At 51.0% G+C, this 284,417-nt stretch overlaps 3 protein-coding genes and 1 long non-coding RNA gene across 5 annotated transcripts; 2 read left to right on the top strand and 2 right to left on the bottom strand.

Annotated features, from left to right (window-relative positions):
* The first annotated feature begins 4,578 nt into the window (after nt 1-4,578).
* Nucleotides 4,579-28,600, top strand: RXRG (retinoid X receptor gamma). Its single transcript, XM_063165141.1, has 10 exons — nt 4,579-4,755; nt 16,079-16,320; nt 19,956-20,100; nt 21,380-21,559; nt 24,165-24,325; nt 25,443-25,572; nt 26,185-26,317; nt 27,030-27,121; nt 27,383-27,488; nt 28,176-28,600. Exons 1-10 carry the CDS (start codon nt 4,707-4,709, stop codon nt 28,321-28,323), a joined length of 1,386 nt encoding a protein of 461 aa, XP_063021211.1. The 5' UTR covers nt 4,579-4,706; the 3' UTR covers nt 28,324-28,600.
* A 44,738-nt stretch (nt 28,601-73,338) lies between these two features.
* LMX1A (LIM homeobox transcription factor 1 alpha) lies at nt 73,339-81,705 on the top strand. Its single transcript, XM_063165140.1, has 6 exons — nt 73,339-73,555; nt 78,215-78,384; nt 78,907-78,984; nt 79,079-79,148; nt 79,253-79,426; nt 80,066-81,705. Exons 1-6 carry the CDS (start codon nt 73,381-73,383, stop codon nt 80,224-80,226), a joined length of 828 nt encoding a protein of 275 aa, XP_063021210.1. The 5' UTR covers nt 73,339-73,380; the 3' UTR covers nt 80,227-81,705.
* A 50,429-nt stretch (nt 81,706-132,134) lies between these two features.
* PBX1 (PBX homeobox 1) lies at nt 132,135-265,073 on the bottom strand. Of its 2 annotated transcripts, XM_063165224.1 has the most exons (9): nt 264,628-265,073; nt 262,052-262,125; nt 162,037-162,281; nt 158,004-158,194; nt 155,515-155,650; nt 152,346-152,505; nt 144,995-145,107; nt 143,355-143,444; nt 132,135-136,276 (listed from the first exon to the last, which is right to left on the bottom strand). In XM_063165224.1, exons 1-9 carry the CDS (start codon nt 264,816-264,818, stop codon nt 136,184-136,186), a joined length of 1,293 nt encoding a protein of 430 aa, XP_063021294.1. In that variant the 5' UTR covers nt 264,819-265,073; the 3' UTR covers nt 132,135-136,183. The 2 variants fall into 2 exon arrangements, with proteins under 2 accessions (XP_063021294.1, XP_063021295.1); XM_063165225.1 differs by lacking the exon at nt 144,995-145,107.
* Nucleotides 265,074-266,913: 1,840 nt separating this feature from the next.
* Nucleotides 266,914-283,807, bottom strand: LOC134422748 (uncharacterized). The gene is made up of 4 exons (XR_010028920.1): nt 283,625-283,807; nt 269,422-269,505; nt 269,038-269,083; nt 266,914-267,019 (listed from the first exon to the last, which is right to left on the bottom strand). It is a non-coding gene; the product is annotated as an uncharacterized LOC134422748 (long non-coding RNA).
* Nucleotides 283,808-284,417: the final 610 nt, after the last annotated feature.

Below are 284,417 nucleotides of genomic sequence, written 5' to 3'. Positions count from 1 at the left end.
TGTCACCCTCAGAGGCCAGCAGGGAGGAGAATGGGCATTTTGGCTCTTGGGGCACTCAGCCTGGTAGCCCTTATTGCACCTCATTAGCCACGGGAAGGGAGCCCTAGCCCCAACACCAGCACCCCACAGGAAGTGGTTTTCCCTGGAATTCTGTCACTCTGGAGCAGTGTGGCAGCAGGAAGATGAATGCTGTGGGATTATAAGAGCTGCAACCTTTTTATTTGGTCATATCTATGGCATCAGTATATACACAGACTGCCTTTGCCTTTGAACAAAGATGGGGTGGGGCTTGATAGAATTCTTGAACATATTTGGGTTTTTCCGAGTTTGAGGAAAAGGGACCATATTTACTTCCCAGCTTTCCTGGTTATGGCACAAAGTGGGATAAAATTATTCCCCTGTAGGCCCTTATGCAGTCAGGCTCCAGAGACCAGCATCCTAAAGGCTTGGTGGAGCAGTACTGGTGGAGGAGCTCTTTGAGATGCCATTCCAGCACACTCAGAAATCTATCTACAGTACAGTGGCCTTGGAAAGTTACCTGGGAGGTGAGTGAGTGAGCTGGGTATCCCAACACAACATTAGCATCTTGGTTGGCTTGAATATTTCTGCTTTGTCAGGAGTCCTGCTCTGACTGATGTCCCCCTGTGTGGCTGCTGGCTGCCCCCTGGCAGCACTGAATCCCATCTGGGTGCAGCATGGCCATGGTTTTCCTTCCTAAATTAACAGTGGCAGTCATAATGCCTTCTCCTTTTACACAACAACGAGGACAGGCAGGGGAATAAAAAGCATTTAATACTCTGAAGATGTGAATTGTGCTATTCTACAAGAAACTGAGGGGCTGCCTCTGTAGGGTCCTGCAGTGCTGCTTAAGAGAGGCTGGCTCCTTAGAGCCCGTCACAAACTGACTTGGGTGCAGGGACTGGAACTTCTCCATGCTCCAAAATCCACGGTGGCCTCCTAAATTAATTGCCTGCCACTTGATTTGCCTGAGGAAAGGGCCTGGAGGGGTTTCCTTGAAGTTGCTCTGTGTGTGCATGTGTTCTGCAGTGCTAAGCACTCACTAACCCAGATCTGCTAAAAATCAATAAAGTAATCCACTTACTGCTTGGGTCTGCCAACCTTTTTAAGGAGCTCAGAGCTGTTTTGTCTTCTTTCCTCTCCCAAAGAAAGAAAAGAGCTGTGGGGAAGGGGGTGCTGACAGAGCTGGTCTAAAATCAGGCTCTTTGCTCTGGGCAGATCAATAAAAATAATTCCCTACTAAAACTTCATTAGCATGGAATTAAAGCCGCTGAGATCCCGCGTGCTGGGTGAGAATAAATGGTACAGCTAAACCTCGGCACGGCTGGTGCTTAGAACACAAAGCTGCTCACACCTCCCCGTTCCCAGGGCATGCAGCTGCCTCTGCCCCTGCCTGGCAAGGGCACAAACCCTCCTGGCCAGCCTGAGGGCAAGGGACAAGCCAGGCCGGCATGGCAGGGAGGTGGGACTCCCGCAGGTGGAAGCGAAACTGGCGTGCAAGAGTGGATTTGTGTCAAAGCAGCACCCGAGTCCTGGGTGCTGGTGGGCACCTGGGGGACAAGGCCACACTGCAGCTCTGCGTGGGTGCTGGACAGGCAGGCTTTCCGTCACGCCAGAGCTTTCCCATGACACCAGATCAGAGAAACATCCCTCTGGCAGGCTGCACAAAGTCCCTCTCTCGTGTGGAAGTTTTGGATCTTGAGTGTGCGTGTTTGTATGTGTGTGTGTGCGTGTGAAAAATCACTTTTGAAAGCAGGTTGCTTGCTAGGTTTTTTTAATTGAAAAATGTTTCTTTCAGTCTTGTGACTGAGGGGAAAAAAACTTGCCCTGCTGAGAAATCCAATTTTCTATCAGGAGATTGAAACAAGGCACCTTGCAGCGTGATCCTCAGCAGTGCCCTGGGTTTCTGCCTGCAGGGCATTGAGGTATCCCTGCCTGGTGCCAGGCTTTTGCTTCCTGCTCCTAACAAGGATCCCAGCGTGGCTGTTAAAGGCCAGCAGTGCAGGCAAAGCCAGTGTTGTCCTGAAACAGCAAACTTTGCCAACAGGTTAGGAATCCTTGTGGATTGACACTCATGGATTAGACAGGGTGGAGTGTGGGGCAGCCTCCACTGAAACAGGAGCTGTGCCTACATCCCCTGCACCTGGATGCAGCTGTGAACACTGGAAGGACTGGCCTGAGCTGAGGACATTCCCTGGGGATGGCCTTGTTGGATGTTGGGGTGGTGGCAGGGCAGGACACCAGCTCAGCTGAACAGGAGAGGGACAGGACGCAGCACCACACAGTCAGATCCTGCCGTGTTGTGCTCTGGTGCTGGTCATCAAACCCTTTTGGTCTCCCTTCCCCAGGGCTAAAAACTTGGGGCCAGTGAGAGGGATGTGTGCTCAGCTGCCTCTCCTCCTCTAAAAACAGTTCTGCAGTGCCAATAATGTTTGTGCAGTAAAACAAATGAGATGTGAAAGGTGGACAGATAGAAAATACAAGAGTGATCTCTGCTGTTTGTATTCCCCCCGCAAGACTGCAGTTGCTTGGTGGCTTTTTTTGCCTCAGTAGATACCTAAGTAGAACCCACTCTGAATACTGATCTCTTGGTTGTTTTTTTTTTTGTTTTTTTAACTGTGAGGAAAAAAAGAAGGTGTGTGTAAACCTAGGCCACAGCTAATGGTGATACTACTGCCTGCAAACCTCCTTGCTCCTGACAGCAGGCAGGTTATCCATTTGTTCTGCTCTATGGAGATGCACTCCCAAGTGTTAGGTTCCCACTCCCAGGTAAACTCTAAGCCCTGGAGCTGATCTGATGAACCTGCTGCCCATAAAGAGCTGTGCATCCACGCCATGGTGTCCTCCCAGTACTGCACATCACCAAGCCCTCACACGCAGATGCAGAGCAGCAATTGGAGGAAATAAAATCACCTTTGAAAAATAAAGGCTGTTAACATAAGGGAGAGGAAAAACCTTTTCCCTTGCCTAAGTTCTAGCTAGAGATAAATGGATGTGGCAATGTCTGAGAGCAAAGGAAGAAACAGAGCTAACAAGGGCAACCTTTCCTTCTCCTTCAGACTGATACGTCAGGGCTGACTGCACCTCAGTCAGCATCTGCCTGAGCTGCTGCTGGGTGCTCTGAGCACCTCTGAGCTGGCAGACTCCATCCCCTCCCCTTCCAGCACGCTTTGTGCCAAGGGGCAAAATGGGTCCTGGGGTGACCTGGAGGGAGCCAAGTGCCAGAAGGCTCCTGCAGGATGCCAAACATCCTAATCTGATCTTCCCTCTTTTTGTCTTGCTGCTTGCATGCCATGCTCCCCATGGGAAGGCAAAGCCCCTTGCTAGCCCCTTTCTCTGCCGTGTGGCTGGTGGCAATGCCAGGTCTGCAAGCCACCTTCTCCTCCAGCACACATATTAATGCAGGCCTCCAGCAAAATTGCTCCCTCCTCCATTCCTTTGGAGGAGGCTTCATTTGGGGCTTCCCAGATCAGAGCCCAGAACCAGTGGGCTGTGCTGTGTCCTTGTCTCTCCCCAGAGCTGCAGGAGCTGGGCTGGGGTTTGCCAGTCAGGGAATGGGGCTGCTCCTGACCCGGAGCACAGGGCACTGGAGGGGACAGTGCTGGGGACCACATGTGGCTCTGCCCTGGCTGGCAGCTGGCTGCTTGTTCCTGCTTATTCCTGCACATTTCCTGCACAACTTCATTGCTGGGAGGGCTGGGCATTAGATGAAGTTGTGGATGTGGGTCTGGGGGCTGTCTGAAGCTCTGCTGTGAACTTTCCTGAGTGCATGCAGTCAGTATTGAGGTATCCCTGCCTGATGCCAGGCTTTTGCTCCCTGCTCCTGACAAGGATCCCCAGCGCGGCTGTTAAAGGCCAGCAGTGCAGGCAAAGCCAGTGTTGTCCTGAAACAGCAAACTTTGCCACCGGTTAGGAATCCTTGTGGTTGCTGGGATTGACACTCATGGATTGAGCCCCCCGAGCTCTGTCCTGTGTCCCACCTCCTCTCACCCCTCACAGCTTAGCGACCGGTTAATGAGGCTTTTGGTGCGGTTTGCGTGTCTTTTGTGCTCCTTTTTGGGTGGGGCTGGGGATGGGAGCTGAGCCGCCAGCTCCGCTAGCCCCAGCAAGGTCCCGCTGTTCCTCAGCCTTGCATTTCCCAGGGGTGGCTGCAGCCCCGGGGCCGTGCCGTGAGTGATTCCGGCAGCACAGCTGAGGCAGGATCTGCTGTGGGATGCGGGGTGGATGTGCAGCTCCACATGGCCGGAGCTGCTGGAACCAACACTGGTGGAGCAGCACATCACCCCCTCCTTCCCCACGACGCTCCTCCCCTGAACAACTTAACCTCTCCCCCTGCTCCCGATTCCCGATCCATAGCGGAGCCGCCGTGCATTGATTGGCGTCTCCGCCGGGCGATTATGCTGCGTGCCCGGAGCGCCGGGAATTCGCGGGGAGCCGAGGCAGCCGAGCAGGGCAGCGGGCGCTGAGGAGGAGCGGGGCAGCGCGGGGGAGCGCGGGGCTGGCGCGGCCCGGGCCTGGCCGCGGCCGGCGTGAGGCGAGCATGGGCCCGCGGCGGGGAGAAGCTGCCCCGGCACCCTCCGAGAGCCCCCTCAGAGCCATGCCCCGGCCCCGGCTGCGCTCCGGACGGCTCTGAAGTTTAGAGGAGGCACTCGTGTCGGGAAAGGCGAGCGATGAACTGAAGATTAAACATGTATGGGAATTATCCTCACTTCATTAAGTTTCCTGCGGGCTTTGGCAGTAAGTGTTTTACTTGCGTTGACGGGGTTAGGGGGAGGAACTGGTCCCACGGTGGCGGCGGGGGGGGGGGGTGTAAAGGGAATTAAAAAACGTAAAGGGAATTTAAAAATTTAAATTCCCAGCTAGGAATTTAACCTAGCTGGGATGTGGCTGTAACCTGCAGTGCCCGTGTGCTTGTGATCGAAGCTGTCCTGTGGTTTTATGTGCTGTGAACTTCTGCACGGCCACGCCAGGCTGCCTGAAATTCTGCAGGCTGCGCTTTGAAGTTCAGCGGATCGCTCGGGAGATGCGTGTTTGTGTCTGTGTGTGCTGGCTTGAATCTCTCCATTGTAAGAACAGCGTCAAACCGAGTAAGCATCTTTCCCATTTCATTTTCATTAACTTGTTGAGGGGAGGAAAAAATTACTTTGCAAACATAAAACACCTCCCGAGAAAAATTCCTTGCCTTGCGGGGCTGTCTCCTGCCCTTGTGACACAGATCCCACCATCGTCGTGTGGAGCTGTGTCAGATGAGCCAAGGGAGGCTGTGACACCCCTGTGCCCACCGAGAGCGAGCCCTGGCCGCAGGAACCGCGGCTCCTCTCGGGAAATGCTCTTTGGGAATACTCTTTATGTTTTATCTGAGGTTATACCCCTTGCCCTGACACAGGGGGAATGGGTTTTGAGGAGCTGTGGGTTGGAGTGCTCGGCTGCGAGGGGCTGGGAGCACCCACCTATGGACTGCTGGAAGTACTGATGGAACAAAGTGCATGTGTGTGTGCAAAGTCTTTCCTTAAGTCGTTCCCAGCCCTTTAAGGTGGGGAAGTACCTCCAGGATTCTCTCTGGAGGCCCCCATGCTGTGTAAATCAGCCTGGTATTTCTCTGCTGGAGAAGCAGTTCCTGCAGACATCACGTTGCACATGGGATGTTCCCACTATGTGTGGGGTTTTTCCCCCCTCCCCTTTTCACCAGATGCTCACCTCTGGTAATTCGCCAACTCCAGGAAAGTATTGCATCAAGTTATCCTCGAGTTTCACAAGAGCTTGACTTTTCAAAATACCTTTTTAGGCTGTTTCTGCAGATTCTCGTTGGGAGAATCTGTTGCTCACTGGTGGTTTTAAGGACCCAGCAAAGACAAGCTGAACTCTCTCCTACTGCTGCAATAAGAAGGAAACAATGAAAGTGTTATTTGTGTTTGATTTATTTCTATTACAAATAAGAACAAAACAATGAAAGTGTTATTTGTGTTGAATTTATTTCTGTTACAAACTTGCAACGAACCAAAGGAAAAGTGACAGTCAAGCTGATCTTCATAGGAACCAGGCAGAGATCCCTGTAGGGACAAGGGTCACAACACTCAGCAGAGCCTTTGGGAGATTTCTAGGAGAGGAAATCGGTAATAGGAGCAGAGGGATTTCTTTTCCACCAATAAAGGCGAAGGGACTTCTCTATCTCAGTATATTGGGAGTTTAACTTCCTTTTAATATGTTAAACTGTGGTTTTAACCTGCTTCCAGCTTGGTATGAGAAACAGAGGTATTTTCTGTGTGTGAATGCCTGGCAGAGATGTAAAAGCATTGGCCAAGTTTTGTTTGGGATGCTTTAAAACAGTCTCTCTGTCCTGTCCTGTGCCCCCTGGATGGAGTTTGCCACTCCTGGCCGTTCTCCCCAAAAAGCCAGAGGGGCTTCCATGTCCCTGTGGCAGCTCCCTCTCCTTTGAGGGGAATTCTGGCTGGCTGAGGAAGCAGAGCCTGTTTTGGGCAAACAGCTTTAGGGCTGTGTGAGAGGGCAGCCAGGCTTTGGAGGAGGAGGAGGAGAGGTGGTGGTGACCACGGGTGGAAGGGATCTTCCACTGCCTTGCGTCCTCACCACCAGGCAGCCTGCATCTCCATCAGGCCCACCATGTGTTCCTGGTGTTTACTGCTCCCCCACCCTTGGAAAAGCCATGAAACTCTTCCTGGAACATCAGGGTCCACACTAAGCTGTCAGCTTGTAGCATTCATTGCACGGCGTTGCTGGAGGGCAAAGTTAAGGTGATGCAGGTTCTGCTGTTCTTCTTGCATTCAGATTTCCTTTAGCTCTGAAATTCTGGGCTTCAATTTCAGCATAATGGCAAAAAAAATGCATCAACTTGCTGTCTTTTTCTTTGCTTTCAGGTGGCTGTTGCATCTGCTTTACCTTAATTTTATCTGCATTCAGGGTAGAAATAAGGTGCATGTTTTTGATGGGGTGTGCAACACTCAGTTTGATCTTAAACATCTGGATAGCACCACCAAATTTGTCTGAGAAATACATCCACAAGCTGGTGATAAGCACATGATTTGTGATGAGAAAAGGACAGTCAGACTCCAAGGTGTCACAGATGAGTTTGTAGAGTAGCAGGGAAAATGTTCAGATGAGTCACCCTTAGATATCTAAAGCAGGAGATGTGCTGGGCTACAGGAGCAAAGAAAGGGCTTAAAAATGTGGTTTTATTTTCCAGAAGGATGCATCTCACCCCAAGCCCAGCTCCCAGGGCAAGGAAAGATGCTGTGCTGGCTGTCCTCTCTCTCTGGGCACTCTCTGGCACCGTTGGTTGGGGACAAGAACTAACTTGGCTCCTCCACAAAGTCTCTTTTATTGCTACTCATGTAACTTGGCCTGTGGCCACACCACCTCCGGCTGCAATCTTGTCAGCTCTCCCAAGCAAAGCAGGGTTAGGCCAGGTCGTTTAGGGGATAGGGAGAGGAAAACCCACATTGTGCTGGGCTGGCTCTGCTGCCTGCCTGCCTGGCACCTTTTTCACATGTGATTGTCCCAGGTTTTGTGGCCTGCAGGATGATTTTTCCCCTGGATGTCATGGCTTGCTGTGTCCGTTCCTGTAATTGTGGATGTGAGGATGGAAAAGAGCCCTTAGTGACCGGGCAACTCTGGTATCTAAGAAAATGAAATTTTAAGAAAATGAGATTTTAAATTTTGTGAAAATTTTTCTTTTCAAGCAGGAGACGCCTGCCTTCAGTTGCCTGGGGCAACCACAATTCCTGCAGTCAGTGGGATCCATTCTCCTGGGGACTTGTAGCTTCTCCACAAATTCAAACAAAACTATAGGAATTTGTACGTGTTTTTTCCTAGTGGCTGCTGGCCAAGTGGGAATTCTGATCAAACGATAATTGTAAAAACCCTTCAGGCCTCAAATTCCACGACTTTTTCCTTTTGTTTTTTTTTGGAGACAAGGAGCTTTATCCAACTCTTGTGTGTTACTGTGGCCACCAGGGAGATGTGACACCTTGTTAGGGTGAGTAAATTTGGCTTGCAGCTCTGTTTTAATTACTTGATGTGTAGTTGCTAAAGGAGTCTTTGCCTGGTGCAGGCTCAGCAGCAGATGCTATTTTGAGGTCTTGGCCTGATTGGGCTGAAATTGGACAGTGGGTCAATAGCTTAGTAAGTCCAAGGACGTTTGGACAGGACAAACAGCTTTTTGTGGCCAGGTTTTGGATGGCCCCTGTTGCAAGGGAGGCATTAGCAGAGAAGAGAGGAAGCAGCTCTTCCCACCACCTGGAGGGCTGAGGGAAACTTTCTGCTGCCCAATGTAGGTCCCAATGTTGGAGAAACCCCTGCTCCCATATGTGCCACTACAGCTCCTGAGAGTTTTCCTCCTCGTTTTTAGTGCTCAGGGAAGGCTGCATTATTTATTGGCATGGAGTTGAGCAGGAAAGATGGAAACACAGAGGTCACTGGACCTTAAAAGCAAGGCAAACCCACTAACCTTTCTGTGGGATATTTGTACTGTCTGTGGGAATCTGCTTGGATGGTTAAAAATATCCCCAGAAAGGGAAGAGTTTTTTGGTTCATCCTCTGTGTGTTAAACAAAAAACAACTTCTGCAGTCACAGCAGCAGAACTTTGCTGGATTCCAGTTATGGTGGGTATCCTGCTGCCATCACTGCAGCCACTTTCAGGAGTGTTTCTCTCAGGTATTTCCCTTTCAAGGTCGTCCCCAAGGACGAGCTGTTTGCCAGGCTGCACCTCCCACGCACACTCGTGCTCCTCTCCTGAAATCAGCCCTTCTCTGCCCACTTCTCAGTGCTTTCTGATCTGCAGAGGATGAAATATCTGCAAAGTCATGTGTCAGGCAGGGCAGCTCACATCTTTAAATGTTTGTCAGCCTTTTCTCTGAAGCCTTGGGAGCATAAGTGTTTTTCATTGTGTGATGAGTTTCAGCTTTTGATTCTCTCTGATATTAAAAAGGAAACTGTGAATGTTGAGAGTACCATCATCTCTAGACTTGCCAGGCATCTTCAAGGACTGTTTTAGGCCTTAGATGAGGTCAGACCTCAGTGCTGAACATGGATATTTCTCTCAAGGCTTTGCTGGGTGTTAGACTTGAAGGGACATTGTCCAAAACAAGCCTGCAGCCTGTGGTGGTTAAACAGACAGTGTGTGCAGTGCTTGGATGTTTTTGGCCTCTGCATTTTGATTCTTCTTTCTGCTCAGGTGTAACCGCTGAAGCTGATGTTTGCTGCCATTATTTGTGTGAAAATCAAGGCAGTTTTATTGGTTGCAGCCTGGTTCCTTCTCTTCCTACTGCCTTCACTGAGATATTTGGGGTCACTTGTCTTTGTTTCCACACCTTCCTCAGCTTCCCCTGGGAAATGCTTGGAGCACAGAGGTGCATCCAAAGTGCCTTTAGCAAGCTCACCTTGTTTCACTTTCACTGTGCTAGCCCAGACCTGGCTGTTTAGGGTTGGTGTGGTGGACCTGGAGCTTTCGTGCTCTGCAGGTGCATGTGTTGGACACCTCCACATCTGCTGTGGTGTAGATGGTGTTCTACTCCTGATTTATGAGGCCATTCATGCAAGTTTCCTATCCCTGGAGTAGGATTTTGCTGAAGTGAAGATGAAGCACAGTTGGAGTGGAGTATCAGAGCTTTGTGTGCTTGCTCAGCTTCAGTAGCTGGTGGGTGAGGGTAATGCTGTTGCTTATGTCCTCAAGGGCAGTAATTTCAAAATGCAGAGAACTGAGTGTTTCTTGGGGTCTTTCTTCATTATTTTTCCTAATGTCAGCAGGGATACTTAAGCTGGCATTGGATATTATCCTTATTCTAAAGCAACAGTATGGACACTGTATTTCTGCGTGTGTACTTCAGCTGCTCCCTGCCACAAACAATGCTGTAATTTGCAGAGCCACTTTGAAGCACCCAGAACCAAATTCTTCTTTCTTAAGCTTTGCCCCCTTCAAAGAGAAGGCTGGAGTGTGTGCTTCTGTTTAAGGCAGCTTGTGGAGAGCTGATGGAAGCGCTGGCTTCTCTGGGCAGTGCATGTTTGCAGCAGAGATACTGGAAAACCCACACAATCCGCCTGTCCTCCCTTCCCCTGCTCCTCCAGGAGAGAAATAAATACAAAATCGAGCTGCCCTGAACTTGGACAGGAAACTCCCTGTATTGTATTAGCAGGGTGCGCTGTGGCAGGAAGGAATGATGAATCTGACTCCATGTTCTCAGAAGGCTAATTTATTATTTTATGATACTATATTATAGAAAAAAACACTAAACTATAGTTTAGTACCACACTAACTTTATATTATAGAAAAAAATACTTTACTAAACTATACTAAAGAATACAGAAAGGATACTTACAGAAGGCTAAATAGATAATAATGAAAGCTCGTGGCTTGACACAGCTTGACCGTAATTCACCAACAAGTCAAAACAATTCACATGAAACCAATGAAACAATCTCCAAACACATTCCACATCTGAGCACAACACAGGAGAAGCAAATGAGATAAGAATTTGTTTTCCTTTTTCTCTGAGGCTTCTCAGCTTCCCAGGAGAAAGTCCTGGGCCAAGGGATTTTTCAGAAAATGTGACGGTGACGTACCTGTCCAGGCACGGCAGAAGGACAAACAGCCCCACTGGTGGATCAGAAATAAGCCAATGGTGAGTGCAGGGTGGGTGTTGGACAGCAGCAGCCAGCCCTGGTGCTCAGTGCAGGTCCCAGCTGGCCTTCCCCAGCTGTGTGGGGACATGGCCGGCGTGGTTGGTGCCCTGTGCTCGGGGCGTCCCCGTCCCTGCTGTCACCTTGCATTACCTGATGGACACTGCAGGCCTGGGTAAATGTCACCTGTGCCCTGTGCAGCGGGGGTGGCTGGCTGGGGCTGGCTGCAGCACTGGCTCCTGTCTCCCCAGCCCACCCTGCTCCATCCCACAGCTGCTTCCCTGCTGCACTGCAGCTCCTCCCCAGCTCTAGGAGTGACAGGGGCAGGATGGTCGGGATGGATGGAGAGCAGAGATCTCTGCAGCCAGGGCTTGGAACTTGTGGTTTATTGCAAAGGGCCTGGGTGCAGGGCCCTGCTGGGAGCTGCCAAACACAGCTCAGAGCTGATCTGAGAGAAGTAAAGACAGAGGTAAAGAGAGAGAAGGCAAGAGCATGGTAAAGAGGATGAGACAGAGCAAAAGAGTAAGAGAGTGAAGTTCCTGTTACAATACAATAAATCTTCTTCTGTGCTGAATATTCTGATTCTCACTAACCCATCTAGTACAATATACAGCATTTCCATACAGCCTATAAGAATCATTACATTACCATCCTGTGTTACATTTTAAACCCTAAAAACTCCTCTTTGGGCCCCTTCTGCCAAGCTGGCAGGGTCTGCTCTGACCCTTGGAGCTGTCTGCAAGCAGAGAGTGTTGTTCCATCAAAAGGGGATTACCTTCACCCAGCCACACCATTGTTTTCCAGTTGTTCAGTAACTGAGGTATCAAAGCTTGCTTTCATTTCAATCTCACTTCTAGTTTCTATATTCTCAAAATCTTTTGCCAGGCAGTCATATTTATAAAGCTTCCCTGTTTCATCTTCCCCAACACCTAGCCCTGTTCCACTGCCATTTGTCCATCTCCCAGATGATGAGAGAAAATACCTGCAGTAAAGCCATTCCATCCCAGTGAACCCAAGACCTTTCTGGGTTCTGCTGGGAGATGTGGGACACAGAACATCAGTATTTTCTTGCAAGTCATTTAATTTAATTATTTTCTTTCAAAACTTGGCTCTTTGCACAGTCCAAACCTCCCTGGCTTCTTTGAACTGAAACAAGTTTGAGTGTGTTCAGCTGAGCGAATAATTAACCCCAGGGTCAAGGATGCTTTGGCTTGCCTCTTCCTGCACACCTTTCAGCCATGAAAATTGCTCCTCTCACAAGCTGATAGTCTGCTAACACTCATTTCTTATATCCCTCTCTGAGCACTCTAGCCTGAAAATGAGAAGCTGAGAGGAGGATTTTCCCCAGCTGCAGGAGAATGCATTTCTGCTCCTGTGGGGGATTACTTAGCAGACTTATTCCAGAAAGGGACTGGAAGTCAAAATTTTTTGTTGTTTGTGGGCTTTTTGTCATCATTGTTGTGCTTTTCTAGATGGGGGGTTTATTTGAATTTGTAACAGATGGATAAAGTTGTTGTTTGGTAAATGGAAATTTCACACTGTGGATTTGACCAAGGGGTTTGTCAGAGCCTTGGCAGGACAGCGTAGCCAGGCACTGTAGGAACAAGCACGTCAACTCTGGTTTGTGTCATCAGGCCCTGGCAAAGCCTGGCTTTACACCTCTGTGCTCTCCAGTGGGTATTTTCATTTATCCATCCATCTCCACCTGCAAACACTCCTTTGTGCATTCACAGTTCCTCTTTGGTATCTCTTTGCTGGGATAACAGAGGTGTAACAGGGTAAAACCCTCCAGGTTTCCTGGCTTTGAGCTTTGATCCCATCCTGGGGTCTAGGGGATCCCCCTGGGCACAGCTCTGAAAAATTTGCCTCTTGTCACCATGGGGCTTGCACTGACCAGCAGCCTCCTGGTGGGAAAGCCTTGCTCTGGGTCCTTGTGCAACCTGGAGCCTCTCTAATGGAGAATCTCAGCAATGACAGCACTCCTGAAAGGTCTGGCATAAAAGCAAACAGTTAACTCTCCTGGGTGTCTTTCCTTATTGGTTTAAATCTTCTGCATGATACTTTCAAAATATGCCCTTTTCTGTGTTAATGGAAGAGGATGAAGAATCATTCTGCTGCTCAGCTCTCCTGGTGTGATAGATCTCTGCCCAGTATCCCCTGCAATGACTTATTTTCCAAGCTGAGGAATCCTCAGAGGCAATGTTGTTTACCTAGTTATTTAAAGAGGCGTAAAAGCAAATTCTTTCTAGGTCTGTGCTGCAGATGCTGGGGAGGACTGCGTGTTGTGGTACCACAGGTGATGAAAAATGCATTTGCTTTTCTCTGAAGCTGATAATGGCCAGGATGGTCCTTTGAAGCCCCAAGAAACATCTGAGGTGCCTGTGTGAGCTGAGGTAAGGGAGGCTCCAGACAAAGAGCACAGCTTCTGCCCAGTGCTGAAGGCGCTCTGTCCCTGGGATGAAGGACTGGAGCACTTGGGATCCATTCCAAGGCAGGGATGTTGCTGTCTGCTAGCAGAAAGCAGGCTGTGTGTCTCCCTGGTGGTGGCAGGGGGATGTGGGGTGGCTCTGTGGCAGCAGGCAGAGCCCTGCTCCTGCCTCCAGAGCGCCTCGCTGCCTCTGAGCCCTCTGCTGTTGTCATTGAGCCGGCTGCCTCCTGCTGCACATCGCTTTCCCACCGGGAGAATTGATCCAGAAAGCCAAAGCAAGAATTGACAAAGACCTTTTCTCCCCCTCCCTCAGTAGAATTAAGTCTGAAGCGGGTTGATAACGGCGGATGGAGTCCTCCTTGACTCTGACAAATGTCTTTAATGTTATTCAGCAAGCTGACCTTTTCCCGTCTTTATTGTGCGTCTTCCCTTTGAATCAGATTTGATTGTTACTTCAGGTAGAATAACAAACACTGTCACGTAAATAACTTTGCAGTAATGTTAAAAGGAGGGAAAAAAAAAACCACAAACAAACAAAACACCCAAGCGCTGCCTTACTTGCAAATGCAACGGGAGAATGTATCCTCTGTGCCAGCCGTGAAAAAGCAGCTGTGTGACCTTCCCACACGACATCTTTGCCTTGCTACTCCAGGGAATCATCTCCTGTGTTGAAAAACCAACGGAGGAATAATGGTTCACAGAAATGTTAATGACAGCTAATGCTAACTAGGGCTGGTAAATTCTAAGGGAGGGAGAAAAGGTCATGGAAATCCTTAATATGAACCTAAATGCATGACCCATTGGGACTCGTGGGCATTTGATGCCTGAATATTTGAGACTGGTCCTACAGAAGACAGTATTTAGGCCTTGGCTGAGCTGTTCAGCCTCAGAGTCTGCCCTGAAGTGGCAGTGATCAGGGTTATATTGTTTTTTACACCACCTCTTCCTCAGCAGGGTTCAGGGGCAGACTGATCTCATGTGGCTCAGCTTGGTGATGTGCACTGCAGCTCTTTTTAGTGTGGAGGGAGGAAAACCCCTGTCCTTGTAGCTGTGAGAGTGCCCTGGCACATCTGCGTGGCCAGAGTCTCTGCTCTGATTTGTACAAATGAGGAAAAATAAAGGACAAATTGTTTTGGGGCTGCCTTGTCCTGAAACTTGCGCTGCAAGCGTGTCATGAGGCATTCCTGGGTTGCTCCAGCTGCTGTGGAAGGTGCTGGCACCCAGCTTTGGGAGTGAACGTGGGAAAAGGCACAGTGGAGACACAGTGAGTGGGGAGGGGGAAAACTGAGCCATGGGAGCACAAGGCCAGAGCCACCTCAGGGAGCAGAGGTGCTTCATCATAAGGCTTGTGGAGCATTCAGAGTTTCCAGGCTGGCTGGTGAGGATGTCAGGGTTTCAGAAGTGTGCTGTCCCTAGAGTTGGCTTGGACAGAAGAAATGGGACCTCAAGGAAGAGTTCAGAGCAAACTGAAAATCAGCCTGAGGCAGGCAGGCAGTGCTGCCTTCCTCCAAGTCTGCTGAGGCACCAAAGTGGAAAAGGAATATTTTGTTATTAAGCATTATCTCCAAATAACGTTTGTTGCTGTGTAGTGTGGATTCTTTAGTTTCTTTCTTCTGCCAAGGTTGGGATTAAATGTGTGAGATGGTATTTCTTGTTTAGACTTACATTTTTATTAGTTCTTATTTATATTACAATCTCACAAACTGTGAGTTTTACAGCACTTCACTCTAACAAGCTAAAAATGGAGTTGTATTTCTTTCTTTACAAGGCCTTTTAAGAATAAACTGTCTAATTAAGAAAAGACACTTAAATTATTTTTACTTTTAACTCAATAACTTAATTACCTGTGACTTGCAATGTGGACTTTTAATTTAATATATATACTATATATAAAAATAATATTATATATTATATATTATATATTATATATTATATACTATATATTATATATTATATATTATATATATTATATATATTATATTATATTATATTACATATTATCTATTATATGTTATGTTATATATTATATATAATATATAATATATTATATATTATATATTATATATTATATATTATATATTATATATTATATATTATATATTATATATTATATATTATATATTATATATTATATTAATATTATATATTAATATTATACAATACTGCTCAAATTCATGAAGGAGAAGGACTAGTTTTTGCTCTAAAACTTCTGTCTTGTTTTATATATTCTATATAAAATATATATGTATAAATTTTATATATATATTTCTATATTCTAAAACTTTAAACTCTAAGTCTTCTACTATGTGATATTACACACTTCTATTCAAACTACACACTCATAAATCTTAGTTTTACCATTTAATTTTGGAAGTCTTCTCTATGGTCTCAGGTTAAATGCAGTGTTTTCTTGGGAGGTCTGCACAGAAAGTCTCAAATTCTCAGTAACCAGCATTCCAACAGTATATAACTCATTTTCCTGTATTATAACCAACATTTTGTTCTTCTCTCTTTACAGCGTGGTTTGCTGCTTGGTTTTGAGGCTGGGCTGGCCTTTTAAGCTGACACAACCTGTGGTATTTTCGGGGTCCCCCGTGGCAGGAAGGAAGTGATTAATCTGACTCCATGTTAAGGATAATTTATTATTTTATGATCTCTATTATAGTAAAGAATGCTATACTAAAGGATAGAGAAAGAATACTTACAGAAGGCTAGAAGATAATAAAGAAAAACTCGTGACCTCTTCCAGAGTCCTGACACAGCTGGCCTGTGATTGGTCATTAAGTCAAAACAATTCACATGAAACCAATGTTGTTGGACACGCAATCTCCAAGCACATTCCAGAGCAGCAAAACGCAGGAGAAGCAAACCAGATAATTATTGCTTTCCTTTTTTCTCCGAGGCTCCTCAGCTTCCCAGGAGAAGGGATTTCCCCAGAAAACACGACGGTGACAACCCCCAGGGTTCTCCATCCCACTCCGTCTCTCCGTTTCTCCCTGCAGATTCCCCGGTGCACGCCAGCTCCCCGTCGGCGAGCCTGTCCTCGGGGCTGTCCTCGGGGAGCCCGGTGGTGGAGGGGCCCCCCGGCTTCCTGGAGCCCGCCGGGAGCGCGGCGCGGGCGCTGCCGGCGCCCATGAGCGCCCTGGGCTCGCCCTACAGGGTCATCGCCTCCTCGCTGGGCTCGCACCCCGTCGCTCTGTCCTCCGCCCCCGGCGTCAACTTCGTGGCACACGCCAGCCCACAGGTGGGGATGGGATGGTCTCTTTGTGTTCAGCATGGGTGAAGTCCCAGAAGTTGAGGGAGAGGGTTGGCTGGTGGGGAGTGCGGCCACTCAGAGCTCAGCTGAAAAGGGTATTTTCTGGCATGTGAATCTGCATTAATCAGCCTTGCACAAACACGCAGAGCACACCAGTTTTAAAATACCCTACAGGATTCTCAGATTTCTGTGGTTGAGATGATCTCCAAGGTATTAGAAAGTCCTTTTTTCCCAGCCCCACCACTGAAGAAGTCGAGATTCCTTGGTTCTGCTTCTCAAGGTTGTTTATTTTTCTCTTATCTGTTCCATTCTGTCTCTGACCTGCTGAGCTCTGTCCAGCAGGTCGGGTTGTGGCACAGTCCCTGCCCTTGGGGTGGTGTTAACTTTTTATACTGAGAACTATGTGTCCTTTTTTATAAATTTCCAATACCTATCACCTATGTTAGACAGTCTGTCTCTACTCTAAACCAATCCAGAAGTGTCACCATCACAGCAGAAGATGGAGGACAAGAAGGACAGGACATGCCCAGATTCCTCCATCTTGCCTCTTGAACCCCCATTCTAAACCCCCAAAATTCTACTTTTTCACCCTGTGACAAATTCGCTATCATTCTACTCAAACCCTTGTGGCTTGTAACTCCTCACACAAGGTTGGTAATTGTTTCCATGGGCTAAAATCAAAGGCACAGGTGTTTGTGACTCTGTGCCAAGGTCTCTGAGCCCCCTGCCAGGGTCTGGAATCGCCCAGTGCAGCCAGAGCAATGTCCTGGGTTCCCACATAGGATGAAGAAATAGAGCTAATTTCCAGCTTTGTTCTCGCTGTGGGGGCAGTCCAGTTCCCCTCTGCTGCAGTGTGTAATTACTGTACATGGGAACAGGATAGCCAAGGGCTGCAGTGTGTGAAACATTGCCCTTCCTCCTGCAGAAGCATATCTGCTTCATTTGTTTATCTGGAAAGGAGACAGACTTTCTAGGGAGAGACAAATGTTAATGCTAAATGCCAGCCACCTACTGTGCTGCACCTCAAGCTGGCCTGAAGCAAAATTGAGCACTCCCATCCTTGCTGCCTGTGCTCACGTGGGTGCTGAGGTTTCCCTTGCAGACAGGTGTTTGGGCTGGAGCCTCCCCAGAGCCATCCCAGGGTGGCTCTGTGGGATGGAGACATGCTGCTCCAAAAGCCTGGAACTGCCTCCTGCATTTCTGGTGGCACTGTGGCATCTCGACAGAGAGCTGAAATGTTCTGGGTGTCCTGATCTAAGTGAAAATTCTGCCTCTTAGGAGCAAGATTTTGAGTTTTGTTAGTGGGACCTCAAGGTGGGAAGTGCTCAGAAGCCTTGGTGGCTCCTGCTGAGGAAAAAGCAAGGAGATGGTCCCCAAGCCCTCTCTTACCGTACCATGCTGCTACTCCTTGGAATGCCTGAAGCTCTTCTTAGTGCCTGAAAGGCTGGGAAAAAAATAGCATGGGGAGGCCCCTGAAGAGCTCTGAAAGAGGATGATGTTTGGCTTACCTTTCCCCAGCATCCTCAACTCCTGTGTGGGCCCCAGCTGTCAGCAGTGGGAATGCTGGAGGATCCCTCATCCCCTTGCAGCACCCCGCTGTTCCCCGTGGATCTGATGGTATTTGTGCCCCTGACATCAAGGACAGAAGGGCTGGACGGGAAATTGTGGCAGCACTGGCTGGTTGGAAGCCTTTCCTCTGGGACTGGGGATGCTCTGGGAAGTGGTTTCCCCAGCCTGGGCCCTGTGCCAAGCTCCCAGATCCGAGGAGAAGGTTCCATTTGTGTTGCCTCTAATGCAAGGAGACGGCTGGGCCCTGGGGATTCAGCAGGGAGGCAGCTAATGGATTTGGGTTCAAGCAGTTGTCCCAGATATCATCCATGATTGCACTTCACCTGCAAGAGTCAAGCTCTAAGGACACTGATGGATAAAACTGCCCTGTGTGTCCCCCTCCCCTGTACCCTCTCTCCCTTTTATTCTTTCAAAGTGCAGGCAGGGAGGAAGAAAAGGTGGTGCCTGAGTTCTGAGTAACATTTTAAACCATAAAAAGTTTCTCCTGGCTCAGCGTTTTGCCAAGATGATGGACACTTGTGGGGAGGAAGGGGTTCATTTCTCCTTTCCTTGGCCTGGATTTTGAAGCATAAGGATTTACAGTTGCCAGTGCTTGGTTTGAGTCTCTGCTGGGGAGATCAAACCTCTGTTCCTCTGGGCAATTTTTCCCAATACACTTATATGTCCTACTGGAGCAAAACCACTTGGCTCCTGATTTTTGCTGGATAATTTTTATTTTCTGTGTTATTAAAACATTTGAAGCTTGAAAATGAAGGGATAGCGGTGAGGGAAGATGAGAACAGGCTTAATCTTTTTTATTTTTCTAATGACCCATCAAAAAATTCCAATGGGATGAACCTTTGTTCTTTACCAAAATTTTCTGTGGAAATTACCACTTTTTTTTTTTTTTTTTTGGAAATGTGCAGTTTCTTGGAGCAAATGGAGAAATTTCAGCAACATGCATGGAATCCACTGTTTTAAATGTTACAGAGATTGCAATGAAGGCTCGAGCTGGGTCTTCATCCAAATTCTTGTTTTCTGTCCTTGCTTCTGCCTTCTTTGAGCTGATAAATTGGCACAACTGTTCCAAACAAACCCAGGGATGGAACAACCATCCCCAGCCCTCAGCCCACAGCAGTGGGGAAGGTGATTTGGTGGTGGATGGTGGGCTTGGAGAGAGATTGTTCTGCCCAGACAGCTTTTGACAGGACGTGCTCGATGGCCCTTAACCCTCCCTGCCCTGCCTGACGTGGCTCCAAAGCAAACAGCAATAAAAGGAAGCCCTGGGCAACGTCAGGCTTTGGTCTCTAATCAATGTGGGTTTGTAACCTTTAACTTCAGCAGCCAGGAGCAGCTCCTGGGGATCTCAGCTGGGGGCTCTGCATCCTTTGCCTGCATCTCACAGCTGCTGATTTTTCGATGCTCAGCCTGATCCCCCCCCTTTTTTTTTTTTTTTTGTTTCTTTTTTTAAAATAATCTGGTAATACCAAATCTACCACCTGTGATGGTGTTTGGGAACCTAAGTGCCAGAGAGGCACCAAATGGCCATGTGCTCATGTGCATATGCAGATATTGTGAGTCAGGGAAGCTAACCCACTAATTTTTATTTGTTTTTTTCTGTTCTTAAACACCATTACAGCTTCCCTAGCCATGCAGCAGTGCAGGTTTGATTGTAACAAATCACCTGTCTGCAGAGCTCTGCTTTACTAATCTGTTAGTGTTTGTGGCTGCCAGCAGCCAACAATCAGCATCCTCTAATGAAGCAGCCAGGATCCCACCAGCCTCATGGCTTGGAGGCTGTAACTGAGCAGCTGAGGGTAGTGCCTGCCCTTTTCCAGCTCTGCTTAGTCCTGGCTTTGATTACAGCATCAGGCAGTGTCTGCTTTAGTGCCTGCTTAAGCCTCTCCTGCTGGATTCAGCAGAGGATGTCTGTCTGTCTGCCCAGGGCAGCCCCATGGGGGTAAGCCTGGGGGACAAGCCTGGCAGGAGCAGCAAGGGAAGGGTCAGCTCCGTTTGGGGATGGTTTCACTGAGATGTGAGTCTCTCCCCTCTAACCTGTCTTGTGGCTTCTGCAGCTCAATGTCCTCAACAATGTCAGCAGCTCGGAGGATGTCAAACCCTTGCCGGGTCTCCCGGGGATGGGGAACATGAATTATCCATCCACGAGTCCAGGATCCCTAGCCAAACACATCTGTGCCATCTGTGGGGACAGGTCCTCAGGTAGGAGGCTTTCTCTCTTGGGGAAGGCTTTGTGCAGTGAGAACTCTCTTGGTGCTCTGAGACTGTGCAGCACTGAGCAGTGTGGAGGCTGTTGGGGCCACACTGGCATGGCAAGCTCATGGCTGGGTCTGGCTGGCTGTGTTGCAGATTTGTGCCCAAAAGTGACCAAACCTAAACACTGTGCTCTTCTCCCTCGTGTGTGTAACCTCATTTTACCTTCTGTCCCTGTTTGTCAAAGGTAAATCTACCAAAATCTCTGTGTTCCCATCTCCCTGTGCTTTGTGTCAGCTGGGCTCTGGCTGTGCCTGGGTTTTCTGTTGTACCCCAGTGAGCCCTGCAAGCTCTCCCCATCTCTGTGTTCCCATCTCCCTGTGCTTTGTGTCAGCTGGGCTCTGCCTGTGCCTGGGTTTTCTGTTGTACCCCAGTGAGCCCTGCAAGCCCTCCCCATCTCTTGATTCCCATCTCCCTGTGCTTTGTGTCAGCTGGGCTCTGCCTGTGCCTGGGTTTTCTCTGGTACCCCAGTGAGCCCTGCAAGCCCTCTACATCTCTTGGTTCCCATCTCCCTGTGCTTTGTGTCAGCTGGGCTCTGCCTGTGCCTGGGTTTTCTATCATATCCCAGTGAGCCTTACAAGCCTTCCCCATCTCTGTGTTCCCATCTCCCTGTGCTTTGTGTCAGCTGGGCTCTGCCTGTGCCTGGGTTTTCTATCATATCCCAGTGAGCCTTACAAGCCTTCCCCATCTCTGTGTTCCCATCTCCCTGTGCTTTGTGTCAGCTGGGCTCTGCCTGTGCCTGGGTTTTCTGTCATATCCCAGTGAGCCCTGCAAGCTCTCCCCATCTCTGTGTTCCCATCTCCCTGTGCTTTGTGTCAGCTGGGCTCTGCCTGTGCCTGGGTTTTCTGTCATATCCCAGTGAGCCCTGCAAGCTCTCCCCATCTCTGTGTTCCCATCTCCCTGTGCTTTGTGTCAGCTGGGCTCTGCCTGTGCCTGGGTTTTCTATCATACCCCAGTGAGCCTTGCAAGCCCTCTCCATATCAGTGCACCCCATTTGCTGCCTGTGGCTGTTGTGCACCTCAGATGCTCCACATCACTCCACTGGCATGCAGCCCCTCCTTATCCCAGGAAAAACAGTGGTCCTGTGGTTTGACTGCTGCTGCTAAGACTTGAAGCCAGTTCAAGGTGATACCCTGCAGTTTTCCCACCTTTGGATTTGCTTTGAGCTCCTCCATGCTGGAAGGAAAGGCAAAAACCTGCCTGGCCAGCCATTCCCTTGCCTCCCCAGGGAAGCACTATGGGGTGTACAGCTGTGAGGGCTGCAAAGGCTTCTTCAAGAGGACCATCAGGAAGGATCTGATCTACACCTGCCGGGATAACAAGGACTGCCTGATCGACAAGCGCCAGCGCAACCGCTGCCAGTACTGCCGCTACCAGAAGTGCCTCGCCATGGGGATGAAGAGGGAAGGTAGGGCTGCTGGGAGCAATGGGATTGGAGATATTTTCCTCCATTCATTAGGATAAATCAGCCTCTTGGTGGCCCCCCAAGGCTGGTGCATTCATCAGGGGGTTTGGGACCTCATTACGTAAAGGAAATGGGAATCGTGGTTTTGGTTGGAAAAGAGTTCTAAGATCAAGTGGAACCATTGGCCCAGCAATGCAGATTCCACCAGTGAACCCTGTCCCTAAGTGCCACATATGCCTGTCCTTTAGATACCTCTGGGATGGTGACTCTGCCACCTCCGTGAGCAGCCTGTTCCCATGTTGGACAGGGTGCAAAAAATTCTTCCTTCTGTGAAGGCTTTTTTCCTAATAAGGGCTAATAAGGGAAGAGACTGATGGGGAAGCTGTTACAGTGTATTTTTCTTCTCACCTAATCACACACATGGGTGAGTATCGAAGCTTTTAACTGATCCTGACCCAACCTTGCCTCTAGTGAGTGATTCTTAGTGGCTTGGACCCCTTGGAAACCTGTAAACTTCTGCTGGGACCTAGCAGTGAGGGGTCCTGCAGCCTTCTTGTCTCTTTTGTGAAGAGCAGCTCCCATTTTTTTGTTTTTGATTTGCTGACTTCATTTGTCACCACCTAATTCTTGTACTGGACGATAAGGGTGAATGATTTATTTCTATCTCTCATTCTATAGTTCTCTGTCATTTCCCCTCTGTCATTTCCATTCACCTGCTGAGCTGGATTGTCTCCCAAATTATCCTAACAGATGCAACGTCAGGAAGTGACAACCAACACAGCATTTAAGCTCGTTTTTTGTAAGATAAAGTAACAGAGCTGCCCAGGGAAGCAGCTGTAACACTGGGCATGAGCTGATTCTCGTCCTGCAGCATCACCAAAGCTGTGCTGCCTCAAACTCACAGGGCAGCAGGGGACTGCACAATGCCAGGCTGGAATCAAAAACTTAATCCCAGGCATAGCTCCCTCTTCCAGCCAGGTGCAAAGTGGTTCAGAGGACCAGGGTGTTAGCACAACTTCCTTTTGCAGAGAGTGAAAATTTAAACCCCAGGAACCTGGTGGATCCTGTGAGAGTTTGGCTGCAGCAATCACTGGGAGCTGCAGAAACTGGGGACAGAGTGCAGCTTGAGTTCAGGGGCTGAGTGATGGGACTGGTGTTTCCTTGCCATGTTCTTTCTTACAGTAAGATTTTGGTGACTTCAGAAACACTTGCATGGCTTTTTCTGCACAAATATTCCCCCCCCTCCAGCAGGCTGGCATATACTTGTGTCCTCTGTTGCCCTCCCTCACAAGCAACAGGCTGGATGCCCACCTTGATCCATCTCCTTGGGTGCTACCATTTCACCCCAGCAGTGAACTGAACAAATATAATGCCTGCTGGTCACTTCTTAAGCAGGATTGTTGTATTTCCCTTTGGGATTTCTTAAAAAAAAAAAAAAAAAAAAAACAAACAAAAAAACAACCAAAAAGTGTACCAGGACTTTTGTTGCACACAAGATACACAGGTCCTATACTGACCTGTCTTACACACGTCCTGGGAATTAGAAACTGAGCTTTGGAGAGAATCTCATGTTCTGTGCCTTCTTTAGAAAATATACAGAGGGGAGAAGGGAGTGAAGGTGTTGGGGTGCTGATGTAGAGGGAACTTTCTAGTGGGGAGGATCAGGAAGAGAGGTGGTGGAGGGAGAGGTGATGCCAGGGCTGGGCCAGGCTGGGTAGGATTTTGCTCAGGAATGAGACAAGCAGCAAGTGTGAATCCAGCTGGGGTTTTGGGACTGTCTAGCCCTGCTGCTGGATGCTCTGGCTGCTGTGGGATTGTTTAAAGCATTCTGGGATTGTTGGAAGCATGCTGAGAGCACAAAAACCTGTCTGTGAGTGCAGGAGTGCTGTGAGTGCTGCCTCCTCCAGCGCTCAGTGACAGCCAAGTCCAGACTGCCACCTGGAGGCATCAGCTCCTCTTCCCTCTGTTCTGGAGCTTCACACTTCGGAAATCACAACTTTGGTCAAATTTGGAAGCTACTGGTCTGCAGCAACCTCAGAGTTCTTGGTGTGGGAGCAGCCATTTTAATGGGTGTACATCTGAAATACCCATTTATTGTAAAATGCAGGTCTACTGAGGAGAGGAGAAAATGATGAATCTGACTCCATGTTCTCAGAAGGCTAATTTATTACTTTATTATACTATATTATATTAAAGAATACAGAAATGATACTTACAGAATGCTAAAAAGATTATAATGAAAACTTGTGACTCTTTCCAGAGTCCTGACACAGCTTGGCCCCAGTTGGCCAAAGAGTGAAAACAACTCACAGCAGAATCCAATGGAACAATCACCTGTGGGTAAACAGTCTCCAAACACATTCCACATGAGCAAAACACAGGAGAAGCAAATGAAATAGGAATTGTTTTCTTTTTCTCTGAGGCTTCTCTCGCTGCCTTTAAGCTTCCCAGGAGAGAAACCCTGGGTGGAGGAATTTTTTAAGAGAATGTGAATGGTATTATTTTCTGTTGCCTCCTGCTTGAGGGGGTTTCCATCCCACCTGTGGGGACCCCCTGTGAGCAGATGAGCGTTGCTGTGGCTGCAGAGAGCCGTGCTTGTGTCCCACAGCTGTGCAGGAGGAGAGGCAGAGGAGCAGGGAGCGCAGCGAGACCGAGGCCGAGTCCACGAGCAGTGGCAGTGAGGACATGCCCGTGGAGAGGATCCTGGAAGCTGAGCTGGCAGTGGAGCCCAAAACAGAGGCCTACAGTGACATGGGCACAGAGAGCTCGGTAAGAGCCCCTGGCAGCACCTGCAGCCAGAGATTGGAGCTGGGATTTGAACAGACAAGCACCATGTGAACAAGCATTGTGCAAGGGGGTTTTGCTCCACAGCACCTAAAAATCACCAACAGTTTCTCTTTAGAGATACTCTGAATGACAACTATATGTTATTTTCCAAGCATTTTTTTTCCCAGTCTCTTTTAGTTTCAATGAGGAATCTCCTCACTGAAATAGATGCTGGAGAGCCTGAGCCCTGTGCTGGCTTTCACACGTGCATAGCCCTGAACAACTTCTTGTCTGCCCCTGGCTGGGGTGGAGCTGAACACAGCAGGTTTACTGCTGTGGTTTTGCTGGTTTGGATGGAACTGGTGCTCATGCCTGTTCAGGGGCTGCTCCCTGGCTTTTGGATATGCCCTGGGGAGCAGGACTGGAGCCAGCCATGAGGGACTTGCTTTGCAAATGGTAACAAGCAAACAGAAAAGTCTAGCAACCAGCTTGATGCCCTAAGGCATTTCGTTGTTATATTTTTCAAATCTTGTACTGCTTTAGTGTATAACTCTAAACTCCATATAGAGTGTCAGCTGCTGTCTTCACATTTTGGTCAGACAAAACAATCCCTCTGGGCCTGAAGCTCAAGGACACCCTACAGCCTCAGGCCCCAAAAAGTATAAACAAAAGTGAATTGGGGGGAGCAAACTGGGGGAATATGACTTCATTACCTGAAGCTGTAATTGGAGGATTAACCCTTGAAATGGAAATGGACCAAACTTATAATTATCTGAAAAACTTAGCGTTGTCCATCTTGGGTGTAGCCCCTCTTTTGACTGCCCAAGAAGTGCCTATTGAAGACCTTCAATAAATACCTTTTTTTACCCTCTTAATCTGGTCTAGCCTCTGTTCTAGGTGGCCACTCCAAGGCATCAAGCTGACTTGGCTGGCTGCAGAGAGGACAGTGGTAACAAATTCCTGCTCTCCCCAGCAGCACCCACCTGAGATTATTGGCAGTTTGGATGTTGTACTTGTGGCATTGAGTATCGTTAACTCAATTGCGATTATCAAAGACTTTCCACTGATGAATTCTCCTCTTTTCCTCTGCTCTTTTCCTTTTGGTACCCCTCTCTGGTAGACAAATGACCCTGTCACCAACATCTGCCACGCTGCTGACAAGCAGCTCTTCACTCTGGTCGAGTGGGCCAAGCGCATCCCCCACTTCTCCGACCTGACGCTGGAAGACCAAGTCATTCTCCTCCGGGCAGGTAATGTCCCCCACCTGTGCTGTCCCTGCTGTCCCTGCTGCCCCTGTCCCTTCTCTGGGCTCTGTGAGAGCCAGCCAGGCTGGGTGGTGAATGTGCAATCCTGAGCCAATCCATTCCTCCGTGTCCCATTCTGAGACACGATGAGAGGTTGGCAGAGGGTGTGGATGGGGTGTAGAATCTGTTGTTTGTAAAGAGATTGGAGTTGCTAGGAATGTGTTTTTTTAGGAAGAAAACACAGAATATGTTTCCCCTTTTCTTTTTTGTAATTTTAATTGTTTTCCCTTTGAGCCAGTTTCGGCTCCTTGCTTGCTGCTAGTCAGGGTCACTGAATCATAGAATATCCTGAGCTGGTAAGAACCTGCAAGAATCATCAAAGTCCAACTCCTGTCCCTGCCCAGAACAACCCCAAGTGTCACACCATGTGCCTGAGAGCATTTCCCAGATATTTCCAAGGGATTTCCCACCTCTTGCAAGGGATGCACTGGTACCTGGGGTGCCAACTCTCCCCTGAGTTCAGTCCAAAGCCAGCAGGGAGAAACCAGCTCTGCTGCTCTGTCTGGAACTGCTTTTTGGCCAGACTGCCTGACGTGTCCTGCCCTCCTGTGCTTGCAGGCTGGAATGAGCTGCTCATTGCCTCCTTCTCCCACCGCTCTGTGTCGGTGCAGGATGGGATCCTGCTGGCCACGGGCCTGCACGTGCACCGCAGCAGCGCCCACAGCGCCGGCGTGGGCTCCATCTTTGACAGGTACGTGGCTGCCACCCCCCAGCAGGGCTGGCCAGGCTGGCTCTGCCTTCCCCTCTGAGTGGGAAACGTGTCCTTAAGGGGAACTGGAGCAAAGCCTGTGTGGTTTGGGGCAGAAGTGGCTTGGAATGAGCAGGGGATGTTTGACTGACTTAAAAAAACAAGAACGGGGTGAAAGCACAGTGGGAAGGGATTTGCAGCTATAGGAGCAGATGTTGGGTTGGGTGTGCAGGGGGAGGAATGCTTCTGTCTAGAGAGTTTGCTGTGGCTGTATCTAGGCCTAATATTGCTCACCAAGAGCTTTAGATGGCAAAGCCTCAAACCCTAACTTGCTTGTGTAACAAGTGCATGCATATTGTCCCTGCCGTGCCTGCTCCCTGCCTGGCAGGACACTGCCTCACCACTCCTTCACACCTGGCACACGTAAGGACAGTGCCCATGTTTTGCACCACACAGTAAAAAGTGGAGAAAACCCATGTGGTTTTCCTTGAGTGAGTGCAAACTGGGAGTGCTGTGTGCTGAACAAAGTGAGAACAGGAGCAAATTTGATGCTCAGGATGTTGCTGATGCACTTGTGGAACAGCAGTGTGGGGCATGGCTGTGCCTCAAAGATGCCTCTCTTCCTGCAGAGAAGAATTGAGGGTATTCCCAGTGCCTATTTTCAGTGGAGAAGCTGGTCTCTGACTGTCTGCTCACCCATGTCCCCCACATGCAGGGTTTTGACAGAGCTGGTGTCCAAAATGAAAGACATGCAGATGGATAAGTCGGAGCTGGGGTGCCTGCGAGCCATTGTCCTGTTTAACCCAGGTAAGCCCGAGGCTGGGGACAGTCCCAGGTGAGAAGCACTCCAAGCAGGTCACTGTGATGATGAGCATCAGGGCTGCAGACAGATTTCATGCTTTGGGTTGGAAGGTTCCTCAAGGACCACATCATTCCACCCCTGCTGCAATGGGCAGGGACGGCTCCCAGCAGCCAAGATTTGTCCCATTCCTCTCCTGCCAGTGCACACAGTGCAAAGACCCCCTCTGCAGAGACCTTTTCCCCAGCTGTATTTCCTCCCCTGACCAGATGCCAAGGGTTTGTCCAGCCCCTCAGAAGTGGAATCTCTGCGGGAGAAGGTCTATGCCACGCTGGAAGCCTACACGAAGCAGAAGTACCCCGAGCAGCCAGGGCGGTGAGTGCCCCCGGCAGGGCAGCGTGATTCCCACCCTGCAGAGAGGATCCTGGCTGTGCTGGCTCTGCCTGAACCACAGTGCCCGAATCCCCAGCCTTGAGGGTGCTGTGGAGCTGGAATTTTGTTGCTTTCTAATCCAATCCTACCCTCTGCTGGCCGAGCTCTTGAAGCGCCGGCAGCTGGGTCGGTGCCTGCGGAATCTTCTGCTGGTTTTTGCTCTGGCTGTCACCACAGACACTGCCAGTGGGCTCTGGCTGTCACCACAGACACTGCCAGTGGGCTCTGGGCGGGGGGAACAGGCTGCCAGCTGCACCCCCTTCCCAGATGTGCCTCCAAACCAGAGGCAGTGGCTGGCAGCTGAGGGGCTGCACACACTCTGATAGCCTGGGGAGTTTTTGAACATGGATTTAAATGGTACCATGGAGATATGGGTCATGTTAAGATGTTCAAATCTGGATGTATCTTCTTTTTTGTTTAAGTTTTAAAAATGCCACATTCTGGTTTGGAAAGGTACATATTCCCACCACACGAGGCGACAAATGCTTATATTGAAAGCTTAAGGGAATCTAAGTCTGAGAATGCCCCAAAGCATTTTTTTGGGGAGAATCTGGGCTGGTGCGGGCTTGGAAATGGGTGGGAGAGGGCAGGCAGTGCCTCCCTTGTGCCTCTGACTCTGCTCTTTCCCAGGTTTGCCAAGCTGCTCCTGCGCCTGCCGGCACTGCGCTCCATCGGGCTGAAGTGCCTGGAGCACCTCTTCTTCTTCAAGCTGATTGGAGACACCCCCATCGACACCTTCCTCATGGAGATGCTGGAGACACCCCTGCAGGTCACTTGAGGGTCTGTCTGGCCAGAGCCTGGCCCCCTGTGCCCCTGCAGAGCCTCCTGCCCCTGTGCTCTGAGCCTGTGAGAGCTCCAGAGATGTCCTTGGCCCTCCGCTCCTCCTCGGCGGCATTGTCGTGGTTTTGGGCAGCTGTAAATCACCCCCTTGAGCCCTCCCTGGCCTGTCTGGGGGGGGTCACAGATCCTCTACCCAGCTAACCACCCCCCTGCCCCCCTGTACAGATAATTGCTTTAAATTATTTTTTCATTCTCAATAAAAGTCAACAAAACAAATAAAATATTACGAGTGAGGCACTGATTGGAGTGGAAGAGCAGTGTCTTCTTTTGCTGTGGTCACAGGTCCAGCTTGGGGTGGGGCTGAGGGTTCCTCCTGACACTTTTGAGCTGCTCAAATCAGGGCAGGAATGTCACTTGGGATATCTCTGCTTGTGCTGATGGACACGGTCCTCTGGCTGAGAGAAGACATGTATTGCTCCTTCTTGTTTCTGCTAAGGAATGACCAAGAGAAGCTTGCTGCTGTGAATCGAAACATTTCATTCCACCATCTTAAACTCTTGGGCTCTTGGAATTCTTTGAGGTTCTAAAGTAATATTTAAAGTAAGTTTTTAATGTGTGAGAGGGTGGTTGTCTGGTGTTGGTTGGTTGGTTGGTTAGTTTGGTGTTTTCTTTTCTGAGCTAGTCTAGCCACTGACAGAAGAACCAAAGTTTTTCATTTTGGTCCAGGTGGAGCATTTTGAAGTGAAGCAGACCTTGTGTGCTCATGGATAACTTTCCATTTTCCTCATTTTCCTGAAGCTTCACGCGTCCCATTCTTTTTTTTTCCCCCTCCATATTTCTCCTCTGGAAACAACCTCACAAACCCCAAAATTTATAATCTCCCACTTCCACGAGTGAAACTTGCAGGGAAGGAAAGAACAAGACCCTCTAACAAACCACCCTCAAAGGCTTGCCTGCTCTTTCCTGCTCTTTCTCCTGCTGGAGCTCCCCATTGCAGCCGAGCTAACCAGAGTCAAACGAGTTAAAGACGTTAATTTGTTCAATATGCAGCGCTTATCCTGGTGGGAAAACGTCCTCCCAGGAACCCAGGGAAACTGTCTGTATTATTATTCATAAAACAGGTGTAGTGTTAAGTGATCTGCCCCTCCTGACCCTCTCAGCAGACAGTGGGGTGAGATGCAGCTTGGGCTGTCCGCGTGACAGATTGCGACGCTGCCGGCTCGGGGAGGTTGCAGGGAGAGGAGGGCTGACAGCAGAAAAGGAAGGAGGATAAAAATGAAACGTTTTGTTAAAGCTCCCACACGGGGACATGATTCATTTTCCAGTTTTTCGCTGAGAGGAGGAAAGGGAGAATTTAAAAGAGCGGAGGAAAAGAGGGAAAACCCCAACATTACAAAAACGCTTCAATTTTTTTCTTTTCCTCCTGAGAAAAACCCAGGGAGATTTTCAAAACCTGTGAAAAGCACGGACCAAGAAGATACTTTTTAAGTGAAAAGGCATTTTTTTTTGTTAAAAGAAGTGTTCAAATACAGAGAATACACAGCCTGCTCATTGTAAAAGTGTTGCTGGAATTTGAGATGCTGTGCTGGGCTGGTGCCACACCACACTACTGGTTAGATGAAGCAGGAGGCCACCTCCAGCCTGGGCTGCTCAGGCTTCCCCTCTGAGAGATGTAAACTTCTAAGAGCTGGCCCCCAGCTGGCTGCATTGGATTTCTCTTCTGACTGATGCTGATCTCAATCCACTGTTTGTAAACAATCCCAGGCTGCTGCCTGTGATATTTTGGAAGTGATGGATATGGTGACCCAAAGGGGGCAGGAAGCCTCGAGGTGGCTGCTGGACACACTCACTCTTAGCAGTCTGGAAGGTTACTCTGGGTTCTGGGCCGCAAGGTCTGCAGGCTGCAGTTTGAGCAGGGCTTTGTCCTGTTTCTCCAGATGACTGCTGGGTTTTTGGAAAAAAGAATCAACACACAGCACACCACAGACTCCTCCACCCTGTGCCTGGCAGGGCTGAGAGACCGGGACTCTCCACGTGGCCTCTGTGGGTGAGACACCACTTGCTCATCTGAAAGTGCCCCTAGCAAACCGATGTCCTCTGCAGAGGAAACAGTCATGGAGCAACCCAGCTCTGCCTGCAGTCCCTGGGGACCTGAGGGTTGATGCAACCTCCTGGATTTGGTCCCAGCCCTTGGAATCCTCATTCATACTGTAGCCCTCTCTACAGGGGTGTTGTCCAAGAGCTGTGCCTCCCCAAGCCTTGCAAAGCATGGGAGTGAGGCTTTGGACACCCCGAGGAACAAATCCCACAGCAGCTGGCAGTAACTTACTTATCCTTGTGTGAGTTATCCTTGTGTGAGCTGCTGCAGAAGGACAGCAGCTTGGCATGGCTGGAGCTTTCCCAGCCCTGGGAAAACCTAATTTTCATAAAACAGCAGAAATCCCCATCATTGATACACCAAAGAAAGCTTCATCCAGTCACTGGTTTCCCCATGAAGCCCCTCATAGCCTCAGATCAAGCTCAGACAATTTTCCCTTTGCTCTGGGATTAATAAGCAAGCCAGGCTCTGGGAATGACTGGTGCAGGGCCATTTTCTCTCTGCCACCATGCATCACATCTCATGAGCTTCCTGAGTAAGCAGCAGGTCCTCCCCCACCATGGGCAAGCTTAGTTCTGGTGCCCAGGCCAAATGTGTCAAAGCATTTATTAATTCTGAGCTGCTCCCTCTGAAAATGCTCTGTGGAGGGGTCTTCAAAAAATAATGGAGTTTTGGGTTCTGTAGCAGCTGCTCCCGTTTATACTGAGTCCAACAACAGCACTTCTGGATTGAGAATAAAAAAAAATACATCTCAAACTATAAAACTTTGAGCTGGTTTATGTTCAGATTGACTCTGGGCTCCCTGATGGGCTGGGTGATTCAGGGGCACATCCTGTAGACCTGACATGACTCTCAGACACTGTCGCAGACATCTCTTTATGAAAATCCTTTCCTTAGGCTTTTTTCCTCCTGAGAAGCTGAGAGACCTCAGGGACAAAATGTAAACATTGATTATCTGCTGCTGTGGAATGGAACAGGTAGATTTTTGATTAGCCCATCTTGGATGTTTCTAATTAATGGCCAATCACAGCCCAGCTGGCTTAGACTCTCTGTCTGAGACACCAACCTTTGTTATCATTCTTTGCTATTCTATCCTTAGCTGGCCTTCTGAAGAAAACCTTTTCTTCTATTCTTTTAGTATAGTTTCAATGTAATATATATCATAAAATAATAAATCAAGCCTTCTGAAACATGGAGTCAGATCCTTGTCTCTTCCCTCATCTGAAAACCCCTGTGAACACCATCACGAGACACCAACAGTGTGAATCCAACTGAGTGCCACCAACACTGACCTTTCCCCAAGGACCTCCTGTCTGGGCCGAGCCCTCTGATGGGACTGCCTTTCCCATCTCACCTGAGCTTCCTGAGATGCTCTCTTTGCTGCCTGGCTCCTCTGCTCCTCCCCTCTGCGTCCCTCTCCCAGCTCTCTGCTGTCCCATGGGAGGCCCTTGGTGCCTCTTGGGGCACAGGCAGCAGGGGGAAGAAGAGGAGGGGGCTCCCCAGAGCTGCTGCTGATGGCAGTGGGATGCAGCGTGTGCATCCTCTCTCAGGGATGATGGCAAGAGACATTGTGGTGGAAAACGTGGTAGAGAAGCCCTGATAAATCCCCAGAGTTTATCAGCGTGAGTGACAAAGACCAACCTCTATCTAAGCAAGGCTGCCACTCCATTTCTCTCTCCTCTCTTCCTGTGCCCTCTGTGCAATCAACTCTACCCGAGACAGGCTTGGTCTGGTGGATTTCAGGGGTGAAAGGAGAGGATTTGATCACGCCAGGGCAATCTGACAGCCTGTGGGCTGCTGGTGCCCCCGAGGGGCTCTGGGGGTGGCAGCAGGACAGGGAGGTGTGCTCCTTGCATGGGGAGTGGCATCCAGGGACATCTCTGCTGCTGCACAAGACTTCTTCTTCTGTGTCAAGCTGGCTTTGGGCATTTGAGGCACCTGGATTGTGATGGTGTTCACAGGGGTTTTCAGGTGAGGGAAGAGACGAGAATGTTGACTCCATGTTTCAGAAGGCTTGATTTATTTTTTTATAACGTACATTACATTAAAACTATACAAAAAAGAATAGAAGGAAAGGTATTCTTTCTAGCCTCAGAACGTTAGCTAAGCTAAGAGAAGAAAGGCATGAATAATAAAGGTTTGTGGATCAGACAGAGAGTCCAAGCTAACTGGGCTGTGATTGGCCATTAATTGGAAACATCCAACATGAGACCAATCCCAGATGCACCTGTTGCATTCCACAGCAGCAGATAACCATTGTCTACATTTTGTTCCTGAGGCCTCTTAGCTCCTTGGGAGGAAAAATCCTAAAGAAGGGATTTTAAATGAAAAGATGTCTGCGACACCTGGATGGTGCTGGCCCAGCGACTCCTGTCCCAAGGCATTGTAGCCATCTTCTTCCTGGGTCTCCTGTGTGCCTGCTCCTGAGGCCAGCCCTGCCTGCTCCTGGGGCTTTCTGCATCTGCCTGGCTGGGCAGGGTTCAGGTGGTGCTGGAGCAGGGATCTGGCTGCTGCTGGCTGTGGCTGTGGCTACCTGGGAGCTGAGTGCTGCTGGTCCCCTTCCAGCAGTGAGCAGCGGGGGCCTGCACAGAGCTGACAGCTGGGCAGCCCCAGCAGGGCTGGGGAAGATGTGCAGCCCCTCTGCCAACGTTGTGGCCTTGCTCACTCGGTTGGCAGCTTCTGTTTAGTGCGCTTCTCCAGCACCACCCACTTTTTGCAACACCTGGCTGCCTGCAGACCCTACAGCTAGAAGGGAAAAGGCTGGACCTGCTTTTCCTCTGGTTTAATTCTCTTTGGCTGCTGATGTCGCCCCTAGTTCAGCTCTGGGTGAGCTAATAATGGAAACTGGTCCTCAGAGGCTGTAGTGAGCAGCCTGAAATACTCCCCCCATGTTTTGTAGGGCCACTGCCCATGTTGAAATTGCACTTTTGGGGGGTTTGGAGTGTATTTCTTGCATTTACTCACCTGGTGATCACTTTTTGCACAAGGCCAGTTGTGCTCCTGTACCTCTGACCTGTGTGGGAGCTGGTGGGTGTGTAAATCATGAGCAGCAACACCCTGGTGTCACACACTCAGCCCCCAAACCTGATCTCCATAGACCAAGCTGGGAATGGTACACGAGAGCTGAAAGGTGAGACAGTCTCCAAACCCTCCCTGTATGGAGAAAAGGAGGAGGAGGAGGAGGAGGAAAACCATGGGGTGGCAACATCCAGGAAAGAATGCCTTCCCTCCCAGCTGCTCCTGCATCTCTGAGCAGGGAAAATCGGGTGGGCGGGCTGAGCCTGCCAGCAAAGTGCCCTACGCAGGGACACAGGGGCACAGTTTTTAGCAGTGCTAGCGGTGGTGTTCCCACCCCACGGGGCTGCCACTCCCTGGCTGGGTGAGGAAAATCTGCCCTGTGGGATGGAGCAGCAGGCAGTGCCTGGAGCCCCTGGTCGTGCTGCAGCCAGTCCTCGCTGGGCTGGCGCCTTGGCAAGGTGGCTCCAGTGGCTCTGGCCGCTCTGACACTCGGCTGTGGCTGCTCGGAGACCTTGGGGAGAGCCAAAGACAAAGGTGTCAGAGCCTAAGGGCCTCCCTGCTGCAGCCCAGCCCTGCTGGATGTGAGTGGTCAGAGCCGTGTGACACTGACCCGTGTGACAGCACCAAGGTTTCCCTGCCCGAACTCCCGGTGGAGTCACACCGGGATGCCCTTAGGGCTGTCCCAGCGCCGCGTTTCCCTCTCCCGGGGGATTTTGGCAGGGCGCTGAGCCGCCTGCGCTAACCTGCGGCCTCTCTCCTTCCTACGAATTCCCAGAGGACACGACCTCGCTCCCTGCATCGCCCACGTCATCTGGGTGTGGGGAGCACTCGGTGACGAGGATGCCCCGCAGAGAGGCTGGGAGCGCATCTGCCCCTGGTGCCAAGGTCAGCGGTGAGCGCAGGAGGTGAGGTCCCCCAAAGCCTCCCATCCTCCGCGATCCTGCAGCGGCTCCCTCGCAGCTCCGCGGCCGGAGAAGGGGGATCCAGCCCCGCTCCGTGCCGGGGAAGCCGCGGATCCCCGTCCGGGCTGCTCCGGCAGCCGCAGGTACGCGGCCCCAGCCCCGCTCCGACCGCGGGGCCGCGAAACTCCCCGAGAAACAGCGAAACTCCGCAGGCAGGAGGGAAGGGAGAGCCGGGAGGGACGGGAAAGCGCCGGGGCTGCGGGAAGGCTCCAAGTTTCATCTTCCCCGGCCGGGCGGGACCGTTCCTCCGCGGGTTTCCCCTCCCCGAAAGCGATGCGGTTTGGAGGAGACGGAGCTCGGCTTCTCCGGGGCTGCTTCCCCCTGCGGCCCCGCGGAACCGGAGCGCACCGAGCCCCGCTCGGCGCCAGGGATCACTGGAGACGAGCCCTCCGGGGCGCCTCTCCGGCTTTGGTGTTGGGATTTTTTTTTTTTTTTTTTTTTTTTTTTGTTTTGTTATTTCTTTTTTGTTTTCCTCCTCGTCCCAGCACTGATTTTCTCTAAACGCTCCGGAGGGAGCAGCGGGAGCGCGGCGCCCGGGGCGATGCGCGGCGCCGGGGAGCGCATCCCCGCCGGGGAGCGCCGCGGGCAGGGGACCGGCTTTCCCCAAACACTGCCGGACTGCGCTGCTCCTGGAAGGGGGACTTGATTTCCAGCCGGTTTCATTACTGGGAGAGACGCTGTGGTGGGGCACCACCCTCTACCTTTTTTTTTTTTTTTTTTTTTGGCTTTCGTTCTTTTTGGCTTTCTAAGAAAAGAAGGAAAAAGAAGGCAGGGAGCGGAGCGGAGGAGCCGGGGCGGCCAGGCCGAGCCGTGCACCCCGGAGCCGGGAAAGGCCGCCGGCCCCTCGAAGCGTGGCGCGGCCGGTGCCTGCAGCCAGGCAGGAGAGCGGGGAGGAAACTTATTTCGAGTGGGGTGGAGAGGGGAGGGCAGGGGGTGGGGGTCGGGCAGGGAGCTATCAGCTCCAGGAAATGTGCCTTGGCAGCAGTCGGACGGGCGCTTCCCCGCAGGTCCGTGCGCTGCTCTGCCGAGCCGTCCAGGGAGGCGCGGCTCGCTGCGCACCCCGGGCGGGGACGCGGGGGGCAGCGCTGCAGCCGGGGAGGCCGGAGCCGCCGCAGGACCCCCCAGGAGCCGCGGCTGCCGACGCCTCTCCCGCCGGCTCCTGGCAGCGAGGCCCCGCCCGGGCCGCCCCAGGTAAGCGGCCGAGCCCCGCCGACGGCAGCGCCGCATCCTCCCGACCCGCGGCCTCCCCGCGTCGGGGCTGGGGGGCTGCAGCCAGCCCGGCCGGGGCAGCGGCTGCGCAGCCGGAACGGGGGGCCCGAGGGGTTCTCCCGTTGGGAGGGAGGGAGGGAAGGAGGGAAGGAGGGAAGGAGGAGGGAGGAGAGAGCGCGGCGCCGGGAGCGGGCGGGGAAGCCCCGGCCGGGCTGAGCGCGGTGTGTCCGGGCTGTGTTGGCAGGCGGGCGGCGCGACCCCTCGCCCGGCCCGGCTCCCCACCATGCTGGACGGGCTGAAGATGGAGGAGAGTTTGCAGAGCGCCCTGGACCCCGCGACCCCCTTCTCCTCCTTGCTGGGTAAGTCGGGGCGCCCCGCTTGCCCTCCTGGGGACCCCGCAGGGCGGGGCGCGGCCGGGCGGGCCCGAGCGATGGATGGGCACGGGGGGTTCGGGAGGCCCGGGCACGGCTCTGCCCGGCTCGGTGCTGCCCGGCGCCGCTGCCTTCGCCCGGGGTGTGCCCCCGGCGCCCGCCTTCGCTGCCCCCGCTTCGTTCCGCGATCGCGTTAAATCGCGTGTCCCCCTAAACCCCCCTTGTAACGAAGGGCTATCCTTCGTATCGAGCAATAAATAATTCATTTTTTTCATTTTATCTTCGTTTTAATATCGCTTTCAAACCGTCGCCCTCTCTCTGAGCTGCGGCTCCGCTGCCGCCTTTGCAAGGGGAACGAAATTGGGGGCGAGGTGTCCCCCTCGGAGCTGCCCTAAGGCACAGGTCCCTCCTGGATGCCGCAGCAGCTCCCCGCACACCCCCGTCCCCCCGCGACCCCCGGGGGAAGCGAGACCCGCGGGACCCTCCGTCTGTCCGTCCGTCCGCCCCTCGCCTCCCCGGCCGCCTTTCCCTCCGCCCACCCCAGCCCCCGGCTCCTTCCCCGCAGGCAGAGCCGCGACCCCCAAGTCGGTGTGCGAAGGGTGCCAGCGAGTGATTTTGGACCGGTTCTTGCTGCGCCTGAACGACAGCCTGTGGCACGAGCAGTGCGTCCAGTGCGCGTCCTGCAAGGAGCCCCTGCAGACCACCTGCTTCTACCGCGACAAGAAGCTCTACTGCAAGCTGGACTACGAGAAGTGAGTGCGGCTTGCCCCTCGGGGAGCCCCCCTCGCCCTGCTCTCAGCGCCCACAAAGCCCCAGTGCCCGGCGAAAGCTTGTGCTGGGGGGGACTGGTGTCCCGGTGCTGCTTTCCCGGTGGCTTTCCCTGCCCCGTGTTTGCCCGGAGGTGTCAGCCCTCGCCGCGGTCTCGTTGCCCCCCGGTTCTCCCCTTTTCAGAGGTGTTTCGTTGTGCTCGGGTTGTGCGTGCTCTGGGAATTGAGGATGTTTTGTTGGGAGCCTGGGCGACCCACGGTAGCCCCGGGTCTGCGCGGGGACGTGGTCAAGCATTTTCTCCTGGCTTTATTTTCCCGTGGAGCATCGGCAGGAGGAAAGTTGTATCCTCCCTGACCTGGTCCTGGACGAGGTTATTATCCCAATATCCTCACAGGCAGGGAAATGCTATTGCTCTCCCCCCTGGTTGGTAGGGAAACTGAGGCACTCGGCAGGAACCAGGGAAGGCCCTGCTGGATTTGGAGTGTTGACTGTCACGCAGGGGCTTTTCTGGGTCTGTGATGGTGAAGAAATTTGGGTTTTAAAGCCTCCCAACCCTGACGCTTTCCCCTTTGGAAGTGTGGGGTTAGGGGGAAAGACAATGAGAAATGCATTTTTCTTTTTGAAAAGACAAACCATTCCAGTGGGAATGGGGAGAAGGCTGCTGAGTCTTTCCTCCCCTGCAGCTGCTTTCGTTTTTCCCTGCTCATCCCGCTCTTGCTCTCCTTTCCGGACCCCGCTGCCCGGCCGAGTTTTTGGAGCTGTTACATTTTTGTTGCCTCTGGGCTGGTTGTTTCTTGAGGAGGGTGTAGGTGGGGGGCCACATCCCTCGCTATGGCGATAGCACCGTTGTCCAAGCCCTGCAGTTTAATTCCCTTTTTTGTGGCAGAAAACAGTGATTGCTGATGCTCCCATCCCTGGCCTTCGCCGAGCTGGTGAGCGTGCCGGGGTCTAGTCCAGCTCCAGGCCTTCTTAAAGTTGGGGTTTTGGGAATTTTTGGGTGTTTTGGGGCGTTTTTTTTTTGGTCCTTTAAATCCCGTATTGTGGGTCTGAGTTTAATCACTATGGATACAAGGCAAATTGAAAGCAGAATTTGTGCGCGTGACCTTGTTTTCAAATGTTTACGAAAGAGCGGAAGAATTAGCTGCTGTGAGAGTGGAAAGGAGAGAGCTGTGCCACGGGGTGGGTTTTTGTAGGCAAAAAAAAAATTGTTGATATTGGGTGTGCTGCTTGTTTGTCTGTAGAAATTTAGCTACTGGCTCCCATACATTTCCACCACGGTTCAATCCTCATTTTCTGCTTTATCCATATTTTTGTTTGGACCATCAAGGGGAAATTGGGGTGACTGTCACCCAGAAATGCCTTTCCAGCTTGCAGCACATGTGGATTTTACTCTTGACTGCAGCTTGCGAGCTCTTGAAGTGGCTCCAACCTGAAACCCTCCTCTGATGTCTGTTGGCCGCGAAAGAAATCGGTGCCGCAGTTGGCTTCTTGCTGTGCCCATCTCTCTCACTGCTGGGATGGATGAGGATGATTGCGGGAAAAAAATGTCACAAATTTTTCCTGAGGCCCAGGGATAGCACCATTTTTTCTGGTTATTTCCCAGCTGTGTTTGGGTTGGTGACTTTTGCCCGAGCCGGGAGGCTGAGGCTCTGCGACGGGCGGTTTCCCGAGGTGTGATGGTTTTAACCCTAGCTCGCTGCTGGCCTCTTCCCATCCTGCCCCTGCCTGCTTCTTGCCATCATTTAATTGTCCCCTTGCATTTAATATTAATTATTTTAGCACGGGAGTGCAGGTTTGTGTCCCTTCTCCATTTCATCCTCCCTGCAGGACTCTGCTGTGCCGCTGGTGTGACTCCTTACCTGGTGATGGTAAGGATGCAGAGTCCCAAAGAACTGCTTCCTTTGGGCTCTTCAGAGCTTTATATATAACACTCCTAATTTACCAAAAATCCTTCTTTCTTTTCCCAAACACCCATCCTGCCTTTGGAGTGAGCATTTTGCTGGGTGCAGGAGCACCGTGCCTGCCTCGGCCACGGTGCCGGCGCCGATAGCAGGGATTTGCGAGCGAAACGCGCGGAGCAAGAGCCGCTGCTCTCAGACTGAGCTCATTATCTCGAGCTGGTTAATTATCACAAGTGACTGACACTCCTTGCAGTGGAGAGCCGCGGATCCTCCCCGTGGCAGCGGCGTAGCCGGGCTCCGGAGGCCTCTCCGGGTGGGAGAGCTGCGTGTGGAATGCTGGCGGTGTCAGGGAAGCGGCCGGGATCCAACCGGCCGCGGTCACGGCGTCGGTGTTCTGTGGTTGTGTTTGGTTGTGGGTTTGTTTTGTTTTTTTTTTTTTTTTTTTTTTTTTGAAATTGAAAGAAGGGATTTCTCTTCCAGGGTGTTTTCCCAGGGAGGAGTAGGTGCAGAATTTTCCGGCACGTCTCTGTGCTCTCTGTTTGAGCTCTGTTTGTGGCGAGGCCGCAGAGGGTTAATGAGGGAGCACGAGACGGCAGCTATGCCTTCGGTTATAAATACACCCATGGAAAGTGTTACGGACGGGTTTGAGCGAGCATCTGACTCGCTGGACTCTAGAAATCGAGGAGAATTTGTTAAAACACATGTTTTACATTTCTTTGTCTTTCACAAAGAGGAAGAACTTGGGACAGGACTTGGAAAGGGATGGATTAAAGGCCGAGGGTGCCAGGTCAGGTCTTGGCATCTCTTTGGGGTGCCACGACTCAGGGCCCAGGGGTGATTTGGATGGTGATGCCGTGTGGGAACTTGGGGGTCACTCTTGGAGCAGTTTCCCCAGCACTGACGGGGAGGGCTCCTGGAGAGGGACGGCTCAAGCCTGTGCCCCTGGGACGGCGTCTATTTGGGGCAGAGGACGCTCGTTACAGAACATCCCGAATCCTGCGGCAGCCCCCGGCGCTTGTCCAAACCTGATAAGTCTCAACTATGACAAGGTTCAGTCTTCGCCCTGGCCGGCTCCCCGGCTGCTGGGGACATGACCCGGCTGTGGGGCCCCTGTAGTGGTGGTCAGGGGCTGGGTTTTTGCAGTGGCAGATTTGGGGGGGCAGCACCAAACCCACCCATATAAACAGGGAGGAGCGCTGGGAGCAATGGGAAGAGTAGGGCTGCTCTGGAGCTTTCAAATCTTCATGGGAACAAGGAATCGTTGAGCCCCCTCTTGCCTAGTGGTGTTCCACAGTAGGTTTGCACTGTCCAGGCAGGGAGGGCCCGGAGGCACGGGCAGATCCCCGTGGCAGGTTCTGGGGGCCGCTGACAGCGGTGCGGTCATGACGGGGGGCGCAGCTGGGCAGCGTGGCGACGGCGGGACGGCTTGGCACGTCCCCAGCCGCGGCGCAGAGCCCCGGCCCCAGCCCCGGCTGGCAGGAGCAGATGGCCAGCACATCTCGGAGCAGGCCTGGCATGTGGGCGCCGGCAGCGCAGGGCCGGCTGCAGCCCCCGAGCCGCCGTGCCGGGCTCTCCCCGGCCGAGGCAGGCAGTTGTGTGATGCTCGCCCTGTCTTCGCACGGCTTGATGGCTCTGTGCCGGTGCCAGCTTCCACGCGGGGCTCTCCTCGCCTGCCTCCTAAATCCCGGAGTCACGGGGCTTGTGTGGGTGCTGCCGCCTCCTCCTCTGCGAGTTAAAATCTGAAGTTGTGTCCGGCTGCAAAGGGAAATAAAATTAAAATCCTTCCACCTTCCACGCGTGCGAAGGAACTTGCTGGTGTTGGGTTTTCAGATCACACCCGGCGTCTTTGCGTGGGGTGAGTCCTCAGCAGCGTGGTCCTGCCAGGCTGTGGATGGATCTACGGGCTTGGGGTAGCCTGCTCTGGCCTGCTGGAGGCTCCTCTGGCAGCTGCTGGGGCAGAGGAGGCAGGGGAAGAGGTTTGGAGCATGGTAGTTGTTTATCCTGCTCAACGTGGGTCATGGAATTGTGCAATTACCTGGCGCTGCTTCCCCAGCCCGGAAGGGCTGTGAGGGGAATAATCCCAGATGGATCGAATGGAGGCAGTGCTGGAGGCTTCAGCACAGCCTGCTCCCACCCGATGGAGAGTTCCTGTGGTGTGGTAGGTTTGTCCTGGTGGTTTGCAGTCTCTCACCTTGCCTTGTCTCGCTTGGAGAATTGGGAATTTCAGTGCTTTGTGTGGGTGATGGGAGAGAACTGTCCCTCCAGAGAGCCACAGGTCAGCCCAGCTGCAGTCCAGCAGGTTCTCTGGAGGCCCATTTCCCTTCTTGTAGGGCATCCTGTGGGGAGGATGATGCTGACTTGGGTTTCTCCAGCTGGCCAGGCTCTGGGAGCAGTCAGGCTGGCCTGGACAGAGTAGCAGAGCACCACAACATCCCTCTTGGTGGTCTCTCTTTCCCCATCTCTCAGTATTTCCCTCTAGTGCTTCCCAGGCTTCTTCCCTGCTCTCCATCCCCACCTAGCACCTCACCTCCTGCAGCAAACACCTCTCAGTCCTCACCCAGAGCTCGTGGAGGAACAGTGCTCACTCCTTGTGGGCTGGGAGGAGCAGCTGAATCCCCACCAAGGACACCATGGTTGGTACTGCTGGGCTGGGACCAAGCACCACCGCTTTTGGTTTTTGTTATTAAGTCAACTTTTTGTGCAGGGAAGCAGGGAAGCAGTGGGAGGGATGTTACAGGGGCCACTGTAGGATCCGTGCTGGAAATGCCAGGCAAGCTAAATAGGCCTTGCCTCCATCTCCAGCAAGCCCTGTCCTCTCACTCATGGGGCTCCCCCTTTCCAGAGGGAGCAAAGGAGAGATTTGGCATCTTGCCCCTTCTCTCAACCCTTAATTGGCCTTGTCTTACAATTAATGTTTCATAGAAAGGCCTGGAAGTGAGTGAGGTTTGGCACATTTGGAGCTAGGCAGATAGACTTGTCAGCTCTCCCTCTGTGGTGGGGACAGGGGTGGCTTTGGGGCCACCCCATTGGCAGTGGGATCCTGGAGACTGCAGGTCGGTACCATCAGAGTCACAACCTGAGCATCCTTGGGACTCCTAATGGTTTCTGCCATCTCATTTTGGACATACCATGATTTTTTTTTTTTAACATTTTTTCCCCCTCACTCTGCGAGCTGGTGCTCCCTGCTCAGCCCCCGACGTGGCTCTTAGAGCTGTGGGAATCGCTTCAGGTTTTTTGCAGTCCTGACAAAGGCACCAGAAAGAAATCGGCTGGGGAAGAAAGAGGGGTTTGTTTGGTTTTGATGAGAATTTTGTCCCCCACCAGCTGGAGAGACAGCTGGGGTCCTCTCCTGCCCCGGCTCGCCAGCCCTCGCCGCGCCGGCTCCTCACCTGCTGCAGCCGCCGGGCGCAGGGAGGGCTCTGCTGGGATGGGAGTTTCACTCGGGGGGAATTTCAGAGAGCCCCCAGTGGGGTTTGTGCTCCTGGGGGAGCCCTCCAGCAGGCTCTGAACCTGCTGCTGTGGCAGGGCCAGCAGACTGGGGAGCGGGTGGCGGTGTGAGCTGTGCGGGCGGGATTCGCCGTGTTCGCTGCGGGGGCACTGATCTCTGCTGGCTGTCCCCAGCCCTGCTGGAGCAGTGGGGTGGCCTCAGCGTGCCCAAACCCACTGCAGTTTCTGGTTCTGATGCTGCACGCTCACCCCAGGGTGTGGCAAGGGGGACCCCAAAGGCCCCTCTGCCTTGGAGCGGGAGGAAAGGGAATTTGGGGTCTAGGGGTGATCTCCTAGATTCTGCTCCTGGCTGGGGAGGGGGGGAGAGGGAAATCCAAACCCAGCAGTTTGGATGTGGATTCACATCTCCCCACTTCTGGTGAACCTCGTGGTGGGTACTCAGCACTCGGCGCTGGAGCGTGTCTGAGGGAGGTGGGAATGAGAATTACTCCTGGTATTTTTCTTCTCAAGATGTTCTTTGTCTCTTTGTGCTCTCTTGTCTCTGGCTCGTGCCCTCTGGAGATGCAAACACGAAGCAGGGATGGTGCCTGAGCTGGAGGATTGTGCCTTTACCTGCAATTCAATCAAGCACCTCCTCTGTAGCAGGAGTGAGGAAGATATTTAAAGCAGGGAGAAAATACTTGGGTTTTACAAGGCAAAAACACCGGGGTGAAGCCAGCTGAATTTTTTTTTTTTTTTTTTAACATAAATGTGTTTTCATGAGAAATGTGAATTTCTGTGTATTTGAGATTTCAGAAGGGGGCCTAGCAGCACTCTCTGTCGTGGCAAACCCTAGTTTTGTTCCTCAATACTTTTATCCAGGTTGGAATCCTGCTTCCTGGCAGAAAGAATCCAGCTGGTCCGTGGTTATCTTCTCCTGGGGTTGTTGGCCCTCAGGGGCAAAGGATGCACCAGTGTTGTCTTACATGTCTCTGTGAAACCAGCAGGCATCTCATTGCAGCTCTGTTTGAGGTTTGCTGTTTGTTTTTGTAGGTTTTTTTTTCTTTTTTTTTTCTTTTTTTTTTTTTTTTTTTTTTTTAAGATGGTCAAACCTTGGTTGCCCAGGAGAGGGGTTCTGTAATTCCTGGCTTCCCACCTCAAATATTTACGGACAGCCAGATGCCAAAGCTTTTGCAAAAGGCGTGGGGCAGGCTGAGCTGTGCTGTGCTGGGGCTGTGCAGGGCACAGGGTTGGGCTGATGGCACCCCAGTCCCCTTTATTTGGGGGGTTTTCTGTCTAGCGGCTCTGTCTTCTTGCTTATCTGGGATTTTTCTGGGGTATTATTAACAGAAGCTTGTTAGGGATCCTTCAGGTGTTCCACATTTTGTAGGCTGGCTGGCTGAAAATGGGAGTTTCTCCCACAAACGTTGGAGCTTTCAGGAGGGTGATGTGTGAGTTTCTGAGTGCAGGGGTGGACTCATGTTGTGTTCAGTGCAAATAATTTATTTTGTCCTGCTGTTTTCAGTAGCGTGTTTCAAGTGCCCATGAACATGATCCTGTTTTTTGGGGTCTTCTGCACTAGTGCCTGGTTTGGGTATGATGGCACACAAGAGAAAGAACTGAGTTGGCTCTGCCACCCATGGAATGTAGCTGGAAATACAAATCTAGCTTTAAAATGCTTCTTTCATCATCACAAGTGCTTTCAGCATCTTGCTGGGTGAGTTTGAGCGCTGGCTATGAGTCCTCTGTGCCTCTCCAGCTCTGCCTGATTTTTACGCCACGCTCGCCTTTGTGTTTTCCACCTTGGACCACAGGTGAGCCTGAGCTTGTGTTGCAGCTCCTCCCAGGCATAGATTGGCATGATTAAGGTACAGACGGGCAGGAGAAGGCACAGAGCATTAGGAGAGCCCCTCTCCTGTGTACGCCAGCAGGCAGCAATGCCAGGGGGTCCCCGTGGCTCCGTGGCTGTGGATGACATCCCGCTCTTCCTCGGGGCCAACGAGGATGCTGGAGGAGGCTTCCTCTGCCAGCCCTTGTGCTTTGCGAGCACTGCTCCTCCCGAGCTGTCTCCGTGTCACTGCTGTCCCCACATTGTCTCTCTCTGCTCCCCACCCCTCTCCTTCCCTCGTGGGTTTCTTTCCCTTGACAGCGGAACAAATCCCTTTTCACGGGACCGTCGCCCCCCGCCCCTGCCGTGCAAAACCCCCCTCCCCTGCTCCTCTGGAATGGCAGCCACCGTCCCAGTGGGGTGGGGAGCCCCTGAAATCCCTCTGGGCAAGGTTCCCTGCCCTGTAAGGGAGCAAAGTGGGGTCTTAAAAGCATAAGAGGCGAGGGCGATTCCTGGAGAATCCATTGTTTGCATGCAATTGATCTCTTTGGGAGGTGCATCCTCTCCTCTGATGTTGTGCTTCAGAGATCCTTGCATGGACCTGGAGCCTGTGTGTCCAAGGACTCCTTCCTTCCTGCCTGGGGCCAGTGGGGCCTTGCTATAAGTTGATTTTTCGCTGCATAGCATTGCCCAAAGTGGCTGAGCAGGAAGAGGATGGTGGGAATTTTCTCTTTGCTACTGAATGCTCAGGGAAGCTTTTGGCTGGAAAAACTCGGAAAGGGGAGAGAAACAGGTTAAGGGACCTGAAGGCAGTTTTCAGCTGCGGCAGCTTTTTTTTTTTTTTTATTTGAAAGAGGCAGTGTTGTCATTTCTTGCCTCCAACCCCTGCCATTGTAAAATCACAGGGATGCTTTTGTTGGCAAAATTTCTGCTTGGAATTCGCTGGCCCTGCTAAGCCTTTAATTCTGGAAAACTGCATCTTAGCTATGAAAAGGGTTATTAACCCCTGCAGTGATTTATCTGAATGGGAGGAGGGCAATGCCACTTGTTTGCAGTGGTGATTGAGATGAATAAATTCATGGGCGCTGCTAGTGGAGGTGGGAGTTTGTTGAGGAACAACCACAAAACTCCTGCCTGATGATTTCTGTGTTGAGTCTGGGTTGGAACTGCCCTCCAGCCTGCTTCTGGGGCACTTTTTCTGGGCACTTCTTCCATTTCTGCTCTTGGAGATTCAGCAGGAGAGGAGGGAATGCCAGCTGTGCTCTGCTGTCAGGTGTGTAGGACCCCAATTCTGTGCTGGGTGCTGAGGAGGGGGTGGCAGCCTCCCTCCCCCTTAAACACCATATTCTGTAGGTTCCTGCAAGGATGGCAGCCTCCTTTCCCCTTACACACCATGTTCTGTAGGTTCCTGCAAGGATGGCAGCCTCCTTTCCCCTTACACACCATCTTCTGTAGGTTCCTGCAAGGATGGCAGCCTCCTTTCCCCTTACACATCATCTTCTCTAGGTTCCTGCAAGGATGGCAGCCTCCTTTCCCCTCCCAGACCATGTTCTCTAGGTTCCTGCAAGGATGGCAGCCTCCTTTCCCCTCCCAGACCATGTTCTCTAGGTTCCTGCAAGGATGGCAGCCTCCTTTCCCTTTACACACCATGTTCTGTAGGTTCCTGCAAGGACGGCAGCCTCCTTTCCCCTTACACACCATGTTCTCTAGGTTCCTGCAAGGGCTGAAGGTGAGGGAGAGGCTCACACAGGATTCAGCCAAGCCAAGGTTTGAATTGCCCCATGGAAATGCTGAACTCCAGGTTTTGGCTGCAGGGAGAACAAGGTGTTGCTCGCCTGAATGGTGTCCTTGAACCCAGCCATCCTCTTGGCTTGGGTGTGTGTGGACTCTGGAGTGGTGGGGTGGCTCAGGCTTTTTCTGGAGTCCCACCTGTGCCAGAGGGGTGACCAGCAGGGTTGGTGATGGGGAGGGAGCTGAAATCCTGGATGATTTAAACCCTGGCATCCCCTGTGTCCGACAGCTTGCAGGAGTGCTGTTGAGCAGATAATTTTAAATGGTGCTGTGGGTGTGGGAGCTTGGTTAGGAAATCACTGTCTGAAACTTCTTGCTGCCTGCTCAGGTGGGTGCTGCTCCTTCCCTCTGCGCCCCCATCATCATGAGAGGCTGAGAGAGCAACCTCAGTGGACTGGTGTAAAAGTTTAATGGAGCTTAAAGCCTTGGAGGTCAGGCTCTTGAGTCTGAGCTTGTTTCAGCTCTGGATCTGGGAAGGAGGAGAGGCTTCCTGCATGCATTACCTCAAGGACATTCAACCCCACGCCGATGGGAGAAGCTGTTGTGGAGATGGATTAGGAGAAAGGAGTGAAAGAAGACACCAGAGATGGGCAAGGGTGGGTGCAGGGCCCTGTGTGGTGAGTGTGGCTCCGTGTGAGATGTTTATCCTTGGCAGTGGGAAAGCTGCCCATGACATGGACAAAGTTTGTCTGGCTCCTGCTGTGCCAAGATGCCCTGCGCAGCCCCAAACCCAGGAGGTGCAGGTGCTGGCATGCAGCAGGACCTGGGTGGCTCAGCCAGCTCCTGTGGGAGATGCTCCAGGCTGGGGAGGGTGGTTGGGATGTGGGACACAGCGAGTTCTGTGGCATTGTTTTGTTTCTCCGTGGCCAGCCAGGTTCACAGGCACTGATACAGGAGGACGTGAAGTGATGGATCTGGCTGCCAGAGCAGAGCCCCAAATCCCAGCAATTTCTGTGGCATTGTTTTGTTTCTCCATGGCCAGCCAGGTCCCTGCACTGATGCAGGAGGACGTGAAGTGATGGATCTGGCTGCTAAAGCAGAGCCCCAAATCCCAGCTCTGCTGGGATGGCCCATCCCCATCCTCCAGAGGAAGTGCACTTTCCCTGCCAATAATGTCTTTATGCTATTTCCAACCACAAAACAAAACATCCCAGGAACTCCCTGAATCCTTGGCTTTTAAAGTAAGTATACCCCCACCTTGAACTGATTTATTTTTGCCTGTTTTGGCACTTCTGTCTCCAAGCATCAGCCGTGATCCTTCCCTCCCCAGCCTGATGCTTGCAGAGCACCATTCTCAGGCTCATTTTGGGGTGATGCTTTGCAGGTCTCCTTCGTCAGCCAAGGACGTGTATCAGGCACATTGTGGGTGAGAGGTGCTGATGAAACAACACCCAAATCTCTGCCTTTCCCTTCAGTTCCCTTGTGCCAGAAAAGTGCAGCAAAAGTCAACCAACAACGCATCTTGCCGAAGCTGCATTTTTTTTTTTTCCATGAGGATTAGTGGTTCAAGAGCGGGGATTTTCAAACTGACAAGCCCTTGGCAGAGAAATAATTACAGGCTTTTTTATCCTTTTGTATTTCCTAAGTAGTTCTAAATAACTTTTTCCCTTGAGGCATTTTTTTAAGTCTAAAATACAGGGGGGGGGGAAATGTGAAATTTCCTTAGTGTCCTTGAAAATATTCAAGATGTTTGTGGAGGCTGTTTAAGTTTCAGCTATAAGGTTTTCTGTGTGAGTTTTTTGCTTCAACCACGTCCAACCGACCAAAGTTTCTTGGCTGGTGATGCTCCAGAAATGGATCTTAGGAATTGGAGATGGAGGGGAGATGGATGTGATCACTCCTTGGCCATCTCAGGAATGCGCGTTTTGCCTCTCCAGTGTATTCCCCAGGGTTCCTTACCCCGCTCCTTGCTGCAGGAGCACATTTCTGGGGCTGGTGGAGAGGGTTTTCCTTGTCAGTGTCTATTATTTGATTCCTCCAAGGTGCTGTGTGTCCCTCTGGGGAGCCATCGTCCTTTCCTCAGCATCCTGCAGCGTTTCCAGGGGCTCACCCAGCCCTGTCCTCTGCTGGCTCCTCTCCTTGCCTGTACCTCCATCCTGAGTGCTTTGCCCGCTCTTTTTAATTTAAAAAACAGAGAGAGTGATGTGAAAAAAAAACTCCTGGGGGCAGCTCCAAGACACAGATGAGTTTGTGCCTTTTATCCCTGGGAAAATCCTCCTCCTGTGAGTTTCCATGGAAGCCCACCCTAATTTTCTGAGCACCCCAGTGCTGCACCGTGTTTGGCCATGCCTGGAGCTCTTTTTACCCCTGCTCTTTTGCCCCTCTTGGAGGAGCCCTCTGGAGGGTGCTGTCCCAAATCCCAGCTGTTCCATGTATCCAGGTTTCCATTCTTCCCTAATCACTAAGCCCCGCTTGTGATGCAAGGGGGGATCTGGGGGGACTCCCTGGTGTTTGCAATATCACAGGGCAGTGCTGGGGCTGCCTTATTGCCTCTGCTGTCAGGGCAGTGCCTGGCTGCTCCCCTGGGATTGCTGCTGCAATATTCCTGCCGTGGGCAGGCTGCTGTTAATAACAGCATTGCTCTACCTTGGCTTTATTAAGTGAGGGAAGGCTCCTTCCCCTCCGCCCCAGGCACGGCAGGGTTTGGCCTTTGGGGTGAGAGGGAAGGAGGAGAGGGGGGAGTGTTTGGAGTGATTGGAGATGCTTGCTGCAGAGTGGGGAATTGCCCAGAAGGGTGATATCCTGGTGAGGACCCTCTGCAAAACCCCCACTGTGGGCTCTGCCTGACCCGCCCCACTGCTCCCAGCCCTTCATCTCCCATGTGATTGGGGTGTTCAGGGAGTGGGGTGGTGAATGCCTTGCTTTCCCTGTTCCCCCTTCTGCTGAAGACCCTTTTAGGGCACTGAAATTCTGGTTGGGCTGGTGAGGAGGCCACAAGGTAGCTCACAAAACCCCTTGTGCCCTGCAGATATGGCAGGGGAATACGTGGTGCCAGGAGGGGACCTGCCTGTCCTGTCTCTGTGCTGCCACAGCCACCATTTCTCAGGGGAAGGGTTTTTTTGGTTTTTTTTTTCTCAGCTTCCCCCGTCCAGACGCTGTGAATCCCACTAAAACTTTTGACTGGAGCAGGGATTACGTGCTCGGGTTTCAGCCCTTGTCTGCAAGTGGTGTAAACTTTCTGCTGGAGCTCAAGTGACATTTTGTGGGAGATAGGAGAGTATTAAGTGTTGGTCCTTGCAGATAAAAATAGCCACTGGCCCAATGACATTTTCTGTCATCTCATCTTTGCTGCGTTGCCTCCACGCTGGTGCTTCCAACCTGGGCTGGGCTTTTCTCCTCATCAGCTGCTGGGACACCCTGAGCATCCTCACCTGGCCAGCACAGGGCTGGGCACTGCCTGTAGGGCTGAGGCCACGCTCAGATAGGAGCAGCAGCTCCTGGTTTTGTGTTCCTGAGGGCTGGAAGGAAACACCAAACCCAGGATCCCTTTTTCCTTGGAATCACGAGTCCACACTGCTCATTGCTGCAAACCTCAGTGCTCGGGTGGGAGCTCCCCTGCTTCAGGAGTCCCCATTGATATTTGCTGCCCTGAGATGTGCAGGGTGTCTCTGCTTCAGCCCATGCAGCTGAAGAACGAGTCTGGGCTCTTCACTGTTGGGTGTTGAGGTTGTTTATTAATTCTCATCTATAAAATTTTCTTTCTGCCCAGTGGAGATCTGCTCAGCAGGGCAGCCACAGGCACTCTGTGTTGTCCTTTTATACTACAAACTACGTATAACATATTTACACTAAATTCCCAATACCTATCACCTATGTTAGACAGTGCACTTCTGGTCTAAACCAATCCCAAAGTGCCAACATCACTGCAGAAAATGGAGAACGAGAAGAAGGAGAAAGGGTGGACACACCCAGATTCCTCCATCTTGTCCCCATAACCCCCATACCAAAAATCCTAAATTCTACATTTTCACCCTGTGATCATTTTGTTATTACACTGTTCAAACCTGTGTGACTTTCAGGTCCTCATACAAAGCTGGTAACTTGCTCCAAGGGTGAATATCAAATCCCCAGGTGCTCTGGGCAGCGTGCCAGGGTCTCTGAGCCCCCCAGCGGGGTCCTTGGCAATTCTGGACACCCGGAGGGATGCGCTGAGTTCTGACACCCATGTGCTCGCTCACACGTGGCTGCCTGAGTGTTTTTCCCGTTGCTGTGTTGCCGAGCTGATGTTTTTATGCCGAGGTTCCAGCCGGGGCTGGCCGGGGGCCCTGCAGCAGCATCGGCAGCGCTGCCTCTGGCTGCTCCAGCGCTGCGGGGCCAGGGCGGGCCATGGGAGAGCAGGACGAGGAGGAGGAGGAGGAGGAGGGAGTGGCAGGGTCTGGCTTGCTGCTGAGCTGTGACCAGATCTGCTCTCACCCTGCTGGCCTGCACCTTCTTTGGAGCAGCATCCATGTGCTCCATCTCCAAAACCAGCTCTGGGAGAGCCCGTGTGTGGCTGGGAGGGCATCCATGTGCTCCATCTCCAAAACCAGCTCTGTGTGGCTGGGAGGGTGGCAGCAGGGACAGGTTCTCCTGTGGAGCCTCTCCTCCTCATGGCTGGGCCAGGAAATCCCCTGGTATTGGACTGGGCATCCTTTCAGGGTGCTTTCATTCCATCTGCTTATTCTTCTGAGTGAGGATCCTCTGATCATTCACCCCAAGGATCACTTCATGGGGAGAGCTGCACAGTCAGGCTGGCTTCAATGCAAACTTTTAATTGCAGCCCTTAAATACCTTTCTGGAACAAGTGAAAGGATTTAGGAGCAACATCCTCTCCACATTCCCATTGCTCCCTGGTTCAAGGCCCACCTGCTCCTGGGGTTTTCATCATCCTGCCTGGTGTCCCCCATCAGCTGCAGCATCTTCCCCTGCAGGAGTGAGGAGCAGTGTCCCCTCATGTGTCTGGAGCCCAACCAACGCGGTGGCACTCGGCCACTTACAGCAGTGGGCGATAGCTGAGCCCCTGCCAGGAATTCCTCAGTGGCATTGGGAAGGCTGTGGGCTGTTAAATTTGTCCTGCAGCGTGTAACCCCCGAGCAGAGCCCGCTGTGTTTTGTAACGGGTCATGCGATGCCGGCGGCGGCGGCGCCTCAAGGTCAGGGCTGAGCTTGGGGCCACAGGGGCAGCTCCTGCCTTCTGTGCCTCTGCTGCGCTCAGCTCCCTCCTGGGCAAAGCCTCTGTGCCCTCAGGAGCTCAGGCTTGGACATGGAGGCTGTTTTATCCCTATCTGCAGGTGAGGCTGCAGCCCTTGCTGGGGTCTGTGCCTCTGCTCTCTTCTGAGGCCAAGCCTGCAGCACCTTGGCAGCTCAGGATGCTCTCTCCCGCATGGAGAGGCTGCAGCCCACATCTCAGGATGTGATCCTGGGATACAAACCCTGCTTATAACTCGTGTGCCCCCAACGTGCTGTCCCACACCTGCAAATCCTCAGCCAGAGCTTGGGCAGGTGCAGCTCTGTTCCCTGAGAGTTCTGCAGCACCATGCCAAGGACAGAACCTTCCAGGGCACTTACAGACAATATTCCCTCCTTCTCCTTGCCTTAAAACACGTCCCGGTAAGGAATTTATCTTATATTCCTGCAGCTGAGGGAACTGCTGAGCAGAGAAGGGTCTGGCAGAGGTGAGGAGTGCAGGGTCTATGCTGTGATGAATAATCAGTGATGCTCCTGCCTGCCCTGTCCCATGGCTTTCAAAGCCTCACAGGAAAAGCACATCCATCCCAATGGGAAGAGCCTCCCATGGTCTATTCAAATATAATATAATATAATATAATATAATATAATATAATATAATATAATATAATATAATATAATATAATATAATATAATATAATATAATATAATATAATATAATATAATATAATATAATATAATATAATATAATATAATATAATATAATATAATATAATATAATATAATATAATATAATATAATATAATATAATATAATATAATATAATATAATATATAACACAATATAATTATATAAATATAAAATTATAAATACAAATACATATATAAATATAAATGTTTGAGGCCCATCATTCCCACATCAAAGAATTAGGAGGGACTGTTAGGACAGGCTGTTAAATAAGAATTAAATGTTTCAAATATTAATGGGCAATTGGTCCTCACCAGTTCTCTTGCTACACAAACGTTTCATTTATGCTTTGGACCCAGGCTGGGATGTGCTGAGAGATGCTCAGGCTGCAGCCTGCACACGGGGGTTAACGTGGTGCTCTCTCCTGCCAGAAAATAATAAAAGCCAGGGACTGTCTAGGGATTGAGCATGAAGGATTAGGAAGAGGATATGCACGGGCCTGTCTGCAGCTGGTTGAAGTCTAGTGCAGAGGGGTGAGCCTGGAAATCATTGTTTTCTGATGGCTCTGAGGGGGCCAGCATGGAAAGGGATGGCTTCTAAAACCTGGGGGTCTCCAGGCAGGGAGTGGATCTCCTGTCCCTGAGGGACATCTGTGTGCTCAGGAGGGAGGAAGCACTGTGGTGTGCATGTCTCTGCCTCTGCTTTCCAGGCGTTGCAGTTGTTCAGTGTGAGTGGAGGATGCTGAGCTCAAGGGATGTTATTTTGGTGTCAGTGGAATGTGCTGGGCTCTGGGGAGCAGGGTTTGGGGGTTTTCTGTGTGTGAGTGGAGCTTGCTGGGATCTGGGGAGCAGAGTTTTGGTGTGAGTGGATGATGCTGGGCTCCAGGGATGCTGGGTTTTCAGTGTGATCAGAGAATGCCATGCTCTGGGGAGCAGGTTGTTTTGGTGTGAATAGACTTTGTTGGACTCCAGGAACTGGGATTTTGGTGTGAGCCGAGGATGCTGAGCTCCAGGGACCAAAGTTTTCCCCCTTGCTGTCAGATCCATGGATTCTGCTGGAATCCTGGCTTCATCCACAGCATTTCCTGTGACCTTTTGGCTTTTGGAGCTGCAAGTCCCAAAGTGAGGGAGTTGAATGAAGTCCTTGCCTAGAGAGGAAGAAGCCAGAAGATGCTGGGGTCTCGTGTTTGTTTGACTTTGATGCTGTTCCCTGAAATGATCCCCTGAGCTGGCTCAGCCCCTCACCTTAGAGGGAGCATGAAGATTTCCCACCAGGTTTCTTTCTTTCTTCTTCATTTCTTCATGGAGATGATTTCCCAGCATCAGGTGTCCACCGCCATTAAGGGTTTACCTCTGCAACCACCACGCTCCTGGAAGGTGCCTGCTGAGATGGAGGCATCAGAACCCCCCAGGGCAAGTCAGGCCTTTATGGCCCTCACCCAAGACAAGCACTGGCTGCTTTTGTGGCAGCTATTAATTGCTTCCTGAATTAAAAAAGCATAAGCAAAGTGTCTTGCTGGGGAAGGAGTTACCTGGCACGAAAATGCTTTGCCATTAATGCCTGGCTGACCCTGACCATGATGTGAGGACCAGAAGAGCTTTCAAAGAATTTACCAGAAACCATTTTCAGGGGAGGCTGTGTGTTGTAAATGCTGAAGTAATGGGATGGAGGGAATTGGGTTAGATCATAGTTTGAAGAAACCAGGCACGGTTCCCCACCGAGGGCCTTGAGCTCATCAGAGCAGAGAGGGGAGGCCCCCACGTGTCCTCAGCCACTGAGGAGGGAGTTTACAACCTGGAAAATGGGATTATCCGAGGGTTTGTTTCACATGTGACACCGGGGAGAAAAATGGGGTGTGTTGTAAAGCCACAGGGGTTCCTGCAGGAGCAGCCCTGGATGGTGCTGGGTCGAGGATGCCTGAGGCTGCCAGCACCATTGCAGCAGCACTGGGGTGCCTTGCAGCTTTTTGTGAGAGTGTCTTGGGGGGATCCTGCGCCTCTGCTGAGCTCAGCCCAGCTCGGGGGGATGCTCCACAAAGATATTTAACTGCTAGAGCAAGGGAGTCTATTTGGTGTATACTGCATCTCTCCTCTCCTGCCGTGAGCTGTCCTGGGGATGTTTGCAGGTATCTGGGGGGCCCCAGCCCCTCCTTGCTGGCTCCCCAGCTCAGGGATGGGGCTGCTGAGCCCATCACAGGGAGCTGCTGGCACATGGGGCTGTTTGCTGCCTCCCCCCTCCAGCAATGCCTTTCATTTCCTTGCTCCCTCCTCTGCTTTGCTCTTCCCCACCGGAGGGATGGGGCCGGGCCAGCTTTAGGGATGCCGATGGTTTGGGGCGTTTTTTTAGCTCTGCAAACAGTGTTAAACGGCTCTCATTTGAAAGGGCAGGTGTGGGGAAGGAGCTGTTTGGCCTGCAGCAACAAAAAGAAAAAAAATAACAAAAAAACCCAAGTATTTCTCAAATCCAATATCTATGCAATGAGGGCAACTGTGGTGGGAATTGCACATCCTTCCGTGGGGCAGAGCTTGCAGGGAAGGCAGACAGAGGCCAGGCTCCCTCCAGCCCTAATAATAGCCTTGCTGGCTGCCTGGGGCAAGGCACTGGGGCTTGAAAGAGCAAATCCAGTGGCTGATGTTTGGTCCATCAGCTGTGGAATTGCCTGGCACACAGAGAGGTCGGCGGAGTTTCCAGGATGCCAGCGCTCAGCGCTGGGGAAGGTGTGAGTCTAAACCAGCACTAAACCACACTGGGGTGTGTGGTGCTGCACTCCACTCTCTCCAGCAGAAGGACAGAGTTCAAAGGGCTTCTGGCCTTCCTGGAACAGGGAATGGTGGGATCCACCCAGGGGCTTTTTCTGCTCTTGCCCAGAAGGGTCCCACCCCAGCCGGGAAGCACCATGTTCAGCTGGGCGTGGAGGTGGGAATGGAAAACTCTGTGTGAGAGGACTGTGCTCCACTTCTCCTGCTGCTCTTCCTTGTGAGGTTGTGTTTGATCTGGGTCTGAGCTTGGGCTTTGTCTTTACTCTCCATTTAAAAGGGAGGGGGAAAGGAAATTCAGGAGGCCCCGGCAAGATGGGCTTGGAGCAGGGTGGCCCTGCCTGCACTCAGCAGGCTTTGGTGTCCAATTTTCTGTCTTGCTGTGTTAAATGGACCTGGGAACTCATTGCAAAGCCAAGATTGCAGAGGCAAACGCCCCGTGGCCAGATTGCAGGGTCTTGCTTAACCCAGCTCTCCCCCACAGCTCTCCTGTGGGGTCCCAGCTTCACCTTTTCACCACTGAGGAGCTCCCCAGGATGGCAGGGATGGCCGTGGGGACTGGGTTTTCTTTTCTGGGCAGGTTTAAATCAGCCTCCAAAGCATAGATACCGAGTTAGAGGTGGGAACTCCCTTGTGATGCTTGTTTTGAAAGCAGTCCCTCCCTTTCTCCCTCTCAGGAGGTGGTTTGGTGGTGGTTTGGAGGTGGTTTGGAGGTGGTTTGGAGGTGGTTTGGAGGTCGTTTGGAGGTGGTTTGGTGGTGGTTTGGTGGTGGTTTGGAGGTGGTTTGGTGGTGGTTTGGTGGTGGTTTGGAGGTGGTTTGGTTTCCATGCTGGCACTCTTGACATTGCCACCCCAGGAGCAGCCCACCAAAGTGTCCTTTAGGCTTCAGAGGTCACACTCTGTGGAAATCATTGTTAGTTATCAGTGTTATCAGTGGAAATCAGCAGGGAGGGTCTGTCAGCAGTTGGTTCCCTAGCCCAGGGCTCAGTGTGGCTTTGATTTTGGTGGTTTTCCTCCTTCCCTGCAGGCTTTCACAGGGACTGAGGCTCCCTTTGCCTTTGTGGCCTCAGGTGGTGATGCCACCCCTGTGGCTCAGCTTGGTGTGGGTCCTTCCCCACCTCTGCATCCCACAGGGCACAGGGGAGTCACCTGGGATGGGGAGGTGCTGTAGAATCAAGGCAGGGTGGCCTGGTGTGCCACGTCCATCACTGTGTCCCACCACCCAGTGAGTCACAGAATCACAGAATTTCTAGGTTGGAAGAGACCTTTAAGATCATCCCACCCCTGCCTGGCTTGGGGATCACCATTCCCGGAGGCAGAGAGTGCCAGGTGTGGATTTTATTCTGGGAACAGGGACAGAGAAATACAGCATCCATGTTTGCAAGCCACTGGAGACATGTGTGGAGGAGGAGGAGGAGGTGTGGAGGTGCTTGGCATGCAGCTTTGGAGGGGTGGGGTGAATTTTGGGGGCTCGGGGTTCCCTTTGCACTGATGCTGCTGGGAGGGGCTGGCTCTCTGTGGTGTTTTCCGTGGCTTGGCTCAGCAGTGGAAGGTGAAGGGTTCCCCTGGCTGTCAGCAGGGCTGTGCAGGCAGCACAAGGGAAGGGAAGGAGAGCAGGATAACGCCCCAGCCTCAGGCCCTGGCCATTTCTGGATGAGTAGGTCATCTGGGTGTGGGAGGGGAGCTGGTGTCCAAGCCAGCCCAGAGAGGCTGGGATTGGGTGTATGTGTGATTTGGGGGAAAGTGAGAAGGGATTTCTTAGGCGAGAGGAATGCAAGTTTCCTCCTTCACATATGCCTCCCGTTCTTCCAGTTTGCAACAAAAGTCATCAAATTGCCCAAGACCTGGCAGCAGGGACAGCCTGAGAGCAGCCCACAAATCATGGAAAAGCTTCTCCCCTCCTCCCTGCCTGCCTCCAAGCATCAGGAACCACTTCAGTTCCCCTCTGAAGGAGCAGTGAAACTCCTGCCCCTTCCCTGCACAGCGCAGAGTCCCTGCATGCTGAAGCACTGCTCCTGCTGGGTTAGAATTTGGCTTTTCTTTGAGCTGGTTGTGCTTTTACACCCTCCAAATGCTGCAGGGGAGGGCTGGAGGGCTCAGACACCCAGGGTGACAGCAGCTGCTTGGAGGGGACACAGTGACACGACTGGTGTCACCTTCCTTGTCACCAGTGACAGTGACCCAGGTCCATGGTTGGTCTGCCTGCATTATCAGGCACTCCCAGGGATGCCCAGCTGGGCATTTTGGTGCCGTAGGCTCCAGCTGAGAGGCAGAGGAGCAGTTGTGTCCCAGGATGAAGGGTTTTAGTGGGCCCAGCCCTTTCCTGCATCTCTGCATCTCAGGGATGGGCAAAAGTCCCTCCTGCCATGGGAATGGAGAGACGGAGATTTGCTGGAGGAGTGCTTCATGAAATGTTCTTTGTGTGTCCCGGGACAGCCAGAGCAGTGTGAGAGAGGCTGCCACCCTCCATCCCCTCCACCCTCCCAACTGTGAGTGCCTGCGTTGTCCCTGGTTTTGCCCTCACGGGGTTTGTGCCAGGAGGAGCAGGTCCGTGAGGATCCCTGGAAGAAAAGCACTCTGCTTACCTCATTCTGGTCATCTGAGTAATTACAGGATTTTCTAACGAGAAAACAGTTCCATGCATTTCACTGTTAACGTAGCCAGGGCTGGAATCGCCGAGGTGTGCCACCCTCAGGGTGCACCAGGTGTCCCATCAGTCATGGGCAGATGTCACTGGCAGATTTGGGGGGTTTGGGGACAGAGGGGACAAGAGGACCTTCAGCCTCACAGGGAGCACAGGGGTGTGTGGCACATCATGCTGGCCAGGAGGGGCTGAGCACAGGGAGCTGGAGCTCTGCAGAGGAGGAGGAGGAGAGGAATTGCTCCCACGTCCAGCTGGGGTGTGGGGGCCCTCCTTTTGCAGCACTGACTGCTGTCCCCCTGCCTTGCCCACCTGGAGGAAGGTGACAGCTCTGCCACCTCTCCCCTTGCCATGTGTGCCCAGTCCACCTGGGGGCCAGGAGGGGAGGTGTCTGAGCAGTGTGTGAGAGGGGAAACAGCTCCAGGTTTGAAGCCAGGTTTCATTCAGTGGTTCTACTCAGGACATTATTTTATTATTTTTTTCCTACAAGAAAAGCCCAGCAGGGTGCTGTACCACCATGGGGTGCTGCTCCTTCTCCCACTGCCTAGTGAAGCCATGCAGCCAAGGGCTGCCTTCCCTTGTGCTCCCACACCGAGCCTCTTTCTGCTTCCCTGCTCCCACCTTCCTCCTCCTCCTCCTCCTCCTCCTGCAGCATCTGCTCCGGATGTTTTTTCCCTCAACTGCAGAAGCTGCATTTTTCCAAGCCGAATTTCCTTTGTTATTTTTTTTTTTTTTTTAATCTCTCCAGGGTCCCCTTCAGATTGCTTTGCTCCCTTCCATCCTCTCCAGTTTATTATCTTCTACGAATGTTATTAACATGGTAATTAGTCCCTAATTGCAGTTGCCAATGAAGATGTCAGATAGGGCTGATGCTACCCCTGATCCTTCACAGTATAACCCTGATGCTTCGTTGTTTTTTCCTGAATCCCAGATTCCTCTGTGCCCTCCCTGAATTCCCTGATTCCTCTGTGCCTCTCCCATCACCTTTTTGGGTTGGTTTCACGTGTGTGAGTGACATTGCTCCCCTAGCAAAGACCCAGCCCAGGGTGCTTTATAAACCCCCCAGGGCCATGCTGGTGATGGGTGCAGCTCTGAGAGACACTTCCTAGCTGCTCCCAAGGCTTTGTCCCAAAGGCAGGGCCGTGACTGGCTCTCCATGGCAGCTCCCTTGGGAGGCAGAAGGGGGAAAGGATTTTGGAAAGTCGAAGGCTGGCATTTGCCGTCCCGCCCATTCACTCACCCCTCTGGCTGCTGGGGCACTGTGCGAAGGTCTCCCGTGGCTATAAATAGGCAGAGAGGTAGGCCAGGAGATGGGCAGATGGGATGGGGACAGGCAGGGAGCCAGCCCAGCCGGCATCCGGAGCTCCGACCGCCTTCGTGCGCACGGGAGCCGCGGTTTGTCCCGGCCCCTGGTTTGCCCCCTCAGAGCCCATTTTGGAACCCAAAACCCCCTGATTGCCTGCTGGAGGTGCTGCAGGGAGCTGGGGCTGCCCTGTGGCGAGGTGTCCCCCTGGCCCTGCTGCGGGACACGGAGCCACGTGCTCGGAATAGCTCCGTGCAGACGTGGCCTGCGGAGATGAAATGCGGCTCTTGACCGATTGCGAATAAATCAGGGTCAGGAGCTTGAGTGCTGGCCAAGAAACCCAAAGGGATAAAATACAGCCTCTCTACAGACTGTTAGCAAACAGCACGTGGGCTGGGATCTGCTGGATAAATTTATGCGCTGTGAATTGTTCACCCAGCTGTAGCGGAGGGAGGGATGGATGGACCCACGGAGAACTGATAACCATATGTGGTGGACATGCCTTTGGTGCTGACCTTTAGAGGGTTCAGCAGGGCTGGGAGGTGCCATGGTGACGTCCTCTGAGGGATGCCACCAGCAGGGAATGGGGCACACGTGTTGCTTGGTGCGAGGGAGGGGGATTCAGGCTGCCTCTGCTCCGGGAGACAGGCTGGCAAAACAAATTACTGCTCCTGACCTTGGTTTGCCCATCGTGTCCTTTGACATGGATTGAGGGTAAATACCAAGATTTTTGCCTCTGTGTTGTCGTTTCCAAGCTGGAGGGGCTTGGCCAGCCTGAGAGCTCCCATTCCTGGTGCAAGCCATGGAGATCAGCTTAAAATGGGAGGTGGTATCAGGGGAAAAGTGGAAAGATGGGGGCACAGAGCCTCCAGCACCCTCTGTCACCCATTTCAGGTGAAATGCTGGGAGCTGGCAGCACTGGGGGCTGCTTCCTCTCTCTGGCCCTGAGTTCCTTGTAGCCACAAAGGGGAACATTGGCTTCATGTTGGGATGAAACAGCCTGGTGGCAGAACCAGCTCTGGGCAGGCTAACTTGATGAGACTTTGGGCTCAAACCAGAGAGATGGGCCTGGCCCCAAAACACAGAGCCAAGCAGCCTCATGCTTGTCCAAGCTGCAGAGGAGCATGAGTGGTTTGTGGCTGGTCCCTCCTTTCTCTAAGCAGGCATCTGCTTCCCACCCTCCACCCCAGGATGCTGGATGTGTGCATGCTGTCATAGATGGGACTGGCTCATATTTGTGTGTCAGCGTCTTATACATCCCCAGCCCAGCCTGCTGGGGTGACTTGACCCCCTGTGGGTACCCTGGCCTGGTATGGGGGGCCCTGCTCTGTCTTCTTGTCTCATTTTACCCCAGGGCTTCAGTGGGAACCCACCCAGCTGTGATTCAAAGAAATGTGGAGAAAAAAGCATCCCTGTTTTGGGGCAAAAAGCGTTTCTCCCTGGTGCTGGGTTAGTCCTGCACTCCAGGGCTGGCTGGGCAATCTGCCCGCCCTGGGCTGCAGGGGATGTGGAGGGGAATGTGAGCTTTCCCTGCTTTCTGGGATTTGCAGCATTGTTTTGAGGGTGGCACATGGGAAAAGAGGCTTTATCAAAGCTGGGCATCCCTGTCAGCCTGGGAATCCTCGCTGGGATGGACCAGTGGCTGGGTGTGCCCAAAGAGTGTCTCCTGCACCATGTCCCACCTCCATGGCTCATCCATCAGCTCATCCATCAGCTCATCCATCACCCCCCTGCGCCTTTGCCTCGGGCTGTGACTTTTGACACAGGCAGGACACATTTAACAGTGTGCTCTGAGCGCTTTGCAAGTGGCCACCGGTGGGCTGGGAGCTTGGGGCTGTGTCACAGCTCCTGCTGGGGTGGCACCGGGGCTGGCATTGCCATCCCTGTCCCCGTGGCAGCCGGCAGAAGGTGGGAGTCACCAAAAGCAAAATGCGAGGGTGAAGGATCCTCGCCGTGGCTGTGCAATCTGGCCATCTCCTTTGCTCTCTTCACATTTGTTTAGGCTTCGTCAGGGCAAAACCCAGCAAGTTTTCAAGGCTGTTTTTCCTTTCTCCCCGTGGCAGTTGTAGATTTTCACAAAACCTTTGAGGGAAGTCTCAGATAAAACCCAGAGCAGTGAAATCGGGGTGGTGAAATGTGATGAGGTGCTTGGGTTGGATGTGCCTGTTGCTTTTGGTGGGGCAGCTTAGAAAAGCCCAGCACTGCAGAGGCCAACCATAAAGACGTTGTGGAGGTTCCAGTCATTGGTTTTTCTGGGTCTGGATTGAAGACACTTGAGACAGTAATTCATTTTTGACTCAGGTGTTTATTATTTCTTGTCAGTAAAACAGTCTCACTACTGTGAGTTAGGCAGCTTTTCATTAGAAGGCACAAAATGGCCAACAATCTCTTGGTACGAGGTCTTTTAAGACTAAACTATCCAATTAAGAACTGACACCTGGATTATTTTCCCTTTTAACCCAATAACTGATCCCACAGAGCCCACAATGCAGATATTCCTGCCCAATTACAAAATGCCACCCAAACCCATGGAGAAGAAGGAAGAAGAAGCATGAAGAAGAAGCCCAGGATGACACCCTGTGCCCTCCATCTTGCTTCCATCCACAGCGCACTAAAAACCCCAAACCCTGAATTTCTCACCAAGTGATGCACCTACACTGCTCTCTATAATCTATTTCACACTTTTGTGGATTCTAGGAAAACTAGAATTCTAGTCTAGGAAACTTTCTCCATGAATGAGGGTCAGAGTCAGTGCTCTCGTGGGGGTCAGGGCACCCCAGAGCATGCAGAGAAATATTCCCAGTGGTGCCCTGGGTTTCCACAAGACATTTTGAGGGAAAACCCTTATTTTTATTTTTTTTTTCATGTAAAGGATGTGATTTGGCAACAACCCATCAGTTGGCCAGGTCTGACCTCCTACCTGGACCCATTTCTGGCTGCTGGGGGTGGAATTTGTGGCATTGCCACCCTGGCAGTGGGTTCCCATGCCCGTGGCTGTGGGAGAGCCTTCTCCTGAATGAAGGCTTTGGGATATCTTCTGCGAGGGGTTCGCAGCTAATTGGTACAACCAATATTTGTTTTGCAAATGCAATTGGAGGGAGAGAGGGATTGAGAGCGCCAGAAATTCAATTGACCTGTAAGAACAGATACGGTGTAAAGGGAATCCTTCCCCTGCCAAGCAAATATTTAGAAAGGAGAAGCAATAAAATGAATAAGCAACAAAGTAATATCCTGCCTCCACGGCCGAGGGAGGCTGCTGGGAAGGGCTGCTGCCCCTGATGCTGCGATAACCCTGAGCAGACGAGTGGCAGGAACCTGTTTCCTAGAGAAAGCATGTTTGCTTTTGCCATCTAATTCATCAAAAGCTCATCCTGCTGCCTTGGCAGCGCTGGGACCTGTCTCAGGTAGCCTGGCAAGCTGGGCACTGTGGCCCTGCAGCTCTGGCTGTGGCATTACCCAGTGGTGGCACAGGGCACAGGGGTGTCCCTGCACCCTTGGCGCCTCTTGTAGGGGTCTCTGCTCTTTGCTCAGCCTTCTCTGGTGATCAGAACACACTGGGAGGGTCGTGGGTGCTGTGGGATGTGAGGGGTGTGGGGGAAAGAGCATCAATAGTTCTTGCCTGGAATGACATTCCGGTGCCTCAGCACTCCTTGGTGTGAAAATCCAAGGGGGGAAAAAAGAAAATATATGGTTTTTAAGATCAAAAAGCTCCAAAAAAACGTTTTGGGTCAGGAGTGGTGAGATGGCATCCAGCCAGGGATTTGGCTGGATGGAGCAAAGCACCCGAGTCCCTCTTTGCCAGATGGCTCAGCATCCCTGGGCACAGCCCTGCAGTGTGACTTGAACTTAGGCTTGTGGCTGGATTTAAAAATCTCTGTGTAAAGCTAAGATTTTTCAGAAAAAAATACCTCATGTGCACATATATGTATATGCACACACATATATGGGTATAAAATAGAGCAAGTAGAACAAAGGAAAATAATTTTATGGGGAAGCTCTTAACCAGAACCAATGCTGAGCATCTTCAGGCCACTTTGGAGCCTTTTGAGCACCTTCCCCCAGTGATGGATATTGACCTTCCTGACTGGTGTCAGGATCTGAGAAGCCTTGTCATTTACTGGCATCAGTCAGAGCCTTTTCTGGGGGCTACTGCAATCCCCTTGAAATGCATTCACTCGACAGAAATCAAAGAGAGGTTTGGATTTGCATTGGTGGATTGCTGAATTTTCAAGAGAACATTGGCTAAAAAATGTGAACTTGCTCAGAATGAAGAGGAAAAAGCTCTAGGGAAGCTCAAGCAAATTTTGAACTCTTAATAGTCAAATTTTCCTGAGGTTTTATCACTCTTATTGTAAGACTGAGCCGCTCTAGGATGCTCTGTACCTCCCAGAAGCTGATGCTCAGGCCCATGAAGGGCAGAGCTCTGATTTTCCACACGTGAGATGTCATTTGGGAGGCGATCTCTTGCAGGGATCACAGAGGATGAGCTGCTGGACTGGCTCTGCCTCTGCATCCACAGACCACCGATGGCATGAAATGCCCCCGTGTACCCTCATCTCTTATCTCATCCCTGTCTCCAGTGCCACGAGGCTGCAAAACACACCCCAAACATTTGTTTCTCCCAAAAGCACACACTAGGAGAGAGCAGCAACACGAGCTCGGCGGCGCGACGAGGGGGGAGAGAAAAAAGAATGGCTTAAATTTAATGTCTTTTCAGACGAGTATTTCCATTCATTCCAGAGCATATTCCTCTGGCATTTCCAGCACGCTTGTTTAGCTGAGCAGTTAAACTTCATGGAAACACATGTTATAGTGCTCTCTAGTGCACGGAGCTATGTATGAAGGATGATTCTTCTGAGATATCTCCACGCGAGCGCAGATTTTGCTCCGGAGCAGCCCCTTAGCCGCAGCAGCAGCTGCTTCCCATTGTGGAGATGCTGCTGAGGGAGGGGGAAGAAAAAACCCCAACAAACCCATCCCAACAACTTGACAACACACGCAGATGATATTTATGCAAAAGCCTGCGCGAGGGTGAGGGAAATCAAAGATAAGGCAAGAAATAAGCGGGGCGGGCGAGCGCTATCTCCCTGCCCGGCGCGCTCCCGCCGATCTCTGTTTGCCGAGCTGCTCCGAAGCAGCTGCTCCCTGTGTCCAAGTGGGTTTGCTCTGTTTAGCTTTTATACAGCCCAGCGATTTTTATGGCCACCGGAGCGCCGGGAAGCTCCACAGGATATTGGCCGCCTCCTAATGAGAATTTGCCGCGTCGGCACGTCGGGCGCAAACAGCCCCGGTTGAATGCGGAACGCCTGGGAAACGGCTGCTCCTGCAGCCCCATCCCTGGATGCTCCCAGAGCCCTTGGGGGGAACGTGTGGCTGCTGTTTAATAAAGGGAAAGGCAAGCCTTGATTGTAGCCTAGGAGACTGGAGAGCAGCCGAGGCTCCCGGCTGGGCCCTGCGCACCCGCACTGGCCTCGGTGGGGATGCTCCAGGAGAGCCTCGCAAGGCCACGGCAGCCCTGGGGGATTATTTGGGATTTGGGGGGTCCTAAAGGTGAGATTGGACTTGAGGGTCCAGGCAGGCGTTGAACTCAGTCCCCTGGATTTGCCTGATCCCTTTTGAACCTGTTGGTAGAAAGGTGGAGGTGAATTTGTGGTCCCACAAGGGAGCTGGGGCTGGAAAGGACTGGAATTCTTCTCGGTCCTTCTTCTGCTTGGAGCAGGGCTCACTTGCATGTGAATCAGGTTGTTCAGGCCTGGAACCAGTAAAGAATTGGCTGTGCCCAAGGAATGAGATTTCTGTTTAATCAGAATGCTCTATCTTTCCTTTGCTGTTTTGTTTTATTTTGTTTTGTTTTGTTTTTGTAGCTCTCTGTTTGAAAATCTGAATGGAAAATAGAAAGGTTTAATTTGGGTTTGTGTCTGTATTAATTTTCCATCACAGGAGGTTTATAAAACAAAATCAGAAACAAATATAATGACTTGCAAGAGGAGTACATTAATCTGGAGCAGAATGAAAATAACTCCTTCTCCCCACGGTGGTACAGCACGTCAAAAAACCAGCGTGTGTGTAAAATCCCCAAGGGGGTAGGAAAGCCAGCCTGCAGGAGGTTTCAGCCAGGATATCTTTTTCTTGGAAAACAAACAGACAAACAAAAAAGAATAGTTTTCAAGATCTTCACATTTTTACCCACAAAATTGATGACACGAGCAGCGTTTCCTTCTCTCCTGGCTATTCCTGCCCCGCTCACAAAGCCAGCCAAATCGGGGTGGTGGCGGCAGCAATGGCACATCCTCTTGCTCCTGGTGACTTTGCTTTTCCATCATTTGCCTCTCCATTAATCTCAGTACAAACAAAGGCTCTGAAGAGACAAGCTGAAAAGCTCCTGGGGGTACGTTTAAATCAGTCCTTTCTAATAATGTCTGTCGACCTCTCTGTGGAAGCACTGCTCCCCAAGGAAAGGACACGGAGCTGCGGCAGCGTGCTGAAATATGGTGGGGTGTAATTAATTCTGACCTCTGGCTCCCGCTCACTCACTCTCAATATTAAATTTGACTAGTGATATTGTGGTTTTTCAATTATCCTTGTTTTCTTGGGGGCATGGGGGGGTGGGGGGGGGTGGGGGGGTCGCTGCTCAAAATTCAGCTTGGTGGGAGATGCATTGCTTGGATGCAGGGCTGCTGGGCTGTGGGCTGGATGGGAGTGATCCTTGGGTTGGCTTCACTGGGATGGCGTTTGGGCCTGGACGTGGTGTTGTGTGTGCCTCTCCCCCTCCTACCTGTGCCTCTGGTTCTTCGTCAGTGCTGGAATGCTGTCTGATGCTGCATGTTGTTATTGAGGGTGGGGGGACACCAAAAGAACAGGTCTTCAGGGAGATGGGGAGGAAAATCAGCATTTTGGTGTTGGCCTTCTGGCCTTGCTCAGGAGATCACTTTCTGGCCACTCCTGCCATCAGGCACAGGATTTTTATCAGGCTCCTGGAGGGGGGACAGAGCCATCAGCTGCTGTGGGACCTTGTTGGTGAAAGTCTTATTAGTGTGTCCTTGATGAGAAACGGAGCAACACAGAGCAGCCTTGGGAGACGTGCACTTGCTCCACCTTTTACTTGGACGCAGGGAGGGCTGCTGGTGTGTCTTGGCAGCGGCTGCTCACTGGGCAGGCTTCGTTTGCCTGTTTACTTAACCCCATCATTGTAGCAGTGCCCCTGCCGTGGTCTCTGGAGCGTCCAGGAGGTGTTAAGTGACCGCTTCTGGACCCCATCCAGGAGTCAGGGGCGAAGGTGCCCTTTCCTGGGAAAGCTCAGATGGTTCCCATGTAGCAGAAGGAGGGTTGAACAGCCCAGCATCAGCCCCCTCTCCTCTGCTGCTGCCCCTTTCCTCTCTGCCAGCAGCCCCCCAATGTGTCCCTCATCACTGGACCGGGCCCTGGGGGGGACATGGGACCTGCTCAGGTGCCTATTACAGAGCAGGAGCCATAGACTCCATAATTTAACCTCTTCAAAGCCTCTGGGTCCCTGGATGGGGCTGCCCCCTCCTCCACACCCGATACTGGCTCTGCCTTTGGGAGCAAGCTGTGCTTTTTGGCATCCTCTGCCATGATGGGCTCTCCGAGAATGCATGGCACAGTGGGATGAACCCCTGGGTGAGGACCCTGAGAGAGCTGGGTTAGGTGAAGAAAGGCCAAAAACAGGACTCTCAGGCTTCTCCTCCCTTCCTTGCTCTCTGGCCTCTCAAAGCATACAGCCCCACCAGCCAAGTGAATCAGTGATTCACCCCTGGTGAATCTGCCAGAGGCCAGATCTTGGCGTTTTGGGCTCCCTGTTCCCTCTTGGCAGCAGCAGCTCAGCTGAACCCCAGGGAGAACTTGCACCCCAGGGCCATGGAGGCGAGCTCACATCAGCCCCTGGGGTGGAATAAGCCCATTTCAGCTCGGTTGCCATGTCCCCTCAAAGTGTTGGAAGATGCATTCAGGCAGCAGGAATGAGAAGGGCTTGAGCTGGGGGGGTTGGGGAGGGAGGAGGAGGGAAATTAAAGGAGAGGGAAAAAAAAAAAAAAAAAAAAAAAGGAAAACGCCACTTGCTGCAGAGCGAGCGAATTCTCCAATAAACCTGAATCTGCTGAGAATACATTTTACAAACATGCAGCGAAGTTGGCTGCTTTTGTTTGGGCGTTTGTTAAGCATTAACTAAAGAATGCCATGGTCCAGCCTGCTCGGTGTGAAACCTAATTCTCCCCCTTTCTGGAGCCATGGCATGGAGTGCTCAATTTTTTTCTCTCTGTAGGACTGCAGCCTTCTGGTACTCCAGCCAAAAAACACTCATATTTTAGCAAGCTTAGCCCCGGCCCCGTTGCCAGGCAGTAAAGCGAACACTTGTCCGCCTTGGGGGGGGGAGGGAGCTGGGAGACAGGGAAGGGTCAGGAGAAGAGCCCCGGGGAAAACATCCCTCCCCTGTGCCACCAGAGAGCTCCCTGAGGGCTTGGCGTGCACAGGGAGGGAGATGAGGGAGGCTGTGGGTGCTTTACCTCCATCAGCCTGGGAGCCTGGAGGCGCAGTGTGGGTTTGGAGGTGATCCTTGGTGTGGAGTTGCCCTCTGGGTTGTGCTCCCCAGTGGTGCCCAGGATGTGCCCAGCCTGCTCTCCATAGTGCTGAGATGGACTCAGCTCTTTCTGGGTCACTCCTGTGGTGTCAGCATCCCTCCTGCCAGGGCCAAGGATCCATGGCTGCAGCTGGGGGACGCCCTCACTGCCACCATGCCCTTCCTGCTTGGCCATGGGCCGTGCCCTCTGCCCCTCCTTTGGCTCCGTGAGCAGGGACAGGGTGATGTGAGCCCACCATCAGCAGGGCAGTGGCTCATTCCCTAGCCAGGGGTGCAGGGTTGGCAGCAAAGTGGCATTTCTCCATTCTCCTTTCAAGGACCCGGTGATGATGTTCCCCCTTCCAGTGAGCGGCAGTGGGTGAGGAGGTGACCAAGTGCCAGCACAACTCAATCCAGAGTCCTCACTCCCTGTAGCTCATTGCTGGCACTCACTGCCAGCCTCCTCCTGCACCCTTGGCTCATCCCCACGCCAGGATCGTGGCCTTGGTGGCATTCATGGCTCTGAATGCCAGGCTGTTGGAAACAAGGGCAAGGGCCATTGAAGGTGAGGGTGTTGGAGGCTGATGGCACTTGGAGGATAAGAGAATTTGCAGAGTAAAAACATTTCGGGGAGAAGGCATTTGGGCCAAGGGTCCAGGCCAGGCTGGAGCTCCCAGCACCTCCTGATGGATTGGTCAATGCCAGTTTAGTATTTCCTTGTGACTCTGTGTCCTACAGCACAGAAAACTTAAAATTCTCAGCATCCAGGATTCCATCAGGTCAGGACCTGCTCAGATGTGATCACAACATGGGGCGAGTGGGGCAGGTGTGCTGGAAAACCCAAAACTCACAACGTGGGGTGAGTGGGGCAGGTGTGTTGGAAAACCCAAAACTCACAACGTGGGGTGAGTGAGTGGGGCAGGTGTGTTGGAGAACCCAAAACTCACAATGTGGGGTGAGCAAGTGGGGCAGGTGTGTTGGAGAACCCAAAACTCACAACGTGGGGTGAGCAAGTGGGGCAGGTGTGTTGGAGAACCCAACATCCCTGTGGATGGTGCCAATGCAGGGTCACCCAGGGGCTGCCCCTGCCCCCCTCACCCCATCCCTGGAGCAGGCAGGGAGGGAAGCAGAGCTCCCCTTCCCTGCAGCCCCAACCCAAGGCTTGGCCTTTGAGATTTGTCCGTCGCGATTCGATATCGGCGTCCCCGCCCCGGGAGGCTCCGCGGGGCCGCCTTTGTATGCGGGGCACGCAGACAGACAGACAGCAGCCGGGAAGCGCCCGTCAATCACGGCCCCTTTCAGCCTGTCACCCCCTCAGGAACGGGGAAAGAGGCGCTGGTGGCTCTGCTGGCACCGGGGCCGCACCCCGAACATAGGGAGGGAATGCAGGATGAGCATCCCAGAGGTGGCTTTGGCCCTGTGTCGGTATTTTTTAGGGTCTTGGTGATGCTGCGTGGATGGGAAACCCCAAAGGAGAGGTCTGGTGGGTGGGAAACCCCAAAGGAGAGGTCTGGGATGCTTGGTTGGCAAGGAGGAATGGGCATGGAGAAGTGGGGCTGCATCCTGGGGGAAATACCAGAAATGTTGCGCTTTTGGAAATGCCCAAATATTTTGCTTCAAGATTTTCTTGAAAGCCACCGCCAGCCCCTTTTGGCTTCAAAACTGCAGGTTGTCATTTCAAAAGAGACCTAAACTTAAAAAAAAAAAAAAAACAACCCAAAAACCACAATAGGAATATTTTTGAGATCAGACACAAAAGGCTGTGGGTGGTGATAAAAATTGCTCACATCACAGTCTTTCTGTTCCAGTTCCCTCTAAGTTGAGCGTGTTGGTTTTATTTACAAATACTTACTGTCAGTGCTTCAGTGAGGTGTTTACTGAGCTGCTGGTGATGCTACATGGATGGGAAACCCCAAAGGAGAGGTCTGGGATGCTTGGTTGGGAAGGAGGAATGGGCAAGGAGAAGTGGTGCTGCATCCTGGGGGATATGCCTAATGCCACCAGAAATGTGGCGCTTTTGGAAATGCCCAAATATTTTGCTTCAAGGTTTTCCTGAAAGCCACCGCCAGTCCCTTTCGGCTTCAAAACTGCAGGTTGTCATTTCAAAAGAGACCTAAACTTAAAAAAAAAAAAACAAAAACAAAAACAAAAGGCTGTGTGTGGTGATAAAAATTGCTCACATCACTGTCTTTTTGTTCCAGTTCCTCCTAAGTTGAGCATGTTGGTTTTATTTACAAGTACTCACTGACAGTGCTTCAGTGAGGTGTTTACTGAGCTCCTGGTTCTCCACCAAGCATCCCAATCTCCCTGTCTGGTGCCCTGGCCAGCTTCCCACCTGACTAAACAAACCCAGTGTTGCCAGTCAGGCCTGACTTAACTCTGGAACCACAGGGAAAAAAACCTACTGAGAACTAAAGCATCCCAAAAATGCCATAAGTGAAGCAGGAGAGAGCTGGGCATGGAGCTGAAGGTCCCAGAGATGGAGGAAAACCTCTGTGGATCCAGGCTGGTGTGTCTCTCTGAGGCTAAAATGTTAAATTAATTGCTGGAGTCTGGGTCTCAAGGGAGTTGAGACACCAACAAGACCCTTTGCTCTCTCTCCCTTGCTACCTGTGCCAGATCGTGTTTTTTCTGCCTGTGACCTTTTAGTGCCTGAGGTCTCAGTTGATGGTGTGTTTGTAAGGGGCTCTTTTTGGTTTTATGGGGGTTTCTCTGCAGCTCACATTGCCCAGGGATGGGGGAGTCCTGCACTGGGCAGTGAAGGAGACCTGGACGGATCAGCATCCCTCAGTGGGAGCTGCTTTGGAAATAAAGTCATTTATTCAGCGACCCAGGAATGGCTTTAAGTGTCTGATATCAGGCAGCTTTTACCTAAATCTCACACCTCCCTGCTGTGCAGCACCCTTTGGGCTTGGAAACATCCGCTGCTGGGGTGGTGCTGCTGTGCCTGGTTGGCAAAGGTTATTGGCTCTCTAATAAGTGCCTGGGAAACAAATTTTGGGCACATTTATTCCTGGAGATTAGCTGGCAGTAAAGTAATATCTTATCAATATTTTATTGCTGAGAGCAGTTGGTAATCCCAACAGGTAGGGCTTAAACATCATTTAAACAGGATGAGAATGTGTTGCCAGACGAATACAAATAGCCTCCCCTTTGACATAAAAGAGACATAATTAAAGATGAAGTGACTACAGAAATATTAATGCAAGCCAGTGTATGTTTGAGGTGGAACAAGAAATAAATGACCCTTCAGAAGGGATGCTTTCAAGGGAATGCACATCCCTCTGTTCACAGGGATGTTGGAAATACATCTTAGGGGCAGGCAGTTGTAGGTAAATTTGGGGAATTAAAGCTGAATGTAGAAATCTAAAAGCTACTGATGGCAATTATGAACTCCCTAACCTTTTTATTTTATGATTTCCCCGTTTCTGTGGTGTTTTATAAAAGCTTTATAACACCCCTTTCCTATTTCTTTGGGAATGTCATGTTTTGCTGAGGGTGCCCAGGATTTGGCTGGCATGGGGAGAGTGTTACACCAGACCCTTGTGCTTGCCAACACTACTTGGGGAAAACCTGGGAGGAAACAAACACTTTTTCAAACAATCCCCATTTTCTGGTGGTTTTCCTGTGAAGGTTTTGCATTTATCTGGTCCTCTGCTTCTCAGAATGGGGCTCATTCAGCACATTTCCTATCTGGGTTTCTGTAACAGCCAAGAAAAAAAAGAAGATGGGGTTGAAAGCTCGGAGGTAACCTCTGCAGGATGTGTGCTGACTTTTGACTTCTCTTTCTGGGCCAAAGTCACCAAGACAGGGGAATAATAATGTCCAGTTCCCACAGATATTTCGGACAAGGCTGGGTAAACAGTGGGTTTGTTTTTTTTCCTATGTGATGTCCAAGCCAAGAACTCAAATATCTGGGTGTGGCAAAGAGGTTCTGGTTTGATACCTTCAAACATCTCCGTGGCTCATCCCATTTACTGAAAACATCTGTGCCTAAGGGTGATTCCGGGTGCCTGCAAGTCCTCTGAAGCCAACACTGATGCTGCCACCTCTGCTTTTCCCACCTCCATTTCTCCCAGCTGTAAATCACTGATCATTCTCAGTAGAGACATTTAAACTGGGAGAAAGAAAAGCTGTGTTCCAACCTAAAGTGTTATTGCTGCTGTTATTATTATTGGCTTTTAAGTCTGGAGCCAGAGTCTTGAAACCTGGGAACAGTTTAATTAGGGATGCCTCAAACCCTGTCACATCAATGTCAAGGAACAAGCTGAGCTTTTCCTTTTGACACGTCAAGTCTTCAGTCTGGCACTGGCCTTAACCCCAGATTTGCTGTCTCGGAGGTTTTTATGATATATTAGACATTCATGATGTGTTTCTGATTTCTATTGTATTTTTATGCTATGATCTTTATTATGAAATTCCTGATTTTTATGACATATTAGACATTCCTGATGTGTTTCTGATTTCTATTGTATTTTTATGCTATGATCTTTATTATGAAATTCCTGATTTTTATGACATATTAGACATTCCTGATGTGTTTCTGATTTTTATGATAGTTTTATACTATGATATTTATTATGAAATTCCTGATTTTTATGATATATTAGACACTCCTGATGTGCTTCTGATTTTTATGCTATTATCTTTATTATGAAATTCCTGATTTTTATGATACATTAGACACTCCTGTGTGTCCATTCCTGTGCAAGTGAGGATGGGGCCAGAGGGATGGGGTGGTTTGTGGGTGAGGGAGGGTGGGGATACTTTCTGCAGGTGCTTGTGGAGCGGCACAGATGAGCTCCCTGATCCCACTGCTGTCTCCAGCATCTCCTTGGGTCTTGGCATGAGTTGGAGGGAGGTGACAGTGGGGAGTTGGTTTGATAGAACTTGTGTGGAGCTGGTGCTGTCTTGTGCTGGTGGTACCTGGGCTGTTTGGTTTAATAACTTTGTTTTTTGGGCATCGGGTTCTCCATCGCTTGCCTGCATTTATGGTAACCACCTGGTGATCCCCAAAACTGCTAAAGTTGACCCAAAAGCAGCACCTCTCATTGGCACTGGATGACTGTGCAGCACTGAGAGCATGTCCCTGTCACTGCAGAGTGCCAGCAGCGCTGTCCCCAGCCCCTCAATGCACCAAGGAGGTGACACAGATCCATCTCTCCCTGTTGTGGTGTTGTGAGGGTCCCCAGGATGAAGTGAGAGATGAGAATTGACTCCAAATTCTCAGAAGGCTGATTTATTATTTTATCATATTCTATTAAAAGAAATTACATACTAAAACTTTACTAAAGAAAGAGAGAGGATACATCAGAAAGCTAGAAAGGAATGAATAATAAAAACCCGCGACTGACCAGAGAGTCCGACGCAGCTGGACTGGGATTGGTCATTAATTAAAACCAATTCACATGGAACCAATCAAAGATGCACCTGTTGGTAAACAATCTCTGTAAGACCATGTCTGGATGGGCTGTTTGGGTCCACTCTGGACCATTGACAATGGGGTCAATAGTCTGTGGGCTATTGACCCCAGCCCACACGGTCTTACATAAATGAAGGCAAAATATCGGAAGCGCTCTTCTCCACATGGTAACGTTCTCTCTTTATTCCAAGAGACACATCAGATGGACAGAAACGTGGAAAAAGAGGGGAGTTCCCCAATACAGCCAACCTCCAGAGCACATTCCAAGCAATCAGATAATTATTGTTCACATTTCTTTTCTGAGGCTTCTCAGGAGAAAAATCCTGGCGAAGGGATTTGTCATAAAACACCACGGTGACAATCTGCCCACTGTGGCTGCCCTGTCCCTTGTCCCATCACCCACGGGGTGTGACAGCGGGCTGGCTGTGGCAAATAGGTTGTGCTTTGACACCTTCAGATGTGTCTGTTGGTCTGGGTGTGCAAAGAGGTTGTGTGTGACCGTGTTCAGAGGGGTCTCAGGTTGAAGGAAGAAACGAGGATTTGACTCATGTTTCAGAAGGCTTGATTTATTATTTTATGATATATATTACATTAAAACTATACTAAAAGAATAGAAGAAAAGGTTTCATCTCAGAAGGCTAGCTAAGCTAAGAATAGAAAAGAATGAATCAACAAAGGTCTGTGTCTCGGACAGAGAGAGAGCCAGCTGTGCCGTGATTGGCCATTAATTCCAAACATCCACATGGGACCAATCACGGATCCACCTGTTGCATTCCACAGCAGCAGATAACCACTGTTTACATTTTGTCCCTGAGGCCTCTCACCTTCTCAGAAGGAAAAAATCCTCAGAAAGGATTTTTAGTGAAAAGATGTCTGCAACAGTTGTGTTTTGAGCCCTTCAGGCCGTGTCTGTTGGTCTGGCTGTGGCAAAGAGGCTGTGCTTTGGCCCCTTCAGCCATGTCTGGGTGTGCAGAGAGGTTGTGCTTTGGCCCCTTCAGCCGTGTCTGTTGGGCTGGCTGTGGCAAAGAGGTTGTGTTCTGCCCACTTCAGGCGTGTCTGTTGGTCTGTCCGTCCCGCAGGCTGTTCGCAGTGAAGTGCGCGGGCTGCCTGGAGGCCGTGGCTCCCAGCGAGCTGGTGATGCGCGCCCAGAAGAGCGTCTACCACCTGCACTGCTTCTGCTGCTGCGTCTGCGAGCGGCGCCTGCAGAAGGGCGACGAGTTCGTGCTCAAGGAGGGGCAGCTCCTCTGTAAGGGCGACTACGAGAAGGAGCGGGAGCTGCTGAGCTTGGTGAGCCCGGCTCTGTCGGATTCTGGTAAGGGACTCCCTGGCTGGTCCCGCTGCCAGGCCCCTCACAGGGGTCTGGAGGTGAGGTTTGGGCTCGCTGCCCTGAACTTCTGCCCTTTGGGCTGAGGGGATGAGCTCTGTAAGGTCCTCCAGGCACCTCGGTGGTGAGGGCTTGAGCAGGGAGGGCTGGAGGATGCTGTGTGTTCCATCCCACCTCATGAGGCTCATTTCTGGAGGGGTTTGTGCTCCTGGCCCGTGCAGCTTCCCCGGATGTGGGAGGGAGAGCTGGCCACTGACTAAACCTAGGGCTAAACCCTTGTCCCTGCCCTGTGCCTCAGTGTCCCTGCCTGTCCCTTTTCCTGCCCCTGTGAAGGCTGAGAACAAGAAGGGAGCTGCTTCTGCTCTAGTCACTCCTTTTAATAACAAGGGGAAACTGAGGCACGGAGCTGAAACATGAGTTGGCAGCAGGGAGTCTGCAAACCTTGTGTCCCCAGCAGCTGCTGACCCATTATGGGGACACTGGGGACACTGCAGAGCCAAGGGGGGCTGCAGGAGAGGTGGAGGGCAGGGGGCCAGCATCCTGCTCCAGCCAGAGTGTCACAGCCAGGTTAGGTTGCCCAGAGCATCAGACCAGCATTAAAATATATTATCTGCACTCAATGCAAATTAAACCTGAATGTTTCCCAGGAAGGCAAGTTTAGTGAGAAAGGCCAGTGCTGGGGAGTGGGAGGGTGGAAATGATCTGATGGTCTGCTAGCCAAAATCCTCAGGATAACGCCATCCCCACAGAGCCCTGCTCCTCACCACTCTCTCAGTTCCCCCTAAAATCCCTCACTGGGGAAAAGGCTGCTTTGTGGAGGGAAAGGATTTACCTTGGAAATTCTCTGCTCTGGAAAAGACTGTCAGCAGCTGTGGTGGGGGGCTGTCTTTTCCCTGCTGGAGCAAAGCACTGGATTTAAAAAAAGTAGAAATCAAGATTAGGGGTGTGCTGTTAAGATGTGAAGCACAGACACAACAAAGCCTGGAGTGCTGTAACTGGGAGCAGATTTGTGAAGGGATGGTTTGCATAGATAGGGAGCAAAAATTGCCCAAAAATTGTATTTCTCTTTAATATTGAGCTCCTCTGCAGTGAAAGCTCTTCTGTCTTACAGCACTGCCTGTGTGGGTTCTGTGTGAGCCCTCAACCCTGCTTGCTCAAGACAAAAAAGTTCTTCCTCCTTGCAATTAACAGTGGTGATGTTTAAAAATCAGAGTGAGTCCATGGGAGGAGGTGGCTGAGGGGAGCTGGTGAGTGATGGTCCAGCCCTGGAGGAGCTGGAGAGGCAGGAGTGCAGCAGGACCCAGCCCACTGGCACTGGCTCTTCCCTTAGCCCTGGGAAAGTCCTTAACTGATTGAAAAATTACTGCTTTTTCCTCTGGGATATACAAACCCTTTCCAGTTAAAATAGGAACCAATGAGGAAGAGAAAGCAGATCAGCCACAATGGTTTGGGTTTGTTCCTAGTGGGGGAAAAGGGCATTTGGGGAAAGGTTGGGGAGCTTTTCCTCCCCAGCCACTCATCAGCCTACGGTCCAGCCCCGCTGCCAAACCAAGAGCCTCAGCTTTGCAAAAACCCCCAGGGGAAAGATTTATTTTGGTGGAAACTCCAGCTGAGACCTGAGGGATGTGAAGGGCCAGCGTGGGAGTCAAAAGGGCAAGGCAACCCCTTGGCTGATCAGAAACCCAACCCAAAGCCCCTGACATGGCCTGGCAGCCTCTGGCTGGGGGGTCCCAGCCCTTGCCATCTCCCCACTGACCCCATAGCTTGTCCCTGGCTGCTTCTGGTGGCTCCCAGCTTTGTCTTGGGACGCTGGGGACAATGACACAGCAGGGACCAGCCCAGGTGCGCATCCCCCATGGATGCTCAGTGTTGGTGGCTTCTCCTCCCCACAGACCCAGGAGATGCAGAGGGGTGTTCAGAGAATGCAGAGTGGTGTCCAGGAGATACAGAGTGGTGTCCAGGAGATGCCCAGTGGTGCCCAGGGGATGCAGAGTGGTGCCCAGGAGATGTAGAGTGATTTCCAGGGGATGCACAGTGGTGTTCAGGGATGCAGAGAGGTGTCCAGGAGATGCAGAGAGGTGTCCAAGAGATGCAGAGTGATGTCCAGGAGATGCACAGTGGTGTCCAGGGGATGCAGAGTGGTGACCAGGGGATGCACAGTGATGTCCAGGAGATGCACAGTGGTGCCCAGGGGATGCACAGTGGTGACCAGGGGATGCACAGTGATGTCCAGGGGATGCACAGTGGTGCCCAGGGGATGCACAGTGGTGTCCCCTCTCTGGATGCCTTTCACCAGCAGCATGTGATGAGCTCCTCCAGCCTCTTCCCTGTCCCCCCCTGGCTGCTTTGAAGCCCCCCAGGCCCTCTCCCTCCCTCCCTGCCCCCAGCCCCCACACACCAAGGGCCACTTTATGAGAAAGCAGAGATAAAAAGCGAGCCATATGTTGTCTGTAATCTCCCAAACCCTCGCTTCAATTACTGCCTCCCCCGAGCCTCCGCCGCCCAGCCTGAGTAAACAAGCCCCTCTGAAAGAGGACCCTGCTTTCCAATTAAAAACGTCCTAACGTTCCTGCTCTCCCTAAATCCTCCCTGGGCGAGGAATGTCCCGGCCCCGGCGGCGGGATGTGGGCTCGGCAGGTCGGAGCGGGGGCACCAAGCCCCACAATATCCACAATATCCACAATATCCACAAGATCCATGGCCCAGGCCCCTTCCCAGGTGACGTCAGGGCAGCCCCAGACACTCATTAATTTCTCCCCCCTCCTCAGTGGGGAAGGGCTTGAAAGGGAGAGTTAATTAAAAGTAATACCCCGCCAAATCCGGCTTCGCTTTTCCTTCTTTCCCTTTGACACTGGGAGGGATTTGGGGAGCAGGTGTTGGCGGGGGGAGGGCTCAGAGAGGCTGCTCTGAGCGGGTTTTCCCCCTTGGAGAGGGTTTTGAGCATCATGGGCCTGATGGAGCCCATGAGCCTGTGGCTGGAGAGGAGTGGGGCGCTGACCTCGTGCTCGGGTGGTTCATTGACCACTTGACATTCCTTCTCCCACGATTTGTAAAAATCTCTACCTTTCCATCAAAATTAATCTCCTTCAGCGCTCAGGAGAGCCAGCAGCTTGGCAGAGCCCTGGGAAGGAGGCAGCAGCAGCAGGAGCCACTGCTCAGCCCCATCAGAACCTCCTCAGTGGGGTTCTCACACCTGCTCCAGTGTGGCATCCCTCGGGCTGGGACGTGCCAGGAAACATCAGTTTGTCCTTCCTGTTGGTGTGGGAATGCCGTGGCTGTGCTGTGAGCAGGAAGGGAGCTGGAGCAGCAGCAAGGCTCTGGTTCCTGGGGGCCAGCACCCAGCTCCCGGCTCGCTAGGGATTGCCAGCACCAAGAGCTCTCCCTGCCCACTGACAGGGAAAGGCTCCTGGCTGGAATACGGAGTGTGGAGACGAGAGGTGACTGGTGCCTGAGAGCATTCTTGCTGCTCCTCTGGGATCTTTGCCTCCCCTCACCCTGGAGATCTGCTCCTGCCTTTCCTCATTCCCACCTGGGATTGAGACTTTTCCTGCTGTGTGTGATCCATGATTAGCCCTTGCCGTGGGGTTTGACCTGGCCTGTTTTCCCCAGGAATTACCCACACTCCGTGGTACATCCCCCTCTGCCAGAGCCCTGGGATGGATTTGGGCCAAGCACAGGCTTGCAGAGCCCCATCCATGTCCAACCTGCACCTCAGCTCCATCAGCCATTCCCGCATGAACACTGAAGGAGCTTTCTGGGAAAGGCTGTGAGTGATTTACAACTAGCCACAGGGAAGGTGCTGTCAAACCTGAGCAAGCAAGATCATCAGCAGGGGAGGTGCAGTAAATGAGGAGAGCTGGGAAGAGGCACTGTCCCTTTTCCTGGAGTAGTTCCTGTCCTGAGTGGTGGAGAGCAGCAGGGAGATCCACCCCAGTGCCTGGGAATGCTGTGGGGCAGCACATCACAGTGAGTAGCTGAGGGGTGAAGGCTGAAAGACCCTGGGTTTCTGTGCAGGGAGATTGAAAACTCCACAGAAAGAAGGAAATACCAGGCAGAAAGGTGCCCCTTATATGTATGTAAAATATATGTGCTCTGAAGGGAGTTGTCCTCCATGGTAGAGCAGGTCAGGAGGTTTTTGCGAGGGGTTTTTGGCTAACACTTTGCCCTCTCTGAGCATCCCTGACCTCCCCAGCCTGGTCTGCCTGGGCAGAGGGACCCAATCTCTGTCTCCACCTGGGTTTGGGGACAGCTCCAGGGGCACAGTGGTCCTTGACAGCTGCTGGCCCCTCACCTGGATGATGTGACCTGCGTGTCTCTGTCCAGATGAGTCTCCAGCTGGAAATTCCTGTGAAGCAGGCAGAGATCTGGCTCTGGTGGAGGGAAAATCAGCTGTCCCAGGCTTTCACATTGCAGCTGCTCAGACACTTGGGGAAAAGAAGAACCCCAAAACACATCTGCTGGCTGAGCAGTCACAGGCATCAAGTGCCAGTAGCTCTCCCCCACTCCCAAATTCAGCTTCTCACATACTCGGAACAAGATCCCCACCAGCACCCGCTTGTTTTAAATGCCTCAGATTATTTTGACCATGCTGGAGATGGTGTGTGCTGCCTGTTTTCTGTAAAGGACCTGCTTCTATTTCATCCTTAGGCAAAAGTGATGATGAGGACAGCATTTGCAAGCTGGGCCAGGCCTCGGGGAAGGGCGCTGAGGACGGGAAGGATCACAAACGGCCCAAGAGGCCTCGAACCATCCTGACCACGCAGCAGCGGAGGGCGTTCAAGGCATCGTTTGAGGTCTCCTCCAAGCCCTGCAGGAAGGTATGGGGAGAAGGGCCCATGCCCAGCTCTTGGGGATGTCCTGGGTGCTCAGCATGGCCTTGTCTTGGCTGATCTGACCCTTCCTGAAAAGCTGAGTGCACTGAGATGCAGCCCCACATTTTTCTTCACAGAGAAAAAGAAGGCACAGTTCTTTCCAAGAATATTTCTGGGTTTCGCATTCTCTGAACCTCAGAGAAAGAAAACACAGTTCTTATCACTTGCTGTGCCTGTGTTTGTGCCAGAGTAGAATGCAATAGGCAGATTTTTTACCCAGAGTGATGGTGTTTTGTTTCCCTGGCCTGTCAGGGCCAGGTGTGTGTGTTGGGACTGTTGGGGACGAGATGAGAGCAGCGTGAGGAGAGTGAGTGCTTGGCAGATTCAGTTTAGACGTAATGTATATAGTATAATAAAGTAATTAATCAGCCTTCTGATGTCCATGGAGTCAGATGCATCACTCTTTCCCCTGGTTGGGGCCATCCCAGCATTGCCATACTGAGGGAACACTGTCCCTGTCCTCTCCAGGTGCGGGAGACGCTGGCGGCAGAGACGGGGCTCAGTGTCCGTGTGGTGCAGGTCTGGTTCCAGAACCAGCGAGCAAAGGTGGGTACCAGCACCCATTGCTGGCGCTCCCTCCCTCCTGGCCTTGGCCAGGGGATGGTTTCATTCTGCTTTTTTCCCCTTTCCTCTCTCCCAGATGAAGAAGCTCGCCAGGAGGCAGCAGCAGCAGCAGCAGGACCAGCAGAACACGCAGCGCCTGAGCTCGGGTACCCCCCTCACAATCCAGCTTTCCCCATCTCCAGGCTTCTCAGCCGAGCTCCGCCACCCAAAAACCCGCAGCCAACGATCTTATCTCGTTGTTATCTTGCAGCCCAGACGAACGGCGGCGGCGGGCCGGGGCTGGAGGGGATGCTGAACCCCTACACGGCGCTGCCCCCGCCGCAGCAGCAGCTGCTGGGCATGGAGCAGGGTGTCTACGGCTCCGACCCTTTCCGGCAGGGGCTCACCCCGCCCCAGATGCCCGGAGACCACATGCACCCCTACGGTAGGGCGCTGGGGATGCTCTCTTTTGCACTGTCTCCTTCAGAGAGATGCCGGGTTGGGGTGGGGTCACGTCACTCCTAAATGGCGTGTGCTACTGGTGCCTTTTTAGGGCTCACCTAAAAACAGAGGCCAGGCAAAGTTAAAAGAATAAAAGAAATAAATATTTCTTTCAGTAAATAAAAGTATTTACTGAAGGGCTTTCAGGTACATTAAGGGCAGATGAAAGCTCCCCAAGGGGCTACAGCCAAGATGGACTATGGTCCAGACATTTTTCAGACAATTATAAGTTTAGTCCATTTCCATATCAGGGCGTTAATCCTCCAATTACAGCTTCAGGTAGTGAAGTCATATTCCCCCCGTTTGCTCCTCCCCATTTCACTTTTTGTTCATACTTTTCAGGGCCTGAGGCTGTAGGGTGTCCTTGAGCTTCAGGCCCAGAAGGATCGTTTTTCTGACCAAAATGTGAGGACAGCAGCTGACACTCTGTATGGAGTTTAGAGCTATACACTAAAGCAGTACAGGATTTGAAAAATACAAAGCCGAAACCCTAAGGCATCACTAGAGAAGCTGGGGGTAGCAGGCACTGTGGAGGTGCTGGAGCAGGCTCTGAACCCCTCCTGTCCCTTCCTTTCTTCCCAAGGTGCCGAGCCCCTCTTCCATGACCTGGACAGCGACGATACCTCACTGAGCAACCTGGGGGACTGCTTCCTGGGCACAGCAGATGCAGGGCCACTGCAGGCACGAGTGGGAAACCCCATCGACCACCTGTACTCCATGCAGAACTCCTACTTCACCTCCTGAGCCCAGCGTGGTCCCCCCAGGAGGGGCCGCAGAGCTCCCGGGGTTGGGAGGGAGGGAAGGAAGGGAGCAGCTCTGCTGGGATGCTGTCAAATCGTGTTGTAGCTTGGGATTCCCAAGGAGAGAGTTAAGTTATGGGTTGCATAGTTTCATGTTTCTCTTAGGAGCCTAGGATTAGGGACAGGAGTGGTTTTTGCAGCTGGCTGGTGGATTTTCAGATTTCAGACGGGGGACACGAATTTCTCGTTTCGGCAGGGGGAGGGGGATTCTCCTGTAGGAGCATCCCAGCGCTGTACCCCACCTTTAGGAAGAGCAAACTGCTGATCTTCATGGGGAAAGCCTGCAGCATCAGCTGGGCTTTGAAATCTGACAAGCTGACAACGACCTGGGCAAACAGGAGAGGAGCTCTGTGTCACTGCAGGGTTTGGTTATTTCCCCCCTGTTCCCTCAACCCGCTGCTTAAACGTAGGGACTTTTTAAGCTAGATGTTCCCATGTGAATATAGAGAGCTAGAGACCCCTAGCATTGTCCCCGAGGATGGGGCTGTGTGTGTGGATGTGTGTGTGTGTGTGTGTGTGCGTGCAGAGCCGTGTGGCTGGGAGTGCAGCACTGCACGGCCACACCTGCCAGATTGTATCAACAAAAACAAAGTTTATTTCTAAGTCTATCAGAAATTTACTGTACAGCAAAAGTAACTTTATTTTCAGTGTGAACCATATTTAAGGAGATACTCAGTGCACTTAAGTTATAAGAGGAAATAATTTTACTTTTTATAAACGTTATGTTTTAGGTTGCAGAAGCCCAGTGGCAGGGAAGGAGCATCAGTTCATTTCAGGCAACGGGTTTGGGGTTGGTTATTTTCGCTGTTCTCAGGTTGCCCCACTGGTTTCGAGGCGCAGTTGAGACACAGAGCAGAGCTGGCTCCAGAAGCTGCTTTGGGCCAGCAGATTGGTGCGGACAGCGTGGTGGCCAGGCCATGTCCCTGCTGCTGGACCTGTCCAGGAGCTCTGTGTGGAGCTGGTGGACATTGCAGCCCATTGGAGCTCAGCCATGCTTTTCCACATCACCTTTTCCTTCCCCAGCAGGTGCCAGCAGCCACCTCATCCCAAATCCTCCAGCCTGGGTGCTAGGCTGGGGTCAGCTGCTGTCCTGGCCCTGGGAAATGCTGCAGCCCAATCTCCCACCCTCAGGGGAAGCAGAAAGGAGGGACAGCCCTGCCTTTCATCCCTGGGGGGGGTTTTCCTTGGGGTGGAGCCTTCAGCTCATCCCCACTCTGGTTTTCATGCGTTGTGTCCTTTTGTGCTGCTGTTCACAAGCAATGTAAGCGACGACCCCGTAAAGAGAGAGACGTGCAAGTGACTGTGAGGCTCAGAACAGAACACTGGCTGGTCACTGCCATCCTGTCTGACACTGAATGTAGCAGGGCCTGGAGATGGCTGACCCGGCGGGAGGTGCCGACAGCGCCGTCAGAAATCACGCACCCAGATGAAATTCAAAAAAAAGACAAAAAAAAAAAAAAATCACTGTTTAAGAAAAAAACTAAAAAAAAAAAAAAAAAAAAAGAAAAGTCCGGTGTTTTCTGGTGTTTTCTTGTGTGGTTGTGTCCTCTTGATTGGTCTTGATTGGGAGAGGGAAGGGTTTGAGGTGTCTCCAGAGGAAGAAAGGTCTTGGGTAGGTTGAGAAGGTTTTGCTTGATTGGTTTTTGATATCAAATATTCACAGAATCATAGACCCCATCACGGTGTGGGTTGGAAGGGACTTAAAAGACCATCCAGTCCCAGCCCCCTTCCATGAGCAGGGATACCTTCCACCATCCCCGGTTGCTCCAAGCCCCATCCAGCCTGGCCTTGGACACTTCCAGGGGTGGGGCATCCACAGCTTCTCTGGGTAACCTGTGGTGGGGCCTGATCATATTCTGTGACTTGGAAATAAACTGGCTCCTGGAGTGTCCTGGAAGGTGGGACAGCCCACCCAAGGCTCCCACCCAACGGGGCAGAGAGGGATTTGCTGGGAGTCTTCACCAAGCTCTCGCCTGGACTAACACTTCATGAACCCCAGCCTTCCATATTGGGACCACGAGAAACTCTGTGTTAGGACTGCCCTAAAGGTGTGGGTGGGTGTTTCCCAAAGGGAATTGCTCTTACCACAGCTCCCAGACAGAGAGGTTCCGCAAATATGCCAGCAAATGGGGATCCACGTTGTTGTTCATAACAAAGTGTGCTCCTTCCTGCCCATCATCAGTCCCTGTGCTAGGAAATGTTTTCTAAGTCCAAAAAAAAAAGCAAAAAAGTTCTAAAATGGTGTGACTGTAAGAAGAAAACTTGTCATTTTTATTTCCCAAGTTGTGAAATAAAGAGCAGCCCAAGAACAGCCTGGATGCCTGGGTTGGTTTGGGGTTTTGCTCTGTCTCAAGACAGCAGCAGGGAAAGGGGTTGGTGGACAGGTTGGGGGAATTACAGCTTGGGGTTTCTCTAACACCAGGCTTGGTGGTCTTGGAGAAATACTTTGCTGGTGAAAAGAGGGCAGATCTGGATTACAGGGGGTGTGGAGGAGCTGCTGTGGCCCATGAAACCAGCATGATTTGTAGGATCAGCTCTGGGTTAACACCACCCAGGCTTGCAATGCTAAAATAGGTTTCCCTTAATGGTTGTTGAAACTGCCTCAACAATTCCTCTCACTTGGATACTTCTTAAAACATCATGTTTAAATTTGTGGGGTTTTGTTATTAATGTCTTAAAGATAAAAGGTTTGTCTTCCCCACCTACAGCTGTTTCCTGTTTGAAAAATGCTCAATCAGTCTGGTTTTTCATCAGCCCAAGTGCCCATTTACACTTGCTAAATTGCTTCCCCCAAATAAAACTCCCCCATGTCATACAGACTGGTTGCCTACTTTAAAAATCTTGCAAAAATGTAGTGACACCCTATAATAACAGTCTTTTGATGCAAATGTTGGTATATGTACAAAATTGTTACATACAGCATGTAATTTTGGGAAAGGATCAGAATTATGGATGAGGGCATATTTTTGTCGAGCAAAATCAGGAGAATTCATGGTTTTAAACCTGTTCTTCTGCCAGCTGGCCCAGTGCTTGACACAGGCAGAACATGAGCCCAGTTTGCAATCTTGCCATGGAGCAGCAGATGTGGGTCCTCCTGTCATCTGGATTTCATATCCTCCTGCTCCTTATTTCAGGGTGTGGATGGATCCTGCCAGGGCAGATCTGGCTGGCCCTTATCTCCTGCAGGGCAGGTGACAGGCTGGGTGGGCTGTCAGGTGTCCCTTGCTTTGTCCCCTTTTTGTGGGGCTGCTTTGCCGTGCTGTGCTCCGTGTCTGAGCCCACTCTCAGCTGGGGAGAGGCTCCCTGGGACAGTGGCACCCCCTTTGTCAAAGGCGGGAGGAAAAGAGCAAGGTCTGACGTGCACACAGGTTCCACCTTGCTCTGCAAGGCAAGGGCAATGCCAGGAACGGGCTGGGAGCTGACCTTTGTGTCTCTGGTGCCTCCAAACAAAGCTGCCTCTGTTCAGGCACTGCTGCTGGCCAAGGAGAGATCGAGTCAGAGATTACTTGTCAGTTGAGGACACTGATTAGATGATACTGATAGGCAGCCAGCTCTGAGTGATTTTATGTTAATTAACTTGCTCTTTGTGAATGGGCACCTCAGGAGCTCGTGGCAGATGCAGCCTGGAAGGAAAATCAAGACGGCATTGGCCAGTGCTGGCTGGGTTTGCAGCTGGATATTCGAGCCTTGGTGGTGTTTTCAGGTGTTTGCTGGAGACTTGTGGTGCACAGACAAAGGAGCTGGAGCAAGCAACCTTCCTGGAAGGATGTGACCTTGCTGTCTAGGAAAACCACCTCCAGTGAAGGGCTGGAGCCTTGCCTTGCTCTGAGTGCCCTGGCTCAGCCTGTAACTGCAGTCAGCAGAGCTGTGCTGGCTCCCTCCAGCTGCCTGTGGACAGGAGGGACCCCCAAACCCAGCAAGGGTTCTGGTGCAGTGGGCATACACCAGATGGAAGCCCAGGTCAGGGCCAGCTCTGCAGCCTCTTGCTGTCCTGGGAGTTTGGGGGCTGAATTCTGGTGTGGCGTGGGCATGGCATAGGAGAGGAGAACCTGCAGGAGAATTTCTTGTGTGCCCACACCCGTGGGTCATCTCTGTGCATGCAGGAGGTGGAGAGGGCCCAAATCCCAAGGAACCCATAGATAGGGTCCTTTCCTGGAACTGGACGTGGGAGGCGACAAATTCTGGGTCTTCTCTTCTCTTCTCTTCTCTTCTCTTCTCTTCTCTTCTCTTCTCTTCTCTTCTCTTCTCTTCTCTTCTCTTCTCTTCTCTTCTCTTCTCTTCTCTTCTCTTCTCTTCTCTTCTCTTCTCTTCTCTTCTCTTCTCTTCTCTTCTCTTCTCTTCTCTTCTCTTCTCTTCTCTTCTCTTCTCTTCTCTTCTCTTCTCTTCTCTCCTCTCCTCTCCTCTCCTCTCCTCTCCTCTCCTCTCCTCTCCTCTCCTCTCCTCTCCTCTCCTCTCCTCTCCTCTCCTCTCCTCTCCTCTCCTCTCCTCTCCTCTCCTCTCCTCTCCTCTCCTCTCCTCTCCTCTCCTCTCCTCTCCTCTCCTCTCCTCTCCTCTCCTCTCCTCTCCTCTCCTCTCCTCTTCCTTTCCCTTTTCCCTTTCACTTTCCCTTTGCTTTTCTTTTGCTTTCTGTTCCTGTCACCTTTTCAGTGTGAAATAACTTGCCAGATGTTTTGGTACCTACACTGACACTCTTCTGGGCGCTAAGTGTCACCCATCATTAGAAAACGCTTGTCTTGTGACACATGATAGGGCTCAAACCACTGAGGACCAGAGCCTTGGCTTTATGGTAGGTCTGTGAGCAAGATCCCAGGTAACACCAGCTGTCCAAAGCTGTTACTTGCATTTTCTATGTCTTTTCTTCCACTGCTGGTCATCTGCATGTAAAATTTATTTGAAAAAGGAACAAAAAACCTCTTTATTAAATGGTGAAGACTTGTGAGGGAAAGGCAAGAAAAGGGTTAGAAGCTCCTCAGGTGTAAAAAGGTGAATAACAGCTGCTTATCTTGTTGGAGATCAGACCAAATTCTTGTCTCCATTCCTCTGAGTGGCAACTGTGTTGGCCATGAAAAGGTTATCTTGTCAGCTGCAGACCTCCTAGGCACCACCACAGAGGCTGCCATGTGCCTGCCTGATTGGCAGCTCTGAGTTCACAGGCTGGGGACGAGCGTATCCAACTGCAAACCATGTCAAAACACTGGGAGTGATCAAATAGCCACGGCACTTTGGGTGAGGAGCAGCAGATTCCCTCTGCCCCGGGCCCTGGGAGCTGCTGCTGCTTCACAGGAGGGATCAGATTTCCCCCGTGATGACCCCGGGAACAGGGGGCTCATTCAGAGCCGTGCCTGCTGGGCTGGATCACGGGCTGGGGCAGGGGGAAGCCGTGGCAGGAGGTGATCCCTGAGGTAAGGGGATGATGGGGAGCCGGTGGTGAACCCCAAAAGGCTCTGCCCTACAGCCCTGTCTGTTGCCACGTTTCTCTTCCCAGAGAAAAGCAAGGCACAATTCTTCCCAAGGGTTTGAGGTTCACATTCTCTGAACCTCAGAGAAAGGGAAAACACAACTCTTATCACTTGCTGTGCCTGTGTTTGTGCCAGAGTAGAATGCAATGATGGAGATTGTTTATCCAGAGTAAGGATGTTTTGTTTCCGTGGCCTGTCAGGGAATATAGAATGGAATGGAATGGAATGGAATATAGAATGGAACAGAATAGAATAGAATAGAATAGAATAGAATAGAATAGAATAGAATAGAATAGAATAGTTATTATATGTGTGTTTTGGTTCCTTGGCCTGTCAGGGCCAGGTGTGTGTGTGTGGGGCGGGGGGAAGACTGTTGGGTGACAGTCATGACATTCTGTGTGCAGAGTGAGTGCTTGGCAGATTTAGTTTTAGATGTATAGAAGAATAGAATAGAATAGAATAGAATAGAATAGAATAGAATAGAATAGAATAGAATAGAATAGAATAGAATAGAATAGAATAGAATAGAATAGAATAGTTAATTAGCCTTCTGTTATCCATGGAGTCAGCCGCATCATTCTCTCCCCTTTGATTTACAACACCTGTCGATTTGGGCTTTGGGTAGGGCAAAGAGCCCCAGCCAATTGCTCCTGACCAACCTTATTTAGGATTCTCAGAGCCCCCAGACAAGAGCAGTGCTCTGGAGAGGTCAGCTTTGGCATCTCAGCTCAGGGCTCTGAATCAGCTCTGGCTCTCTCACCTCTGCTCCTCGCAGTACAGATGCAATAGTATCTGCCTGGGAGAGGAGGGGCTGTGCAGGGAGGCATCCACCGAGCCTTAGGCTTTTTCTGCACATTCCCAAGAGCATCTGTGAGGAAACAAGTCTGTGCTCAACACCAGCTCGAAATAACGTGCAAGCACGGAGAGCCCCGGGGCTGTGCATGAGACAGGGAGGAGGAGGAGGAGGAGAGGGGAAACAGTGAGCAACTCTGCTCAGAGAGGCTGGGACTGCCTGGAAAATGCAGCATGAGGTCATGGAACTGGAGATGCGGCCGAGCACCTGTGCCTTGGGTGGCTGCTTGTGTTGTCCTGACAACCTCACACTGGTGTCCCAGCCTTGGAGGGTTTGGCTCTGCTGCCGAGTGCGTGGAGGTATTTGGGAAGTAACCAGAGAGCCCCTGAGGAGCCTGGGGAGAGGAGGCTGGTGAAACCCTTCCAAAAGGATTAGCTGGAGCCTGCCAGCAGCTATAACTGACTGCTGGCTGCTCTGTCTCCTCCTGGAGAGGGCGGAGGGGTGAGGATGGAGCGCTGATGTCCCAGCAGAAGACCTGGGGGCTGGGGCACACGGAGCCTGACCCCACGGGGCCAAAACTGCTTTTTCAACAAAGGCTGGGGTGTCAGAGCTGGAGACACCATGTCCTGTAACCACCATGATCCCACAGGCCCAAAACTGCTTTTTCAACAAAGGTGGGGTGTCAGAGCTGGAGACAGGATGGGAAGCTCAAGCAGGACATGGAGCTTGATCCCACAGGCCCAAAACTGCTTTTTCAACAAAGACAGGAGTGTCAGAGCTGGAGACAGGATGGGAAGCTCAAGCAGGACATCGAGCCTGATCCCACAGGCCCAAAACTGCTTTTTTCAACAAAGGTGGGGTGTCAGAGCTGGAGACAGGATGGGAAGCTCAAGCAGGACATGGAGCTTGATCCCACAGGCCCAAAACTGCTTTTTCAACAAAGACAGGAGTGTCAGAGCTGGAGACAGGATGGGAAGTTCAGGCAGGACATGGAGCCTGATCCCACAGGCCCCAAACTGCCTTTTCAACAAAGGCTGAGGTGTCAGAGCTGGAGACAGGATGGGAAGCTCAAGCAGGACATGGAGCCTGATCCCACAGGCCCAAAACTGCTTTTTCAACAAAGGTGGGGTGTCAGAGCTGGAGACAGGATGGGAAGCTCAAGCAGGACATGGAGCCTGATCCCACAGGCCCAAAACTGCTTTTTCAACAAAGACAGCAGTGTCAGAGCTGGAGACAGGATGGGAAGATCAGGCAGGACATGGTGATTACAGGACAGTGGCTGAGATGAAAAAGGGGATGTTAGCTGGGAGCAGGGAGGTTGGGGAAGAGGGGGTGGTCACTTCCCTGTAAGACAAAAGGAGCAGTCGCACCATGGCTGATGAGGAGGCCTAAGCAGAGGCACTATGAACCACCTGAAAGCCCCTTTGCATCCCCAGATCTAGGCTGTGAGACGTGGGGCCAATTCTCAGCACCAGCTGGCCGAGCCATCTGCACACAGGGGCAGGGAAGGGGGGCAGCGTGGCTGGGGTTGGACCAGTGGCTTTGCCATGTCAGACTGGGCTGCCTGGGAGTGTGGGATGGGGAAAGGGTAATGAACCCAGAAAAAAAACATCAGAGAGCCTTTGGCAAGGAGCTGGAGCCATGAAGAAGCCTGAGGGCAGGTGGCATCCTCAAAAACACATTGCAGTGTGCTGGGCAGCAGTGGTGAGTGAGACCTGTGCCCCAGAAATGGTTGTACAAACCATTGCTCTGCCTCTTTCCTGGGCTTCCCAGTTCCCATCAATTAGAGCATAATCACTTCCTTCAGGAGGCTTTTAATTATGAGCAAGCTTATTCAAAATGATGAAATTGCCTCCTAATTGATTATTCCTGCCGTTTAACAGCTGTTTCCTTGACTTGCTTACTTTTTCCTTGCCTCGAAACCAAAAATCTGCTGTTGACACGACCAGCTCACCCCCAGCCAGGAGCTCGTGAGTAGCTCACAAAATGTTTGCAGGGGCTGACAGAAGCACCAGGCGGAGAGTTGTGTCAGCCAGGGCTGGAGCTTTCCCCCGAAATACCAACACGCAAAGGAGATGCTGCATTCCCAGCCCTCCCCGCGATGGCCTCAAAGCTGCGGCGTGCTGGGGGAGGAGGAGGAGGAGTCTTGTTTCATCCCAAAAGCCGGGGCCACCCGAGCTTAGGTGCTGCCTGACCGCCAGCCCCGCCCGATAGCATCGCGGCCGGCACAGAAGGCGCTTTGTGCCTGCCCGGGGGGATCTGGTTCCCTTGGAGCAGAGGAAGACGGTGACAACGAGCTGAGGGGAAGCAGGGCTGGGGGAAAAAAAAAAAAAAAAAAAAAAAAAAAAAAAAAAAAAAAAAAAGAAAGAAAAAAAAAAGAAAGAAAAAAAAAAGAAAAAAAAAAAAAAAGAAAAAAAAGGGGAAAAAAATAAAGAAAAAAATAAAAGGCACAAACTTGTGTATTCCTCTGTGGTTGTTTGGAGGTGCTTCATTAGTAAGAAGCACCTTAGAAAGAAAATAGAAATAGAACAGAACAGAATAGAATAGAATAGAATAGAATAGAATAGAATAGAATAGAATAGAATAGAATAAGAAATTAGAAGAAGAAAATAGAAGAATAGAATAGAATAGAATAGAATAGAATAAGAAAATAGAAGAAAATAATAGAATAGAATAGAATAGAATAGAATAGAATAGAATAGAATAGAATAACAAAATAAAATAAGAAAATAGAAGGAAATAATGAATAGACTAGAATAGAATAGAATAGAAGAAAATAGAAGAAAATAGAAGAAGCAAATAGAAGAAAATAGAAGAAAATAATAGAAGAAAATAGAAGAAAATAATAGAAGAAAAGCGAAACTTCCACAAGAAGCTCCTGAGCATTCAGGGATATATAGTGGATTACCTGGTCTGCATCTCGCTGCTGACATCTGTCATGAGCTTACTCAAACTTTCACCCAAGTGCTCATATTCCCTTTTTAGCTATTATTTGCAGGTCCCACTTTTCCCAAGTGGGGCTTGGGAAAAAAAAAAAAAGAAAAAAGTCAAAGGCACAAACTTGTGCATTCCTCTGTGGTTGTTTCAAGGTGTTTCCTTAGTAAGAAGCACCTTAGAAAGAAAGAGAAATAGAATAGAATAGAATAGAATAGAATAGAATAGAATAGAATAGAAGAAAATAGAAGAAGAAAATAATAGATTAGAAAAAATAGAAGAAAAAATAGAAGAATAGAATAGAATAGGATAGAATAGAATAGAATAGAATAGAATAGAATAGAATAGAATAGAATAGAAGAAAATAGAAGAAAATAATAGAAGAAAATATAAGAAAATAATATAAGAAAATAGAAACTTCCACAAGAAGCTCCTGAGCTTTCAGGGGTTTTTAGCAGATTACCTGGTTTGCATCTTGCTGCTGACATCTGTCATGAGCTTACTCAAACTTTCACCCATACACATATTCCCTTTTTAGCTGCTCTTTACAAGTCCCACCTTGCATTCCCAGCAAGGCAAGTGGTGTTTCTCTTTTATTTCCCAGCAAATGTTCCCACCTTGCTTTTCTGTTCGTGCAAGGTTTAAGCAGCCGTCAGCTCCTTGCCAAAATAATTTGGGGGTTAAGCTTCTCTGGGTCTTGCATAAAGGGATGCTGAAGAGATTTATAAATCTGTTCTGCTCCATGGGGAATTTTCAGTGGGAGCACAGCCCTTGCTGGACTGCTGGAATTATGTTGGCAAGCCCTGCCGGGATGTCACACCTGCAGGTGAGGTGTGAGGAAAGGCTTGTGGCTGCCCACCAGAGGAATTCACAAAGCCACGGCAGAGCAGGCTTCCCGGTAGCTGGGCTGCCACTGAGTCCTTCTGGCCAACAGGTTTCTCTGCTGGAGGAACCCCAGGAGCTTTGCTCAGCTGATTTGAGACCCACAAGTGCATGTGGTGCGCTGGAGTGTGGAGGAGTGTTACTGCACCGCTCACCCTTCTCTACTGGGTGTGTGTCACAGACATCTTTTATGGAAAACCCTTTCCTTAGGATTTTTCCTCCTGAGAAGCTGGGAGGCCTCAGGAACAAAATGTAAACATTGATTATCTGCTGCTGTGGAACGCACCAGGTGCATCTGTGATTGGCCCTTGTTGGATGTTTGTAATTAATGGCCAATCACGGTCAGCTGGCTTGGACAGAGCCCGAGCCACAAACCTTTGTTATCATTCCTTCCTATTCTATTCTATTCTATTCTATTCTATTCTATTCTATTCTATTCTATTCTATTCTTAGCTAGCCTTCTGATGAAATCCTTTCTTCTATTCCTTTAGTATAGTTTTAATGCAATATATATAATAAAATAATAAATCAAGCCTTCTGAAACACAGAGTCAAATCCTCGTCTCTTCCCTCATCCTCAGACCCCTGTGAACATGGTCACAGGTATGCTGTTATTTATTGGACTTATCTTCCTCTGATCCAGGTGTCTGTGTCTTGGCAGGGTGCTAAAAGTCCTTTAGTTTTCTTTCTAGCTAAAAGTCTTGCTCTCCATCCCTCTTTCAGCAGCCAGCTGTGGTGAATGTGAGGCTGAAAGAAAATACTTTGGAGGCTTTCACTGAGAGTTTAACAGTGTGCAAAACTCTTCCTGTGAGCAAGTCTTGAGTCTCCCTAATAATAACTGCTCCTGCTGGAGTGTGGGATGCCTCAGAGAGGGAACAGGACTCTCAGCTACAAGGCAAAACTCTTAGGGGGTGCATGGGAAATAGAGCAGAGATGGTGATGAAACTTTGCCATCTGCTCCAGAGCAAACCGACTGCAGGGAACGCTGAGAGCAGTGCCAACACACACAGACCTGCCCCAGCAATGTCCTGCTGGTGCAGGAACCCACTGGGGGTGGCATCTCAGCTGCTGGTCCCTAATGAAACCTACAGTGCACCTGGCACCTCAGATTCTGCTGGGGAACCATGGGGAGCTGCCCTTCAGTGCACTCCTGTTATTCTGAGCTGTGCTTTCAGCGTGGTTTGCACTGCTGGGTAACTGGTGTGACACCCCTGCAGCTGGCTGGATGTCCTAGGAGACACCCCTGAAGAAAGGAATAGAGGAAGGTATTTATTGAAGGAATAAAGTAGGGATTTGTTAAAGGAATAAAGTAGGGATTTATTAAAGGAATAAAGCAGGGATTTATTAAAGGCCTTTACAGGATACACCTTGGGCAGTGCAAGAGCCCAGTCATGGCTACACCCAAGATGGACCCTGGGTCACGAGTTCTCACACTTTTATATATTTTGGTCCATTTCCATCTTGGGGTTAATTGTCCAATTCCAGCTCCTGGTTATGCAGTCCCATTTGCTCTCCTCCATTCCCTGTTGTTGGCACTTTCTGGGCCTGAAGCTGCAGTGGTGCCCTTGGTTGTGGGGCTGGAAAAGGATTGTTCTGTGTGACTGAGCTGTGAGGAGAGCCTGCCAACTCTTTATATGGAGCTCAGAGTTATAAACAAACGCAGAACAGAATCTGGAAAATATGAAGGCTCAAACTTAAGGCATCAGCTGCACCTGGTTGTCCTGTCTGTTCCCATCTGTGGGCTGGAGGACACAAACCACAGCTCTGCACAGGCCACCTGTATGGGCTGTGTCACACCCAGGTGACACAAGCGTCCCCAAACCGCGGCCATGCGCGGGCAGCCTTCCCTCGTGGGCCCAGCGGATCCAGTTTCACTCTAATGGCTTTCCCAGGATTTGCAGATGGGAATTATTTGCATTCTTGACTCGGAGGTGAGCGCAGGTGCATCAGAGGGTGGCCCTGAGCACCCCTCCGTGTGCACAGAGCCGCTATTGTGCCCGTGCCCCAGCTGCCCGTGGGACAGCACCTCACCTGCTCAGGGTGCTGCTCTCTGGGCTTTTCTAAACATGTCTCTCCTTTTTCTCCTCCAGAGAAGACATTTAAGGAGTCAAATCCTGAGCTGGTCCGTGGGTTTTTGGTCAGAGGTCCATGGAAACACCCTTTGCTTTAAACCACCCTCCTTGTGCTCGCTCTGCCTAAACTCCAGGACTATTTAACACGCTTCAGCTTCTTATAAAGTTTCTGTCAAGACGGATTAGCAGCAGGCTGACAGATTGCTATTACAGCCCCAGTGAACTTTTAATACCTGCCAGTAAGTTCTGTGAGTCCTTTAAATCCTCCTGTGGATGCTCGGGATGGGGAGCAAAGGCTGCTGCTCACACTGCCGGCATTCAGCCCTCTCCCAGCTGTCAGCATTAGGGAATGGCCTCGAGGGATTTCTGCCATGAGGTTCCCCAAAGGCCTCAGAATGGCTTCCTGGATGCAAACTGCATCCCCTCTCCTTGTGGGGGTGTAAGAGCATGGGCGTAGGATGGTTGGGGTGGATGGAGAGCAGAGACCTCTGAAGCCAGGTCGTGGTTTATTGCAAAGGGCCTGGGTGCAGGGCCCTGCTGGGAGCTGCCAAACACAGCTCAGAGAAGAGAGGGGTAGAGAGGATGAGAGGGTAAGGGCGTAAAATCGTAAGAGAGTAGAAGGGGTAAGACCTAAGAGAGTGAATTTCCCCTTAAAATACAATGAATCATCCTCTGTGTTGAATATTCTGATTCTCACTAACCAATCTAGTACAATATACAAATCCTATAGCATTTACATACAGCCTATAAGAATCATTACATTACCATCCTGTGTTACATTTTAAACCCTAAAAACTCCTCTTTGGATCCTTTTCTGCCAAGCTGGCAGGGTCTGCTCTGACCCTTGGGCCTGCCTGCAAGCAGAGGGTGTTGTTCCATCAAAAGGGGATCACCTTCAGCTGGCCACACCATTGTTTCCCAGTTGTTCAGTAACTGAGGCATCTCAAAGCTTGCTTTCATTTCAATCTCACTTATAGATTTCTATATTCTCAAGATCTTTTGCCAGGCAATCATATTTATAAGGCTTTCCTGTTTCATCTTCCCCAACATGAGGGTTTCCTTGATGCAAACTGCATGCCCTCTCCTTGTGGGATGAGGAGATGCTCAGGGTGGGGCTGTGGGTGCCCCAGCAGGCTCCAGGCAGAGGAAGGGCAGCAGCACATCTCAGCTCCTGCCTGTCCAGGGCAGGGTGTTGGGGTGGGAGCAGAAGCCAGGGAGATTTGGGGGACCCTCAGGGGCTGCAGCCTGGCAGCTGAGGGTCAGAGCACCTCTGAGACAGGTAGGCTTGGCTCCTTCTAGAGCCAAGGTTATTTTCTGAGGCCCAGGCACACTTGTACAGGTCAGCAATCTATGTGATTGTTTTCCTTCCCACTATTGAATTTCTCATCTTTTTATTTGAATAGTGATGCACCTTTTCCCACTGCTGTCACCAAAACTGAGATGGCCTCAGCGAGGAGGTGAGCCAAGGAGCAGCTGCCAGATGTCCATGTGGTGAAGGGGTGTGCTGATGTGGTGCAGCTCAAACAGCTTCTGTCCAGCATCTCTGGGACTCTGCTGGGTACCACTCTTCTCCTCCCACTCATTTCTTCCCACAGTTTTTTCCCCCCCAGCTAATAAATCCCCAGCTTCTGGAAGCATAAGGTGTGCAGGAAGAGATTGGCTATACTGGACAGCTTCCAGTTGTGGGGGAAAAAAGCTTGAAATTGGCCTTGCCAAACTCTCTAAACTCAAAAACCAGAAGTCACCTAGTACTTATTTTGGCTGCGTCTGGATGTGTTCTGCTCTTCAGGCTTCACTTACTGGGATGCACATTTTCCCAGTAGGCAGCTTGCATCCAGAGCCTTATTAGCCCTTTGAAATGCCATCTTTCTCTTGTGCAGCGTTGGACAAGTTTGTGTAGCTTGGCAGAGAGACAGTTGTTCAACAAGAGGCTGCAGCTGAGCAAGATGTCTCGTCTTGGCATGGCCAGCACGTGGTGGCTGCTATTCTGGCTGGAATTTTGGCCTCCCGCCTGCAGGACGTGCCTCAAGGCACCCAGCAAGGGCTCTGGAGCTGGATGCTGCCTGTCCTGATGCCACAGCTCTGCTTGATGTGGCTCAAGCAGGGGGTGTTAGAAACTCTGGCCAAAACTGGACCTCTGATAGGGGCAGTAGCAGGATGCAAAGGGACCTGCACCAAAGGATGGAGATATAAAGAGGAGCCTCTTGTCAGTGGAGGAGGGTTTGGGGTGCTGGAGAGCCAGGATAAGTTTAGATTTGCTGCTAGGAAGGAGAATGAGAGACCTTGGTGACTGTCCCAGCCATGCCCTGCTTGAACCGGGTTAACTTGAGCAGCTGCTCTTTAAGAATCTTTGATTTCTTTTTAATTTTTTTTTTTTTTTAATTGTACAGCAATACACGTTTTTGGAAAGCTGGGGCTATTATCCCTCCAATAACAAAATCCAAGCCAGAAGGGAGAAAGGGAGGGAGGCAGGGAGCAGGAGAAGGGGGCCTTTGAAGTGAGCTGCCCGAACGAAACGTGTGACATCAGAGAGATGGCAGATAGCTGGCAGAACAAGGCCGCCTTTGAGCCCACCTCGGGCCCAGCCAGCACGCACTTTACACCCCACCTCCCCAAGCTGGAGATGAAAGATGCCCCAGGCAGCCTGCCTGACCCCATTGCCTCTGCTATCTCCACTTGATTGCACAGTGTTTTGCTCCAAACAATCCCGCACTGTCTGGGCGGCGCAGGTGAATCCGCGGGGATGCCGCGCATAGCACGGCTGCCTCGGGCCGCGCTCACCTGCTCGCCCAGGGCTGCCTCTCTTAGCACAGGCTTTGTTCCACGGCCGGGCACGCTGCAGGGGTGCAGAGCAGAGCATGGGGCAGCCTGGGGACGGGGGAAGGATCAGGGAGCAGCTTTGGTGAGCGCAGGGTTGTCGCCGCGTTTCTCCTCGCAGAGAAAAGCGAGGCGGTCTTCCCAAGAACGTTTCTGGGCTTCACATCCTCTGAGCCTCAGGGAGTGATCAAAACAATTCTTACACGGTTTGCTGTGCTTGTACAAAAGTGAAATGAAATATAAAAAATGTTTACCCAAGTTTTTCGTTTCCTTGGCCTACCAAAACCAAGTGTGTGTGTGTCAGGACTGTTGGGGGACAGTCACGGGATGAGTGCTTGGCAGATTCAGTTTAGATGTAGTGTAATATAGTGTAATATAATACAGAATAATATAGTATAATAAAGTAATTTATTAACCTTCTAATAAAATAGATTCCTCCTCATCATTCCTCTCCTTTGTCAGAGGCAAAAATATCAACTATACAGGATCTTGTGTTGGATGCTCCGAGGAAGGATCCAGGCTGGGTTTGAAAGTAATCTCCTTCTCCCTTTGTTACAACCTGCTAAAGAACTCTGGTTTCCCCCAAAATGGGCCATGAAACCAGGCTCCATGGGCTGCTTTAACACCTTCCCACTCACTGGAGTTCTCTACCAGGAGTAAAATCAGGCCAGATCCCACCCTGGAGTCCCCAAACCATGGACTAGGACACAACCAGGGCAGCCACAAGCAGGGCTAGAACAGACTCCTGACTGGCTCATTCCTGAGTGTCCCCCAGCAGTGTAAAGTCCCCATGGAACCTCTCTCCCCCTCTTCTCTCATGCACATGGACTGGTTGTCCATGACTGCTCTCCTGGCACCTGTGTCCTTCCAGCTGGGTTGGGATGGGAAGGACAGGTGGACATTCTGCTGGGGAGAGCTGCAAGAGCCATCACAGCAGGAACAAATCAACATCAGCTCCTGGTTAGGAAAGATGGAAAAGGATTGGGCACTGGAGCTGGTCCTTAGAAGATCAACAGCCAGTGGAACTCAACATTTACTTCTGCTCTGTGGATGGACAGGCTGAGGGAAGCCTTGAGTGTCCAAGGAATACCACGGATGTGTCCAGAGGCAATTCCTGGCTTCACAGGGGGCAGACATCAGAGCCCTGAAGGGCATTTGAGCAGCTGAGCTCCCATAGGAAGATCTGAGCACCCTTTTGACCTTTGTTGAACAGATCAGAGCCAAGTTTTCCCCTGCATTCAGTGACTTGTAAAAGACTGAGTGCCCTAAAATCAATGTTACTAGTGAGAACATGGAAATTAATTGTGTCAATCGATCACTCATCTTGCCCTATTACATTCAGTGATTAGAACTTGGCCTCAAACACATGAACAAAGTGTCTTCTGTGACAGGTGCCTGCTGCATGGGGGATGGCAGTGAGTGGCTCAGAGTGGCCTAAAGCAGAGAACAAAGGAAAAGTTTGGGTCCAGCAGTGTTTGTGTTGGTTTTGGGCTTTTTTTCAGTGCAACGCAATGCCCTCCTTGCTTGGGTCCAATTTGGTCAGCATCACGTCTTGGAAACAAAGGATTAAGTAGAAAAAAAGAGAAGTTTTCAGAGGCAAGGGAAGCAAAGTCTTCAGGACCTGTCTTGTCCCTCCTGATGGGCAATGAGGAGCTTGCAGCCCCTCCACCCATCACCTTCCCACTGAATGAGCCTGTTCAGCAGCACTGGGGGCTCACCTGCCTGCTCCGTGGCAATCAGAGGGTTACACCAGCAGGGCAGCTTGGAAACTTGCTGATATCCCTCACACAAGGCTCATTTTCAATGGGTTTCAGCTAATTTCTCAAACTACTGCCTGGGGGAGAAGAAAAGCCTTGCTGCTCCACATCAGCATCCCCATGTGCTCTTATTCTGGTGCCCAGAATCCACACAGTAAAGCTGAATTTGGGGTGGGGAAGTGTGTCCGTGCTCACAGGGGTTCTTGGATGAGAGGAGAGATGAGGATCTGACTCGTGTTTCAGAAGGCTTCATTTATTATTTTATTATATATATAACATTAAAACTGTACTAAAAGAATAGAAGAAAGGATTTCATCAGAAGGCTAGCTAAGAATAGAATAGCAAAGAATGATAACAAAGGTTTGTGGCTGGGCTCTCTGTCCGAGCCAGCTCACTGTGATTGGCCAATAATTACAAACATCCAACATGGGCCAATCACAGATGCACCTGGTGCGTTCCACAGCAGCAGATAATCAATGTTCACATTTTGTTCCTGAGGCCTCACAGCTTCTCAGGAGGAAAAATCCTAAGGAAAGGGTTTTCCATAAAAGATGTCTGTGACAGGGAAGAACCAGTTATTCCAGGCAGTTATTCCAACCAGTTACTCCAACCAGTTATTCCAGAACCAGTTATTCCAGGCAGTTACCCCAACCAGTTATTCACAGGCAGAACCAGGCCTGTGGGATCTGTGTTGGTTAGGCCAAACGGGCTGATCAGTTCGAAAAGCTCAGGAAAACACCTGGATGGGGATGTCCAGGCTGGTCCTTGGGATGGGTGGCACAGCCAGGCTGTATCTCAGCATTTTACACCCATCACTTTGCCCAGGGGCACCTTGTCAAACCAACCAGGACAAGGTTCAAGGGGCACAAATCATGCAGGCTCTGGGTGTGCTGGACACCTGTAGAGCTTTGCGACCCCACATGTGAATTTCCTTCTGTAAAATGGGGAGAGGAGCATTTTTCCCTGATTCCTCCTCCTCCTTCAGGGTATGGCTGTCCATCAGAGGGCAGAAACATTGTCCAGTGCCACCAATCCTTGGGAAGATTGCAGGGCTGACATCAAACTGCTCTGTGCTTTTCTGTAAATTTTCTGCTTATCTGTGTTCACCAAAGGCTTTTCTACAGGCTGTGCCCAGGCATGGAGTTCAGCACATCTCTGTCCCAGCTGGTGGGGACAGAAGACCCAGATCTCTTTCCACATCAAAAAGGAGTTAATTTGGGTGTAGAAATTTGGAAGGCCACCTCAGTGGGAAAGAAGGGGAGAAATCACAGCTGGAATAGGCAGTAGGGGCTTCCCATCCTATGCCCTGGGTGGGCTCTGTGCTTGCCCAGCCTGCACTGAACATCCTCCAGTAGCCAAGGCTCTGATGCTCTGCTGGAGCTGCCATTTGGGAGCTTCCCCCAGCATTTTTCTGTGCTCCCTGTAGCAAGAAAGAGGAGGCAAGGGACACAAACCAGAGAGAATCTGAACCTGAGAAGGAGGATGAAGTGCAGAGCTGGGGAGTGCAGCCCTACGATCAACCCCTGAGCTGGGAGGGCCCAGGAGGATATTTCCATCTCTTCCTAGGCACCCAGCTCTGGGGCTTGTTGGAATTCAGGACATCCCTCTGGCTGCCCTGGATTGCCAGGGCTCTGCCAGGGGGCTCAGAGACCCTGTGATTTTGATTATGACCCATGGAAAATATTACCAACTTTATATGAGGATCTGCAAGCCACAAAAGTAGAATAATAACTAGGTTGTCACAGGGTGAAAAATAGACTTTTTTGAGTTTTGTAGAATGGGCGTTCAGGAGGCAAGATGGAGGAATCTGGGCATGTCCAGCCTTTCTCCTTCTTCTTCTTCTTGGCCTCCATGTCCTGCTGTGATGTTGGCCCTTTTAGATTGGTTTAGAGTAGAAGGTCACTGTCTAACATAGGTGATAGGTATTGGGAAGTAATTGTAAATATTGTACACATAGTTTTTAGTATAAAAAGATACCACTGCCCCAGGGGCAGGCAGAGTGCCTCTGACTGACCTGCTGAACGGACCTTGGCAGGCCAGGAGAAAGAATTTTATAGATAAGAAACTATAAGCAACCTTGAGAACAAGAATAGAAGAGTTCTGGCTCTTTCTTTGACTGCTGGGCTGGGACAAGAGACTTTCTAACACATCTCGGGGTCACTGTGAGCAGCAGAACTCCTGAGGGCTGATGCTGGGTTTGGGGGTACAGAACCCAGTGTGGTGCCATTCCATGCCCTGGCTCTGGGGCTGGTTGTGTGTTTGGGGGTGCAGAACCCAGTGTGGTGCCATTCCATGCCCTGGCTCTGGGGCTGGTTGTGGGTTTGGGGGTGCAGAACCCAGTGTGGTGCCATTCCCTCCCTGGCTCTGGGGCTGATGGTGGGTTTGTGGTGCAGAACCCAGTGTGGTGCCATTCCATGCCCTGGCTCTGGGGCTGATGGTGGGTTTGGGGGTGCAGAACCCAGTGTGGTGCCATTCCATCCCCTGGCTCTGGGGCTGATGGTGGGTTTGGGGGTGCAGAACCCAGTGTGGTGCCATTCCCTCCCTGGCTCTGGGGCTGACTGTGGGTTTGGGGATGCAGAACCCAGTGTGGTGCCATTCCCTCCCCTGGCTCTGGGGCTGATGGTGGGTTTGGGGGTGCAGAACCCAGTGTGGTGCCATCCCCTGGCTCTGGGGCTGACTGTGGGTTTGGGGGTGCAGAACCCAGTGTGGTGCCATTCCATCCCCGGCTCTGGGGCTGGTTGTGTGTTTGGGGGTGCAGAACCCAGTGTGGTGCCATTCCATGCCCTGGCTCTGGGGCTGATGGTGGCTTTGGGGGTGCAGAACCCAGTGTGGTGCCATCCCCTGGCTCTGGGGCTGGTTGTGGGTTTGGTGGTGCAGAACCCAGTGTGGTGCCATTCCATGCCCTGGCTCTGGGGCTGGTTGTGGGTTTGGGGGTGCAGAACCCAGTGTGGTGCCATTCCATGCCCTGGCTCTGGGGCTGGTTGTGGGTTTGGGGGTACAGAACCCAGTGTGGTGCCATTCCCTCCCTGGCTCTGGGGCTGGTTGTGGCTTTGGAGGTGCAGAACCCAGTGTGGTGCCATTCCATCCCCTGGCTCTGGGGCTGGTTGTGGGTTTGGGGGTGCAGAACCCAGTGTGGTGCCATTCCCTGGCTCTGGGGCTGGTTGTGGGTTTGGGGGTGCAGAACCCAGTGTGGTGCCATTCCATGCCCTGGCTCTGGGGCTGGCTGTGGGTTTGGGGGTGCAGAACCCAGTGTGGTGCCATCCCCTGGCTCTGGGGCTGGCTGTGGGTTTGGGGGTGCAGAACCCAGTGTGGTGCCATTCCCTGGCTCTGGGGCTGATGGTGGGTTTGTGGTGCAGAACCCAGTGTGGTGCCATTCCATGCCCTGGCTCTGGGGCTGATGGTGGGTTTGGGGGTGCAGAACCCAGTGTGGTGCCATTCCCTGGCTCTGGGGCTGGTTGTGTGTTTGTGGGTGCAGAACCCAGTGTGGTGCCATTCCATCCCCTGGCTCTGGGGCTGACTGTGGGTTTGGGGGTGCAGAACCCAGTGTGGTGCCATTCCATGCCCTGGCTCTGGGGCTGACTGTGGGTTTGGGGGTGCAGAACCCAGTGTGGTGCCATTCCATCCCCTGGCTCTGGGGCTGATGGTGGGTTTGGGGGTGCAGAACCCAGTGTGGTGCCATTCCATCCCCTGGCTCTGGGGCTGATGGTGGGTTTGGGGGTGCAGAACCCAGTGTGGTGCCATTCCCTCCCTGGCTCTGGGGCTGACTGTGGGTTTGGGGATGCAGAACCCAGTGTGGTGCCATTCCCTCCCCTGGCTCTGGGGCTGATGGTGGGTTTGGGGGTGCAGAACCCAGTGTGGTGCCATTCCATCCCCTGGCTCTGGGGCTGATGGTGGGTTTGGGGGTGCAGAACCCAGTGTGGTGCCATTCCCTCCCTGGCTCTGGGGCTGACTGTGGGTTTGGGGATGCAGAACCCAGTGTGGTGCCATTCCCTCCCCTGGCTCTGGGGCTGATGGTGGGTTTGGGGGTGCAGAACCCAGTGTGGTGCCATCCCCTGGCTCTGGGGCTGACTGTGGGTTTGGGGGTGCAGAACCCAGTGTGGTGCCATTCCATCCCCGGCTCTGGGGCTGGTTGTGTGTTTGGGGGTGCAGAACCCAGTGTGGTGCCATTCCATGCCCTGGCTCTGGGGCTGATGGTGGCTTTGGGGGTGCAGAACCCAGTGTGGTGCCATCCCCTGGCTCTGGGGCTGGTTGTGGGTTTGGTGGTGCAGAACCCAGTGTGGTGCCATTCCATGCCCTGGCTCTGGGGCTGGTTGTGGGTTTGGGGGTGCAGAACCCAGTGTGGTGCCATTCCATGCCCTGGCTCTGGGGCTGGTTGTGGGTTTGGGGGTACAGAACCCAGTGTGGTGCCATTCCCTCCCTGGCTCTGGGGCTGGTTGTGGCTTTGGAGGTGCAGAACCCAGTGTGGTGCCATTCCATCCCCTGGCTCTGGGGCTGGTTGTGGGTTTGGGGGTGCAGAACCCAGTGTGGTGCCATTCCCTGGCTCTGGGGCTGGTTGTGGGTTTGGGGGTGCAGAACCCAGTGTGGTGCCATTCCATGCCCTGGCTCTGGGGCTGGCTGTGGGTTTGGGGGTGCAGAACCCAGTGTGGTGCCATCCCCTGGCTCTGGGGCTGGCTGTGGGTTTGGGGGTGCAGAACCCAGTGTGATGCCATTCCCTGGCTCTGGGGCTGATGGTGGGTTTGTGGTGCAGAACCCAGTGTGGTGCCATTCCATGCCCTGGCTCTGGGGCTGATGGTGGGTTTGGGGGTGCAGAACCCAGTGTGGTGCCATTCCCTGGCTCTGGGGCTGGTTGTGTGTTTGTGGGTGCAGAACCCAGTGTGGTGCCATTCCATCCCCTGGCTCTGGGGCTGACTGTGGGTTTGGGGGTGCAGAACCCAGTGTGGTGCCATTCCATGCCCTGGCTCTGGGGCTGACTGTGGGTTTGGGGGTGCAGAACCCAGTGTGGTGCCATTCCATCCCCTGGCTCTGGGGCTGATGGTGGGTTTGTGGTGCAGAACCCAGTGTGGTGCCATTCCATGCCCTGGCTCTGGGGCTGGTTGTGGGTTTGGGGGTGCAGAACCCAGTGTGGTGCCATTCCATGCCCTGGCTCTGGGGCTGACTGTGGGTTTGGGGGTGCAGAACCCAGTGTGGTGCCATTCCCTGGCTCTGGGGCTGATGGTGCCTTTGGGGGTGCAGAACCCAGTGTGGTGCCATTCCCTCCCTGGCTCTGGGGCTGATGGTGGGTTTGTGGTGCAGAACCCAGTGTGGTGCCATTCCCTGGCTCTGGGGCTGGTTGTGGCTTTGGGGGTGCAGAACCCAGTGTGGTGCCATTCCATGCCCTGGCTCTGGGGCTGACTGTGGGTTTGGGGGTGCAGAACCCAGTGTGGTGCCATTCCATGCCCTGGCTCTGGGGCTGGTTGTGGGTTTGGGGGTGCAGAACCCAGTGTGGTGCCATTCCATGCCCTGGCTCTGGGCTTTCCCAGCCTCCCTGTGCCACCAGGACAGAGCAGCAGCTCTGCCTCCCCGGTGCCCTCTGCTGCAGAGGCGGCTGCAGCTCCTCTGTGCCCACACATCCCCTTCCTCCCTCTCCTTCATTAAAGGCACTGATCTCTTCCCAATAACAAGGGGGCTTCTGTTGGACAAAACCTGCCAATTAGTCATTCTGGCTGGGTATAAGTGTGGCACTTGAACAGCTGAGGGGACGGCGGGCAGTCCTGCCCCTTCTCGCGGCGTTGCCAAGCTTGCCATTAACACAAAGTGACAACTAATCTCTCTATAGCATCTGACTGAGCAGTTTTAATTAATAGCTCCGTACGCTCCCCCACCCCCCTGCTCTGCACAGGTACAGCGTGCCTTTAAAGCTCCTTCCCTGCCACTGCAGCCTGCCTGCACAAAAGGAGCAAAAAAGGGCTCGTTCTGCCCCACTTGGTGCTGCTTGTGTGAGGCTGTGACCCCTAAATTGAAACAGGCGCCCCCCCACTCCCTGTCTGCTCTGTGGGGTTGAGCACCTCAATAAATGTGCGAGCTCTGGGGCAGAAGGGCTTCCCATTTTGTTAATTTCTATAATTTATAAATAAATAGAAAATAACTGCATTTTAATTGAACACTGATAAGAAAAAAAAAAAAGTTAGGGGAATTTAAGCTAAATTTTGATGTTTTGTTTTTTTTCTTTCAACAATGCTGTTGCAAAGGTGTTTGGAATACCTCCATCTGGGTCTTTCAGCAGTGACACTTATATGCAGGCTGAGCTGAGCAGTGATCTGAGCCAGTCAGCTTCATAAACCTGTTATTTTGGACCAAATCTCTGTGTCTGCTTAAGGCTGGCTGGGGGAGAGGGGTTTTCTCAGCTCTGCTGGGGCTGGCAGGGCTGAGCCAGCTTCTTGGCCTGGATCTGGGGGAATTGGAGGGCACTGAGGGGGCATTTGTGCTGTTCCTCCAAAACAGGCTTTATTCAAGTGCAGAATAGCATTAAAAAACCAAAAATCCTATTTCCACAGCCAGGTTCTCCCCTGATGTGAACAGCCACAGGCTTGGCAGATGGCTGCTGTTGGGACCTGTGCAGTTTCAGTGCAGAGGTGTCCTGGCTTGCTTCAGGACAGCTGAGAGGGCTCATCCATGGTGATGCTGAATGCTGCTTTAGGCAAATATTAGCCTGAGGAGGCCGGTTTGGGGCCGTGGTGTGCCCATCTCCATGGCTGCAGCAGGAGCAAGGCCACCCCCAGCACGGCCCAGAGGAGCTGCTCTGGGCTCTGAGGATCCCTGCAGCGCACAAGCTGCCCCAGGGAGAGGGGAAACCATCGTGGATGGACAGACAGCCGGACGTTTCTGGTGAGGACTGGCAGCAAAAGCAGAATGTGCAAAGGCTGGCAGGGTGCAGAGTGTGGAGAGTCCCTTCCTTAATTCAGTGCTCTGCTGCTTCTGATCCAGGTGTTGCTGGGCAGCCAAGATCAAAGAAGGCTGGGTATCCCGACCATGACAAAATTGCTTGGATGTGAGGAATACACGGGGTCGTCTCCTCCCACAGTGACATGGCCCCACCACTGCCCTGCTGCAGCTCCCTCCTGCCAGGGCTGCACAGTCCCCTCCCTTCACATCACCAGGGACACCCCTCAAAGGTGGAGAAAGCACCATGGGATGCTCCAGCCTGGGAGGGCATCCATGCATTCTCCAGGTCCCCATTCCCATGGCATTTCTGGGAGTTTTGCACGGTCCCCTTGGCAGGACAGCTGCAATGTGGGTCCCCCATGGCCTCCAACATCCCCACACCTGGTGATGCTCCTGCTGGATCTGGCTGCTTAAGGAATCTGGTCCTTAGGCAATAAATGGCAGGGAGTCCTTGCTCTCCATAGTGGGCTCAGCTCTTGCTCTGGCTGGGAATATCTGTCCATCCTGGAAGTGTTGCTTGTTCTGGACAAATGCAGGGGCTTGTGCTCTGCTTTGTTCTTGTGAAAAGGACAGGGCTGTGTTTCCAGATCCATCTCTTGCTCTGGAAACTGAGCAGATGTGTGGGATATGGGAGAAGTGTGTAGGAGCCCCTTTCCTGCAGATGGGATCTAGAAGGAGTTGACCAACCAGTCCCATCCCTTTCCCTCTGCTTGTGCTTGTCCCTTCTGGCTTGGTCCTTGCCGGTGGTTTATGGTCCCTCTCCGGCTTTGGAGGCTGCCAGGCAGCATCCCAGAGCTCTGGCAGCCCTTGCTGGAGGATGTGTGCCTTGCTTTGGCAGGGAATGCATCCTGGGGCTGCCCAGGACCACCCTTGGTCTCTGGGGTGAGCACAGCACCAGGCTGTCCCCCTGTCCTGGACATGGCCCTGCCAGGGCCACCGAGGCTGTGACACTGCCCAGAGCCACCAGGGCTCTCCTGCTTCCAGCTCACCCTCCTGACAGACACAGCACCCTCGGGGATACTCAGGGATACCCTCGGGCAGGCAGCTGCGAGCACAGAGCACAGCCAGCCATCCTCATCCTCATCCCATGAGCACAGCCAGCCATCCTCATCCTCCTCCTGTGAGCACAGCCCGCCATCCTCATCCTCATCCCGTGAGCACAGCCAGCCATCCTCATCCTCCTCCTGTGAGCACAGCCAGCCATCCTCATCCTCCTCCTGCGAGCACAGCCAGCCATCCTCATCCTCATCCCGTGAGCACAGCCAGCCATCCTCATCCTCATCCTGCGAGCACAGCCAGCCATCCTCATCCCATGAGCACAGCCAGCCATCCTCATCCTCATCCTGCGAGCACAGCCAGCCATCCTCATCCCATGAGCACAGCCAGCCATCCTCATCCTCCTCCTGTGAACACAGCCAGCCATCCTCATCCTCATCCCGTGAGCACAGCCAGCCATCCTCATCCTCATCCTGCGAGCACAGCCAGCCATCCTCATCCCATGAGCACAGCCAGCCATCCTCATCCTCATCCTGAGAGCACACACCCCGCCCTGGGGCGAGCATCCCTTCCTTCCCTGTGGGGCACACAGAGGGGATGGGCTTGGGATGTGTTTGGGATCTGTGTGGGCACGGCTTTGGGATCTGTGCAGGGATCTGTGCACCCAGTCCCGGGGCGAGCGTCCCTTTCCTGCAGGGCACACGGGGGGATGTGTTTGGGATCTGTGCATGGATGCGTTTGGGATCTATGCAGGGATCTGTTCACCCCGCCCTGGGATGAGCATCTCTTCCCTGTGGGGCACATGGGGAGATGTGTTTGGGAAGTGTTTGGGATTTGTTTGAGATCTGAGCAGGGATCTGTGCAGGGATCTGTGCACCCAGCCCAGGGATGACCATCCCTTCCCTGTGGGGCACACGAAGGGGATGTGTTTGGGATCTGTTTGGGAAGTATTTGGGATGTGTTTGGGATGTGTTTGGGACGTGGTTGGGATCTGTTTGGGATGTATTTGGGATGTGTTTGGGATGTGTTTGGGATCTGTGCAGGGATGTGTTTGGGATGCATTTGGGATGTATTTGGGATGTGTTTGAGATGTGTTTGGGAAGTGTTTGGGATGTGTTTGGGACGTGTTTGGGATGTGTTTGGGATCTGTGCAGGGATGTGTTTGGGATGTGTTTGGGATGTATTTGGGATGTGTTCGGGATGTATTTGGGATGTGTTTGGGATGTATTTGGGATGTGTTTGCGATGTGTTTGGGATGCATTTGGGATGCATTTGGGATGTGTTTGGGATGTGTTTGCGATGTGTTTGGGATGTGTTTGGGATGTATTTGGGATGCGTTTGGGATGTATTTGGGATGTATTTGGGATATATTTGCGATGTGTTTGGGATCTGTGCGGACCCCGGTGCCCGCAGCACGCCCTGGGGCCCGGCGGTGGGGCCCTGCCCCATCATCCGCCCCATCTGCCCGGCCGGCAGCCCTGCGGGGAGCTAATGAGCAGCAAGGTGAGCGGCAGAGCCACCTGACATCCCCGCAAGCTGCCGGCCGAGCAGGGCAGCAGCAGGACCGCACCTGCCCCCCCTGCCGCCCTCCCAGCCTCATCATGAGCTTATTACCGGCCCGCTGCTTGACGGACGGCAGGAACATCCCTCTCCTCCTCCTCATCATCATCATCATCATCCTCCCAATTCCCACTTGTGGCTGCGGGAGAGGCAGGGATGGCGCTGCCCCCACGCCTGGGTTTGGGAGAGAGGGAGGGATGGTTTTGACCTTGCTCGCAGAGGATGCTGGCAGCCTGTCCGTCCCTGTTATCATCTCTTGAAGGCTGCTGGCCCGCTGCAGCCTGCTTTGACAGGGGGAGAAGTCTCAGAGATAATTAAGTTCCTGCAAGTTTCGTGGAAGCAGGCGGGCGAAGGGAAGGGCAGTGATGAGGGCTGTGCGGGAGGAAGGCTGGGCCAGGCTGCCTCCTTTGGGGGAAGCACTTCCTCAGGACTGCGCTGGGAAATCTGGAATGATGCTGAGCAGGGCTTTCCCTGCACTGGCTCTGCCTGGGCCTTTGGGCAGTGCACCCAGGAACAGCCAGAGTGTCCCCGTGATATTTTCTGAAAAATCCCTTTTGCCAGGAATTTTCTCCTGAGAAGCCTCAGAAATGTAAACAATAATTATCTGATTGCCTGGAATGTGCTCTGGAGGTCGCTCACCAACAGGTGCACCTTTGATTGGTTCCATGTGAATTGTTTTTAATTAATGACCAATCCCAGTCCAGCTGTGTCAGACTCTCCGGTCAGTCACGAGTTTTTATTATTCATTCTTGTCCAGCCTTCTGTCTGTGGTTTTAGTATATTATTTATTTTATTATAATATTATAATATAATATCAGCCTTCTGAGAACTTGGAGTCAAATTCTCATCTCCCACCTCATCCTGGGGACCCTCAAACACCACACCAGGGCATCCCAAAGAGGAACTCACACAACCAAGGCACACGAGCTCTTTAAGAACTCCTTAAAGGATAAAAAGCCCATCTGTGTTTGTGCCAGCCAGCAGGGCAGCCTGGTGTGTGCCAGTTGTGTGTGTGCCTCTCTCTGCCTGCAGAGCACAGGTTCAGAGGCTCCGAGCACTTGTCACCATCCCGGCTCAACCAAGAGCAGCTGCAAGCGGCTTTGCTGAGCCTATCACCCCCAGCACGCTATTAATGATTGTATTAATTACTAATGCAGCACGAGAAACCCACCAAAGGTTCGTGGATATGGAAGGGCTGCTGCTCACCTCCTGCCTCAGCATTGGGGACTGGCTGGGAGGTGTTGGAACCCAGGAAATTCCTCTGGCTGCCCTGGAGGGCTCCAGCCCCTGCCCAGGGGGCTCAGAGACCCTGGCACAGAGACCCAGACCCCCTTTGTGCCTTTGATTTAGCCCTTGGAAAAAACAATTACCAACCTTTACATGAAGAATTGCAAGCCACAAAAGTTAAATAGAATGATAGTGAATTTATCACGGGGTGAAAAAATAGATTTTTGGGGTTTTTAGAATGGTGGTTCAGGGGCAAGATGGAGGAATTTGGGTGTGTCTTGTCCTTTTTCCTTCTTCATCTTGGCCTCCATCTCCTGCTGTGATGTTGGCACTTTTAGATTGGTTTAGAGTAGAAGCTCACTGTCTAACATAGGTGATAGGTATTGGGAAGGTAATTGTAAATATTGTACACGTAGTTTTTAGTATAAAAGATACCACTGACTGGGGGGCAGGCAGAGTGCCGTGTTGAACGGACCTCGGCAGGCCAGGAGAAAGAATTTCATCGATAAGAATTTTTATAGATAAGAATTTTGTAGGTAAGAATTTTATAGACAAGAAACAATAAACAATCTAAAGACCGAGAACTGAAGAGCTCTGACTCCTTCAGCTGCTGTGCTGGGAAAAGAGACTTTCTAACCTATCTCAGGGTCACTGTGAGCAGCAGAGACCCCGAGAGGGAGGGACACGCAGGTGACAATGGGGACGCAGCCCTGGAGCGCCCTGGCAGGAGCTCTCGGTGCCCGGGCTGGCGGTGCCCGCTCGGAGCAGCTGGCGCGGATGTCGCAGCCCATCCCATCGGGGAGGGAGGTGAGCGGCAGAGCGGTGACACCGCGGTGACACCTGGCTGGCGAGGGGCAGGTGTGCACATGCTCACCGCTGCCGTGCCGCTAATTAATCACCCTGCCCCGCCAGGGTGGCACTGCCCGGGTGTTTGTGCCCGTGCTGTCCCTCTGAGCCACGCCGGGGACGAGCACCCTCTGCCATCTGGGTTCACCCCGCCGTCAGGTTTTGGCTGCTGCAAGAAGGAGGCTGGAAAAGCTTCGTTCTCACCCCTCGCACTGACACAGCCGCCCCAAAAGTCATTCCTTGGCATCCCCGTGGCTTGGGCACCCGGTGGAAATTGGGGAGCCCAGGGGACAGGCACACCCACACAGGGTCTGTGCTTGCAGCTCTGAGGGGGTCAGACGGGCAGGAAAAGGGAATTCCCTTCCCCCTGGAAAGATCTGCACCTTCTAAAGCACACAGAGTGCAGGGCTTGTTTTCCTTTGGGATGTTGTCCTGTTTGTGTTGGCACAGCCACGTGCTGCTGCTGCTCCAGTTCAGCCACCAACCAGAACCTCCAGCACCCACCCAGACTGAACAACAGAATCCCAGAATCCAGAATCCCAGAATCCCAGAATCCAGAATCCCAGAGTCACAGAATCACAGAATCCCAGAGTCACAGTATCACAGAATCACAGAATCACAGAATCCCAGAGTCCCAGAATCCCAGAATCACAGAGTCACAGAATCACAGGATCCCAGAATCCCAGAGTCACAGAATCACAGAATCCCAGAGTCACAGAATCCCAGAATCCCAGAGTCACAGAATCACAGAATCACAGAGTCACAGAATCACAGAATGATGAGGTTGGAAGAGACCTCCAAGATCAGCGAGCCCAACCCGTGCCCCAACACCTCAGCCAGACCATAGCACCAAGTGCCATGTCCAGTCTTCTTTTAAACACATCCAGAGATGGTGATTCCACCACCTCCCTGGGAAGAGCATTCCAGTACTTTATTATTCTTTCAGAGAAAAACTTTTTCCTAATATCCAACCTATACGTAGCTTGAGACTGTGTCCTCTGGTTCTGTCTGACTGCTTTTCCCCAATTTCCCTGCTAGCCAGATAAAAAAAAAAAAATCCCAAGAGGAGAGTGTCACAATTTTGCTGAAGCACTATGTTTTTAGCTGGGAATGTCAGACTGAAATTCCTGGAGTATCTTGTGAGGTCACTCCAGCCCCATTTTGCCCTCACTGCGTGTTCCTGGGCTCCTCAAGATATATTGGTCTCTTTGAGCCAGGTCTAATAAGCTCTTGGAGATTTATATCACACCCAAGATAGCTCAGCTACCTTTAGGAGGCAGAAAACCAGCAGGATGGCTTCTGTGGTAGTGTTGGAAACAGAAAAGTTTTAATAAAAAGCAAAATAACAAAAATCTTTACAGGGAAAAACTGAGCTAGGTGAGGGGGCAGTGGTGTTGGGAAGGGGGTGAGGAATCCCCTCCTGTTTCCTCCAGCTTTCCACAGAACTGAACCAGGAGGTTTGGAGCAGCTCCCAGTGGTGACCTGGCTCTGGGAAGGGAGGATCAGGATGCATCATCACCTGTGGGAATGCTCACCTTGGGAACCATCCATCCATCCATCCATCCATCCATCCATCCATCCATCCATCCATCCATCCATCCATCCATCCATCCATCCATCCATCCATCTCCTTTGGGAATACTCACCTTGGGAACCATCCATCCATCCATCCATCACCTTTGGGAATGCTCACCTTGGGAACCTTCCATCACCTTTGGGAATGCTCACCTTGGGAACCATCCATCATTGCCTTTGGGAATGCTCACCTTGGGAACCATCCATCACCTTTGGGAATGCTCACCTTGGGAACCTTCCATCCATCACCTGTGGGAATGCTCACCTTGGGAACCTTCCATAACCTGTGGGAATGCTCACCTTGGGAACCATCCATCCATCCATCCATCCATCCATCCATCCATCCATCCATCCATCCATCCATCCATCCATCCATCCATCCATCCATCACCTTTGGGAATTCTTACCTTGGGAACCATCCATCACCTTGGGAACCATCCATCCCTCACCTGTGGGAATGCTCACCTTGGGAACCTTCCATCCATCCATCACCTGTGGGAATGCTCACCTTGGGAACCATCCATCACCTTGGGAACCATCCATCCCTCACCTGTGGGAATGCTCACCTTGGGAACCATCCATCCATCCATCACCTGTGGGAATGCTCACCTTGGGAACCATCCATCACCTTGGGAACCATCCATCCCTCACCTGTGGGAATGCTCACCTTGAGAAACCTTCCATTCATTCCCACAATGCCTGGGCAGCCCCGGTGCGTCCCCAGGGCTCAGGGACAGCACAGCTGGAACAGCACAGCTGGGGACAGCACAGGTGGGGCAGCACAGCTGGGGGCAGCACAACTGGGGCAGCACAGCTGGGGGCAGCACAGCTGGGGCAGCACAGCTGGGGACAGCACAGCTGGGGACAGCACAGCTGGAACAGCACAGGTGGGGACAGCACAGCAGGGACAGCACAGCTGGGGACAGCACAGCTGGAACAGCACAGGTGGGGACAGCACAGCAGGGACAGCACAGCTGGGGCAGCACAGCTGGGGCAGCACAGCTGGGGCAGCACAGGTGGGGCAGCACAGCTGGGGCAGCACAGGTGGGGGCAGCACAGCTGGACAGCACAGCTGGGACAGCACAGCTGGGACAGCACAGGTGGGGACAGCACAGCTGGGGCAGCACAGGTGGGGGCAGCACAGCTGGACAGCACAGCTGGGGCAGCACAGGTGGGGGCAGCACAGGTGGGGCAGCACAGCTGGGGCAGCACAGGTGGAGCAGCACAGCTGGGAGAGCACAGCTGGGGCAGCACAGCTGGGGCAGCACAGGTGGGGGCAGCACAGCTGGGGCAGCACAGCTGGGGCAGCACAGGTGGGGCAGCACAGGTGGGGCAGCACAGCTGGGGCAGCACAGGTGGGGCAGCACAGCTGGGGGCAGCACAGCTGGGGCAGCACAGCTGGGGCAGCACAGCTGCCGGAGCTCTCCGGGGCCCTGCAGCGCTGCCCTGCTCCTCTCCGCGGGCCGAAGCCTCCATCTCGTGGCCGAGTCCCGAATGACACACTGAGGACAGGGAGGGTGGGACCGGGGATGAGGGAAAGCCCCCCCAAACACATCCTTGGAATTCATCACTCACCATTCATCACCTCACCCCCCACTGCAAATCCATGGATTCCCCCCGAACTGAGCTGCGTATTTTCATTTATCACACTCGGTCTCTTCTCTGTGTGTGTTATTTCAGCCGTCAAAAGTTTTCCAGAAGGTTACGAGGCTTTATTTATTTATTATATATATATTTTTAATATTAATTTTTTTTTCCCTCTTCAAATTTTTATTTCTGAAGCTGGGCTCGAGGCTACCGAGGAGGCAGCAGGGTAAAATTAGGCAGTGGGGCATCCTTGGGGTGCTGGTCCATGGCTGAGGGATGAGAGAGGGGATCTCCCCAAACTCTGGTTTCTTATCCCCTTGGGCTCTGCTGGGGGCATCAGGAGCAGGGCAGCACCATTTATCAATTTATCTATTTATCTGTTTATCAATTTATCCATTATACTCACCAGCCTGGTGTCCTGTAACATTCCTGCTCTCTCATCCCCTAATCGTGTAGTGAGTGGGATGCTCATCCAAGCCTCTGTGCCTCAGTTTCCCCGTTCCAAATGGGCTTCCTCTGCTTTTGCTTCTCTCCCAGCCTGACTCAACCCCTTTAACTGATGCAGGGACCACAGCATCCAGCAGCTCTGTCACCCCAAACCCTCAGCTCACTGATGAGGGAAACATGCAAACTGACAGCATTTCCCATTTCCCTCCAACTTCTTTCTTCCCACTTTTCAAAAAATTAAGGCCTTATTTCAGCATCAGCACAAGGGTTTGGTTTTTTTAATCCCCCTCCCTCCCATTTCAGGAATTCCACAGGGAATTTCATGAAAAATGGAAATATTTGCAAGACGCCCCAGGACAGAGAGCTGGGTTGAGAGCAGCTTTCATCTGGCGCAGCCTGCTCCTCCTGAGTCCCGGCAGAAGTGACAAAGACTCATAAATTCTGCAGAACGATTTCGCTCTTTCTGGAAAAAATCTGCTTGTTCCCTGCAGTGGGGCTGAGAGCTGGGTGTGACACGGGGTAAAGAAACTTTCTGCGAATGTCTGTCTCTTAATTAATATTAATACCTCTCCAGCTTTTTATCTCTGCTTTAAATAAAAAAGATCCCAGCCATGGCAGAGTTCCCACCACATTAAGGAGCCCATGAAAGCAGAGTGATGGATGCTTTGGGAGATGGCTCTCATTAATGCCTCATCCTTCCCCTCAGCCCCACTTGTCCCTGACACTTGCAGCTTGTTAACCATCTTTTTGCAAAGGTTTTCAGGGATTTCAGGGATTTCTGAGGATGGCACAGCCTCCTTTCCCTGCCTTCAGGTGATAAAGTGGTTTCTGGTTTGGGTGCCACTCTTCCCAGCTGCCTGGCCCACCTGTGCTATATTTTAAAAGTGTCTTCCAGGCAAAGCCAGAACTTGCTGGAGGTAAACTGTTCCTGTTTCTTTATACTTTTATTTGTGTATAGGGTTTTGAAGGCCAGCAGTTGTTTGTGGGTGCAGAGCCCTGTGGGGCTGGGGAATTGAGGGCCTGAGGTTTTTCAGCTGCTGCCTCCTCTTGTCAAGGGCAACCCATTCCAAACCTTTTGGAATGTGTCAGCTCCTGGATCCATGTCAATAAATAACTTTCTTTTTGGAAGTAAAATCACTCTAGTGCTTGTGGAAAATATGTCGCAGACATCTTTTGTGAAAAATCCTTTCCTTAGGATTTTTTCCTCCTGAGAAGCTGAGAGGCCTCAGGAACAAAATGTGAACATTGATTATCTGCTGCTGTGGAATGCAACAGGTGGATCTGTGATTGGTCTCATGTTGATTGTTTGTAATTAATGGCCAATCACAGTCAGCTGGCTCAGACAGAGAGTCTGAGCCACAAACCTTTGTTATCATTCTTTCCCATTCTATTCTTAGCCAGCCTTCTGATGAAATCCTTTCTTCTAATCTTTTAGTATAGTTTTACTGTAATATATATCATAAAATAATAAATCAGCCTTCTGAAACACGGAGTCAGATCCTCGTCTCTTCCCTCATCCCAAAATCCCTGCAAACTCCGTCACAAAAATACAATAGCCTTTCAAGGCTAAGAGGAAACAAGAAGTGCATTGGGTGTCCATGGGGTTACAGCTAGAAAATCCAGTGGAAGGGCACACAGATGTGCCATGGAAAAGCAAGAGGAAAGCTTGTCCTGCTCATCCCCGGTGGTTTTTGGCAGCTCCTTGCCACCATCCGCCTCTGCAGTGAGTTCTGCTCATTGCAGTGCTGCCAGCTCCTGCCCTGAACATTGCTTTTCCTGACTTATATCCAGGGAAATCAGGTCTCTGATCCTTGTGCTCCTGCACAATCCCTGCTGGGAGCAGCTCACCGAGCCCTTGAACCCCATGGAGCTCCTCCAGCCAGCCCAAACCTGTGCCATGAGCAGGTCCTGGCCCACCCAAAGCCACCCAAACCCACAACAATTCCCACATCCACTCACAAAATCTGTGCTTGGGCTGGGAATTAAGGGGTGAAGCGGTTTTATTCCACGCCTGGATGTTTCAGTGGGGCTCAGGGGCAGGGCGGTGATGCTTCTGCCTGCTTTCCACTAGAGGTAGCTGGAGCCACGCACAACCCGCCCGGCAGGGCTGGCATTTCCACATTCCCACATTCCCAGCCCCTCGGAGTGATGGACCTGCCCTTAAAGGCCCCGGTCCCAGTGCAGGAGGGGCTGGGGATGGAGATCTGGGGCTGGGGGTGCAGCTCTGGGGCTGGGGATGGAGCTCTGGGGCTGGGGATGGAGATCTGGGGCTGGGGGTGCAGCTCGGGGGATGGAGCTCTGGGGTGGGGATGGAGCTCTGGGGCTGGGGATGGAGATCAGGGGTGGGGATGGAGCTCTGGGGCTGGGGATGGAGCTCTGGGCTGGGGATGGAGATCAGGGGTGGGGATGGAGCTCTGGGGCTGGGGATGGAGATCTGGGGCTGGGGATGGAGCTCTGGGCTGGGGATGGAGCTCTGGGGCTGGGGATGGAGATCTGGGGCTGGGGGTGCAGGTCAGGGGCTGGGGATGGAGCTCTGGGGTGGGGATGGAGCTCTGGGGCTGGGGATGGAGCTCTGGGGCTGGGGATGGAGCTCTGGGGCTGGGGAGGGAGCTCTGGGGCTGGGGATGGAGCTCTGGGGCTGGGGATGGAGATCTGGGGCTGGGGATGGAGCTCTGGGCTGGGGATGGAGCTCTGGGGCTGGGATGGAGCTCTGGGGTGGGGATGGAGATCAGGGGCTGGGGATGGAGCTCTGGGGATGCAGGTCAGGGGCTGGGGATGGAGCTCTGGGGCTGGGGATGGAGATCAGGGCTGGGGATGGAGCTCTGGGCTGGGGATGGAGATCTGGGGTGGGGATGGAGATCTGGGGTGGGGATGGAGATCAGGGGCTGGGGATGGAGATCAGGGGTGGGGATGGAGCTCTGTGGCTGGGGATGGAGCTCTGGGCTGGGGATGGAGATCTGGGGTGGGGATGGAGCTCTGGGGATGGAGCTCTGGGGCTGGGGGTGCAGCTCTGGGGCTGGGGATGGAGCTCTGGGCTGGGGATGGAGATCTGGGCTGGGGATGGAGCTCTGGGGTGGGGATGGAGCTCTGGGGTGGGGATGGAGATCTGGGGTGGGGATGCAGCTCTGCCCAGCTCCTCTGCCATCCCTGCCCCTCCAGGGCTGCATCAGCTCTTTCTGGGGGTCAAACCCCCAAGTTTTGGGGTTTTTGGAGAAGCAGAGGCAGATAATCCCCTCATCTCACTGCTGGAGCTGGGGACAGATATCTGTGACTGTGCACGGTAAAAATCAACTCCTCTGAGCTGTTTATTCTGCAGAGGAGGAATAGCAGAGCTCTGTGGTGGTTTAAGGCCCTTTTTTATTATTTTTTAAATTTTTCCCCCCTCCTTTTTTGCCCTTCTGGTAGGTTTAAGATGTATAATGCCAGCGGGCTCTGTAGCTGCTGTTTATGAAGGCATCCCCCATCCAGCCTGGGTGAGGTTGGGGTGCTTGGGGGGCAGCTGGCTCCAGCTGTTTGGACCTTTTTGGCTGATGCTCAGCGCAAATGTGGGTTTTGAGGGTCTTTTTTTTTGGAGGAGAAGGAGTAAAACAAACAGAGCAGGTACTCCTGGGGAGCTGCAATAAGCCTGCAAAGCGAGGAGGGAAAGAAGGTCAGCAGGAGTGAGGATTATCTGCCTTCCCCATTCCCAAAGGGATTTTAGCCCTGACTTTTAATAACAGCCAGGAAAGAGGCAGACTTCATGCTTACCCAGAGGAAAAGGCCCTAATAGAAGAAAGGGCCAGCCAGGAAAAGCCCTTTCATCCTGCTCTGCCATGCCCACAGAGGCTGCTGGGCACTCCGCAGTGGTGGGGGTCCTGCCTGGCAGAGGGGATGCGAGTGCCACCAGTCTGCTGATGGGGGTGCTGTGACTTGCCTGGACAAGCTCTGTGTGACACGAGAGGTTCATGCATGGGATGGGGACAGAGCCCTTGGGCCCCTCTCTGTGGCCACCACACGCCCCAGTCGGTGCTTGTGCACCCGTGGGTGTGCAAACCAACGAGCTGCCCAGGGTATGGGGGAAGAAGAAATGTGGGGTGCGTGGTTGCAGCCCCACAAAAGTGTCCAGAGCCTGCAGCATGCCACGTCAGTATGATATTTCCCTGAAGACATGTGAGATATTCACAGAATCACTGGGTTGGGAGAGACCTCCAAGATCATCGAGTCCAGCCCAGCCCCAACCCCTCAACTGAACCCCGGCACCCAGTGCCACATCCAGGCTTTGTAAAACACACCCAGGGATGGGGACTGCACCACCCAGACCATTCCAGAGCTGTATCACTTCTTCCTGTTTTCCAACCTGTATTTCCCTTGGTGCAGGTCCTTGGCTGCATCATCCTCCTCCTTGCTCAGGTCATCCGGCCACCAAGTGTCACTCTCTTTGTGACGCTTGGGGCTCCCGGCAGGAAGGGACTGGTGAATCCAGAGGAACTGGGTTTGCACTGGCACCTCCTGCTGTTCCTCACCCCTGAAGTGCTTGGAGGGGATCTCAAACCCCACCTTGGCCTCTTCTCCAGGGGCAGGCAGGCTGGAGAGCTCTGGAGCTGCAGGATGAGCAGGGCCAGGCACCGGGGAGCTGTGACAGATGGAGACTGTTAATATTGAACACATCATTATGCTGGCCAAGGCCGAGTCCTTCCCTGTGTGGAGGGCATCAATATTAAGGCGAGTTACTAAATGTGTCTCAGAGGTGAGCTCAAAGGCATTTGGGGCTGAGTTTTGGGACTCAAATTGTGGCCCTGAGAAGGTTCTTGCTGGCAGAGAAGAGAACCATCCTCACCTGAGCCTCTTGAGACGTCCCTGTGTTCGATAGTTAACCCTGTGATGAGATCAGGGCATCAGCCCAAAATGCTGATTTTTAAACACTGCATGGCATAAGTGAATAGTGCTAACTAAAATAAGCCCTCTCAGGGCTGGGGTTTTTAGGGTGCTTGGCACCTGGAAACTTTGCTGTGACACCTAAGCTCTGAGAGTTGGGGCTTTGAAAGGCATTTCAGGTGCCTTAGGGTAAAACTGGAGGATCTGGGAATTGTGCTGGGAGCTCCCAGCTCCCCAGTGATGACTTTTTTTTATATTTATGGAGGAAAAGGAGTAATTTCTTTCTATCAAAAATGAATGAAAACTTGAAAAATCTCTACCACCAGGTTTTATTTATCGCCTCATCTATTAAAATAGCCACATATCTATTCAAGTGTGGGGGCTGTGCTTCATCTCACCTTTTCCATGAGTCATGGAATACTTTTTTTTTACAATTTCTTTCAGAAACTGCTGAGTTTCTCACAAAGGGAAAATGTCCTGGAGGACGCCAAGGGCATGACTCATCACCATCATCATCCTCCTGACACTGGCATCCTGCAGCTCTGCCCAGTGCCAGCCTCATGGACCATTCCCATCCCTGCTGATGAGGTTAAACCAGGGTTTTCCTCACCTCTGGACCTGCTGGTGAGTTCAGGTCGGCTTAGAGAGGGCAGAGATGCTCTGGGCTCCCTGAGACACCAAGAGATGCGTCTGCACTGAATCTCTGATGGGCTGGGTCTGGCAGGTTTGGGCACTGGCGCCTGTGTTTCTGTGCTGTGGCACTGGACAGACACACAGACACAGGCACACACACAGCCTCCTGTGCCTGCTCTAAATTCAGTGAGGCCCCTCACATGAAAGACAAACTCCGAGTTTCTGCTGAAGCAGCCCAGTGCAGCAGCTGCTCTGTTTGTGCTGCAAGGGACGCTCTGCTCTGCTCTGCTCTGCTCTTTGAACACCAGGTGCCCCAAAATATGCAAATCCAAGCCCCAGAACAGCAGCCCCCTCCGTTCCTTTTCTCACCCTGTCTCACACTGAATTGCAAACTCACGGCAGGGGAGGAAACTGAACCTGCTGCCCGTGGTCATGGCCCTGAATGTGACTTTAGCCAGGACTTGGCCACACACAGCTCTGCTGCAGCCTGGGCTTTCCCACTGTGCCCAGGAGCCACCACAGCCTTGTGGGCACCTGAACAGGAATCAATGCAGTGGGAACAGGGAGGAGCAGCCCCCCAGCTTCCTTCCATGGGAGTTTGCTGGGATGCTCTGCCTTGGCTCCCTTCACCAGGGACACCAGGGTGAGGGGGACCAGCAGATTTACTCTAAGTAATGTAGATTTTCCCTACATTATTTACCCTAATAAGCGGTGTAGAATTTACTCTACATTATTTACTCTAATCAACTTTATTAGGAGTTATCCATAACATTGCAAATTCTTTTTTGCCAGGCTTGATGACGCCCATGGTCTTTTCGGCGTTCAGTGCCAGCTTCACTGCAGCTGCCAAGGCCTTGGGGAACTTCAGGAAACCTCTACCTTTTCCCATAATATGGGGCTGGTTCTAACTTTCCACAGTGTATTTTTTTCTTGGTGCTAGTCAGTCTGAGGACGGCTTTGGCCACAGGCATGGCTGGAGCAAGGGGGGCTCTGCCAGGGCTGAAGGAGAGCCAGGATCTCTGCTCATGGAGCCTGTATTCCTTGGGGAATGTCAGGAGGGGAGGCAAAAGCCACCACTTTGATGATATTTCTGTGAGCATTTCAGCCCGGGATGGGTGAAGGGCCCAGCACAGTGGGATGGGCAGCACTTTCTGCTGCTGTGGGTGCCCCACTCTGCCCCTATAAACCTCCTTTCCCCCCCTGCACACCCTTCCTGCCCATTCCTTCCCTTCCACGGCTCAGAAAGAGCTTTATTTATACTCACTTAGCTTCTTGCCTCCTCCCTAATTGAAATCATTAACCTTCTCGCTTAATGAAGAAGAGCACCGGGGGGAGGGCGGGGGCTGCTCCCGCTCCCTCCACCGCCTCAAAAACGTGATTTTCAATTTGGCCACCGGGAAATAAATGAGGGAAAAAGAAAAAAAATTAAAAAAAAAAAATATAAAGCACAAACCAAAAAAAGCCCCAGCACATCCTCGGCGTGGTCGGGGGCTGGCGGGGCGCGGTTCCCCCGGCCCCGGGGCTGACGCCAGCGCTTCATCTCGGCGGAGAAATCATCGGCTCTGACCACGGGCAGGGCTTTGCCCGCCAGGTCCCACTTTGCTCCCCTATATTTAGCGCATTATGAATATGGAAGAGCGTTGAAAATGATTCGCGCAGACATCGCTCTGTCCAGCCGAATAACGTCAAAGGCGGCGGCGGCGGGAGCCGCTCGCCCCCAAAGGAGCCCCGGCCCCGCCTGCCCTGCTGGGGCGCGGATCGGGGTCCCCGAGCGGGGAGAACCCCGCTGGAGGCCGGAGGGACCCCTCTGTGGGTGTTTTGGGGTGCTGCGGGAGGGATGCGCGCCGGGCAGCGCTGTCCCCGCCGCCCAGCGCGCTGGCATTGCCGGGCATCGCTGGGCATTGCATCGCTGGGCACAGCTGCGCTCTGCCAGGGCACCGCGAGCACCACGGGCACCGGGCACGGCCCCGCCGAGGGCAGCGCACCCGGGACCCGCTGCTCCATCCGTCCGTCCGTCCGTCCGTCCTTCCGCGGGGACAGCGATGCTGCGATGTCCCAGCCATGTCCCCGCTCCTGCGATGTCCCAGCCATGTCCCCGCTCCTGCGATGTCCCAGCCATGTCCCCGCTCCTGCGATGCCCCCGCTCCGCTGGGCTCCGGCCCCGAAGGCGGGCGGAGCGCCCCTGGCAGCTCCCCGGCCCCGCTTTGCCTCCCTGCCCCAAGCACCAAGCACCTTCGCCCAGGCCCGCACGCCCTCGCTGCCCTTTGGAGCCCAAACGCGCCCCGAAAATATTCGAGCATCCTTCTTGCCCGGCTTCAGAGCTCGGTGGTGCCTCCTGGGGCATCCGCACTGTTTTCCTCTCCATCCCAAAAGCTGGAAACCGATGGGGAAGGAACACGGCTCCCCTAAGAGCCCTCCCAGCTTGGCTGGCTCGGGCTGGGGTTTGAAAAGCGCTTCGTACCGTGGTTTTTGGGCGTAGCAGAAAAGAGGGAAATCAGCTTTATTCGAGCCCTTAATGAAATGTCATCTGTGATTCACTTCCATGGCTTCCATCTGCAGCACCCCCGGGTGGCACCGGCTGGCACAGGGGCGCTGCTTTGGAGGGGGTTTTGGGAACGGGGCGGGGGACAAGCACAAAAAGCATCAAAACACCATAACCCCTTCCCCAGAGCTCGGGGGCTGTGTTTGCTGGGAGTGCTGTGGCCGGGTGAGGAGCTAAGAGGCAAGAGAGCGAGGTTCCCGTTACAATACCATAAATCTTCTTCTGTGCTGAATATTCTGATTCTCACTTAACCAATCTAGTACAAGATACAAATCCAATAGCATTTACACACAGTCTATAAGAATCATTACATTGCCATACTGTGTTACATTTTAAACCCTAAAAACTCCTCTTTGGGCCCCTTCTGCCAAGCTGGCAGGGTCTGCTCTGACCCTTGGGCCTGCCTGCAAGCAGAGGGTGTTGTTTCATCAAAAGGGGATCACCTTCAGCTGGCCACACCATTGTTTCCCAGTTGTTCAGTAACTGAGGCATCTCAAAGCTCGCTTTCATTTCAATCTCACTTATAGTTTCTATATTCTCAAAATCTTTTGCCAGACAATCATATTTATAAGGCTTTTCTGTTTCATCTTCCCCAACAGGAACACACCTTTTCTGTGGGGTCTGGCCCCAGAAATATCCCCGGATTTTCTTTTTCCCCTTATCACATATCTATATACCTCATGGGCAGCCAGCAGAGTCCAGCTGCCTTCGCAGTGATGCAGCTCAGACCCCTCTTTTCCATCCTCCCTCCCTTCTCCTCCTCCACCCCTTCCCAATTTCTGAGTGATCCTCTGCAGTCGTGAGCAGGTTTAACTAATCTTTCTGTCAGTGGGGTACTTTATGGAAATTGAAAACTAATTAACGCTCATCTCAGCAGCTAATCGCATAAAAGCCCCGCTGCCTGGGCCTCCCTGCTCTTAAAATAACAGCGGCACAGGAGCAGGGAATATCTCAGTGAAGCCCACCAGGATGGGGTGTCCTCAAGCAGAGAGCACTCGGGATGCCCTGAAATCCCCACGGGCAGGGATGGGTCACCTTCTGCCGGGGCTCCTCAATGCATCTGCTCCATCCTACAGCCCTCCCCTCCGGCTGCTGGGCCCAGGGACTGGGCAGAGGCTATTGGGGGGAGGTTTGGGCGGTGTGGGGATGGGGATGGGGCTGGGAGGGCGATGGGGACGTGTGGCCAAAGCTGCTCCTGCCCGCCCGCAGTGACTCACTGGGCTTTAATTGCTCCCTGCAGTGGCGGGCTGCTGGCGGCAGCGCATCGGAGATGTCACGTTATAGTCATGCGTGAAGAGCTAATGGTCAAGGGTGACACCACCAACAAAACATCCTCGGGGGAGCTGTCACTGACGGGCAGGATCAAAGGGCAGCGGGAGCGGCCGAGGCTGGGACAGGCAGTGCCCGGCACAGGGGTGGTGGTGGCAGCGCTCGGTGGGCAGAGAATCACCCTGCCAAGCAGGGATAGGGTGGGCAGGGCCTGAAATGAGAGCGCTGGTCCATCCCAGGAGCCCTGGAGAGGGTTTTCTTTGGAGCTTTCCTCTGGCATGGGTTGGCAGGGCTCAGGATGAGTGTGCCAGCTGGGCTCTGTGCCAGAGGGAGCAGCCCAGGTGTGACAAACCAGGGTGTGAGAGGGGATGGTGGTTGTGCAGCCATGGGGGTGCCAGCCTGTCCCTTTGTGTGTCTGCACCTCCTGCCCTGGCCAGGATGCTCTGGGCACCTCCCAGGAGATGAGGGGAAGAGTTGGGTGAGGTCCCATCCTCACCAGTCCAAGGGGTTAAGTGGTTTGGCACTGTGGCACTAAATAACTCTTGAGTGCCATACAGCACCTGCGTGCTCCTGGCTGGCATTTGGCTCCGGTTTCCAGCTGCTGCTTCCCACCTCACTGCTGCTGGGCAGGGCAGCTCTCCCCACACTGCTTCTCCAGCTTCTCCACTGCTTCTCCAGCAGGATGGGACATCTCCTCCCCGCCCTCCTCCATCAGGAGTGGTGGAGATGCTCAGGCGATGCTGGCAAGGAGGGTTATTTACAGACGCTGCTGTGGAAAGCACCTCGAGCTCTTTGATTTTTCAGCATCAGTCTCATTACATGGTGATGACAATGGGAAGATGCCAGAAGCTCACATCCCAGGCAGCAGATACAGAACTCAGTGTTACAACTTACTTTATGAGTTTCTTGACCAATCACACAAAGCAAAAGCACATTGACAGTAGTTCATTCCAAGCACTATAAGCACACTTTGGTTAAACAATGCTTGCTTATTTTGAATACAACACCTGCTTGTAAGCCTTAAAACACAATGCACAGAGCTCCATTATTAAGCTTTAAACTCCCTAGTATCTTCCTAGATAAACTTTTCTGTAGCTTAGGGAGTTATTCTAGCCAAGCGTTAATACACAGACCATTGTTCTATTTGCCCTTGCTTTTCTACTTTTTAAATAATTTTTCTGCTGACCAATCTCATGGTTACTGCCTAGCTCTAATCACAGTTCTGCTGTCTCTGAGGCCTGCCTTTTGCAGCTTTCCCAAACCCCTCTGATTGTGTGGATTCCCACACTCGGGCAGCCGGAGCACGCGGAGCAGCCATCCCGCCGGGGAGCGCAGGAGTTGCTGCTGCAGCCACACCACTACCGGCTATTCCCTCCCGACAAAAGGCAGCAGCAGCGCCTGCAGAGCCGGCAGAGAGCCCGGGGACAGCAGGGCCAGCCCGGGTGACCTTCAGAGGACGCGCAGCAGATGGGCCGGAGCCCTGATCTCCATGGACAGGTGCGCCCGCGGGCGCGCCTCCACCTGGCCGGCGCTGCCGGGGCTCCCGGGATGCTCCCCGCCAGCCTTCAGCCACCATCAGCTTCAAAGTGTCCCCAGCAGCCCCTGGCCCGGGCGGGGTGTCTCTCCTGGCAGCGCTTGTCAAGCTCGCAGGGCTCTGGAAGGAGACAAAGGCGATGCTGCTGCTGCTGCTGCCGGCGCGGAGCTGCTGGGAGGTGCCGGTGCCCAGCCTGGTGCTGACGGAGGTTTTGGATCCATCCCTGCCAAAGCAGCGTTTTCCAGGCCCTGCTGGCAGCCAGAGCTCAGCAAGGAAGCTGCTTGGGATAACGGGATGGAGAAAGAGGGGGTGGCACTAAAGGCACAAGGGCTGGGCTGGGGGTCTCAGCCTGAGAGAGCGGCCATGGAATCATGGAATGGCTTGGGATGGAAGAGAGCTTAAAGATCACCTGGCTCCAATACACCTCCCACTAGACCAGCTGGCTCCAATTCCCATCCAGTTTGGCCTTGGACACTTCCAGGGATGGGGCAGCTACAGCTTCTCTGGGCAACCTGTGCCGGGGCATCACCACCCTCACAGGGAAGAGTTCTTGCCTAATATTTATTCCTGATGTTTAATCCAAGCCCTCTGTCAGTTTAAAACCTCCTATCACTAAGGATAAGAGCTATCCCTGGGGCCTGAAGCACCAACATGAGCAGCAGCAGCAGCTCTGGAACACAGAGGGTGACATCCTTGCCTTGCCTCTTGCCCTGGGAGTGAAACTTTTTGAGGAAACCCTCATGCTGTGGTAGAAACCACCTGCAGACAGGCAGAAACAACCTCTGAGTTCCTCCTCTGCTCTCTGTGTTTAAAGTGGCCCAAATTCACCTTGGGGAAGTGCTGGGGGTGTCTGCAAGGACAGGGGAAGCCTCATCACCCCCATTTCAGCTCCCCACAGAGGCCTGGAGAGGTGTAAGTGGCCAGGACTAAATGGAGGGGAGGGGGTGTCTGTGTCAGTAGATGTCAGAAAGCAAACACAAGCAGGACTTTGGAGCCAATTAATTAAGTTTGTATAACGTGTGGGAAGTGCTGGTTAAAGGCATGGCAGCAGCTGAGCTGCACACCCATTTATTTCCAGGCAGTTTTCCACGGGAGCAGAGCACACACGTGTCATCAGCACCAAATACCTCTAACAAGGCTGTCTCCACTAATAAGCAAAGAAAAGCTTAATTATTTTGTTTTCCATTGAGCCAGGGTAGCCCCTTGAATGTCTTTTCCTCCAGTTGGGAGGAAAATGTGTCTTGGGACAGGGAGGGTGGCGAGGGACAGCACAGCTGGGTTGTCCCATGAAGGGAAGTGCCACCAAGGAGGGTGACCCCAGGGAAGTGCCACCAAGCTGAGGGTGACCCCAGAGTCTGCTGATCTGGTGGGGAGGAGCTGCAGAAGCACTTTGTGAGCCCAGGCTCTGCTGGAAGCATCAGAAGAGTTGTGACATCCAGAGGGAGATGTCCCAGTGCCACCAGCAAAGAGGGGGGTGCAGGAGCCACGCCGAGGTGATCTGAGGTGCAGATTGTGCCTGCCCCTCCTCATTTCCCCCTGTGCCCGACCAAAACTGCTCAGCCACAGCCTTCCCAAGCCCACTGTGTCCCTTCCATCACATCCTCCCTCTGGAGGCTGCAGCAGGGCTTGTCCCCCCAGCAGTGCTGCAGAGCACCAAGGCTGCTGTGATGTGGGAATCCACACAATCAGAGGGTTTTGGGAAAGCTGCAAGACGCAGCCTCAGAGAGAGCAGAACTGTGATCAGAGCTAAGCAGCAGCCATGAGATTGGTCAGCAGGAAAATTATTTAAAAAGTAGAAAAGCAAGGACAAATAGAACCATGGTCTGTGTATTAATGCTTGGCTAGAATAACTCTCTAAGCTGCAGAAAAGTTTATCTAGCAAGATATTAGGAAGGTTAAAGCTTAATATTGGAGCTCTGTGCATTGTGTTTTAAGGCTTACAAGCAGGTATTGTATTCAAAATAAGCAAGCATTGTTTAACCAAAGGTATATGTGCATATAGTGGCTGGATGGAACTACTGTCAATGTGTTTTTGCTTTGTGTGATTGGTCAAAAAAGTTGTAAAGTAAGTTGTAGCATTAAGTTCTTGCTCTGCTGCCTGGGATGTGAGCTTCTGGCATCTTCCCATTGTCATAACCATGGAATGAGGCTGATGGTGGAAAATCAAAGAGCTCCAGGCACGTTCCCAGCAGTCCTGTCCCATTTGTGATTTGTACAGAGCCCCTGCCAGCATCACTGTGACATCTGTGACATCCCCAGGGTGGCACTGGGACTGGCACTGGGCCATGCTCAGCACCCAGAGCTGCTCCTGCTCCTCCCGTGTTTCCCTCCTGCATTTCCCAGCGCAGAACCCACCCCTTGGCCTCAGCAGCAGAGATCCCACCGACCCAAATCTGCCCAAACCCGTACAGATGTGCTCAAAGCCATCACGGAGAGGGCTCTGCTTGTGCCTCCTGTTGGATGCAGGGGTCACAGCTGTGCAGCTGCTGCCCTCCAGCCCCTCTGGGAGCAGGGTTGGTTTATCAGAGCCCATCCTGGCCACGGGCAGCTCTCTGTGCCCACAGCCGCAATCCCACAAAGCTCTCAGTCCCAGGTTCATTAATTGCCACCAAACAGGCACAGCTGGGACTGCAGCTTCACCTCCAGCAGGGCTCATCCCTGCGGGGCAGGATCCCAAACCCAGCCCTGGAGGGACAGAGAGGAGGGGACTCACCGGGACAGGGAGGGGACGCTGGGGACAGGAGGAGGGAGCTCAGAAAGAGAGGGAGATCCTGATAAAAAGGGAGGTTTTAACAGGAAAGGGGGATCTGAATAGGAAGGAGACTCTAAATTATTCTGAAGAATCATTTAGAAATGATTCTAAATCATTTCTAGAGGGGCAGGATAGTTTGTTTCTGATTCTATTCTATTCTATTCTATTCTATTCTATTCTATTCCATTCCATTCCATTCCATTCCATTCCATTCTATTATTCTATTATTCTATTTATTATTCTATTATTCCATTCCATTCCATTCCATTCCATTCTTCCATTATTCTATTCCATTCTATTCCATTCTATTCTATTCTTCTATTCTTCTATTCTATTCTATTCTATTCTATTCTATTCTATTCTATTCTATTCTATTCTATTCTATTCTATTCTATTCATTTCCATTCCATTCCAGTCCATTCTTCCATTATTCTACTATTCCATTCCATTCCATTCCATTCCATTCCATTCCATTCCAATTTTATTATTTCGGTTTGCGTTCATTTTGTTTCATTTCAATTTATCTTGCATTTATTTTATTTTTACCTGTATTTTTCTTTTAATCTTACAACAGCTTTTTATTATTTTCTTTTACTGCGTTGTAACTTTTAAAAAAATTTTTAAAGAGACGTTTCCCCCACAAAACACTGGGAAGAAAACAAAAGGGGAAAAAAAACGCAAATGAAAAACAACACAACAAAAAACCAGGGAAAACTTTATTTTCTTTTAAAATTATCTTTCTTGAGACTTGATATGGGAGGGGGGATCTCATAAGAGAGGGAGATCTTGATAGAAAGGGGGGCTTCAACAGGAAACGGGGAGATTTCAGTAAGAAAGGGGGGTTTCAATAGGAAAGAGAGGTTCCAATAGGAAAGGAGGGTTTCAATAGGAAAGAGCTTCTAAATAATTTTAAAAAATCATCTCCCCATGGCCCCGGGGGCCTGCAGGGGTGGGGACCCTCCATCAGGTGTCCCTTACAGGCAGGAAAAGCGCCGGGACCTGCAGGAACAGATGCTTCTGTGCCATAGGAAAAGGTTAAATATTTTAATAAGCATTTGCCACATGTTGAAGGTAAAACGAGCTGCTTGCTTCCGTTCTTCCCCCCCTGCTTTTTTTCTTTTTTTCTTTTTTTTTTGTATGCAAATGAACTGGAAGCTTATTAACGAGATGAGAGGCTGGAGCCTAATTAGCAGCAGGACAAGGGAGCGGTGCTGGAGCTGAGTCAGCGAGTGCGAGCAGCGCTGGCGCCGTCCCCGCAGCGCCGCTGCCAAAATGCCCCAAAACCACGGAAATCGGGCAAAAACCACCTGGGTTTGTAAGGGTTTGGGGAGATCAGCTTCAGTTTGGGGTCCTGTCTGGATACAGCCCATGTGGGTCACCCCAAAGCCACCGTCCTGAGTTTATTCCCCGTGCTGGGTGCGTTGTAGATGGGATTTTGCAGTGTTTCCGAGCATACATTGGATTTTTGGGGGCAGTGGCACCAAGCTGTGGTGGAGCAGGACTGAGGTATCTGTGGCAGGGGCTGGGCTGCTTTAGCCCCTGTGGAACTTGTTTTTAGGGACTACTTGCTTCTGGTTATGTCGCTTTCCTTTGCATTCTAAAGAATCATTTTCACCACAAAACGCCGAGAAGAAAACAAAGTGAAAAAAAAAAAAAACAACCCAAACTAAAAATAACACAACAAAAATCAAGGAAACTTCTTTCTTTTATTTTAAAATGATATTTTTTTTTTCTCTCCCATCCTTTCTCCTGCCCCCTTTTCTGTGCTCGGGAGGTTGCTGTGAGCAAGCGCAGGCCCAGCCAGGGGCACAGGGGCACAGGATAAACCCCTCTCGTAATTTGCACCTTCGGAAGGCGCCGGCAGCCGCGCGGCCCCAGCGCTCATTTGCATTTTTAATTACCTGGGCTCTCCCTGCGCCCCTCAGCTGCCCTGCCTGGGCTCACCGATGGCTGCAGGCGACGGGACGAACGGAGAGGTTTGGTGGCCCAGAGGACGGGCGAGATGGTAAGGCAAAGATGACATTCCTTTTTCCTTTTTTTCTTTTTCTTTTCTTTTTTTTTTCCTTCTTGTTGTTTCTTCCTTTTTTTGGGATATATTTTTCTTCTGGTCCAGCCCTGCCTTTGTGCCATCCATCTGCCCCCCTTTGGATTTCATCCTCACCCTTCTCCTCCTCACCCCCCACACCATCCCCTCTTCCCACACAATCCCAGGCACTGCCAGCACACACGGAGATGCCACAATTCCCCTGTAAAGCGATTAAAACTCTACCTCATTAGCAATAATTAAAAGGTGCAGCACACATTCTCAACAGCTCATGCCCGGGGAGGGGGGGGGGGTTAGTATATTCTGTTTCTATTCTATTCTATTCTATTCTATTCTATTCTATTCTATTCTATTCTATTCTATTCTATTCTATTCTATTCTATTCTATTCTATTCTATTCCAATTTTATTATTTTGGTTTGGATTTATTTTATTTAATTTAAATTATTCCATTCCATTCCATTCCATTCCATTCCATTCCATTCCATCCCATCCCATCCCATCCCATTCCATTTTTATTATTTTGGTTTGGGTTTATTTCATTTAAATTATTCTATTCTATTCTATTCTATTCTATTCTATTCTATTCTATTCTATTCTATTCTATTCTATTCTATTCTATTCCATTCCATTCTATTCTTATTCCATTCCAATTTTATTGTTTTGGTTTAGGTTTATTTTGTTTCATTTAAATTTTTCTATTCTATCCCGTTCCATTCCATTCCAATTTTATTATTTTGGTTTGGGTTTATTTTATTTCATTTAAATTTTTCTATTCTATTCTATTCTATTCTATTCTATTCTATTCTATTCTATTCTATTCTATTCTATTCTATTCTATTCTATTCCATTCCATTCCATTCCATTCCATTCCATTCCATTCCATTCCACTCCACTCCACTCCACTCCACTCCACTCCACTCCACTCCACTCCATTCCACTCCATTCCAATTTTATTATTTCAGTATTTCAGTTGGGGTTTCTTTTGTTTCATTTAAGTTTACTTTACATTCATCTTATTTTACCTGCATTTTTTATCTTATAATATCTTTTTATTCTTTTATTTTACTCCATTGTAGCTTTATTTTATTTTATTTTATTTTGTATTTTATTTTGTTATTTTATTTTTATTTTATTTTACTTTTCTTTATTTTATTTTATTTTATTTTATTTTATTTTATTTTATTTTATTTTATTTTATTTTATTTTATTTTATTTTATTTTACTTTATTTTATTTTATTTTACTTTATTTTATTTTATTTTACTTTATTTTATTTTATTTTATTTTATTTTATTTTATTTTATTTTACTTTATTTTACTTTATATTTTATTTTATTTTATTTTACTTTACTTCATTTAATTTCATTTTATTTTTTATTTTATGTTATTTCATGTTATTTTACTTTACTTTATTACATTTTTAAATTTGAATTTTCTTTTTTCAGGCCCTCCACGCCATCCCCAGGGTGCTGGCACAGGAGGGACGTGGGGACAGCCACCCACCCCGAGCAGGGTAGGGCAGGCTGCCTGCATCCAAGGCACAATAAAATATTTTACTACAAAGCAGAATTACTCCAAAGACTGATGGGCTGACTTGTGAGACCCACTCACATTTATGGAGGTCGTAAGTTATAGACTCCTGGTGAACTGGAGGAAAACATAACCCTGGCTTTTTATAGGGGAAACTTCTGCCGTATATTAAATTCTCCTGCCTGTAGACGGGGCTTTACTGCCAACTGTAACTTTAACACCTCCCAGCCCCTCGGTTAGGAGGGGAGGATTGTTAATAATGTGGGTGTGGGTCGCCAGCCCGGGCTGTCTGCTCACCAAAAGGCCTTTTGAAGCTTCTGCTGTGGGAATTATGTGCACGCTCTGCCTTTTTTCCCCCTGGGATTTTTGGTCTAGAATATTGCGACTCGAAATGGAAAAGTGCAGGAGTTGCACCTCGGGGTTTGCTGAACTTGGTTGCTCAAAACCAGAGAAACGGGGGGAAAAATAAAATAAGAAAAAAATCCTACAGATAAGTGAGTGGCAGAGGGAGAAGGGGAAACAATGTGGATGCAGAGAGGGGGATGGAGATGGCGAGGAAGAGGCAAAAAATCCAGTTTGATATGGCAGGGAAGAGGCAAAAAATCCAGTTTGGATATGGCAAGGAAGAGGCAAACAATCCAGTTTGGGTATGGCAGGGAAGAGGCCAATAATCCAGTTTGGGTATGGCAGGGAAGAGGCAAATAATCCAGTTTGGGTATGGCAGGGAAGAGGCAAACAATCCAGTTTGGCATTTGTGGGTTTGCCTTTCATCCACAAGCAGCCAGCGAGGGGGAACAGAGGGAGGAAGGCAGGGAAGGAGGATGCTGCACCAGCCTGGCTCTGGGAGGCTCCAAGTGCCCTTTTCCCACCTCAAACCTGCCTGGGTTTGGCAGACAGTGGCCAAGACCCAAGCTGGGAGCGGAGCCAGGTTTTATTGGTTTGGTTTTGTTTTTGGGGTTTTTTTTTTTTTTTGTTTTGTTTTAGTTTGGTTGTTTATGGTTGGGTTTGGGTTTTTTTTGTTTTTTTTTTTTTTTTGGTTTTTGGGGTTTTTGTTTTGGTTTTTGGGGTTTTTTTTTTCATGGGCAAATCCTCGTGTCCAGGAGATCTCGCCTCCGTATGCCCAGGGAAACTGAGGCACGGGGCAGGCAGCAGGGATGCAGTGCCTCAGGCAGAATCCCCAGTCACACATCCCTCTGGCTCACACCATCCCAGCACCAGGGTATTAACTGCCTTTGTTCACCCCCACCTCTGCACCCCAAACCCTTCCTGCACCCCCAGGGTACCTCATTTTCTTCTTTTTCCTCCCCAATAAATACCCCAGCTTTGCTTTCGGGGTTTTGGCTTTTTTTCTGATTTTTTTTTTTTTTTTTTTTTTTTTTTTTTTTTTTTTTTTTTAGCAACAAAAGAAACTATTCATTTGGAATATGTGCTACCAGTACAAATCAGGAAACTGTAAAACCTACACCTTGTCAGTGTGGCCAAAACCCGCCCAAGGATGCGCGGCAGAGCCTCGCCCAGCCCCAAAATCATCCCCCAGCACAACCAGGGCCCGGTGAGACTTAACATTTCCCTGCTTGGAGCCGGTGTGAGCCTTGATGAGAAGGGAGCAGCTGGGAGCAGGCTGATATTTAAACTGGAATTAGGAGGGAGATAATTCCTGGGGCGGGCGGCTCGGGGGGCCCTGCCGCACTGCGATACAGTTAATTTGCAGCCCGAGCTGGAGGCTGGCCCGGGCTGATATTGCCGTGTTATTTAGAACAGAAAGGTCAGCCTGGAGATTGAATAATCATTGACAAGAAATCCATGGGGGAGGCAGCCAGCTCCAGCATCCCTGGCTGCTCTCCTGGGGATTCATCCCAAGGGGAGCCAGGGGTGTTTGGGGCACAGAGTCACAGCCACCCCCCAAGTCCATCCACAATCTGGTTTGCATCCTATGCACAAACTCTTTTTAAAATTATAAATTATTTTTAAATTTAAAATGAATTTTTTTTTTCTTCCCAGAAATGTTCTAAAATTTTTTTTTCTTTTTTTAAAATGCCCACCTCCCTCCAAGGAAAACAGGAGAGGCTATCAAGCCTTCCCCTGCTCCCCCATCCCTGCCCCAGATCTTGGTGTGATAAAGGAAATCCCATTTCCAGCTTTTTATTTAGAAAGTGCACAAGTCCAAAAAAGCAGTAAAGGGATTTTTTTGTCGTCGGGTTTTTTTTGGTATTTTTTTGTTTGTTTCTGGTTTTTTTTGGATGTGGTTTTTTGTTGTATGGTGTATTGTTTTTTGTGGGTTTTTTTAATGATTTTTTTTTTTTTTTGGTTGGGGTTTTAAAAAATTTTATTTATTTGGGTTTTTGTTGTTGTTGTTGTTTTTGTTTTGTTTGTTTTTTTGTAAAACCAGGGATGCAGTGCCTCAGGCAGAATCCCCAGTCACACATCCCTCTGGCTCACACCATCCCAGCACCAGGGTATTTACTGCCTTTGTTCACCCCCATCTCTGCACCCCAAACCCTTCCTGGGGAACCCCCCAGGGTACCTCATTTTCTTCTTTTTCCTCCCCAATAAACACACCAGCTTTGGTTTCAGGGTTTTGGTTTTTTTTGATTTTTTTTTTTTTTTTGCAACAAAAGAAACTATTTATTTGGAATATGCATTACCAGTACAAATCAGGAAACTGTAAAACCTACACCTTGTTAGTATCGTCATAGAACATAAAAGTTTCAATTGGGATCAGAAAGACAGAGGCCTTTTTTTTTCTTTACAGAAGCAGAAAAGTTTCAAAACCAGGTTGGAACAGAGAGTCTTTTTTTTTTTTTTCTTTTTTCTTTAAGGGTTTTTCTTTTTTTTTTCTTTTCTTTTTTTCTTTTTAATATTTGGAATCCATTAAGAAGAGAGAAAAAACAAAAAGATGGGGAGAAAAAAAAAATAGAAAAGAAAAAGCAACTCCAAAGTGGATCACCTTTACAAGGGACAGAAAGGGCTTTGCAAGAACAAAAAAAGCAAACCGACAAAACCAACCCCCCAGGCAATGTCTGATTTACATCCTCTTAATAATAATAAAATAATAATAATAATAAAGGTGTACGGAAACAAAAGGACTCCAGGAAACCTTGGGATTAAAAGGAACACCCCAAACCCTAAACTGGTCAGTGATGTGAAAAGCTCAGGGGTTTTTTTTTGGGAGGAGCAGGAAAATGTTTTGGGAGAAAACTGAAGTGATGCCAACCAGCACCTTCCTCAGGGCTTCTCCTTGAACCCCACTCTGCATCCACTGGGATTTGGGGCTGGATTTGGGGCATTGTGGCCACGTCCCACCCCTTGTCCCAGCTCAGGGCTCGGGGCCAGGCTCTGAGACCCCATCTCCAGCAAGGTGAGGCTGGATCATTCCTTACCCCGAATCCCTCGGTTTTGGGACACTGGGATTCAGGGAGGAGAACCAACCACGGCCACGTTTTGGGAAGGATTCCTGCCCTTTCATCATCACCTCCAGGAGCTCAGCAACACGCCCAGAATGGAGGCTGGAACCCGTGGAACCCACAAGGGGGGCTCAGGGCTTGACTGCCCCCAACCACCTCCCCAAAACCCCCGGGAATTCCATCTCTTTCCAGAGGTGAAATCCCACAGCTCAGCCCCACAGCAGGATCCTCTGGAGCTGGGGTCTGAGAGGAGTGCGGAGGAAATCCTTCCCCCAAAAACACCAGCATCACTTTTCACATCACTCTGGCCACAGCTCAAAAGCGCAGGGGAGGTGGCAAGGCCATCGTCTCGGACAGGTCAAAATAAACTCAGCATCATCATCATCATCATCATCATCATCATCATCATCATCAAAGCCCCCTCCCCCCCATCCCAAACAAGGCAAAAAAATAATAAAAAAAAAAAACCCCAACGAAAAGGTTCATTTCTGGGTCTCAACGTTAAGAAACATAAAGTGTTAGACTGTACCTATTAATGCTCACTATTCCAACCATTTTTTTTCTTTTTAAAGTTTTACAAAATGAATTACCGTCACTTTTTAAACATTGTGTAAGAAGAAATGAGTGTGCACAACTCTACACTTTTCTAGCATTCTTGAACTAATTCACAAATGCGAGAAAATGGAAAAAAAAACCAAACCATGGGAAAAAACAAACAAACAAAAAAAAAAGGAGGATGAATGTAGGTAGTTTGATGTTATAAACTATACAGGAATGAAGCGCTTGTTGCCACAGAAAGAACAGGGATGGGACCTTCCCCCTGTTCAATTTTGCGTGCTAAGAGGGTCATTTTTTATTCTTTTATTATAAACACTATTAAATTCCGACTGCGTTTTTGGTTTTTTTTTTCTCCTTTATCTGAATATACAAGAACATTCATTATCAAATGTTCGTTATCATCAATACTACAAAGAACGAGACACAAATCGCAAGAAACAATGGAAAATGTTAATAAAGCTGAAAGAATCGTCGAGTTTTTTTTTTGTGATTTTTTTTCATTTTTATTTTTTTTGAGTTTCTGCAGGTTTTTTTTTTTGTTTGTGTTTTTTTTGTGGTTTTTTTTTTTTGTTTTGTTTTGTTTTTTTTTTTTTTGGTATCGAAGTCAGGTTTTTCTGGGCAGAAAAGAGAAATAATAATAAAAAAAAAAAAAGAAGAAGAAAAAAAACCCCACAACACTCAGGGCTGGAGCAGGGCGAGGAGAAGAATGGGGGAGGAGAAATAAAACAAAAAAAAAATTAAAAAAAAATAAAAAAGCAAAGGAAAAGGCAAGCCAACATAAACTGAAGGGACCAAGCGGGGAACCCAGGAGGGGATTTGCAAAGTACCGTGGAGGAGCGAGGGGCAGCCCCAGCGTGGTTTGGCTCATTCCCAGGTGCTTTCCAAAGGGATTGGTGGCATTCCTGCAGGCAGGGCACTGCTGTGGCTCAGCAGGAGAGGCCCGAGCCAGTCCTGTGCCCCTGGAACGCCGTGCCAGGACAGGTTCATGTCAAATAAGCTGCAAGTGGACAAAAGGCAGATGGGAAGACGAGGAGGAAAGTGGGAAGGTGCAGAGCTGGGGAAGGTGGGCAGCACCTCCCGACTGTCCTGGCAGGAAAACAACCTTCTCCATGCTCCTAGCACGCAGCTGGGAGGCAGCCCCAGGCTCCTCATGCCACATCCCGCTCTGCCCACTCTGCCATGGATGCCAAAGGAGCAGGAGTGTCACTGCTGGACACATGACACACCTGTGCTGCAAGGTGACAGCGTGCTGGAGCCGCAGCCACACCACCAAGGACCATGATTTTTTCCAGCAGAAGGGTGGAAGCATTTTTGGCAGAGCTTTAATTTTAAATGGTTTCTGTCTAACGCTGCTCGGCGCTGGCAGCTCCCACTTGGAGACCAGCACAAGCAGGGTGGGTATGGACATTCAACAGCGTGAGGAACTGATCCCAGGGCATCCTGGCATCCACCACGAGGTGCCAGACATCCTGCACCCTCACCAGCGCCACCACACCCAGGGTCTTGGTGCAGGCTGGCTCAGCCTCCTCGTGCCCACGGAAAGAACCGATGGCCACAAGTCGCACCCTGGCACGAAGCTCAGGGAAGCTGGTGCTGCCTCTTGCTGCTCTTCCATGGAGCCACATCCTCCCAGCACCAGCCTGAAGGGGCAGGATGAAGCCTTGCTTGCCAGCCACCACTGCTTGTCCCAACAGTGGGCCAGAAAAGCTGGGCAGAAAGTCCCGTGAGTCCTTCCATGGCCACTGCCCAGGTAACTCCTGGGGTCAAACCAGCAGCTCCAGCACCCAGACATCCCCCAGAGGGGCAACCTCCCGTCCTACAGAGCAACCCTGTGGTGTGAAGAGCTACCAAAAGCACCCAAGACACTCACCCCAGCACTTCCAGCCCCTGGCATTCTGCTGCCCATCCCTCACTGCTGGCTTTGGGAACGCAGCGGGGCGGCACAAACCTCTGTGGGTGCTGCCTGAACTGGGGACACAGCTCCTCCTGGAAATGGGAGCCAACACCCCGTGGCACTGCTCTCCACCAGCAGCCTCTCTAGGTGCTGTGAGAGCTGCTGGTGTCCCAGCAGCCATCCATGCCTGATCCCACACAGCTCCTGGAGGTGTTACCGGTGATGGCCGCTTCTCACCTGCCTCTGCCTCCCTTCCTTCCCTCCTCTTCTCCCCTCCAGGCAGGACAGCAGGGCTCCACAGCTCATCCAGGTCACAGCAGCCAGTGGGAGGGATGCTTGGCTGGGAAGGGCTGGCACTGGGAATTTCCCCAGGGCTGGCAATGGGAACGGCACCTTTTGGGAGCGAGGGGGAGCACGCTGGCTCCTTCTACGTGCACGGGGGCTGTGCCCGCTGCCCCGTGCCTGCGGCAGCTGAGGGACAGCTCACAGGGCAGGGCTGAGTGAGGGAAGCTGCAAAGATGAGGAGGGAGCAGATTCCCTACGGTGGCAATTCCCTACGGAGAGGTAGCGTGAAAGGAAGGGGGGCAGGGGCTGCCTGCTGGCGAGGGAGCGGGACGTGACTGAGGTACATTTGTAGCTCCTCAGAAAGACACCCAGCACGAGGCTGTACACTGCTCTGGGCTTGCTTTGTGTGGTGGTGGTGGTGGTGGATTTTTGCTTTTCCTCCTTAAAATCCTTCTAGCTTGGGTGGGAAGCGGGGAGGGGAAGGGAGCGGTGTCGTGGCGGTGGCGGGGAGGGGGACAGCGGCTTCTACCCAGAAAAGAAAGGGAAGAGAGTATAAAGAAGTGTCCAGATTGGCTGAAAAAAGCATCCCGACGAAGAGAAGAGAAGGAGTCTTCTTGTGTGTGCTGATTGGGTTCACCTCCAGTCTGACTGCTGCGGTGTTAGGAGAGGCCCCCTCCTCTCCCGCCCCCGCCGGGGCCGGCTCAGCCAGGGATGCAATTTGCTGGGAGATCAGTTGGAGGTATCAGAGTGAACGCTGCCAGGGCCTTCTGTGGGGGAGGTCACCGACGATGGGGTAGTAGCGTCTTGCCAACCTCCATTAGCCTGAAGGGAGGGACACACACACACACACACAGACATCAGTCACAAGCAGCCCTACCCAAGGCACCCATCCACCTCAGATCCGCCCCCTTCTCCCTCAGCTGGGACTGCTGTAGGAGGCAAAGATATCCCCTCTGATTCCCCCATCCCACCCCACACAGGGCTCCATCAGGCTCCATCCCAGGGCAGAAACATTTCTGTTGAAAACAGATTTTGATGAACTGTAAATGCTCACAGAAAGTTCATTCCTTAAAAAAAAAACAACAGTGTATTTCTCCAGAACCCTGAGCTCTGGTTGTTTGGGGGCTTTTTAACCCCTGATTATAACCCTTCCTCATATGGAAGAAAGAAAATAGCAAACAGAATGAGCAGCCTGAATGTTATCTGAACACAAGCGCTGTGAACGTGCAGGACAAGCAGTGCGTCCCACTGAACTGCTGAGCTGAGCTGTCCCGCACAAAAGCTCCCCATCCCCGCCTCACCGAGGCAAACAGAGCCACAGAGGTGCCAACAATATATCCCATCTGAGGGCTCATGCAGCAAACCACGGCACGCAGGTTGACTCTCCTCCTAAAGACAGATGCAGAGCCAAACGTTCTGCAGGCGCTGCAGAGCCGAGCTCCGGAGGGCCGCGGGCAGGAGCCGGCAGCGCGCAGAAGCTGCTCCTCGGCCGCTGCCATCCCCTCTGGAGAGGAGCAGATGTCGCACCCAACCTCCCGTGCCTGCTCTGACATTGATTCAGTGCTTGGCAAATGAATCCTTCCCGAGCGCTGCCCCAGCTCCAGTTGGCAGCAGTGGCTGTCCTGCTTTAGACACGCCCGGGCTGCTCTGCCCACTGCGGCTGCCTGGCCTGTCCCACCGCCTGCTGCAGCCTCCAGCTGGGACCCTGCACACCCCACAGGGCTCAGGGGAGAAAAGCTCCCCACCCTGAGGGTACTTTAGGTTTTAAGTGTTTCTGTTCCATTTTTAGCTTTATATTAAGTGGTACTGGGATCTTTTCACAGGGTGGTGAAGACAAAACGATCCTGTTCTAGCTGGAGACTCAGGGACAATCTCTTCAAACTTCAGGCCCAAAGCATAAACAACGTGAGGAGGGTAGGCAAGCAAGCAAGGAGGATGAAACTTCATAATTTGAAGCTATTAATTAGACAGTTAACTCCTAAAATGGACTAAAACTTATAAAAATGTGAGATCTTGTGACCAAGCCCTCTTTTGCTTCCATTTTGGAGCCATCCAGGTACTGCCAGGGTATGGCTTTTGAAGGCACTTCAATAAATCTCCACTTTATTCCTCTTAACTCTGTCTAGCCTCTGTTCCAGCTCCTTAAGGCATCACTGAGGTGCTGCTGCCCAGCCCCTGCCTGCCTGAGAGGCTGCTGTGATGGGATCAAAGAGTTGACAGGCAGAAGAACTCACGTTTGAAGAACCACACCACCTCCCAGCAGGACACGCACAAAGCAAACAAGACAAGAGGTGTGTGCACGCCCCTTGCTGTGCCCGTGTGCCCTTCCATACCTGCACGGCACCAAAGGGGCTCAGGCAACAGCAGGCAAAGCAGGAATCACGACCTCAGCTTGCTCACGGGTTAGCAAACCCCACTCTGCTCCACCTCGCGTGACACCAGACGATGCCCGAGCATCACCAGCCCCGTGTGTACCCCATGCCCACTGCCCCCAGCAGCTCCCACCCAGAGCCAGGCCCTGACCCACCATCCCTGCTCTCCCCAGGAGGCAATACCCACCCTTACACATCTTGGACTGCTGCAAGAGGCAGCAATTACTGTAGATTATCAGCCCGACAATGACAGGCCGCGTAAAGAGAGACACAGAGCCAACTCCGCCGCCCCGAGACTGGCATATTCAAGTACACTTAGGACATTAATAGCAATTTACGTGCCATCAGTGAGAGAGAACCACAATAGCTGTGCTGGCAGCCTCTTATTACCAAGCCTGTTATTTGTTGGAGTTACAAGCTATAATCACAACAGAAACTTTCAAAACCCTTATCTTGCGTGACGCACCAAATCTATTTCAGAGCCGTAATTGCTATGTCACCGGAGAGTTTGCTGCTTAATGCACTCAGATGCCATTTAGTGTTTGCAGGGTCGTTACAGGAGCAGGAGGGGGGAGAGGAGAGCAGTGGGGGCCCGTGGAGGAGCAGGGCTCTGGCCCTATTGTGCTCGACTATTTTTAGCCTTTTTCTTTTTTGCCTGCCAGCCACAGAAGCAATCGAGCGGCGGCTTCACGTTCGGCACCCAAAATCCTTGGAAGGTACAGCAGATTGGAAATGAGCCTTCCTGTACTTCAGGAATTTGTGTGGCTGAACAAAACCAGTAGGAAGTCAAGGGGATGTTGGGGAGAAGCCAGTGTGGCCTGGGAAGGCTGCAAGTTGTGGGTCAAGTGATAGAAAGGAGGACCCAAGGTTGGCTCTCACCCAAGGTTGGCTCTGACATGTGGACACCATCCTTTGGTATGGAAAAGTCCTCCATGAGGAGGCTGGATCCTTCCCCAGGCAGAGGGCATGCAGAACCATCCCCACTCATCCTGAAGATCACCCCATTGCTGCATGCATCAAGCCACATGTGGGATCCATCCAGTTCCACCCAGATGGCTCTACCTCTTCCAGGCAAGGAGATGCCCTGGGGTTTGACTGCAATAAATCAGTTGGGGTCTCCCTCAAAGACAAGGGAGTCTTTTGAGGAGGCTGCTCCTCCTTGCCGAGCCCCTGCACACGGCTGTGACTTCTTCAGGAGGGGCAGATGCCAAAGACAGAGCAGTGGTCTCCAGGACATCTCCTCAGATGTCACCTTCTGGTGCCAGAGCACAGGCAAAGCCTTGGTGACTGTCCAAATATGGAGCCCCAGTGAAAGACTGCTGAACCAACTGGTTTGATGCCCAATTCCACAGGTCTCAGCATTTTTGTCACCTCCAGCAAGTCTGGCTGGCTCCCTGCCCGGGCCTCCTACGTGGGGCTGGGAGATGACTTTCTGCCAACTTTTAAAGACTCCTTCTGCTTAGCAAGGAGGCTGTCTCAGCACCCCACCTCCTGTGACCAAATCCTTGTCCCCCAACAATGGCACAGGGTGTCACAACAGCCTCCAAACACACCAGTTACCAGCCTGGCTGGTCTGACAGAGCAGCCTCAGTGCCTTTTCACACCTCTCACAGCTCCTAAAAGCTTTGTCAGGGCCTCCTTACAACAAGCACTGAAGGTCTTATCACACACCAGAGGATCCAGCCTGGGGAGGACATCCCTTCCCAAGGGTCATGGCCAGGCATCCATGGCCATCAGAACACACCAAGGCATCCCTTAGGGATGGAGCCTGTGCACTGAAACCCTGCCAGACCAACTTCCATACTCCAGCTGGAGGTCAGGACCATGAACCAAAACTTGACCATGATGGTGAACTGCAGCTGGCTGAGGAACAGAGCAACAACTTTTTTTCCCAAGGCTCGACTTTTTCAATCAAAAGATCTCAGGTCAAATAAGGAGCTCTCAGCTTCTTCTTGTACCAATCCTTGCTGACAAGAGTGGATCCAAAATTCCCTGTCACACCCTGCCATGGGCACCACCATCCAGGTCACACAGACGCTGCACAGCAGCAGTTTTAAATCAAAACCTTCACTCTCTCTCATGAACTTTAAAAACAGCTCATCTACATGTTTAAATCATCTGGAAATTAAATTAAGTGCAAAACCAAATTTCTGAAAGGCTTTAAGATGACTGTAGTTCACTCGTTCAGTAGCATATGGGGGAAGTAGAACTCTTGGTGGATTTACAGCCACAGGGCAGTGGCAGCAAAGGTGATGTTTTGGGGTAGGACACTCCAGAGGACTGTGGCAATAAACATCCAGCTTCTACTGGAACCCAACAGAACCTGAGCTTCCATAAATGCTTTGAAATCTTGAGGGACCTCCTGGACACACATGTGGACCCCCATGAACAACCACTGTCCACAGAGCCCAGACATTTAACAACTCTCACCTCACGGTGCAAAACCTCAAAGTTTGCCAAAAGGGGTGGCTCAAACCCCCAAACCTCCCAAAGGATTTAACATTTAATAAATCTCACCTCATGGTGCAAGACCGTACAGCCTCAGAGTTTGCCAAAAGGGGTGGCTTGTCGCTATAGGACACGAAAGAACACAAGCTCACACCGCTGTTCTCAAGGTGAAGAAAAAAGGGAAGATTAATTTCTGACTCCAATATTTATAGTTTTCCAAAAACGACAGAGGATTGGAGGGTGACAGTGCCACCTGTCCAATGACACTGGACAAACCAACAGTCCATCAACTTTCTCCTCCTCCATAAAGGAATGCAAAACAATGAGTTATTCACAGAAAGTGTGTGAGAAAGTTCACTACAAGAATGTCAACATCACAAGGTTTAGAAAATCTTTAAAAAACAGGGTGACAGTGGCTCACACCCCAAACCTCCCAAAAGGAGGGGAGGTCCCTGCTTCTTCTGAGTGTGACCCAGGCTGGGTATCCACAGCACAGCTCCTCCACTGTCAGAGTGTCCCCATCCCTTGCTGGGAGTGCTGCTGTCCCCACCTGTGCAGGGGAGGGCTCAGCTCTCCCTCTGCCTCAGCCGTGGGTCACAGCACTGGTGATGGCTGGGACATTGCCCATTATCCTGCTAACGACGCAGAACCAGCTCCAAGCCCTTCCTGCCCTCGGAGCAGCCTGTCAGCCACAGCAGCACAGCCTCCCAGGGAGCTGGGCTGTGGGTAGATCCCTCTCCTCAGCTGTCACGACTTACACGCGTTTAAAAATTCATCCTCCATCAAGGAAGGCGAAAACCCCGAGCGCTGCTGTCTCTCCTGCCAAGGTTCCCGGCAGTGGAGCTGGGCAACCTGCCGCTGACTGCCCGGTGCTGACGGGCTCCAGGGATGGCTTAAGCTCAGCCCCGTGCAGACATCACTGTGACAGGGCCCCTGACTGGGTTTCGGCTCATCTCCTCCCGGCGGCTCGCGGGGACGCGCGGGTGATGTGGGGACGGCAGCTTTGTGCGGCACAGCTCCGTTCCGTGCTCCTCCTCGCCGTGGAAGGGTTCAGGGAAAGGCAGGGAAGCCCTCCGTGCCTGTTGGACACGGTCACCCTGCCTGCACCGAGGAGTTCCCCAGCACCAGTGCTTCCAAAAGGGCAGCCACACCTCAGGGTGCACAAACTGGGACCTCAATTAAGTGACATCCCTTCCCTGGTTGGGATACAGGGCAAACAAACAGGCAATCCAGAAGGTGCTTCCTAAACTGTCTGCTCAGCTCTGGACTCCCTGCCTCATTCCCCATGCCCACCACAGCTTTGTGGGGAACTGAGGAGTCACCCACACGCTGCAGTCCCTTTGCCAACCTGCCCCTCTCTTGACATCATCCAGTACGGGTCAGTTTGGGCTCCTGCCCTCCGTGAGAACCAGCCTGAGAAGACAAGGGGCACCAAACATGCCAGGTCACCATTTGGGATGCACAGATGCCCTGCCACTCTCAGTTCACCAGTCCTCATTGCTACTCATGGGAACACTGGTTCTCCCACAGAGAATCACAGCCAGAAACACCAGCCCAGCTCTCCCTGTCCTATTCAGCTTTTGAGTTTTTGCTGTCTCTTCCTTCTTCTCTCCCCAGTCACCCCCTCCCTGCCTCACAATCCCCAGCAGCAACTCTCCCCCGCAAATTTTGGCTTAACCCAGCCCACTGTTATTTTCCAAGCCAACTGCAACTGTAATCAGCTCAGCCTCTTTCCTTGGGGGTATTTTAATTTATACAAAAGTATCATCTCTTATCATGATCAGCCCGCGATTCATTTACTCTCCAAGTATTAAAAAGCCAGAAAGGGAATAAATTCAGCACACGGAGAAATTAATGCGGAACGATAGGCTCTTTCATGTGGCATTTCCAAGTGCCGTTTTTGCAAGGGGCTTATGTAATGAGACATAATTATCTGCACATGTTCAATTACATTACTTCACAAATCCTCCCTGCCTCTGCCTGCTGACGTCAAGTCGCCCACTAAGCCCTGGTGACTGCAGAGAGGGGAGCAGAGCCCCCCGTCCCAGGGCACCCCTCTCTGCACGCTGGTGGTGGCCGTCCTGCAAGATGGTCACACGCCAGGTGACAACTGGCCCTGTGGACTGCAGAGTGAGGGGACTGGCTGGCAATGGCATCGTGCTGGAGTCACCACCATCCCACCCAGAGGACCAGCACCTCTCTGACCAGTTCAAGGCTATCTCCACCATTGGTGTCCCCATCCTCCTCTGTGCCACCCCGGACACCGCTGCCACCACCCACTCAGCGCTCACAGCCTCCTTTTCCAGGCCGCCCTCCTCTCCCAGCTTGCTGTCACTGCTGCTGAGAGGGTGGACGATTGATCTGAGAAATGAAGTTGGATTGCTGTCCCGAATCTACACTGGGTTCTCCTTGTGTGTGTCTGATCGATTTCCCCCTGTGCGACACAGCTTGTCGCTACGAATTTTCATGCTAGTCAGAACCCGCCAGCGCACCCAAGAACAAGGAGAAGATGCTCCAGAGACCGCCCTCCCCCTCGCATCCTCCCCCAGCCCGCTTGGGCGAGGTTTCCTTGGGTTGACGCTCGTTGGCTTTGTGGGCTTTTTTTCCTTCTCCATTCGCAACCGCCATCGCCGCCGCGCCCGCATCGCCGCCGCGCTCTCAGACCCCGGCCGGGGACGGGTTATTTTTAACCGTGGCAGGGCGGCGCCACCAGCACGGAGCCACCTCGTTTGCGGTGACATTGCCCACCACGGCCACGGGAGGTGTCACCTGTTTAGCGGCTCCGTGCGTGGCCGCAGGTGGCGGGGGGACGATGATGGGCTGTGACAGTGCGAGACGCCAGCTGCCTGCGCGCCGCCTGCCCCGGCACCGCCACTTTTTTTGTGGGCAGAGCTGCGCCGCTGGCGTGACCGATACTGAAGCAATAAACTAGGTGACCGTAAAAGCAAAGACAAGTCCTACTAAGTGGCATTCCGAGCCCTATGGCTTTGAAATAATTGGCAGTGAGAGAACAAAAATGATAGAAAAAAATAAAAAAACAACCCAAAAGACCAGAACCCGAGCCTGTTTTTTTTCCTTACACTGATGCCCTGCGGACTATACATCTGACTTGCCGCGAGTCCGTCACTGTATCCTCCTGTCTGGCTGATAACATGGCGAAGGGTATCCACCTAAACAGACCAACAACAACAAAAACACAAATTAGAGGGAAGGAAAGGTTAGTGGCCAAAGCTGCTTCCGTTCATCTTTGGCAAGATAAAAGCAAACAAATACGAATAACAATGATCGTGGTCACCATCGTAATAAAAATAAAGGTGTACGTTCGAAGAGGGATCAAAGAGAGCCGCAGCTGGTCTTGTGGAGAGAAATGAGCCAGAGGACCTCTCCTGCCTCCCTCATCATCCCCTGCCTGCCCCAGCAGCCCTGTCACACTCTCCTTGGTCCCATGTCCTTTGACAGAAAGAGTGGGGAGGGAGAACAGCATGACAAGTGCGGGGTGGCATCTCCTGGAGCACACTGTTGCAGCCATCTCCAGCATCGTGCTCAAGGACACACCTTCCTACCCCTACCCCCTTCCACCCCTGACCCCAAGCACTGCTCACAGAGAAGTGCAGAAGCAGCAGAAGGAGATCTTTGGAGCTGGCTGAGCGCCTCCACGGTGGAGGGCCCAGAAAGGAAATATACCTACCATGGCAAAGGCACCAGCAGCTCTCCTCTGGGTGCCCCATTCCTCTCCCTCACACCCCAGCCCAGCCCCAGCGGTGGCACACGTGGTGAGCACATCTCACTGCCCATGATGATGTGTGCTCCATGTTCAGCCCCAGCGGGAGCAGCCTCAGCTTTAGAGAGTTCTCCTTGCCCAATGCAGAAGTGTCAGAGTGGCTGTCGTCTCTCAGCACAGAGCAGAGCCTTAGATGCCAGAGAGGGGACTTGTGGCATATCTGGACATTGGATGGGAGGTGGGAGATCTGAGTGAGATCCTGGCTATTTTAAATTCTTTATTTTGGCCCCAAGAATGGGTTGATGTTTCAGCATTGCTGCTCAAAGCTCCCTTGCTCTCTCCTCCTGGTATATACAGGGGTGGTGTGAGTGCCTGTGCTTTGGGGAGGTGGGGAGATGGTCAAGTGTGGCTTTTAATTATAAAAGAATAAATTAAAAAAAATTATCTACATATTTGAACATTTATTGCCTTTCAGCAGACACCTAGTTTGGCATCAAAGGAGTAAGTGGAAGTCTTGGAAAATGAGACACCAGTCCAAACATCTGGCCCATTCCCTTGGAAGAATAAAGCAAGCAGAACCTAAACCTGAGCTGCTTTTGCTTGACTTTGTGCCTGTTCTTCTACACCTTCTCTCCTCCTAGTACGACTATCAAGCCAGAGCCAAATGCATTCACAAAGTGTGGGCAAGTCTCCTCAAGACCATGGTTGTTGGTTTGGTTGGGTGTTAGGTTTTGGTTTCTTTTGGATTGTTTTTCGGTTTGGTTTTTCTTTTTTTTTTTTTTTTTGGTGGTTGTTCCTGTTGCCTTTTTTTTTTTTTTTTTTTGGTTGGTTGGTTGGTTTTTTGGTTTGGTTTGCCTTTTTTTTTTTTTAAAGTGTTGGTTGGTTGATTTGTGCTGGTTGAGATTTGCTCTTTTCAGGCGGGAGGGAGAAGTGCCAATACAATCAAGGGCTCCTCCAACACTAATGCATTCACTGGCAGTACATCGGATGGGTCCCTACCTGTGACTGCACGTTGGCTCCAACCTGGGCCCCTTGGTAAGAATCCCCATTGAGAGACTGCACGCTCATGAACAAATCTCCAGAGTTTGACATGTTAAAAGAACTGGAAGAACCTGGAAAGGAAAGAGTGAGGCACCTGAATCACAGAAAGGAAAAAGATCCACCCCATGACTGTCAGCCAAGAGGAAGGAACAACATGCAAAGCAACCACAAAAACAAAAACACACAGTCAGGTTAGTAGTATGAAGAACAGAGCAAGCAAAAAAAAAAAAAAAAAGGATGCACTCTTGAGGTTATTCAAAGCCACATCTTGTTACAGCTCAATGCCAAGAACATTCTTCAACAGCTCCTCAGCTGGAGGAAGGATTCTTCATGCTTTTGACTGAGACAAACAAAATACAGCCTGGAGGACTCGGACAGCATCAGAATCCTTCAGACAGCTCTGAAGGACCCCGGTTGTTGGAGGTGTCCACCCAGCAGACTGTACTAGAGACCAGAATTACCCAAAAAAGCCCTGCTGTCGAGAGCAGAAGCCTTTGCAGCAGGTGAACCAAGCCCGTGCTGAGAAGCTCAGGCAGGGTGGGTAATTCTAGCCTGAACTGCTCCCTGCAGGGTGAGACATCCAGAGCCCATCCGGCCCCATGGCTGGAGCTTTGGCTGAGCCACGTGGGGCTCTGTGAGGGAGTGCTGCATGGGGTTTGCCTTCAGGACATCAGGAACCCATCACTGGTGGGAACTGTTGAGCACCAGGAGAAAAGGCTCACAAAAATGTGAAGGAGCCTGGGTTTAACTCCCAGTGCCCATCACGCTGGCAAAAGTCTTTGATTGTGAGAGAACACAAGGGTGTCCAGCCCTCCTGGGCCAGCTGTCCCAGAAGAAGAAGCTCTGGAAGCAAATTCTCCACTGCATGCACCAGTCGTCGGTGTTACGCTAAAAAATTGTAACAGTGAAGACAACTGGGTGGGATCAGGAGAAAAAAAATCATAAATGAAAAGAAAAAATAAATCACGCCTTTGCAGAAATAAAAGTTTTGTGCCTCCAGCTTCGAGAGATATCTGAGCACCTCCTCAACCACTCAACAGAAGAAACAAACCCATCGTGTAACTGTAAGGCAGGGAAGGCAGCAAGGGGGTTAAAAATAAATAAAAAGGTTTTATGGGATTATTTCAGAATTTATCGTGCAGATCAGCGCGTTAAGTGTGAGACAGCTCAACGTGCAAGGTTTAGTTATACATGACGTTAGCCTTGGAAAGGAGAGACTTCAGGGGCCCAGGTCAGCTATGCTTTCAGCTCCAGTCCCAAATGTACTCTCATCATCTACACTGCCATTTCCAGCTTGGAACACTGGCAACCACAGTCCTGGTGGAACTGCCCAACTATGGCTCATGTGTATGCTCTGAGAAATGCCTGGCAATCCCCCTCCCTTTGCTGGACAGGGAGGAAACAGGGACAAGGCTCCTCTGAAGGAAACCTCCTCTGACAGAGGTCAGGGAACAGGTGGGAGGTCGATGCTGGAGACTTTATATTCACTACATTCTCTGCTGCTCTCTTAGTGACCAGCTCTTTTGTCAGTTCTCAGAATCCAAGGAAAGCAGAAACACCACTGCTAAATACAACACTCAAGACAGTCAAGAGAAAGACTCATCTTGAGCACAGTGAGCCCTGGATCAGGACCCTCCCACTGGTGCTCTGTGAAGCCAGGAATAGCTCATTGTCTGTGCTCACTGTCAACCTGCCCAACCTGTTCCTGTTCCAGGGAGCGATCCCACAGCGCTGCGTGAAATAACCGGGACTAGTCAGGAGGCAGCTGTAACCATCACCTCCTCTGCTCAGCTGGCAAAGGGCTCCTGTCACTTCCCAACCTTGCCATTTTGAAGGCAAAAAACCTAGAGAAATGAGCTGGCGGACTGGGGCCAGCCCCCCCGACAGTGCTCAACTCCAAGCGTGAAGATGGGCACGTTTCACACACACAAAGATGCTTCAGACCCCGTTTCCTGCTGCTGAGAACCAAAAGACTCTGCAGCTACCCCTCAAGAGGCAGAGAATATTTCCCTCCTCTTCTGAGGTGAGTAGAAATCTTTGAGATCACACAAATAATCAGTGGCAGAGCTGGAGAGAGGACTCTGGAATCCCTAAGCACCTGACATGGCACTGCTATCACTCTGCCCCCAGCTGAGCAACATTTCATCCCACCTTCCCCTACACCAAAAGAAAATTACAACAACAATAACAAATAAAAATGCCATAAACTTAACTGATATTTTATTGAAACTTAACAAACCTGGCCATAAAATTGAGACTGGGAGGGAGGAAATAAAAATAAACAAACAGCCACAAACTCTAGTTCTGAAGAGCGACGGTGTCTTGGAAATCATGAGGAGCGCTGGAAATGTCACTTACAAGATATACACTGCTATTGGCAAGGGGTGTTTTTACAATATATGTGCATATCTAAACAGTAAATATGTCTTGCTGCTGATGTGGATGCAGAGATAAATATGCGCATAGCAATGGCCCCCGTGTATGGATGCATTTGGATCAGAGCTGTAATTGCAGAGCCCTCTGCACTGCCACTGCTGCTTCAGCACTCGCTGTCTCCGCACTCACCACGCCCCAAATCACAGCAGCCCCAAGCCTGAGACACAGCTAAGAGGGCCTGATGCACCCAGCTGGGAGAGGGGGCAGCAGGCTGAAGAGCCCTGAAAATTTAATCTCAGATATCCTCCACAGAGATAAGATCCAGGAATCTGGCTCATGGTCCTGGACACAATTGTCCCAACCTTTCTCAGACAGGTGTTTCAGACCCAGCATGTGCAGGTTTGTTTCTTGCTGCTAGCACCTACAGGACCTACAGTCAAGTCCTTCCACTAGAGGAGGCCCCACTGTAAATCTAACCTGTCCCTCTAAAGGCTCCTGTCCTGAATGCACCACAGGTGTTTTGGGTGGCTGTAATTTGGTCTGGGGATCCTCGGGAATTGAGAAGCTGTAAATGAGAGAAGCTCATCTTTGAGCTTCTCAATCCCAATTTTCCATTGCTCTTCACGTTTTTGAAAATGTGAGTCCAGGAGGAAAGCGCTCTGATCTTGGCGTGGAAGTCCCTGGAATTATTGTGGGTAGATAATAAAACCTATCAGAAAACCCATGGTTACAGCAGGCTGGAAGAGTATTTTATCTTCAGCACCCAGACATCTTTTTAAAGGCAAGATTTATCCCCACTATTCCTTGGTGCTGAGTTTCTATCAGCACCAGCTTTAGAAGGAGTGCTGGAAACGTCTGAGCAAACTCTGGCGGTCAAATCTTGCTCTGGATGAAAGCCTACATCAAAACAATGCCTGCTAAGAGATTTCTTCCACCCCTAACACTTCTGATGAGCAAAGCCCACCTCAATTTTGCCTCCATTTCAAAAGTCTTCACAAACCTGACCATTGGTGTCTTTTGAACCACTTTTTCAGCTCTTCAGAGGGCTTCTCTGATGTCTTCTGTGTTCTGACAGTCTCAACTTCCACCTCCAACTTTTCAGGACCTCTAGTAAGTACTTTTCTCTAAAGTATCTGACAATTTGAATGGCACCACAAATAAACAAAAAGGGTAATGGTGTTCACTGGAGCTGAAATCAATCCATCCTCATCTGCTGCCTCATTCCACCTACCACCAACAAGAGAGATCCAGCTGAACCTCCGAGGTGACTTTGGTCATGTCCACAAGATTCCTAGTTGAAGCCAAGAGCAATAACATACATACATTCACAGAGAGCACAAGATTTATGCCTCCTGTGACTTTTTGTGGTGCCTCTACAGTGGCAAAAAATGAGGGAAGAATGTAGTGATGGACTGTGTAGCTCCTTAGCTGGGCAAAGCCACAGTGCAGGTCCAAAATCCAGGGATGATCCAGCAGGGTATTTGTTCTTTTTCACTTGCCAAACACTGAGGACAGTGAAGGCATGACCAGAACAGAGTCCTCTCCAGTGGTGTGTTCTAGACACAAATGGAAGAAGGCAGAGAAGACACCTGTGCCTGATGAAGTACATTTCCAGGCAGCGGCTTCACAAGAAGATTTTTACAAAAAAAGAACGAGCAGGTAAAAAAAAAAAAAAAACACCTCAGGACAATTTTGGCTGCCCTGCATTCAAGATTTCACTGGATGCCATCACCTGTGCGTGGCCCTTGAGGAATCCAGCTGGCAGAAGGCTCTGCCCACATAAAACAGCTTTCATTTGCCATGTGGTTTCTGTGCTGAGATTGTCCAGGAAATCAAAGTGAGGATGGGGAGTTGTTAGCCCAAATGAGCCAGACTTGTCAGCTTATGTGAACATCTGGCCGATAAAGCCCAGCCGCGCGATTGCGGATGAAAAGGTGTTTGACATTCAGGCCTGGGTGACTGAGGATGGGGGACCCTGCTCTCAACCTGCCAGATGGCCAGACAGATGCAATCCTTGCCCTTGTCAATGTGTGGCCAATCTCTCTGACTGACTGTAGCCATTCACTGATCTCCAGTAACGTGGGCATCAATGAGAGAACAGATGGGCCTGCGTGGCCACAGCAGAAATGAATTTAGCTCCTGTCCCAGGTCCCACTGCATCCAGCTCCACCTCCTCTTCCAACATCACAGCCCTCCACGGACTGCCCTGCTGGTCATTTCATTCTCATGACCTGTCCTCTGCTTACTTTCTTTCCACATGATCTATAGTGTATTTGAACCAGGAAGTTCTACAAATTCCCAGGAAGTCCCACCATTGTTCAGGCTACTTCCTCACCAAAATCTCAGCCAATGCTGTGGGAACATAAAGAAGTCCACGGTGTAAAAGGAGAGGCATTGGCCATCTTAGTTTTTCACCTCTTCATCAGCTTCCACGATCCTCCCTGGAGAATCCAGCACATCTGATGGCTCATGGTCCTGGACACAATTGTCCCAATCTTTCTCAGGTATTTCAGACCCAACACATGCAGGTTTGCTTCTTGCTGCTAGGACCTACAGGACAACTTGAAGCAGGGGAAATCACATGGTGTCCTCAGGACATGTCTTTGTCCCAAAATGTGACCATGCAGGGATGCCTGGCTGAGCTGTAACATCTGTGTGGTTCAGCTGGGCGGATCTCAACTGTCACAAGATAAAAATCCCACACAATTCCAGCTGTCTTCTCACGAGAGGACCTGCAAGGACACCCAAACCCACCGCCTCTGCAAGCTGACCCAGAGCACCTGGGGCCTCTCCCCACTGCTGCAGCATTACAGGCAGGGAGTGGGACCTGGGCCAGGTGGGGAACACTTTATCTGTGAGCACAAGAAGGATCTCTGTGGCCTGCAAGCTCCACTTTACTGTTTTAGCACCGCTGACACTTGAGGCACGCGAAAAGAGGTCAATGACTCCAGACTGCAGACAAGTAAGCCACAAAGAGGACCCAGGAGCTCAAGTTTTCCCTGTTAATAACAGGACTGTTTGTCCTTTCTTGAAAGAGCAGTGTTATCCAGGGATTATCTCAGCTGTTTACTGCAGGGCACTGGCCAATTTATCTCTGAAACAACCGCGTTACTGCCTGTGGGGAAGGCGAGGAAACAGCCTTGCTCTGGAGCACTATTTAACCAGTCAGACACTGAGGACATGCTTTTTCTCCTATGTGCAGCCCAGATCCAGACCCACTCAGGCAATCTGAAGCTGTTCCCTTGCTATTCCAGGCCTTTGGATCTGACTCCAGCTGAAGAAAGAGGAAAAGAAGGAAAGCTGCATCTCTTTGGTCCAGACTGATGTGGGCTGCAGGACAGCATCACAGGCAGCAGGCCTCTCCCTCCACACACACAATTCTGCCCTCTCCAGCAGAATTCCCTCCAGCATTTTCTACAGGAGGTGTTAACACCAGGAAAGCCCACCTGACCAGGTATTTTGTGTGAGCTCTTTGGAAAGAATGACATTTTTGAAAATCGGCTGAGAGATTGGGAGGGTAACAAAAATCCCCAAACCAAAAAGAATCAAACAGAACTCCAGCAAACTGTCTCTGCGGAGCTCTGCTGCATCCACCTAAGCCCTCAGAGCACGTGAGGCAGAGCAGACAGCCCTGGGTGAGGAAGAGGTGGGAGAGATTGTCCTGGCCAGAGAGCCATGTCCCTTTGTTTGACCCCTGGCTGCCAAATCCTCCAGAGCCAGGGGTGTTTCTGCAGAGTGATTCCTCTGATACCTGCAGAAGCAGGTTATGCTCACTACAGAAGCATGTCCTGATGGCAGCCAGCATCTGCATGGCCTGTGTGACATCCTGCTGCCCACCATCCTCTTTGCTCCCTTCCTGCCTCTCTGATAACACCAAGCATCACATCCCCATGGAAGGGCACCGTGAGCAAACACTCAGCTCAAAGGCTCAAGAGTGGCACATTCCCACTTTCCCTCCCACCCCTACAAAGAAAACAGGCACACAGATATTTGCATGGATTACAAAGTGTATGGCACCCATGAAGTTTTGTTTTTTTTCCCTCTCCTTGCAAACAAATCCCAATTTTCCATTGCTCTTGGATCCTTTTTGGGTTGGCCAACCTCGCAGCAGGCACCAGGCATGAACTGAGCATCATTCTCTAGCAGAGGAGTTGAAATCTGGGCAAAGTGCTCTGTGCCTTTGACTCTCAAAACAAACAAATGGAAACCACAGCAAATGGGAAGGAAGAGGGGAAAGGGAAGGGAATGACCCATGAATTTCTCTGGATTGCACTGACACAAAGGGAAAATAAAATTCACACAGAGCACACTCTTGCAGGTGATCCAGACACTGTCATGTGAGCAATCAAAAGAGATAACCACAACAGAAAGAAAATCAAAGGATAAAAATTTACCCAAAACAACCCCCAAAATGGCATGAGCTAGGACATCTCAGAAATGCTGTGGTTTGTCCATTAGGATCACTCATGCTTTCAGCCCCAGTGAAATAAAATCATTACACAATAACTTCTCTATTACTCTTTTTCTCTCCCCAAAGTGCAAGCAATCCCAGCCATGGTTTGTGGACCACTTTTCTGGTTTTGTGTTTACCATCCATGCATATAACCCCCACCACAGCACCACCAGTCACAAGGTATAATCACATCCTTTTTTCCACCAAGAAACAGAACACGGAAGGGGAAGAGTGAAAAAAAGGAGAAAATAGGGAGAAGAAAGCAAAGAAAATAAAGTACCCCCCCAAAAAATCCACCAAACCAAACCCATTTCCCTTTTTTGTTTTTTTTTTTAAGACCACAAAAGTGAGCAAACCAGACCCAGAGAATAAAAGCTGAAACAACCAAAAGGAGAAAACAAGAGAGAGTATGAGGGAGAGTGAGAACAAACAAAAACCCAAACACTGACAACCCAAAATACAAGAAAAATCAAAACTAACCAGCTGAATTGGGAGTTGAGGGTGAGTTAGCCTGGCTTCCATGGGCTGACACGTTGGTAGCCGTGACAGCTGTTTTGGCAGCATAAATATTGGCTTCCTCTTGAAATTTACCTATGTTCTTCTTGTACCGGATTCTCTTATTTCCAAACCAGTTTGATACCTAGAGCGAGTTCAAGAGAAGACAAGGACAAGTTAAGGTTTCAGCTCTGCCAAGTGCACACCTGGGTGAGGAAGGTGGATTAGCTCAGGTTAAACAGTGCAGATTCTTTCCCCCCTCAGTTTTCCAAGCACCTTCCACTCGTGTGTGCCACACAAATATCAGGAAATGTGATGGGAGCACTGGGTTTGTGTGGGTGTAGCTGGTTCTGCTAGAGATGAGATGATCCACAGGAACCACTAGGCCCACCCCACAAAAACCTTAAGATGGATTCAAAATAACACAACAAAGTCAAATGACCCCAAAGTTGCACAATTTGAGAACAGGTGTGTGGAATTTTTATTTGCCTCTTCCTCAGTTATCCCTTTGATGGGATAGATGCCCTGATTGATCAGAGAATCATATGGGGACTGGCTGACACAAAGAATTGCCTCAGCATCAGCAAAACTCTCTTTTTATCCATCTGAGGGGAATCAGGGCACAAAGCCAGAAGTGGATGTTCTTCATCCAACTGAGCTTGGCTTTGCAAGGTTTAGCATGAGCCAGGAACTTCAGGGGAAGGATGCAGCAGGAGCACAGGACTTGTCCTAAAACCTAACTTTGGTCTCAGGAAAAGAAGTGTGTGCCTTGGGAAGGGCTGGAAGACATTTCCACTGTGTTTGCCCAGAGACATGCTGATGACATTCCTGTTCATTTCTGGGCACTATCTCACACTGAACTATTTCAGACATGGGAAAGATTCAACCCTACAGCTTGAGAAGCAGCTCTCAGCTTCTTCAACAGCACTGAACACAGAGAATCAGGGTAATGCCTTCCTATGTGCAGGTCTCTAAGCAGAAGACAACTTCCAGCCACTACTGACTTTCTTTCAGAGAGCTCATCAGGATAAAGGGAATGGGCAAATGAGGAGGATGCTGCAGCTCTCCTGAAAGGTTCCAACACTCCCAGGATTGCTTGGAGCTGCAATTTTGAGCTAGCAAGACCAACCCCTTCAGTGAGATTCCAAGGGTATTCTCCCTTTGCTTGCTGGTGAGCAAGTACATCAGTGCTCCCTCTTCCAAATAAACTGAGCAAGAGCTAAAGACACAGAACACAATAATGGATCCTCATCCTTTGAAGCCCATGATTTCTTCCTTATCTTAGGGAAAGTTTGGGTTTGGTGTTGATAACTGAAACCCACAAGCTTTTATTCCTATGCTGCTTTCTATCTGCAGTGCTTATCAGAGCATCCAGCAGCTCCCACACAGAAGTGGCTTCATCCACCAATTTAATGGCTACTGAGCTACAGGTGTCCAACCCTGCAGAGCAGGACAGAGAAAATATACCCTGCAGAGACTCAGATCAGCACCCAGCCCAGATCTGGGAGTGAACATTTTGATGGCACCACCAGGAGCTGCTGCTGTTGGCAAAGAGCTGCATTCCACCTCTTGGTCCAGCTTTGTCACTAGTGACAACGTGCTCCATCATGATCTTCCCACATGGACATCTCCTCATGACTGCTCTTCCCATCCTGGGTGAACTCTGAGCACCACAGGGCAGGAGGTTGGAATATCCATCCACCACAACCTACCTGCATTCCAAAATCTGTGAAGCACCTGCCTAATCTGCTCAGACTCCGAGTTCACATCAACCCTGCTCAGGACTAGCACACATTCATTCATGGGACCTGTGCTCCCACTTAGTCTCAGCAAAACCAGACCTGGATGTGTGCTTGTTTCTGCCTTACTTGGAGACCTGTGTTCCCACTTAGTCTCAGCAAAACCAGACCTGGATGTGTGCTTGTTTCTGCCTTACTTGGATGAAGATCCTGGAGACAGGCACAAAGCAGCCTTGATACAGCAGGCTCAAAACCCCCTCCTAAGTGCAGCACTTCTCCTGGGAATTTTGTCTTTGCAAAGGAGAAGTTGTAAGTGTGAACAGATAAATTAGAAGTGAGAGGGGAAGCACTGGGACAGCTGGAGCTTTCCTTAAGCCAGAATGTGCTGTCTCCTGTAGGTAACTCTGGGAAGAAGCAACGTTTGGGTCTTGCAGCCCAGGGGAGGCCACTGGAGTCACTCAGCAGGCACTCAGCACGGTGATGACACCTTCCCCTGGATGCTGCTGCTCCTGCTGAAGGCAGACACGCTCCCACAAGGACACCAGATGCTGCTGCTGCTGTCTGCAGTTTACTCAAGTGACGAGCAGGCACGTGCCTGGGGCTGGGAAGCAGCCCAAGGCAGGGAATGCCACGGGAGCCCAGAGGGGCTGCTAAGCTCATGTGAGGACAAGCCTACCACAGGCCACAGAGACTGGCTCTCAGTCACACAGCCTGCTCCAAAAAGGAGAGGAAATAAAGGAGGGCAATGTATGGCTGAATGTTTCAAGGGCTGGCTGTGCTCCTCACAGATCACAGCAGCTCCCAGGTCAAGGCTACAGACTCCAGGAACTATGTGGCTTCCTTGAACACATGGAAAGAGTTCATGTTGATGTGCAAGTCAGGGAGATGTCATGATCTGCAGCACAAGGGTAATGACTGAGAGAAATGACCCTGAGAAATCCCACCCTCCCTGAGCACAAACTGTACCTGCTGCACCCAGATCCTCCCCACCAGGACTTGACCATTCTATCTCATCAAGCAAAATCTGCACAACTCTTCCTGATGCTTTTAATTCCCTGAATAAAGGACTTTCAGATCAAACAAGCTCTTCTTGCAGGCCAGGCCAGCACTAATTCCTTGAGGAGTCTTTGCCCCTTTGGGCGCTGCCACATCATTTCTGGGCTGTCACACCTTGGCTGCACACACAGCTCCATGGAGCCTTCATACCTCCTAAATCCACCCTCAGACTTTCCTTTTCCATCCATGGCTTCAATCTGCAAGTGCCATCTGCACTCCCACCCACTCTCACTAACCTGCACTAAACTGATTTAATGATTAAATGCTCAACACTGGGCATGGCTGACTGGTCTGAGGTCTGGGATTCCCTTGCCCATGCTGAGGTTTCCCACTCTGGTGCAGGCTTCGAGCTCTCTCACCTGTGAGACTGTGATGCCACATTTCTTGGCTAGCTCTTCTTTGGCTTCCTCACTGGGATAAGGGTTGCTGAGATGGGAATAGAAATACTCATTCAGGATTTCCGTGGCTTGCTTGTTGAAGTTTCGTCTCTTCCGCCTTCACGTGAAGAAAGAGTGGGAAACAGAAGGAAAAGGAAAGAGAATGAGCACCAGGGATGCAAAAACAGAACGCAATTTTAGATACTCTTGAGTTTCCCACTTTCCTCCCTCCCCTCTGTGCTTGCACGGAGGGCAAGAACCGTGGCCAGAAGGTTCTGATTTGCTCCTTGCTGGTCACAGCTCTCTCAGCACCTCTCAAAGCCAGCAAGTCTCCATCTCAAATTCATCACTGTGTCCTCCAGCTCACAGCAGAGTCTGAAAGCTGGCATGCAGCTCCTCCACCTGGGAAGGTGACTCCTGACACCTGGCTGTCGTGACCACAGACAGTGCTGCTCTGCAAAGCTCTGTGCTGAGGAAGCAGAGCTGGATATATCCTTGGGGAATTTATTCCATTCACACCTAGGCATTATTATCTGTCTGCCATCTCTTGTACCCCTGGTGTGGCTGCCTCTCCTCTCCGTAGCAAGCTATAGCCCAAGCTGCAGTCTGCACCTAACCAGCTTGGGAAATGAAATAATTTTACAGCAAATTGAAAATTTGGGACAATAAAAACAGTGGGAAAAGAATGGGAATCTAGGGGGGACGGGAGGATAAACTTTCATCCCTAACTGAAGTGCATGTTTTCACCACAGAGGCTTGTTGCAATGTGCCACAGGATTTCCCTCTGCCACAGCAAAACCAGGATGTGCAATTCTCAGGGTACAGCTGGGAGCCTCACCCATGAGTGTTTTGAATTGCAGTCCCCTCCCCTGCTGAGCCACAGACCACTAAGGGATAAAGAATTCACAGAATTCCCAAAATGACCGGGTTGGAAGAGACCTTCAAGATCACCGAGTCCAACCCATGCCCTAACACCTCAACCAGACCATGGCAAAAAAGAAGGCAAAACCCCCTCTGGCTCAATGTCCCAGACTGCAAGGCAAGATGTATTCTGTTACCATCTGTATGGCACTTGTCTTCTATTAAGTGGGCAGTTTTCCTTATCTCTTCCACACCTGGAGTGGGGGGAACATCTGCTGATAACAGCTATTGAATGTCACTGCATGGCTGATAAGAACTGCAGCATCCCATTGGGAGATGTGAGCCCAGAGGGAGGAGCCAAGCATTCCTACCTGGATACAATCTGAGGTTTCAAACATTCCTACCTGAATACAATCTGAGGTTTCAAACATTCCTGCCTGGATACAATCTGAGGTTTCAAACATTCCTGCCTGGATACAATCTGAGGTTTCAAGCATTCCTACCCAGATATAATCCAGAGGTTTTGAGACACCAGCACGGCTTCTCCACTGGATTCCCCAGAGGAACAGCAGCTGTCTCTCCTTCCCCTGGATCTTCAGAGGAAGGAATCCATCCTTCTCTACAGGATCCCTGCTCCACCAGAACCACCCCTGACACTGCAGGAGGGCTGCAGCCACATTTCCAATGGGACTGCCACCAACACCCTGACCCACAGGGTGTCAGGCTGAGTTCTGACTCTGTCAGTGTTGTTCTAGTGTACTGCATTGTTTATTTTATCCTTTTATTTTCTTCCCTAGTGAAGAACTGTTATTTCCTGCTCCCATATTTTTTGCCTGAGAGCCCCTTAATTTACAATTTATAGCAATTAGGAGGGAGAGGGGTTTTACATTCTCCATTTCAGGGGAGGCTCCTGCCTTCCTTAGCAGACTCCTGTCTTTCCAAACCAAGACACTCAAGACACAGCCCTTCAGCTGGGCCTTCTTTTTACTCCAGAACCAAACCTGGGCAACAAACCTCCCAGCTGGAGGTCTGTGTACAAATCATGGATGGGATGGGGCTGCTGTGGAACGTGCCTTGAGCTGTTTGATTTTCCAGCATCAGTCTCAGTCCGTGGTTATTACAATGGGAAGATGCCACCAGCTCCCATCCCAGGCAGCAGAATAAGGACTTAATGTTACAACTTACTTTATAAGTTTTTTGACCAATCACACAAAGCAAAAGCACATTGACAGTAGTTCTATCCAACCACTATAAGCACACTTTGGTTAAAAAATGCTTGCTTATTTTGAATACAACACCTGCTTGTAAGCCTTAAAACACAATGCACAGAGCTCCATTATTAAGGTTAGAACTTCCTAATATCTCTCTAGATAAACTTTTCTGTAGCTTAGGGAGTTACTCTAGCCAAGCATTAATACACAGACCATGGTTCTATTTGTCCTTGCTTTTCTACTTTTTAAATAATTTTTCTGCTGACCAATCTCATGGCTACTGCTTAGCTCCAATCCAGCTCTGCTGTCTCTGAGGCCAGCTTTCCCAAACCCCTCTGATTTTATGGATTCCCACCCCGAAGGGCACTGCAGGAAGGTCTGGCGGGGTTGTGGGCTCACCGTGCGTCCAGGAACCGCGAGCGCAGGATCATGACGGCCTCGCACGTGCTCTGCTTCAGCTGCATCTGGATGGAGCTGAACTTGCGGTGGATGATGCTCACCATGCGCTCGATCTCCTTGGGCGAGATGGGCCGGGTCCGGCTCTGCTCGCGCAGCAGGTTCATCACGTGCGTGGTGAACTCGTTGCACGCCTGGCACGGCAGGAAAAGCAAAAGAAACCCCAGGATGGGAAGGTCATTCGGTGGTGTTGAGCACGGGGCACAGGCAGCGTGGCTGCAGGAGGAGATGGGAGCGCAAGCTGTGGAAATTTAGGGCACTGGGAATGTTTCTCTGTCTGCTCTGGGGTGTCTTGACCCCCAGGGGAGTGTCACAGACATCTTTTCATGAAAAATCCTTTCCTTAGGATTTTTCCTTCTGAGAAGCTGACAGGCCTCAGGAACAAAATGTAAACATTGATTATCTGCTGCTGTGGAATGCAACAGGTGCATCTGGGATTGGCCCATGTTAAATGTTTGTAATAAATGGCCGATCACAGTCAGCTGGCTCAGACAGAGAGTCTGAGCCACAAGCCTTTGTTATCGTTCTTTCCCATTCTATTCTTAGCTAGCCTTCTGATGAAATCCTTTCTTCTATTCTTTTAGCATCGTTTTAATATAATATATATAATAAAATAATAAATCAAGCCTTCTGAAACACAGAGTCAGATCCTCGTCTCTTCCCTCATCCTAAGACCCCTGTGAACACAGTCACAGCGGAGCACTGACTGTGACCCTCGTTCATGGAGAAAGTTTCCCAGACTTCAAGATAGACTGGAATCTACAAAAGTGTGAAATAGATTATAGAGAGCAGTGCAGGTGTATCACTTGGTGAGAAATTTAGGGTTTGGGGTTTTTAGTGTGTTGTGGATGGAAGCAAGATGGAGGGCACAGGGTGTTGTCCTGGGTTTCTTCTTCATGGGTTTGGGTGGCATTTTGTAATTGGGCAGGAAAGTCCCCATTGTGGCCTCTGTGGGATCACTTGTTGGGTTAAAAGCGAAAATAATCTAAGTGTGAGCTCTTAATTGGATAATAGTTTAGTCTTAGGAGACCTTGTAACAAGAGATTGTTGGCCATTTTGTGCCTTCTAATGAAAAGCTTCCCAACTCACAATAATGAGACTGTTTTACTGATAAAAAATAATAAAGACAAATTACTATCTCAAAAGTACCTTCAATCCAAACCCAGAAAAACCAACAACTGATAGCCCCACACAGGCCTTGCTGGCTGGGGCTTTCCAGAGCAGGCTCAGTGCAAGACCATGCTGAGCTCAGGGGATGATGCCTCAGGATTTTAGCTTTTGTATTTTTCAGATCCGGTACTGCATCCGTGTATAACTCTGAACTCCATACAGAGTGTTAGTTAACTCTCTTCACATTTTGGTCAGACAAAACAATTCCTGAGGCCTGAAACTCAAGGACACCTCACTGCCTCAGGCCCCAAAAAGTATAAACAAAAGTGAATTGGGAGGATAGCAAACTGTGGGCATCTGACTTCATCACCTGAAGCTGTAATTGGAGAAGAGAAGTAACCCCTGATATGCAAACAGACTAAACTTTTATGTGTCTGAAAAACTCATGAAATGGTTCAATTTGGGTGTAAGCCCCTTGGGGAGGCTCTGTACCTGAAGGCCCTCCATTAAATATATCACTTTTATCCTTTTAACTTCATCTGCCCTCTGTTTCTAGCTAAGCCTGAAATAGGCATCAGGGAGAGAGAAATCTCTCTGGTCTGCCCAGCGCAGGGGGTGAGAGACTCTCAACAAACGTGCTGGGAAAGACAGGAGCTGATTTCTTTGCTCCCAAGGGGATCATGCATGGAGCTGGGGCAGAGGAAGCCCTAGGATTCATAAAAAGCATGAAGAAGTGCCAGCCACTGTGGAGCTATAGATTTACCTGAGGAGCACCATGCACCTTTCACCCACTGTCCCTCCTCCTACAGCCCCACCATGTGTCCTGCAGAGCCCCTTGTGCTTCACAGCAGCAGCTCCCAGAGAGACACAGCCCTGCTCCGTGCTCTTGGCACATCAGGCAAGGAGTAAATAAGGATAATAATTAAAGCCTGAGTGAGGCAGGAGCCCTGACAAACAAGGGCAAGCAGGTAACAATCCCAATTATTCTGCTGCTGGCACAGCACTGTCTGGCTGCTCCTGCTGTCCCCACGCTATGCCTTGAGGACAGGGCACAGAGAGGAGCCAGGGGACAAGGAGGGGGGATTTTGAGGATTCTGAGATCAAGGCCACTTCAATTCCCTCTCCCTCATCCCCATGAGCACCCCACTGGCATGATGGGATCCTCTGATTCCCAGCACCAAGCCCCAGAAACCAGTGCACAGTGATGGCTGGAGAAGCCTTTGGTGCTCCTGAGGTGTGGGTGGTTGCTCTGGGGACAGTGTCTGCATCTCCCACACCACGATGGGGAAAAAGGGGCTGGCAGGGGCAAGAAACACTGCATTTGTGGATTGGTGACATGGCCTTGACCTGCTGTGTCTTACCCCACCCTTCCAAGGTGAATTCCCACCATGGCTCAGACCCAACAAGGAGACACCCCCAAGGCCAGCTCCAGCTGCTGACTCCCATCTCCAGGATGAGCGCTGGCTATCAGAGCTCTCAGACACCCCAGCTATTTCAGCTCATCTCCTCTTGCCGTGAAAGAAAGAGCATTAAGGGCAAAATCACCACTGATTGCTGTGCTGACCCAGCAGCAGCCAGGGGCTGAGCTTCCAACAGCTCGATTGGAGAGAGTGGGAAGGAGGTGGAAAAACCTGAGCCCTGGTGGTGCAGGAATGTGGGAGATGGTACCAGAAACGGTACCAGAGATGGTACCAGAGATGGTGGACCAGCAGAACCACTCAGTGGCAAAACCAAACTCCTTCAGTGGGTTGTGAGAAGGAAAGATGTGGCCCATCCCACCCTCTGGGCCTGGCTAAAGGCTTCTCTCTCCCGCACCCAAAGAGGTGACGCCTTCTTGCTCACAGCCATAAACCATAACCTTGGGGTAGAAACCAGAAGGGCAAGGTGCACAGTGGCCAAGAGAGGTCTGCAAAACATCTGGAAGCGCTTGAAAGCAACTGGTTTTGAGCACTGACCTGCAAAGTTCTTCATGAAATTGTCAGTGTTACCAATAGCTGTGCTCATAATCCAAGCAGATTTTCTTTTTTAACAGTAATTTACCACAAGAAAAAAAGATTTTTTTCCCCTGGAAAGAGAGCTTTTCAAGGAGAAAATATATTCAAGGAAGATTCTGATTCAAGTCTTGCTAGGACAGCTGTCATCACTGAGGCCAGCATATCAGAGAGGCCTTATCCTTCAGAGGGCCAATTCTGGGTAAGATATCAGGGGAGGAGTGAAAAGTGAAAATCCAAGGGGCAACCCAAACTGTGGCCACAGCTCTCTTCACAGAGAGCAGCAGGCACAACTTCTCAATGATTTTTCCTGGGAAAGGCAGTGAGATCCTCAGAGAAGAGAAAACAATTCTTATCTCTATTCACTACTCCTGTTGCTTTGCACACGTGGAATGTGTTGTGGAGATTATTTACCCAAAGTGATTTGTTCATTGGATACCAGTGAAGGTTGTTTTGATTCCTTGGCCAACTGGGTCAAAGCTGTGTCCTGGCTGTCTCAGACAGTCACAGGTTTTTCTTTAGTATCTCTTTAGAGATACTATACTATTCTATACTATACTAGAGATACTATACTACTCTTTAGTATAGTATCTCTTTAGGATGTGATTTAGTATAGTATTAGTGTAATATAGTATAGATTAATAAAACAATTGTTCAGCCTTCTGAATCATGGAGTCAGAACACATTATTCCCTACATTGGGGTCACCCTGGATCAACACCCATCCCAGAATAAAACCCCAGCCCTGCCAACTCTAGAGAAACCATGTTCTCACTCCAACACCCAGAGCTTCCTAACAACAGACGTCAGCAGCGACCCAGGCCGTGCAGACCCACTCTGTGCCCCCAGCAGCCCCACCACGAAGGAGCCTGTTACCTGCTCGTACTTCTCCAGCTCCGTGTGGTAGATCTGTCTGATCTGGGACAGTTTGGCTCTGTAGTCCGAGTGCTCCACCGAGTTGTCGGAGCCGGCTCCTCCGGACGCGGCGGCGGCGGCGGCAGCGGCGGCCGAGCCCCCTCCCTTCTCGGGGCCTGCCACCCCCTCTGCCAGCAGCATGTTGTCTAACCTCATCAGCTGCGGGTCCGTGGGCTCCTCCTCCTGCGCCCCCCGGATGCTCAGCACTGCAGGAGACACAACGGGGACAGGAAAAGCTTGAATCACACCTGGGTTTTAATTCCTCGTCCCAAGCTGGACTGACCCCGCCAGCAGGGGTTTTGTCCCTTCCCAACACGTTCCCCAACAGGTTCCCCGTTGGAGAAGATGGAACAGGAAAGCCTTACAAATATGATTGTCTGGCAAAAGATTTTGAGAACATAGAAACTAGAAGTGAGATTGAAATGAAAGCAAAATTTGAGATGCCTCAGTTACTGAACAACTGGAAAACAATGGTGTGGCCAGCTGAAGGTGATCCCCTTTTGATGGAACAACACCCTCTGCTTGCAGACAGGCCCAAGGGTCAGAGCAGACCCTACAGCTTGGCAGAAGGGGCCAAAGAGGAGTTTTTAGGGTTTACAATGTAACACGGTATGGTAATGTAGTGATTCTTATAGGCTGTAGGTAAATGCTATAGGATTTGTATATTGTACTAGATTGGTTAGTGAGAAATAGAATATTCAGCACAGAGGATGATTTATGGTATTGTAACGGGAACCTCACTCTCTTACCCTTTTACTCTCTCACCCTTTTACTCTCTTACCCTTTTGTTCTCTTACCCTCTCATCCCCTCTACCTCTCTCAGATCAGCTCTGAGCTGTGTTTGGCAGCTCCCAGCAGGGCCCTGCACCCAGGCCCTTTGCAATAAACCACAAATTCCACGACCTGGCTGCAGAGATCTCTGGTGTCCACCCATCCCGACCATCCTGCCCCCCCTGATGCTCCTACAGTTCCCCAAAAGGTTCCCCAACAGGAATCCTGATGCTCCAAGTACTCAGCACCAAGTCTGGCATCACTCATCACTACTTGGCACTCCAGCTCCCTGCTCCTCTCCCTGCTCCTTCCCCTCCTTCCTGCAGGACAGAAGTAGGGCAGAGCTGGCAGTGAGCTCACCACAGAGCTAGCCCACAGAGCCACACTTTCTGCTGGAACAAGCAGCAAAACTCCCAGCAACAGCAACCAAAAAAAAAACCCAATAAATGTACCCATGCTTGCTGCCAGAAGCGATAGGGACCATATCCAGATTCAAGCATGAGATGGGAATTTGGAAGGGAAGTCTGTAGCCCTGATTCCATCTTGCTCAGGGGTTCTCTCATGTCGCCCAATATGTCATTTACATCAATCCCTGGCGGCAGAGAAAGATGCACAGAGCCCAGGGCAGCTGTGCCTTGGCTTCCACATCCTGAAATATGGACTGTGGAGAGGGCTTGAAGTCCATGCTTTTAGCCATGCACTGGGAACATGTGAAAAACATGTATGAAATCAAATTTACTCCTGGAAAAATGTCTTTTCTTTAAGAATCCAGTCATTCCAGTGATGCTGAGAAAAGGAGCAATGATGAATTAATCCTCCCAAAATGACTTTTTTAAAAAAAGAATCATCCTCCCATCTTTTGCTCCCTGTCTAAATTACTGTTCCAAGTAAAGTTATCCTGTGAGGGCTTTCCTGGAAAAACAACCCAACAGCTTGGGATGTCCCATGTCTGAAAAATGGAGGTGCCCTATGGGCTCCCCCTGTGTCCCCCTCCAATGTCTGTGTTTGAAAACAGAATAATAACGTGAGATTTCCACATGTACAGCTGCATAATAAACAACATAAATAAAACAAATCCTTGATGAGTGAATAAAAAAGGGCATTTCCTAAGGGAAAACAATGGTATTTCCCCATCTCATCTGGCACAGGGGCTCTGAGCACACACACCCCACAAGCACACACTCATTGCACATCCAGAGCTGGGAAATGCTGTGTGGATTTTGATAAAGCCATGCCTGCTGACACCTGAGATGAATCTGACTCCCTCCCAATCCATGGCACAAACAAGAACAAGTGATTATTCCTGTCATTTAAAATAAAAAAGTAGGGGAAGATCTGTTAGCAACATGAAATAAAATCACAGCAGCTAAAAAACCCCATCAACCACCAGGTATGGTCTTCCCTGCTCTGCAATAAGTTAAAGATACAGCTATTATCAGTATAAAATTGTAGTAAAAGACCCTGTTGAGAGGTTTGGTTAAGACTAAAAAGAGCTTTTCTAAAAAGCCTTAAAGCCTACTGAAATTACTATTTTCAGGACATTTCACTCATTCATTTAATTTTATTTTATTCATACATTTGGACCAGTTACTCATTCATGCATTTACTGGCATTTTTTGGTGATTAAAATATGCACCGTCAACAAAGGTGGGAAGGTGGGCAGAAAAAAAGCCTAAGAACAGTAAAACTGGAACTAAAAATAAATAATTCTACGCTAGGGAGGATCATTTCTATATGGAGGAATGAGGGCAGAGTGCCAAATCTGAAGCTGAGCCCTCAGGAGACAGGACCAGCATCTCCCCCCACCACGGGAGGCTTCCCATGGCACACAGCCATGATAAATAGATCCAAGGGGAGAGGACAGATTTCATCAAGAAAATGGTTTGGGGTCTATGGTCCATAAACTGAAATATGAGGCAAAAGTAGCCAAATCCCTTAAAAAGAGAAAAGTGACAGGATGCAGCAGGGAGAGAGACTTGCCACGAAAATAAAGAGAATAAATTCCTATTCTTCCAGGACAAAAAAAAAAAAAAAAAATCAGTCAATTAAAGCACATCAAAAGCCTAAATACAAAATGAAAGCAACACAGGTTAAAAATAAAAAAAAAATCAAAAACCACCTCAAATAAACAAATCAAAAGCAGAGTTGCCAAAACAGGCGCATCTGGATTTCAAAAGGGAAATATTTTTAGATTAAAAAATCTCAGGAATCATTGACCTGACAGGTAGGCACGAGTGATTAATTAGTTTATGTTTAGAGAGCTGCTTCCTGATGAAAAGTGCTGTGTATTCCTGGTTGCTTTATTGCTGTGCCACACACACAGAGCAGCACCCAGCGCAGGAGACGTGTCCCCCACAGCCTGGGCTTGGCTGCTCACTCACAATAAAGCCTGGGAGTAAATAAATGGAAAGGCCAAGGTGTCTAAGCAGGACTGATGCTGCTTATTTACCCCTGAAAGGCTGTGCTCAGCCGAGGAGAAGACAAAATGATTATTTAAAAGCTCCTTTTTTATCTTCCCAGAGCTGGACCCATGGCTCCTGCCAGGATGCCTGAGATCCTTGGAAGCTCCCAGCCTCCAAACTGCTCCCTGTGATGGGATGAGGAGTTTGGGAAGGGTCTGGCAGCACCCAATCTGTAGTGCCCAGGCAGCTGGTGGCAAAAGAACCCTGCTCTCCTACCAAATTAAATCAGAATAAATGAAGCAGAAGGGTCCTCAGTGGTCCAAGGGGCTATAGGCATGTAGGCACCCAGCTTCCTCAGGACCCCCATTTGCTGGTCCTGATTAAAGAAAATGGGGAAAAAAGGAAGAACAAAAAGAAAGGTAGCGATTGGCAGCCGGGGGGGAGGAGAATTCCTGCAAGACTTTCTGTCCTTGGCTGATTTCCTGCTGGCTTGGCAGCTTCTGGAGCTGTGGTGCTTGCCACTAGATGGTGCTCAGCCCTCACCCAGGTTCCCTGCTGATCAAAATGCATTTTTAGATGTAAATATACACACTCAACAAAAAAAAAAAAAATTAAAAAGGTATAGATACACATAGATATACGTGTGTTTTATATATATATGGGTGTGTTTTAAAAGCAAACCCAAAGCACGTGCCCTGTCCCCCAGCTGGAATGTGGCTGTCACAGCGTAACCATCTCTGGTGGCAGCAGCAGGAGCACCTGGGGACCATGGAGCCACCAGCCTGTGGTCCAGGCATGGTCACCACCAGGGTCACAGAGACCCATTCCAGCAGCTGGAAAATGGCTCCCAGCTCCCACACTTGCTCCTTCTCCCCTCTTGAGGAAGGGATCCCAGCCCCAGGGGTCAGAGGACGTCCCTGGGCTGGCTCTGTGGTGTGGCTGCAGTGCAGGACGTGGCAAGTGGTGGCAGGATTGACCTCAGAGAAGCAGGTGAGGGGACAAAGGCAAAAGCAGCTCCTTGGCTCTGTGCCTGTCCTGAGATTCAGCGACACAGGATGGAAGGTGCCTTGGGCCACCAGAGCTTCCAGATGCTCCAAGATGCTTCCCACAACGTCTCCAAGGAGCATTTGCAAAGCAGCCAGCTCCATCTCACATGAGCTGAGCAGAGAGCACCCCACATGTCCCCACAGCTTGGCACTGTGCCTGGTGTCCCCTCAGGTCACACAATCTGAGGTAACAGCCAGGGCAGGGCAGGAGCACTTGGCAGTCACCTTTGGAACAGACACCGCTCTGGGGATGGCCTGGGGCTGTGAATCACCTAAGAAATCCACAAAGGAGGGCACCAGACTCCTCTGGTATCCATGACACCATGCCCTACCTTATTTACTTCATTTTTCTGGAGCATTTTTCCAGAGGAATCTGAAAAGCACGGGAGCTGAGCACACAGTCATCTTCTCTTCTCCAAGGCCACACCAAAACACTTCCACTTAGCAACTCTTTCCTCTCCAGCCCTTCCAAACCCTCCAAATTAGAGATGTGCAGGCAACAGAGACAGAACTATGTGACAAAGGCAATTAAACATGCTGGGGGTGATGGCAGAAGCTAAGCAGGAAACTGTGGCTTAGCAGTGACAACAGCAAAGGACCTTCCAGCTCCATCTTTCTTCTAGAAAGGGCAATTTATCCTGGTGGCCAGCGTCTTCAAGCTGAGGAGATGTGGGAAGCAGGGCCAGACTCCATACAGCCCCTCACAAGAGGGTGTGTGGTGACACAAGATGCCGACCCAGGTTGTGATGATGAAGGAATCGCTCCCCCAGAGCCAGCTTGGTTCTCTGCTGACTTCAGCGCTCAAAAGCACAGTCCTGCAGAATGTCTGTGACTGCCTGGTTAGGATTCTCTCTGACCTTATCACACTCTCTAACTCCCTGAAAGGTGCCTGTGCTCAGCTGGGGCTGGGCTCTTTCCCCCGGCAGCACTGACACAACCACAGCACACAGCCTCAAGCTGCACCAAGGGAAATACAGGCTGGATATTAGGATAAAGTTTTTCACAGAAAGAGTGATAAAGTTCTGGAATGGCTGCCCAGGGAGGTGGTGCAGTCCCCATCCCTGGGTGTGTTTAACAAAGCCTGGATGTGGCACTGGGTGCAGGGTTTAGTTGAGGTGTTGGGGCTGGGTTGGACTCGATGCCCTTGGTGGTCCCTTCCAACCCAGTGATTCTGTGAATTCTGTGTGAATTCTGACGACACAAGCTGGCAGCTCCTCTGCAGCCCCATTTGCTGACACCACCAGCCAGGGGCTGGAGCTGGTGGCTGGGCACTCACACAAACCCTCCCGACAGAGGAACCTGCTGGGTGATTTCCATGAGCTCAGGACAAGCGCTCGCCCTCCCGCCCCAGCTCAGCTGCTTCTGCGTGGTTTTATCCTGGTTCTTTCTGCCCATTCCCAACTCGCTGAATTGCCTTTCCAGGGGGACATTTCAAAGGAGAAGGAGATTTCAAGTAAATGATTGCAACTTATCGAAAATAATGTGCTACTTAGCATCGGAGACAAGCATCCTGGCAGGCAGAAATGGGAAGCGGTGCCGGAGCAGATGGGAGTAATTACGTTCTGATTTTCAGAAGGGTTTTCTTTTCCTGCCTCCACTGTGCCTAAGATGTCCAGGGAGGCGGGAACAACCCACCCAACAAGGGAGTTTTGGGAGAGGAGGACAGATAATTCCTCTCGTCAGGCTGTGAGGGGGCCTTGGGTGTCCCTTTCTCATGGGGAAACCAGAGATGTCCATGCTGGTGGAGCACTTCTGGCTGCTCTCTGTCCTCTCACACGGCCTCAAGTGGGTGAGATGCCTGCTCCCCCTTCACCAAGGCACTCATCTGCCCCAACAACAGCCAACCCAGGCACCAAGGTGAACCCAAATCCTTTCCTGGAGCAGCAGCTGCCCCTGAGGGTGGTACAGACAAGGAGGACGTGGCATTTCTCCCTGGGAACCCCAAAACTCCTGCACACACCCACACAGCAAACAGCCTGGCTTTGAAACACACCTGGGACATCAGCTCTCTCCAGCTTTTTGGGATTTAGGATCAGCAACATTTGTTTGGGGAGACCCAGCTTTAGGACTCACACAAGCTCACTGGAAAATGTTGTTTTTTTTAAACATATTTTTTACAGCTGCAGGTCTAAACAAAAGCCAGCAAACACAGGGACAGCTGTGATGCCAGCAATGCCTCTCCTAACAAAACCAGTAACTAAGCACCTCACTTTAAGCCCATCTCAACATTCCCTTGAGCCTGAGACTACATTTGTGAACGCTGAGGATCAGAGGACTGAACCTGGGACAAGAATACTCCCACTGCCTCATATTTGAGGACAACTGCACATTCAGGGACTGCATCTTCCTTATGTGTAGTTGTAACCAAGTCAGGAGAACTGCGGTTTGCTTCCTTGGCTGATCCATGATGCCACAGGCTTGAGCTGCTCTTCCCAAACTTTCTCTGTGCAGAGAACTTGCCAGACTCCATGCACCTACCCAAATGTCGCAGACATCTTTTATGAAAAATCTTTTCTTTAGGGCTTTTCCTCCTGAGAAGCTGGGAGGCCTCAGGAACAAAATGTAAACATTGATTATCTGCTGCTGTGGAATGCAACAGGTGCATCTGTGATTGCCCCATGTTGGATGTTTGTAATTAATGGCCAATCACAGTCAGCTGGCTCAGACAGAGAGCCCAGCCACAAACCTTTGTTATCATTCTTTGCTATTCTATTCTTTGCTAGCTTCTGATGAAATCCTTTCTTCTATTCTTTTAGTATAGTTTTGCTGTAATATATATCATAAAATAATAAATCAGCCTTCTGAAACATGGAGTCAGATCCTCATCTCTTCCCTCAACCTGAGACCCCTGTGAACACCTGAACTCTTGGGTTTTTCTCCTATCCAAGGGTACTTGCAGCCTACTTTCTTCTGAAACAGCCAATCCCCCACAGCAAGGAAAATCCTGAGTCTTGGATCCTACCACAGAATCCTGGAATGGTTTAGGTTGGAAAAGACCTTAAAGATCATCTCATTCCAACCCCCTGCTAAATACCCAATGTTCAGAAGAAATGAACTCCCAGAGCTTTGTGGAGGTTACTGAAGCACCCCTGGCTGGATCTTCACCCTGCCAGGTCCATGGGACACAACAGAAATTCCTTCTTGGCAAAGCACACAGTGTCCTTCAATGGGAATCAATGGGAATCACAGTCTGTAACAAAGGTGGAGCACTTCAATGTCAAATAATCACAGGAGTTTTAAACCCTGGTTGAATGTATTCACCATGTTTAATAAAGCCACTGAGAAAGTCAAGGTCAAAGTGCAATTACCTATTTCCAACATAAACAGAAGCTGGAATTTCTAAATACACAGATACACAGGGGAGCAGGAATTAAGAGAAGCTCATGGATTTTTTTCCTTACAATTGGCATTAAAGCTCCCCTCCTCACTTCAACCTTTCCAAAACTTACAAATGGATGAACAGATTTTTGCTCAAATTTTCCAAAACAGGCTGCCGTGAGATGAGGCATGGAAAAATTCAGCTGGCAAAACTGCTTTTTGTGCATCTACTTATTTTATTTATTTCCCAGCAAAAGGAGGAACTCTGTGAAACCAATGGGCCATTTCTGCCACCAATTTTCACTGCGTAAAGAAATAAAATGAACCAAAAATCCCAGCAACAAATCAAGAGAGCGGCTTGCACCCATAAGCACTGCAAAGCCACCCTGGATCACTGCAAACCCATTCTTTTCCCAACACAGGAGTGTGCTTCAGGGCTCCTTGGAAACAAAGCAGAGATGCTTTTGGAAGGTGGAGAAGTGTTCCTGCAGTCCATATAACTGCGGTAAGATACTCCCACAGAGAGAGGAGCAAGCCACACCAGTTCAGAGTAATGGTCCATGCAGCCCTAGAGGTCAGCTCCAGCCACGGCCAACCAGCCCAAGGCCAACCACAGAAGCATCAGATGCTCAGGGCAGCAGCACCTCCCCCAGATCCCTCCCACCCACCACCAGTCTGGAAACTTGCATCACGACTCAGATTCAGATCAATCAAAAATGCTTCCCGAATCAAAAATGAAATCTCCTCCCACTTCACTTTATCAATTTCCCCTCTCTCTCTTTCTTGTTTAAATAAAAATTTGGGTCGATTTCAAACCAATTAAACTGCTTTAAAAATGTAACTTTGAAAAACAGTAACTCCCCATCTTTCTGGGGTGGAAGTGTCCAAATTATTTGCTGAATCCAACATTAAAAAAAAAAAAAAAAAAAGCTGCATTTCCCTCAAAGCTTAACTTTGGGGTGTAGAGAATGGGAGAAGGGAATTTATCACATGCCAAAAAGTTTCTCAGCTCCCAGCAGCAGCTCTCCATCACTTCAGGAGGGTGCAGCTTGGATGTGCCACGGAAGCTGCAGAACAGAGACACTTATTTCATAGTGCTGGCAAAGAATCTGCACCAGTTTTCTCCTAACCCCATCCCAAATGCCAAATGAGCTGCCACAGTGAGAGAGGATCTGGCAGCAAAATGATCAAAAGATCTGGAAAATTATTACTAACATATTCTGTGGAAAAAATTATTTCCCCCCCCAAAGTGGACAATGATCTAAAATAGCCGAAAAAATAAAGCAAAATGTTGCTGTGATTACTGAAAACCAGATTCTCTGTGAAATGTGACTCTGTGGGGAAGCTGAATGAACACAGATGAGTTCATCTTTCCAGCCTTTCCCTGTATTCTGCTCCTGCTGACCAGTTTAGCCCAGGGTGTGGAAATATCTGACCCCAGCCCCACACACTCAGTTATTGGTATGGATGACTGTGGTTCAAAATTAAGTATTTCCTGTTTTTCTCCTGGCAGTCCTGATGCCAAAATCCACGTTTCCTCGTGGATGCTTTGCTGCAGGCTGGTGGGCTAGGGCAGCAAGACTCCCAATCTGGAATTTTCAAAGCTGGTATTTGGGGACAGGTAGCACTTTCTGCACCACACACAGGTGGCTGAGCAGAGCCTTCAGCAGCAGAGAGCAGGCTGGAAGTGCTTCCACACATTAAAGACAAGGCAACCAGAGCCTGAACACCCCACAAGTGGACAAACCACTTCCTCCCCTCCCACTCACAGCAGCTTCATGTCCCACAAAGCACAAACCCTCACAACTCCACCTAATTAAGCTCATCTGCTTCCCACAGTAACATACTGCAAATAACCCATCACCCCAGAGCCAAACTGGCCTCAGGGGGCTCAGTGTGTCTCACTGGCACACTCTGCCCCTGGAAGAGCACAGATAAATTCTGGCCTCCTCCCCAGCCCTGTGAGCACCTCACAGACCCCAGGCCAGGCTCAGGGGCTGAGCAAGCAGGCTGATGATGCTGGGGAGATGCCTGGAGCAATCCCACACCGATCTCACAAAGCAGTTCTCCCTCTCCTAAGCAGGGCAGGGTCAGCAGGCTCCAGCCACAGCCCTGGATCAGATCAATCCCTTATCTGCAAGGGCAAACCCAGCACATCCCAAACTCTCCAGCTGCACTGACCACACTGTAAGGGACAGATGGTGCATGGCCACCTCCACCCAGCCTCCTCCACCCCACCTCCAGCTGCTCAGAGCAGCCAGCATGGCAGGAGTTGAAGGAAAGCAGAGTGAGATTCACCCCTGCTCTGCTGCTGGACCTGCTTTGAGCAGAAGATGAGCTCACTGACCACAGGCTGGCCTGGCTCAGGGGAGCAGCACAAACCATGGAGAAAAGCTTCAGTCCCTCCAAGACAGCCAAAGGTGCCAGGATTTCACCTTTCCCTGGTGGAGTTTGGAGATGGATCTGAGTCCCCCCAGCAGCACCAAGAGAACAAATGGTCACTGAGGGACAGAGCAAACCATTGTCCTCACTCAAGGAAATGAGGAGGAGCTGGTGCTGGAGCAGCATGGACCTAGGGCTGCCTAAACCCTGCAGGAACAAATCAGCAAACAAAGGATGGGATTGCTCCCAGGTCAGGTCCAGCCATAAACCCCCTCCTCTGAAGGCAGCGTTGGGCTGGGATCTGCGAGGTGCTTTGCATATGAATTCTCCCCGCTGAAAAGAAACGGGTTCTTTGAATGAGCTGAATCTGTTAATGAGAAGCTGGGGCCTCCAGAGCTCCTCTGAGGACAAGGGTCCCACTTCAACCGCCCCAGGCAAAGCCCTGAAACCTGAGAACAAACAAAGAGAGGTTTTCTCCCAGAAGGAAGCTGCCCTTCCAGCCTGCTCCCCTCTGCAAAGGTCATCTTCCCTGGACACACTGTCTGCAAAAGGCTGCTGGATGCACATAGTGGCTGGACCTGACCTGGGGCATGAAAGTCCTAAGTGGAAAGAATGGCAGAAACCCAGGTGGAAAAGCTGAGTTTCAGATTCCCTCCTCCTGCAATCCTACAAAAGAGATGACCCATGAGACTCCATCCAAGGAAAGCTGGCTTGGAGCTCAGAGATGGCAACGTCCCACCCAAGTCTCAGGTTTGCTGAATACTCTGAGGGTACCTGCTGCCCATTTCACCTCCAAGAGTGCTGCCACTCTGCTGCCAAGCTGATTGCCTTGCCATGGGCTACATTCAGGCTCTTGTGCAATATTGGAAAGAGCTTCCAGGTATTGGAGCCAAGGCACTGCATGGAATACACACTTCCCTCCCTTTCTCTCTCCCAAAGCGGGCAGCACAGAACCACAACAGACATCTTCACAAAAGCTGGGGACACACAGGGAACTGCTCCCACTGCCAAGGGACCTGCCCACCTCCCACTCACAGGCACATTTTCTGCCCAGAACACCTTCCTTTCTCCAGCAGCAACCTTCTGATGATCACAGGAGCTGAGTGTGGCCCTTGCCACTCTTTTGCTCATGCTTGAAGGATGTGGCTGCAGGAGCAGAGTATCCTCAGGGGTTTTTTGGTGTACGAGAACAAGAGGGGAACAAAGGAGAAGGGAGAAGCAACTATTAAGGAAGGATTCTTCACCCACTGTAAAACCTCAGGGATGAGTTTTGTAGTAGGAAACCTATGGCCCTGGACAAGGGGAGGTGGCAAGCATTGTTGAGTATGAGTGGATCAGAAGTGCTACCCTGGGTCACAGTGTCCTCTGAGGTTCAGCCATGGCCCAGGGTCTCTGCCTTGTGGCTCCTGGACCCTGGTAGGCAGGGTTTCCTGTTCCAGAAGCATTAAAAACCATCTCCCACACATGCACCTCTTGCCAGCCAGGGCAGCAGGCAATTCAAAAGCCATCTCCACAAAAAACGTGAAAATAAGTTATACACCTATGAAGACAGGTCAAGTGCAAAGCAAGAGAAGCAACCACAACCAAAGCCATCGGAAATCCCACCCCAACTCCTGCTGCATCCATTTACATGCAACATATTCACCACTGGACAACTTCAGGCACCCTGAAACTTTCAGTGTTACAGATGACACCAAGATGACAGGACCAGACCCAGCTTCCCTGCAGTCTGTATTCATGTCACCCCTGCGTGGTTTTGAAGTAGCACAGCTCTCTAGCACTACACGTTCCTTTTAACTCCTTGCAGACCTCCCTTACACACAAGGTGGAGTCACCATCCCTGGAGGTATTTAGAAGACAGGCAGATGTGGCTCTTAGGGGCAGGGTTTTGTGGTGGAGCTGGCAGTGCTGGGTTAGCAGATGGACTCCGTGATCCTCAACGTCTTTTCCAACCTCAATGATTCTACCATTCTGGGTCTTTCTCTCCATGCCATACACAGATCCCACCAAAACCTATCTGAACGCTCCCTTTCCATTTATTTGCTTTCCAAGCTTATCCCACCCACACCACCACAGAGAGGTGAGGTTTGCCCAAACCTAGACACTCCACCAAGCTCCCTTGCCTAAGACGCCATCCTGAACCCAACTCTGCTGTGATCAAACAATGGCAGCAAACAAAAGACACTGAGGTCTTTTCCAACCTCAATGATTCTACCATTCTGGGTCTTTCTCTCCATGCCATACACAGATCCCACCAAAACCTATCTCAACGCTCCCTTTCCATTTACTTGCTTTCCAAGCTTATCCCACCCACACCACCACACTGCCCAAACCTAGACACTCCACCAAGCTCCCGGGGATGAGACGCCATCCTGAACCCAACTCTGCTGCGATCCAGTGATGGCAGCAAACAAAGGAGCACATTTTCTGCACGATGCTCGGTCCCTCCGACCTGCTGAGCCTGGCGTTGGACCCGCTCCTCGGGCGTGCCAGACAAAGCCCGGCTCTTTGAGAGGCAACAGCCGCTCAGCAGCGTTTTAGGGCCAGAAAACAGCTCTGAACGTTCAGTTCCTTCTTTAAATAGAGGCCCCTTCTGTAAACGATCTGTTTGGACAGGAGGGAGAGCGCTGCGAGTCCAAGCGCTTGTGAAATAGGATCGGCTGCCTTCGCTCCCGCTCCACTCAAAACATGTGGGGGGAAGAAAGAAAGAAAGAAACAAACCCAGAACTGGCAAGGCAAGGCAAGGCAGGAGGAGAGAGCCCCTACACGTCCGCGCGGCTGGGAGGGTGCGAGACGCCAGAAAAAGTGGGGAAAAAAATTTAAAAACGATCAATTAGTGGCATTTCTGTTCCGAGGCGCCTGCGTGTGTTTAATTATATTCCATGCAAGAGGCTGTTGACGCAGATTTCCGTGCTGTGGGGCGGTGGTGTAACGGGATCCAGCTCTGCCTTCAACCTCGGACAACCCCGCTCAGCGCTCCACCAAGCGACCCACCCATCCCCACGGGCACGGGGGACTCACACCCAGCCCCACCAGACAGACACACGGACACGCAGCTCCCCCTGCTCCTGCGGGAGAGGCCCCGCCAGAACCAGCAAGGACGTTATAAAGGGAGAAAAAAAAAAAAAAAAACAAGAAAAAAGAAAAAAAAAAAAAAATCTTTGCCCAACTCCGTCTGCGTCCCAGATCAAAGATCATCTCCAGCGAGGCCATCTGGTCCTTGTAAATGTAAAACCAAATTGAAAGCCCTGCCCTCACCTCCTCCGACTCCCTCGGCAATATTGCTTTTACCGGCCGGGATGGCCAAGGAGCTCGCAAAAGGCATCTGCATGTAATAGAGAGCCCCCGTGCAGCTGGGCTGGAGCCTTCCAACCCCCCTTTCTGTTAATCACCAAGCAGAGGTAAATGTTTTCTTTGGATCTCCAGGGGCCCTTTTATTCCTAGGGCCTTTGGGAAGAGTCCATGGCAGCAACCCTGGGATGGAGGAGGGCTGTTCTGCATCCCCACTGCTTCTCTGTGGCTGCAGACCAGGCTGCTGACCCCATCAACAGGGACACACTGGGAGGGAAGACGGCCCTACCAGCCTAAAAGCCACGCACAACCCTTCTTGCCCAGCCTCAGCAGGCTTCTCCTACCACCACTCCCGGCCGGGGATGCAAAGGGGGATGCAGAGCCTGGTAAATAAACAGCTAGAAAGAGGATTGAACTAAGCACTTCCAAAAAGGGGAGGTCTGAGCCAAAAATTCCTTGTGAAAAACCCCACCACTGCCAATCCCAGTACTCCAAGCTCGACTTGAAAGGCAAGCGGGATCCGCTCTCGGAGAAGAAAGCTACACCGGAGACGTCGCGGGCAAAGAAGAGGCAGCTTGAGGAATTCTTACCCATCAAGCTTTATTGTGTTATTCCAACTAAGCACAGACAAAAAGACAAATCTCAGCTCCCTACTTTCATTTATAATTGAACCCAGTCCAGAAGGATGGAGCAAGTACCATCTGTAATGCAGAGTGCATTAGCAGCCGGCAGAATGAAATATTCAAATTACTGTAGGCTACCTCGCATTTCAATGACAGGGTTACAAAAACCTGACTTGTAAGTGGAGATTGGACTGGAAGAACAGAAAGTTTGTTTCTCCAGTGCATGAATTAACCTAACAAAATGTTACTTTCAGGGAAAAAAAAGCATTTGCATGGGTAATTCTGCAACATATCCCAACGGGCACACGAGAAAAAACAATATTATTCCATTTCACTATCCTAATTGATATGTTGTCCAGGGAGATGAAAAAACTCCTGCTAGAAAGGGCAAGGCTTTTCCTCTAGGCTGAACACACTGAATAAATAGACTTAGGTGTGCACAGCACTTGCCAGCAGGTACAGGACACAAGGACAGCAGGAATGTGCATCCCTGGGCTGTGCCAGTGCAATACCTGCACGGGCTGCAGCCTTTTGATGTGTTGCACCATCTGAGTATGCAAATCACCCCTTGATTTGGGTGCTTGTGCCTGTGCTGGGATCCCTTGATATCGTTAATCAGGGCTGCCGAAAAGCCTGACACAGTAAGTGGCTGTAGCCCCTAGCAGTAGTCAAGATAGAGTGACAGGCTCCATTTAAGATGTCACAGCATATAATAAAGTGTAAAACTATACTTAAAATAAACGAGATAGAAACAATAAACTTGACTCTGGGTTTGAACTTTCTGGGAGAGCGGCAGAGAGATGTGACACACACGTGTGTGCAAGCAAGCAGGCGTGGGCCTGGGGAGGCTGGAGGGGACGGTGCCCACCAGCCTGCTGCCCAGGTGACAGCAAGGAGAGCTGTCCCAAAGGATCCCAGCAACCCTAACACGACATCCAGTCTGCATATGGGACATCTCTGGCATTTCTGGATCTGGATGTAAAGAAGGAGGAGGAGGAGGAAGACAAGGAGTGATCTGCCAGGCCATGATGGGCATGTGACTCCATCAAGGAGAACACTGAAGGACTGAGCTTTGCTTCCAGCTGCTCTCCAGGGAAGAAAGTATTTACCCACCTCAATGGAGATTGGGACAAGCCAGTCCAAATCCCTCCTCCATCCTGAGCACCCAGGGAGCATCACCAGCTCCTGGCCACGCTCCCAGGATGTGCCTTCCTCTCTAACCCTGGATGGTAATGTCAGCATGGGATGGAGGAGCAGCAATGCCACCAGCATCTCTGTCTTGGGCTTGGCCACGTGCCCCAGGACCAGGAGCTACAGCAGATGCTGGCAGGATGAGGATCAGTCCCATGCAAGGTGGCATTGAGGGGGGGATACTAAAAAAAAAAACCAGCCCCATTTCACTCCCCAAATAACTTCTGTGCACCCCAAAACCTCGTGCGTGCCTGGCAGCAGCTCTCGGTGCTGAGACAAACCAGTCGCTCTCTGTCCTGCTAAGCAGTTAAATTAGAGAGTATTCAATTAATAACAGCTGAATATTCTGTCACATTTAGGAAGATGTATGGTAAGACAAGCGAGTTGTGATGTCTGTGACAGAAATGATAAAAGTTCTCCCGACACAGCCTGGCAGATACTTGGCTGCAGGAACCGCCTGCTCTCATGGACTCCAACGTCAGCACAGACACCAGGCCCAGCGCCTCCTTCCAAGGAGAGATGCTCCAAACTGCAGGGCAGAGCTGCTGCCAAAACGGCTCGGGGCAGCTCCCTCCCACCCTCCTTCTGCCATCCATCCATCCGATGCAGGGACAGGACCCTGCAGAAGACCTTGACCAAGAAAGGCCCGAGGCAGCGCCCGCCAGCTGCCACGTGGCAAGCAGCACTCAGCAAAGCTCAAAGCCTCCCAGGCTGCCCAAAGATCACCCTGCCATGCTCTTCCCAAGCTGCCTCAGTTTACCCTTCTGCCAAAGGAACCGTGAATATACCCCACGCTAGCAGGGAGCAGGGCAGTGCTGGCATCACACCATGACCATGGACAAGCAGCTGCTGTCCAGTAGGACATCCTGCACTTAATTAATGGCCAGGGGGCACACACAAGGAGCAGAGCTTTTGAGGCTGCCTCCTTTTTTCCTGGGGGGTTGTTTTTCACCGGTGTTGTTTGCGAACACAGTTTTGTTGCTAAGAAACTATCTTCATTTTGCTCGGAGAGCAAAGACAAAGCAACCGTCAAAATAACACCCTATTTTGACAGTAGCCAGATCGTAACCATAAATGATCCATTTTCCCTGCTCTCCTGTATGCTCATTAGTGTGATCTAAATACCACGATCCCATATATATATATATATATAACCCACACCCTGTATGTTCACATGCACGGTGCTGGGACCCCACGTGCAGGGGGCTCCATTGCATCCATTCATCTGAAAGGAATCAGAGCCAGGAAGAGGAGGGGGATCCCCAGGGAGGCCCCACGGCTCCCTCCTAGGCAGGAACATGGCACGAGGTCTTTAAGCAAGAGATACATGAGAAATAACTGGGAGAATCGGCCACAGCAGATGGCACAGCCCTGGTCTGAGGGGAAATCTGTTGGTTTGGGGTTTGTTGGGTGAGGTGGGTTGGGGGTGCTTTAAGTCCCAGGGGAGAAAATACAGGGGGGAAAATAAAATCCATTCACTGCTCAGTTTTCAGTATGTCTGTGCCTTTTGCTGATTTTATAGCAGGGAGATCCTGTCACATGGGGGAGATCAAAGCATACCCGCACTATCACCTTGATACAGGTATATTTATTCCCAAACCAAGTCCTCAGGATCCTGAAAACCACTCTGCCAATGAATCCTCCTCCTAGGGCAGGAGGGCATCACCTTTGCTGCCAGAGCATCTTTTGCTACTACTCCTGCTGCAACCTGGATGGGTCCTACAAATAATGTGAAAAGCAACGTATAAAAAAAGGCAGGAAAGGGACAAAGGCACATCCAGGGCAGCAGCACCTGCAGGAAGGTGCTTCTTAATCTGATCCAGGATCATCCAGGATGATGCATGAGGCTAAAAGGTCTGGTGGAAGCAGTGAGGTGCCCCACCTGCACCAAAAGCAAGAGGAAAGAGAAAAGCCCATGGCCTGTTTGCCACAGATCTGCTGCTGCTGATTTAAGGGCAGAGGGAAAGGCAGGTAAAAGATGAGGCTGAAAACTGCAACTTGTGCCAAAGCAACCCTGGTTTTAGCAAACTCCTGGTGTGAGAAAGGATGTGTGGAGTCACAGCACAGCCCAGCAGGACAGCAAACATGGAGCTGCCACCCTCCACCACCACCCAGCCCTGGCAAAAACCAGCTCAAGAGCTGATCAGGAGCACAAATTCCCTGCCAGAGAGGGATCACCCTGCTCTGATTTACACCCCTAGGATTTACACCCCTGCACTGGTGCAGCAGGGACCAGCAGGGCTTGGGAGAGCAGAGCCTGCCCTGAGTGCTTCTTAGGCAAATAAGGAAGAAAACTGAAGCTGTGGGAAGCAATCCTGCAATATCTGGGCTGTTTTTTCTCCTCCCCTGGGCCAGCTGGAGCACGGCTCTGGCTGATCCCTTGCTTCTGCATGTCCCCAGAGTGCAGTCCAGCACCAAAGGGCCTGTCTCCCATGGAGCAGCAGCTTGCCATGTGTGCTTTCCCTGCCAAAACCCCGAGCTCCACCCCACATGGGGGAGAAAAAGGGAAGGGTGAGAAGAGCTCTGCTGAAACCCACCAAAGCCTGAACATTTCCCTTGCAGCAGAACAAAGCCCTTGGAAATCTCTTCTCTGCTTGGGTCCCCCGACCCACATGAAAGAGGCATTTTTCTGGGCTAATTACACAGGCTGCTCTGAGCCTCCTGGCAGAATCTGAGCTGCACTAGCAGACATCAAAGGGCTCCCAACTTTAATGCAGAGAGCAAAGACGGAGCAGTGCACGGGAGATGTCTCCCTGCTGCCTGCTCTGGGCACCTGGGAGGAATGCTGGAGCTACCTCAGCATACAAGACCCCCCCAGTGAGGAAAAATGGGGAAGAGGGGCACAGTTTTTATTTGCATGGCAGGCTCATAGCAGGCCCAGGCAAAGAGCTGGGGCTGCTCCTTGCAGGACCAACCATGGTCCCAGCAAAGCTTTCTGAAGACTCCATACATGGGCTTTTTTCTTTCCTCTTGCTTTTGCTGCAGATAAGGCACCTCACTGCCTCCACCAAACTTTTTATGCTGCCCTGGATGTGCCTTTGTCCCTTTCCTGCCTTTTTTTATACATTGCTTTTCACATTATTTACGGGACCCATCCAGGTTGCAAAACAGGAGTAGCAAAAGATGCTCTGGCAGCAAAGGTGATGCCCTCCTGCCCTAGGAGGAGGATTCATTGGCAAAGTGGTTTTCAGGATCCTGAGGACTTGGTTTGGGAATAAATATACCTGTATCAAGGTGATAGTGAGGGTGTGCTCTGATCTCCCCCATGGGACAGGATCTCCCATACAGCTGTGGAATCTGTCTGCTGTCTGGGGTAGGCAAGCTGTGGGGCACTGGACAGAGGTCAAGTTATGGAAAAAGATGGGGCAGGATTCACTGCCACACACCTGACAGCAGTGGCTGCCATCATGGTTGGTCCAAGCACCACTTCCAGGCACTGCACACCTCATTTCCCCCAGAACTAATGCACCCATTGCACTTGGAGCTTCTGAGGTGGCATTTTCCAAACAGGTGCTTGCCCCTAAACAGCAGCTTTCTAGAGGAAGCCTTTGCCCTGCTCAAGCAGTGTCACAGGCTGTGCCTGCAGCTCCTGAGGAACACGAGGGAGACAGAAGATGCCTTTGCTGTCCCCTCCAGGAAAGGGACACCAGCCCCAAACCATGAGCACCTCATGGCCATCTGCCCCACTCCTGGACCAGAACGTGGCCAGATCTCCTGGCCTTCAGCAGGACAACCTGGTGTGTCTGGCACCATCTGCACTGGAGATGACTGGGGAAGATGGAGCCATCCTACCAGCTCCTCCACCTCCATCATTCCTTCCTTCCTGTGGGCTTCACAAAGCCTTGCAGCACAGCCACAATATGCTCCACAGAGCAACCAGCCCTTGCTCCTCCTCACTTATGAGACATCTCCAAAACAGCAACGCGCGACCAGAGATCCTATGGGTCTTCTTCAGGCTCTGGTCCTTCCATGGGCAGCAATTACCTGAGACTGCTGCCACAAGACATTTCTGCAGTGCCCTGGTAAAGGAAAGGGGCGAGGAAATCCTCAGAGGATGTTCCAACCTTTGGGAAGATCAGCAAGCACAAAACTGTCACATGAGGGATGCTGGCCACCCTCCTGAACCCATCCTGCTCCAGCCCTTGGCCTCCTCACTTCTCCTCCAGCCTTGGCTCCAGGGGCATGGTGACAAGGAAAGGGGCTGGACCACACCCTGTCTCCCTGTTCTTCTAAACCTTCTCATGTTTACATTCCTGTAATGAAGATTCTCATGCAGTTTTATGTAAATAATTACTGGTTTACATTTTTTTCAAGAAAAAGAAAAATTTGATAATGTGACAGTGTTCACAGGGTGAGGGAAGAGACCTAGATCTGACTCCGTATTTCCGAAGGCTTGATTTTTTATTTTATGATATCTATATCACATTAAAACTATACTAAAAATAACAGAAGGAAAAGTTTCATCTCAGAAGGCTAGCTAAGCTAAGAATAGAATGGAATGAATAATAAAGGTCTGTGGCTCAGACAGAGAGTCCAAGCTAACTGGTCAGTGATTTGCCATTAGTTATAAACATCCAAGATGGGCCAATCACAGATGCACCTGTTGCATTCCACAGCAGCAGATAACCATTGTTTACATTTTGTTCCTGGAGCCTCTCAGCTTCTCAGGAAGAAAAAATCCTAAGAAAGGATTTTCATAAAAAGATGTCTGTGACATTGATAGACTGTTGATCTGCCCAGTGTCATTGGAGAAGCAGCACTTTCATCCTCCGATCCACTGTCACTTTAAAATAAATCTATAAATGCTAAAATAAAAAAATTAATTTCCCTTCTTTTTACCTTAGAAGTTCCAGCATGCGTGTTGTTTTATTTCGTGTCCTATAACAACACCACCCTGGAGAGGAGAAGGAAGAGGAAAGCCGGGATGGGGCTAGGAGCGTGGCAGGGCAGAGGAAGGTGTCAATTAAAGCAATGAGGGCCTGGGCACGGCCGTGCCTGACAGCAGGGCTGAGCAGAGCTGACAGCCGTGGCTCCCCGCTCGCGCACCGGAGCGTGTGCTCCCCATCCCCGGCTCCACCCGGCCAGGCCGGGCTCTGTGGGCACCACAGCCCCCTTGCTGTCCCTGCCCTGCCCCCAGACACGCTCCTGAGAACGGGAATCATCTTCATTTGGGGCTTAAGCAGGCCACAGCCAGCCTGGAGGCGGATGGATGGGGCCGGGTGGGGTGGCACAGGGCGGGTGATGCTGAAATAACTAATGAGCACTGCCAGGTCTCAGCCCCTCATCAGGATGGCGTCACTGGAGTGCTGGGATGCTGGCAAGGTGGAAATCCACTAGCTGGGTGGTCTGCCTGCATCTCTGCTTCCCCTTGGCTGCCCCCAGGAAGCACATGCAGGGAGCCCCTGCTTCACCCCCTGCCTGCCCTCCCTGCAGGCTCAATCTGATTACTGCTGATACACATCCCCTCCTGGGCTCCAAAACACGCTCTTCCCAGCTGAAGGATTCGCATGGACACGGAAAACTTGTCCTGATTGCGGCGTTAATGGTCGTGTGGCCCATGTCATCACCAAAATGGCCTTAGGGGCAGAGCTGATGGGTCTCCGAAGTCATCAGGACTACCCCACCTCATCTTGCTCCCCTTATTAAAACCATTCATCCTGGGAGCTAAATGAATATGTTTCATCTTCAAATGCTGAGACACAAGAGCAAGCAGGCAGAGATCTAATAGAACAATACCCATCTAATCATGCCGATTTTTCTCTCCCATCCTGCCTTCATATTACACGCGTGGCCACGAGAGCAGGCCAGGGCTGCAGGCGATGGCTGAGGATGGGGCACGGCCCACTCCTGCCTCTGCTGCCACCATCACACCTCACACCCCACCTTCCAAGGCTTTTCCTCCCTCTGCTGTAATGGAAAAAGCCCCAGGACTTTTAAAACTAATAAGGCCAATAGATATGGAGCCTAACAAGTCTAAGTGAGCCAGGGAAGCAGGGCAGCACTAGCAGACACTTGTTTCCCGTGGGAACACTACACACTGCACTGTCCATGAATCATTTTGGCGCTCCTTCCCTCACCCACCACAGGTTTTCCGTGCTCCTGTTCCCTTAGATACAGGGCTGGTTTCTTCCCTTGTTTGCTAAAGCACTTTCTGCTTGCGTGATGCTGGGGGAAGCATGAGAATTTTGCATCTCTCACCTACTGAGGGACCTCAGGAAGGGGAGTCCCTACTGAGGGACCTGAGGAAGGCCCTGTCTGGGCACAGAGTGGTGGAGGACCCAGCAGCTGGGAGCACTGGCAAGGGCTGAGGATGGCACAGGTATCAATTAATCTGTTGCATCTTTCCAGAGCCTGCCGGAGACGCCGCTGGCCTCCCCTTCCCAAGCAGGGTTTGCGCAGCAAATCCCCGCTCTATCTAATTATTAACGATAATAACGGTGGCTGGCCTGCTGGATGCCATCTGGAGCCCTGCCACGCCTGCCTGGCAGCCTCGGGAGGGCCGGGCAGGGCTGGGTGAGGCGTGGGGCAGGGGTCGGTGCCAGGGATGGTGGGCAGCGGCCTGGGATGGCCCCGAGGAGCCGGCGGGCCCACCCAGGCTGCGCTCGCTGCCGTGGCAGGCTTCATAAGGCTCCGCTCTTTGACTGGCGTTGAGTTTATGTGAAAGTAATTAACAGTAATTAATCCTTAATTACAGTAATTAGCCAAGTCGCAGTAAATTAAACCACATCTGGAGCAGATGAGGGCTTCCGAATGGGAGGCTAGTGCAGGCGACAATCGGAGAGATGCTGAATTCATCTGACAGCATCTGATTAAGGCTACCTGTTGCAAGCAGCTCATTTGCATCGTGTTTTTGTTTGTGTTTGGCACTAACCCCTTCTGCCGGGCACCCCTCCCGCACCCACTCCTCCCCTGCCCCCCTCCACCTCCCCAGCTGCCCCTGCAGAGCTGCCTGGGTGTGTGAGGAGGAGGAGGACGAGGAGGAGGAGGCAGCAGCTCTGAGCCAAGAGCAGAGGGTCTCCCACCATCCCCACCTGGTGGGGATGAGCCAGCACAGGGCCAGGGAGCTGCCGGGCTCCCTCACATCCTCCAGGGAGCAGGGACTGCTCAGGGCTTGGTACCTCAACCACCCACCCCACAGGCAGGGGATGATGGAGCAGGATGGAGGCAGAGAGATGGAGGCAGCCAGCTCAACCCCCCAGCTTCCCTGCATCTTGTGTTGTAACAGCTACAGTAATAATAATAATAATAATAATAATAATAATAATAATAATAATAATAATAATAATAATAATAATAATAATAATAATAATAATAATAATAATAATAATAAAAAATACCAGAACTCCAAAGGGGAGCACATTAGCAAAAAAAAGGGCAGGTTATTATTAATACCAATCAGCATTTACCCAGTGCCTTTGCTGACGCTGAGCCATGCTCAGAGGGAGGGGGAAATCCTGCCCTTCCCTTTCTTCCTACCATGGAGAAAGCACAAGACTGAGAGGTGAAACAGGCTACGGCTTGTTGTGGTGGAACAAAAGCTCAGGGAGCAAGTTGTGGTGGCCTGACTTGGTTTCATGCCTTCCTCCCACATGGCCAGAACATATGGCTGACTCTGAGCTGTTAGAAAAATACTGGGGAAAATTCATAAAAATATCTTACTCACTCCTGGTCCTCAAACTATGCTGCTCACCAGCACCCCAAACCCTGGGATTTCCATCAAGGGACAGAGATTGGGATTTCAGAAGCAGAAATGGGATTTCAAAAGCAGAATTGCAAGCATTGTGTTCCAAAAGCAATTGCCTGATTTCAGTAGGTATTGCAAAAGCTTCAGGGCTTAATTGTATGCAATTAATGAGCACGAAGGTGCTGTGTATCTTGCCTTTCCATCACACAGGGTGCATGGCTGGTGTATCCAGGCTCCTGAAACCTAGACAGGCAGGGTTAAAAACCCCTTCAACACTGAAATATTGTCTTTCCTCTGGAAATAAAACCATTCAGGACTGCCAAAGCCAACAGCTGCAACAGGCCCTGGAAATGATCAGAAGAACCTCATTTAATGAAACATGAAAAAGAGTTACATTTGCCTCTGACTGCAAAATAAAAGCAACCTTTTGAATTTCCTGCCTGCACAAGAGCTTAGAAGAAAAAAAAAAGAAAAGAACAAAAGAAAGAAGTGGTTTGTCCACCTCTGCTTTTACTCTGCACTGGACAGGACTGCCCTGCACCACTGAAACACTGGAATGGCTACAAATCAGTCAGTGTCTACCAAGTACAGAAATACACTCTGCTGTCCCTGTATGGGCTGGAGAAAGGGGAATTCACAGCTTTCCTCCTCTCTTAAGGAGAAATGTGGTGTTCCCCAGCCATCAAACAGCGCAGGAAAGATCAAGCAAACTGAAGTGATGCTGCACCAGATCTCCCCTTCCCAACCCAGACATGGATACTGCTTGAGATGGCTGTGCCTGGAACAAGAACATTGTGTGCCTATCAGGAGAAAAAGGATTTTGCAACCAGCTTAAAAAAGTGGGGAGGGGTCATGATTCACACCTCCAAAATGAACTCACACCATCCTCTCAGTGCAATTTTGCTTTCATTCAATAGTTTTCTAAGAAGATATTCCATCAGCTTTGTGCTTGAGATCCTTCACAGCCATGGCATTTACAGCAAATCACATTATCTTGCTGCAGCCAGATTTTTGGCTTAAAAAAAAATAATTTAAATTCGTATGAATAAAAGATTGCCTCACAAATGTCTTCAAGAAATTCATGCCCCAAATCCACAGTGCCAACATTTTTGCCTTGTACAAAAATAACATAAATTGGGAAGCTGTAACTGAATGGGCAAAGCCTGCCCTGGCCAGGCAGAAAGAGAGCAGAACATTGCTCTGCTACAGAAGGAATGATGACCTTGGATGATTTAATAGTAAAGGCAAGAAAGCCTGGCTGGGCCTGTTTCTCCTCACACCATGGATGCTAAAAGTGCAGCCCTCAAAGCTGCAAATATTTAACATCTCAACTTGGGTGAATAATCAAGTTTTCAGTGCATGGACAACTCAAGACTCATGGTAGGACTGGTATCTCGGACCCAAGTGGATGTTCCATTTCAGCTTGTGCATGTCCTACATCCAAATCTCTTCCAATTTTACTTGGTGCTCATTGTGTGCACTGAGAGGCTCAAGAGAAATGGCTCCCAAGACATTTATGAACTGTCCCACATTGGATCAGGATGCAACGAGAGCCCTCTCCCCAGCAGACAGCATGGATGAAGCTGTGAAACCTCTTCTGGGTGGCAGCAAAGATTCACGTGAATGTGAGGACTGGGTCAGTGCCTCCTGCAAGAGATGGATCAACAATGCTGCCATGAGATCCACCTAAACACAGAGCCAAAAGCTCTCAAAGCATCCAGGGCTGCTCAGCCCAGCTGTCCCAACCTGACTGCAACTGGGACATTCCAAAATTCCCATCCTGTGAGTCCCTTTGGCTTTTACTTTTACATAGCTGCTCTTTGCACTACAAATTACTGGGAAACCACCATGGGAAACATCCCTGCCGTGCTGGGTAACTGTGAGCTCCACTGAGCTGACCCTCTCCATCTTTACAGCCCCAAACAGTCAACTCAGGACTTTTTGCTGCAGAAGCCCTTCAAAAAGCGACCCAGTGGTTGTTCCACTTCCAGAGAAAACAAACACAACCACATAAACACCAAGGAAAGGGAGAGGCACATCTTGCTCCTCCTCTCCAGGGGATGGGAGATGCAGCCCCACCCAGTGACATTCCCCACCCTTTTTTTGGACTGCATGCTAGTGTAGAAATTTTGACCTGAAAATAAAATGTGTGTGTGGGGAATAAACCCCAAATAAAACCAGCTAACACTGAGCCTCCAATGCCATACAGGGCAGGAGGGCAGCGTGGCCTGAGGAGCTGGGCTGGGCAGGTGAGAGGTGGCAGATCTGCCCCTCGTTTCAGACCAACACAAGCACGTTTCACAGACATGTGTGCGCTCCTTTCAGGCCGAAGACTCGGGTCCCTACTCATCTGCACGGCTCAAATTAATTATACACTTTAATTTCATGAATTATTAATTTGATTCTGACTCGGCAGCTTACGATTATCCAGCGCTACAGACTACGCAATTCCAGCTTCATTAAAACATCACCAGCTGCCTGAGAGACAGACATTAAATAGCAGAGAGTAATAATAAAATTAAGCTCCCTGCGCATAGCAACAGAGTCTTCCCCAGCCGCACGCGGCGAGGGCCCAACTGGTTAATAGGCCCTTTGCAGGAGCTTTATTCCCTTCCTGAGGCTGGTCCCACCCCGCCCCTTTCAGCAGAAGGATGCATGGCAGCAGAGGACCGGGGTTCTGCAGGAGCAACCCCGGGGATGAGGGTGGTGAGGGTGAGCAGCATCCCCCTCCCAACGCCCGCAGCAAGGACGGGGAGGGCTCCGGGGCTAACGTCGCCTCCAAATAAATAAAGCCGGAGCGCTGCCTCCCAGCGTCTCCCTGGCAAAACAATTTATAGAGGGAAAATGTCGGAATTTAGACATTCCATTTAGCTGCCTCAGAAATCTAAGGACCCCAAACCTTGTGGGATTTGAGAAATCGATGGAATTAATTAAGGGAGATGTCCAGCGGTCTCCGCTAAGTAATCAGCAGGTACAGTAGACCTGAAATTCTATAAAGAAAAATGGGAAGGGATGACATTGAAGGAGGCAGTGGGGATTAAAAAATGAGCATCCGAGTGGTAAAGGCGCACACCCATTGATCGCTGCATTACGGATTAAGGCTTCAACGAGCAGCCAGAAGATTCTGTAGCAGAAAATGGTTACAGAGGATGAGCATGAGCAGAGCGGATATATATAACCTCTGACAGCCGGGAACAACTCAGACGGAGGACAGCTCTGCGGCGAACCCCAGAGCCAGAAAGTTTTGGGGAAGGGGAGGAAGGGGAAGCGGGGGGAGCTCTGAGGGAGCCATTTTGTGCAAGGGAGACCTGCCCAGGAGGAGGCAGCGGGGAGGAAGGCACCCGGAGCCAGATCAGGGACATGTGGGGAGGGGACACTGCTGCTCCATCAGCAATTAGTGGCTGGGAGTGAGGAACAAGCCAAGCAGGCACACGCACACAGAGCAGACCTGCCTGCCTGCCTGCCTGTCACAGGGCTCTCCAGGGCACGCTTCACCTCCCTGCCCTGCTGTGGGCTCTCACAGAGACCACTGCCTTCAACCCTACCCCACTGACAGCCCCAAGCTTTGGTTTCCCAAACCTCCCAGGGGTGACTGCATCCGAGCCATGGCAGCAGCTTTGCCAATTCTCTGTGCCCGCAGCCCAGCTCCGGGATGTGAAGCTACCTGCCCCCAAAAGCCAGGCTGGACTCTGCTCCAAGGGCAGCAGCAGGGAATGCTGTGCTCAGGAGCACCATCCACCCTCTGGAAACCATCAAGTAGGACACCATCATTTCTTCAGACACTCTGGGTATGCACAGGAAGGGAAGAAAGCAAGATCACCCAGGAGGTGCCACCCTGAAAGCCCCCAGCACGCAGCCCCCAACACTAGCACCACATGAGCCACCATTTGGGACCAACCAGATAGGATAATGCTGCTCCCAAAGGTCCCGAGCATCGCCCAGACCATAAAACCCCACAAAACTGCATGGCAGCTGATTCAGACAAGACTTCAACAGTGTGGTGAACTCGATTTTCCATGCTTAAAACAGAGCTTTGCTGGGAACACTACAGCTGCATCCAATGCCTTGTGTGAACGGAGCTGTTGCCTGGAGGAAGCCCCTGGGAAGCAGCAGCAGCACCCCACCCAGCCAGCCTGCCTTCCTTCCCGGCCAAATCTCAACCGGGATTGTTGGAACATTTCAAAGAGAAAATTCAAAAATAAAACCAAAGCCCCCGGAGCCACACACAGCAGCAGCAGCAGCAGCAGCAGCTTGGTGTCTGCGGGGTCGCGGGGCCAGCCCCCCATCACCCGCCTGCTCCTCATCCATATGCATGCTTCCAAGTTAAATGTCAGCGGAGCCAGGCAGCCCGAGGGGACCCTGCTTGCCAGGACAAAGGGAGGTGCTGTGGGACACAGCAGGCACAGAGCGGCCCGGTGCAGGGGAGGGAAGGGCTCACCCCACACGGGGATGGGGCTGTGGGCACCCAGCTGCTCTGGGAGGCAGCTGCAAGCTGGGGAGGCTGGTGAAAGCAAAGGGCAGTCTGCAGCCCCACGGGTGGGTCTGGAAGCCCCTGTGCAACTCCTTCGAGCCACCAGCACTCCCACACATGGGGGATGACTGTCTCCATCCTTCATCCCTCTAATATCTTTCAAAAATTAGTGGGGATCTGAAAACCATTCCCATTGGTGACGGGCGTTTTGAGCCGAACTCAGTGAGAGAATCTGGGATGGGGAAGGGTCTGCAAAAACATCTTCCCTCCAGAATGTGAGCTGGATTCCCCTCTCAGTCCTACAGGAAACACTGCTGTGCTTGGAGGGCAACCTTCAGGGAGCACTTGGGTCACCCCTTGTGTCACTCTGGGAGACTTCATCAACAAGAAAGACAGTGTCACCCTCTTCACCTGAGGGACACTGAAACCCCAGTGGCACGCAGATCACAGGGACCAGGGGACGCAGGAGGAGCAGTTGCCTGCTCAAGTTGTAGGCTGAACACTGTGCCCCCAGACCCAGCACCACAAAACACCAGCAGAAAGAGCCCACGACCACACGAGAAAGACAGGTCTGGCAGACACAGCAGCATGAATACAACTCATCCCTTCCCCCCAGAAACGCCTCCTCTGGTGTCCAAACTGGACTTTGAAGGCTCTCTCTGCCCCACACCTTCGGACTGAGCCAGATCAGCCCCAGGTGCCCTCAAGCCAATCCCAACCTGTCCCCAAGGCAGGAGCTGCCAAGCCCGGGCATCACACGCGGGAGGCCCGGCGGGTGCCCGGCGACACGCCAGGCGCTGCGTGCTTTACAATCCATGTGTCGCAGAGCCCTGAGCGAAGGCTGGAGCAGATGCAGAGCGCTGAGCAGATTCCCTCCCCTGGCTGCATTACAGCAGGAGGCAGGGAGCAGCCCCTGTGCCCCCCGCCTCCCCAGCCCCAGCAGGCACTTGGCATCCAGCGCCACGAGCTCCCGGGGCCGGCACGCTCGTCGCCACAAACATCCTCCCTCAAAGCAGGACGCCTTCCCCCATGGGGCAAACATTAGTGGGACAACTGGAAACGTTCAACTTGATTATAATGCTTTAAGAAAAGGTCACGGTGAAATTTCAGCGCTTTACCTTGAGCTCTGTTTGTTCTCTGCAGGATGAGATGGGAAGAGTCAGCTTGCCCTGGCTCATGGCATCTGCGGAGTTCTGACTGCATTTCATGGGCCAGCAGCAGGCTGGAGAGCCACAGCAAACCCCCCAGCCCTGGGGACTGAGATAAGTCACAGCAGACGGGTTTGGGGGGGCACGCACTGGACCACCACACCACAGCTGGGTCACCATGCCACAGCTGGGCCACGTTTTGCCTCCAAAAGTCATCCAACCCTGAGCTGATTTTGCACCAGGACTGCATTTCTGCTGTCAAAACAGGTCAAATACACCCAAAAAGCATGGAGAAGCAGGGAAAAGCAGCCAGCAATTCCTAGACAGCATCTCCCTCAGAGCTGGGAAGGTTTTCCAACACGCCATTTGGCTTTGTCTTTTCAGATCTCAAAAAGAGCTGCGGCCAAAGCCGCAATGAGGCGGCAGCGCCGCGGGACTCGAGCATCGCTCCAGCCCTGCCCAGGCCACCAGTGACCCTCAGCCACCACGGCAGGCCCACCAGCAGCTCCCCTGCTTCTAGAAAAGCAAGGGCACTTGCAAGTTCTGAAGGGTGATGAGGAGCAGGTCTCAGCCCTCACGGAGCACCATGAAACCCAGGAGCACCCCAGCTTTTTCAGTCCCTGTCCCTGCACTCCTGAATGACTTCTCTGGGATTCATTAACACTCCACTTTGCACTACAAAATGAGAACCACAAAGATGACCCACCAAAAGGCCCACAAGTGGTGCAGAAAGTGGCCAAAAATGCATGGACACAGAAACATCACAGCCGAGCATCCCTCCTCCTCCTCCTCCTCTGTGCATCAGGAGCAGTGAAGGTTTGTTACCAGTTGGGCAAGAGGAAAAACCAAGGTCAGTTTTGTTTGTGGCCAACTGCCCCCAGCAACATTTCTGTTGCAATAATTAAATCTGTCGTCCAACAATTTGCTGCCAGGGCGGTTCTCAGAAGGTCTCTAAGCAGCGCCAGGAGATGAGTGCTGGTGGACATGGAGTCCTCTGCACCCCCTGGGCTGCCAGATCAAGGTCCAGGCAGGTGAAGGGCACAGGAAAAGCCACCAGGAGCTACATTCAGCTGGGATGACTCCCTAGCAGCAAAGAGTTTTTGGGGGGGGGTTTAAACAGCCAATTTCAGCAGAGCAGACTGAAAGCCTGAGGTGCTGGGTTCTCTCTCAGCACCTGGAGGCGACTGGGAAGGGCTCAGCACCCTTCCCTGGAGGCAGCTGCATGATCCAGCCTGCTAAGAGCTCCCCAAAGGGGAAATGGTTTGAGATGCTACCACAGTGCAAATCATCCTTTCCTGACACAGCCAGAGCGAGGGGCTGGTGTGACATTCCTCCAGGAGCTGGGATGGAGCTGCTGGGCCCCCTTCCTTCCCCTGGGAGCCAACCACAGTGAAGGTGACACCACCTCCTTGTCAGTGGGGCCACAGTGGGCCCAGGAGGCAAGGGAGCCTCGTCCTACAGCGCCTGCTCTCGTTTTTCTGAGCACACAGACACACCTGCCCGTGGAGCCGGGATGCTGTATTCCCACCACTCCGGCAGCGCCACTCGCAACAACTCCCAGCTGCTGCCAAAAGGTATTTTTAGCTGCATTATTTATTTGAACACCTGCCTGAGACTTCAAGGCAGAGAACGGAGCCTGAGCAGTGGAGGGAGGGAGTGAGGGAGGGAGGGAGGAGCAGCACTGGGAGATCTGGACCGTTTTCCCTGGAAGATTCGAGAGCAGTGACACAGGTGCAATGGAGCAAGACTCGGGCTGTGCCAGGGAAGAGGATGGCATGGTTGGGATAAAGCACCTGCCCCACAAACACCACTGGGTTAATCCAGAATAGCAGACTGGGAAGATGCTCCAGCCAGCCTCAACGTGAGGCTTCCTTCAGGGAAATTTGGCTCTTTAGGTATCCAATCACCCATGGTTTCAAGATGCTCTGGCCCAACGTGGTGTCTGCAGCAGGAATGCCCAGGTCTTGCTGCTATAAATCATCTTTTATGCATAAGCCTGCTTTGGGGGAAAAACTCAGCAGAACTGCCCTCTTTCAAAATTTCCCTTCCTCCACACAAAACCAATTCCATCCCAAAACCAGCCCCAGAGAAAAGAGGATGAAGCAATCAGAAAGCAAGGGAAGGAGGGATGCTGTGAGGAAGGATGTACTCCAGTCTTGCTCCCAAAGAAGGAGATTCCCTCAGGGGCTTGGGGGCACCACAGGGTAATTGAGGGGCACATGGAAAGCCATACAACACCCTTGTGTTATTTTTTCATGCATTTCTCACCACCTCATTTACTGAAGTGAACAAAACCCATCACCTCCCTCCCCTTCTGCTGAAATAATCTCCTCTTCTCTCTGAAATCAGCCAGGAAAAGAAGAAAAAAAAAAAGAAAAAAAAAAAAAAAAAGAAAAGAGCATCTAAAAATAAAGGCCAGGCCAGGGTATGTGCCTCTTGGTTGGGCTCCTGTGCTCACAGATCTGCTTATTTTGGCCTATCTCTCCCCAGCGATAAGGCAGCTAACAGCCCGTTATCAGCCAGTCGGTGAAAATGTGCTCCAGCCTGATTAGGGCTCAGTCTTTGCCAAGGTTATAAACAGCCATTATCGTTCTCCCAAACAGAATAATCCGGACAGTATCAGCTCAGAAACATATGGGCCACACAGCGAAGATAGCCGCTGACGGACACTTCATTTTAATTGTAACGAGTGGTTAGCAGCAGCCTCCAGACAACACACACAACTGCCCAATTGGCAGTGGGCTCCATCTCCTCCTGCAGCCCTCCTCCCTCCCGCTTGCTGCTGCTTTGCTCCTCTCCCTGCTGCTCCCCTGGCCTGTGCAGAGCCTGGATGAGCAGCTCTGGAAAGGTGTCCCACCCTGCCTGGTCCCCATGGGACGGAAACACCTCTGCAGCAGGTGGAATGTGGTGGCACCAGCGTGGCCCTGTCACACCTCAGGGACAGGCAGTGAGAGGCTGAGGGCTTGAGGCTGCTGTGATGGAGGGGTGACACCTCTCTGCCCACTTTTCCGCAGGGATGGAGGTCAGAGCACTGCACCCACGGGCCTGGATCCCCCCTGGGTGCCGCATCCCCCCGCTGCCTGCCCGTGTGCCAGCAGGTGGAATGTGGTGACACCACCATGGCCCTGTCACACCTCACAGCCAGGCAGTGAGAGGCTGAGGGCTTGAGGCTGCTGTGATGGAGGGGTGACACCTCTCTGCCCACTTTTCTGCAGGGATGGAGCTCAGAGCACTGCACCCACAGGCCTGGATCCCAGCCTTTCCCGCTGCTTGCCCGTGTGCCAGGTGGAATGTGGTGACACCAGCGTGGCCCTGTCACACCTCAGGGACAGGCAGTGAGAGGCTGGGGGCTTGAGGCTGCTGTGATGGAGGGGTGACACCTCTCTGCCCACTTTTCCGCAGGGATGGAGGTCAGAGCACTGCACCCACGGGCCTGGATCCCCCCTGGGTGCCGCATCCCCCCGCTGCCTGCCCGTGTGCCAGCAGGTGGAATGTGGTGACACCACCGTGGCCCTGTCACACCTCACAGCCAGGCAGTGAGAGGCTGAGGGCTTGAGGCTGCTGTGATGGAGGGGTGACACCTCTCTGCCCACTTTTCCGCAGGGATGGAGGTCAGAGCGCAGCACCCACGGGCCTGGATCCCCCCTGGGTGCCGCATCCCCCCGCTGCCTGCCCGTGTGCCAGCTCGGCAGCAGGCAGGGCAGGGGAGGAGGGGCAGCAAACCCTCATTTCATATTCTTCCAGTGTCCCTTCTGTGTCATACTTATTTTTTTTTTTCCCCCTTTCCTCCCTCCCTCTTCCCAAAAGGGGTGGTTTAGCTCAGAGAGTCTTAAACACATTTGCATTCCCAAGACAAGCTTAGGCATAAATTCATCTCAGTGCAGGGGTCTTTTTTTTTTTTTTTCCTCCCCATCCTCCTTCTTTTCCTCCCTTCTTTTCTCTCCAAACCTGAAATGAATTCAGTGAGAACCCTTGCAATTCCAGCGCTGTGCAACACGGGATTACAAGGGATCCGAGGGTTTCCTTTTCTTCCAATTCCCGGCATGCGGTGCTGCTGCTCAGTTTTGTTATTAACAATACTCAGAGATAACACTCTTACAGCCCCATTAGCCACACTAACCTTCTTTTCTTCTCCAGCCAGACCCAGCTTCTAGAAATCACACCTGAGCTCCATTCCTCCTGCAGGAAAAAGCGGGAGAAAAGGAGAAACCCCCCTAAAAAAAAACAACTTTACAGCAAAACGTTGTGGAGACAAGCTTAAAAACCTTAGGAAGACCCAGGACTGAGCTTCAAGTCACGGACGCTTTCTCAGATAATCTGTATTCCTATCTCAGTGCCAGCAGAGCTGTGATCAGAATATCCAAGGTCTCATAAAAGATTCAGGGCTTATTGACTTCCCTGCCTTTGCTGCCAGTTCGTGGTGCTCCTGCTCAGCCCCAGAGCACCCGCTGCTGCCCCTTGCAAGTTGCCACCACAGATGGCAAACTTGAATCTATCTACTCCTGCGCAGAGCAGTGGAGGAAAGCTCTCCTCCTGAGCTGGGGCATGGATTCCCAGCCCCAAGCCCTGCAGAGAGGCACCTAAAGAGGGTCTGTGCCCCAGCAAGGCATCCCCAGCCCACAGCTAACTCCCCTCATGGTTGCCCCAGCAGCGCTGGACATCACAGTGGGCAGGTGCTGCACCACAGGCAGAAGAGCAGATTTATAACTTATTTTAATTCCAGTCACACGTTTAGGTGAAATGATCTCCAAGCTTCCAGCAGGAACCCCTCAGGAGCAGGCTTCCCCTCAGACTGCACGGAGCTCTCCGAGGGCTGTCTCCGGCAGCACTGCAGCCCAGATTTGCTGCATAAGCAGCCCCGAGCAAATGTGCCGACCAGAGAATCCAGTCCCTGCAAATTTATGATCAGTGTTACTCAGCCACAGCCCAAAGGAGAAGGGATGGGGGGCAGGCATTCCTTCAGGAACACGCTGCCCCACTGTCACTCGTGTACTCGCTGATTTTAGGCGCAAAAGACCAGGTGAATGGTTGAACATGCTATAAATTGTGGAGTTTTACATACTAGAGGCCTTCATCCCCGAGTTACACAGAGATGCCTGTGAACACCACATCAACCAAGCATGATAAAACCATCAAACCCACCCAGGCACCTCATTAATTGTATTTATGCATCACCTAAAGCCTTACGTGCACACCAAGGCTCCATACTGGAAAGCGCTGCAGGCTATGGGAAATAAACCCGTATAAAAATAAAATATAGCACAGAAATACACAGATTTATATATACATATATGCTCAAACACACACAGGCACTTGTGTGCCTCCACGTGGTGTGTGCACACACCCTCCTGGAGCAGGGACACCCCCAGAGGCGTATCCAGACACACATACACCCCTCTCTATCTGCATGTAGGTAGCAACTATTTATACATACACAAACCATACAAATGCTCCACGCACCCTGCTCGGTGACAGCTCAGATTTTCAGTAATATCATAATATTATTTTTTAGATCAGTTAAGGTATAAAATGTGCACTCTCTCAGTCTTTAATATTAATAAGTCTTGTAACTAGCAGTTTCTTGTAGCTCCGAATTCTTGAGCACAACTAGAAAGGGCACTTATCCTGAAAAATCTAATAAATTTACAGTTTTATATACTTCCTTCAATTGTAAAAGTCTTGTTCAATAAACTTTAAAATGCCACTATAGAGCAATAACACAGACAGTATAAACCCAGCCCTGGGAAAGCTGTGCAACCAGAAATTGTTCCCCTTTCTGCTACAGCAATAAAGTTTTATATGTTTGAACTGACTGTAAAAAGGTTTGAATGTTGGCAACTGGGGAATAATCTGTCTTCTTTATAGTTATTATCATATTTCCCACAAGACCCTTTGGTCTGTGTCAATCCTTCTCGTATATGACACCTTTGTACTGTCAGCGAAAGCAAGAATACTTTAACTTTTTGCGTGCGCGCGCGGCTGTGACTGGAGGTCCCTCGCTCTGCTTTCCTTCAGATCACAGCACCCGGGAATAAATTACCTGTGACGTGCTGCAATGAAAGCCGTTTGCCAAATCAAGCTGGTTTGGAGAGCAAAACTCAAAAAAAAAAAAAAAAAAAAATAGAGGAGAAGGGATTTGTGGACTGGTTGTTGGGGTAAGAGCAGCTGCAATCCAACAAGGGATGGTGATGTTCCTGTGGCTCCCACTGAGGCTGCCACTGACCCAGGGCAGGCAGCCCTCACTGCTCCTTCACAAGAAAGAGACTTTGGGTTGAGATCAGCTCCTCCTGCCTCTCTCCAAGGGCAGGTCCAGCACCAGTATCTCCATCTTTAAGTGGTTGCAGCCAGAGTGTACAGACACCTCCTGGACAGAAATATTCTGGGGATTCCCACTGAACCCTTAAGAAATCTGATCCAGACCCCACAGAAGTATCTGGCAAATACAAAGGAATTCCTCAAACCCACCCATATAACAAACAGATGATGCTTTAATTGGTTTTACTCTTTAACTAGTTAAGAGCTCACAAATGAACATGAGGAATAAATTTTGCCAAAAAGCCAACAGCAAGGCTGGACCTTGGCATCATCCATGTTGGGCCTATTGCTGCAGGAGGGGCTGTGGCAGTGGGCACTGGTGCAAAGGTGCAGGAGAACCCAGCCCTCAGCAACCCAACACCATGTGATCCACAACCCTGGGCCATCTTTCAGGTGGCAAAGATGAGGCTCAATCAGAGATTGAGATGTCAGAAGAAGTGATGGTAAAGCACGTTTGGAAAATGAAAAATGAGGAGTCACCAGGACCAGATAATACCTGCCTTAGAGTAGTGCAGGGACTCAGAAATAAAATGATTGCATATTTTCATTAGCAGCTCAATCTCTCATTACACTAGAGGACACAAAGTGTCATACCCTATTTTTAAAAAATGGAGTGAGATGAGCCACAGATTCACCGACTTCTGAGTCTCACTTCAGTAGAGGCTAAGATGATAAATAGATAGGATAAAACCTTGAGATGGACATGATACCACCGAGATTAACTAGCAGTGCCCGTAAGGAAGAAGAAACCTGGCTAATCTATTACAGTTGCTGTGCACCCAGCAACAGGAGGCACCTCTGGCATCGTTTGGAGCCCCCCAAAGTTCCATCAGTTGACAAATCTAACTCTCCTCTCAGAAAAAGCAAGGACTAAAGGTTGGTTAAGAGGTTTCAGAGAGTAGAAACAAATGGCTTCTTCAACAAGACCAGTGATGCAGGAGGTTTGCCCACTGCTGCTTAATAAATTTATTTCCAGGCTCGGAGCGTGAGCAGCGCTGGGTTTGACGAGAGCATGAGCAACGGGGGTTAGCAAGGACTCATGGAGGCTGAGGGCCTCCTTCAAGGACATGAATGAAGCTCCACGAGCTGGAGATAAGATGGTGTCAGCGAGGGTAAAATGCACAAGGAAGTAATTGGATTACTCACACACAGTGGCTACGACAAACTTTGCGCAGTCAGGCCGGACGCGCAGCCAGGCGTGAAGGGAAGGGGCATGGAGAGCTGCCAGGGCTGCCCCCCGCCCTCAGGCTCCTCACCACCCCCTGCAAGCCCAGCAGCCTCGGAAGGAAGACAGAGCCTTTATTCTGGGGCTGGGACAAGAGGGAATGGCTTCCAGCTGACAGAGGGTAGGTTTGGATTAAGTACTGGGAAGAAATTTTTCGCTGTGAGGGCGGGGAGGCCCCGGCACAGGTTGCTCAGGGAAGGTGTGGATGTCCCTCCATCCCTGGGAGTATTCAAGGCAGGTTAGGTGGGGCTTTGAGCAGAGTAATCCCCTGAAAAGCCCCATGGCAGGGGGCTTAGAATGAGATGATCTTCAAGGTCCCTTCTCCAACCCAAACCGCTCTGTGTCTGTGGTCCTGAGGCTGGAGGAAATGCCATCCTTACAGGGACAACTATGGACACACTCTGTGAGAAAGAGCAATGGAAACAAGCACCAAGCACTCATTAGCCTTCCAAACACAATTTGTCACCTAACTGGATGACTGGAAAAATCATCAGTGTGAACCAGAAAAAGAGGCCAGAGATACACACAGCCTGCCCTCCCTCCCACAGAGCTGGAGGGCACCAACCACCACAGGTTCTCCCCACCCAACCCATCCCTCCAAACACAAGAAATGACATTTCAAACACAAACAAACACCATGGGGTTCTGGATTCCCACTCAGCACTCTGCACAGCCAGCCACGAATGCAGGTGAAGCCCCTCAGCTTCCCAGCATCTCTCCAGTGCTGGAAGAGTCAAGGGCTACCTGTTCTGCCACCCTGTGCTGAACTCCAGGACCTCCAAAGCCACCCTCAGGAGGACCCCAAGCCCAGAGAGACCCCAAGCCAGTCACCAGGTCTGAACCACAGCTGCACCTCCCAAGCAGCACACGCTCCTTTGCTAATGGGTGATTAATACATCTCTTGGTGCTCACCAAAGATTCTCCATCCTGGGCTTGTGACAAGCTGCTGGCCCCACATTTCTCTTCACAGAAAAAAAGCAAGGCACAATGCTTCCCAAAAATATTTCTGGGTTTCGCGTTCTCTGAACCTCAGAGAAAGAAAACACAATTCTTATCATTTGCTGTGCCTGTGTTTGTGTAAAAGTAGAATGCAATATGGAGATTGTTTACCCAAAATTATAGTGTTTTATTTCCTTGGCCTATCAGGGACAAGAGTGTGTGTGTGTGTGTTGGGACTGTCGGGTGACAGTCACAAAATTCAGCGCAGAGTGTGCAGTTGTGTACAAAATTAAATACTTAACAAATTCGGTTTTAGATGTATAAAATAATATGATAAATAATTAATTAACCTTCTAATACCAATAGAGCCCTCACCATTCCTCCTTCATCAGAGCCCTCACAACACAGCTATAAGGTCTGCATGGATTTTAGCAGCACTCCCCTTGCTCCACAGGGACAACCCAGCCTTTGCTACCACACCTTGACGTGCTGGCCCAGAACTGGCCGGATCTCAGGGCCACAGGTGAGCAGGACAGGCACCCCCACAGCACCCTGTGGCGTGGCAAGGGTTAAGTCCAGCCGGCAAGGCGCATCTCTGTTGCAAGAGTCCATTACCTCCCGCCACATTACCTCATTCATTTCTTATATGCGGATGGTTTATTCTCCCATGAGCACCCTCGCTGGCAGACATGGCTAGTGTAAAGTCCCCTCCCTCCCCTGTATTTCTCTATCCATCACATTTAACACTCTGACAGTAACAGTCTATAATGTTTCTATTCTACAAAACCGCTCTGTCAACTCCAGGCTTCCAGAGCAGCAACTGAGGAAAATAAATAACATCAACGCCAGGCCCGACAGAATCACAGCTTGCTTTCTGCTGGGGGTTTGGTTTATTCTTCTTTTCTATTTTTTTTCTTTTTTTTTTTTTGAGGAAGGGAAAAAATAGGAGAGCGAGAGAAAAAAGGAGAAAAAAAAGTGCAGGCATGTTACATGTGGAGAGAGACAGGCCTGAGTTTCCTTCCCACCTAAAAGATCCTCAGAGGTGAGCACAGTGCAATGGAACAGGGAGCCTGCTGTGTGCCCAGATTCCCTGGGGACACAATGGCTTAAAAAGGGGGGACAGGGCACCATACCCAGCAGTCACTGAAGCTCTCTGGAGGGAGTGGAGGGTGGGCAGCAAGGGGAGAGGGGTTGCAGATATTGGAGATGGAAAATTCAACCCACCACTGGCCACCATAACCCCACAGCAGCAGCAGGCAAAATCCCATCTGCTCCACACCAGCCCTGGTCAGGAATCCCTAATCCACTTAGATAATCCACTCCAGCTCGTGGCTTAGGGGCCTCACGGTGTTTTTCATCTCCTTTCACTCCTGTGAAATTCCCTGGGGTTGAAATCAGGCTGCCATCACGCCAGGGGTTTGCCTGCTCCATTCTGCAGCTGCACAGGTGACCCCAGCACCCAGCAGCAGGGAGGGCTAGGGGGAACCCACCCAGGTAAGTACTGCCAGCTTATAATAACAAACACCACCTTAACAAGCTGCCTCGCACTTTAGAAAGCAAAAATCCAGCAGAAAAAAATGCACTTTCCCCAGTATTTTTGCTTTTCCTTCATAGGACTGCACTGGTGCTCATTTTAGGTCCCTATTTGCAAGCTCACCTCCCTTCTGCATGAGCCACGCCAGCCTGACAAAAGAGACCTGCTCAGGTGGTGCTCTTCACTGGGAAAAAAGAATTTTAAAATAATTAGATGCACAAGAACTTTTCCAATCAATTGGAGACAGACACAGCCCTTGACAGCCTGCAGATCTGGGAGCAGCAGTGCTCACCAGGCAGCTTTGCAGAAACCAGCAGGGATGCAGTCAAAGGATGAGGCTGGAGGGGATGCTCAGAGGAGAGGGGGGGTTTGGAGGGCTCAGAAAACATGGGGAGCAGGTAACTGTCCCTGCAAGCCCCCAGTTATCTGCTTCTCCAACTCCTTTGTGAAAAGCAGCTTTAAAATCAAGCTGATACCTGCAGCTTGACACCAGGCAAGGCACTCAATCAGCCCTGAATGAGAATATGCAGACGGTGACATTACCCCACTCAGTAAATTAAAAAAACCCAAAAACCAAAACAAGACAGACAAAAAAAAATTAAAAAAAAAAAAAAAAAAAAAAAGAAGGAAAAAAGAAAAGAGCAAGCAGAAAACAGTTCCCTCTTTTGTTTACATACCTGCCAAGGGCTGACGCTGGCTGCTGTCAGTCATTTGTATGAGCTGACGGTTTTCTAGCCCAAAGCCACCCAAGCAATAGCAAGGCAAGCAACAAAGGGACAGATCCTGCTCTGAGAGCTCCACACCAGCCCCAGCTCACCCTGCCACCTCTGCCTGGGGAGGAAAACACAGCCAGCAACCAGAAAGGCTCCGGGTTTGGAAACCGAGCCCAGTGCTCTGACTCCTGGTAAGGAGAGCATCACCTCAGGACCCCACAGCAACACCAGCACCAAGCACTGCTGAGCATCCAAAATGTCGAGACCTCAAAACAGAAGCAATGTTTGCACAAGAGCATCCTGTCCATGATTCCCCCAGAGCTGGGAGGGCTCATGCACACCCACCACAGTTCTGGTTCTCAGGCCAGACCCTGCCCGTCCTCTGCACCACAAGCTTTGCTATGCTGCGAAGCCCCCAGAGCTGCTCCCAAAACCCTGAGCCTGGAAGGATGCTAATGGGATTCGGGCCCCTGTCTGAAATGAGCTAAAGGATTAGGGCTCCAGGAGCAACCACCTTACCACAGCCTCCTGGTTCTCTGCTGGGAAAGGCCTTTATTCCGCTGCGAAAAGAAACTTCCCACTTGGCAAAAGCAAGAATGAAGCTTCCTGCAGTGGTCTGACAGCATAATGTGTGTGCAGCCCCTGTGTACACACACCCCCACACAGGCTCACAGGGAACAGGCACGAGAAATACAAAGAATGAAAGGTGCAAACCAAACACTTGAGCTGTGATGTGGAAAAACGCACAAATGTTTGGGGTTTTTTTTTGTCGAGCTGTATTATTTCCCATTCATAAACATCTCTCTCAATAGCTATATATGTGCCCAGATAAAATTTGTATTTAGCTCAGTCCTGTCACTGGGAAGTATGTTATTTGCTCGTTGACTGCTGCCATTATTGGCTTTATTAAAATAAAAAAAAAAAAAGGCCCTTCCTTTGCCCAACACGAGAGGGGAAACTGGGCGCTGGGACTAACCAGAGAGCAACCCCTAGAGAGAAATGTTTGCAAACAGGCTAGGATTTGTTTCTGAAACCCACACATGCTTATACAATTAATCCATTTCCTATTTACTTCTGCATCAGGATTTGCTGACAAACAATTCGCAGAGCTATAAAGCAAAATCAGTGGGTTTGGAGCAAGGGGGAGAGCTCACAAGTTGTTTTATTCAGTCCCCAAGCTCTGGGGAGACTCAATGCCCTGTGGATAGACACGGCAAGTGTGGAAAAGCCAAACCTTCCAGGTTTTGGATACCAAACTTCAAGGCTAGAGACTTGCCTGCAGGACCAGCAGCACCTTCTGCTGTGCCTGCAGCAGAGCCCTCCAATGGACAGAAGCGATGGAAGCAGCGTGCAGGGAAACCCAGCCTTCCCAGCTTCGAGACATGCAAGATTCAGGCTGTTTTTTGCAGGGCACAAGGAAACTGAGGAGGCAGAAGATGCTCTAGTTCTAATGAAGGTGCACCAGGGCTCCCCAGGGAGCAGCCAGCGTGGCACCAGAGGGCAGCAGCGCCAAAGCCACCCAGCACTGCCCGGCTGAAAGCCACAGACACCCAGTTCCTGCCAAGACATTCCCACCAGGCACTTCCACACAGAGAGAGGAGGCAGGAAAACACCACCACTGACCATTTGATCCCTCTACAGAGCTCTTGGTGCCATTCAGCAGCCACATACCAAACTCAGCTTAGGAGCTTTCTGCTGCTGCTTTGAGGGAGCTTCATCCTGATGCCAATGGGTGCTTGGAAGGGGTGGCACTGCTTCCCATTAGTGGACAGACCCTGTGCTTGGGAATATCTGGGTCCTGAAACACACAGGCACTGCTACCAAGGAAAGGTGAAGTGGGTTGGGATGGAAAGCCTAGCGTGCCAACAATGCATCGCTGCACTGCTGTGAGCACCAGTGCCAGCATCCCTCCTGCTGCAGGCAGCACCACGGCACCCACGGGCCACAGACTCATCCTGCACGGCCTCCTCCTGCCTGGAGCCCACCTCTGGCTCTGCTGATGGCTAATGGGACCTGCAGCCGGGCGAGGCAGCAGCAGCCAGGCTGCCGAGCGGGCTGGGATGCATGTAATCAGAAGGGTTATCTAATGCTAGTTTCATTCTAATTGAGTCACTACCATATGTCACCCTGCAATAACAACGCAAGCAGCATGCAACTGAATACATATTTAATTCACATAATGGGTACAACAGTAGAAGTAATCAAGGCAGTTTGCCATAAGCCATAAAGAAGTGCAGCGTGTTCCTATCGAGGAGCAGCCTGCGCTCGGGGAGAAGGGGATGGCACGAGCACCGTGCCACGGGGAAAGCTGCAAAGCAGGGGGGCAACCCCCCGAAAACACACCCTGGGCAGGGGCTGGAGGTGAGGCGGGCATCGGAGGGGAATGGGAATCAATGGTGGAATACTGTTGACGGATCGTTAGGCCCTTCGATATAATTAACAGTAATGGATTTATCGGCGGAAATTTAATGATTTGAATGTTAAATACGGGCCTGGAATTGCGTCGCGCAGTCCACCCTTCATTTCCAGTTTCTGAGAAAACCAAAAAAAAATGAAACAGCCAGGCAGAAGCAGGAGGAGGTGCAGGCCTGGAGGCAGGGCCAGGCTGGCTGGTGTGACCATCCCTGCTCCTGGCTCACCCTCCTCTTCCTGCAGCACCCGACGGCCCCGCGCGCTGCCTTCATTTCCTCCCGCAATGAGAAGATTAATACCATTGAGGACCACTCATCAATATCTTTGGACAGATCAACCAGAGTTTTCATTAAAGCTGTATTAATGCTTTTGGATACACAGCTGTGGATGGGGTAGGCTTCAAAAGTCAGGCCCAGAGAGGGAAGGAAAGGAGAGGAGCAGTGCCTGCTCCCAGATGGGAGTTAAGGGAAAACTGTCCAGTTCTCGTTAGCAGCCTCTCCCACCAACATGTTTTGATGTATATTTCATGAGGATAAACAAACATTCATTTCACTTTGGGAAGGTGCTTGCTGTAATGTATTGGCAACCTCACCAGCAATGAGGGGACATTAATTTCAATTCTGGTGTTTAAACACCTTGTTGATTCCCAATCATTCATCCCTGGCTCAGCACATCCTTGGCATGGGGAAAAAAAGGGACAAGCAGAGCCCCAGCCTCACCCTTCTGCAGAGAATGCTGGAGTTCATTTGCTATTTAAATGACTTAAGAAGGACCAGACATCAGGAAAGAGGCAGCCCCACCTGGCTGCTTGCCTTGGGGCGCAGCCTTTAGCCATCCCACAGAGTCACTGAAGGAAAGCTCCAGCCTAGGCAGGGAAACACTGTTCCTCAGGAACAGCCTCTGAGGAGTGTTAGCAGCTACACTGAAGCATGGGATGTGCCAGAGGTGGAAGAACAATGCCAGTGCTGGAAGACTCCTGAATCTTCCAGGACTCCTCAGTCTTTTATCTCTGTATCCCCATCTTGAAGATAGAGGATTCTCATGGGATAATGAGAAGCAAATATGGCCTGGAAAAGGACACAGGGCTCTGCTGCACAGCACAGGAGAGCAGGAGAGGCTGAAGAAAGAGTGGTTGGAAGGCAACACCACGTTATTCCTCTCACACACCTCTAAGAAGTGATGCTGCTTGTAGAAAGGCTTTTTTAAAATAAGCTGTGGATTCAGATGCACAGAAACAGGAAAATGATGCCTTCATGAAACAGTGAGGTGTTGTTTATGTGAGTGCCACAGAACTTGCTCATCCCACCCCACCCTGAATACATCCAACACCACCCAAAAGATGAGAGCTCCAGCACAGCTTTCCCTCTTCCAAATAAAGAGAAATCCCACTGAAAGACTAACAAATAGATATTCACCTGAGGAGCCAAGAGAGGGAGGGCAGGGAGTAAGATGCTGCACAAGGGACAGCCAGGACACCCCCTTGTTTTTCCTCCCACTTTTATCCTCCTGCTTCTTTTCCTAATCACCAAATATCCTACACCCAAGGTAGGCTTTAAAGAAGTTTCAGTACCTGACATACATCAACAGCTCTCTGGGAGCACTGTAGAGCAACTGCAGTTGTTTAATATGAAGCATGCACAAAGAGGCACAGACACACACGTAAGTGTAGGCAATGACACAAGAACACTTCTCCTTTTGCTTTGTTTTGTGTGATTTGCTTTGTGGGGACGTTATGGAGGCAGCAGCACTGTCTCCCTTCTCATCCATGCACATCTCTGTTTTTAAGGAAGCTGTTTTAAGAAGGAAACACATTAATGCCTAGAAAGGAGTTTATGACAGGAGAGTTGCCATGATCAGGGGCACAAGGCAGCCAAGCAGTGACAGACAGAAAACATCTTGTCCCAAACACCCTCATGGACCTGATCCCAGTGAAAGGGTTTTCATCAACACCAGGTGATTCAGGAGGCAGGATGGTCCCTTGGTGACTGAATGGCTGCTCCAGCCCCATCAGAAATCCCTTCCACACCCTTCAGCAGAGGCTCATGAAGGTCTGTGTTCCTCCCAAAAATTCCCCCCTTTTTCTGTCCTGATCTCTCCAAAGACAAACTCTCAGTAACATTGCAAAGGACACAAATGACCTGATGGCAGCCCCCATGGAGACACAGCTGGACTTCATATTGTTGGTTTGGCAGAGTTAAAACCCACTGAATTGCCAATTCCAGCTCCTCACAAGGAGCATATTCCATCAGGCACCCCCAAAGAGCTCCAAACTGGCCAGTGAGCCACCACAAGAGGAAGGACCAGGCCAGACCTCTGTGATCCCAACTGTCCCACCACAGCTCACCCACTGACATCCAGCAAAGCCAGCCCAGCTCCTGACACTTCCCCATCCTGCTGGGGCCATTGCAAAAGAAAGATCCATGGTCTGAAGTCATATGGAAGAATCCCAGAGCCTTTTTCCCTCTTGCTTCCCTCCCACCCCATTCAATAATCCTGTTAAACTGAACCCTGGCTGGATTAATCTCTTTCCCCAGACAAATGGGCGATTATTCAGGCGTCACATTGGGATTTTTAGGGTTTGTGTGCATTTCTACTGATCTTCTCTTGGCTTCTTTTGTAAATGGCTTTTACTGCTCCCCCGACAGCGTGCACGATTCAATTCAGCCTCTCTATTAACATTTCTGATACAAATACCTGCTCCCCAGGGCTACCCACCACAAATATCAGCAGAGCTTTGGGCAATCCTCCCCCTACTCCACCACCAGTCTGGTGGCTGCAAAAGCCTACAGCTACTCATATTTGTCCCTAAAAGTGCTCTCCTCTGCAAAGCTTGCTGAAGACACAAGCTCTAAAAAATACTGAACCTATGGCCAGAGCATCCAAAAACCAACTCCTAAGTGAGCCTGGCAAATCCAACACACATCTTGGGCAGCCTGAGATCCCCTCCTAGTGAAGTCAACTGGATTTGGCTGTCAAACATCCAGGGGTAAACACCTAACTCAAGCAGGAACATCAGGTGGCTGTTGAACCTCCTGCCCAGGAGAATGAACGGGGACTTGCCAGGAAAAGCAAGGAGGAAATACAAGGTGACACTGAGGATGGTGCTCAAGTTCCTTGCCTGGAGAACAGGCTGTCATCAATAAGGAGATGACCTCCTGTGACAGCAGGGAAGTGGCCCTGGTGGCCACATTCCCAATAAGGTCAGTCTCCCTTTTATCAGTAATCAAAGGAAGTATTTGGGATGAGGATACATTATCCCTTACCCTCCTTGAGGACATGTGGCCCTCTACCCTAAATGAGGTTTCTTTACTCCCAGGAACACCTCTACAACTTCTTATGCAACAGCTCATATTCCCATCATTCCACATCAGTATTATGAGTGCGCAGAAAACCAAATAAACGTGTTTTTGTAAACAGCACAGAACCAGGCAGCACTCAAGCACTTTTTTACTCTTGGAAAAAAACCCTGCTGTTGAGGTTGCTCACTCCCAGCCCCAACTAATGCCATCCCATAAAAGCCAACAAGGCCTTTTGCACTGCCCAGATGTTTTCCCTGCATGTCCCCAGCTATATTTCTATACTTCAGTGACTACAATAAGTTGAAACTAATTTATACTCAGGCTTGCCCTGCCAAGGCGAGCTGGCGAGGAGGAGCCAGCTGGACCGTGGAGCTCCAGGAGTGTTTAGCAAGGCCCAGCCTGCTCTGCCTGCTGGTGGCCATGCAAAGGAGCACTGTGAGCACTGTGTGACCCTCCAGCTGCCAGCAAAGAGAAAGAGAACAAACCAGGGCAGATAGCAGCTCTGCAGCTGGAAGGAAGAGCTCAGTGCTGCCAGATTCAGGGCAGTACTTGCATTTTTGGACGTTTTTTTCCACCTCAAAGCTCCATGAGAACCACAACAGTATCAGAAAAGAAGGCACAACACAGAGCAGTGCTGGTCCTCAGCAAAGATCAGGACTCAGCAGTGAGGCTCAAGACATCCTTAGAAAACCCAAACCAGTATTTCCAGCTCCTCTGGGGACTCTGGCACTCAGGACATACAAGATGCTTCTTGACACTGCTGGGGCAGAGGAAGCTCTGCCACTTCCTGCCCACATCTTGGACTGGGGATGGCAGAGGAGGAGAGGTCCTCAGGAGAGACCTGCAGGAGAGGGATGCTCTGCAGCTCTCAAGAAATCCTTCCCATTCCCTCTGCAGCACAGCACACCCCAGGGTGCCAAACAGACCAAAAAGCCGTAACATCCACACACCCCTAAGCCTGACTTCCCTAATCAGGGTGGAGATAACCCAGGCAAAATTCCTATTAACCAGCTAATGCATGTAGCAGTGTTTCCCAGGCAGGGCTCCTCATGGCTAAGTTACAGTCTTTATCCCCCAATTTCCCTTCATCATTTGTCATCTTTCTTCAAATCAACTCAGTATTTCCTGAATTCTCAAGTACTAACAGGCTGGGGAAAAAAAAAAAAAAAAAAAAAAAAAGAAGAAACTATGAGGAAAGTGCTTATGAACCACTAGAAAACTGGTTTATGTTTCCTACCCCTCTCTCTTCTCTCAGACTTCCCCCTTCCCACCCTGGGCCTCCAAGCACTTCCAGTAGGCTCTGGATCTGCTCAGACATGCTGGCCTGGGGGAGAAAATCCAGCAAGCAAGAAGGCAGAACCCCACCTGCACCACCACCTCCATCATAGAGACCTCCAAAAGGTACTCATGCAGTCTCCAAAGCAAACCAAAAAGGAATTAATCAATTTTTTTATGCCTCTTCCAATGCCTCTTCCTGACTGAGGTTACCCCCCTCCCTTGGTTTCCTAACAGAGAGGATAAACTGTGAAAGGGGTGACCCAAAAGTATGGCTGCAGAGCAGGGAAACAATAAGGAAAAACAAAACAAAATTAAATAAAAATATGAGGAGAAAGGGGGTTTAAAGACAGGACTAGGGAAAAAGCAACGGCAGCACAGGGAAAGGGGAAGGGGGGGGAATTCCTGTGGAAATCATTAATACTCCAGGAACCTTTAGGACTAAACCTGAATACAGACACTTAAGCTCTCAGCTCTGCCATTAACGCTAGGGCCTAAATTATTGATCTTTTGCCTTTATCAGCATAACAGTCACGTCCTGGTATCAAGATCTAACTACACTGCGGTCCCTGTGCTGCAGCCACTGAAATAATTAGGAGAAATTCTCATTAAAGGAGAGTGAAAGGTTCAGAGATGGAGACAGAGAAAAGGGTCTGGGAGGGTGTTTAATGTCTTCCACGGGGTCGAGAGAGCGCTCTGATCAAATCCCCGCGCGAGGCCGGGGGATGACAGCTTATCAAAAGGAGAAGTCCAAAGCCCTGCCACACACTGGCGTCCACCGTGTGCTGGCCACAGGGCCAGCAGAGGGAGGTGGGGGCAAAAGACATGAAAAATAAATGTAAAAAACAGAATTAATAACGGAAAGGCTGCTGCAGGCTTGGTGCGAGTCTGAAAAATGCAGCCTGGGGTTGAGAGAAGGGGAGCAGGGAGGGGAGGAGAGGAGGAAGGAGCCCAGTGTCATCCTCAAGGCACATGGTCAGGGCTCTCCCTGTTTCATTCTGGACTGCACTGCTCAGGATCCAAAAGGAAATTGGGAAGCAAAAGGGGAGAGTAGCAACACTGTGTGCACAGCCCCGAGGATAAAGGGAAGAAGGCAGGAGGACGGAGGGAAGAAGACCAGCCTGGTGATGGCACTGACCCCAGCCCAAAAGCATAGTGGAAAATATTAAAAAATGTAAAAAATAAATGTCAAAAAAAGGGGGAAATGCACCCCCACCAGCCTGAAATACCAGAAAACGTTTCACAAAGCCCAGTGTAGAAAAACAACTCAGTCTGGTGGGCAGCAGGAAGAAGTCGCTGGAGATTTCGGAGTGATTGGGGAGGGGGTGATGGAAAGATAAGGGGAGTGATGGAAGAGGGGGGAGAAGGACAGGGATGAATGCAGAGAGCCTGTCCCCTCCCCCTGCACACACAAAGTTTCCCTATATTTAACGTCAACGCGCTGTAATTTAAAAGAAAAATTCCATTTCACTCGGCTAATCAGAATGGTTAGAGAGACCATTACCACAAACACTGGGAACATCTGAAATTGATTATTTTTTACTTGGCGCAGTTAATGAAATCCTCCAGCGGCCGCGGGCGAGCGCGGCGCCGGGGCCAGGAGGGGCCAGGAGGGGCTGGCACCGCTGACCCCCGAGCCCGGAGCAGCCCAGAGCAGCCCAGAGCAGCCCAGCTCCCTGCCCAGCTCCCTGCCCACCATCTTGTGCAGGCTGGAGGTGTTTAGCATGGGCGGCACATCCCGTAAGGAGCACCACATCATTAAATGTCTTGGGCTGGTGCGGCGGGGAAGAGAAATGCAGGATGTCACCGGCTGATAGGGAGAAGACTCGGAGGTTATTTATTAGCGGACACTTACCACAAAACTGCATTTTCTCCATTTGCATTCGATACGCTGCAGCCGGCTCAGCGCCGGGAAAAGGCGGGTGGGATGGAGGGAGCAGCGCCCCAGCCCTTCCCTGCTGCTCCACACCCACCTCAAGCCCTCCAGAGCCACCTGTCTGCCTGCCTTGGCAGCCAACTTTCCCAAAGAAGGGAAAGGTTCCCTTTTTTCCCTTTCCCAAGGTTCCCCATTGATGCTCCCCATCGCCATGGTTCAAATCAATACCTTGTGAAGGTTGACCTAGAACAGAGGCTAGATGGAGCTAAAGAATAAAGTAGGTATTAGGAGCCCTCAGTGGATCCACCTTGGGCAGCACAAGAGCCCAGCCAGGACTACACCCAAGATGAACCAAAATGGTCACAAAATGCACGACCTGTCATGGGGTCTCTCACTTGTATAAGTTCTGCTCCATTTGCATATTGGAGTTAATTGTCCAATTACAGCTCCAGCCCATGAAGTCCCACCCTTGTTTCTCTCTCTTCAGTCCACTGTTGTTTGTGCTCTTGGGCCTGAGATCTGGATTGGTGCTCCCTGGTTCCCAGCTAGAGAAGGAATTGTTTTGTCTCCCTACTCTGTGAAGAGAGCTCACCATCCCCTAATACGAAGCCCAGATCCACACTAAGGCAGCACAGAATCTGAAAAATATCAAAGCTAAAAACCTGAGGCATCAAAACAACCAAGCTGCAGTGTCCAGCCAAGGCCCCCAGAGCTCCCCTGTTAACCTTTGGCCACTGATGCGGGACAAACCTTTTCTGCAAGACCATCCAGAGCAAAACACCAAGCAGGACACTGGACACTTGGACACCCAGCCCAATGCAGCTGGGTAACAAATCCCTCCTGGAAGCATCATGAGGGCATCCCAACACATCTCCGCCTCAGATGCAGGCACATGCAGGGGGCCACTCTCCCCTCCACCCTGTGGCCACAGCCTCTCTCCCACCTCCGAAAAGTGGCCGAGCGCAATTACGCAGAAAGCTCCTCTGGAGCTATATCAATAAGACAGACGTCTGTTGTATCATTCTCTCTCAGTAAGGCATTTCTTCTCCCCAATTGCTCATATAGAATCATAGCCTAATAGCATGCTATTAACATAATTGCCAACACAACTAGTGTTCCGTGTCTCACAGCCATTTGCTTATTTTGCCATAAAGAATATCAAAAAGCAGCCCCAAAAGCCGCGGTGCGGCCGAGAGGGGACAGCGGCGGTGCCGAGGAAAGCGGCACCGGGGCCGGCCCCAGCCGTGGACCGACCGCGGCACCGGCGGCGCGCGCCGGCCCGGCTCCCGAGCAGACGTGTGCGAAGATCTAAACAGATTCTGCCAGGCGAAATGAAATTCCCATTATTTTTAATTAATCCTTAATTAAAATATATTACTCCGCAGATTCCGCAAATCTCTCTTAATATGCAAATGCGGCCCATTCAAGGATATTTACATATCATTAATTAAAACGGCACATTCTTTCAGTCTAACAAGCTGAGAGCCGTGTCTGTTGCCACACTGGCAAGAAAGCTGGGCCTGGCACTGCCAAATTTGTCCATGAGAAAGATGTTCAGTGTCATGGCAGGGTGTGAAAGCATGGGACAGGGCTGGGGAAAGGAGACAGATCCCAAGGAGGAGACAGGTTTGGGAGATCCCAGTCTGCAGCCGAAGAGCACCCCTGAGCCTGGCTGGAGTGGGTGGACAGGAATGCATATCAGCACCACCACAACCAGGGAGGAAGCTGGGAGATGGCCCAGGCTCTGATCATCAGTGCTCACCCACACACCTTGTTTGAGGTCAACCAGCTCTCCATGGCCTTCACTGCCAGGGTCTGTGCTGTCCTACCAAGGCTTGTCACCAGGGCATACTTCTGCTCTTCCCTGTCTGCCTCAGCTTCTGAGCATGGAGATCTCCCTGCTTCCAAACAATGGGATACATCACCTGCAACAGTCAAGCTCCCAGCTCCCTCTGGGCTGAGGAGGACAACCCACCCCACCAGAAAGGTCACACCCTGCAGGCCAAGCCATGCTCCAGCCTTTCAACAGGGTGAAAAGCACAGAGGTGACCATGAGCTGGCTTGAGGGAAGAAGGGCCTTCTGTCCCCCCAGCAATCTCCTCCATGGCTCTCCAAGAGGAGTCTGTCCCAAGGTGAAAGGGACAGCATCACCAATGCGGACACAGAACCTGCAGCTCCCACCCCAACCGCCCGTCCGGCAGCGCTGCGGACTCTGCAACGCGCACGAATCCAAGCGGAGCGTGAGACAGCCCAGAGGGTCACTGCTGCTCCAGCACGGCTCTCACACGCTGTGTTTAACACTCTGGAGAGGCTTATCAGGTCACTGAGCCAGGCACAAACCCAGCCTTCCAAAGAGCCATCAGGTTTGCACACGCAGTGTGTGCAACTCTGTTTCTGCCGACAGACCTGTGCCTAAGTCTCCCATGGGCTGCTGGCAACACAAGTCAAGCACCCAAAAGCCAGGCAGCAGCTCCATACCAGAAGAGGAAGGCCACCAACAGCCAGAAAGTACCTGTGTCTCCATGGCTCCACTGGTACCTGAAAGGAAATGCTGGCCAAGTCTTCACAGTGGTGTGCCAGGACAGAGCCATATCTCCCTTCACAACCTGGACATTCTGCTCCCAGAAACCTGGAGGTTTCCAGCCTTCAGGACTGATTTCTGTGAGAATGACAGCCCCACTCTCATCGTCTCACTACTGTCACTACCTTCTGCTAGGAAGAGCAGACAGCAGAATTTCAGCCAGCAGCTCCTCACGTGGGACTGACAGATAATTCTCAACAACAATTAATAAGCCTCTGTCCTTCTCCAGTGCTTTTCATCAGAGGACTTCAAAGTGCTTGACTGAACTGCTCTCCACTGCGCTCCAGAGCAGAAGCAAAGCCATACCAACACCTCTGCCCAGATGGGGAAACTGAGGCACAGTGCAGACTGACCTGTCCCAGCCACAGAAGGAGGTTTACACACAGAGCAAAACAAAACCCGCCCAAGCTGGGTGAGAGAATTTGTGCTGAGCATCACCAAACACACTGCTGGGATTTGGGAGGTACACCAGCAAAGGGGTACTTCACTCTGGCTCTCTCCTTTTTTGGTTCTTCACCAAAAGGCAGCTGCCATCAGGCTTTGACACAGCTGCATCCACCTTCAGGCTTTTCCTCAAGATGATGCTGTTCAGACCTCGTGCGCCTTCGCTCCCCAGGCCTCCAGAGGAGGAGGAGGAGGAGGAGGAGGAGACAGTTGCACCATTACCAGCCAGCTGAGAGGACAGGATGTGAGCTACTCAAATCAAGATGACATGGCTGCATTTCAATGCCTCCCATGGGCAGGAAAAGTGGCAACACCTTCATGACCGGGTTGAAACTCATGCTGAGTCCAGTTTGGGCCACACTTACCCCTTCTGGCTGCACAGTAAAAGTTTTCACATCACTCAACTCCTCTTCAGATCTTCAGTGCCATACCAGTCCAGGGAGCCCACCAAGGCCCATGCTAACTAAACATGGCAAGCCAGGTGCTGCCAGAGGGGCTTGTCTGGCCCCCACAGCATCTTTGGTCGAAAATCCTTCTCAAGAAGCAGGCATGGGGAAAGTCTGAGCTGGCTTGAAAGATCCATTCACCTCCTGCACCAGCCTGCTGAAGAAGTGCCCAGTGTAGCAGAAACCAAGGCCCAATCCATCCCAGAACACCTTTCTGACCAACAGGCAGATTTGGAGAACATTCCACTGCCCCAAGCACCACGTGGTGGCCTCAGGAGCTGCCCAGGCCCACTGGCTTTATCCTGCTTTCCTAAACAGCCTCAAAGCTCCCCAAAATGCTCCCCCTAGTCCGGAGCACCCAGACACTGTGGGGGCAACACACCAAGAGGCGCCAAACAGCTGATGAATTATGCCAATTAAAACTCCCCTGGCATCTCCTGCTATGGAGAGGTGTTTGAACCCTGGTGGTCCTGGCCCAGGGCCAGCTGAGGTGATTAAACCGTGCCTCCCTCCGCTCTCCCTTTGCAGTTCCAATTGCACGTGAAATTGCTCCTCACCTCCCAGCACACCCAGCTGTGCCCTGGACACCAGCTCAGGGTTAAAAACCACTGCCACCAGCCACAGCTCCAGGCTGTGGGTCCTGAGCCCACCAGTTCAAACAGTCCAGCAAGCTGTGAGGACCAAGAGACAGACACTTCTGCCTTCTCCCCACTCTGGGCCTTCTTCCTTTCATTCCTTCCACCCAAAATTTGCTGCTGTAGGCAGTGGAGCAGGTCTGGAGTCCCTGCTCTGTTCTCCAGGCTGGGGGACCAAGATCCAGGTTCCCCAGGCAGGCAGTGACAGTGCTCCACCCCATGCAGAGGGACAAACCTGTTGTCCCCTCTCCCCTTCCAGCAAGCAAGGCAAAGCAAAAACAAACGCCACAGACTGTCACAGCTTCACACCCAGCACCAGGGCAGGAGGTCACGGGAGGGGCCCCAGGGCCACTTTGTCACCCAAGCTGGTGTTCTCCAAGCCAAATCCTCCCAGCAGCACCCACCAGTGGCCCTGAGAAGCCAAACCTGGGTTGCAAAAGGGTCTCAGCTATCCTAGAAAGGCCCTGTGCCCCTTGGCTCTTGCTCTGCTGCTCTGTGCCCAGCAGATCCCAGACCCAGCACAGCCTGTGGTCACCCCAGCTTGGGGGGACACCAGGAGCAGTCACAGAGGAGAGGGCTGTCCCTCTCTGCCCCTGCTGACACGCTCCACCACGGCACTAATCCCATATTAATGTGCTCCCCACAGCTGAAGCAGCAGACATAATGAGAAAGCCCATCCACGAGGAGATAATTATATTACAAAACTATTTTAAATCAATGAGAGCCAAGATGGATGGGGCAGGGGAGAGTGCTGGGGACATTCTGCCATCACTCCAGGTGTCCTCCACGGTCCAGTCATCTCCAAAGGGCTGGACTCCCTGGTTAGGGAGGGCAGGGAATCCCCAAGCTTCCTGTGCCAGGGGCTGGGCAAACCAGGGATGAACAATGCTAAAGAAAAGTGAAACATGACCCAGCAGAGAAACATGGCCTCAGAGCTGATGGGAGACTGCCAGTGTGGCTTTTAGCACCCCTGCTCTCAAGGCAGACAGGAGCTCACTTCAAATTCACCAGCTCTCAGAGACAGGGGATGGCAGCTTTCATTTACAGCCACTTGCAAAACTCATCCCAGCTTGAGGGCACAGCCCAGAAGGTGGAGCAGGAGCTGAGAATCAGCCACTTGGCTTTTAAAACAGCACTCTGACACTCACTGCTGCCTCCTGTGTGGACAAGACAGAGCAGGGGCTGAGGAATCCCAGAATGGTTTTGGTTGGAAGGGACCTTAAAGATCACCTCATTCCAAGCCCCTGCCATGGGCAGGGACATGTTCCACTAGCCCAGGTTGCTCAAAGCCAAGGTGTACTCTGCAGAGGAGGCCGTCCCTCCTCCCAGACCCACAGAAGGGGACTCAGGACCAAGGACAAAGCCACCACCTCTGGTGTGACCACACATCCAACCTCTAAGAGAAACCCCAGCTGCAAGGCAAGCAGCTCAAAAGGAAGAATAGCTGGAAAAAGGGGAAACCCTGGAATCGAAGGAACCCCTAGAGCACACACCCTCCCCCTCCCCTCCTCCTTTTGCGCCTTGTTCCCTCTCTCCTTTCCCCGGCCAGGTTTAATTTGACACCTTGAGCTTTGGTAACGAGGTGGGGAGAGAGGAGCCACAGCGGAATTCATTAGGCTGAGCACTGCAGGGCCCGCTCTCGGCGCGCTAATGACATCGGAGGATAGGGAAACGAGACAGCCGCCACGCAGGATGAAATAAACATGAGCACTGTCAGCACTGACAGCAAAAGGGACAAAATAAGGCAGGTAGAGACCTTTCCCCAGCCGTGCAATGCAAAGCGACAGCTTCCCAAGCCCCCTGCCCGCGGATCCCCTCTGCCCTCAGCCCGGTAAAGGGGAGGGATGGGAAAGAAAAGCAGCAATTAAACCACCCTTCCCATCAGCGAATCATCCTTCCCGTGATTAAACCACCCTTCCCCGGGCAGTCACACCTCCTCCCAGCGGGCCTGCATGATCCCAAACTCGGTGCCTATCCCTGGGTGGGGGTTCTGGGGTGCTGTCTGCGCCTGGGGTGCCCTTCTCCCTCCTCGGGCCAGCAGGGTGAGACAAGAATGGCACAAATCCCCCAGGCCCATCACGGCAGCAACCAGGGGGAGAGGAGCACACCCGGGATTGGTGTCCTGGCTACAGGAATCCACGGCTCTGGCACAGCTTGTGCCAACACTCGCTGCCCTCTTTGATCCTGGCAATATGCAGGCAGCATTCAACGTGTAGAGGAACAATGCCTGACTTTGCTCACCTGCAAACCCTTATTGCAAGTCCACGAGTAGCCAGGTACATCAGTCCTACCGAGCCTGTCATGTTTGAGGGGCAATATGCAAGTGGCAAAGGGCAGAAAGCTGCAGGATCTAGAAGGATCTCTGCCCAGCACAGCTCCTCTTGGTGCCTTTGCTCTGCCCATCACTTCCCCAATGCATCAGCCAGCACAACAGCCAGGTCAGACTCTCCCGCAATGCCCTGATGCTCTGGAAACTGAAATACTTCTCAGCCCAAAAGCAGCACCAGGGTTTCCCATTCTCCAAAACAATGACCTGCCCCATCCCTCTGTGTTTCCCATGAACACAGACATACAGCACAAGATCACTTGGGTTGACAGATGCTCTCTTCCCGTCAGGAATCTGAATTTTCTGCTTGGGTTTGGGGGCAAGTTTTTCTGGCTGGGCAAAGTTTCCAGAAGGCTCTTTTACAGCATTTTCACTCCACTGCTTTTAGTGCTCCCAGTTGTTGGCTCTGCTCCCAGGACACAGCAGCATGCAAGGGCACACGAGGGAAAAAAGGCAAAATTCTGGAAAACAAGAGCGCTGAGTACCACTCCTGTATTGGCTCTTGGCCTGTATCCAATCTGAACAAGTCACATGTGCACACCTGACTCAGTTTCCCCATCTATTAAAATATCCAAATCCTCATCTGCCCCTCTTCTCCTTCCATTCCACACCAAAAATGCCACTTCCCAACACACGCACTGCAAGATTTGCTGCATCTTTGCCACCCTGATTTTCACTCCAGCACAGAACCCCCCACGTCGATGGGAATACAAGACCCATCATATGGTTTAAATGACCCAGGGCTGTTTCCCAAAGTCCACTTAAAGGCCAGGAACACTTCCAGGCTCAGCCACTCAGCCACTGCTCCATCCTCTGCTTTTATTCCTCCTGCCCCCCCCCTCCCCCAAGCATTCCTTGAAAGCGAATGGCAATTGAGTTTGTAAGTCCCTATTCATCAAGGAAATTAATTCCTTATGCATAATTCATTTCTTTTGTCAACTTTTTTTTTTTTTCCCCCCAAATGCTCCCGAAAGCATCAGGAGTGGAAGCAGCAATAGGAGAATGGGAACACAAGAGGCTGAGGAGGGGAAGAAACAGCCTTGCTTAGAGCTGACCAGCACATCACTCCCAACTCCCAAAGTGTCTCAGGAGATGGCTGAGGAGCAGGGAGGCCACCACAAACTCTCAGCTACCAACAAGCGGCGAGTTTGCAGGTGGGATAAAGACTTGTGGGCTGAAAGTCTTTGCTATGTCTATGTTGCTGCCTGTACCTGGAGGTAGCCAGGCTGAGCATGATGTCAGTGTAGCTGGGCAGCATCCTGAGTAACAACTGAGAGCCCAAAGAATGCTCCAAGGAGCAGGGAAACCAGGATGCCCAAAAGATCAAAGATGGAGTGAACTTCAACAGTGAAATCACAGCGTTCTGGTCTCAGTGGGGGTGGCAGCTCTGCTCAGGCTTTCTGCCCTCTCATGGCAGGTTATGCCAGCTTTGTGATGTTCTGGAGGGACATGTCCCTTCTGCAGGTCCAGAGCCAGCTCTCCAGCCCTCACCACACGTCTGGTCTGTGGGGAGGCATCCGCCTGTCTGGGCTATTTATGGAGGAGAGCTCTGGAGCAGTGTCAGAGCCCTGCTGACTGCAGAAGCATTGCACATAGCTTTACCTTCCTGCAAGCTCCAGTCTGGAAGGAGGCCTGGAGGTAGCACTCACACCCTGCCAGCTCCTGAAAGCACAATGTAGGAAGATAAACCCAGCTGCAAAAGGAAAAGTTGGCTGGAGATGAGCCATGCCTGCACTCAGAGAAGACTCTGAACCCTAGAGTCACGATGGGCCCATGCCACCAGCAGCACCAGATCATTTCTCTGCAGCATGGCAGGAATGGCACAACTCTCCCTGCCAGCTCCACCTTCCCAAGGCGAGGAGACGCCGGCTCACTCCAGCATTGGCACAGCCCAGCTCAGACACGGGGACACCGCTGCTGAAACTCAAGCTGGAAGTGCTGCAGCCATGCCCATGGCCATGGTCCCAGAGGGATTGGGCACAGCAGCGGCCTGGCTTACAGGGCTCAGTTTACCACTGACCTATCAACATTTACACTCGTGCATGGCAAGCAAACCACCCCCAGATACCTGACCAAAAAAGACTGTGGCACTTGGCCCGTGCTGCTAATCCCCAAACTTGAGGAGAAGTTCACACACACGGCGCTCACACCCACGTAGCACCACTTCCCACCCGGCAGGCTGGGAAACCCCAGATAAATAAAGCTTAATTGCTGCTCCTCCGACACCGCGCGCGCAGGCGAAACGCGCGGTAGCCGAACAAACAGCAAAGCCCTGGGATTTCCTGACTCCCCCGCACACCAGAGCCACCAGTTAAAGTTCTGCCGAAGCCAACAGGACCATTGCCTGCCTTACCTGCACACCTGGTATCGCTCATGAACCAATGTCTCCCCCTGCTAGGGAGGGGAAGGTGTTTTTACAGTGAAGCTGAATTTGTTTATGGCTGCTGCGCTCCTGGCTCTCCGTGGCACTGAAGAAAGGAGGGAATTAAGCCGTGTGCTGAGGTGCCACTGCCATCTCTGACTCTCCACAGAGGGGACACAGCCCTGGCTGCACCCCACCCCAGCCCATGGAGCAAAAGGCAGTGATCGTGCTGTTCCCAGCCCTACATTTGGACGCTAAGTAACGCCACCTTGTCACGGGGGGTACAGAGAGAGTTTGCAACGCCCCATTTAACTGCACTGTACTCCTGTGCACAGGCTTCATCAGCATATTTCAGCAGCGCCTTGATGGATGAAGATAGATGGGAGAACATCATCCTTGGTGAAATCACTGTTTTATCAAGGTTAAACCATCCTCATGCTGCACCACCTCCCTTTGTTGCTGCGTTTCCAATCACAAAATTAGCGGCAGACACAACGCACACTTGCATGGACCTTGTTTCTCACTGCCCAGCTCATCCCTTCCCTCTGCAGGATGGACAGGGAGGGGAAGCACAGGGAGAACTCTCCCACCTTCATGCCTACAATGTCTAGCTCTGAGGACTCAACAAAAGCCAAAATCTCTACGTAGTTCACAAAGTTGCCTCTGCAGCATGGAACTACATTGTCCACCAGCACTCTCCGGCAGCTCCCACCAGAGCCAAAGGACCACCAGCCCCTCTCTCTTCACCTTGGCACACCACGTCTGCTGTCAGTTTCTGTGGAATGAGTGCTAAAGCCGTGGCAAGCAGAGGATGAGGAAGGAGAGCAGGAGGCAGGTAGGCTTTTGGTAGAGCCAGATGGTCTCATGGTGAAGGTACCAGGGGAGCGGGATGCAGAAGGGCAGCAGCACAATAAGTCACCTTTTTCCATTGTAAGCCTAGAAGGATGTGGGTTGGAAAGCCTGGGCAATTTGAGGAAAAGGGCACAGCAGCCAGGGAGGGAGGGGAAAGGCTTTTATCTCCAGGTCAGAAGTTCACCCCAGCCCAGGTCAGTGGCGACAGAAAGCTGCTGCCTCCTGACACCTCTCCAGCAGCCAGCTGGGCAGGGTGATGGATGCCCCTGCAGCTCCCAGCCCCAGCACTCCACACATCCACCTGGAGCTGGTCTCCTTCCAGCTCCTCCCAAGAGCTTACCAACCCTTCACACTCAGGGCACACGGCCTGCAGCAGCTGTGCTGGGCCACCAGGCAGAGCCAGCTCCCCTCCATACCCCCCCAGCACACTTCAGAGCATTGTCAAACCCTCCTCCCATGGATCCCTCTGCCAAGGAAGGCTTGTCCCCCTACCCTGCTTTACTGAAAAGGAGAAACTTGTGACCTTGAGTGATCCCCCATGGATCACCCAGTTTTTCCAAGATCACACAGTACGCTTGCTGTGGAGAAGACCTTGCGCAGGGCCGAGACCCCCATCCATCTTACACGAAATCATCCAGCGCCTATCCTGCTGGAAACCCTAGACCACAAGCTCCCCAATCACTTGGACTCATTCTGGAGACCTTTTGAGGCTGAGTCACCCCAGCCTGGAGGCGAGGCCCCGGCAGAGGACAGCACCTGTTACCCCTGCGGCCCCGAGCCAGGCACTCGCTGCAGGAACATGATCCCAGTGCCTCGGGAATACGTAAGGACAGCCAGCCAAGGTGGGCAGCACACTGCTTTTAAACAGTCCACAGGACCCCTCTCAGTAGCCCCAGGCTTCTAAATACCTTTTAAAAAATCTGTACCCCTCTTTACAGCAGTGTTTGACTCTGCAGGGCGCTATTAAGTTACAAGAATATCTCTGGGCCCAGGGCCAGCTGCCGTGTTGTGTGGTCCCCATTAAACACAGATGGGTCGGAGTGCCTCCTGCAGGGAGACCTGCTCCAGCAGTGGCTTTGCATCTCCATCAGGAAAAAGTCAGCCTTGGCAACTAGGCTTTCTACCTAGAGCATCACTCCTGGCTTACGTGTTGCACAGGCTTCCTTGGCGCTTTTCAAACAAGTCTCAATGGTGTTTCGCACCAAGAAAAAGGGGCGAGTTGGCTTGCAAGATCATTGGCTTTACGTTTGGGGAAACTGAGGCACGGGCAGCCCTGGGGGCCAGCTCAGGCCCGTGAAACGCTGCACTAAGCAGTGTGATTGCTGCACAGCCACCCCCCTTCCCCAGCTCCTCTGACACCTCCTCTGGACCAGGTCCAGGCACAGGCGGCCCGTGGGGGATGCCAGCCCTCCCCTCCTCCAGCAGGATCTCTGCTTTGCTCTTTGAGCAGCAGGGAAAAGCATCCCTGACACGCAGCTGAGCAGCCAAGTGACCCTGGCAGGCAGTGACCTGGCAGAAGGTCGCTCACCGAGCGCGCCGATGCCCTTGGGGGGCCGTGGCTATGTGCGCACACACAGACACCCACAAACTTTCCACGAGAGGTGTCTGGTTTCACACCCCGGCTCCTCCAGGGCTGCCTCCTACACCAGCAGCATCCAGCAGGAGCGTGGCAAGCCTTGCCCTGACTCCTGCTCCTGCCATCCCAGTCCTGGCGCAGGCAGCTCCCCAGTCTGCACATGCCATCACAACAAGGCCGATGGAGAAGGAGCTGGGATGAGATGCTCACAGGGAAGTTTCTTCCAAGCTCAGCGTGCAGAGCTTGGCTCACACTCCAAAGCACTACGGTTTACAGCCCTTATAAAAACATTTATATAGAAGCTGCCTGTTCTATGCATATAAGGCCAATGGCTTCAGACTTGGGCAGGCCCCAATGCCATATTCAGGTGCAGGAAATAGCCTGGCTTCCCAGTGAGCCTAGCACATCCAAAGCTGGACAGAAACCAGCCAGCATCACAGAAAGCCTCTCCAAGAGCTATATATGGATGCTGGTTTACCCTGGGAGAAGAGGGTGGGAGGGTTGTGCTGACCAGCACTCTTGAGACACAGCTACAGCAGACATGCTACCAGACAACTAGAGAATGGGTTTACAGCAGTTAAAAGAAAAGCAAAAAGTGGAGATTTCCTCCACTTCACCCCATTCCAGAGCAGCAAAGTAAATGAGAGCACGGATTAAAGAGATGCAGCTTACACTAGATCCTCAAACTAAACAAAAGCAAGACTTTCTGCAGTATAAATATGTCACTGAACACCACAGCTCTCAGTAAGAGTACTGCAGCATCAGGCATTCCCAACAGCCCGGATCTGGCTTAACACAAGACATCCTGGAAGGAAAAGAACCAGCACCCAAATTTTTCTCTTTTGCAGCAATAATGATGGCAGACAGGACCAGTTTCCTTTCACTCATTTCATGCTGGTAGTCTCCAAATCTCCTTGGGCATCCCACTGAGGGCGGCAGAAACATCATCCCTCAGTTGATAGTTCATATGCTGCCACCAAGGAAATGCCTTTTTCCCAGTTTCCCCAGGACCCAAATAAAGAGCTCACTCCCATGGCCATCCTGGTTGGCACAGAGCCATCCCCCTAACAAACTTGTCCCCTCTTCCAGTAATAACCAGTTTGTTCCAGCCCCATGCAGCTTTCATTTAGAGCTCACTGATCACGATTGCCCCAAACTTCTCCTCCAGCCTGGGCTCTCCTCTGCCACCACAGTGGCAGTGCCTCAGCCATGGGACACTTGGGCATCTGTCCAAGGCAAAAATGTTCTGCAAAGCTTTGCTCTCTCACAGGCACAGCCTCTTCCAAGACTCAGATGTGTGGATTTCGGTTCCTGGACACAATAAAGAGAAATAAATCTGGTTGCTTTACCCTCTGCATTGGAGGGGGAATGATTCTCCCCAGCACTAATGGAGGTGCTTTTCTTTACATATATATCAGCTGAGATGATGTCAAGGCAGAACATTAAATTAGCCAGCCTCTATTAATTACAGCTCTCCTATAGCTCTTCCCATCTAGCAAGTGCTTTACAAACAGCATTAATTCCTACACGTTATCTCCATTCCCAAACCTCCCTGAGGAGCTGGCAAAGCCCCACAGCCTAGAGCAGCCTTGGAGCAACCAGTCCCCCACGCAGGCTCGCGGTGCCACCATGCCTTTGCTCCATTGTTTGGAGTTGGAGTGGGGGCCTGGGTAATTTAGAAGTCATCAGAAGAGCCAGGACTTGACAGAGAAGTCTGTCCCTGGCCAATTTCCCACAGGCTGGGGCTTACTGCTGTCCTCCCATCCCTGAGGGCTGCTGGCACTCCAAGTTCAGCATCTCTGCCTCGCCTCTCTCCCTGGCTGGAGAATTTCTCCCACCATTAAAATTAACGAGGTGGGTTTGAAGAGACGAGCTGGCTACAGAGCCCCCTCCTGTTCCTGGAGTTTGGGGCTGTTTTTAAATTAAGTTGCAGCCCTGTAAGTGCAAAGTTATACCAAGCACCATTGACTTTACAGCTGAGCAGTGAGGAGCAGGGAGGGGAGCAGGGCACTCCTCTCCAGGCGCGCGCAGATGCTGCTGCAGCTCTCCCTCCTCTGCTCCGGCCCCGCAGCGCTCCCCGTGCCAAGAGCTACAGCCTGGAAAATGGCACTTGTGCTAAAGTGCCCGCATTAATCAAATCTTCATTCCCACCAGCACACAGAGAGAGAGAGAGGGGAAGAGGCAGAGGGAGATCCCACCAGCTCCCTGAGCCCGGCCTTGAGTCCAGCCAGGCATTCCGGGGCTTTGCCAGCCAGCAGCCTCTGCTTGGTGCCACGAGGGCAGGATAGAGCAGAGAAACCTCTGTGTCACAGCCTGCACACTCCTAAGTGTTCCCAGGGAAAAAGGAGAAAGCACAACTTTCCAAACTAGATTGTAGCAACAGGGCATGAGGGACCGACAGCAGAAGAGGAACACGGAAATCCCAGCAAGATCATGGAGCTCTGCTTTGATTTGGGAGACTGACAGCGACTTCCTAAATTGATCCCATCCCTCAGACTGCTGATCCATCATCCACAGCATGCTATGGAGACAAGCCCAGCCACAGCAATCAACGTATTATGTGTTGGAACTCCAGACAATGAATCCAAAAGAGCAAACTCTGCATTTAGGGTTACCCGTAACACCATCCAAATAAAGGTCAACCTCAGCATGTTATCCATGGCTGGAAGGAGCAGAATGGATGGAAACCACATCAGCACCAACTTACTGGGAGGCTCAACGCCACACTGGCCTTCACACCCCAAATCAGCAGTGGAAACACTGGGGCAGACACCTGCAGAATGATTCTCTATCTACCACTGGAACAGGAGCATCCTTGATGGATATTTGAAACTGTTATTCGACATCTACTGGAAAGCTGAATCTACCACCTTCCCAGATGGATTTACAACCTGAAGAACAGGTTACTAAGGAGAGCAAGAACCACCTTGATTTTAGTCTGCCCAGAAACCTCACACACTCCCATCTAGGTAAGACAAAGTCTTACCCAAGCTTGTGGCTATGTGGGCCTGGAAAAAAGTCAAATACAGACCACCCAAACCCCAAATGAGTGCTCTATGAAACAAATCAGGGAGAAAAAAAAAAGGCATTGAACAAAGTGCAGGAATGGGAAGGTGGAGGAGGGATTCCCTTCCTCCCATTTTAATATCCCAGTGCTGCAAGGACAGGAAGAGCTCTTCAAAATCACATTGAGCTGGGCACAGCAGCATCATGACCTTCACCGGTTTTCCGCTCATCGGAGAGGAAATGAATACAACGTCCTCCAGCTTCTTCCACTCTTCTGCCTTTTTCTCTTCCCCACTGACCCTCCAGACAACCAGAGAAGACAAATGTAATGCTCAACAGCAAAGCCAGCTGGAGCATTACCGCACCAACGTCTTGAGAAATCAGCCAGACTTCAGGTCAGACCTGTCCTTTCCCTGCTCCAAAGGGATGGCAGGAAGCAGCACCTCAGACCAGAAATGAGCCATGAATTGTCACAAAACCCTTCCACACCCTACGTGTGCCAGCCACTCATGGCTTCAGCATCCCTGCACAGGAAATGGGAGGATGCCCTATGGCTATGCTGCGACCTTATTCTCCCAACACCAACAGCTGGGTTCAGGCTTCTTCCCCTCCACCCCATTAGCGGGTCTGTGGCACAGGGCATCAGCAACAGCTCCTCCAGGCTTTACAAGGCAGCCAGCTCATAGAAAAAGAAGGATCCAGTACTCAACTGCCTATGTCCTCCAAGCCAGCCAACACAGGTTTCCCTGAGCAGGGTGCACAACACCTTCACTCTACACTCACAATTGAGAAGAGGAAGAAGAGTCCACCTGAAGCCACTTTGTGACCGGCCTCAAAAAGTTCATGCAGAAACGCTCCCAAAGAGCCTGGCTATAGGAGACACCGGTCTGCGCTGAATCAAGATCTGTTATGTTGTAATATAATAGATGTAAATTAAAACAGAAAATCTATCATGCCTCTAATGTAGCCTGATAGCTGAGCGTGTGGATCCGTACAAGCAGAAGCACAGAGAGGAAGGGTGATATATGGCGAAGCTGGATGGAGGGTGAAAAGCGTGGCGAGACGAGCCGGAGAATGGCGCAGCCCGCTCTACGCTCCTCAGACCCAAGGGCAAGAGAGGAATAAATGTTGATTAGTGTTGATTTTGTCCGACGAACGCTTGTCGAGTGACAGTTGGACTAAGCTGCTCTGAAAGAGAAGCATTAATCTTGGTCTGGTTTAAGTAGAGTATATTAATTTGTGTCATTTTTACTAAGTCGTACTGAGAAAGGCTTCTTACTGCTTTGCATCTGACTGCTTTGGTGGTTTAGCCTACTTTATTTTTTTTTTTATCTCCTTTTTTCCCCTCCTTCTCCTTTTTAAACAGATATGGCGGCAGCAGCAACATATTCAAATAGCTCAGCAGGAGAGCGGGGGACCAAACGCTTCGCTCCTGGATTAAGAAAATAAACTCCCAGGGTGTTGGCATAGCAACAGCATTTCAGATGAACTGCTATATATTCCGTGATTAATAAATTAACATTTTTTTCATATGGTTGTTTCTCCTTTTCTTTCCCTCCTTCCGATGGCAGGAGGGGGGGTTAGTGGGCAAGAAGAGGACAGGGGAGGCCAGATGATGTCCCCATGAGCTGCCCAAGAAGGGTGGCAGGGTCTCCTTTCCTCTCCATGGGCCTGGTCACAGAATAGAGAGAGCTTTTTACACCCTGCAAAGGCATGGGAATACAAGAGGGACACGATGCTGCACGTGTTGGGGCCACAGAGAAATGGGCCTTGGGTGGGTGGGGATGGAAATGCAGAACAGCCGAGGGGCAGGGCAGCCCCAGCAAGGGTGGTTTCAACCCCCCTTTGAGGGCTCAACAGCCCATTCCAGCTCTCAGCAGGACTGAGGGCTTGACAAACAGGTTTATGCCCCTTGCTGGTGGATCAGCCTTTTTGCAGCCACTTTCTCCTCTCCTCTCCACTGCCTGCCTTTTTTTCTTTTACTTACTTTTATGGAAAAGGGACCAGAGGGGGAAGCTAGCTAGAAAATACCATGAATTAAGAGCAAAAGACTGCAAAGTTCCCCAGAGCAAAATGCATGCTCAGAGTTAATTTTCCATGGCTGGAGCAGGTAACAAGAACTCCTGCACGTTTCTCAAGCCTTTCTGAACACAACCGGGCAATCCCACTCTTGTATGAACAGCAACCAGAGTCTCCCTGAGGAGCACTGGTGAGTGACTGACCCAAATTCAAACACTTTCTTCCTCCTGCCAGCACTGGCAAAGTGACCAGTGCTGAGCTGTAGCTGCCTTCAGGCCCTTGCTGTGCTGCACTGATGAGAGCCTGAACACAGGAGGCAGAAACTCAACACTTAGGGTTCACTACAGCCCCCCCAGAATGAAAATGTGTGGGGATATGCTGAACCAGGAGTGCCTGGCCACGATGGCAGGCTCCCATCAGGGGTATAGGCGAGGGTGATCCATGCCATCTTTTAAAAAGCTCATCCCAAGCACTGCATGCCATGGGATCAACAGGATGAGAAGGTTTAGGCTTGGTCTGTGTCCTGTTGAACTCCAAAGGTTTGGTTTTTTTAAATAAACCTTATTGCAGTCTTCCTTTTCTGCATCTGCAAACATGCCCTGAATATCTCCATGCTGCTCACAGCCTCTCTGGCACTGCAGCAATCCACCACCCAAAGCTGCTCTGCCTCAGGCGCCAACCAAAGTTGAAATGTTTCCTCTTCTTACCAAACTCCAAATTAGTCAAAGTTTTGTTAAAGCATGAAATCATTTTGACAAGGCTTGAGTTACATCCACCACAGCTGTCCATGCACGTAGGCACACTGCAGGCACACACTCTGCACACCTCTGATCAGGAATTAACTTCCTGAAGAAACACCAACATTTTTAAAAGCAGTTGAGCTGTCCAAGACCCCAGACCTCCTTTGCAAAGCTGGCTAGGAAAGCAGCTTCTCCAAAGAGCAAGTCTTGGGAAATCCAGGAACATTACCAAAGGGATTTAAATACAAGCCAAACCCAGCAGTTCTGTGCTTGATGTCCCGCATGCAGCTGCGGCCACATGGCAGAAAAATGAGTCCCAGCTAGTCTAAATGGGTAGAGCTCCACCACCAGCAGCAATTGCCTGGTTTAAGCCCACTGTCAATCCCTCACTGTATTTTCCCCCCATCCTTTCCAGCATTGCTCCTCTGACCATTGCAAAGCTCCCACACAAGCTGTTGCCATCGTGCCAGGTTCTTTCATGTTCTCAGTGCCACAGCAGGGTATAGCAAGGTACACCTCTAATCCAGGAGACCTCTCTCTGCTGCCAGCAATCCTAAAGACCTGGAAACCTTTAAAATTGGAGCTTTTTGGGAGATGAGAGCAAGCAGGGCCCAGCAGCCTTTTCCTGCATTCAGAGCTGCTGCTGCAGGGGACGGCGGGCGAGCACGGCTCCGTGTGCTCCCCTTAACGTTATCTCACACTCCAAAGCACAAAGGACTCCTTGGAAAAGCCTCGCTGGAGCAATGCTGTTTCTCAATGACTTTTCTTATGGATCCTGGAGGATAAGCTGTATCAAAGCACTTCCACGGCTGCATACAGAGAGCTGGGGTAACCTAAGCCTTTTATTTAAGCAACTGCAGCCTCTAACGCAGCACTGCTAGTTTTAGGGTGAAGACAAAAGCAAGCAAGGGCCTGTGGTGACAGGGATGCTTAGCACCAAACTTCAGAGGTGTCTTTGGCACATTCTTCATCTAGTCCTGCTTGAAAACACATGCTATGAGTTGCAATGTGTTTATTAAACAGACCTACAATCAGTCTGCAAGTAAGGACTGAGTCCCACATCCCAAATACATAGAGCCTCGGATTTGTCTACACACCTCATGATGGGGACACACCTTATCCCTCCCAAACACCTTTTGTGAGAGCTCACGTGGAGTCACTGCAGCATCTACACTCCCCAGTCCTCCACTAATGCCTTCCATCTAACCCAAGACGATTTTTAGAGTAAATCAATCCATGAAAACACTGAGTCTGAGTGTCAGCCCTTTCACTCACGAGCAAAGGGCAAGACCCCATCAGGCAAAGTCCGCACACAAACCTCTCCTGGGGCTGACCTGAGGGAGCCAGCATGGGAATGAGGTGCAGCTCCTGTTCTCCAAGGGGTATGGCCTGGGAGAGAGGCAGGAGGGCACAAAGAACCAGTGCCATGACTGTGGTGGCTTTTCCAACAGCCTAAAGAGGCAGGGCAAAGATCCTGTTGGCTCTACCTTGTTATCCTAACACTGCTGGACACAGAGGCTGCAAGCCTCCAGTGAAGAGCTTTGCCCATTTTAAATGATGAGTCCTTAAATCGATCTGCTGGACCACATGGTTCTCAGCATCAAGCATGAGATCCCCTCTTAAAAACGTACAGCCAGCCAATAATGGGATGGGGAAATGCTCAAAGAAATTTAATTACAATTAAAAAACAAAAAAAAGAGAAAAAAAACTAACAGACCATCCTCCTGGGATATGTCCATCCATGGTGATCTGCACCAGATTATTCTGCTTCCCTCCATTTCCCCAGTTTAAAATGAACCTTGCCAGGAACTGGGATCTTGACTCAGAAGAGGAGCTATGTAGAACAGAGCCAGCCACACAGCGTGCTGCAAAATATCTCCAGCCCCTCACAGCTTTTGCCCCCCACAGTATAATCCCCTGCAATTCTACTCAGACCTTGTTTCTGGCCCCATTTTCCAATTCACTCTTTGTCCATCCAGAATTTCACCGCCCAGTTCCTAGTCCAGGTGCAGGTCTATGTCACTCATTCAATAATTCCCATTCAGGGAGAAGTAAAGCAGCAGTATTTGCTCCTTGAACTTGGCAAGAGAGGAGGGGCTTCTTTTTTGGAAGAAAATTCTTTAAGCATCCCCAAAATCAAGGGGGAGTTTTGAGTTCCAGCTTAGATGGAGAATCCCAAATAGAGCACCAACTACTGCATCACGCTTGTGCAGTTCCACGAATGTGCACTCTCCATAATCTGCAGCCAACACCATGAGAGAGACATTCCTCTAGAAAGTCTTTTGTTGCTGTTACTCTCTTGTTTTCCCAAAAAAATACTATGAAACTCTGGTGCTATGCAAAGAGTCAGCACAAACAGGTAAAGCATCATTAGTCCAACAAGCTTCTACTCAACATCCTGTTGCTCATTAATTGATTTTCTCGGTTTCTCTTGATCCAGGTGTTTCCTACCATCTACAAGTACCTAACATCCCCTCGGAGAGTGGCTGCTGGTGGGTCTCCTGCTCTGAAATAGAAATTAATGAGGGAGAATTGCTCTCTGTGACTTCCCAGCTCTGATTCCACACATCTGGAGTTCTCAAAACTCCCTTCATTTCCCCAGCATCGTTGCATTAGTAAGATGTCTGGAGACACATGCCATACCCAGTAAGGAAAAGGAACTAAGATCTCTCCTGCTCTATCAAGTGTGGCCTCTGCAGCCCAGAAAGCCCACTGCTACCCTTTTTGCCAAACCACACTGCAAGTAACACATCTAATTTGCTCTCCGCTGTGCTCCTCGGGTCTTGTGCAACATTACTGATTTCCAAGGGCTTTTCCTCCCACTGAATCTTTCCGGCTTGGATCGTGAGGGCAGTGTTTTGCAATTCATTCCTCACACATTCATGAAGTGCTGCCGTTTGCCACTAAAAAGCCGCTTGCTGGGCGCTCCCCCAAAGGCAGATGCGGCGCGATGGTCGGGAGCTGATGGTACACATTCCCACACGGCAGGGAGAGGTTTCTGCAGAGGAGAATTTGGGGATGGAGGGAAGGAAGGAAGGAAGGAAGGCACGGGAGCAAGCAGCAGCTCCCGATCAATAGGCCATCTGCAATAGGAGATCAATGGCTTCCATTTTGCAAGGTGTTAAGTGTGACGGGGATTGAATTAAAGCCAAGAATGTAAGAGCGGCTATAAGTTATGCCTTTCTCCTTCCCCCCTCTCTTTTTTTTTGCCTTTCAAGAAACAAACCCATAAAATGGTACTTTTTCCCCTTTCTTCTTCCCTGCCCCCTCCCTTTCCCCTCTAAGATTTTCAATTAGGTGAGTGGAAGGACGAATGGAGCAAATACATTTTGCTCGAGTTCTAAGTGCTTTTGAAACCCCCTGTCAAAGCATTTAGTAACACAAGATTTAAGATGCCCAATTAATTTTTCCCCAACAAGGAGCCAAAAGTAGATGCAGGAGGAGGTTAAAAGCTAAGTGTTTAATTAATATTAAATTTATATGATTCTTTATCACCGAAAGCATTGTAAAATTGAAAAAGCAGTTAATTTTATGGTCACTGTGTATTCCTCTGCTTTGATCTTTGATCCGTGGAATGAAATCGTGGAGTGTAAAGATTCTCCTGCTTTATTATACCTGTCTAGCGGCAGGAATGCTGGGTGAGGTGAGCTCATCTGAGCCTCAGCACAGACTAAGCAGGGGGGTCCCAGGGCACAGAGCCCCCCAGTGCAGAGTTGGCACTGTCCCCCAAAGGGGACTTTGTGCCATTTGGCCGAGGACAGCACAGAACTCTTCTGCTGTGTTGCTGCAGCTCCTGGCCTCCCCCGTGCCTATCTGCCAGCCAGACAAAGAGCTATTATGCAGAACGGATTGCACTGGAAAGAGAAAAAGGGGGGGGAATAATTTCTGCAGGGGTTTTTATGTGGGGTTTTTTTTTTTCCCCTTAATATTTTTAAATCCCACTGGGAGCCTCATTATAATTTAGTTATTAGCAGGGGGAAAAGAAACCAAATAAGTAAAAGAAATTTAACATCTTTTTGAAAAAATGTATTTTAAAGGGAGGAGAAAAATCAACAGGATGAAAGTTTTCTGAGCTTCAAAGCAGCTGCGAATTCTTAATTCAAGTGTTTCAGGCAGCCCCACTGGCAGTAGGCTGCACTGGGGTCAGATTCCCATCTGTGCTCCTGGATGGAACAGGCAGTGTCCCCCAGACCACAGAGACACCTGGGATGGGAGCACAGCTCAACTGAGAGCAGGACCAAGTGATGCCACTCCTCTCACCCAGCCCTCCACTTGGAAACCCTCTGAAAGGGCACACACATCTTTTCCCCTGTCCCTTCAGTTCAGCACCTCCTCCCACAGAGAGGCACAGTGCATATATTCACATAAGAAAGTGAGAGTTTTAATGGGAATTTAATCTTATTAAAGTCTTGATTTTAGGGCAGGTACATAACTCACACATGTGAAGAGGCACAAAGTCATGAAACGGTGCAGGTCTCAGGATACAGCTGGGAAAACTGGGAAGTCATTAAGGACAGACAAAAATTAGGCTTGCTATCATGAAATAAGATCTAATAATTGGCACTGTTTCATAAGCAATGGGAATTAATACCGTTAACCCTTTGGCCCCATTGCTGTCAGACAAGGACAGTCACCTGCCCTCCACAGGAGAGGCTCCAGCACAGCAGCCTCCAACACGAGTTGCCGCAGGTCGTGCGGCAGTGATGGAGCAGAGGCTGGAAAAGAAACCAGGTTTCACCTCTCCCGTGGGATGCAGGAAGGCAGCTCCTTTTCTGCCAAGCAGAAGAGATGTCCGACACACAAAGAAGCAGCGTGCAACCTCAGGAAGTCTACACTGAGATGGGCAACAACCACCCAGCTGTTGTCTCTGCTCCCATCCATGACACGGGAAGCATCAGACACAGATTTGTGTTTTTCACATCCCCATGAGATGCCACCAAATCACACCTTCCAGCTGGCTCTTCTTCAAGACTATATCCAGACTGGCTTTTTTAAAGGCTAAAACTACCTTTGGTCCAGCCAAGACTGAACTTCAGACTCCAAACACTCAGCACCGGCCTTGAACCAGGCAAGCAGCTTTCAAAGCTTGCACAAAGCCCGTCAGCCAAAACCATCTGAGAAGTATCTGCACTGCCCATGGAGAGGTTTCTACAGCCAGACTACTCTCTCCACTGTTCAGGGAAGAGAAACCTAAGAGTTCACCTCTTGCTGAGGTTCACATCAAAGGTGGTGCTTTGATGGACCTGCTTGACACAAGTCCTGGACAACTTGTGGGTCTCTCCCATAGCCCAACAGTCATGTACCCTCAAGCATGGCTGTGCTGCCATTAAAGGAGATGTTCAGAGGGCTCATACAGCTCACAAGATCTGCTCTGACAACTCCTCTACCTCCTCCAAAGTAGTGAAGAACCACAGCTCTGGCCACCCTCAGCGCAGACAGACCGACTGTATTTTATACGTATTCGCGCAGATATCGACAGATGGAGCGAGAAAATTACTGTGCCCATAAATTGAAGCTTTGGTCACGTCAGTTCAAGGAGCAGAATAGAAAATTTAGAGCCAAGAAACCAGCTTGTGTCAGTCAGGCTGACGAGCGCAGGCGCCAGCAAACACACCCCTGAGCACAGGGAAGAGAGACGCAAGCACCCGCACGCATGCAGAGACCCTGCTCCTCTTCATCTATTCTCAGCAACTGTTTGTCTGAGGCCACATGCAACTGGATTTGTCAAGCCCCCTTTTAACAACTTCTTGTCACAGTCCATTACCAAATTGCATATAGTTATATATTCCACTAATTAGGCTTCTAAAATATCATTAACATGTCTCTTGATCATTAGCATAACGTATGAGGCGTCCTCGTTAGGCACGACTCGAGTTTGTTAATGCGGTAATGAAAGGCACGGGGCTGGTACTGCAGGAGCCGTGCAGAGATAGGAGGCTGGGAACATCAAAAGCATCAGTGCCAGGCTTAAAAAAAAAAAAAAAATAACAACAAGATCAGCGAGAAGCAGGGGCAGAAGCCAATTGCTGGGAAACCAGGGTGATGTGGAAGGTGAAACAAGCATTTCCAGGCAGGCAAATACTTCACACACACTGCGTGTCTTTCACAGACTAAGGTAACATTCCCATGATCTGGATACAGCTCAGGTACAGGGATGAGTCAGGATCACAGACCTGAACCATTACCATCAGGATCTGGGTAAAATGGGAGCAGTGGCCAGGATCCACAGGAGCCTCATGGCACAGATCTGTGGCCCCAGCTGAACCCTTCCTGTCTGGCTGACTCCAGGACACCCCTCATACCTATTCAGGCCAGCCCTGCTCCCTGCAAGGATACCCTGTGCAAGACACCCATATTCCTCCCTCCTGAAACCAGCACTGAGCTCTCCCTCTCCCCAGCCCCAAGACAAAAGCAGTCTGAGGCAATGCCAAGCACCCAGCCTCACCCCAGCAGCTCAGGCTGCTCAACACTGAGCAACCACCCCAGCTAACCTGAGGATGGAAAATCATCACCCACCAGCATCACACAGCAGGAGATGAAGCGTGCTGGACACAACAGCCTGGGATGGTACAACAGCATTTTTTTTAGGTTCTTGGTCAAGAACCTAAAAAAAAAAACCTGAGAGGTGTCCAGTACTCAGATGGGACAATATCTGCAGAGGTGCTCCAACGCATCCGGGGTAGAGATGTGAATTAACACGCAAGGCTTTGACCAGGACAGATGCTTCCATGCCCAAGCCAGCTCATGTATCAGTGGTTACCACCGTTGCTATAAATAAGCAGGGGCTTTTTTTTTTTCCCCTTTGAGAGAATAACTCAATAAGTCACCGCATGAAAGATATTGTAAATAGCTCCAGCAGAGTGCAAGTCAGGGCTGCTTCCAATTAGCTTTCACTTATGCTCCCCCTGCCTGCGCCAAGTTTGCAGAGTTTGTTCCCAACACGCTGTCTGGGGAGAGGTGGGGATCAAACCCCTCTGCAGTCCGAGCCACTGCTCCTCCATGGCAGAAATGATCTTTTCATTAAAGCTGTGAAGACACTGAAGCAAGTGCAAACAGCCCGCATGTGCATTTATCTTTGTCCAGATGTTAATGCAAAGGTGGGGGGGGGGAGGAAACAACCAAGAGCTTTTCTTCAGCTGCTGAGAGCAAACACCACCACCACCGCAGCAACAGCTTGGAAATGGGAAGCAGAACACAACTTTCATTACAACAAAGACATAAAACAAACTCGGCAAAGGCAGCCTGGGGGCTTTTACGCACTCATCTGGAGAGACCCCCACAGGTCCCTAAGGAACGCGCAGAACGCATCCTCGTGGGCAACACCACTGCCAAAACAACAGGGGGAAGATGGATGATTTTGCGAGTCTTCATCAAAAAATTCCTCTTCCATGAGATACAGGCAGTGTTAAAGACTCCTTCCAAGTTTTTACTCATTCATACGCACAACCTTTGCATCCCGCGCATGCGCGCGCCTTCACGCGGCAGCTGGTCTCGATATCAGAGGAGCATCACAGCCAGGAAACTATCACCAAGAAGATAAAATACAGGGCAGCAGAGCACAGGATAGTAGCCTATAGGAGCAGGAATCCTAGGGAAGGGGCTTAATTCCTGACCACTCAGGTCTAGGAATGTTTCTGGGAAAGTCACAGGGTGTCCGTGTCTCATCTTTTGCCATCGGGAGAGTGTTAGAGGAGCCTGACCTGTGCTGGGAGATGGAATGGCATTAGGGAACCAAGGCTTGCTCATCTCATCATTTTGGCCACATCTCTCTTCTGGGAGATGGAATGGCACCAGGAAACCAAGACTTACTCATCTCATCATTTCGGCCACATCTCCCTTCTGGGAGATGGAATGGCACCAGGGAACCAAGGCTTGCTCATCTCATCATTTCGGCCACATCTCCCTTCTTCAGTCACCACACAACTGGGTACCACCCACATCCAGGCATTTTGCAAGGAGGTCAGCAACACCCCAGAGAAGGACCAGGAGGTCTCCCTAAACAAGCAGATGTATTTGCTCAGTCCCAAGCAGACTCCCTGCCCGGCCACCCCAACCAGAGCACTGCACTCCAATACAGACACTGGGGAAAGAGGGGTTATGGCAGTCAGCACAATACAAACTGCTTTTGTCGGCCTCCTGCCTTTCAAGCCAAAAGCAACAACCACAAAAAAGACAAACCACTAACATTTGATAAAGCTGTTCAATTTGAAAGAGGTCAGGAAAAAGTTCCAGGAAAGGGAAGAGAAACAACCTTCTTTAAAACCCTTTAATATGGTGAGAATCAGCTCTCACAGGTTACAGGTTTATATTTTTTCCCCCTCTAATTTTCCAGTCATCATTACCCCCCTCTCCCCCACTTCCAAATGGTGGCAGCACTCCACTAAAATGGCCAGAGAGGAACCTCTCCCCTCCCTGTGCAGGAGGGCACCGGGTTGACCTCTCCACATCTGGACATGCCTGCAACCTCCGGCTCTCAAGGGCGAACGCCGGCAGTGCGGCGACCTTCCCGGAATCGTGGTCCCCTGACCTCCCTTCTGCGACCCACCCATCTCCTGTCCCTCTGCTGAACTCCCTCCCAGCCACGCCAGGGACACGGCACTGCCTCACAACGGGGGCAGATCCTCCAGACAGGCCTTGCCTGGCAGCTCCCACAGGCCCCAGCCCAGGGTGGGTTTGCTGGAGAGATTGAAGGGGGGGTCAAGGAAAAGAGGATCCAGACTACAAACTGGCCAGCGATAAAATAAAAATAACTACAGCAAATAGCCTCAACATCAACAAATCCATTCAAATCCTACACCCATTTCACTTGCCATCCCCTGCAGACTGCCTTTATCAGTATATCCATCATGCAACCAGCACAGAGGGGTTACAGATCCATGACCATCTCTGCTGGAGCTCTGGAAAAGCCTTGATGACTTCTCTTCCTTCTCGTGCTGCACCAAGTCCACCAGATCTCACCAGGCTGCACAGCCTCAGCCTTGCCCAGACAGTTCAGCATGAGGTGCTCCATGCTCTGCCTTTTCCAAGCCAAGCATGGGCCAAACCAGATGGTCACTGATATCCCGTCATGTTCCTGCATATGGGGGCCCAAGTGCTCCCTCCCCATCTGCACCAGCTTCCCCACAATTCACACTGCCACGTTTCTCCACAGGAACTGCCTCTCCCAAAACACCAACAATTTTAACACATTGCTGGAAGATTGCAGGGATGGTCCTGAGGAACAGGAGACCTTACTCCAGCAGGGCCCACAAACAACCACTGTACCCTTGGGGGGATTTTTCCTAACATCTTCCCACCCAGACCACAGCAGCTCCAGAGCTCCCCACATCTTGGGACCATCTCAGCTGGAAAGAGCAAACAGAAAGTTTAACAAATGATGCCCAAAATGCAAACCACGGCCACACACAACAAGCAAAAATGCTCACACCAGTGGCATCACTAGAACAGGACACAAATAGCTTTTCCCATCCCCACAACCAACCCTACTTTTTCAGCCCCCCAGCATCAAAGCTCCTGATTTTTTCCCCTCCCTGCTGGGTGAGTTTGGAGACCCCCATCTTCACCCCCAGCAACACTGGGGGGGGATCACGTCGATAACAGGACATGCGCCTCCCTGCTGCCCGCAATCAACTCTGCTTGTTTATTTTTATTTAAGCTCAACTTTAGCTAGGCTAGACTGGGAGGGGGACAAACCCTTAGCAAGCTGGGCTGCGTGCTGGTCTCCAAAGGGACTGAATCTGGGGATGGGAGGAGGGGCCAGCTCTCCTTTCCAAAGGAGCTTTCAATAGGAAACAGATGTTGAGGGCCCAGTGACCAAAAGCAGGGTCTGCAGCGGGCTTCCCTGGCTCCACGCTCCCAACAGAATCCGTTTTAATTAAAATATTTTAGCTCAAGCACGAGGCGAGGGGTAGGGGGTGTGGGGAAAAGCCTGGGGGTGATGTCCTTGTTACAGCAGCGTTTGGGGCAGGGTTGGAAGGGGTGTGGGGGTGCAGGGTTGGGTCAGACACCCCATCCTGTACCCCCAGCCCGGGCTCCCTCCCTCCAGCAGGGCTTGACATAAATTCTGCTGACCTTGAGTGAAAAATTGCCTCATTTTGGTACCGAAAAAATAACATTACATCATGTAGCTGTGTCAGGATCTATCAATGCCCCCTTCCCGCCCACCCCCAAAGTGAGGGGGATGTAACCCAACACTATGAAAACACCAGCCCTGAGAAGAAAAGGGGCCTTTGTCATGGACCATCAGCTTCCCGCTCCTGCCTGAGGTGAAGAAAGATCTCCAAAAATGTTCGGCTGGGAGGTGCAGACTCCAGACATGTCACCCCCCAAAACCCCTCTGCTTCTCCATCCCCACCTTCAAAATCTCTTGTTTCTCCCTTACTTATAAATTTTGGCCATTAGTAGGATAAAAAAAAAAAAAATTAAAGTATTTAAAAAAAAAAAAAAAAAAGAAAAAAAAAGTGGCAGGAAGCCTGAAAGCCCAGCCACTGGATCACTAAAGCCTGACTTTAAGCCAGGATGAGTCAATGGTTTCCTCCCTCCAGGTGAGGATCCATCCTGGCTTTCGTCCCAAGGGTACCTAACTCCCTCACAGGAGGGGATGTGGAGCACAGGACATGCAGAGACCCACACCCAGCTCCTGCATGGATTAAACAGAGGGAGCCCAGGATCTGAAGGGTGAGAAGGGAACCTGACAGGGGCTCTGCCAAGCCATGGACACTGAAGCAAGTCCCCTCACCCTGAGGCAGAGAGCATCGGCCCACCCCACAGGAAAAGGCAGGAGTTGAAGAATGGGAAGGAAATCAGGGTCTGTAGGATCTAATAACCGGCACAGCACCACGCTCCCCCAGCCTGTGAGTGCAGCAGGGCCAGGCACAGGACGTGGGGCTCTCCTACAGCACTCAGGGAATGCAGGGCCAGGTGGATGGGAGGCAGGCTGCGCCACTCACCCCACAGCCAGGGAACAAGCCCTAACCCACTGCATTTACTGTGAGAGAAGAGCTGCAGGAGCCTGAGGCAAGTGGGAGTGAAGGAGACACAAACGGAGCCCCCCGGACCACTAAGACTGCAGGGCTGCTTTCTGCTGGGATGGTGCTTTGCCCTCCAAGACAGGGACTCAGGACAATGCACCCCAGCCAAGCATGCCTTGCCTGAACCCTGCCTGCTCGCAGCACTCTGGCTTGCTGAGCCGCCCCATGGCGGAGGAGAAGGAGCTGCCACAGCACCACCGGGCCACGCAGGGGTCGAGGGGAGAGGGAGGAGAACACCCAGCTTGCCCCAGGCCCTGGGCTCTCCGATGTATTTTCTCATTAACGTGTAATACGGTTTTATTGTCTCAAACAATGTCTGGTTTCGATCAGTTCCTTCATCCCAGACACTGCCGCGCGCAGAGACCGAGGAGACCAGATGGTTCGTGTTGCAGGAGTCTTCCCGCTCTTCCCCACCCGCTCCCTAATTCCTTACAAATTCCTGGAATGCCTGCGCCCCGGAAAACCAGCCCAGGGCAGAGGCAGGCCTGGGGGCTCTCCCGGTCACCCCTCCTCACCACTGGCAGCTCCTGACTGTTGCCTCCTCCGTGAGAGGAGCATTCTCCACCAAATCCGTGGCTCTCCTCTGCTGAGGGAGGGACGTGCAGACCCCAAAACCCCCAGTCCTCCCAACCAGCAGCAGGGATGCAGCCGGCACGGAGGACTCCTGCCCCTAATCCCCACCACGTGCCCAAGGCCACCGGGCTGCTGCCACACCGCTCTCAGCTCCAGATTTCACCCACGCCTCCTGCCGCTAATCCCCGTGCCAGCAGCTGGACACAGAGGTTGGCTGAGTCCTTCCCAAAATCCGGGAGCCCATCTGAGCCCCAGCCAAGCCAAAGGGCTGACAGCAAGGAGCTTCTCCCCAGCCCTGTGCTGCCTATCCACACGGGCAGCTTGGCCAGTGTCTCCAGCTCACCCCAAAACACCCCTTGGAGGTCTGGCAAGGCTCATGCTCCTCCTGCCACCCTTGCAACCTTCTCCACTCCTTGGGAGAAGGAGGAGGGAAACCCACCAGGCCTGGGAAGCAGCCCTGCTGAGCACAGCGCAGCAGGGGAAAAATAAGGGATGCTGAAAGCGATCACTCAGCCTGGAAGAAGGCCAGGAGACTGGTGTTCACACTTTGAGCACCACAAGAGCACAGATCATCTCATCTGGGAAAAAACAGAGTCTGGCAGAAAAGATGGCACTTTCTCCAAGGCACTCAGGCACCACATGGCATGGCCATGCCACAGATCATGCAGGATCCCACAGTCCCCCTGACCCTGCAGACCTTGTTCTGTCTCCAAGGAGCTACAAGAGCTGCATTTTCCCCCTGTTCCCACTCCACAGCAGCCACTGCTCAGCAAAAGTTCCACTGAGGAGTGACCAGAGGGGACCCCTCTCCTGCAGCTCCGTGGGGCTGGCAGCCTCTCTCCAGGGCTTGGCTGCCAAAATGTTGCGCGGGCTCCTCGGAGACCTGCCGAGCAGACGAGTATCTGCTCCCAATTCAACTGAATTTTCACGAGGATGACACAAGACAGCCTTCCTGCCAAGTTTCCAAAGCTCTTTCAGAGAAGGGGTGCCAGAGCCCAAGAGACACCTCCAAAAAAATCTCACCACAGCAAGCAGGACGCCTTCTTTTTTTATCAGCGCTTTTTTTCCCAAAGACACTTGGCTCATTTTAGCAAGCCCTATGCCTCCACCCAGAGAAATGCCAGGGCACACACTTAAAGTCCTGCCAAGTTCTGAGTGTTGAGGAAAAAAACTAAGGGGGTGGGCGGTTTATAGCAGGTAGATTTATACCTGTATGGTCATGCCATCTCCTCCAACACCCATCCTACACCTTGTACACGAGCTCCGTGATGGAAGAAGCTGTTACTGCCAGGTCATGCTTAGATGCTCAAGAAGCAAAGCACCAGAAGCTGAAGGGGGTCTGAGATATTTGGGTTCAATCCAAAAAGCCCATGTGCTATAGGCCAGAACTGAGGAGTCCAGGGTACCCTCAGACCCCTGTCCTGAAATAGCCAGGAAGGAGACAAGTAAAGGATGTGCCCTTGGGACAGCGGAACAAGAGGGCTGGAAATAAGTGATGGCAGGAGGAATCCAAGCACTGTGGTGATTCTTTGCACTCCACAGCAGAGAAAATATCACCTGCCACCTTTTTGGCATTCCCAGCGCTCAACTTTGGCTCCATCCAGCAAGAAAAAAAAAAACACAGCAGGAAAGAGCAAGCGAGCTGAAACCTGATCCCCTGAAAGGCCGGACTCGGTGTCTGGCTTTTCTTACCGGCTCGGCCGACCTGTACGTGCCAGCCTGGGAAGGCGTAATGGTTCCACCAACAGAACTTCATTAACTTTTTATACACTCAGCCGCTAATTTATAATCATTAGCCGACAAACAGCCAACAATTACACAAGCAGCACGTTAAGGAGAGAGGGAGAGAGCTTGAAGGAGCGGTGATGGAAACGTGCTCGTGGTGGGGAGAGAGCTGGAGCCAGGATGGCGCGTCCACGTCCCGGGGCTGGCACATGGCAGGGCCAACCTCTCCCAAGATTTACTGGCACGTCATTTCCTCAGCTGCAGTTAAGGCACTGGGCAGCAGAAAGGCAAAAGGCACAGGTGAGCACAGGGTGGGGGGGGGAAAAATAATCTCAGAAGCCCTTTCATTTTCAAATAAAAGGAGATGGGAAGAAGAAGAGCATGCATACTCCATGTTTCCAATTCCTGGCACAGGCAAGGTGCCCGTTTGCAGAAGAATGTGAAACTGTACAGAGAAACAGCTCTAAATTAATCCTGATTTAATGAAATCTTCAAACACAGATCACATAACCCCAGTGCCCTTCCACGCAGCAGCAGCTCTGTGTGGGAGGCAGGACACGGTGTTGCAATGTCCCTGCTGGCACCTGCAGGGAGCAACGCCTGCAAGAACCCAAATCCTGAGGATGCATCTACCTTGAGCATGGAGATGTGGAAGAGAGGAATGGGATCAGTGGTCTGTTTCCCTGAAGAAAACTCAAAACCAAGTCCAGCAGCACTCCCCTCTTGCCAGAAACCCCTCTCTGCACAAGGCAAGGCTGCAGGCAGAGGACAACAAGCAGGCTTTCCTCCTCTGCAACAACCCGAGCTGCTGTAATCCATCAAGGAGCCCTAGGATCTGCAGATACAGATGTCCCTGCCGCACAGGCAGGCCAGCAGGGGAGCACAGTGACCTGACCAGCATCACTCAGCAGCACGGCATGCCCAGAAACCAAACCCACACCTCCTTTGGCTCCTGCACAAGGGCTGAGCCGCTCTCCTGCCCCGCACCAGGCAGCCCAGCCAGTCCTTTCTGGAGCATTCCTGCTAAACAGGTCTGATAAACACCGCGTGCACCTTGCAGAGCCTCTCCTCTAGCATCCCCGAGCAGCCAGCACAGCTCAGCACTGCTTGTGGAGAGGAAAGCTGCTTCCCAAACCTCCACGTGGCAGCAGGGAAAGAGCAGCCCCCCTTCAGGAAGGCTGAGAGGTGGGTGAGGGGCTGCGAGCTCCCCTCTGAAGCTGGGGGAGCTGCAGCGAGCGAGGCGGGCTGTGCGCAGGACCTGCCGTGCCCTGCAAGCCGTGGCTTGCCAGGCACGCTGAGGGCAGGCAGGCAGAGCCCCGTGCTCCGAGCACACAATCCTGGGCATGCTGGAAGCTGGAAGGATCCACCACAGCCCTCCCTCCTGCTCCCCGCACAGGCACGGGCGTGCGGAAAGGCTCACGAGCTGCTCTGGCTCACGGCGGGACCCTTCCCCTTGCACTTGCAAAGAGAAAAGTGCACATCTAACACATGCTGGGGCTTATCACATCAAGAGACCCAAGTGCTCAGGCCAGCAGAATGAATGTCTCCGAGATTAATGGGGGCTAAAACCAAATTTCTCGTGTGACGAGCTTCCTTCCCTCTACAGCAGCTTAATAACCACCCAGCATCCACGTAGGGAAGAAAACTTAAAATCTCTGCACCTAGAAGTGCAATTTAGGGGATCAAGCAGTAAAGATAATTTAGATGCAAATTTGGACCACTCATCCTGCCAGGGATCTGCCACCTGGGTACAGTTGCAAGATCACAGTGCTTTTTAAGAAAGCTCCTACCTGATCCACTAAAAATCAGAGCATACTGTTTAGATTATTTTCCTGTAGCTGTTCAATATCCACAGTGTCATGGATAAAACCCTCCATCTAAGAAAAACAGTGGAAGGGGCAGGAAAACTACAATGAGAAACTGTCACATAGTCCATGTGGGGTAACAACCACAGATGGAATGGTGGGATATGCAGAGAGAAGTGGAAGTTGTTTCTGTATCCCTGCCTTTGAGCAACTTTCCAACACAATTGCCGAAATACCCGTTCTTTCAGGATTTTTTTTTAAATAGCATCACCTGAGAGCTGCATTTGTCATTAAAGGCATTTGTAATTTAAAACTGAAGTCAAATTTTAGAGAAATATTCCTAATAAAGAAGGCAAAGGCCTAATTTCAAATACATAAACATGAGATGTCTCCATCTTTCTTAACGCTTCTCAAAAGCAAAGCAGGAGATTCTTCTTTACTGAAACACGTTGGGAAACTGAGCTGCACAAATTTGTACATTTCTGCCAACCCAAATGCACATTCTTATTTCATTTCCTCCTTGAGACCTTTTAATTTGGAGGGGGGAGACAAAGACAGGGAGATGCCAATGCCTCTCAAGCCCCAAAGCAGTAACTGGTCCATATCCCACCCCACTGGGATGCAGTGCTGTATCTGCAACAGACAAGAGGAAGGAGGGATTACCTCCAACCAGACCCAGGTCAGCAGCCAGTCCAGGGGCAGAATGCAGGCACCAAACCTTGCACAGGAATTAATGACAGCCCTAAGGAGCTCTCTGCCTCCCCCACACCACCCAGGGCACAGGGAAGCCAAGGGAGGGCAGGAATTCCTCACCATGGGGCAGCACTGGGCTGGTGGGAAGTGCCAGCACCTAGAAACCCTTGCCACAGAGGGAATTAAAAGCAGCCACACCCCACAGGCAATAGGGAACTGTTACCACAGCCACCTACTAAGTCCGGGTAGGCTCACAAGTAATGGATCCCGATGGTTTTTGGGAGATGTGGAGAGACATCTGGGCTCATCCAGCCTGGAGATGCCTGCACAGGGTGGGAGGTGAGCACAGCAACAGCCAGAGGGTGTGCAGCAGGACCCTCACTACCACAAGTGAGGAGGGCACAGCCTGCTCAAGTAAGGGCATGGAGAGCTGGGCAAAGGGAGTCTGACAAAAGGAGTCCTAGTGCTAACTGTTAACTTTCTTTATTTTTTTCCCGCCAGACCCGTATCAGGATTCCTGAAGTCCATCATGCTTTCCAAGCTAACCTGCTCCCACCACCTTGCTGTTCTCTGCCAAGGTCTTCATTCCTCATTGAGCTCTGCTACCTCAGTTGCTCCCAAAAAACCCATTCAGAAGCCTCTCTCCTCGGATTTAATCTTTGAATGTGAGGCCAAATATGGTGCTCACAACTATCACCCACTGCCTGTTGCTCTGGAAAGAGGAAAAGGTATTTTATTTAGGTTTTTCCTGGAGGTTGTAGGTGTTGTGTGTCTGTGGAGGTGAATGAGAACATGGCAGAATGATTTTGACCTGATTGATTTCTCTGAATCTTTGTGGGATAACTGAAGGATCAGCAGCATCAAGCTGCTCTTGGGGAGCTCTCCTGGAGAGACCTTTGCACAGATCCAGGGCTGCACAGTCAGGAACTCTTCTTTTGGCATTCTCCAGCAAAGAAGCTGGAGACCAGCAGCAGCATGACTTGATGCCTCCCCACCAAGGAGCCAGCCCCATCCACTTCTGGAGCTGCTGGAAGGTGAAAAGGGGGGGCGGGCTGAGAGCACCCCCACACAAACGCCATCCAAAGCCTGCCCTGGGCATGAGGGGCTGCACGGCCAGTTCTGCTGTGTGCAGCCCCACACAAACGCCATCCAAAGCCTGCCCTGGGCATGAGGGGCTGCACGGCCAGTTCTGCTGTGTGCAGCCCCACACAAACGCCATCCAAAGCCTGCCCCGGGGATGAGGGGCTGCACGGCCAGTTCTGCCGTGTGCAGCCCCACACAAACCCCATCCAAAGCCTTCCCTGGGCATGAGGGGCTGCACGGCCAGTTCTGCTGTGTGCAGCCCCACACAAACGCCATCCAAAGCCTTCCCCGGGGGTGAGGGGCTGCACGGCCAGTTCTGCTGTGTGCAGCCCCACACAAACCCCATCCAAAGCCTGCCCTGGGCATGAGGGGCTGCACGGCCAGTTCTGCTGTGTGCAGCCCCACACAAACGCCATCCAAAGCCTTCCCCGGGGGTGAGGGGCTGCACGGCCAGTTCTGCTGTGTGCAGCCCCACACAAACCCCATCCAAAGCCTGCCCTGGGCATGAGGGGCTGCACGGCCAGTTCTGCTGTGTGCAGCCCCACACAAACCTCACCCAAAGCCTTCCCCGGGGATGAGGGGCTGCACGGCCAGTTCTGCTGTGTGCAGCCCCACACAAACGCCATCCAAAGCCTTCCCCGGGGGTGAGGGGCTGCACGGCCAGTTCTGCCGTGTGCAGCCCCACACAAACCTCACCCAAAGCCTGCCCCGGGGATGAGGGGCTGCACGGCCAGTTCTGCCGTGTGCAGCCCCACACAAACCCCATCCAAAGCCTGCCCTGGGGATGAGGGGCTGCACGGCCAGTTCTGCTGTGTGCAGCTCCCTCCCCCCGTCCCCATCCTATCGAACAATCTCGCCACGGGCTGCTTTTGTAAGCCTCCAGCCCCAAAAGAAAAATGATGGGTTTGAACTCTTAACCCCGCCCCAGAAAAAGGCTGGAATTAAAAGGGGTTTATGACTAAGTATGCAGATGGGAATACTGTAATAACAACAGGCAAAATGTTTGCCTAGCAGTTCTGGGCTGGTTTCGGAGGGAGGGGGGGAGAGAGAGAGAGAGTGGGATGGGGCGGCTTCTGGCTGGAGGATGACGGCACGGAGAAAGAATTTGGCGGCTGGGAGGGAAGGGAGGTTGCTGATAAATGCCGGGGCAGAGGCGAGGAGTGGGGCCAGGACCCGAGCACGGCATGGCTGGCACCGGAGGGAGGCTGGCTGTGCGCTGCGGGCTCCTGGCCGCCGGACAAAGGCGAGCACAGAGCGGGCAAGGGGGACGCGGCAGCGCGGCTCAGCTCGGGGCTGCCCCAGCAGCCTCGGGGGGACACTGCCACACTCGCCGGGATGGGGAATCTACCGAGGCACACAGCACTGCTCCCCTGAAATACCCCATATTCCATTCTGCACGCAGAATTCTGCCTAAGGGAGAGCCCGCAGCCCGAACAAGTGCCTAATTTTTACCAGCAGTGGGACTCCAGCTCTGCTGAAAAGGTGATAAAACCTCAGTGCTTAAGTCACCTAGGAGGGCATTTTCAGGACATCACCTTCCTCTTTTAGCAACAGGCTGCATCAAGGCGCCACAAGTGGGAAGCTCAGGCTAGGGGAGACCTAAACCTCAGCCACCATCCTAGAGGAGTGCACCCCGCCACTGGCATAACCCCATTTCAAGAGGGGAGAGCACTGCTTTGCCAGCCTCCAATCCTGCACAGGTCTGCTCCCACTCCTCTGGCACCAGGGACATCCAGGACTCCCCTCTCTGTGAGGGATCAGTCAAGTGAAGCCACTCAATGGCCCCCGGTCACACAACAGGGAGTCTCTGCACATGGTTTGCAAGACCCCAAAAATGCCTCCCTGCCACTGTAACCAGGTCAGGCTGACCCCTGGAACCCACAGGGAGGTTTGTTCTATAGTTCAGTGGGGATGTGACTCCCTGATTGTCCCAAACCAGCACCTTCCTGCTCTCCCCACAGAGTGCCTGCAAACTTCACACAAGATGCAAACCACTTGCACAACACCACACACAGCTTAGCAGCCACAGGCCACAAAGCCACCTAACACCCAAATCTCGCAACTCAGCAGGACCCAGGGGACAGAAACTCACGTGTAGCACATGCAAACACGCCACAAACCCACAGAGCTCCCCAAGCCCCCAGAGGAGCCACGAGATAGGACTATTTTGAGCGATGCTCCTGCCACAAGCATGAGAAGCTCACTGGGCACGGCCCAGCCTGACGCAACAGCAGCGCTTTGCCAAGCCAAGCAGCTCACAGGGGCACAGCTTGGGATGGGAACGTGCCCCAGCTGCTCCCTGAGAAGGTAAAGCTGCGTGCAAAGAGCCTCACAGCACCACTGGCAACGCAGAAACTCCAGGACACTGCCCAGCTTGCAAGGCAGGGGATTTGCAGGCGTCTCACACCCAGCTCTGCTCAACAGGGACCGCAGCATTTGCAGGGCCAAATGTGGGAATTTGGCTCTATTGTGGTCACCTCCTGCTGACCCACCGCCATTTACCAGAGATAGGGAAAGCTGGAAGGAGCCTGGATACTAAAAACTGCCTCATTGCTACAATCCTCCTCTAGGTCCAAACAGAAAGGCAACAGCCCTACAAAAACCAACTAAGAGGCATGTGGACTCCACTTCACACACACACCCCCCCTCCTAAAGGAGCAAGGAGGTCTTTCCTTTGACCTTTCAAGCAGAGCAAATGCCTCTCCAAAGACACCTAGGGACTGCCTGCGGGGTCAGGAAGATGGTCAGCACTGATGGGAGCGAGCAGTGCAGAGGGTGGCAGGGCCAGCCAGGCTGTGCTCCCTGCCCACAGCAGCCTGAGGCAGACGGGAGCTGCACAAATGCACAGCTCCCTTCACGCCAGGAAGCACTCGGATCAGGTAATGGAGGGTGTAGGAGACTCGTGAGAGGATTTCTGTGAGTCAGCCTCGCTGGCCAGGACCCAGATCAGCAAGCTCTGCAACATCAGCAAACAAAAGAGGGCAGACCCTGGAACACCCCGGCCCCTTCCTGCTGCCTCCAAGATGACCCCCACAAGTGTGGGCTTGAGGAGAGCAGCCAGAGGCATGTGGAATGCTGCAGCCAGGCTTGGGATAAAGGCTCAGCCTGCTCTGCCTCGGGGCAACGAGGTGGTCGCCTCAGTTCCCTGGGGAGCACAGGAACGCAGTCCTGGGGCTTGCTGAGCAGTTTTGCTTCTCCTCTGCCGACACGGGAATACAAGGTTAATCTTGCTCATTTAAGCCATGCAAACTGAACTTGGGAGAGCCTCCTCTCAGCCACAGCACTTCCAGGATTTAAGGACCAAATGTAAATGGTCCTTTCAAAGTCCTTTTCGGACAGCAGTGTTTCCCCTCTCTCCCAATGACATACTCTGCCTCATACCATGGAGCTGCTTTATGCAAGGGACATTCACATCTCCCTGACAAGGGGGTGGCCCCTGCACCAGCACATCTGCTGGATCACAGCACCTCACAAGGAACACCCCTGAACAAAGGGTCACCACACGTTCTGTAGAGATCTCCTCTCCCTGGATGCTTAAAAGTTTTACCCTCCAAAATTGTCAGATCCGGGCTACAGCCAAACCAGCTTCCATAACCCTCCACAGAATCTCTGCCATGAGGTGCTTCCACACCTTCCTTGTCTGGGACTTGTCATTTTTTTTCCATTAAAAAAAAAAAAAAAAAAAGGGGAAGTCTGGGGAGGACATCTGGAAGAGGAATAAATACCTATCAGGAGCCATCCCAGTCCTGACAGCTGGATGAGTTAGACAAGTGCTAATGAACAAACAGGCTAAATTGTTCCTTTCCCTTCCTGGCAGGCCAAAGCAAGTCTCAGAGCACTCAGAACCCCAGATCTGGCAGCAGGGAGAAGCCCACTCTGCCCAGCTACACCAGCCCAGCTCTCTGCCCCCAGGGAAATGAAGATCATGCCAGCCTCTAGGAACAGTCAGGCTGCATCCCCTCCTCCCTAGGGCTGCTCCTAGGGCAGAGAGGTGATGCAGGCAGGCCAGCAGGCTCCATGCCTCTGCTCCATAATGGCCTGTAGCCCCTTCCTTCCCCTGCTCCCAAAGGGAGGCACACCCAGTGCTGAACACTCAGCCTAACTCCATCCGGTCCTCCTTCCCTACGTCTATTGTGGCTCAAAATTTATCCGGTTTCTGACAGAAATAAAAAAAATTAAATATATATATATATAAAACACTGCACCTCCCCTCAGCCCTTCAAAGTAAAAGTAGCTGTGGCCTTTCCCCAGGGAGGGGGAGATGAGTTTAAACATGAGTCCCCCATCCAGGCAGCACTGCTCCACTCCTCCTCCTCCTCCAAGGACTTTCACACAGCCCTGTCCCGTCAGCCTGTCTGTGGCATTTGATTCCTGTCTGTCACTAAGTGATGAGGACAAAGGGTGAGGAGTCAGGAAAAGGTCTGAGCTACTTTGTTCATCGTCTGGATACGAACTTTGGATGAACTCCGTGGGGAAAGAGAAAAGCCGCATGGAGCGGGACGCACCGTGCACAGCGCTCTCTCTCCTCAAAAACAAAAAAAAAAGGAAGGAAAAAAAAAAAAAAAGAAAAGGGAGGCTTGAACAAGGGGAAGGGGTGGGAGGGAAAGGGAGAGCAGAGCATTCCCCATCCCCATGGCGGCAGGCAGTCCTGAGAGCTCCCTGCTCCGAGGAGACAGAAGGATATTCAAAGCGCCTTCCCAGGAGGCATGTTCAATAAAGCAGGATGCCAACGCAGCCTTTTCTCAAACAAATCTGTTAGCGGCGGGCCAGGGGCCAGCCACAAGGGCTTGCTTTTTAAAGCAACCAAATGGGAATTTCCTAATAAAATAAAAATTTTTTTAAAAAGCCCCACCGTGGCACGGGTAAAGGGAAGCTTGCTGGCAGCAACATGAAGTATTTTGCACACACAGACCTCTCTGGGAAGCATGGGAAGATGAAATAGAGTGCAGGGCAGGGAGTTTTGGGATGCAGCCAGGGCCAGGGCACCAAGGCACCCGTGAGCTCCCCTGGCACCCACCCGGAGGGGCTGAGAGAGAACAGTGCCTAGAGCACAGTCACGTAGCAGGGTGAAGGCTTGCAACCACGATTTCTGCTGCTCCGAGCAAGGGAGGAGGCTCGGGCTGCATTGGGGCACAAGTGATTTCCCTCGTGGTGACCTCAAAAAGCCACCACAGGGCACACTTGGCTCTGCTTTTCAGGGCTAAGCCAAACCAGTTTGCAACTGGAAAGCCCTGTGGTATTCCTGCAGACATCAGGTAAACGAGCCCCTCCTGGGCAGCAGAGCCACCACACAGCTCCTCCTGAATGGCTCCTGCCCAGCAGCCAAGGCGCCTGCCCTGGCATGGGACACTGCCTCCCTGGAGGATTACTGACAGGCAGGAAAACAATTCCAACTGCACAGGCAGCTCTGCAGTGCTCATGAGAGATCTGCTGAGCGCTGGGTGAAGGGTGTCCCATCAAACCACCCCACCATGCTGCACCAGCATCACCCACTGCACACCAGCAGGGACTCCCAGCCCACAGGCTGGCTGGGAACACCAAACGAGCAGTTGGGAATCTGAGGGATACGCTGGAGGCTGTTCACCACCAGCCTTCCCTGGAAATCCCTGGAAAGATTGGGTGAATGTAGTCTCCAGGATGGGGAATCCTACATAAGACAGAGGCTGTGTGGGTTACAAAACCCAGGAGAGCACTTGAAAGCAACACACTGGAACAAGCTGGAGATCACCCTGGATGCCTCGTCTCTCAACTGAACACCAGCAAATAGAAAAACAGTTCTGCACAAGAAAGCTCTACCTGGAAAACAAACACAGCAGCCCAGCAGAAGGCACTGGTGAGATGTCCCCAAGCAGGCACAGGGCTCACATTCCCTTTCAGGATGGGCAAAATCCCATCCCTTCTGTGGTGCCCAGCACAGGAGAGCTGCAGAGATGGTCACAGCAATCTCTAATCCCAGCTCCAGCGTGGCCTCTCTGTTTGGGAAGGTAATAACTCACCACCAGAACCAGCAAGTGGAACAGATCAAAGGCTCAGCTTCACTGACTCACAGCTACACACAGCCCCAGCCCTCTCAAGATCCACCAGCTCTGCACCAAGACAACAACCAGGGAAAAATGGAATAAAAAGGGGAAGGCAGCACATTTCTCAGGGAACCAACCCGCCTGTGAAGGCTGGGAAAGCAGGATCCTCCCTTACAGTTACCACCACATCCCAGAGGAGCACATGTGAGGAGGTCACTCAAGCATCTCAGAGGCATTGCCCAAGACCTCTGATGGAGAAACTTTGATCTCCTCCAAGCACGGCCAGTCCCTGGGGACTGCCTCTAAAGCACACAGCAGAGCGTGCCAGGGCAGAGCGACTCCACACAGAGAACCACAGCCCTTTTGGAAGGGTTTGTTCTCCTGCTCGCTTCAGAAAGCCCAAAAAGTTCATCTGGCAGTGGGAGGGACCTGCACCCAGCAGCTCAGCCAAGGTAGCCTGGCTCAAGGCAGTAAGTCACCACCAGTGTGAACCACACTGAAGGAGGGGGAAAAATGGACAGGATGTTGACTGGATTGGCCAGCAATCCTATTTGCAGAAAGTGGGAGCTTGGGAAGGAGATGCTGGTGCTGCTGAATCCAGGGCTGTTTTGAGAAGAGCAAGAGGAAATAGAGGGAAAAAGTGGGGCCTGGGGAAAAGAAGGGAAAAGAAAACAAATCTGCTTTATTATAGCTTGAAACCCAAGGAGACTGATTAAAGCAAACATCCCCCCTGCCCCTTCCAAGGGTTGTCTCGTCTGCTTCCTAAATCTGATTCCCATTTGTCTCTATATGGTTCTCATTTGTTCTTTGTTTAGGTCTCCTCCATGCTCCTTGCTGACTCTTAGGAGCCCTCCATGGAGCCATCAGGACCAGTTTCCCTCAGGAACCTGCAAGGGCAATCCCTGACCAGGGTCAGACCCAGCACTGGTGCCTGTGCACAGGGAGGAGATGCAGCAAGAGGAAGGCAGCAGGATACAACTACACACAATAGGCAAGAGGCCAAGGAAATCCTTGGAAAGCCCTACCCAGTGGTGCTGATGAGCACCTGGGTGCCTCTGGGGTAGCATTCCCAAAGGGTGAAGCAAAAGCAATTAAAAAAAAGCAAAAGGAACCAGGAAGAGGGGATGCAGCATGAGCACAGATCCACCCAGCATTTCCCTCTCTTATTAGCAGACAGCCTTCTGATTAAACAGCAGCTTAAAAATTACCCTAATGGAGCTCCTTTCAAACACAAACCACAGGGACCTCTCCTAATGGCACAGCTCCTTTCCCAATCCCAGCCCAGGATGATGCAGCAGGTCCATGGGCTGCCCTTGCCCGCAGCACTGGCACGCTCTGCCAGCCGTGCCCGCTGCTCCCAACGGGGTCTGGGAGCACTGTGCCACCATGGGCTGCACTTTCTGTCCTGGCCCCTGGCTCTCAGAGCCCTGGATGTGCTGCCCGTGCAGAAGGACATCTGCAAGGCCTAGCCAAAAGCGCCAGGAAAAGGGAAATAAAAATCTGCCCTTCTACCTATGTGGATTTGCCATTGCCTCAGGACACATGGAAAGACCAAGGACATCCCCTACCACCACTCTCTGCTGTGCCTCACCTTCCTCCATGCTACTTGTGAGTTTCTCATGGTAAACAATTCCAGTCTGCCCTTGGGATAGTCTCTCTGAGCGGCCAGCCATGCCATCATGCTGCTGCACATCCTTATCCCCGACAGCCCACAGGTGAGGATCCCATGACTTCCGAGACCTGGATGCAGAAGAGTTATTTCCAAAGAAAACTCCCACCCCAGGCTGTGCACCTGCCAGACATGCACTGCAATCCTATCCAAAAGGAAACACAGATAAATACAATAAAAACCAACCCCACTGCCCATCCAATCCATCCACAAGAGCAAACCCAGCAGGGGCTGAGCTCCCCAGAGCCAGGGCCAAGCCTGCAGCCACCCAACATCAGAGCAGGTCCAGATGGTTGCACAGACATCGTGACATTACACAACACCACCTTCCCCCTCCGGCTCGCTGTCTCTGGAGAGGACACAGCACCAGCAGCTGCTCTCCCTGCTCCCTCCTGCCCACAAGGAAAGCAGAGACCCCTGACCTTCTCCAACACATCCCCCCAGCCCCTGTGCAGCTTAAGCAGCCCAGGTGTGCAAATGTTACCCAATGCCCTCGCCAGGCAGAAAGTAAATTCCAGCAAACGGGGGAAATGCCAGCCGCAGTCAGACACTGGGATGTGCAAATAGCAGCCGGGGACCTTCGGGAGAGGAACAGCCCAGGCCCAGGCACTTCTACCTATAATCCCTCTCAGGATGCCCCCTCCAGCAGCTCCTGTGGCAGACAAGGGATGCTAATTTGACTATTTGAGGGAATGAAAAAAAAAAATAAACGTTTGCTCTTGCGCTAAATGACCTTTTCAGCCACTTGGGGACAGAATTGTACCGGGGCTTTGGAGTGAGCTACAGCGGGCGCTGCTTGCTCCCTGCTCCCCCATGCTGGATGCTTTGTGCCTCCAGATGCATTTAAGGGGTCCGTGCCTCCCAGCCACCTCTGGCCACCCAGCAACAGAGCCAAGAAAAAGCCTCTTTGGAAAAATCTGCATCAAGTAGGGAGGAAGAAGTGGTCTGCTACGAGCTCGCCGAGCAAAGCGCTTCAGCCGGTTTCATTTCACATCGCCGAGAGCGTAAATCGGGGAACTGCTCCTCGGGTTCTTCTCCATTAGCAAAGTATATTGCAAGTGCCTTCCCACCGCCGATAGCGATCGACACTTCACATCTGCTGACCAGATCTAACAGGCAGGATTTTCCGGGGGAATAATACATTCAGTGAAAACACCATTCCTGCCACCTGCTCCCCCCAAACCGCTCCGGGAGCGGCTCCTCGCTCTCTGCGGCTCTCTCACAGCACCACGCTGCACCCTCGCCAATCTGTGTCAGAAATAAAGAGGTGACCCCTTCAAAGCAAGCTTCAAAACCCCTCAAAACACACTTCCAACCATGCAGTGTGTCCCGCTGCCTGTAACTTCCCTAAATGTGAGCAAGCGCTCTTCTGGAAAGCGCCAGCACCATGCTAAACCTACCGGGGGAAGGGCTGTGTCCTGTGCTATCAAGTCAGGATTGACAGCCACAACTCTTCCCAGCTAATTCCTTTCACCCTGTGAACTGCAATCTCTAGCCTTTTGTCTAGAGATTTGCAATAATCAGAGGATTGCAAATTCATCACGTTATCGCAGTATTTGAAATAATATGTTTGCAATTTATTGCAATATCGCAATCAATCATCTTATTGAAAATTCTTGCAATATTATTGTAATGAATCATATATTACAATAATAATTTTGCATATAAGCAGGCTCCTCTCAAACAAAACAAAATACTAACCTAAAACACTTGCAGGCTTTTAAAATTAGAGATTTAGGGGTTAAAAGCCAAGTTTACAGCTGAAAGCCATAGACCAATCCATGCAGAGGCTCCAGGTATTGTATCATTCCTAATGTTTCACCAGAGAATCACAGCACAAGGAAAAAAAATAAAAAAAAAGATGTGTGTAAACAAGCAAAGGTATATCCACCAGCAGCTTGGGTTTTGAAACATTAATGTTGAAATTAGAAAGGCACATTTAGTAGAGTTATGGGCAGATTCACTTTCAGTTTGGCTCCAGCCTTGTAAATATCAAATGTCAAAAGGAAACAACTGCACTGAGTTAAGAGAGAAAAATCCCCACGCTGTGGAGACATATCTGGGATTGGGATGCTGGAGCTGGGCAAGAAGCAGCAACCAGCAAGGAACACCTCACAACTGGAAAGGGATTTTTGCTGGGTAACCTGCCACTGCTAATTCTGCTAATCGACATCACTCTGGAATTTGAAAATGTTATCCAACCAGGAGAGAAACTTGATTTTCCTCTTCTGGTAACGAGGATGGGCAGGCCAGCCAGGTTGTGTGAAACCAAAAATGGGATGTGGAAATGATGAACTGAGTTTCCCGGATTCTACTCGGGTGAGAAACAAAAATCCAGGCACCAGCATTTAAGCAGGCTGATCTCACTTGCAAAGGCAGCTCTGCTCGTTTTTCAACAAGGCTGAAGTAAAATGGCAAAGTTATCATTTTAGATTAGAGCAGCTCCTCACAGCACTGGCTCTTCTGCGGGTTTTCCATTTATCAGTAGATTTAAGGGGAAAAAAAGGGTGGAGGGGGCTGGAAAGAACCCATCAGCTTAGGGCAAGCAAAAAAGCTATTTTGGGTAAGGCTTCTCCTATAAATAAAAGGCTGGGAAGGGAGGGGACAGTGACAATGTACGGCTCCCTCAAGGTGTCACAGGGGATTTCTATTGTCCATGGTGGCTCCCAAAATGCGGAGCATCAGCAGCAGCACCCTGCTCCTCGGCAGGCACGGCTTCCCTGGCAGCCAAACCCTCCACTGGCTGCCCATTCCCTGGCTGCCTTGCCTTCCCCACCAAGAAAAGGAGCCAGGAGAAGTGCCTTTCTGTTCCAGCTCAAAAAAAAAAAAAAAAAAATTATATATATGCACACATACAGGGGCACAGCTCACAAACACAAGGCCAAGAGATATTATTATTCCTTTTTTTTTTTTTTTTTTTACTTGACACAGTTGCAAATCAATAATTCCAGGCCAAGCGATTCCCAGCAGTGGGAGAAAGCATCACCTGAGTCCCTCCTGAGCCTGGCCTGACAACACACACTAATGTATTCAGCCCACAGCCTCCTCAGGCCACAGCTTTCTGTAATTTATCCCTATAGCACCCACCACCCTGGATTATTTAAGTCGCTGGGGGATGCAGCACCTCTGAGGCAGTTTTGAGCAGAAGCTGCTGACCACCCGGCCCACAAAACCATCAGCTTTGGTTTCCAAGGGAGCTCCCAGCAGATGCTCCCCAAAGGCAACGTGGGTTTCACAAAAAAGCCCCAATATCAATGCCTCGGGAGCGCACTGGGGAGCTGCTTATCTGCAAAGCACCACGCACACCCAAAAATCTGGGGTGCTCACACAGCCTGGGCCCTGGCAGAGGGTGCAGCCTTGGGATGCCACGTGTGACCCCAGGCTGGCAGCCCAGGAGCCAGGCAGTGCCCACAAACACCTTCTCCCACCACTGGGAACACTCGCCAGACCGGAGCCCGATGGATGTTTGGGGAAAGCAAAGGATGCAGATTGAGGTTGGTTTATTAGATTAAGGACAGCCCCATGCAAATAGGGCCATATTGATCTGGTCTGCAAACACCTGGCTGGGAATACGAGCAGCCCCTGAGTATACAGAAGCTGCTGGAGATTATTAACCAGATCCATTGCTGTAAATCACATTACCTCCTTCCAAACCCTGACCCAGCACGGAGTCCCCCATGCTAGGCACTGATCAGGGCACATCCCTGCAGCACAAGGGAGCATCACTTCTCCATACGTGGCACCCAAACGCCTGAAAACTCAGCCCAAAAGTGTGGGCATCCTGCTCTGGGGGCCATGGAGCCAGTTTTGTGCAGATCACCTTCCCCACAGCATGTTACCAAGAGAAACTCACTGCCGTAAGAATGCAAAGCAGGAAGAAAAAAAAATTACAAATAATAAAAAAGGTGGAAAAATAAATAATATCACTTCTTCAGGGGAACACTCAGCCCCATTCCTATTGGGCTCCTCATATTTTGCATCAACTGCAAACCACCCCTGTAGTGCACAGGGCAGACAAGACAGGCTCTGCTGTCTCCCAAAGCACCCCAACTCCAAGCACAAGGAGGGAAAAAAAGGTAGTACTAAAATCCTTCTCAGCAGATTTCCAAGAGATCACAAAGCCCTCTGCAGAGCTTCATTAGCAGAGAAGGCAGCAGTTCCAGGATTAAAGGAGGAACTGGGGAATAAGGTGTTGAAGCAAAGGCAGATGAGGAATCCTGTCTTCCTGCCTTCTCCCTGCCAAAATCCACAGCTCTGATTCAGCAGAAGCAGCAGCACAGCCTACTATATCTCACTGCAAACAAACCCATTTATGTTTAAACCACCACCCTACTCCTCTCAAGGACTGCTGCATGCAGTAATTTCCTTGTGACAGGGAAAAAAAAAAAAAAAAAAAAACCAAAAAACAAACCATGATGAAATTGTCTCAGAGTTTCGCTGTGTTTTGTTTACAACCACTGCCCTCAAACCCAGGGCCGGCACGAGTCCTGCTAACAAGAATAAATCTCACATTTGAGAGCATTTAGAAAAGCTCTGCTTGCAGACACTCAGCGCTCCAAGGAGGAAATCCCTCTGCAGGTCTCAAATAAGGCAACTTGAACCACTTTTCCCTGGAGAAATTTAGGCCTGAAAGATCTTCTGAGTTTCTCATTTGGAGCTACAAGGCTCAATAACAGGATCTCTTTCCCTGGACTCACCCACAAACTGACTGCTGCCAGGATCATGCACAGGCAAGGGGAGATGGACTGGAGAGAGACCCATGGCAGCAGGGAAAACACCCAACATTTATGGAAGAGAATGCTCTGGTTAGCTGCTGTTTATGGTTAATACAGGTATTTTTCCAAATGCATTAATAGTGAATGCAGATTTGTTCTCTTCTGTGCCTTGTCAGCAGGAATCACCCAAATAGTGAGCTGATCCAGGAACCCTCCATCCCTGGACCCAAAGCCACCCAAAACCTGGGAGGCCAGTGCAAGCAAAGGCTTGGAAACTTGGGAGCACGGGGATCAAGAGCTGCAAGAGTGGCTCATCCATCTCCCAGGAAAAAACAGACAGGGCTGGGAGCAGCAGGACACAGCAGACCCTCCATGAGCACCTTCCTGCTCTGCTGCAGTCACAACAAAGTTTGCTCAACATCAGGCACCCATAATAGAACAGTTAAACTGCTTGAAATAAAAAGCAAACAGGTTTGCTCCAGTACACCCCAAATCACAGGGAGCCCCTCAGGAGCAGGAATGTTATGCCAGAGCCAGGCCTGGTTTCTCTGCTTTAATGGCAGGGCTGAGGGAGAGGAGGTGGGAAGAAGAGCCCACTGGCAGCCCTGTTCTTCCCACCTCCTCCCCTGGAGGATTGCAGGAGGCCAATTTTGATTAAACTAATTAAGCCTGCTCCATTCAAAGAGCTCCAACCACATGCTACCAGGGGAGAAGAAGAAAATATGAAATTAAAAGTAAAAAAGAGAAGCCTGCCCTCAAGCACGCTCCTCCAAAGCCACCCATCCCCCTGATGGACACCACCATACTGGAAAATAAAAGCCCAGAAAACTGACTTGTTTTAGGGACAGGTCCAGCCCTGAAGACCCTGCTCCTTCCAGCTGCCAGGACCTACTGGGACACATCCCACCTCCCATCAGGATGAGTGGTTTCCAGTCCCAGAGGCAGCCACTCCTCCACCAAGCCAAGGTCTACCAAACCATCCCTATCTTCCAGTCCCTTGCACACTCCCTCCCCTCCTTTCCCTTGAAGCCATCAGGTTTCTGGAAGCACTTTAATTGTGAGTTATAGCAAGGCTTCCTCGGGCGGTGTGGATGGGGCTGGAGGCCCCCCGCTCTCCCAAAATGTTTCACTTCCCCCCAGGGCAGCCACACCAGGGACCCTGCAGACTCTGCCTGGCACTGAGAGAGAAACATCACTTCTGCCTTCAAAGCCTTTCAACTGGAAGGGGAAAAAAATAAAAAAATCAGTAATAACAAATATCAAAGCAAAGGCTTCCTCCCCTTTGAAGGGCAGGAGGGAGAGCAGCCAGGCGAGGGCTGGACCTGCCCAGAGCTGAGCAGGGACCCAGATCCTGCAGGGCTGCAGGACTGAGCACTTCCCTGATGAGCTTTCTTTCCAAGCAGCAGAATGATGCCTTAGGTGCAAGAATTGCATTGAAATTCAAATCGGGGTTTTGAACTCTCTCCTGCGCCTTGGGAAACCTCCTCAGTGGAAAGGCAGGATAAGGAGGAGGGCAGGATTTGATACCCTGGGGAAGGAAAGCAAGCTGCCCCATCCTGCTGGGAGGAATGCTTGAGCCAAGGGGCACTGGGCTTGCCAGTGTACCCCTGTCAAAGCTCTGCCCCACACCCCAAAAACCCCAGCACTGCACCACACCCCATCTGCCCCTCTTCTCCCCACGCTGCTCCTGGTGGGGTTTTACTTGGGGCGTGGGGAAAAGAGGGGAGGGAGGGAGGAAGAAAAAGAAACCCCATATCATAATTGCTATATTAAAGAGAAATAGCAGGCAAGAATAATAAGAGAGGTGTCAGAAGTGAAATACAGTAACAGACATTAAAAAAAAAAAGACTACAGTTCTGCGATGGGGGTGTTAATTGAACACAGAGCTGGAGAGAACAAAGGGGTGTTAAGGAAGAGAAGAAGGGGAAAAATCCTACCTCCTCCAAAGATCTGATTTGAGTTAAGTTTGGTGAAGATAATGCACAGGGAAAGGTAGCTAAGAGGCACCTTATATAGCTATTATGTTCTAAAATTAAAAAAAAAAAAACAAAAACCAAAAAAAGACAACAAACCCATTATTCAACAACAATTGCATGGCTAATCAGTGCTGTCTATAAATATTCCACTTTGTAAATCCCCCCCATTGGTGCTATGTACATTTTTCTTTTAATCCCGAATTCCTTCAACACAGGAGGGAGAGGAGGCTAAGAAAATAAAAAATTGTGAGATTTCAAATGCAAAGTCAGGGTCTTCTTAAGAAGTAGAGAATTTGCCCGATGCCCTCACCTCCCCCAAATGAGCGGAGAAAGTGAAACGATGGGAAAAGCTCTTAAGGAGGAGGAATCAGATTAAATGGTCATATATCCTGTGCTCAGCCTCTCCCCACCGGTCCCTGCCGAACGAGATGGGAGTTGGGAAAGGCTCACAGCTGAAATAGATGCTGCTGCATTTTGACAGCAGATATTTTCCAGTTTGCCATCCAAGGACCCCACGTCTGCGTACGCCTTGCCTGATTCTTCTGCTTAGCTATTCTGCTCATGCAGAGAACAGCTTAAAAAAAAAAAAAACATACCAAGAGAGAGGGGAAAAAAACAAGAGGGAAAAAAAAAATAAACAGCCATAAAGACAGAGACCCTACCCCTGCCTTCAAACTTTTTATAAATCAGGAATGCAATTTCCGATTTCAATCCCTATTGATGGAGGAATCAATTGTATTTAGGACAACAATGCCTCCCATTTCCATAATTATTATTCCAAAAAGCCAGCCAGCCAGCCATTTGAAGGCAGTCCTGCCCCTTCCCTCGCAACAAAGCAACCAACAGCAAGTGAAAACACACCAAATGAACGCCGACAACTTCGATGTATATTTAAGCAGCAATTTTTTTCCTTCCCCTACATACTCCTGCCTGGATCAGATCTCTCAACTTTTATTACTTTTAAACAGATATCACCCCAAAGGTCTGCAGACCAAAAAAAAAAAAAAAAAAAAAGCTCAGGGGGTTGCCATTTATCATTATAATTTTTAAAAGTGATAATAAATACTTTAAAAAAAAACTGAAGAGCCCAAATGCAAAAGGCGACTCTTTGGCCAGTAGAGATGACCTATTTTTGTAAGAACTTTATGGACACTTTGGGTTTGCTCAAGACAAGGTTAACACTATGAAATAGTAGCCATAATGTTGCGAGAGATGGTGGTAAAGTCTCTGCAAGGCTCTGGAGTCACTTAAATCAGGCAGCGGGGTAACCGAACGCACATTTCTGCACATCATAACGCCGGGGGGAAGATGTACGCACGCACTTTCAAACACCCACCAGTGACCACAAACAATCACCAGGATTTCAAACGCCACACATGCAAAAATCTGGGAAGCTACATGGAAAGTGGGAAGCGAGAAGTTGGCTCAACTTTCACGCCGCTGCCCGCGAGGAAGGGGTAAGCAAACAGACGCAGGCGGTACCCTCGGCCCCAGAAAAAACAAGGCAAACTTCCTCCTAGCATTGGGCCCACAAAGCAGTGATTAAAAAAAAAAATAATAAAAATAAACCGAAACCATCTGGCTGTTTGCTTTCTTATGAAGTGTGACTTTTGGGGATGCAGATTGGGGGGGGAAGAGGGGAGGAGGTCTTTGAATTTGCAAAGTGAAAGAATTCACCGCAAACATATCCAAGGGTAGATAAACAACGCTCCAAAAGCTATCTCGAGTCAACCTCTTTGGAGACCTCCACAGCACAGCCCTGTAAGCCAAGGAATCCAGGCACAACACCAACAAACAGCATTTATAAAAATGTAAAACAGCCCCAGTTCACACCTGAATATCCTTATTTCCAGCAGCATGCTTCGCCCTATACCATCTCTTTCCATTTTCCTTCGCAGACAGGAATTATTACACCCTGTCACTGTGGCTATGCACAGCTCCTCATCCCTCTCCAGCTCACTGGGACCTCACAGCATCCCTGAGCTCACCTGGCTTTCCCCACCAAGTTTGGTCCCAGCAGATTCCTTGTTCCCTAACTTTGCCACTGCGCTGATAGCGAAGCTGAGCTGGGATTGAACAGTTACTCTGCCAAAAAGTGTCCCTGCACAGGCAACATATGGAGCATCAAATACAGCATCAAACACACTTAGGGAAGGGACAGGCAAAGGCTCCTTGGCTCACACAAAATTACAGGAGAAAGAGAGAAGAGGGGAAGGAATTCGGTGGCTCCCTTTTTTTGCGGAGGCGCGCGGGGGAACGCTATAAATTCCCAATCCCAAACCTTTCTCTCTACGTAGACTCACATCACAGCATAAGAAGAGTTTGGAGGTCCCCACACCAAACCCACTGCTGGTTCTTATGGGAAGTCAGCAGGGAAGGACTCCTCGGGAAGGTCAGAGGCGGCCCCGCAGCCGGGAGGGCTGGGGAGAGCCGAATGCCATCGGTAGGTGCTTTGTCTAGGCTACACGCTGCACAAACAACGCTTAACAAAGGGCCCTCTTAGTCATTTTATATATATTGCAGGAGTCAAGTAATTGTATTTTCAATCAGCTGCTCATGCTGGGAGGTTTTAGATATATATATTTAAGGACGGGGGAAAAAAAAAAAAAAAATAAGACCCAGTTCAGGTTTCTGAAAGCTGCTCCCCTTTTATGTGTAACTATCAATGTATATCAACTGGGTGTGCAATCATATTTATTGTCACTTTCATTCATGTCATGCCCTTGCTTATATGGCTTAGATATGAATTATTGACTGTTTCAGTCCTTGTTGTAAAGAGGGGGGAAGGGGGGGAAAAGTCAAGTACTTTGCAGCGTGCTAAAACAAGGCAGCTACGGCGGCTTGGGAAAGCCCACAGATCAACTCTGGTCAGCTCAGAAAGCCAACAGGAGAGATTAACCACCCCCAGATTTCCATCATTCCCCCCACTTTATTTTTTTTTACATTTATATTAAAAAAAAAAAAATAAAAGAGATTCCAACAAATACATAAATAAGTGGTGCATGTTGCTAAATGTCCTTCCCTGAGCATCTGTTGTTTAAGATCACCCTTGATTGATGACTGCTATTTTTTAATTGTTGCTTTTAAAATTTAAATGCCCCCCTGGGATGTGTTATAAGTGTGTTAGTACATGGTAGGAGGTCTGGAAAGTGGGAAACAGCAGAACCAACGCTCTCATGCCATTAGCTTCTAAAGAAGCCTGAGAACACCCCATGCCATAAAACAACAGTACCCTAAAGTAACTAACAATCTAATATATTGCTTTCACTAAAGGCAACTGACAACTCGCTCTTACATGAGCTAGCCTGGATGATTGGCAGACAAGAGCATTTTAACTCTTTCTTTAAAAAAAAAAGTAAGAAACCTTTGTGTTTACCTGAATACTAATGGTAATAAAACTGCACAGTTTCATTTTGTTGGGATTATTTCCCACACACCCACTCTGCATTCTGATTTTTTTGTTGTTGTTTTTTAAGCAGTGCCATGTCTTAAAGAAGAAACTAGAGCAAGACACAAATTGCAAGGGGGTTGATTTTTTTTTTTCTCCCCAGAAAAAGCAATAAATAAAGAAAGGCCATACAATAGAAATTAAACCACGATATTTTCTCTTCTAGACACAAACCACATCATGCAAGTCCACTGCCAGAAGCATTAAATACCAACGAGTTATTTCTCCCCACTTAAATAGTGCTGCATTGGGGCGGGGGGCACACAAACTTGGGGAATAAAATCCCCAAAGAACAAGAAGAAAAACAATACAAAAACCAACAGCATTGATTTCCTACCTGTTTTTTCTTTGATTTCACACAAGACATTAAAAAGCGCCGGCTTCATCCTGTGGCAGTTTAAAGCATGTTTCCTGGAGAGAAAAGCAAAGAGGGGAGGGTGAGCTCAGGATGTCACCACGAGGAGCAACTTTCCCAATTCATGCTGGCTGGCACAGGGAGGGCAGGTTTGAGCCCCCAGTGCTGCAAACAGCCACCCAGCCAAGGCAGGGGAGGTGAATGTCACCAGTTTAGGAACGAAAAGCGCTCCACGGCCGGCGCGATGCTCCACGGCAGAACCAGCAGCTTTTGGGAGCCAAGCTCGGACCAAATGCCTTGTTCAATGCACTGGGCTCTCTCCCTGTCCCTCCACCTCCCATATCACACCAGGCCATGTGCTTTATTTGTGAGGCAGAGGGGAAATAAACTCCTCCTTGCCCCAGTGCTGGAAACATCCCCTGCTTAGAGCTGTCAATTCAGGGAATTTCAGCGCCCAACGCGGAGCACAGGAAGACACATGGAGAGAGAACCCCCATTCCTCTGCCTCCATGCTACTTACATCCAGCTTATTTGCAGGTGTTAAAATTTAATTCTTTACAACAGGGACAGTAAACACATTAAAAAATCACAGCCGGCTGCTTCTGGGAAGGGGAGGGATTGCTATTCAACGCTGCTCCTTTCGGCTGCTGTTATTCCAGAGCTGACCGTTCTCCTGTGGGTTTTGAGGAGAGACTTTGGGGAGGGGGCGCTTTAATTGGCTGGTTTTAAAACCCACCACACGCAAAGAAACAGCGTGATTTCATTTTTTTTTTTTTCTCTTGAGCCATGGGGTGATTTAGCCAAGGGTTCAGTCTGCACACGGGGCTGTTGCTATCCGGCGCCGGTTACGGGGAATTTCTGTTTACCAACCAAAATTACACGCGAAAGATGATGTGAACATCTGGCAAACATTCACACTACTTACCCCACCACCCACAACATGCTAAAAAGATTTATATATCTGATGAAGTCTCTCAAAGGTATATACCCTTGCAGAACCACAGTGCTCCCTTATCAGCACACCCAGATGGGCGCAGACATTTGGGTATACGCAAATCACGAACGTACGCTGTAAGGGCCCTCTCACAAATAATGCTGGCACTTTGTATCTTCCAAAAACTTAATTTAGAAAAAAAATAACCAAGGAAGAAAAAATAAACAAAAAAAAAAAAAAAAAAAGGCAGCAAAACAACCGCGCAACAGTAGGAGGGAAGGAGAAAATGCAAAGCCCAATGTTATTGATAAATGCAGCGTGTTTGCCAGCTCAGAATTAAAAATAATAATAATAATAATAATAATTTACAAAGAAAGAAAAAGGCACTGGGAGGAAGCAGCTGAAATAGCCCAGCAAGGCAAACCCGTAAAGCCTTCTCCTAGCTCTATTCTGCTTTGGTTTTATTGATTTGATTAACTACACTAAATTATCCAGGCAGGAACACACACGATTCCTGCAACTTTCCAAAGGAAGAGCCCCTCACTGCCCCGGGTCTGGCCGGGGAGAAAGTGAATGATTTCCTCCTCCTCCTCCTCCCAGCTACTCTGCCCCTGCAAGAACATAAGAAAATGAGTAAGATCAACCCTACAACAAGCATTTTTGGTAAGCAGGAGCTCCACAGAAGCTGTGGAGGCAGGGAGGATGGACGCTGAGGTTTGGGGTACTTTTATCCTTCTGCAAGTTCTTCAGCGAGTTTTGGGGCTGCGCGGTGCGTTTTTCCAGGAACAATGTATTCTAGCAATCTGCTTCAACTCGGGGCATAAATATCAGGAGGAAGGACAACACACCAAGCAGCTTTGCAGCCCAGAAGAAATATCAAGTGTAACCCAGGCAATTCAGGGCAACTTTTTTGTTCTAATTCCTTCATTTGAGGGTTTTTTTTTTTCTCCTCCCCTCCCTGAACTTTTGGTAGTGCCTTTGAAGGTGCGCATTAGGTTTGCACTCTCCGAAGCTCAGGGCAATTCAGACATCGGCTCTTACAGCCTTATTTCTTCCTTTTTAAATACATCTGCAATTAAGAGGGGCGAAAAAAAAAAAAAAAAGAAAAAAGGCAGAGCTTCTATGAGCATCTTCAAGGCGCAGAAACGCGCTGAAAAAATAACACCACTACAGGGGCCTAAGAAAGAACATTATTAGCCGCCCTAGAAGCGGGGCAGCACTTGGTGGCTTCTTTCGGAGGAGCCCGGAGCGGAGCCCCAACCACGACCACCCTCCGCAGTTAAAACCCCCCACCCCAAAAAGGCTGGGAAAAGCCAGGCCCAGCTTGTGGATGGAGGCAGGGGGAGGCTGCGGGCGCGGCGACCCCTCGAAACCGCCCCGAAGTTGGGAGGTGGGAGAAAGATGCGAAAAAATAAACGGGGAGCGGGGGGGGTATTCACCGGTCCCCTTTCTTTTCCCCGTCCCCCCCTGCCACATTTCCCCGCAGCAGGAGCAGCAGCACCCCCGTACCCCGATGCTCCCGCGGCCGGGCGCGCTCCCCCCGCCGGACAACAAAGGCCGGGCCGGGGCGCGGGGGAAACTTCCCGGCACCTGCCCCCCGCCTCCCGCTCCCCGCCGCTCTCACCTGGCCTGCGCCTCGTCCAAACTCTGGTCCGTGATGGTCATGATCTGCTGTAAGATGTCTCCGATGTCCTGCTTCCTGCCTGCCTCCCCCTCCGCCCCGCCTGGTCCATCCTGCATGTGCTGGGACAGGCCCGGGTGCCCCGGCATCCCCACCCCGCTGTGCGTGTGCATCAGCCGCGGCTGGTCATCCATCGCCGGCCGCCGGCCCCGCTCCGCCGCCGCCTCCTGCCCTGGCTGCCGGGAGCGGCGCGGCTGGGCTGGCCGCCTGGCTCCTCGCTTTCTTTTCTTGCTCGCTTTCTTCTTCTTCTTTCCTCCCCCCCCTTCTTCCTCCTCCTCCTCCTCCCCAGCCTCTTCCTCTTCGCTTTTTATTTATCCTTCACGCTGGCGCCCGGCTCCGCGGCGGGGAGGAAGAGGAGGAGGAGAAAAAAATGAAAGGGGGGGGGGGGAGAGGAAAAAAAAAAAAGAGAGAGAGAAAAAAGAAAGGGGAAAAAATCCCTTTGGCTGCTGGAGGAGGAGGAGGAGGAGGGAGGAGGGAGGAGGGAGGGAGGGAAGGAGGAGGGAGGGAAAAGGGGGGGGGTTCCGGGGAAGGGAGGGGAAACGGCGGCGACTCCAAAAGCAGGGCAGCTCAGCCCCGCGCCGGGGAGGCAGCGGGCGGGCCGGGGGCAGGGGCTGCGCCCGGGGAGGAGGGGGCGGCGGCAGCGGCAGCGCTGGCCGCGGCGGGGCGGCCGCCCGCGATGGCAGCGCCGGAGCTACCGCGGCCGGAGCGCGGCGGAGCCCCCGCGCACCGGGGGAGGGCTCCAAACTTTCCCCCACCCTGGGGCCGCGTTCGGGGCTGGCTGGGCCCCCCCTGCGCCGGGCCTGCGCGCACCGCTCCGGCCCTCGCCGCCTGCTTTTGTTCGGCTCCGGACTCCTCAAACTGGCACGGAGGAGCCCGGGGGCGGGGGGAGGAAGGGGCAGCGGCGCCGCCCGCCCCCCCGGCCCCATTGGCGGCGGCGGCGGCGGGAGGGACGGCCCGCGGGCCGCGCCGCCCCCTGCGCGCCCGCCCGTCAATCTCCGGGTTCAGAGGTGGGACGGGGCCGCGCCCCGCCCGCGCCTTAAAGCGACCGAGCCCGGCCGAGCGCGGCGCCGCAGGGGGAAGGGGCGGCCCGGGCCGCGGATGCGGGGCCCCCCGCCGGCCCTCAGCCCCCGCGCGGGCCCCGGCCCGCGCTCCCCGCCCCTCCGAGCGCTGCCTCAGCCTTTCCGCCTCCCCTCGGGAGCGCCGCGGCCCCCGGCTGCTGCTCCGGCTCCTCGCTGCCCCCCACCTACCCTCAGCCATTCTGCCTCCCCTCCTCTCAGCCTCTCCTTACTTACCTCCCCTTAGCCAGCCATCCCACCTCCCCTTAGCCTTCCTCCCCTCCTGTCGGCCTTCCCCATGCCCTCGGCCCCCTGGTGCCCCCAGGCAGTCTCTGTGCCTCCCCACTGCCCCTCTTGCCATCCGGCTGGCTCTGACTCCCAATGCTGTCCCCAAATCTCCCAGGAACGAGCAGGGTTCCCTGGCCACTGTAGCCCCCAGGGAAATCCTTTCATCTCAGCCACCAGCGCCTTTTCATGGTGCTGTTTCTCTCTCTAAACCTTGGATTGGATGAGCCACTGTGGTCCCTTCCAATTTAGGACTGCTTCTGTGATTGTCTCTCTTTCCCAGTACAGAGCCTGTCCAGGCACATTACGCAGGCCAGCAGTGCCACATCACACACTTGATGGCCCCTCAGCTGCCCAAACAGCGCAGCAACAGCCAGCAGAGATGCCAAGGCCACCAAGACCATCATTCCAACCTACAAATCACAGCACTCAGCCCCTTTCTTCATTGCCTAGCATCTGAGTCTGTCTTGTGTCTGGAAAGATCTCTGTAGGCACCATCTGATCAGCAGGCATGGCCCTAGGACTGGGCTGGCCTGCAAATTTGCATTTAAAAATGAATAAATAAAACAGTTATGGTGATTCAAGAATTTCTTGCATGGCAAATGGCTTCATCAGATCCAAGGCTGCCAGCTCCAGGCACCTTGTAACACGATGGAAGATGTGTCTAGTCCCAGCTCCTGACTTCATCATCACTTGGGGAAAGACCCATCAGGTTCTTTGGTGAGAAAAAATATATAAGGCAATTGTTTTGCTTCCACTCTTCCTTTTTAATGAAACACTTTCTAGTGTTTTAAGCAAAACATGACTTTTCATTTTGAAATTTCCTTTCGAACCATTAAAATGTTTTAAAGCGGTTGAAGGCGCAGTGAGATGTTTTGATTTTTGTCGCTCTGAAATGTTTCACTCAACACGTTCTTCATGTGTCTTGATTTGCCAAAATTTTTCAAAGGTTTCTGCTTTCTCGCCCAAGACATATCTGGATGTTTCTTACTTTTCTGGAAAGGGGAAAAAAAATTAAAAAAAAAAAAAAAAACAAAAAGGGAGAAAAAAATATTATCATCTCCATGGCTCCACAGGAAGCAGAACTGTATCCAAGAAACGAAGAGCCAAGGGACTCCTCTCCAAAGGTCCAAACTTGCAGACACTTAGTCATCCCTCCACTTGCTTGCTCACATACCAAGTCTAGACGTTTGCTGTCTCAAACCCTGGCAGGGACTCTCCCACCCCCGCAGGTCAGCCCAGGGTCTTCTGGGTTTGATTTTGAGCGGCTCCAAGGACAGGCAGCGCAGCAGAGCTCAGCATGCGCGGCGCGAAAGGGAGCACGATGACACTGACGATGGGGACTGCAGGGTGCACTGGCCTGTTGACCCTCCTGACTCTTGTTTTGAAGATCCTTCCCTATTTTCTGAGTCACAGTGTGATGCCTCAGCACATCAGGCTGGAGAAAGCAGGAGCCAGGAGACCCTCCAAGCTGCTCCGAGGGAAGCGTCCCGGCGCAGCACCTTGGAGGATCTACGTGTCGGTGCAGAAATGGCCAGCATTGTGCCTCTGCTGTCTGCTGGAGTCTGTAAAATCCTTCCTGTCAGAGATAACTAATCCTGGGGCCTTTACAACACCTCTCCTGAAAAGCACATTTCATTCCTCTGTCTCCCTCCTGCCTTCCAAGTGCATGAGATTGCAATAGGTATTACCAAAAATATTCCCCATGGGAGCCGACACTGGACTCCCTTAAAACCCAAACACCATCACCCCTCCTTCCCCAAGACACAAGTGAGCACTATGCTCTATTATCTCTACACCCACTAAATCTTTCTGAAATAAAGAATAAACATTTCCACCACACATAGTGTAAGTGTATGTGCCAAGCTGCCTTGCTTCCTCTCCTCTGTGGTTATTATAAAGTGGTTTTGTTTCAATGGCGTAGCAGATGGACAGCGTCCAAGTCTGGCGTCCCCACTCCCCCCGAGTACGTCGAGCTATCTTTTGGTTTATCACAGATTCCTGCAGAAAATGTTTATGGGAGCCTCTTGTTTAAAATCTTGGCCGCCTCACAGTGTAATTCCTATTATTTATTAAATGAAAATCAAGCTGTTGTTAATGCACCATTACTGTGGCAGAGTGGAGCCCTTGGAAATGAAGGCCAAACGCTCTCTCTCGTTCTCCGAGCACAAGGGAAGCATCCCACTGTCACCATCGCTCAACACTCACAAAGCCACCGGGATGAGAAGCAATTTCCTGGCCTGGGACTCCTTAAACATTTCCTTTTTGCTGAAGAGAGGCTCCTTGGCTTTGCTGCCCCAAACCTGACCTCCCAGAGCCAGCCAGTGCACAGATCATACCTCACACCGTCAGAGGGGCTTTCCTTCAGACACCGCTTTGGCCGTGCTCTTCTTCGTTCACCATGACCAAATAAATTTTTTTTCTCTTCTGCAATTTTCCTCTAACAGAAAATTTTCCATGGAAAACCCAAAGCCCTTTCTGTTTCCCTGAAATAGTCCCTGTAGCACAATGAGTGTCCCATGTCCCTGTAACACAGTGAGTGCCATATAGATGGTCCCCTTTATATTGAAGCGTGGCAGTGTTTACATTCCTCACTGGTTTCCAGAGGAAATTCTAAAATTTTCCTGGAAATGTCTTGTTGCTTTGAACTGATTGTTTATTTGTCAATTTAGTCATTAACCTTCTTCCTTACTCCTCTGGCTTTTGATAAGACAGAAAATGTCAAAGGGACGGGAAATAGGCTCAGAATGATTTCCCCTGGCGAAGGATCCCAGTCCCCAGCAGCAAAGGGAGTTTTCTCATCAATTTGAGCAGAGACACAGCTTCACTCCAGGTGCCAGGTTAAATCAGCCTTCAGGTTTTTGCAGGGTTTGTGTGTTAGACTGTAGGTCTTCTGGAGGGATCTCAACCTGGGGATCTCAAAGCTGTTTCAAAATGAGCTAAATATCACTGATCCCAGTAAAGATGGGAAGAGCCAGGAATATATTCCCACTCATTCCATTCCCAGCCTCACCTTCAACCCGTGTGTCACACCAACTCTGCCATGGTCATGGTCTGTTCTGTTAAGAAATACATGTCTTAATTAATACATTGCTTATTAATATTACCTATTCATGAAATTTTCGTAAATAAACCACAGGCAAATTCCTAAAACTACAAGGTAGAGGAACAAATTCTATTCACCCAAAAATTTGTGGTGTGTAAATTGTTTGTTACTTATTCAAATACAAGTAACACTATTCCTACCACCAGAAGTTTACCAAAAAGAAAAACGTCTTTTCCCGATTGCTGACATAAACATGTAAGTGCTACCAAACATATTTACATGTTTGAAATAGATGGTATAATTACAATGAGTTATAGCCAATATTCAGACTTTCCCTGGTTTAAATACTACCTTCTGATACAGCACAGCACATCCTTTAATTGTGGTCACGTGCTCCTTCTTAGAGACTGCTGCAATTTTTTCCCACAAAAACGTCTATAATTGAAAAGAAAATGGCATTGTTTAAAATAAATTGTCTACCCTCCTGGAAATAAACAGGTGACTTCCCCCACAGAATCTCCCATTTCTGGGACTTCTATATCACAGCAAGCCATCTGCAAAATAATTTTGGACATTTTTCCAGACCCCAAGCTTGAATTTCAGCAAGAAAATGCAGTTTTTCAAGACAGAAAAAAAAAAACCCTCCAAGAAGGATTTTGAAAACAAGTCAGGTAAAAGCTGTCAGTGGAAATAGCAACAAAAGCAGTCATAGAGTCCTCCAATAAAAGCAGGTCCATTCCAGACTCAACAAAAAAGGTCTTTTACCCTCTTTCAACCAGTACTGATGTTCCTCAAAGGATACAAATAGCTGTTAAATTCACTTTTATCTAGAGAGTCTCACATTTGTGCAGTGCTTAAAAAAAGAGAGAAAGCCACATTAGAGGTATGAACACATGACTGTATTCCACAGCTTCTCCATGAGCTCCCACAAGTCAAGCCTCCTAATGAGACCTCCAGACCTCTTCACCACTGGCAGGATGGGCTCTCTTTTGTGGGAAACCTGTTTTCAGATGATTTACTGAGAAGGTTTATCCCCAGACTTCTTGCACAGACAGGGACATGGAGAGAGAAGAGAAATTAAGGCCTTACCCCTGAGAACCACCAGCAAGAGCCAAGGTTCCCACTCCAAGGTCTCATGGAATTTCCTTGAGCACAGTGTCTGTGAAAGAAATCCCTGCTGCCACATGTGAGCTAGAGCTAACCAGAAGGACTTCCTTTGCATCTCAGATGCAGACTCGTGGGTTTTGGGATATATTTTCCACCACACCCTCATCTCCCTTCAAATGGTCTTTGTGGAGTTCATCTGCAGTCAGAAGTTGGGTTTTCCTCTCCTGAGTTTTCCATCGATTTCCCAGCCTGCTGTTGAAGAGGCTCAGCCACAGGTTTCTGGTATTACCTTCATAAAAAGGGGGTCTGAGGCTGTTCCCAAAGACAGTTCTCACCAGCCCTGGGCTGAGGGATAGAACCAACACCTTTGGCCTGTCTGCAGCACCACAGTTGGTGAGTGTCCTCCCATGCAAGGAGCCCCTTGCTGCTCCCTGAGTCGGGGCCCTGCTACCCCATGCTCCCCTCAAGCTGGCCAACAGCACAGAGAGCTGAGCAAAGAGGCCACAGTGAGAGACACAGCTCTCCGTGGGGTTAAGCAAGCCAGCAGCTCCAATTTGCTGAAACACTTTTCCATAAACCTCCCCCTGCCCCTGCTTGGCTTGTTCTCAGACTCCTACAGCCTCTCTCCTGGGGGTTTGACCCATTGTTCCTGCAGGCTTTCCTATTATCAGCTGTCCCATCCTTTTTGCACAACTGCTGCAGTTGGACCTTAGCCTTTCATTTCATTTTCATTTGGCTTCTTCCCCAACTTCCCATATTTGAGCATTTTGCTTATTATCAGTCAGGTCCCTCCTGTACTTTGCTCAGCTCCATTCTGCTAATTGGTTTGAGTATGGACCCAGCATCCCCTAAAGGAGAGTCACCTCCCCTCGCACACCAGCCGCACGTTCCACATCCTCCCAGAGGAGGAGTAGGAGCAACACCTCCTCCAAAAGGTGCTGGTGTCCTTGGACTGAACGGGCCTGAGACAGTGATCGATATAATCACTGATATATGATTGTGTCCCATATTGGTTTTTCACAGCCCAGGAAACACGTCCCCTGGCAGGCCCTGAAGGTTGTAGGACAGATAGGCTCCAAACCAGACATCCATTTTCACTATTGCTTTTATCCACAGCTTTCACTGTAATATCCCTGCACTGCACACCACCTTGGGAAGCACCCACTTTGGAATACCCAGCAGCCTAAAAGTAGGATGCTCACCTTAATTCCCATGAATTGAAAATAGTTGGATTCTAGCATGGTCAGACGACCCAAAGCTGCTTGCACCAGCCTTGTCAATGACCTTGTCTTTCCAGAACACAAGTCACCACCACTTCCCTGTGGCTCCCAGGTCATAAAGAGGTGTCAAAACCACTTGCCTCTCACTTGTGACTACGGAGGCAGTGCTGCGGAGAGAATAACCACAAATCACAGAAGCAGCTCTCCTGTCCCCAGACCCAACCCAAGTTCACCAAGGACTTTTCTTTGCTTGGTCGACTGGGCAGAAAACCTGCAAAGCTTAATTTCTTGCCATGCTTTCCCAGGAGGAAAAAATCTCACCTCGAATTGCTGTCAAGTCACATATCGTATCTCACCCCAAAAAGGCTTAGGCAGGTTAAGCCCGGAAGAAAGAGAAACTATCAAAGGCTGCTTGTTTGATAAGGACACACGTACACTGCAGCAGCACCTGGTTACTGTAGGACATGTGGAGCTGGAAGCTGGGCTGGGGGAGCAGCTTGCCCTTCCTGGGCACTGTTCTGCAGAGGGAAAACCAGAAAGGGACAGGTTGTCACCGCCTCTGGAGCTGAGCAAAGCCTGCAGAGCAAACACTGTTCACATCTTCAGTGAGCTCAAAGCCACTCACACTCACCTTCCAGGAGGGGCACAGCTGCCCCATCAGCTCTGCTAGTCAGGGAAAGCCTCAGCCCTGAGAATGGAAAGGCAAATTCACTGGGATTGTGGCTTTGGAAGGAGGTCCTGTTGAAGCAAAGGAGGTGGAGCTGTTGGACACTGCTCTGGAATGAGCCTTCAGCCTCCCACACTGTCCTATTTAGCTGCAGCTTCAGCCTCAATTCAGCAAGCACAAAAGTCAAGGTGTCCAAGGGATGGGGACAGAGGGCTGGAAAAACATTGTGGTTCTGGCAATGGGGAAGACAAAAGGACACATGACAATCAAAAAGCTACTGACAGCTCTAACATGCTGCTTTTCCCCCAGTCTCATACTGGGGAAGGTCCTCAAAGGATGTAAATCAATAAATCTCATTTGAAGCAGCACCAGTTTAACTCACAGTAAAGACCTGGCTTTCTAATTTTTAGAAGTCCCAATTTAACTCACAGAAGACCTGGATTTCAAGGTCCAGGCTGGGAAGATCCCACTTGGCTCACATTGCCCTGGCCTCAAATAAAAGAGCTGAAACAACTCCTTTGTTCCAGGCTGTCCAGCTAAGAGTCCTTTCCCTGGTTGGATAGTCTGGATCTGGAGCAATATATTAATCAGGACAGAGAGAAGACAGTGACAGAGTCCAAGGAGGAGCAGGGAGGAGAAGAGTCATCCCAGGTCCCCACTGTTTCCATGGAAGAGGCAGTACCAGGCTTCCAGGAGCTGGATGGGAATGGGGTGGGAGGAGAGAAATGGGAAAGTGTGCCGGGAGATGCCACCTGCCGTGAGAGAGGCAAAGGCCATCAGTCTCTGTCACACCTGTGACCTGCGGCCATCCCAGGGGTGAGCAGCAGATCCAAAAGCAGCAAAGGGCTCTCACTATGGGACACAACACAAGCTCACACCGCTGCTCTTAAGGTGAAGAAAAAAGGGAAGTTTAATTTCTGACCTTAAAATTTATAGCTTTCCAAAAGTGACAGTGGGTTGGAGGGTGACAGTGCCACCTCTCCAATGACATTGGACAAACCAACAGTCCATCAAATTTCTCTTCCTCTATAAAAGAATGCAAAACAGTGAGTTATTTACAGAAAGCGTGTGAGAAAGTTCATTACAAGAATGGCTTAGAAAATTCTAAACAATCAAGGCGACAAAGGGCCGTGTGCTCCCCCCAAGTGTCCTGTACTTTCTCCCCAGGCATGCAGGGCAATGTTTGGCATGTTAAACCCCTCCTAGGCCAGGCCTTTTACTGCCTCTGCAGCAAATCCCTGAGCTCTGCTGAATTCCAGCTAACCCCATCTCCCTTCCCAGCCTGCTCAGTGCTTGGGGCTGGGAATACCAACTGTCCCACCAAGAAATGCTCTCAGCATCAGGCCCTTTCTATTCCCACCTCTTCCTCCCATCCAGCTGAGGCAGAGGCAGGCTGAGAAGAGCCACACTCCCCACACGAGCATCAAGTGTAAAGCAGTGAGAGCAGCTCCTAGGGCTTGGGCTGGAGAGTGGGGAAATGCCAGGCACGTCTCCTGACACCTCAGCAGCCTGCCAGTCTTGTGACCTGAAATCAAGGCTGTCAGGGAGTGCTCAGAGCTAATAGCAGTGGTTATTTGCATTCAAGCTAAGGGGCTGGCTGGGAAGCTTTAGGCAGCCTCTGTTGCAGATAACAAGAAAGGGAACTCCTTGCACACACGCCCTGGAGACATCTGGCCAGCTGCTGCTCCTGGGCAATGCCGTGTGGGAACTCAGGGAGCAAAGGCAGAGCTCTGTGAGAGAGAGGAGGCTGCACAAAACACGTGCATCAAAGGTAAATATTATTATTTACCCTCTCTTTTTTGTTGTCGTTTTTGGAACCCAGAGCAGACGAGAGAGAATTTGTAATATGGAATCTGAGGTGGCCCTTAAAACAAGAAACCAGTGAATCTAGTCCTCAGCTGATATAAAACTGGCTGGATCCTTCAAAGGGATGGAAGAATGGTGTTGGCTTTGTGTTACCATTGCAGCAGAAAACAACTGTATTGGGACACAGGAGTCCTTTCATGATGGACAAAAGCAAAAAAAGAAATCAAATTTCTGACTCTTCCCATTAGACAAGTGCTTCTGCAGGAGCATCTCTTCCCACCTGCTCAAACACCCTTCCTGTGGCCAAGGGGTGGTGATGGTGTTTGTTGCACACACGAATTTTCCCCCCCAGGCTCTTCCCAGCCCGTTTCAGGCAGTGCTTCCCGGGCTGTATCAAGTGCAAAGTGAAATCACCTGAAGAGTGTCGCTTTAAAAGCCACGGAAGTGCAGAGAGCAGCACCAGCAGCAGTCAATAGCAATTTCCACCGCAGGGTCGATACCATCTGATGGCTGTGTAGCTGTAAAGATTGTTTCACACACATATCAGGAGGTGGGCAGGGGCAGGAAAAGTGGAATTGGTTTTAATGATTGCAGGATTCAAAGTACCCCTGGCTCCTTCTGCCTCTCCTTCCACGAGAAATACACGCACAAAGAGTCAGAAATCAAATTTCCAGCCCTGTCAGTTCCTATCACACCAGCTCCCCAGCTTGGACTCCTTCCCAGTTTGCCAGGGAAGCTTCTTCTAATCCATTGAGGAGAGCATTTCTGGGAGAAGGAGCTGCAGCCTGTGTCCAAACTTCCCTGCAGCCTCAGGTCATTAGCTCCACTGCTCTGGACACCGAGCTACAGCAGAAGCTCAGCACTCAGGTTCAGACCCAAAGGGTTTCCAGATGAGGGCAATTTGCAATATTTTACCTCCCCAGACAAGACCAGCGTCTCATTTTGTTAGATGCTGGGTGGGCAGGGAATATCGGGCAAGCGCAAACAACTAAACGCAACAAAGAGGGAGGGTACCCGTTTTTGCAGAGAAAATGTGTGAATGGCTCTAGCCTAAAAATAATAGCCCATTGTGTTTCTGCTGCCTCATAAAGTGATTTCCAGCCGCTGACTCCGGGGGCAACACATGAACGAGCGTGTCTTGGTCAGTGTTAGGAGCATTGCTGTGGGAGGAAGGAGGGTGGTTCCATGGCCTGGGGTTCCTCAGCTCTCTCAAATGTGCTCAAACACCAGTCACTGCTTCTGTTTGCCCTGCACTGTCTGTCTGTCTGTCTGTCTCCTGCCTGAGGCACGGACTTCTCCTTACAGGGCTGGAGCTCTGATCTCTGCTTGGATAACCTCTCAAACGCTTCTGCAGCAAATGAAAGTCAAGGCTGTGTTTGTTTTACAGAAAATAATGAACACAAGTTTGATTCTTTGTGTTCTAATGCATTAATTCACTGGCCTCTAAACACAGATTTCTCACTTGCCATCACATAAATAAGGGAGATAATTTTCCAAGGAGCTAAGGCCCTTGTGTGGAACATATGGACACACATCCTTCCCTCTTTTTTTTCAGGACTAAGACATCAAAAAACCTTATTTACTGCAGCTTTTTATTTCATTCAGTAACAATCAAGCATTTCAGGGCTTGACCACCACCTTGACTCTTTTATGGAAGGGATAACACATAAAATCTACAGGGGGTTAGAGAATGCTCCCAAACTCTCAGTCTCCAGAGTCCTTTTAGAAGCAGAAATGACAGATAATGGTATCCAAATCTTGAAGTTTAGAAATGGTGAATGAAGTAGATCTTCACTGTAAGGGATGGAGAAATTTAAGAGGGCCAGGCTGCAGTTAGGAGGACTTGCTTTAAATCAACCAAATACCAGCTTGGTTCAGCCACCAAAGCTACTATTGCTCTGGATCCAGCTTCACAAATTTCTTTCCTTTGAAGAAGTATAAAGAGAGGAATGAATTTAGGGGAAAGACATAATTTCAATATTTTTAGACAAGACATCTTGCTGTTTCAGTGCGAAACATTCCTGGTTTGTACCAGGAGACACGGGGAGGGTGCCAAACGCGGTGGAGGACAGAGCAAGCTGAATCCATGGGATTACTGAAGCACATTAACTCAGCTGAGAGAGGCTGACACAGTGCAGTGCACCTCTGACCCTCGAAGGAAGCCAGAAAATAAACTCCATCTCTCTCCATGTGCACGACACTGATGCTGAGGCCACTTGTGCCTTTCAGCCTGCCCAGCAACACAGAAGAACCTGCAGATGATGAAGGTTGGAAATTCAGAGCTGTCAAGGCCATATAGGCCACCCACATTAACTAAACCTACCCTGGGTACTGTACAGGTAGAAAAGCTGTGGGAATTTCAGGTCAGTGTTTGCCTTGCCTGCAGGAACCACCCAGGATAGAAGGAGACAGCCCTGAGCCCCATGGTGTCTTCTCAGCAAGTTTGCATCTTTGCAAATCAGTCACCAAGCCAGCATCTACTCCCTCTTCTGCTCACAATAAACAAAAGCAACACAGAACTCCTTGATGCCTTTAAAAAAAAAATCGCCCAATTATTATTATTATTATTTCTGTTTATCTTTTAGGTGGCGTTTTCAGGTTTCTGGAAAAATAAAAAAGACAAAAAGAAAGAAAAAGATAAAAAAGGAAGGTCCTTGTAATGGTGCAAGTCCAGAGGCTGGGACTTTAAATAAAATCCCACGCACTGGGAGATGCTCAAGGCAGTGGCAAGCACAGCTTCTGCTCTGCCTGTGCTCAACCCTGCAAAAGACTGAAAGGGCTCTGTCTGCTCAGCAGTCAAAGAAAATCTTCGTCGTGACTTGATCCCAGATACCCACAGAGTGAAAATAGCTGAGATTGGCATGTTCGTTAGGCTCACAGGTAAAAGGCACAGTAAGCAGCAAAACCCAAAATAAATAGTGAGACTTGACAACTCCGAGCGAGGGAACCTTGCATGGGAAATAAAAGACAATTTTGAGCAGGGAGGATAGTTAATCAGGAGCTCCAGTTACCAAGGGAAATGGCAAATTCATCATCAGTCAGAGGTCGTGCATGGGGACTGGATGTCTTCCAAAAAGCACCGCTCTGGTGGAGGAACAAGTTTTTGTGTTCAGGAGCATCCCTGAGAAGAGAATGCCACCCTGCATCCCATCCTCCGTGGGTGGCTGCCGGAGCTGCCAGGCGGGCAGGGGAGGTGCTGCACTCACAGCCCGGCCTCTCCCCCAGCCTGGCTCCTCCAGGCTCCCCTGTTGGGGCAGATGAGGCAGGAAGGCCTTATAAATATGATTGTCTGGCAAAAGATCTTGAGAATATATAAATTATAAGCGAGATTGAAATGAAAGCAAGCTTTGAGATGCCTCAATTACTGAACAACTGGGAAAACAATGGTGTGGCCAGCTGAAGGTAATTCCCTTTTGATGGAACAACACCCTCTGCTTGCAGACAGGCCCAAGGGTCAGAGCAGACCCTACTGCTTGGCAGAAGGGCCCAAAGAGGAGTTTTTAGGGTTTAAAATATAACACAGTATGGTAATGTCATGATTCTTACAGGCTGTATGGAAATGCTGTAGGATTTGTATGTTGTACTAGATTGGTTAAGTGAGAATCAGAATATTCAACACAGAAGATGATTTATGGCATTGTAACGGCAACTTCGCGGTCTTAGCTCTTAACTCTTACTCTTACCTCTTGTCTCTTAGCTCTTGCCTTTTACACTCTTACCCCTTTTACTCTCTTACCCCTTTTACTCTCTTACCCTTTTGCTCTCTTACCCTCTCATCCTCTCTCCCCCTCTCTTCTCTGGGGCCTGCTCCGAGCTGTGTTTGGCTGCTCCCAGCAGGGCCCTGCACCCAGGCCCTTTGCAATAAACCACAAGTTCCTGACCTGGCTGCAGAGATCTCTGCTCTCCATCCACCCCAACCGTGCAAGCCCCATTGCTCCTACACTCGCCCAGGTTGGTTTGGGGGCCCATCCCAGCCCTGAAACCCTGCAGTGACCATGGCCCTTCTCCAGACACCTGGCCCCTTCTCCTGGGCCAGGCTCCGAGTCAGGGCCTTGGTCAGGCTTGGTCACAGCGTGGTGCTGCTGGCCACCGTGGCAAGCTGTGCTGGCCACCCTGCTGCAGGGCACTGCCTGCCCATCCCAGCCAGCTAGCAGGATAACTATCTCTTTCTCCACTCCTTTTGGTCCCTGCATCTGCTCCTTTCCTGTGCCTGCCATGCAAACCCCAGCCCAAAATACACGTTCTGGCTTCCATTTACCCTTTCAGGCAGTCTCCTTGATGGCCAAGGTGCTGATTTGAACTGACCTCTCTCTCAATGCCTGTGACCGTGTTCTCAGGGGTTCTTGGATGAGGGAAGAGATGAGGGTCTGACTCCATGTTTCAGAAGGCTTGATTTATTATTTTATCATATATATTACATTAAAACTATACTAAAAGAATAGAAGAAAAAGCTTCATCAGCAGGCTAGCTGAGAATAGAATTGAATAGAAAAGAATGATAACAAAGGTTTGTGTCTTAGACAGAGTCCGAGCCAGCTGACCGTGATTGGCCATTAATTAGAAGCAACCACATGAGACCAATCACAGATTCACCTGTTGCATTGCACAGCACCAGATAATCAATGTTTACATTTTGTTGCTGAGGCCTCTCAGCTTCTCAGGAGGAAAAATCGTAAGGAAAGGATTTTCCATAAAAGATGTCTGCGACAAATGCCGCCTCACCACCAGCTTGGCTCCCCATCCCTCCTTGGAAACAGACACAAAAATCCAAGGGCAAAGCAGAATGGCCTTGGCACCCCTGACGTGCTCTTGCACACTATGATATCCCAACCATCACACAGGAGAAAAGCAAAATGCTTCAGTCTCTGACTTCCAGCTTTGACTGAAGACAGCAAAATGCCACTTTGTACATCCCAGCACCATAGCCCCTGCTTGGAGATGACTCCCCACATCCCAAAGGGCAGAGGTGTGCTCTCTCCTCTCCTTCTGCACCAGTCAATATTGCCAATTTAAAGAGGTTTCTGCAGAAAGCAGGTGCCTGCAGCTCATGCTGCTTCCATGACCCTTGTAAATCCAGTCTCTTGAGTGAATGGCTTGTTTGGAGAGAGCCCTCAGTTTGTTTGTCTGGGCTCTAGTGATAATAGCTCTAATTTATCTCTGAGCTGGGCAGGCATGTCTAATGTGTTTGAGTATTTAGAAGCATTACGGAGGTTTCATTTGGTCAATTGTTTCTTGAAATCCTTTCCCACACACAGAACAGCCATGCAAAGGTGGAACTGCTCCACTGTGGGCAACCAGGGGAGCCACAGGCTGTGCTGCCAGCCTGGAAAGGACACCCACGCTGGGGCAGCTGCAGCCAGGGCAGAGGAGAACAGGAAATCATGGAATATCCTGCATTGGAAGGACCCACAAGGATCACTGGACCATCCCCAAAAGCATTGTCCAAATGTTTCTTGAGCTCTGTCAGGCTTGGTGCTGTGACCACTTCCCTGCAGTGTGAAATACACACAGCTGACCAACACATTGTACCTAACCTTAAATTAGGTGTCCTCTGCCCACGGAGGTGGTGGAGTCACCCTCCCTGGATGTGTTTATAAAAACACTGGATGTGGCACACAGTGCCATGGTTTAGCTGATGAGGAGGTGTTAGGTCATAGGTTGGACTTGGTGATCTCAAAAGGTCTTTTCCAACTTAGTTCATTCTAGGGGGGAAAAAAAAATTAACTGTTGCAGACATCTTTTCATGAAAAATCCTTTCCTTAGGATTTTTTCCTCCTGAGAAGCTGAGAGGCCTCAGGAACAAAATGTAAACATTGGTTATCTGCTGCTGTGGAATGCAACAGGTGCATCTGTGATTGGCCTCATAAAATTGTTTCTAATTAATGGCCAATCACAGTCAGTTGGCTCAGACTCTGTCCGAGACAAAAACCTTTGTTATCATTCTTTTCTATTCAATTCTTAGCTAGCTAGCCTGCTGATGGAACCTTTTCTTATATTCTTTTAGTATAGTTTTAATGTAATATACATAATAAAATAATAATTCAAGCCTTCATGGAGTCAAATCCTTGTCCCTTCCCTCATCCAAGAGCCCCCGTGAACATGGTCACAATTAACTGCACTCCAAAGTCCACTCCGAAGCTATAACCAGACACCAGCTGAAGACCCCTAAAGCTGCAGGGGTTAAGCTGAGTCAATGCTGGGGAACAGTGGGACCAGGTCACAGGGAGAGCAGGCAATGCAAGCACGGAGCTGCAGCCCAGGGTTTGGGGGCTGACCATCACCCTCGCATCACCTGCGCCGTGCCAGCCGCCTGCGCGTGCTGCGGCCCGTGACAAATGCGCCGTCACGTGCCTCGCCTTAAATCACTTTCCTGGAGGTTTCAGCAATTCTCTTCGTGCCATTTCAGCTAATTTTAGCTGCCAGCCGAGAGGCAGCCACCGAGGTTCAGCTGACTGGTGGCGATCTCTCAGGTCACCCTGTTGGGGTGGGGATGTGCTATTCACATGCCCTCTGAACAGAGAGAAGCTGTGAGAGGAGCAGAGAAAAGAATGATCAAAACAATTCTTACCTTATTTGCTGTGTTTGTAACGTGTGGAATATGTTGGAAGATTATTTACCTGAAGAGATTGCTTGATGGAATTCCGGTGATTTTGATTCATTGACCAGTTGTATCCATGGATGTGTGTTGGGAGTGTCAGCAGACAGCCACGAGTTTTTCAGAGGTTAGTTAGAAGTAAGTATGACATAGTATAGAAATAGTAGTATAATGTAATATAATATAGTTTTAATAAAGCTTAAATAAGTTTTAATAAAGTGTTCAGCATTCCAAAGCCTTGGAGTCAGATGCCAATCATTTCCTGCCTCAGGGGTCCTGATTTTACTATAAGCTCTGCACTCTCTGAGTGCATCGAGAACCACACCTGTGACCTCAGAGCAGTCTAAGGGGGCATTAGCACCAGCAAACCCACCAGAACCACCACACCTGTGACCTCAGAGCAGTCTAAGGGAGCATTAGCACCAGCAAACCCACGTTGCTCCCCGTGCCTGTCCTCCACTGAGATGCACCCAGTGCCCAGGTGGAGCGTGTCGGGCATGGCACAGCCAGGAGGAAATGATGCTGCAGCTCCCTGGCTGCGAGCAGGGGCTAATTTATAGAGGCCAAATGTAATTACTTACCCTGGCATGCAGCCAGGACACCAAGGTTAACACCTTTGCTCTCCAGAGAGTGCCAGGGGAACGTCAGAGGGATGATGCCAAGTCGTTTTATACGCCTCGACTTCAGGTGCTGCAAACATTGGGAATAAATTCTTTGTTCTTTTAAGATTTAGCAAGAGCCAGTCAGGAGGGAAAGAGTTGTCACTGAATTGTTTTAAAAAGCAAAATAAGAGAGAGGATTTTCTTTCTGCTTGGCTGTTTGGGTTCATTAACTGCGGCTTTACCGCGCTGCACCAGGGACCTAAGTACAGCAGTCCTGCAGAAAAGCAAGGACTTGCAGATGCCTCCTTTGGTTGCTTTGGAAAGTTTTGAGCCTTTCTTGGCTTTGCTGGCGAAATCTTGCAAGGCCTTGAAATATATCTCCTCATCTCTGTCCCTGTGATGGCCTTGGCAGTGTCTGAGCTGTCAAGTCCTGGAGCAAGAGCTGGCGCAGACCCCACGTCTGTGCCATGTTAACCAGAGCAAGTGCTCGGCTCCACAGGCCCCTCTGGTGCTGGCAAAAGTTTGCCATGGCTCTATTTTTTAATTTATTTATATTTTTTTTACATGGGTTTAAAGCCAATTGAAACAGCCCGTGTTAAAAATAAAAGCCACCAAATTTAGCCTTCCTTCCCTCTTCCCCCGCCACCTCCCATTTCCTGGAGTGTTTGCAACAGGCAGCTGGCTGGGAGGTTTTTCCCCAGGGGTTTTGTCTGTTATTTATAAAGCTCTGGTGAAAAAAAAGCAAAAGAAAGAGAAAGGAAAAAAAGAAAATCAACTTCCAGGTGACCTCTTTTCTTCTGCAGCAGCTCTGCTCCCCCGCAGCATCGCAGCAGCCACGGCTTCAGGGAGCACATCCAGCATCCTTCGGGGTCAATGCAATCCTGCCCTCTGCCTTCCCTGAAGGTTCTCTCCAGCCCCCTCTCTGTCCTTCAGGGATATAGCAACCAAGGATATAATTCCCTTCGTTTAAGCTTTACTAGTTTAGCAAAAAATATCCCAAGTCCCCACCTCTTAACAAGCACCGCGTTACTGGCGGTTGTACCGGGAACTTACTGGTTAGGAGGACTTATCACAGAAACATAGAATTATTTGGGTTGGAAGGAACTTTAAAGATCATCTCTTTCCAGTCCCTCTTGCTGTGGATAGGGACACCTGGACCAGGTTGCTCAAAGCTCTGTCCAACCTGTCCTTGAACATTTCCAGGGATGAGGCAGCCACAGCTTCTCCGGGCAACTGGTTCCTGTGCCTCAGCACCCTCACAGGGAAGAATTTCTTCCTAGTATCTAATTTAACTCTGCCCTCTGCCAGCTTAAAGCCATTCAGCCTTGTGCTATCACTCCCAGTTTCTCTCTCCAGCTCTTTATCAGCCCCTTTAGGTACTGGAAGGAGTTCTAAAGTCTCAGTGGAGCCTTCTCTTGTCCAGGATGAACAATCCCAAATCTGTCAGCGTGTGAAAACCCCTCTGGCCTTCCCCTCAGCCCATAACCCTCACAGGAAAGGGCAGGGCAGGACAGCAGGCTCTTTACTCTCTGTGGGTCACCTTTCCAGCAGGGGGACGAGGACAAGGACAGCAAGAAGAGCAGCAACCCCCATGGAAGGGCTGGGATCCTCAGCCTGACAGGGAGCTGGGAATGATGCCCTCCATGGAAGAATTAACTCACATTCCCAACTCCTCTGGCTGCAGGGATGCACACCCACACATTTCTCCACATATTTATCTATATGTACATGTGTGTGTGCACTATGGCATGCATACAATGCACATTGAGATAAGTAATATTTAGAGAGCAAACATTTCATTTCAGAAGTCGCTGTCTGACAACAAGTTAATTATCTATCATATCATCTCTCAAACCCAAACATTTTGAAAGCTAGGAAATAACTAATTAAGATCATCATAAATCTTGCTCTGTCTCACAAGCCCATTTTCCTAAGAAATAGGAAGAAATACATATTTCATCACAATGCAACATCCGTAACTCTGACCTATAAGATATTAATGACTAGTCCACGTGGTTTCTCTATCTAAACACTTTCTTGCAGAGGTTACTCTAAGGAGGCACAGGATAATTATTTGGTAACTCTGTCCTGGCAACCTGTCTTCTAAGAGAGACAGAGATGGTTAGGAGGGAAAAAAAAAATCACAATATTAGAATTTTCTTGCCTGACATGAGCCACATACCCAGGTGGGACAGCCACTCAAACAAGGCTTTGAACCTGGAGCAATGTTTGATAGGAAAAGTGTGTTCACACATCATCAGGACTACAAAGGGAAAAATGAGGTGGGGGAGAGATCAGCAGAGGAAGACACATCTGAAATCAAGAAATACAGGAACAAAACGAAAGTTGGCAGGGCTCAGGCAGAGTTAGACCTTGAAGGGGAGACAGAAACACAGCAAAAAGGGGTTTTATCATGAAAGGAGAACAAGAGAAAGTATGGAGGTCTGTGTTAAAGTAGTTTGGACATGGAAGAAAGAACAAATCAATGTTTGGTGGCTGGCGAGGGCAAAGACAAGGGCAAAATGAGGGCCAAATGTAGAAATAGCAACAATCCTCACCCATGTGGTGGTCCAGGGCAGATATTCCTCACATTTGAGAGTCAGCAGCCAAGTCACCCTCTGTGATCACAGGGATCAGTTGTAGCACCTTCACTCAGCTCTGCAGGTTTAAAGCTGAGATCACAAGAGTCTCAGAGCTCACCGCATGGAAAACGAGCCAAAACACGACATTGCTCTTGCAAATTTGTGTCTCAGTGGGCAGATCCCCAAACAGGATACAGGAGGAGGGTCAGACTTCAGCTAATGGTGCCCCATGGGACACATCCCGTTGGAGTGGGAGGTTGGGGAGCACAGGAAGCAGAGAGAGGCAGAGGAAGGTTCAGCTGAAAGATTCAGAAGTCCTGCAAGACCCTGTCCTTGCTTTGGACACAAAAGCTACCTCCATCCAGCCCAGCAGCTGCCAAGCACCCATCCGCTTCCCCATCCATGAGCCAGGGAAGCTGCAGGAGCTGGAACTGCTGGCCTGGGGCAGAGGGGGCTTTGATGCACTCCAGGATGGGTGTTTAAACATAACATGGAGGCTCTGAGGGAATAGTCCCTGGTTTTGTGAAGGGCGTGTGCAAGCAAATCCAAGCTAAAGGAAAGAAAGGCCCTCTTTATACTGGAATTAACATGTCTAGACAGACCCTTTCCAGTATAACTGGACCTACATCCCCTGATCATGATAGACCTGATAAAACTTCCCAGGTAGACAGGGACTAAGGAATACTTTTGGCAGAAACTGCAGCAGGAGCCATTTCAAAAGCCTTTAATCCCGAGAATTACTAATGCTCCGTAATGAAGTCTGCATTAT

The sequence above is a fragment of the Melospiza melodia genome, chromosome 11, assembly GCF_035770615.1.
Source record: "Melospiza melodia melodia isolate bMelMel2 chromosome 11, bMelMel2.pri, whole genome shotgun sequence".
NCBI lineage: Eukaryota > Metazoa > Chordata > Aves > Passeriformes > Passerellidae > Melospiza > Melospiza melodia.
Note: the sequence above shows the minus strand (reverse complement) of the source record. Positions and strands in the feature narration are given on the sequence as shown.

Bases quoted from the DNA above. Each gene is read 5' to 3' on its own strand.
- LMX1A (XM_063165140.1), top strand. From the start codon at position 73,381: ATGCGCGCCCAGAAGAGCGTCTACCACCTGCACTGCTTCTGCTGCTGC. The intron at 73,556-78,214 runs GTAAGGGACTCC...TTTCATCCTTAG, and splicing joins CCCGGCTCTGTCGGATTCTG to GCAAAAGTGATGATGAGGAC. The intron at 79,427-80,065 runs GTAGGGCGCTGG...TTTCTTCCCAAG, and splicing joins AGACCACATGCACCCCTACG to GTGCCGAGCCCCTCTTCCAT.
- RXRG (XM_063165141.1), top strand. From the start codon at position 4,707: ATGTATGGGAATTATCCTCACTTCATTAAGTTTCCTGCGGGCTTTGGC. The intron at 20,101-21,379 runs GTAGGAGGCTTT...TTGCCTCCCCAG, and splicing joins CTGTGGGGACAGGTCCTCAG to GGAAGCACTATGGGGTGTAC. The intron at 27,122-27,382 runs GTAAGCCCGAGG...TCCCCTGACCAG, and splicing joins CATTGTCCTGTTTAACCCAG to ATGCCAAGGGTTTGTCCAGC.
- PBX1 (XM_063165224.1), bottom strand. From the start codon at position 264,818: ATGGATGACCAGCCGCGGCTGATGCACACGCACAGCGGGGTGGGGATG. The intron at 155,651-158,003 runs GTGAGCCCACAA...CTTCACGTGAAG, and splicing joins TCGCGGTTCCTGGACGCACG to GCGGAAGAGACGAAACTTCA. The intron at 145,108-152,345 runs GTTAGTTTTGAT...TTTCCTTTCCAG, and splicing joins CTCAACTCCCAATTCAGCTG to GTTCTTCCAGTTCTTTTAAC.